The 206,151-nt window shown below is 42.8% G+C and overlaps 19 protein-coding genes across 32 annotated transcripts in view; 14 read left to right on the plus strand and 5 right to left on the minus strand.

The window, feature by feature from the left end:
• Positions 1-3,066, plus strand: part of pklr (pyruvate kinase L/R) — a 12,266-nt gene extending 9,200 nt beyond the window's left edge. Inside the window, exons 10-12 of the mRNA XM_083990252.1 lie at positions 1,166-1,232; positions 2,493-2,607; positions 2,730-3,066. Of these exons, the coding sequence (XP_083846378.1) occupies positions 1,166-1,232; positions 2,493-2,607; positions 2,730-2,836 (289 nt within the window). The 3' untranslated portion in view covers positions 2,837-3,066. The remainder of the gene's footprint in view (positions 1-1,165; positions 1,233-2,492; positions 2,608-2,729) is intronic.
• The window catches only part of LOC310999534 (complexin-4-like), a 59,970-nt gene extending 27,860 nt beyond the window's left edge, over positions 1-32,110 (plus strand). Inside the window, exon 4 of the mRNA XM_083989997.1 lies at positions 32,101-32,110. The gene's annotated coding sequence lies outside the window, so the exon portion shown is untranslated. The remainder of the gene's footprint in view (positions 1-32,100) is intronic.
• On the plus strand, positions 5,725-18,484 carry LOC310998964 (uncharacterized protein; the record flags this gene model as incomplete). The annotated part of the gene is made up of 9 exons (XM_083989237.1): positions 5,725-6,416; positions 12,142-12,348; positions 12,763-12,976; positions 13,076-13,237; positions 14,239-14,457; positions 14,797-14,943; positions 15,051-15,291; positions 15,543-15,707; positions 16,104-18,484. 9 exons carry the CDS (start codon positions 5,725-5,727, stop codon positions 18,482-18,484), a joined length of 4,428 nt encoding a protein of 1,475 aa, XP_083845363.1.
• zbtb7b (zinc finger and BTB domain containing 7B) lies at positions 24,505-44,921 on the plus strand. 2 transcript variants are annotated; one of them, XM_083989982.1, is made up of 3 exons: positions 24,505-24,817; positions 40,785-41,863; positions 41,963-44,921. In XM_083989982.1, the coding sequence occupies exons 2-3, from the start codon at positions 40,791-40,793 to the stop codon at positions 42,591-42,593; spliced, it is 1,704 nt and encodes a 567-aa protein (XP_083846108.1). In that variant the 5' UTR covers positions 24,505-24,817; positions 40,785-40,790; the 3' UTR covers positions 42,594-44,921. The 2 variants fall into 2 exon arrangements, with proteins under 2 accessions (XP_083846108.1, XP_083846107.1); XM_083989981.1 differs by lacking the exon at positions 24,505-24,817 and adding an exon at positions 39,034-39,235.
• Positions 44,922-46,011: 1,090 nt separating this feature from the next.
• On the plus strand, positions 46,012-48,996 carry LOC310999528 (NADH dehydrogenase [ubiquinone] flavoprotein 1, mitochondrial-like; the record flags this gene model as incomplete). The annotated part of the gene is made up of 10 exons (XM_083989988.1): positions 46,012-46,095; positions 46,742-46,824; positions 46,935-47,105; positions 47,238-47,421; positions 47,500-47,689; positions 47,836-48,048; positions 48,139-48,305; positions 48,400-48,481; positions 48,617-48,762; positions 48,901-48,996. 10 exons carry the CDS (start codon positions 46,012-46,014, stop codon positions 48,994-48,996), a joined length of 1,416 nt encoding a protein of 471 aa, XP_083846114.1.
• A 315-nt stretch (positions 48,997-49,311) lies between these two features.
• khdc4 (KH domain containing 4, pre-mRNA splicing factor) lies at positions 49,312-57,775 on the minus strand. Of its 3 annotated transcripts, XR_014596056.1 has the most exons (15): positions 57,623-57,775; positions 57,019-57,199; positions 55,712-55,840; positions 55,536-55,615; positions 55,366-55,418; positions 55,095-55,276; positions 54,194-54,405; positions 53,970-54,030; positions 53,613-53,673; positions 53,214-53,473; positions 52,874-53,017; positions 52,214-52,323; positions 51,150-51,235; positions 49,641-50,113; positions 49,312-49,610 (listed from the first exon to the last, which is right to left on the minus strand). XR_014596056.1 is itself a non-coding variant. In XM_083989979.1 (14 exons), exons 1-14 carry the CDS (start codon positions 57,649-57,651, stop codon positions 49,884-49,886), a joined length of 1,815 nt encoding a protein of 604 aa, XP_083846105.1. In that variant the 5' UTR covers positions 57,652-57,775; the 3' UTR covers positions 49,312-49,883. The 3 variants fall into 3 exon arrangements, 2 of the variants coding, with proteins under 2 accessions (XP_083846105.1, XP_083846104.1); XM_083989979.1 differs by having other exon boundaries at positions 49,312-50,113; positions 51,150-51,232; XM_083989978.1 differs by having other exon boundaries at positions 49,312-50,113.
• Positions 57,776-64,161: 6,386 nt separating this feature from the next.
• On the minus strand, positions 64,162-65,304 carry uts2r3 (urotensin-2 receptor 3; the record flags this gene model as incomplete). Its single annotated transcript, XM_083989989.1, has 1 exon — positions 64,162-65,304. The coding sequence occupies one exon, from the start codon at positions 65,302-65,304 to the stop codon at positions 64,162-64,164; it is 1,143 nt and encodes a 380-aa protein (XP_083846115.1).
• A 17,546-nt stretch (positions 65,305-82,850) lies between these two features.
• Positions 82,851-86,276, plus strand: kcnj14 (potassium inwardly rectifying channel subfamily J member 14; the record flags this gene model as incomplete). The annotated part of the gene is made up of 3 exons (XM_083989984.1): positions 82,851-83,909; positions 85,065-85,382; positions 86,046-86,276. The coding sequence occupies 3 exons, from the start codon at positions 82,851-82,853 to the stop codon at positions 86,274-86,276; spliced, it is 1,608 nt and encodes a 535-aa protein (XP_083846110.1).
• Positions 86,277-90,385: 4,109 nt separating this feature from the next.
• On the plus strand, positions 90,386-117,438 carry myh14 (myosin, heavy chain 14, non-muscle). The gene is made up of 45 exons (XM_083989999.1): positions 90,386-90,544; positions 93,918-94,098; positions 95,555-95,761; positions 97,330-97,486; positions 98,589-98,616; positions 99,860-99,974; positions 100,672-100,719; positions 100,967-100,978; positions 102,081-102,173; positions 102,281-102,344; positions 102,545-102,643; positions 102,815-102,958; positions 103,069-103,283; positions 103,366-103,518; positions 103,706-103,879; positions 103,987-104,160; positions 104,255-104,369; positions 104,767-104,835; positions 105,775-105,980; positions 106,079-106,200; positions 106,430-106,499; positions 106,581-106,741; positions 107,464-107,572; positions 108,006-108,137; positions 108,253-108,459; positions 108,596-108,733; positions 108,829-108,952; positions 109,217-109,388; positions 109,496-109,708; positions 109,836-109,980; positions 110,084-110,290; positions 110,462-110,566; positions 110,976-111,128; positions 111,243-111,491; positions 111,587-111,700; positions 111,787-111,885; positions 111,972-112,184; positions 112,281-112,442; positions 112,532-112,660; positions 112,747-112,835; positions 112,916-113,039; positions 113,127-113,335; positions 113,719-113,827; positions 114,356-114,528; positions 115,417-117,438. Exons 2-45 carry the CDS (start codon positions 93,931-93,933, stop codon positions 115,604-115,606), a joined length of 6,159 nt encoding a protein of 2,052 aa, XP_083846125.1. The 5' UTR covers positions 90,386-90,544; positions 93,918-93,930; the 3' UTR covers positions 115,607-117,438.
• Positions 117,439-123,720: 6,282 nt separating this feature from the next.
• On the plus strand, positions 123,721-125,605 carry LOC310999533 (mpv17-like protein). 2 transcript variants are annotated; one of them, XM_083989995.1, is made up of 5 exons: positions 123,721-123,929; positions 124,209-124,557; positions 124,868-124,938; positions 125,045-125,074; positions 125,174-125,605. In XM_083989995.1, the coding sequence occupies exons 2-5, from the start codon at positions 124,224-124,226 to the stop codon at positions 125,291-125,293; spliced, it is 555 nt and encodes a 184-aa protein (XP_083846121.1). In that variant the 5' UTR covers positions 123,721-123,929; positions 124,209-124,223; the 3' UTR covers positions 125,294-125,605. The 2 variants fall into 2 exon arrangements, with proteins under 2 accessions (XP_083846121.1, XP_083846122.1); XM_083989996.1 differs by having other exon boundaries at positions 123,721-123,792.
• Positions 125,606-126,483: 878 nt separating this feature from the next.
• On the plus strand, positions 126,484-130,842 carry rpl18 (ribosomal protein L18). The gene is made up of 7 exons (XM_083989992.1): positions 126,484-126,549; positions 127,173-127,259; positions 127,401-127,508; positions 128,132-128,230; positions 128,349-128,472; positions 129,472-129,541; positions 130,709-130,842. The coding sequence occupies exons 1-7, from the start codon at positions 126,547-126,549 to the stop codon at positions 130,782-130,784; spliced, it is 567 nt and encodes a 188-aa protein (XP_083846118.1). The 5' UTR covers positions 126,484-126,546; the 3' UTR covers positions 130,785-130,842.
• A 281-nt stretch (positions 130,843-131,123) lies between these two features.
• Positions 131,124-143,475, plus strand: sphk2 (sphingosine kinase 2). Its single transcript, XM_083989976.1, has 8 exons — positions 131,124-131,210; positions 133,830-135,468; positions 137,479-137,628; positions 137,717-137,811; positions 137,911-138,026; positions 138,431-138,631; positions 138,792-140,415; positions 140,902-143,475. The coding sequence occupies exons 2-8, from the start codon at positions 135,015-135,017 to the stop codon at positions 140,962-140,964; spliced, it is 2,703 nt and encodes a 900-aa protein (XP_083846102.1). The 5' UTR covers positions 131,124-131,210; positions 133,830-135,014; the 3' UTR covers positions 140,965-143,475.
• Positions 143,476-144,379: 904 nt separating this feature from the next.
• On the plus strand, positions 144,380-154,581 carry cyth2 (cytohesin 2). Its single transcript, XM_083989987.1, has 12 exons — positions 144,380-144,569; positions 146,923-147,073; positions 147,836-147,902; positions 148,556-148,674; positions 148,764-148,844; positions 149,084-149,196; positions 149,562-149,710; positions 149,817-149,928; positions 150,623-150,699; positions 151,403-151,474; positions 151,564-151,718; positions 151,808-154,581. Exons 1-12 carry the CDS (start codon positions 144,503-144,505, stop codon positions 151,893-151,895), a joined length of 1,251 nt encoding a protein of 416 aa, XP_083846113.1. The 5' UTR covers positions 144,380-144,502; the 3' UTR covers positions 151,896-154,581.
• A 1,301-nt stretch (positions 154,582-155,882) lies between these two features.
• On the minus strand, positions 155,883-160,503 carry LOC310999521 (neuronal pentraxin-2; the record flags this gene model as incomplete). Its single annotated transcript, XM_083989980.1, has 5 exons — positions 155,883-156,092; positions 156,356-156,535; positions 157,144-157,397; positions 158,298-158,835; positions 159,811-160,503. The coding sequence occupies 5 exons, from the start codon at positions 160,501-160,503 to the stop codon at positions 155,883-155,885; spliced, it is 1,875 nt and encodes a 624-aa protein (XP_083846106.1).
• A 10,635-nt stretch (positions 160,504-171,138) lies between these two features.
• Positions 171,139-178,241, plus strand: LOC310999519 (BAR/IMD domain-containing adapter protein 2; the record flags this gene model as incomplete). Its single annotated transcript, XM_083989977.1, has 14 exons — positions 171,139-171,186; positions 171,380-171,455; positions 171,632-171,718; positions 172,355-172,416; positions 172,659-172,730; positions 173,049-173,186; positions 173,680-173,832; positions 174,187-174,363; positions 175,103-175,802; positions 175,900-176,101; positions 176,788-176,850; positions 177,254-177,422; positions 177,538-177,578; positions 178,169-178,241. 14 exons carry the CDS (start codon positions 171,139-171,141, stop codon positions 178,239-178,241), a joined length of 2,061 nt encoding a protein of 686 aa, XP_083846103.1.
• Positions 178,242-181,411: 3,170 nt separating this feature from the next.
• On the minus strand, positions 181,412-183,279 carry ndufa3 (NADH:ubiquinone oxidoreductase subunit A3). The gene is made up of 4 exons (XM_083989998.1): positions 183,215-183,279; positions 182,863-182,937; positions 181,726-181,803; positions 181,412-181,611 (listed from the first exon to the last, which is right to left on the minus strand). Exons 1-4 carry the CDS (start codon positions 183,219-183,221, stop codon positions 181,520-181,522), a joined length of 252 nt encoding a protein of 83 aa, XP_083846124.1. The 5' UTR covers positions 183,222-183,279; the 3' UTR covers positions 181,412-181,519.
• A 41-nt stretch (positions 183,280-183,320) lies between these two features.
• On the plus strand, positions 183,321-186,866 carry tfpt (TCF3 (E2A) fusion partner). 2 transcript variants are annotated; one of them, XM_083989991.1, is made up of 7 exons: positions 183,321-183,482; positions 184,018-184,119; positions 184,619-184,741; positions 185,023-185,093; positions 185,180-185,249; positions 185,840-185,998; positions 186,191-186,866. In XM_083989991.1, exons 2-7 carry the CDS (start codon positions 184,018-184,020, stop codon positions 186,263-186,265), a joined length of 600 nt encoding a protein of 199 aa, XP_083846117.1. In that variant the 5' UTR covers positions 183,321-183,482; the 3' UTR covers positions 186,266-186,866. The 2 variants fall into 2 exon arrangements, with proteins under 2 accessions (XP_083846117.1, XP_083846116.1); XM_083989990.1 differs by having other exon boundaries at positions 183,336-183,482; positions 183,980-184,119.
• Positions 186,867-187,386: 520 nt separating this feature from the next.
• Positions 187,387-198,458, plus strand: cnot3a (CCR4-NOT transcription complex, subunit 3a). 9 transcript variants are annotated; one of them, XM_083989971.1, is made up of 18 exons: positions 187,387-187,538; positions 188,185-188,255; positions 188,429-188,496; positions 188,593-188,667; positions 188,782-188,871; positions 188,988-189,116; positions 189,382-189,477; positions 189,592-189,811; positions 189,903-190,036; positions 190,910-190,966; positions 191,255-192,197; positions 192,306-192,411; positions 192,528-192,669; positions 193,423-193,531; positions 194,073-194,271; positions 195,329-195,461; positions 195,560-195,685; positions 196,469-198,458. In XM_083989971.1, exons 2-18 carry the CDS (start codon positions 188,231-188,233, stop codon positions 196,565-196,567), a joined length of 2,751 nt encoding a protein of 916 aa, XP_083846097.1. In that variant the 5' UTR covers positions 187,387-187,538; positions 188,185-188,230; the 3' UTR covers positions 196,568-198,458. The 9 variants fall into 9 exon arrangements, with proteins under 9 accessions (XP_083846097.1, XP_083846100.1, XP_083846098.1 ...); XM_083989974.1 differs by having other exon boundaries at positions 193,423-193,522; XM_083989972.1 differs by having other exon boundaries at positions 191,255-192,185.
• A 32-nt stretch (positions 198,459-198,490) lies between these two features.
• Positions 198,491-205,572, minus strand: prpf31 (PRP31 pre-mRNA processing factor 31 homolog (yeast)). The gene is made up of 14 exons (XM_083989985.1): positions 205,428-205,572; positions 204,149-204,364; positions 203,995-204,055; positions 203,655-203,738; positions 203,455-203,552; positions 202,906-203,012; positions 202,552-202,721; positions 202,271-202,428; positions 202,076-202,165; positions 200,686-200,813; positions 200,238-200,310; positions 199,054-199,182; positions 198,856-198,954; positions 198,491-198,757 (listed from the first exon to the last, which is right to left on the minus strand). The coding sequence occupies exons 2-14, from the start codon at positions 204,362-204,364 to the stop codon at positions 198,635-198,637; spliced, it is 1,536 nt and encodes a 511-aa protein (XP_083846111.1). The 5' UTR covers positions 205,428-205,572; the 3' UTR covers positions 198,491-198,634.
• Positions 205,573-206,151: the final 579 nt, after the last annotated feature.

Consider the following 206,151-nt stretch of genomic DNA (forward strand, 5'->3'; position numbering starts at 1 on the left):
CTGGATTCATATTCATTGATCTTTTTTTTTTTTGATCTTCTTTTTTTTTGTACATTGATACCACTATTATGTATGTTGCTACAATTAACATGTACATCATTTTAATGTGATCTTTAGAGGTGCATGTTACTGTAATAGATTTGTTAACTTGGTGCCCCTGTAGTTTCATACTGTGCATACCTCATGGTAGTAATCTTCTCATCTAACTCTCAGCGATAAAGCAATTTATTTCCTAAAATGTCATCCGAAGGTAATATCGTGGTTATGACAAATAATCTGTAATTAAGGTATGAGCAGGATTAGGCTGAACTGAAACTCTTGGTTTGAATTAGGGGAAACAATGTGACTGTTTCTTCCACATAGAGGGCACATTACATTACAACACAATAAAGGTTGGTGTTGGACACAAACTGTACGGTGCTAAATCATCCAATTTAAATGTCATTTCTTGGAATACACTCCAATTCATTCACATACTATGTAGACCATTACTGTAGGCTAATCCCTGTCAGTGTTAGACCCATGTAAACACAATTTCAGTCACAGTTTGGGATTTTCTCGCTTTTATTCAGTGCAAATAATGAGAGCTCTTTAAAGGTTGCAACAACAGATGTTAGTCTATCCCCAAGCAGAGCTGCAGACTGAATATTACAGCTCTGCTTTCTGCCTTTGCATCCTCAGGGGCAGAGTTATGTTGACTATAATGTTTATCGTGCTATTGCACTTTATGTACTTGTGTGACTGGTGCTTTGTAAAGTAACTCCCCTTCCTGCCACAGCAACAGTCTCTCTTTAAACACACATACACACATAAGTGCTTTTGTGTACTGTGCTTAATATCATACCATGTTCTGTGACGTGTATTACTGTTAACTACTGAGTGCAGACTGTGGATCAAGATGGCAAAAGTCCTCTGGCTTGTTTCATTAACAACAATCATGACATTAATTTAATGGAAAAGCACCACTACCATCACAATATCAAATCTATCACTAGACAGATGCTCGTCCCAGAGATATTGATCGTCTCTACCAAGGAACACTGAAGCTGTTGTGGAAACTCACAGTGTCTCACTAAGACATCCCATCTGTGGAAACTTTGTTCCTGTGTGTCAGCAGTGGTAATTTACTTTCCATCCTCATCCCTCTTCCTCCTTGTCTCTGCAGATCGGCACATCTCCTGTCCAGGTACCGCCCTCGCTGTCCTATCATCGCAGTCACCAGAACTCCTCAGGTACAGTCAGTCCGCTCCCATGAGCTGAATAATAAAACTGTCTTTGTGTTGACTAGCGGTGCATTTTGTCCTGCCAGAAACATGTCTTAATTGTTGATGACTCATACATTTCAAAACAAAACAACGTGTGAAGCAGTCAGGATTTACTCTCCCCGAGTCTCTGAGTGAGACGCTTTATGGGAGTGTAGTTTAGTTTTATGGATCTTTCTACAGAGATGTATTTAAAACATGTGTCACAAACTGCTTTAAAGTAGGTCGTTGTCACCTGTGACTTTAAAATCATGTGGAGTTAATCTGCATAAGACCCCCTCACCCCCCTCCTCTGTCCCACACACACATCTTATATGCTTCATGTGGAGGTCAGAGGTCAGAGTCAGACTCAGAGCAGCACATCTGGCCCTGGTCCAGCAGTGGGCTGCCGTTAGTGCAGCAGCGTGACCCCACGTATGACAGCACCAGTAACCTACAGTAAAGGCAGCCTGTGCACGGACATGTTCAGCCAACGTTTTTAGTTTATACTTCAGTGTATGTTAATATAAGTGGATATGTTGGCCTGATGGTGATGCTAAAGGAAAGTGTCTGACAAAGTGTCCAAAATAGGAAGGCTTCATCTACTGGGGAGTGTAAATGTTTTGTCTGATATCAAATTATTTATTCACTGTGCACTAGTGATGATTTTGGGCCACAGGTTGTGTTTTGCAAAAAAAAAAAATTACACTGTGCAAATGCAGCAGAATTTGGAAATGTAGTTGCCCAGATTTTTCAAACTGTGGCTCCATGTATGATGAAATCTGGACTGGACATGCTCCAGTCATGTCATTTTAAGATGCTCCAGATATGATCTAGAGTCTTGAAGAACCTAGAAAGGATATCTGTGAAGTCTTTCTGTTGATATACTGGATATGCACAACAAATTTAAAGCAAGTCCAGTCTTTCTTCTTGAGGTGACATTTGTTCGAATGGTTTCGAAAATGTTTAAGTCATAGTAATTAGTATATAGGGTTTTATTTCACTGCATCATCAAAATGAATAATCACAGAAACTTTTAACTAATCACTAATTCATATCCACAGGTGTGAGAAGGGGTCAGCTAGATGATGCATTTACACAGAAGGACAGACAGACATTCAGCGTCATATATCCCATCTCAAATAGAAGAAATAATATCCAACTCTAGCTAAAATTTAGTAATGAATCAAAATGAAAGATTCACTGTGAAACTAAACCACTACTGTATGTCCCCCTCTTCCTCCTCCTCAGGTGGCCCGTCAGTCCCAGCTGTTAAGAGGAGTGTTTCCTGTCCTCTTCCACCCTCTGCCTGCTCCTGTCTGGGCCGACGATGTAGACAACAGGGTTAATTTTGGCATGGACATAGGTTAGTGTGTGTATGTGTATGTGTATGTGAGTGTTTTGCTTGTCTTATTGTGTGCATCCATTAGTCTGCTTAGTTACATGCTATGATACTGTCTCACCCACACTATCTCTCTGTCTCCACAGGGAAAGCACGAGGCTTCTTCAAGCCAGGCGACATGGTGATCGTGGTAACGGGCTGGATCCCGGGGTCCGGTCACACCAACATTATGAGGGCCGTCAGTGCTGAGTAACAACCTGATCTGACCTGGACCCTCAGTCTGACTGACATGTTGACCAGCACCTGACAGTGTTAGAGCTTTCACCACCTGGAAATCAAAACCACTGTCACTGATAAATTGAAAAAAAAAAAAATCACAATAGAAACATCGCTGTTATTTAAACTGGAACTGGTCCCATTAATGTTCAATTTGTGTATAAGTTGTATTATTGATGACTCCCTCCAAATAAAACTTGAATTTCATTCATGTTTTCCTGTTCACATCAGGACTGAACCTGCACTAATTGAGCCATCCAGCTTCTTCCTCTCATCTCCCTTTTTTTTGAGTTATAGCCTACTGAGTTAAACATGAATCTTGTCTCTTTGCTGCCCATTGTATAGAAGCACCTCATTATTGGCAGACTGTATATAATTTGGAGATAAGGCTTTCATTTTTGTCCAAGCTCTGAGCTTATCTCCATGACAGTGCACTTCTTTTGGCTTTATATGAGCAGAACCGGGAGATGCAGAGACGACGGGTATTAGACTACACGTCCTTTTGTCCACTGAGATGACCCAGATGCCCACATCTGTATACTGTTCTCCCATAAACTTAATTATATCTGCTCCAGTGTAGGGCTTACTCATGTCTGATGATCTTCTACGTGACGTCCTTGCCTGTCTTCTGCAGGCATCCTCCTCCTTCAGTTTGTCCTCTCCAGCCCTAGTGTGGCTTCAGTCCTCCTCTTGCGGTTTATTTTAACCTTTTTCTGCCACTAAAAGCCACTTTCACACAAACCGAGCACTGGAAATATATATTTATATTTGATATAATTGTCTGACTTCCCGACAATTTATCTTTCACACACATTAAGCACAAGTTTGGAGTGTGGTTAGATTGCTATTATTATTGATGCATTAATTATGAAGCCATCTAATTGTATAGCTGCTTGAGAGGATGCTAATGCCTTCTAAAAATAAAGGAACTAGTAGATGCACCTGTCAGATAAATGTGCCCAGAATAGTTGCCTCTGAAAATATTACGAGTATATAAGATGCATTGTTGAGTTACTTTTCAACCCTTGATGTAATATGATGATGTAAGATGACAAAGGAAATTCACACTCTCCTCTTAATTTTCAAGTTTGCAATATCAAAATAATTTACCTAATAAACTAATTATGTAAAACATGTCTTGCATAAAACCCAACGTTCAGTATCTTTTAATGAACCGGTATAAGTTAGTTTGGAGGAGACATCCTCTAATAGACATGATCTATTTGTCTGGTGTCGTTATGTGTTGCTCTTTTTCCGAGATTTCAATTAAGTTTCACCATCACGCTCTCCATCACGCGCTCCCATTGGCGAGAGAGGATGACGCGCGACCTGTACCTGCGAGGGATGCGTGCGTCTTGCCGGTCGGGCATGCGGCCTTGAGGGGATGGATGATGGGGATGCGGATGCCATGGCAACAGGCCGATTACATCCAGACCTTTATATGCACATTTATTTATTTAATATTTCATTTGTATGCGTCGCGCGCCTCTGTGGACGTGTCTGCGCGACCTCTTCAGTGTTGAGTCAGAGCAAGAAGTGGATTTCAGCCTTCAAGTGGACTCGGTCGGTTCTGAGCGCAGGCTGCGAAGGAACAGCCGCGTTTAAGGCTCAACAAGTTGTTTTATTTTTACAGAGGCTTTCGGGTTCCGTCGGAGCGCGCAGTTTGACACCGGAGCATCTTCTTGTGTTTAGACACGGAGCCGATTTGTCTGCCCTCGTCATTATGTGGACACATCGTAATCGAAAGTCAGCAGAAGTGGAAATACACGGCAGCTTGTTGTTCCGATGACAGAAGAGCAGATTTCACGCGTCAGACTCTGAGCACCTGACCAAGTTCACCCCGGCATCAGTTGAACACAGTCGCGCCGCTGTCGAGCCGGTACTCTGTCTGTCTCGGCGGCAACATATCGGCGCGTCTTCCATCATGATGAGTGGGTTTTTTCCGCTCGGATACTGAAAATGACAACGTGCCGCGGATTCCGTGGAAACAGGGGCTAGATGTGGGGGTAATATTACTTCTTTCCACCACCTCGTGCTCGCCTGCCGGTCTGTGTTTTTCTTTTCTCCGTGTGCGTGTCTCTAGTTGATGATAGTGTGCGTGTCGGGATGAATCAGTGCGCCTCGGAGTGTGAGCGCCCGTGTGCGCCTATTATGTGCGTCCCTTATGTCCATTAACCAGCCGTCCCTCCTGACAGAGGATCAAGTGTCCTTGTCATTCACCCGCGGACGAATGTCCCCTCACTCTGCCACCCCACAGCTCTGATCATCTCTTAGCTACATAATGAAATGTGGTGAAAATGGCAAAATTTGGGTGAGCAGCCCTGGACATCTAGGCTGACACAGACAGGACACCGACGGCCAATGAGGGGCGAGCTCCGTTATCTACAAAGGACCGGGAATCCGGTGCCAATATGACCGGCGTCGGAGCGTTGAGGGCGGCTGTGGAGAGAGGAGGGAGGGCCTCGGGCGAAGAGCAGCGTTTCAAGGACGAGGAAGGAGGAATGTTAGAAGAACATCTGTAGCCTAGGGACAAAGGAGACTCACAGGGAAGGAGGAAAAGTAAAGGTGCTGGCGTCACACTGGCAGGGTGAAGGATTTCATGTCTGGATGGGGCTTTTTCCAAGGGCACCGAGGTAAGCATGGCCACATCGGCGGAGAGAGGGCGGAGGTGCGAGCTGTCGGCTCCAGGAGAATGACTGGAGACACAGAGGACACTTTCCTCTAGCTTCTGTAATTTATCATTCATATTGACATTGACACTCTCCCAGCCAGGGCGACTCCACTGAACAATAGTTTTCCTGAGGGGGCGGGAGTTACAGGTTATATTCACCCTCCCCTCACCCACCTCCTCCTCCCTGGGTTGGGATGGATGGGGTGGCTGGAGGTGTGGGCACCCCGGGCAGCGCCGGGGGGTCTGGGGGTGACAGCCTGCCCCGACGTAGCGGGGGGGACTCGAAGCGGCGCAGTAAGGGCAGCCTGCCCTCCCCGGGCTACCGGCTGTCCCAGGCCTCTCTGGAGGGGGAGAGGGGCTCCTTCGGGGCTGACAGCAGCTCCTCGGGCGCCCGGGGCCGCCGGCTCTCCATCATGAGCTCCTCCACCAGGGACGGCCTCCCCTTCCGCACCGCGGGCACCCCGACCACCCCGGTGCCCCTGCCCCCGCCGCCCTCCGGCGCAGCCCACCCGCGCTCCGTGGGCTTCGCCGCGTCGCGCGCCGCCCTGGCCTCCACCTCCTCCACCGGGACCGGCGTCATGGTGGTGGCCACCGGTCCGGAGACCACCACCACCACGGCCTGCAACACCACAGCGGCGGGCACCCCGGAGCTGGCGGGTCCGTCTGGGCTCGGTGGGTTCGGCATGTTCGGCATGGGGCTGGACGGAGAGGACTACAGCAACTCCAACCAGAGCACCTTCATCCAGAGGCAGTTCGGCGCCATGCTGCAGCCCGGGGTCAACAAGTTCAGCCTGCGCATGTTTGGATCCCACAAAGCTGTGGCACTGGAGCAGGAGAGACTGAAATCAGCAGGGTCGTGGATCATACACCCGTACAGTGACTTCAGGTACAGAACTACACACACACACACACACACACACACACACACACACACACACACCCTCCACCATGCAGCTATTTAAGCTGATGTTGGTTTATAAAACAGACTGAATGACACTTGTAGAACATAAGAGACATGAAATATGTTATGGTAGAAATATGGATAAAAGCAAACTGAAACAGCTCTCTTTAGCTGCACACTTGAAGCCTAATGATAGACACTTAAGCAGACTGAGGAACAGGGGAAGAGAAACAGATCATACATTCAGCAGCCTCTTAAGTTACTAACAAGGGAAATGGGGAAGACAACTGGGAGGAGAGAAAGACATGCAATAGGCTAAATATATACTGCCAACAGAGGAGTATGGGAAGTGATGTGAGGGCAAGAGGGAAGAGGGAGGCAGAGTCTCTGGAGGAACGACAGAATCGGAGGATGTATTACAGGTTAAATGAAAAGAGAGGAGTGGAGTAGATGAAAGGTCCTTGGGGGCATTTTGAAGGCAGAGGGAGAGGTGTTTATGGAAAGGGCAGCGTGGAGGCGAGGAGTTCTCCAGGAGAGGCGCCACACAACAATGGCAGGTTCATCTTTTGTAGTAAAAAAAAAAAAAAAGAGAGAGAGAGAGGGAGAGGGAGGGAGAGAGAGAGAGAGAGAGAGAGAGAGAGAGAGAGAGAGAGAGAGAGAGAGAGAGAGAGAGAGAGATGTCTGTGGCCTGTTTGCAGAAGTAGTTTCATAGTTAGAGGGAGATGGAGACGAGGAGTTGCAAATAAGGAGGACAAATTTAGCCAAGAGGTGTTTGGCTTATCACAGAGCAGTGAGAGATGCCTTCATGGTCAATTAGGTAAAATGTGAAGTATGTTTTCATGTGAACAGTGTATGAACCCAGCACAGCACTCTCTGCTGGTGACTCCATGCAAGAAGCTTGATTTTGCTACCACATGAACTGAGAAATAAGCACATGGATCAGTGTCACATGATGAGAAAAGGACTAATGAGGCTGTTCATTTCTGTTTTCTTTGACAAGATGAAGCCTGGTGGTGGAACTGAAACCATTAAGCAATTGATTGATCAGTCAAGCTACAGAAGATTTGCTATGTTGATAATCTACTCTATCATTTTAGTCACATTTTGGTTATTTTAAAGTAAAAACATGATATAATATGATATGTCTCTGTTTCAGCCTCTCCGATGTGGTCAGTGATGTTTCTTCTCTCTGTTATATAATTGTAAACTGAACACTTTTGGATTCAGACAGAACAAGACATCTGAAGAGGTCAAGGTGTGATAGACATTGTTACTGTTTCCTGACATCACAAGTAATCGTTTTTTAAAGGGTTCCTCTAAGATTATTTTTTAATGGAGGTAGGATTGAGAGGACAGTTTTGTGATTGCTGCTAACACACCTCAGACACAGCAGCCTGACACGCACTCACAGACTTTAATGCTGACTGACATGCGAGCCATCCATGGGCATGCTCATCGTCAGCTGTTAAAGACTTTGCATAAATACTCTATTTAAATGTGCAGGTGGACAGCAAAGGAGGAGGCAGCATTCATAATCTCCAGACAGACTGCTGCCTGCAACAATGGATGACTTGATCCCCAAGGCTCCTGGCCCACTTTTGTTTCATCAGCCACTCGCACACACTCGCTCACACGCAGAGGGAGTCGTTTTGTATCGTCTGTCAATCCGATGATCACCCACAAGTGCCGCTCGTGAGTCTGCTCACGGGCGATACGGTGAATGAAGTTGGTGAAGGGGACGGAGGGGGAGCGTGGAGGATGACGGAGTGTGGATGGATGAATCTCAGTCCTTCATGTGCTCATTCATATGCATCCGAGATATCTAAAGATGTTAATAGTTCTAATTATCCATCTTGAAGGATCACAATTGAATATTTATCAATTATGTATGACATCTTAAATTATGCAAGTAGAGTATGTATTATGCATAATTCACTCATCTAACTTTTCAGTTAAGTACCTGTCGTCGGGAGCGACGGCTCAAGAGGAACTTTGTCAGGCCAGAGTGAGAGAGGAGGGACAACAGATAAAGCCCCTTTATGTATTGTCCCGGTGTTGACCTTGATGGCCTGTGTGTGTGTGTGTGTGTGTGTGTGTGTGTGTGTGTGTAGTAATATATGTGCTTGAGTGTAGTGTGTCATTACTGAGTCTGATGATAAGCTCTCATGCCCTCCACCTCATTAAGAGAAGAGTTGTGTTGCTGCTGCACCTTTTCAAGGCAAGAGGCAGGAGAGAGGGAGAAAACTCATACCCCGGCATGATTAGAGGCGTGCAGAGTGAGACGGCAACGAGAGGAGGGATGAAAACACAGAAAGGCAGACGGTTTGGTCTGTCAGCAGAGATAAGTTGCGTTGAAGCGAAGTTGGTGGCATCGCACTTACAGTATACTGTATAGTATCAGAGATTTATTATATAATAGCCGGGTGCTGTTGTGCTCGGCAGGATGATGGGTGGAAACTTGCTCAGAACTGACATCTGGCCAACTGTGATCTGGGAACCAATCACAGGCCGCCCAGGAGACACTTGGCCTCAATTACAGTAGAATTAGTGTTTGGTTTGACAACAGCTGAGCAGGTAGATGCAGGTCAGTTCTTCTCCAGCACCTGTTCATGCTCAGAGTGGAATACTGATGAGGCCGTGGAGAACAGTCCTGATTGCATTTGCAATTCTTATTTGTGTGTATAGGAGAGACCGTGTGTGTGTGTGCGTGCACAGTACACACAGGTCAGCGTGCATGTCTACCTGCATGAACTGCAGCCAATACGCGACCCAGAGCTGCATCAGTCGACAGATGGGAGATCAGCAAATCAGGCTTTGTCAGATATTTAGCCCAACATGATGAACCTTCACTTGTTTGTAGTTTGGATCTGACATCTTCTCTTGTCTTTTTGGTTTGTTCTCATTTGTTTGTTGTCACATTGAACTCAAATCAGCTGCCACTTCTCAGTGGGAGCAGCAAAATGTAGTACACAGAGGCTGACTGATGTGCAGTCACATGTAAAATGTCTTCTGTTTGGTTTCCCGGCAGACTGAAACATTTCTCCATGCACAATATGGAGATTAGATTCAACCTGCTGCAAGTTGTCTGATAGACGGAGAGGAACGTTGCATATCATTTTCTCTCTCCCTCTTTTTCTGTGTGTGTGTGTGTGTGTGTGTGTGTGTGTGTGTGTGTGTGTGTGTGTGTGTGTGTGTGTGTGTGTGTGTGTGTATGTGTGTGTTAGTTGAGACAGCTTGGGAGAAAGACATGAGACATCAGTATAATTCCACAAACAATGATGTAATATTATGGCTGTAAGCTATTAATCTATAATTATCTCGATTAATTGGTTTGATCAGTCAAGTGAACAACACCCGTCACAAAGTTACAAGATAAGATATCAAGATTTTGTCTGAGCAGCAATCTAAACCTACCCAAAAATTTCTTTAAAGTCACTTTAAAGATACTTTAAGAGAAAAGAGAGAAAACTTTGTCATTCCGGCTTCTCAAATGCACATTTCTGGTTTACTTAGTCCTCTTTGATAGTAGCTACATTAGAAACTTGGTTAATCAAGGAAGTAATCAACCAGTGAATTGATGATGAAAATAATCTGATCTTGTGGCTTTAATTATCTTACATGACTTAAGCTCAGGTGCAATATACAATAGCATAACACCATAATTAATGCAAATAATGTTTTTCCTCTCAACCGTCTCAGTTGAGTCATAACCTCCATCAATATGCAGTTTGATTGTAAAGCACTGGATGATTGTTTTATTGGCGGACATAAACAACCAGCGTAGTACGATGTGGTTTAATGAATTGTTCCCTATAATCAGTGTTAACAAAGCGTGTCCTCAAGGTCAGGAATGAATCTCCTTCGCCGTCACAACAGCTACAGAATCGTTGTGCTACTGTAAATAATCCCTGTATTTATTGCCTGTGATTATGAAGTGATACATCTGTCAGTATAAGTGACAAAGTCAGGATGTGTGTGTGTGTGTGTGTGTGTAGCAGAGTGATGACTCATACTTAATCTTCATCAGTGTAGTGGTAGCATCACACCATGAGGTTGCGTTACTAAATTAGCGCCCAATAGCAATCGACCAGAGCGCTCAACTGTACTTTCTCACAGAGAGAGAGAGAGGATAGAAAAAAAGAGAGAGGGGAAGGGAGAGAATGCAAGAAGAAGCAAGTCATTGGTATGGTTTAAGGTGATGGATAAAGAGATTAGGAGCAGAGAGACAGAAAGATGACAGGCGTCCTCTCCAGATGATTGTATCGCCTCCTCTGTCACACTATAATCACTTCCAGCCTCCATGATTCCCCGTGTTTTTATGAGGAGGCTACGTCACCCGCTAATACCCTCCAGCATGAAGCAGAGATTGATGAGGCCTCCCAAGGTTACTGATCAGTTTCCTCCTTCTGTCCCTCTCTGTTTGCCTCTTTTAAAAAAAAAATCAGTTCAGTTCAGTCCTACTCTGCGTCAGTGGCAGATAAAAACAGATAAAGGCTGGACTCTCTGTTTCCAAAGCATTTGCAAAGAAGGAAGGATTTCCATTTCTCACTGTCTTCGATGAGCCACAAATGGCCACCTGGCTCAGGGGACGTGACAAAGACAGGACTATATATAGAAAAAAATTTAACATTAGAATATATATATATAAGAAAATGAGATAAAAGGATTAAGTGAAAGAAAAGATGGTGGTGTTGGAAGGGAATTGAAAGACCAGGAAGTTCCTGAATCTATTTAAAGTCTCATTTAAAGAGTCATCCCATCAATCTCTGACCAGTCTACCCTCATGAAGACAGATACTATGTTTTCCATGACTCTTTCTAAAGTCGACTGAAAATAACTTATTTTTTGTGATATTTTAACAGAAAGTCTGTGCACAAAGTGGAGATGAGTGGTTTCAAAGATGAAGCCAACTGATAGACATAGAGGTCTTAGTGAAAGGCACTGTCCATTTGCATTATGAGAATTGAAAATAGTAGAAGAATAGAGTAATAGAGTAGAATAGGAGTTGCTGACTGAGTGATACCTAATCCCTTTCAGTCTGTCTTTTTCAAGTTCAGCTCAGGGGAGTAAAATGAACAGATGTTCAAGTTCATCCTTCTTTATTGTGCAGAACAACATGGAAAGACAGCGTCAGTACAGTGATAGGTGTTAGTGATATGAATCTGGTTTAAGCTATGACACCAGCGGTGCTCCAGATCCATGCTACCAGTTGTCATAGTTGGTTACACTGTTTGGCAGTAAGTACACAAAAACGCCATCATTTACTTTACAATTAACACTTGCCAAAAATTCCTGGTAGCAGACGCTAATCAAAATGCAGTGTTTGAATGTCAGCACCGGTTATACATAGCCTACTTGTAGTGTATTGTAGTTTGAGTGTGCCTCATTTTGCCTCATGAAATACCTGCTCAGAATCAGTGTGTATTGTGTAATATGGATTTGGGACATAGAGCCACCAAACACAGCAGCAGGCTTGAAGCAGCTAAGTGACTTTCACCCCTCATTAGGTTTATTATTTACTCCTGAGCTTTTTACACTGTCAATGGATAGAACGTCCTCTGTGCAAAAAAGGCTGCCAATTTGATATTAAGGACAAAAAGAGGAAGAGCGAAGAGAAGTAAGATAAATAGTCTGAGATGAACTGTGTCTGACACTTTCAGTCAAACGGCACCGTAACACCAGTCTGACATCGCTGTCTTTCTCTTTCTAGATTCTACTGGGACCTGTTGATGTTACTGTTGATGATGGGGAACTTAATCGTCCTGCCGGTGGGCATCACATTCTTCAGAGATGAAAACACCGCCTCGTGGATTATCTTCAACGTGGTCTCCGACACTCTCTTCATGGTCGACTTGGTGCTCAACTTCAGGACCGGCATCGTCAAAGAAGACAACACTGAGATTCTGCTGGACCCCAGGTCACTAGAGGCATTTCTGTGCATATTAATGTTACATGTTTAGAGTCAGGGCATTGTGTGTGTGTGTGTGTGTGTGTGTGTGTGTGTGTGTGTGTGTGTGTGTGTGTGTGTGTGTGTGTGTGTGTGTGTGTGTGTGTGTGCGTGCATGCGTGCGTGTGTGTGTGTGGTGTGGAATAACAATGCAGCAGCTTTGTTGCCATAAATTAAAATTTGCTCTTCTGGCCATCTGCTGGGTTTGCACTCAGTCTCACACACATCCATGTATGAGATGTGAAAAGGTGACATGCAGCCAGTGGCAGAGCTTTGTTCACAACCCAGTTCTCTTCCTGCTGAATATTGATGAGGATCATTTGCCCACCAAATATTGAAATCACTCCCACAAAGCTAGATTGCCAAATTTCTGTGGTCTTCCAGAGCAATCCGCCAGAACTATCTGAAGAGCTGGTTCCTCGTAGACTTTGTGTCGTCCATCCCGGTGGACTACATCTTCCTGATGGTGGACAGCCTGGACTCGGAGGTCTACAGGACGGCCAGGGCGCTTCGCATCGTCCGCTTCACCAAGATCCTGAGCCTGCTTCGTCTGCTCCGCCTGTCCAGACTCATCCGCTACATCCACCAGTGGGAGGAGGTGAGGATTAGAGCCCAGGAAGCAGAGACTGCAAAGAGTTAAAGGGAAAGAGATACTTGCATGAAAGAGGTAGTTATCTTTCCCCCTGCTCCTCCTCAGATCTTCCACATGACCTATGACCTTGCCAGTGCCATGGTTAGGATCGTCAACCTGATCGGTATGATGCTGCTGCTGTGCCACTGGGATGGCTGTCTCCAGTTCCTGGTACCAATGCTGCAGGACTTCCCTCCTGACTGTTGGGTTTCCAAGAACCTGATGGTGGTGAGTCTCCAAAATGTCGTCTGCCTGCATGTGACTGTTATTTTTTAATATGTTTCAGTGAATGATTGTATTGTGTAGAGAACAAAGCTCTATCTCGGCTTGTTTGAACAGTGTGCATGTTATTTATTGCGGATGAAAGCAAACCATGGATTGTGAAAGGCCTGAGTTTGAGTTATCAGTGCGGATGCAGAGGGTGGCTGTTTATCAGATCTGACATTGTTTGCTCCTTATCCGTGTTAATTGGCTCATGTAGCGACACGTCCAGTTGGAATAAGATTGACTGTCATCATCACGTAAATAAAAAGGATTCTCCAATTAAAAATCTCGACTGAGATCAGGTGGCGGTGTGAGCGCACGCAAACAGTGGAGGGCCTAGGGACCTGCTGCTGATTTTTGTTGCATGTGCGTGCGTGTCTGTGAGTGTGTGCATGTGTGTGCATACATAAGGACATGGACGCCAGTGAATGTACACAGATACACAGCTGTATGAATAGCTGATTCATGCTTCAGCCGTTGCCAGGGTGACTGTTGCTAAGCAGGCTGATGCTGGGATTTTCCCCAGAGAAAGTCCCCTCATCCGATGGACCATTAACATCTTAGTATAATTGGACTCGCCACCTAAAACAAAAGGACATAATGCACACACACACACACACACACACATACACTGACTCAGTCATAGAGGAGGGTATTTTTTATTTGTTTTCGTCAGAGCATTTATTTAATAATGTATGATGACTGCTCTTTTATTGTGTCTGTGGCTTCATGCTTGTTGCGGCCTCTCTGTTTTGAAGCAGAGCGGTTCTTGACAGTTAAATTGTGCTGCTGTTGCACGTGGTGATCTCAGCTGTATTTTCTGAAGTCGAGTGGCTCTGAGGGGAAAAAAGCTTCTGTAACTGACTAAAAATAAGGACCGTTCAATATCACAGCGCCTTGGTAATTAACATTTTAAACTTCTTTTACTCCTTCTGTCGCCCTATCTGTCTGTCTCCTACTCACAGAATGACACATGGGGCGTGCAGTACTCCTATGCCCTGTTCAAAGCCATGAGCCATATGTTGTGTATTGGCTACGGCGCCCAGGCACCAGAGGGGATGACCGATGTGTGGCTCACCATGCTCAGCATGATCGTAGGCGCCACCTGCTACGCCATGTTCATCGGCCACGCCACCGCTCTCATCCAGTCGCTGGACTCCTCACGACGACAGTATCAGGAGAAGGTGAAACATGACGCTCGTCCATCTGTGACTTCATCCATCTCTCCATCAAACTTATTTATAGTTTATTTGTTACCCTTGATTCATTCAATAGTATCTTCATCATGCATCAATCCCTTTCCAAGCAAAAACACTTATCTGTTAATTGTCTGATTGATTGATTAATTGATTGAATAAGGAAACAAACTTGGTGAGGACACTTCTCAAAATGACTTTGATCTGATAACAAATGACACCAGGGCAAGAATCAAAGATATTAGTGTCATTCCTTAGGAATCTGCTCATCTTTAGTGTTATTGTGTACAGATCTCTGACCCGTGCATGTGTCATGTGTCATTGCAGTACAAGCAGGTGGAGCAGTACATGTCATTCCATAAGCTTCCTGCAGATGTTCGGCAGAAGATCCACGAGTACTACGAGCATCGCTTCCAGGGGAAAATGTTCGATGAGGAGAACATCCTGGGAGAACTCAGTGAGCCACTTAAAGAGGTAAAAAAAACAAACCACAAATACCCACACACCTACATATACAAACCACTGGCGCTGTCTTCATGTCTTCAGAGACTTCCCCCAACTTGTCTTCTCTCTTGGTGTAGGAGATCGTCAGCTTTAACTGCCGTAGCCTGGTGGCTAACATGCCGCTGTTTGCCAACGCTGATCCCAACTTCGTGACGGCGGTGCTCACCAAGCTCCGCTTTGAAGTGTTTCAGCCCTTTGACTTCATCATCCGTGAGGGCACAGTTGGTAAGAAGATGTACTTCATCCAACACGGAAGAGTCAGCGTGCTTACCCGTGGCAACAAGGAAACCAAGCTGAGCGATGGGTCTTACTTTGGAGGTGAGGAGACTGTTTGGACCACCTCTTTTGGTCGGACCAAATTTTGTGTCTTTGGCCTGGGGGAGCTGTCACACCTGTAAATTTGGTTCAAACAGAAACATTTTGAAAATCCAGACCAAACAAGGTATGAAAGCTCCCTAAGTTGTGTCAGGGATTAAAGAAGAATTGTAAATTCAAGTAAGCATGGTAGGTAGAGGATGAAGATGAGGGTTGTTGTGTTTATTCTCTGTTTTCTCTCTTCCCACTCTCAGAGATCTGTTTGCTGACCCGGGGACGGAGGACAGCCAGCGTCCGTGCAGATACATACTGTCGCCTGTACTCCCTCAGCGTCGATAGCTTTAACGAGGTGCTGGAGGAACACCCGATGATGCGGCGTGCCTTTGAAACTGTCGCTGTGGACCGACTGGATCGTATTGGTAACGTGTGGATGTCTGATTGCAGCACACATTTCTTCACCGTCTTATCTATGTTATTTTCCATTCAGCTTTTTAATTCTGCAGTGACCTTCACAAACGCTCTTGCAATTATCCGTCCAATTCTCCTAAATTTCCAAGGCGCTTTTGTCAGGCGTGTCCTCCACTGAAAGGTCAAAACTCATCTGAAAACAAACTGAGAGAAATAAAAGCTGACATAATAAAGGATGAGCAATGTTCTCAGTGAAGAACAGAAAAACCTTCAGGGTAAAACTCCAGCTGTCTGCTGTGTGTTCGGTTGACAACTCCGCCATCTACAAAGTAAAACTTTTACTTTCAGATCTGAAAAATCGTTTTCACACTTCATATCTCAGAATGTCTCCACTGTCTCCACAACAGGCAGGAAGAACTCCATGCTCCTGCGGAAGTCGTCCCAGGGCGGTTCACTGGGGGGCAGTATGGGTCGTGGCGGAGGCCGGGGCGGCGGGGGTCCAGGAGCCGGCGGAGGCCTCGCCGCCAGCGGCCTGGGCTCCTGTGACAGCATGTTGGTGCAGCAGATCGTCAAACACGACAGCATGCCGGCCATGCAGGACGCCATTGCTGCGGCCGCCGCAGGAAGAAGCGGCGTCATGGGGGGAAGCGGCACCGTGTCTCCTCGGCCGCGCCCGGTCATCTGGGCGCCGCTGGTCCACGCTCCCCTGCAGACTGCAGCTGCCACCAGTAACGTAGCCATCGCCCTCATGCACCAGCAGCAGCAGCAACAGCAGCAGCTGCAGCAGTTTCAGCAGCAACATCCGCTCGGAGGTTTCTTCCTCCCCTCCCCTCTTGTCTCCCCCTCTCCCTCCTCTTCTTTCCCTCTGTCCCCGCCTCGCGCCCCCGTGTTGCAGCCCCTCCGCCCCTCTGTGAGCTCCCTCATCGGGATGATGGCAATGTCAGGCATGGGTGGTTTGTCCCCAAGAGGATTTCCGGCCTCCCCCTCCACCATGGGCCCTCCCGGTGGGGTGACGTCACCGCCTATCGCTAAAACGCCCCCCAACCCGGCCTCCTCCGTCCCACCCTCCGTCCAACAAGGAAGGACTCTTCATTACAGCCTCCGCCTCCAGCCTGATCACCCCTCAGTGATCGCTGGAGGAGGCCCACCAACGCCACCGCTCCACAAGGTACCGACCGCCACCTCCACAGCTGCTCCCGGCGCCCAGACAGACGGCAGCGCCTCTGTTTCAGGTCAGCAGGGGGCAAAAGAAGCTCTGCTGCGTCACGGGGGACCCGGCTCTCAGGGTCTGCCAGCGCTGGGCAGACTCACTCAGGAGGCCCGGCTGCTGTCGGCCTCGCAGCCCACGCTGCCTCACCGCTCGTGGGTTGGAGTGCAGCCACACCCGCCTCTCCACCGCAAGGCCTCCGGGGGTAATTTGTTGGCGGCTCCTTTCCTGGCAGGGCAGTTAGCCAGGGGAAGCAGCGCGGGCATGCTGACCTCCAACACCCCGGTGCAGCTGCTAACAAATCTACAGTTTAACGCACAAGCACAAGCACAGGCGTCCTTTCCCTTTCAGCCCACTATAGCACAGCCCACTCCTCACGCTGCCTCTGCACCCACAGCTGCTCACGTGCCCACTGCATCCTCCTCCCCTCCCAAACAAACCCCACTCTCCTCTGCCGCCCACTCCCCCTCCTCTCCGACCCCCATCCTCCCCCAAACACCTCGCCCAAAACCGATCCCGATGACCCCCTCCCGCTCCTCCTCTCCCCCTCCCTGCTCCACCCCCCCTTCGGCAGGAACAAGCCCCTTGTCGCTCTCCTCGACTCCTCGTCCCAAACTCATCCCCACATCGTCCTCCCGCTCTTCCTCTCCTTCTCCCTCCTCCACGCCACCTCCATCCTCTGTTTCCACCCCCGTTCCACTACCTCATACCTACGGGCCCAAATCCTCCCTCACCTCCTCGTCTCCTCCCTCCTCCCTCCTCGCCTCCTCCCCGCCCCATCCTCAGAGCCCCAGAGCCAAGGCGTCCAACACACCTCCCTCCACCTCTCTGCTGTCTGGCCCCAGCGCTGCTGCTGCGACTCCAATCCCTTCTCCGATACCGGCTCCCACGCAGACGGCTCGCACCCGCACATCCACCCCCTCCCAAACTCCCCCGGTCACTCCCACCCAGGGCTTTACCCCGACACCTTCTCCCTCTTCGATCCCCGTTACATCTGTTCCACCCCTGAGTAAAACCCAGAGTCCAATGACCAGCCTTCAGCCCTCCGTCTCCAGCTCAGCTAAAGTCACTGCCACGAGCCAGATCCCCAAACAGGCCTCCCCTCTGACCCCCACCCAAACTCCAGCCCCTCCTGCCCCATCACCCGCTCCTCCGAAAGTAACCTTCTCAGTTCACCCAGTAAAACAGACCCCTCCCGTCCTAACTCAGAGCCCCACACCAGTCCCCAGCCGCTCCACCAAACCAACCCCATCGACAACCTCATCCTCGACAGCTTCATGCCCAGCCCCCTCCTCTCTTACAACCACCTCCCCAAGTGTCTCATCATCTGCTTCCTCTCAACCCCCAAAACAAATGCCAACCACCTTAGCTGCCCCCATCCACTCCTCAGAGCGCAACACACCCTCTCCCCCTGCTCAGACCTCTCAGGCATCGACCACCACACCCACCACCCAGTCAGCAGCGCACACAGCCACTCCTGCCAACACCACCGCTCCTCAAGGTGGGAAAAAGGACCCTCAGCTAGAACTCGCCAGAAAAGACTCAGAGGGACTAAGACACAAACTGCCCGCCAACATGTGAGGAAAGAAGAGGGTGAAAATCTCAAAGGACGTTGGTCTTTGTGTTGCGGCTGGTCAAACCGTGGACATACAGAGTCATGTCGTGGTCGGGCACCTCTGGTTTTTGCATTCACTCTAGGATGTGATTGTCATAGAACATCATGTGATGCTCAACCAAGCCATCGATGGAGCAGAAAGACATTATGGGTGTGTCATGTTGCCCAGGCTGAGGTAGAGTTTAAAAAAACAAACAAACATAAAAATGTATACATACATATCTGTGTTAGTGATTGTTGGAGCAAGCAGGGGAGCTGAAGTGGAAATATGAGGCAGTTACATACAGTAAAACAGAGACGAAAGCAATAGCTAAGAGTCAGGAGACTAAAACAAACTGTACTATATGTTAAAAGTCAGTGAAAACAGCAATACATGTGAAACATTTGAGACTAACTCATAATGTTACCGGACATGACCTCGACAATAATAACAAATGTGAGAAAATAATAATCTTTCTGCTGTGAGGGAGAAAGTCTATTGTGATGTGAAGACGCAGGCAATAGAGCAGACACTTCCTGGTTTCCAGCTCCACCTCCACCTCTTGCCTCCCATTCTTCACCAAAGTGTAATATTTTCTCATCAGAGTAATGATAATTATAAGGATATAGCGTTTAAAAAAACACTGTAAAGTTATCGCTCATATGAATTTGAATAATTAGGAGCAGTCCACTGGTAGTTTTGTCGTCCCAGGTTGTGTGGTGTTTAGTTTTTAAACGAGACAAAACTTTTAACCCTACATGTTCACTTCTGTATATTGTGTTTTTTTCATTTGTTCCTGTGACACACTACAATACTGTTCTGTTGTGATCTCTCTGTGGCTCACTTGATTTTTGTTCCACCCGGCTCCCATGTACTGTAAATACGTGCCTCTCCGTGGGTCTGTTGTATGCTTCCTCACCCCTCGGCCTCTTTGTCTTTCATCTCTCATCTGTCTCGCCGCCTTTCATCTGGTTTCACAGCTCTGGTCGCTAAATGTTTCTTTGGCACTCGCAGACTCTCTCCCCTCCTCTCGCTTCCTCCGCTCTCCGCTGCCATCAGCCTCATGTTCAACCGGCGGTCCCCTCCCTCTGTCGCCCTAAGACGCCATTTCCAGTGATGTTCGATGTTTTGTGTGGGTAGCAACAAGGCATTTCTGTCTTAACCCCTGATACCATGTTGCCTAGACTATTATATTTAAGGACCAAATGTTTTATTTTTTATTTATCACAGCTTTAGCTTTTGAACAGGAAAAAAAGGCTAATAATGCTGTAAAAATGATGATCATGAGTGTGGCATTGAAGGTGATGATTGTGATTACGATGATGATATTCTTAACAACCGTGACGGTGATGCTGATGAAGATGGTGTATATCTGGATGTGTAATAAAGCGGATTTAGATATCATCTTATTGAGTGTGATGAAATATGAGTTAATCTGTGTACCTGCTTGTGTGTTTCTGTTACACGTGTGTTTTTATAATAACACCATGATGGTAACCATTAATGGGAGTCCTGGCAATGTTTTTTTCAGTATTTGCATTGCACATTAGAGACTATTTTTTAGATGTGTTTTGGTTTAATGTAACAGAGGCCTTCAGTATGTCAAGAACATTTAAGTAGAGGTTTAAAGCTTATGTCCATAAAATAAATAAACCATTATGTAAATTTATAGGATTGGTCCACAATACTACGGAAAAAACAAGCATATTTTTCTTGACCACAAAACACACTGTCATCAGTTTTCACAGAGACTGTTTACTGTAAAAAAAAAAAAAAAAAATACGGCCAGTGAAAGCCATTTACAGCACAGTGGATTATGGAGTAATGGGGACATTGTTTTTGGAAAGACATGTTGCTGCTGAATCATTTAGATGCCATTTTTCGAGCAGAAGCAGGGCCGTAGCCAGGACATTAGGAAAATGAGGTCATAAGTCCCTCCAACACAAACGCCACTGCACATGGATTTTTTTTGTTTCTTTCACTGAAAACCAAAAAGATTGGGTCTTGGATTTCTCATATTTTGTTATTTTTCTGCTAGCTATTCGATCTTAATCTGTGTTCTGTAAATACTGTTTTCCAACATCAAGGTGCTGGTTGCTTCAAAACCTCCCACACACTGCCAGAAAGAAAAGAGAGAGAACCGCAGACCGGCTTCTATTCAAATGACTCTAAATATATGGGAATCAGCTTATAAAATATCCACCATGTGAAACATTTTAATTGTAGGTTGTAAACTCCCCACAGGCAGTTAAAATTCACGGAGAAATATCTTTCTAGACCCAGAAAGTAAATGTAATTAGCCTTCATTGTATTTGAATGGAAGCAGAAATCTAAAAACCTGGAGAAATAAAACCAAACAACTACTGCTATACACATTTATATATACATTTTATTTTACCATCCTCTGATATTTCACCTGCCCAGGGACTACGGATGGAAAATACATGTATACTAGTAAGCTAAATCCAGTACAAAGCAGCTTTTCTCATCTCGAGACTAATGTTATTTTGTATATTGTCCCTGATACAAATAAACTTATTAAACTAAACTAAACTATTCGCATTTTTCGTGTGTTTAATATTGGATAGTTCTGGATACTCCACAATAATCTCTGAAATGTGTTGTGTGTTGAATTTGATAGGGTTATTAGAAGTATTTCAGGGTCAAATCTGAAAAGTAACTAATAAATGTCACCATCTGATGGTGGAGTGAAAAGAAATTATATTTACTAATCACCACAACCACTTGATTTGTTTGTGTAATTTGGATCTTCTCATTTCACCCAGGATGGATTAGCCGTACACACAGTGCCACTTGAGACTCGATTTGGACATGACCCCGGTGACTCAGATTCAGGCTCCTTACATGATCTCTGAGGATTTAGGGCTCGAGAGGTTTGGTGACTCAATTTTAACCCTGGTGTGTGGTAAAAACAAAACAAAAAAAAACTTCTTTCTGTGTGCATGAATTTGAAAAAGCCGAGATCTGTTTGCACTGCTTCTGTTCTGCTACTTCTTCTGCTGCTCCTGGATCCCCAACCCTAATCCTGTACCTCTCAGCAGAGGGCAGGTACACTCATATCCAAGGTTAAGCTTGTGAATATGGGGACACTTAAAATCTCTTCCGCTCTTCACGGTAACTAAATGAATATTCGCCTTTATGAGGCCAGATTACAATCACTGATCTACTTGCTTCCTTTTCCCTTCTTATAACTTTCTGTCTCTCTTTCTGTCGCGTTTATCTCCCCTCCGCGCTCACATCAATGTCCAAGAGGTTTTTAAAAGCTCTTCTGCCTGTGTAGGTGGTGATGAGGGAATTATTTTTCACCTCTACAAGTTAAGAGGAATTAACATACTGGATTTACACTTGTTATTATTTTCACACTATTTGAATAGCCCCTGCTGGGTCTCACAAAGCAGCATAAATGTGTCAGTAAGAGGATGATTGCCTTGTAGCTGTAAATACTGGAGGGCTTTCAGCTATGCTGTTTGGCACTTGTACTGGCATTTTAATTGAGAGGGAGTTGTGAGGAGGCAAACTGTGGAAGAGAAGCACATAGAGGCCGCATCTCCAACCAGGTCCTATAGCTCCACACACAGTGCATTAGTGGATTTCAGCTACAGGCCTCAGACTGAGCAGACGCCTGCTGGGTGCACAGTATCCACTAGAGGGCGATGACACTTTAATGATCAGCACAGCACATGAGGAAAGAAGGAGCATCTTGCACAATATCACCAGTACATTGCTTCAGCATGTATCTTACACATGAGGGGACGGGGGGTTTGGTTAAATGATAATGATGAGGAAATCTGACATGAAGAGGAGGGGTCACTGTGGTGCAAAGAGACCGTGGAAGAGGTTAATGATGGCAGACCAGCCAGGATTACCAGCCATGAATAGAGGTGATGGTGGGGGGGATAAACAGCACTGTAATTGCTGCCTGTCGATCTGTCTCTGAAATAGACTCAGAGGGAAGTCTTTACTCTGAGGCTGCTCTGGAAACAAACTATAGTCTGGCAACTGAGCTTGTGGGCCAAAAAAACTCACACTTGAGAGCATTTCATTCATCCTCACCCTGCAGTGTTACATTACACAGCAAGAGCAACAGTCTGCGTCTAAGTTTAATCACTGGATTGATATAATCCTCAATTAATTCATGCCAAACAGCCGATTCACAGCCTCCTGTCACAGGCTGCAGGTTCAACCAACACGGCCTTTTCACATTCAGTGGAGGAGTTATTACAGGCCTAGAGTCAGTATCCATAATTTAACAATGAATAGGAGTCATGTAATATATTTGTACCTATATTCAATTACTCTACTGATCTTACTTAGCTACTTAGCATACCCATTAGCCTAATTGTTATTTCATACTATTGTTTCATTACATTTAAGAAGGAAATCCTGCATGTTTCGATTAGGATTTTAAACACAAAACACATAATCACTTTAGAAAATATTCTATCAAGCTACCAAACAACAAAGCTTTACCTCAACCCAATGCAAAAAGGCTGCTTATAGCCTATGTTGTTGTATCAATAGTAAAATTAGGATACACTTTGCATCAATTTTGCTGTTTTACCATAGACATTTTTGCTGATGTTATTTGTACTTTGAATGATTCTGAATTCAGTTCTTCTTTTTTTTGGCTGCTCATTTGTATTCAATGAATTCAAATTTAACAAAAACAGAGAGAATAGTGAAAAAGTTCATAAATAAAAATAAGTTCATCCTCTCGGGACCCATCACAATGTGGAGTCCTCCAGACTGAGGTTCATCTATGGAACATATGCTGCACATGTAGGCCTAGTTAAAGGTCTTTGTAGCACAACCACAGAACAAGCACAGATTTAAGGGTTAGGGGGTGGTAATGGGTGGGCTGACTCACCGCAAAAAATATATATAGACTTCCTGCACTCTTACTTCAAACCCACCGAGACACAATCCCCGAGCTGCAGTTGACGAGGACGAGATTCAAACTTTCAAAGTGCGAGGTGATTCCCAGCCCCACAACCACTTCAAACAGGACGCTCATGCGTAAGTGTTCAAAGTTGAGTTTTTCTGCAGTGAAATGAGGCTTCTGTTCTCTTTAGTGTGTGCATGTGTCATAAAAATACACACACACATATATATACAGAGAGAGACAACCTCACTTTTCTCTGTCTGGAAAAAAGTGCTCATACATAAGCTAGCTACTGTTTTGTGCGCGTACGCAGGCCAAGTGTGTTTTTTCTTTCTCAACACTGATTCACAAAAAGTCATTATAAAAAGTCCCCGGTGTCGTGCTGCTGCCCTTTTCAGCCCTCACACTGGATGTGACACATCCTCTACGAGTTTCACTCATCAAAACGGGTTCCGTTTAACTTAAATCATCTCCAAACCTCAGTCGGGACTCTTGCTTGGAGCCGGTGCGTACTGTATGCCGCCGCCGGCTCCAGCCCTGTGCAGTCACCTCCAGATGGCTTTTGAGGGAATAGTGCTGAGTCATGAGGAAGGGGGGGAGGGGGCACTAAGTCTATTTCGATTGAAAATGCTTTCAGGTAAGCAATAGGCAGATATCCTTTCAATCCGCTTTCGCTGCGGCGGCCGCTGCCGCTGCCCACGGAGCTCTACCCACCTTTGCGCGGTGATGCCCAGAGGAAAGAGGAGGAGGAGGAGGAGGGGGAGGGGGAGGAGCGGGGTCCCTCCAAAACCTGCCCACTTCTCACCGCGATAGACACTGCTGCTGGCCTATAGCACCAGAGCCCCCCCACCCCTCCTCCTCCTCCTCCTTCTCTCTCTCTCTCTCTCTCTTCCACTTCTCCGTCCTCTCCCTCCCTCCCTCCCTCCCCTGTGCCCTGCCCACCCCGGCGGTCTCTTCTCCAGCCCTGCCAGAGCCAATCCGCGACTGGGTGTAAGTAGGGCAAGCCGCTTCCTGGTTCTCAGAAAGGAGGAGCTGGGAGTCGGAGTGGGCCAGCGGAGGCAAGCGAGCCGACAGGGGGTCAGAGCAGCCCGGAGAGCCGGCGGTCTGCACACATACACACATACACGCACACATACATACACACGCACACACACACAAACACACACACATACACTCACAGAGGACAAGAAGAAGAGGACCAAAAAACGACGACGCAACCCTCAGCACCTCTGGGTATAATCGAGCTGAAGAGAAGAAGAAAAAGAAGAAAAAGACAAGAGCTGGGAGCATAAAGAGGAAAAAGAAGAAGAACAAGTAGAAGAAGTAGTGGCAGGGTGGGACTGAATAATCCAGGAAGTGTGGAGGCCGGTCAGGTGGGAGGCGACGAGTCAGGACAGGTGCCACACTGGCTCTCAGGTAACTGCTTCACCTGTCTGCTGCCGTCGGAACGACTGACAACTAACACTCACTATGCAACATAAAGATATTAGCGCTGTGTTAGTTAGTGTAGGTGACACGTCGGTTTGCCTTGACAGCACCGGCTTGGAAGAATCTATACTCTCCCTCCTTCTCTCCCTCCTCCCCCCTCCTCTCTCCCTCCCTCCCTCTCAGTTCTGATCGGGGTCACGGGAGGACTACCCACGTCACGGGTATTCGGTAACTCCTGTCGGCATTTATTCTCCTTTATAACGTTGGCAGAGCGCGTGCAGGGCTTGGCTTTTCTTTTCTTTTTTAATTGCACAAAATGAAACTGATTTGGTCTTGTGTTGTGTTGTGTTATGTTGTGTTGTGTTGGAGCAGGTGTTTGGATATGTGCGTCCGCGCGCGGCGGCGGCCCAGGTGAGAGAGAGAGAGAGAGGTAGAGAGGAACAGCGGGGTCGGCGGGTACATTTCTGGAGAGTCGGCTGCTAATTATAGCCGAGAACACCGGCTGACATCCAAAACCTAACCTGCTCTCACGCACATTACCTGCCTCTCTGCTGCTGCTGCTGCTGCTGCTGCTCATTGGGCACGCACGCAGCGCGCTGGATCTATTGGATTTAGCCTCTTGCACCTAAATGATCTCCCTTCAGTGGTCTGTTAATCATCATTATCATCATCATCATCCTCCCCGTGGCGCACCCAGTGTTTTATTTTAATCCTGGCACTCTCCTGTGTTACAATAGGATGTGCTCAGGCTGTAATGTTAGGTCTGCCTATGCCAGTGGGCTTTTGTGTGTGTCATTACAGAGGTAGATGTGTGTGTATAGCTGACTCGCCCCTCTGACAGACCGGCCTAACAAGCTCAACTGGCTTGAGTTTGGTTTCCCTGCGTTGGGCACAGCCTGTTTGGTTAAATCTTTAGGCGTCCATGCAGGTAGTTAATGTCTTATGCCTTCTAGGCTCAGGTGTTTTCAAGGGTTTTTTGTTTTTTGTTTTGCTTTCTGGTTCAGTCTCAGAGGACTGGAGTGGGAGGCTGACACATCGGCTACAGCCTCCAGTTGTGGGAAAGCTTGTGACCGAAGTGAAGTGAAGTTTAGAGAAGAGAAAGTCTGAATCCTTTTTGTTTTTCTTTGTCTGGCTGTCTTTTTCCCAGAATGCCAGGGTTACATACAGTACATACCACCGTCATGTGAGTGGACACCTCGTCTTAACGCTGCTTTCCCACACATGGAAGAGCCATCAGGGTTTTGAAATAAATTCTTAATGCCAGCTCCCTCTGTTCGCCCCAACTTTGTCTGCAACATAATTAGACATCTGTGCCTCATCCCCCGTTCCTGCCGTCCTGACATGACCTCCATACTGCTCTGCTCTCCACAGGGCTGCCTCCGTCTTTTCTTATTGCTGATATCATCTGCATCTCCCTCAGACACTTCACCACTGATATGTTCATAGAGGGTGTTTCGTAGAGAGCTTTGGAAATCAGAAACACGCACACTCACGCAATAATCTCTGTACAGTACGTTACTCATCGTTTTCATCTCAGGAGGGGTGCGTGTGTGTGTCTGTGTCTGTGTATGTGTGTGGGCTTTCCCAACCCTACTGACTGTTGGAGAACTTCTGTTCATAAGAAGTCAAAGTAGGAAGCGGTTGGTTTCAATCAGCATCTTTTTTTTCTGCTCTTTTACAAGAACCCCCCCTCCCAACTCCACCCCAAATTACATTTGATGCATAGTGTGTGGGAGCATGTGTGAGTGTGTGTGTGCGTTTATCCACAATGCACTATATCAAACCGTAACCTGTTCTGCAAAAGAAAAGAAAACGCAAATCTGAGTCATCCCTTAGTATGTGCTTGATATCAGTTCATCACGTCTCTCTCACCCCTGCAGACCCCTGGTAGCCGTCCAGCGCGCAGCCCCCCCCTTTGGGATGATTAACACTCAAATTAAATCAGGTTGATTTTATTTAATTATTATTTTTAACGCTTCCTTGGCTTTTCCCTCAGGTGTATGACCTCTGCTGACCTCTGAGCAAAGAGCCAAAGAGGAGGAGGAGGAGGAGGAGGAGGGGGTGGGTGAGCGAGAGATAGAAAGCAGGCACCCATCTTCTCCTGGGTTTATGGACTGGAGGTAGGAATGTGCCAACGTATATTAACGTATTGAAACATGAATCTCAAGATCAGACCCTCACCTTCACTTACTCAGTAGTATTCATGCTGCAAACCCTTTAGTTAGTGCCCTCAGCCTGAACCTCAAACAAAGGAGGACGTCTAAAAAGTCAAATGTGTTTCTACTTTTACCAAAGAGAAAAAGGTAGTCATCATAGAGACCAGCTTCTCCCTCCTGGAAGACATTCACAGTGCTGCTTTTTTGTCTAAATGTGAATAAGTTACAAAGGCCTGAATGAAAAGAGAGAGGGAAGGTCAAGCTCTATATAATCTTTCTGTCCTGTGTGGATGTAAATTAGGGGCCAGCAGGGTAGGATTGTCGTTTTCAGAAACGGTGTGAAGGGAGGAGGCTTCCAAAGCCACTGGGCTGTTCAACAAGCACCGACGACGCTCACTGGAGATGTGACAAAATGCCTGCTGTCATAGAGACGAACGCGTTTCATGGCGTTGTAAACATAAGAAGTGATGGAAACACTGTATTTGTGTAAAGAATGAATCAGAAGAAGAATAGTTAATAACTACGTGAAGTGGGCGGAATTGTCAGTTTCAGAAAGTTACAGGCATTCTTGGTCATGGCTCTGACTTCGGAGCGGTGTGTGTGGTGAAAGTTGTTTCAGAAGCTTTTTAAGGAAATTTATTATCAATTCGCTAGAATTATGGTGAGGCGTTCAAGATGCCAGGTTGAAGACGCAAATTTCTCTCTGTGCCTATGAGGAGCCAAAGAGTAGAGTGAGGGCTGGAACAGACGCAGTGTTGAATGCACAGGAAATATTATGCAATTTTACTTGCTTGTCATCAGATGAGTGTGTCACCATACAGACACATTTATGTTGAAGTTATGATAATTAGCGCAGAGAGCTCGTGTATCAGGTGTTACCATGTGAGAAACTTGTTTCACCTTCATGTTGTCTGGCTTTAAAAATGTCACAGAGCGACCAGGTAAAGTCAACATGAATATATTATGCACTGAAGTGATGATGGAAGATGTCGTTCAGAAAGAAATGTTAATATTTACTAAACCACAGCGTTTCAGTACAATAAATGAATCAACACCATCTCAGATTTTTCAGCAAGGCAGCTGCATATTCACACTGTCAAGTTGAGGAACTCCTCAATGACTGAAGACAGAGTGAGACTATTTGAGTCCTCACTAGATAGAACATGACTAAAGTCCGTGATACGGATCATCCACAACAGCCAAACCTGCATCTGCTTTATGGAGCCTGTTGTATATTTTGCTCGACTGACAGTTTACTCCACAAACATGATGTCGTTGGAGTCAAACCTCATTAAGCAGTCATGGTTATAAAGGGTGGGAGGGGCTCTCGCTGTAGAGGAGGGGCTTCTTGAAAACATTTCTCGTCCTCGGAAAAACAATATGAGCCGAATAAAGTGGTCAAGCAGTTAAATATTTTATAGGCAACCTGGAAGTTAACTCCACTGTGGTTTGCTGGCTGCAGACGCATAACAGCTATCAGCTTTTAAAGACGGGCCAGGAATGATGCCAAAAATAAACTCTTGTGTTTAAAATGGGGATTATGATATTTAGATATTTTTATTGTATTTGACGATAAGCAGGACAGTATGAAGCTTGAAAGCCTTTTTCAGAATGGGAGATAACATTACACGGAAGAGGGCACATTGGTAACAACTTCAGGAAAACATTATGCTAGCTAGTAAAAAAAACAATTAAAATATAACCCTAAAATATGATTTTGTAAATCTGTCATGGGTATTGTTACAATTTGATTAAACTGAATTCCAAGTTCTCATCCCTGTTACCAAGGAAGTAATTCATCAGGGCACACAAGAGCCTTAAAAAGTCACAAATAGTGATAATTGGTTTATTTCACCTCACAGAGTAATGAATAAATAATATTACTGTGTTATTTGCCACCCTCAGTCCCTTTTCATGCTTTTTATGAAAGTTAAAATATAATGCTGCGCCAAAGAAACACTCAACTCAAAAAAATAAATGTGCTTCCCTGTGAAGGGCTCAAAATCTACCATTGCACAGCAACAGCAAACCGCATGATATTCATTTTTTCAAGTTATCATCAAATCTTGATCTTTGTCTTTGATGTGAATTTTCACTGAAATTGGATCTTGATATTGTCAGCTCGACTGAACACAACTTATATAAAAAATATATTTAAATTTCTGTTGCATAAAGTATGACGCACTGGTTTTAGTGTTTCAATACAATCGAGCATGCAGATATATGATAGTGATATGTTAATTAATAATAATACAGACTTCAGCATTGAAACACAAACTGTTTGCTGCTGATCGTCAAATGTCTCTCCGGCTAAATTGGAAATGTAAATACTATTTACTAGTTATTGATACTCATACCACTTGGAATCACATTGGTGTGTTTGTGTGTGGTGGGCAAGTCTGACAAATCATGTGACCATGGCTTTGTTGGAGTGTGACTGGTGACTACCATGTGTCTATGAACTTGTGGGTAGGGGGAAGTACACGCACACACACACACACACACACACATGCTTGCACTCACATACCCTCGCCCGACACATGCATACATATAGACATGCATGTACATGCATGCACACAGTTCCAGTAAATGCTTTAATTAGGGCATTGGAGCCCATACAAATTCCCCCTTTTTGAGACACGGGTCTTTCAGTTTCATTCAAACCGACTGTGTTAGAGGAAGGTGGGGAGAGAGAGAGAGAATGGGGGAGGGAGAGTGGGAGTTGAAAGAAGTAAAGGTTTCTTTTTTTGCCCTAATATTTGAAGATGTCGCACCTTGTCTTTCAGTTGTAGGCCTCCTCCAACCAAGATCTGCTATCGTGAAAAATACGCGGTTGATTCAAGTTTTGTTGAATTTTTGTTCACGCAAAACATCCGAAGAAATTACGCCGTTACAATCAGGAAATATTTCATTTCAGTGGTTTATATGTATTTGCATGCTTAAAACGAGTCCAGTGCTATGACTTCAATGCAAGTTTTATGACTGGAGTTAACTGAAATTGACTTCAGTTAAAAAGGCATAACTGTAGCCTTTGACCTCTGGCCAGTGGCGGGGTTTTCACCATATGTGGTGGATGTTTCTGCACATTAAGGCAGTAATGACACAGGGGTGAAGGCACCGTGTCCATAATCCAGTCTTCTGCTGCTGCTGCTGCTGCTGCTGCTGCTGCAGTTGAGTCTTGCCCCCACTTCATCTGTGTCAATAGAGGAAGTTATGTATGTGCCATTTCCTCTTTTCAGTCATGAGTTTCTGTAGCATTTGACAACCCTCCCTCGCTCTCGACCACCAGTGTCGCAGCCCACGCCACCCAGCATTAACCAATCAGCAGGTGGCCGTGACTCTTCTTCTTCTTGTAAAGAGGAGAAAAAAAAGGCATGAGAAAAAGCAACAGGCCAATGAAGTGATCATGATTCAGCTCTTCTAGTAACAGTGCAATTGTTTCTGCACACATTGAGCGGGCGGTTATCATAAATAGGTACAGTGACAAAACACTTCAGGGAAAGTGAGAATAAACACCCAAACATGAGGAGGCAATGGGAGTCGATGATGCTGAAACTGACCCCTTTCATGTGTGCTGTTCAAAGGGGAACTCCAACACCAACTGGAGGATTTTATTCCAAAACACTGCACGCTGACCCTTTTGTGAAAATGAAATCACTATTTTGTTCTGTGTGTATTTAAAAACACAACATAATCATCGTTGCAGGAAGGAAACACATTAGATCTCTGCACAACCCCCCCCCCACCACCACCCCGTGAAGACATGCTCATCTGTCCTCCACCGTTCAGACTGTGAGAGATAAAATAAAGCTGTTGATATCTGTGCTGTGCGTTGTCCACCAGCCTTTATCAGTTAGTTCAACCTCGTGTCTGGGTTCTCTTTTGCACTCGTGCAGTTTTCTGGTTGCTGACGTTTTTGACACTAAAGTGGTAGGTGATGCAGTTGTGCACCAGTCAGCTGGACCACAAGTCCCTCCCTGAAGTTATTCTCAAATTCTGATATAATTCATGGATTGTATTTACAGTAAAAGAAACACACAGTCCCCTCCCCTCCCTGTGTGACGGCCATACCGCTAAGATGATTTGTCAGGAAGGTGACACATCTTTCACTCATGTCCTCTAATTGTATTTTTCCTCTCTGTCTGATCCCACAGAGCAAAATATTTTTCTTTGTGTGTGTTTTATTCATCTTCACAGAGATTATTTTGCTTGTTTTCATCGTGGTAGCTTAGTTGCCTTCCATTTATCTCTCCATCGGTAGGCTACCTAGTGGTCGACCATCTTTACAGAGCACAGGAAGAGGAAATTGATCAGGATCAGTTAGTTTTGCGACATTTCTGTCTCTCTCACTCTGTGTGTGTGCGTATGTGTGCGCGCGCGTGTGTGTGTGAGTGTTTGTCCACTGCTTTTGCAATATCTTCCTCTAAATTGTGAGGTCATTTGTGTGGGAGAACAGCAGTTGTTGAGACCTTCCCAGCGATGTGGCAACTTCATGTAATCAACACACACTTATGCACAGTAACAACGTACAGTATGTGTCTAAACAGTTGTTTAGTCAAGAAGTAAAAAAAAAGAAAAAAGAAAAGGTTCTATTGATCTTTGGGACCTCCATCATATTTTACTTAAGTGGGATTAAACCGATAAACTCTAAACGTCTTAACCGTAAATACACATAATCTCTGTCACCTCATCCTCAGACCATCTCGCCCAACACACAGCTTCTGTTCCCCATCTCCAAAACCATCCCACTTAACCCAGCGCCCACTCAGGGGCAAACAAGAGTAAGAAATATAGTATCCAATGTGTTTGATTTGTGTTTGGCATGGACCTACAGTAATCCAACAAAAACATAAAATAATCTTTTAGCTCGACTTTATGTGAAGACCCTCATTCAGGATTTGTTGTTGAGTTGTAGATTCATTTTGAAAATCATTTTGGAGCCACAGTTTTGTGATCTTGTGTAATGTTGCCTTATGTTATTGAAGATTATGTCCAGTTTGGGTGAACAAGACAATGAGGTGGACTGAAATGTTTATAATATTAATAATAATATAGTACCAGTACCAATACCTTTGGCAAATATATTAATGATATTTAAAATGTTATTTATTACAGTATGAAACCAGATCATTGTCAACATGTGGACACCTAAATACACACACACAAATATCACTGTACAAAATGAATATGAAAATTGATAGTTAGTATAACTTTTGAAACTGTTTACATAATACATAGACTATTAATTTAGCTTTTAATGTCACCTTACATTAAGACCAAAGTAAAAAGGAAGAGTGCAGCTAAATAGGGTTTTCGGTGACTAGTAATTTCTCCTCTTGCACTGCTTGAGCTTCATTTATTAACGTATATTTGAAAATAAATAGTTTTTTTTATAAAACTACCATTGGTTTCTTAAGCACAGATTTTTGAGGGGTCTTAGAAGTTGCTTGTGAACATCTCTGCTGTAGCTACTATTAATAGTCTCCATTATAAATGTACGGTAAAGAACTTTAAATATGAAGGATTAATATTGTTTATTCTCTTTGTAAGTAAAAAGCAGTAAAGTCAGGACGACTGTGCCTCAGGTTAGTGTGCTCTGTGCTCTACTACACAATTACACCCACACACTTCATTTGGTTGCACCACGGGCCGACATGTTAAAACACCCCCACTGACTTAGAGCAAGGATGTGGATAAATTACTGTTCGCTTAACTACGCTAATACTTTATCGCTCATTTACTGTTTTCACACACGGTGTCACCAGTCGTAATTCTCAGAGGAAACATTCCTCAACATTATCAACTCAAACCAACTCATCAGACATATAGACTTCATTTAAACCACATGTGCAAATATAAAGTTTCTCTTAATTGTCGCAGGGTGCAGTATGTGATTCGCCCCCACACATCTTGTTGCTTACACACACACAGTATGTGTGTAATGCACAGTAGAGTGTTGGGGGTTGAAACTGCTGACCAGATAAGGAGGGAGAGTATAGTGTGAAACCACTCCGTCAGCATGCCTTCTCTCTCACATCTGTGCGTGTTCTCCATCTTAGGTTGAAACTCCCTTTTGGTGATGCTAATGATAGTGGTGGCTGCTACCACATCTCTCCCTCAGACATCTGCGCACACACACACACACCTGCAAGGACTCTTGCTACTTCCTGTGGCTGCGCGCCTGTGTTCACCTCTTGCTTGATCGCACTGTTTATCTCCCAGTCGTCATGTCACAGCTCCTCTCCCTTCTCTTTCTCTGTCTCCCCCCTTCCTCTCCCCTTGTAACTTAACTCTCTCGACTCTTGTTTCATGTCTCCTTGCTAACACAGATTGTTCGAGGCTGGGACTAGATTTTCCTGTCTTAACCTCCCCTCTGTTCTGCTTTATCTTCCAGAGTATCTCTACACCCACTCCCCATTCACTCACTCACGCACTGTCATGTGTTTCTCTTCCCCCATGCTCACCTTTTTCTTGTGTGATTTCTAAGAACATGTGTGTTTTTAGAAAACATATCCCCCTCATCTTCCTTCTGTTGTCTCTTCTTAAATCTCAGACTGTTTTCCTCTTTCCAACCTCAGATTGATTTCTTTTCCTGCTCTCTCCTCTACTACTTTACTGTGGCGAACGCAGCCGACACTTCACACATTACACTCATCTCAGAAAAGCAAAGCACTGAAAATATATTTTTGACATTTTTATGGGGGAAATTGTTCTTGTATTATTTTGAATCATTGGTTTCAGAGTGTTTGTTTTATGTTTCTTCAGAATGAAAAATCTGTTGGGGAGAAATGGCAGCGTATTAACTACAAAAATCTTCAATATATTGTACATTGTACTGAGTTTAACATCCATTCTTTGGGTATTTTTGAAAGAAAAAAAAACAACAAAACGCAAAGTTTGAAAACTTGTTTTGTCAAATTTGCAAGTCATATAGCAATCACAATTTCACACCAACAATGAATTTTCACAATTAAAAAGTACCGGTAGTCATAAAGTTTGTGTCAAACCAGTGTTAAAAAAAAGCTGCAACACACAAGGATTTATAGCAGCGGCAACAATATCCAGCAAAACAAAGAAGCATTGTAATGCTCAAAAGGTAACAAAAACAAAAAAAAATGTATCAATAAATTATTGTAATGTGTTAATGTCATTAGATTACATTAACACTTTAAGACTTATTCTTCTAAGAAAAGAAAAAAACTAACAACAAACAAATTTTAATTCAATTTTGATTGAATTAAGTTTTAATATCTGGGTTAAATAAACTGTAAATGTCTTAATTGATGGTTGTTCCACCAGTCCAAAGTTAGTAATGTCCATTTTAATCCAAATCTACATTTTCCTTTTTATCAGAGGCTGAATGAAACGTATTACATAAGTCACAGTAACGTGTGAATTTCAAGTTTCTGATGCTGTCAGCGATGCCTGATCCCTACGTGCAGATATTAGCTGTGAGAAGATCATCTCTCCCTTTACAGTATTTCAGGGAGGGAGATGGTGAATATTATGGGACGGGTCATATATGTGCACCCAAATGTCTTGTACCATGCGTTGATAAGCTGATAATCCTCTGGTAGATTCACGCTGGTGTCCAGGTCTGGCATGCAAACTGGCTGCTGTTGTAGCTCACAAGTGGAGTGTTGTGGTGTGGGAGGGCGAGGGGATAAGGGCCTCCGCTCTGCCAGCCAAATGAATAATGTAATGTGTTCTTGGAACTAAGACCACAATATACGCATGCGTCCACACACACACACACACACACACACACACACACACACACACACACACACACACACACACACACACACACACACACACACCATAATGCCCCAGTTAACAGTAAGGACAGAGGAGAGCTTGGTGTGCAGGGGCTTTCTTGTATAAAAGACAGAACAAACTTTTGCTGAGTAACACCGGCTGAATAGACTTCTCTCTCTTGTTTTTTTTTATTTTTTATTCCTCCTCAGTCCAGTCACGTCAGGTTGCAATCATTCTAATTATCATGATGGTGTCTTGTCTTTGACAAATTCAAATTGCCAATTCAAATTCTCCCTGGGTGCGTCTGTTTTTATATCTCCTGGTGGGATGCAAATGTCCAAGTCTGGAGGGAACTGTTGGGACGCAGGGTGGGTGGAGCTTACTTTTTTACCACCCAGCAGAGATGAGATATATTATTAGAAGACCTGCATGTGGCAGTTGAGAGCGTAGCCGGTATTCATGTGTGCTTTTGAATATAATGGTTGCTTACATGTGAAAGTTTTGCTCTCAGAGAGTCTCTCAGAGAGTCCTGTGCAAGCAGAGCTCTGCTGGGCTGAAAGCTGCAGCTTTGGTTTGGCAGACGTGCGTGTGCTCTCATCTCCTCTCAGCCCCCCGTTTCCTCCTCCCCTGCTCTTCCTCAGAGAAGGTGTCCCAGCACCACACTCCACTCACTACCCCAAATAAGTGAGGTGAAAAAGAGAAGGTGAAATCTTTGTCTCTGTTAACCCCCTAAAATCTGCCTGTTGCGAGAGTGGTGAGAGGAGGACGAGTGTGTGGAGGAGAAACGGTATGAACTTGAATCTTACTTTCCATATGTTTGGCCGCTTTGTTGTTTCTTTGTTTTTTTGGTGCAGTTGTGGTTGTTTACCATCATCTTTTGTTATGCTGCGGTTACGAATAACAGCTCAAGTACAGGATTTTATCTGAATGAAAACATTTGCAGATGTGTGTGTGTGTGGTGTGTGGTGTGTGTGTGACTGTAGGAGTGCTTTCTTTACTGTATAAAATTGACAGCTTTTCCTTATCTGAGAACATGTTGTTATTAAAAAAAAAAAAGAGGAGATTTTAAAAATGATTCCAGCTGCCACCAGTTTAGGAGTTTATCCCTGTAGAGTCACATAAAAGACTTGTTTAGCTATTATTTTTTACTCTTTCATCTTTCACTTTTAATTCCTTACTTTCTCTAATTTTAAGAAAGCTCCATATTTTTCCCCTTGGTCATTTAAGTAGGGAGCGTACCGGGAAGACCGTCACATGCAACGGACCATACATGCTCACATTAATCAGCACGCGCGCACACACACACACACACACACACACACACACACACACACACACACACACACACGTACAGGCACTTTGGAAAACATCTGACATCAGAATTCATAAAAGCATTTCTCCTTCTCCCTCTCAGCCACAGTTTTCTGTGAATAGTATAAAGTCATATTTTCCCCCTTAGTGCTGGAGCCTGATATAATTGAGCTGGACTGGGAAAACTTACAGCCTTTAACGGAAAATAAGAGCCATAAAAATAATACTAACAGTTCTAGTTCCAGTCATCACCAGTTCTTAGTGTGTGCAGTGGGATTTTGTGATACAGACATTGGATGGACGCTTTAGCCTTCTTTTATAATGAAGAATAAATCTTTGTGTGTCGGCTTGGCCAATCTTGCAGCTGTCACTTTCCTGGCCTGTGCACAAACTAGTCTCCTCGAGTTGTACTCAGTCATGGTACTAGTACTGGACAGTAATGGTGGATTTAAGTTTCCATTTCCTCTTCTGTAAGAACGAGTCCTCTGTGTATTCAACCTCGAAACAGGTTTCATTTAGGTTTTACTTTATTTTATGGACTGCTCGTAAATAGATATGTTTTAAGTTAGCTTAGCTTTAGGTTTACGAGAAACGGCTCTGAAAGTTAGATTTTTTAGAAAAAGGTTAGAAATCTCAGCGTCGTTGGCAGCACCATTAGCATTTTACGGCTAACAAATAAATCCGCATTGAGAAAGGAAGCGTGTGCACATAACGAAAGCAAGGGATGAGGAAACCGTAGAGTTGCAGAGGAGGTGTATTCGTCCACCGGCGACACAAAGAGTGGGAGGTGAGAACAAAAAACAAAGAAAGAGATAAGAGACAATTGTTGGAAGGATAACATCTTAACACCTGTCACATTAAATGCATAAAAAGTGAAAATATAGCAGATGAGAGTTAAACAACTTTAGTAAGCCGTTTTTGTGGTTATCTGTTTGGCAAGAATAAGACTTGCATTAAATAACACGCCTAAAAGCAAACAGTGATAACATGTATTTGACTTAAAGGTAGTTACTATGATTACACTAACAATGAGGGTAATTACATTTTTTTTATAGCTAATATCATTTTGTGTTCAAGGCAAAAGTGTGTGTGGCCTTTGCGTGTGGCCTGTTTTAACATTAGAGTGTGTTGCAAGATTCAGCAACATATGCAGACACGTCCTTGGTTAGCAAAAAACAAAACAAAAAAAAAACAGAAACAAGGTGACAAGGAGAGAGAAGGGGGATAAGAACAGTGAGCAGTTTCTGTGAGTGTGTGTGTGTGTGTGTGTGTGCATGTCATGATGTGTCAGTATTAAGTGACTCACACACAGACAGAAAATTGATGGGAATCATTGCAACCTCTTGCAATCTTACTATTTTCCGAACACGTCTTCGTTCTAAGGAATATGCCTAAAATAACAAGCTTGAACCACCAACCACCCATGATGCTTTTTTTTTTCTCTCTCTCTCTCTTTCTCTCTCTCCCCTGCACCGGAAATTTAATGTGCGTTGTTTGTGCTCCTCCTAAAACCCCTTTGTGTCTCGCTTTTCTGCACTGCTTTACTCAACATTTCAGTTTTTTGGCGGGTTCCGTGACTTTTCATTGGTTGAAGGTCTCTCAGGAGCTGGACAAAATGTGATATAGTGTGTATGTATGCACTCAATAATTAGTAACAACAATCCTGTTTTCCTGTGGAAACATTGATAAATTTAAATATGACACTGGTTTGTTATCACATCTACGTACAATGAGTCAAACTGTACACATGCAAGGTCAAGTGGATCTTTTTAAACTTTGCCCTACAAATTTGTGTGTCTGTAATGGGGTTTTTCCATCCATGACGCTTTTTCCACATTCAATGTTATTGTATATGTTTATAGCATCCTTGTATATCTGTGTGTGATGATGAGTTGCTGTAATTATTACATTACAAAATTTTATCTCCCTGAAATGTTTGGTCTCAGAAAGTGGGGGGAAAATATCACAGACTCCAGGAGCTTGACGTGAGGTGTTAATATGTCATGATATTCACTTTACAATAATATAAAACATAGAATAGCAGCAAATTGCTACATTTAAGAAGCAGAAATCACAAACTCTTTGCTATTTTTGCTTGAAAAATTACTTGAATCGTTACACCATTATGCAAAGAGTTTCTAGTATATTTTTTGTACATTGACTCATGCATTATTCAACTTGCTGTCACAGCTCTAGTGCAGATAATGTAAATGAAGATATGATGTGCGTGTAAGACAAAGAAAACATGTGCCCCTCAACTTCCTCACTGTTCAGTATCAGCGGTTGCCCCAACACATGCCCTCCTTGTTGCCTCAAGCAGAGGCGATAACTCTGATGAAAATGCTAGGGCTTGAAAAATGACAGTAAACATGAGCTGTAGAGGCCGTTATTTCATCACAAGCAGCCAGCAACTTTTAACATGTCTTGGTTTTCTGCCGCTCACCTTCTCTGTAAAGTGGTTTACCTCTCATATTGCACTTACCTGACTGTTTGTTCTTGGGCGCAATATGACTCACAATGCCAATATGATTTTGGTTCTTACATCGTTGTTCAACTTTGACATTCTTTGAGTTGACAGAAAAAGTACTAGTATGTCTGAGGTGTTTTGTTTGCATGTGCTGGTTTCCTTCCTGCACAGCCAGTTCAACTGATGTGCATGGTCTAAACATTAAAGGTAACTTACTCTACGTCACCCACAGTCCCACCATGACCCTAGAGTCACTACCACTCATGTACCTGTCGGCCACCCTCTGAACAGGGAGAGGTCGACGAGCACATCGTGTTTATCGGAAAGTGTTCGGAAAATGGGCCGTTGGGTTTTGGAAAGGGGGGGCGCGTAGGCGACCTCGGGAGGGGAGGGGGGGAGGGGTATCTCTGAATCTGTCTTGTGTCACTGTGCACTTTCTTCTGATACAACAGGAAGAAGCGTGAGTGTCAGAATGTGCGAAAGCGGCAGACATCCCCAAGGATGAACGCTTAGCCCCGACTTCTGACGGCGAGATCAGACCTTTAAGTTACACATCTGAGGGTAGGAGGAGGAAATAGGAAAAAAAACAGTGGTTTTCAAAGACAGAGAGAAGGAAAGCGAAGGAGAAGACTCAAAGGCAAAAAGATGGATGCCACGAGAAACACGCCGCCTCGCCTTCAGTTGACTGTGCCTATGCCCATAAAGACGGGGAAGGTAGGGTAAATGTTTGATCTAACCTCTGGCTGCTTTGGCGGGTCCGTGGACGAGAAAGGGAAGGTTTGATATCGATCGACTGATGGCAAGGGTCTAAAAGTTTAAGCAGCATAAAAGTGTGGGCAGGTTCTTAAAGTGCGTATCTAAGTGGTTTTACTTCTACTTCGTTTTTCGTTGGTGAATGGGTGGAGCACATTTGTATGTTACACTGGCATTAAGATCATCACATAACAGGTTAAGTCTAACAATGGTGGGTGGGGGGAGCCACAGATTGGCACGCAATGTGTGCATGTGTATTGTATGTGTGTGTGCGCTCCTGTGCCTGTGCGTGTGTGTTTAATAGGGTGTGTTTTGGAGCAGGTTCGTCAGGTGCATGTGCTGTCGTTGCGCAGAGCCCTCTGGGCACTGTGTGAACACTATTATTGGATGGCCAGGGGGCTGCCAGTTGCTATGGGAGGGAGATAAAGGGCAGGGAGGGGGAATCTGGAGGGTTAGTTGTTTGTGGAAAATCTGGTCTGCTCAGGTGTGTGTGAGAGATATTGTTGAGCAGGGATATTGTGGACAGGGTGAGGTGCGAGCTTAGGGAGCCAAAGTAGGGTGTTGTTGGGTCTTAATACCCGCAGGCCTCGTCACACCTCGCAGAGACAAATGAAGAAAGTTACTCTCCTTATTTGACTTGCATAAGGACCTTCAGCCCACCGCTCATATTTCTGTGTCCATTAACTTGGACAGAGAATGAGGTAACCAGACTATTTACTGTACATCCAGGTTTTTTTTTTTTAATAAAACGTTTGTACGTTTATTCCAGTTCTCATAAAGCCTGCAATTCTTCTAATGCTGTTTTTTCCTTCCTCATTCTTTCACTGGTACTCCCCCCTCCTTTCACCCACTCTAGCCTGTCACTTCCTCCATCTCCCTCGCTCGCTTGTCTTTCTTCTCTTCCTCTTCCATTCGTCCCTCTCTTTCTTCTCCAGTTATTTTAATCAAACAGCTAATGCTATAAAGGTTTAACACAGGAATTAACCTACTGCCCTTCGGTTACAACGCCTACAGTACGTTGTATAATCCTGTATCCTTTCCGCGTCATTGCTATCGATCATTTCGTTTTCCCCTGCTCCGATTATCATTTCATCTTCTTCTTCTTGCGTCTGTATTTCGCCTTTCTCGCTTGCCGTTCTGTCCTCTCCTTCACAATCTTACTCTGATGCCCCAACCCCCCATCTCACCGGCCAAAATCGCCGCCTCCTGATTTAGTAATCTGGAGAGAAAGTACAAGGGGGATGAAGAAGGGAGGATAAGGGGGGAGAGTTGTTGCTAAGCCTGGTTTAAATTGTCTCTCACGTGAAACAGAACTCTGTGTCAGTCACGCTACTGAAGATTTACTTTTAGTGCCGCACCCTAATCCATTCCTCGAAACTGCAAAGATAAGACAGTGACATTAATGATATCTTTTAGAAAACAAAGGTACATTTTGACTCGATTCAGGCGCCGATCTGTAACAGACCTCAGACTGCTTACCTGATCCTCTCTCTCTCTCTCGTCCATGCAGGTGGCGATGTCTCCAGGAGAGGACGGTCTGATTGGGATCCCCTTCCCGGAGCACAGCAATGAGCTCTTGTCCCACCTCAATGACCAGAGGAGGACGGGGCTCCTGTGTGACCTCACCCTGACCTCCCGTGGGGCACGCTACCCTACCCACCGCTCGGTCATGGCAGCCGTCAGCCTATACTTCCGCCGGCTGTTCGGGCCAGAGGAGGCGGGTGGCGAGGGCGGAGGGGGTTTCAACGTTTGCCAGCTGGACTTCGTAGCACCTGATGCCCTGGATGCCCTGCTGGAGTTCGCTTACACTGCCACCCTGACAATCCCGAGCTCGGCGATGAGAGACGTGCTGCACGGGGCTCAGTTCCTGGGTATCCAGTGTGTGGCTGACGCCTGCAGAGACATCCTGGGGGAGACGGCAGAGCCAGAGGTGGAGACGGTTGAGCAGCAGAGAGCACAACATATAGCCATCAAGACAATGCTGGGGGGAGAGAGGGGCGTAGAAAAAGGGTCCCGGAGGAAAACAGACAGAAAGAGGGTGAAAAAAATTGGGTTACTTCACACCAACTCCTCGCTTTTGAACCCGTCACCTGCTTCTCCTGTCTCGCATCCTTCACCTGCATCCGACAGCCTTCGCTCCCTGCCATCCACCCAGCCGCCCAGCCCTGAGCAGGAGGAGCTCAGCCTGAAGTCTGGGCAGAACGGAGATCCCAGGTCGATGAGAGAACCGGGGAGAGATACCACACTAAACGGAGGGCTCCTCCACTGGATGCACGAGCGCCCACTCATAGCCCAGCCGCCTCCTCTCGTCCCACCCTCGAATGACAAGCTGTCCGAGGACGACGACATGGAGGGGTTTGTCGACGATGGTATGCTGATGGGAAGCACCTCCATTTCTACCTCTGTAGCTGAGCGAGGAGGGGCGACACCAGCGGTGGGAGGGGGGAGGAAGAGGAAGTCTCAGACGCCCCAGCAGTGCCCCGTGTGTCAGAAGATTATCCATGGAGCGGGGAAGCTGCCGCGACACATGAGGACACACACTGGAGAAAAACCTTTCCAGTGCTCGGCCTGCGGAGTCCGCTTCACTCGGTACAGAAAAACACTTTAAAATAGCAAAAGAAAATATTTTAATCATGTTTTGCTCCTATCGTTCCTCTCCTCTTCATCTTCCCTTCTGTCTTTTTTCAGGAACGATAAGTTGAAAATCCACATGAGGAAACACACAGGTGAACGCCCCTACCCGTGCCCCCACTGCCCCGCCAGGTTTCTCCACTCGTACGACCTCAAAAACCACCTGTCGCTCCACAGCGGGGCTCGACCCTTCGAGTGCCCGCTCTGCCACAAGGCCTTTGCCCGGGAGGACCACCTCCAGCGCCACCGCAAGGGACACAGCTGCCTGGAGCTGCGCACTCGCCGGCCTAGGCGTGGTCCCGAGCTGGCGGAGGACGGGAGAGGGGATGTGGGCCGGAGGGAGCAGTCCAACCCTCTGGAGGCTTTGTCCTCGCAGGCCCACACGTCGGCGTTCCTCTCCCACCCGATGCTGGATGGTGGGGCCGGGTCCGTCGCCGGCCCTCCGCTGATGTTTCCGGGCGACGTCGAGAGGGGGCGCTCTCTCGCCCTCCAGGCTCTGGCCCAGCTCGGGCATCACAGGCTGGCCGGCTACCCCGAGCTCTTCCTGCGAGGGCTGGAGCTGCGAGGGGGCAGAGAGACGGAGGGAGAAGATCCAGGAGGAACTCACTCTCCGGCCGCCCTTCGTGACCGATGGGCCGACGAAGTGGAGGAGGAAATCGGAGATGACGACGTGGAGGAAGAGGAATAGTTAAAAGAGAGAGTGTGTGTGTATGTGTGTGTCTGTGTGGTAAAGCATCCACATTAAAAAAAATCTCACTCAGGTGGCTGGACTAATGACCTCCTGCTCCCATGTAGAGAGCGCTTAAAAAAAAAAGATGATATTAAAAGAAAAAAAAAAAAAAGGAAAACGGGTTTTCAGAGATATTTTAAATGTTTGTCTTCTGGCTCTTGGCATTTAATTTAATTTGTCTTTTACTTTTTATTTCTCGTTTGCTGTTAAAATTTTATGTATTTTAGGTTTGAGCTGTTTCTCTATGATTTGATTTTTCTTGCCGGATATGTGTGTGTTGAGTGTGTGGTTACCGGGATGCTTTTCACTATGCAAACTAAAAAAATCCAGAGCTGCAACATGGAGGGATATTTGAAGATGTTTATTTTTAGTTACAACATAATGTATTGATTCAGGTGCAATTCAGAAGTCATATCATATAAATCACAAGAATGGGTTTGTGGGCTCACTGTCCTCTGGTGGTTATCAGTGGAAATGCAGTCTCATTAATCAAACTTGTTCTGTGCATCGTAAGCAATAATGTTCTTTGTATCTCTTTCTTTTTTAGTGATAGAATCTTTGCTTTGATTTATTTTGGTGCTTAAACCAAAGATTTCAGTTGAACTTTTTTTTTTGTTTTCCTAAATCTTAAGTTAACAGGCGTGGAGAGAAGTGAGTTGTGGCCAATGTTGGGTTTGAAGAGAAAATCCTTCCCAACTGTTTTGATCGCCATGAGAAAGAATCTGCTTCCATATGTGAGTGTTCCAGGGCTATAGAGCTGTGTGTTAAATGCCTGACCAAAAGAGACAAAAGTTTGGATCAATGAGTTGATTAATGCTGAAGACAGTTCTTCTTTTCCCAAAGGCTATGGATTTCAGTCTACCAATGCACTCGTTTCATTTCGGTTTCTTGTTTGAGGGAGATAAAAAAAAAGAAAAAAAGAAAAAGAAATGGGGTAAAGAGGTGGTATGAATGAGATGGCGTGCCCCTTTTTCTGTATTTATTTATTTATTGTTATTTATTATGGCTCTTCTGCTGAAACTCCTTTGTGTGACCAGATCTAGGGTTGGACACAGATCAGGGTCCATTTCTCATCTAAGTCTTAGAAGAAGCTGCATTGCGCTAGAGATTTTGGCTGAACACCTCCATATACCTAAACGCCTTTTTACGGGCTGCTTGTCTTCTTTTGGCGATTCTTCCTCAAATGCGTTCTTTGCACATTTAACCCCGTCAGGTACTACAATATGACACAGGCACATTCCATCCTCCGGGGTAGAGAGAAGGGAACAGAGCAAAGAAGAAGTCAGGGGGTTTAAAACCCCCGTTGTAACTGGAACACAGGATGACTTTGCTGTTTGACATTTTCATCACGCTTTTCTGTTGTTAAATCAACATGTATAGTACTGTATCACGTTATTGCATGGCAGTTCTTATAGATCGGCCACCGCTGCGTCTAAAGGGGCCATTATCCTTTTGAGTTCATCTGTCTTCGACCAAAAACCTTTTTAGTTTTTTGTTTGGTTTCTCTGGACCAGTTCATTAAGGCCTGTTGCAAGGTATAATGCAATCATTAATGGCTTTAAATGACAAGCAATTGTCTTTTTATTTCCAATTCTCTTGAAACCCATGTAGTCAGAACCTGCTGTAGCAGTCGTGCTGGTCTGGCCTTGTGTGCACTATCCGCTCCTTGTTTTGTAGTAAATCATTTTTTTTATTTCCAATTTATTTGCACTATGAGATTTGAGAGCTTCAAGCCTTTTTGTCTGACCTTCTATCTAGTCCATTAACTCAGTCGGTACCATTTAAAATTGTGATTGAAATAGACAGTAGGCCTATTTCCTTAAAACCTACATGCATTGAATTTATCTTCCTCCTGCATATTAGTACAGTTATTGTCAAATGTAATATATATTGGGAGTTGCCTTTTGGTTTTTTGTGCTGCAACTATTCTCAGGAAATCTTGAGCAATGCACTAAGTGATTATACAAAATATAAAATGGGAAGAAATTGTTTGGTGCTGCAGGGTCATTGACACTCTTCGTGCAAGTGTAAGGCCAGTAGCTTCAGAATCAGAGATTTTGTAGATTTTTTATTATATTATTTCCTGGTAAAACACATGCTTTAACCTGTAGTGAAGTAAAAATAGACAACTAATAATAATGAAAGTAAACTACTGGCCTTACTGGAACGAGTTCTACTGGAATGACAGTGTGAAAGCTGGTGGTGTTCATGAAGGGTGTTGGTGCTCCCAGTCAGAGCTTTGTGAATGAATGAGGGTTAACTGATGCCAGCTGTGAAGTGTGTGTTTCTATGTGAGCAGTTTGTTTTCTTGGCTTCGGTGAAGGGACATGGGGTCTGGGATGAGTAGAGACCCCGCTATCAGGGATACATTTTTGTCTTTCAGTTTTTAGTGGAACCTTCTCAGAGATATGAATTCATTTCCCATCATTTGTTTCAGTTAATGTAAAGAAAAGAAATAAAGATATCTAAGCTTGCCGTTTTTGCTCTGTGTCATTGTTTTATTCCTAATTACACAATTTAAATTCTCAAGTAATTACAGCCTGTTCAATGCTTGATTTTTGAGGCAGATATTGTAAGTGTGGCAAAAAAAACTGATCAACATTATTGCATTACACAAACATTTTTGATGAAGATACTTTTAATTTAAATGAACTAAAAAATCAAACTAAGCTGTGATTTTTTTTCTTCTTTTTTTTTAACCAGGTGAGCTTTGAAATAATTTATACCAGTGTCAATTACAAGTCTCTTGGAGTCTTGTAAAAAAAAAAATACCACTTTGTTTTTGGACCACTAACTTTCTGATGTATTTCATGACACTTAATCTTAAACCCATTAGCTATATTCTCAGTTTAATTATTAATCATGAGGCTCCTCGTGAAAGTGATGGGGGAAAAATGGGTGGAAGAAACAGCACAAGAGCAAAGGTCATAACAATACATTTTTGCTGGCTGAATTGTATCTTGCAGCTTCAGTTTCAGGTGTTGTTCGTGTCTCTGTAACAGTATCATGACTTACTGGGACACTAGAGCATCATTACATGTAACACGCGCGCTTTAGCACTCCTAGATAGTCCTGCCTTGTCAGTCAAAGATCATTAAGTCCACCGACCCCTTAATGTGTGTGTGCACGTGCGCGTGTGCATAGCTACTGTACCTGCAGACGCCGCACGCGGGCAGCTGGGATAGGATGTGACGTTCTTTCCTAATCCTCTTAGTTTAATTAAGCTAAAGCAGCAGCAGGCCCGACGCCGCGGCTCCTCCACCACCTGACTAGGGCCGCAGGAGAAGGCGGACGGAGACTCCGGAGTTCAACACTTTTGAGGAATAAACTAGTTTGAGGGGAGTCGGAGGTGCGGGTCCTCAGCCGCCTCAGCAGGATGCTGGCTCGGCGGATGCTGTGGGGCGCGGTGGCGCGTCAGGTCGCTCCGCGTCTGACGTACAGCACCGCAGCACAGCCACAGGTACGTAGGCCTGCTGCTCTCACACTGCAATACACACATACACACTACATACAGGCTGTGTAGGCTGCGCACTGAGGCCCACTGGCATACAGGCTATTCGTGTCCACACAGCAAGAGATAGTTAAAGGTCAAATAAGGACAATATTAAACGGAAGTCAATTTTCCAATAAGACATTAGATAATTGCTGTGAGACTTTGAAATGAACCCATTTGGATCAATTTGTCTTTGACTAATTTCAAGTTGCACAACACATTGAGCTAAATGATCATGATGCCTGATGTGATGTGTTTATGACTCAGAAAGTAGACTAAGAGATATTTAAGTGTTTTACATGAGTCCCACTAACTCAATTAATGTAAGTTTAATTTTATAGTCTTATTTTTTAATCATATAAAAAAGATAAATATAAAATGTTATGAACTCAGTTTCATCATTACACCTAAAAATTACAACCTGTGCAAAAATTCTGAGCAGAAAAATTCAAGTGATGGCATGCAAAACAATATATGTAAGACTAATTAGCCAGTTTTTTTTTTGTTATTGTTACAGTATTAATGTGGTCATATAGGTAAAGGTAGTGTCACTGATGATTCTGCGGTTGCTACATAAATCACACTTTTCTCATATCTTCTTCTCTGCGACCAGGTGAAGCCAAAAAAGACCAAGTTTGGACCTCTGAGTGATGAAGATCGGATATTCACCAACTTATATGGCCGGCATAACTGGAGGTAAACACATTAAATGCAAAACTGCTGCTGCTACTGTCTGGTCTCTAATGACCTCAGACTCTTATAAAGATAATTGTTCCCTGTATCATCTGTGTCCCTCTTCCCACCAGACTCAAAGGAGCACAACAGAGAGGGGACTGGTACAAGACCAAGGAGATCTTACTGAAGGGATCCGACTGGATATTGAATGAGGTTAAAATCTCAGGGCTGCGGGGCAGAGGAGGAGCCGGGTTCCCCACTGGGATGAAATGGAGTTTCATGAACAAACCCAGTGATGGCCGGTAGGAGCAAGATGGAGAGGAAAAACAATCAATATTTAGGGAGACTTTAGGTCCACATCACCATCCACACCATTAATGACAGTCTGTTAATGTGTCCGTGCACTGTGTGTTTCCTTGTCCCCTGTGTGTTAGGCCTAAGTATCTGGTGGTGAATGCAGATGAAGGGGAGCCTGGGACGTGTAAAGACCGAGAGATAATGCGTCACGACCCCCATAAGCTGATAGAGGGCTGCCTGGTGGCTGGAGGAGCCATGGGAGCCCGTGCTGCATACATCTACATTAGAGGAGAATTTTACAATGAGTCATCAAATCTGCAGGTACACAGATACGCAGGTACGATTTGCAGTTTGGGTTGGACCGTGCAATGTTTGTGATGAAGTATTTTCTCCCTACAGATTGCTATTAATGAGGCTTACAAAGCAGGGCTGATAGGGAAGAACGCCTGTGGCTCTGGCTATGACTTCGATGTGTTTGTGATGCGGGGAGCTGGAGCCTACATCTGTGGGGAGGAGACGGCCCTCATTGAGTCTCTTGAGGGCAAACAAGGGAAACCCCGGCTCAAGCCACCGTTCCCTGCAGACATAGGTGAGGTAAAAGCTCCACAGTCTCCTCCATCTGGTTTCCTTTAGTGGTGAACTGGGGGTTAAGAAACAGCGAAATGGGATTATAGCGTAATTAGAGTCCTCAGGTGGTTATTGACTGCTGCTGCATCTCTCTCTCTCTCTCTTAAGGGGTGTTTGGATGCCCAACAACAGTTGCCAACGTGGAGACGGTTGCTGTGGCGCCTGCGATCTGCCGTCGAGGTGGAGCCTGGTTTGCCAGCTTTGGGAGGGAGAGGAACTCTGGGACCAAGCTGTTCAACATCTCCGGTCACGTGAACACACCGTGCACAGTGGAGGAAGAGATGTCTGTTCCTCTGAGGGAGCTAATAGAGAGACACGCAGGTGTGTGTTTACAGTCCTCCTCTGTGTTGATGTTGGTTTACTTTGAGATGTTGACATGACTTTCACCGTCCTCGTGTGTGATTGGTGCAGGAGGAGTGAGGGGCGGCTGGGACAATCTATTAGGGGTGATCCCTGGGGGGTCCTCCACTCCCATCATCCCTCGACATGTGTGCGAAGACGTTCTGATGGATTTCGATGACCTGGTCCGTGCAGAGACTGCCCTGGGAACTGCAGCCATTATAGTCATGGATAAGTCGGTAAACAAACTCCTGAGTGATCATACGATGCACTGCACCTTCAGCTCCAGGCAGTTCTCGCTGACAGGCTGTTAAATATATAATTTTCCTTCAGACTGACGTGATTCGGGCCATTGCACGTTTGGTTGAGTTCTACAAACACGAGAGCTGTGGCCAGTGCACCCCCTGCAGAGAGGGTAAGGAACTGCACAATCTATGTTAACGCTGTCACTCTCTATGCAGTTAGTTAATGGTGCATCTCCTCACCCTTTTTTGTGCTATTTGGTCTCAACATTTTTATGGACATTCTCTCTGTGCATCCTCTTCCTCAGGTGTGGACTGGATGGATAGCATGATGTGGCGGTTTGTGCGAGGGGAGGCTGCAGTGTCTGAGATCGACATGATCTGGGAGCTGAGTAAGCAGATTGAGGGACACACTATCTGTGCCCTCGGGGACGGAGCCGCTTGGCCTGTGCAGGTGATGTTTTATTAACCACTATAATAAATGAACTTCAACATGAGACAGCGCCTAAGGCCACAAGTTCAAACACCTACTAATTTGAATTTTAATAGGCAATTGTTCTGTTAATTTTTTTTTTTTTTTTTTAATCTACAGGGCCTCATCCGTCATTTCCGTCCTGTAATGGAGAACCGCATCGGTCAGTATAACAAGAACAACTCGCCAAGAGAGCCGGAGATCGAGATGGTCTGAAAGAGTGTGGATGTCCATCTCAGCTTTTGGTCTTTGATGACAGTGTTATTACATAGCTCACCTTGATATATCATATTGTTTTACAGCTTTTTGAATGTAGGTTTTAAAATATGAATGTTTTTCTTCTTGTTAAGATTGTGCAGAATTTTAAACTTCTCCTAGGGTATAAGTAACCATATTTGGATAAGTTGTCAATTTTTGTAAACTACACTTTGTTTTGTCAGGCAGAACTGTTGACAGCTAAATGGCTTTGTGATGACTTCTTCATCTTCTTACATAAGGAAACTGTACAGGGCAATGAAACACAAGCTCAAACATGGCAATAAATTAAGTTTATTTATTTCATAAAGGCATGAAATAAATTCAATAGGTTTTCCTACATATTAGTCCAATTTCATCTGTACAAAAGACCAAATAGGAAATGATGGTGTCACAAGGAAAAGGGTTGAAAAGTTCCGGGATTTCTGGGATAAAATTAAAAGTGGTCAGTGATGTCGGACATCATTGCCATGTGATAGTTTTTACAAAGACACTATATTCAAACACTTCACCTGGCATGGGTTATCATTCCCTTCAAAACAAAATGGGACCCAGAATATCGCTCATCTGACCATCTGTACAGCCTCAGATATAATTTGGAGTACGAGTCCTGCAAATGTTCATCTTCAAACTATAATGTGGGCACAGAAAAAACAAAGAGTCTTGCAAAACATGACAATGTCCCTTTGGACCCAAATACTAAAATAATACTGAGACCAACGTATAGCGATTAAGAGTCATCCATGTGATGAACAGGGGATGAGTGCAGTAAGAAGATGGGCTCAGTTTGGGTGAACATCCTGTAAGACTTGGTAGAGAGCACTGAGGGAGTTAAGACTTCCCCTTCTTTATGGTGCCATCCAGAAAGGCATTGACTGCTGCTGAGGCTGTGTTTTAGCACGAGGGGGTAGTGGAGGCGGGCAGCGATAGCCCTGTGTCCAGCCTGAGGTGGAGGTGGGGGGAGCTGCCCCAGGGTTACCTGGCCCTGAGGCTTTGGAGTTGGAGTGGTCTTCCTCCTCATCAGAAGAGTCACCGGTGTACGCTACTAAACCTGTTTTCAATCTTTTCACTGCGGGCTCTGAAAAGAAGAAAAGGGTGGACAAACAGACAAAAGGAAGAGATGGCAAAAGGGAGGGAGAGAAATGTGTGGAGAGAAAAGGCACACACATACACATTCAAAAAAACAACAGCAGCAACATATTTCAAGTAAGACAAGCACCAGTTAATTATTCAAAAACACATTTTTGGGAGAAACAAATGGTTAATAGATTCAAATCATAAGTTTGTCAGCAGAGTAGAGGAGGGGGCAGCCATTCGAAAGCAGCCATTGGTTGGTGGGGAGCGACAGTGTTAGGGCCGTCAATCGAGTGGCAGGACAGCGTCACGGGACGAGTCGTGCCCCACCCCCAATCAGTATCCAGCATCACCCCAGAGACACATGGAAGAGAAGAAAAACACAGAGAAAAAGAGAAAAACACAAAAACAGGAGAGATTCTCGTTAGTGGGGAAATCAAACAAAAATACAGACACTCCAGACTGATGATGTCATCAGAACGGGACGGTTAGGTCGACTCGACTTGAAATGAATGAACAATGTACAAAAGATGTTGAGTCATAGCTCCCCCTCACTGTCTGCAGATTTCTAGCCAGCAGCAGAGTCCTGCAAGAATCGTAAGAAGCGTAAGGGCCAGTTTGAGGCTGTGTGTGTGTGTGTGTGTGTGTGTGTGTGTGTGTGTGTGTGTGTGTGTGTGTGTGTGTGTGTGTGTGTGGCTGCCTTTATCTCATGTACTACAAGAACAGGGGGCTTAATTATTCAAATCCAGATGAAGAAGGTTACTCTTTTTGGATTTGCAGACGATGTGTCTTGATACATGAGCGGGGTCTTTATGGAACAGCTATACTTTGTCAACAATCTCAAGTAAAACCGTTAAAATTGAGACACGGTCGAGTGGCCCAGGGGAGGATTTACATTTTACTCTCTGCAGCTCTACATTAGGGCTGTGAATAGATCCAGGCTGAGCTTACAAAGGGGGGGGGGGGACACAGCCCAGTGTCAGGAACTGTGGATTTGGATTTGGGCAGGGATTTGTCAGTCCCCAGGATAATGCCCTTACCCACGGGGCCTTGCGGTGCCCTTCTCTCCTCCATACTGGGTCTCACCACATTCACAGGCAAAGGGGGTGGAGGCATTAGCTGCCTACTGGAGAACAGAAAGAGACATGACGTGAGTTAAATGTGCTGAGTAACGCATGTGCACATTTAAAGGGACAACGAGGAGTTTCTATTCGGTTATAAAAAAGTCTCACGTTTATGTGGATGAATCTCCGCTACCCACACTTGTTAAAGCAGATATCAGTGGAATGTTTTTGTTAATATAAGTCCTAAATAGTCCTATTTTCCGTCAGCAATCACTTACATGAAGTATTTCAGCCTAAACACGAGTCTCTCCGTCACTCTGCTCTGCTGTAACCCGAGGAGAAAATTTTCCTTGTGGGATACAAGTGTTATCCAATGAGGAGAGAGAACGGCATGAAGGGCTGTGTGTGCAGCCAAGGGATGCGCGTGAATGTGGTGACGTAGCACGAGGACCAATTGATGCCTGACAAGGGCGGGGGCGGCTAACTCATGGTGCGTTCAAAGAAACTCGTACTTTGTGTTTTTCCTTCCTGTGAAGTCATACCAGTTCGATCTGGTACGAGTTCACGGGTCGGAAGTTACGAGTGGCCGTTATAGGGAACTTTCACAGACAACAGGATGGTAAAAACACGAGCTACGGGTTACCTGGAACGCTACCAAGTCGTAGTTGTGACTTGAAGCTGTAACTTACGGTTTCAAAAGCCTGCCTTGAACGCAGCATTAGCCGAAACGGCCGTGAAGCTGATATCTGCTTTAATGGGCCCATTTTCGAGAAATATCTTCGTGGCGAGTCATGAGAATAACGCAGCCGAATCGCCGTTTATGGTCGGAACTACGACGGTATGTGAACCTCTTTGAACCTCTGACTTTAATTATTGATGAATGAAAACATGAGTCCGTCTTGCGCCGGTCAAAGAATTTTACGGTGCGCGCGGAGGCTCATAAATGTAGTGTGAAAACGCTTCGCTTTTCCAAAACTCCTCGTTGTCCCTTTAAATGTTCGTTAATAAACATTTTTACAATATAACAAAACTCTGCGTACCTGTTCCTCTCACTCGGCAGGCCAGAGGAACTCCGTTGCGGGGGTCCTATGGTCTCTGGGCTGCCCACTGGGAAGCCTGCACCTAAATTAGTCATATGAATGGGTCCATGCTATGAGCAGAAAAACACACAGGTGCGATTAGCAGACATCCTCTACTAAACCCTGTCCTGACAACTTTAATCTATAAGGATATTCCTTTCTCAGCATAGTGAAGAAATCTGTCAATGCAAGTTATAGCTTACCATAAGTGTGTCATTACACTGACATTTTTCCCCCGTCCACTTTGAAAGACACTTAAAGCTCATCAGAAATAATATTGTAATAATATTTCTGAAATTTCATTATTACCAGTAGAGAAAATTAAATAAATTGAATGAAAAAAAAAAAACAGCAACAGAATAAGGCAGGCCATGCTATCTCAACCACTGTACATAAAACACTTGAAGAAAGGTAGATGAATCCTAGACAAAGCATCTTTAGAAACAGAAGACAGAACTGACGGGTGAAAGTGACTTTAGACAAGCTGCACTGAAAATTAGGACAGACAAACAAAAGACAAAAATGACACAAAGAAGCTGCAGATGGAGAATAAAACGAACTAAAAGTAAAGACCAATGCATAACCACGAGGGGTCGTAAACATAGAGGAGCTGTTTATCACCTGGTATCCAAGCAGGCCGCTGTCCGTCTCATCTGGGACCTCCTCTGTGAAGCGTCTCTTCTGTGGTGGGTTGGCTGGAGCGGCAGGAGGCGGAGCTTTGGGTGGCGTTGCAGCAGATGGAGGAAACGGTACAGGAGGAAGAGTCTGCAGAGAAAAAGGGAAGAAAAAAAAACAATGCAGTAAGTATTAAATGCAATTCAAATATCCAGATTTGTTTCTTGACTCAGATAATATTTGTTGGAGTGGAATCCATTTGGCAACAATTCAAAAGAAAATGTTTACTAAAACTAAACAGAGAGATTATATTTAAAAAATGGGAGATTTAATAGCTCAGTCTTACCTGCGGCATCGTTCCTGGAACAGGAGCAGGGGCAGGAGCTGGAGCAGGGGCCGGAGCAGGGGCAGGGCCAGGTGGGAGGGGGTATTGAGGCACACCAGCGGGTGCTGCTGAAGGTATGGGAGGGGGAACCGTGTAAGGAGGAGGGACGGGCTGTGGCTGAGGGGGGGGTACGGGCATGGGGTAGCCTGGCTGGTATCCAGCAGGAGGGTAGTATGGAGGCTGAGGGGGCATCCCGTTCACCACCGGAGGCTGTGCAAAGCCTGGACGAGGAACAGGAGGAAGACAGATTGTGTCAGTGACCTCTACAATCACGTCAGTCTGACTGAGAATGATACAAGTGTTATCCGAGTCCGACAACGACGGTGCCAGCCCGAGCGATAAATCCCAACTGTTGCGTACCTTGCTGTGTTGGCATCATTGTGCTCATTTGATTGAGGAAGCGAGAATATTCTGCATGGACCTACAGAATGAGAAACATTGTGTGTAAATTGTTAGTGTTTCAAAGAACAAGTATAGATCTGTTTGGGTTTGAAACAACTAGAGCAGTGCCATATCTCCAAATAGTTGGAATAACACAACTCGGTCATTCAAGCTCTTCCTCCCACCAGTTGACAATCACACAGGCCAATTGTTCAATCAAGCTTACTGTACTAAATGGTAAAACATGCATTCAGAATTGTATGAGCCTGTAATGAGGCAAACCTGGACAAAATCTTGTAGTCAATTATTTCATAGTAACGGGACTACTTTACTCACCGTCTGAAGCAAGTTCTCACACAAGGTTTTTGCTGCTGCAAGTCCCTCTGGTTTAGGATGACTGGAGAGCAAAAACATTGTATTAATCTTTCCAGGGCCCACAGTGTGGAAAATCGAAAGCTTCAATGGCTAGCTCGTATAAAAGCAAAAGCAGGAATCCTCTCTAAAAAGCAAAGTCCACAATACTTCTCAATTAATGAATGAATTAATAGGAAAGCACTGACCTGATGTAGATATACATGGGTTCAAAAGCTTCCCGCCCAGAGGCAGGCTCTAAACAGCCCGATCCCTTTCCTCTGAGGAAGACTTTGGCCCCAGTCTCTGCCTGAATGTGTTGGAGATATGAACAGCCAGGGCCTTCAACCCGCTCTTTCACCACAAACCCTGGGATGGCGTGCTCCAGTCCCACAAAGACTTTATCTTGAACGTAATGCATCTGCCACCGAAAGACAACAAAGGGACATAAATACACCATGGACTGCTGCATGTAATTACAATTCACCTGCCAGTAGCAATTCATTTTGATCAGACAAAAAGGGCTTTACTGGTGACACTTTCTTCATGTTTTTGTCAATTTGCTACTAATCACATCTGCATTGCATGAATTGCTTGGATTTTTTATTTTGACAAATGTGCACCCCTCCCTTTATCAGGAAACAGACTGACATTCATCAAGGACAAATGAAAATTAAGGTACAGCGCTGGAACAATTGCATTTAACTAACTAACTGCAACTGAAATTTCTTTTTCATCCTTTTAACGATGTCCAGTATTGTTCAGTATTAATTATTCAACTCTGATTTCCAACATAATGAGGCTTTAAACTGCATCATTAAGCCACTGAACAACAATAAAACTGATGTAAAAATGCTTGAAGGACATTTAAAACAATCAAACTAAAGACTATTGCATGCATTGAAAAAGACAGACAGTAATTACTAACTGCATGAAATGCAAAAAAAAAAGGGACCAAAACAAGCAGAAAGGGAGTATGAACCCTAAGTATGTCTGTTCTGTCAGTAATTTTTGAAGGAAACTACTATATAATTTAAGGTATATTCTAAGCTTTTCACTGTGTCATCTTTGACCATCAAAAGGAAAATGACAAAAAAGGAGTGGTCTTACCCCAGACTGAAAGTGTGGTTTGTGGTGGGTCATGGGGGGCAGTGAAGGTGGAGGCGGATTATGCTGCTGGTAAACTGTGACTGGCGCTCCTCCGGGGGAGAAGGATGAAGATGATGAAGATGAAGCAGTGGCAGCCTTGACCACACCGTTGGTGATTATCTCCTTGATTCTATTAACTGCCCCTGGAGAATAATTGACAAAAATAATCAGTCTATTTACAGCCCGTGCACACAATCATACCGATTAAAGATAAGTATGACAAAATACTGACTGTCAACAAGCTCTCTAGTCTGTCCTTGGACGTGTAGATACAGAGGTCGATCCCTGGATGGGAAGAACAGAAAATACTTGAGTTGTTATAACAACAGCAAACATGCAAACAACGAGTTGCCTATCTGGTAGTTATTGTTATTCAGTTACTGTAAAAATAAGAGCAGTCACCCTGGTAGCGCTTTGCCTTTCTCCTCTGCTGTCATGTAACGGCCTCGGGTTGAAACTGCAGCACCGCTAACTTTGCTGATCTGTAGATCAATACATGAAAGGCACAAAAATGTCAAACAAATGGGAAACTGATTAAGTTAAATCTGTACGATATGATCGCCCACATTGCTGCTGACCTCATCCTGTGTTTGCCCACGTGTCAGGAGATTTCGACAGGTAATCGGGACGTCGTTGATCTCAACCTCAGCTACTACCAGGTCATCTTTGGCTTTCGTTGGCACTGGAGGTTTCCCAACACCCACAGCCTGAGAGAGGAGCCACGAGATGAAGTGTGTCAAAAAAAAAAAAATCAGGTCACTGTTACCTAATTGAGGCAAGAGACTACACTGATATTTAGTACAGAAATGTCTGAAGAGAAAACTTGTGGAGGCAGCAATTTTGTGGTGAACTTACTCAACATGCAACTAATATCTTCACCCACATTAGAGCTGTCACATATAATCTCTATTGTGGGTGAATGAAATGAGATATACTCAAGACAAGGAATTTACAACAGAGAGCTGTTTTTGTTTGCCACAACATTGTGATGACTCTTAAAAATACTTATTGTAAAGCAAAGAGAAATGCTGATAACTGTGAGGAACACCTTTATCATCTGCCAAACTCTTGTGCCACACTGTCTAGTAGTATCTGTTCAGCTAAATTGTCTTTTCTTAACTCACTTAATCACTACTAAGCAATTCTGAAGTGTCAATGCAAACCAAACTGGTAGTTTCAGTTTCACATGTCATCACCATGCTACCTAAATGTACTATGGTGTTTAGTACATTTGTCATACAGTCACAAAGATCACCCTACACAACTACAAAGATGATATGATTTGTTAATATGAGAGACTCCTCCTTACCATTATTGTCTATCTGTTATTTTCAAATTAATCAAACAGAGGTCTGACCCATGGTAAAAATCTATCAGTCAATCAAAATGTATGGTTATGTCTGTAGTGATACATTGATGTAACAATCCTGTTAATCCAATATCAAAATTACTCATTAATCATGTTCACTGATATGCAACATACTCACAAAGGTTTAATACAACCAGTGATATTAAACAGATTGTTTTCATCAATATTTCTTGTGTTGATGATATAGTCTCAACTAAAACTTCATTAGGAACACCTAACCAAAACTAATGCAGTCTATATTACGACAGTCCTGTAATAAATCCTGCCTTCATGAAGGCCGTGTTGCTCAGTTTGAGCTGAAATTGTTTCATTACCATTTCTAAAAGCCGTAGTTTGTGTTGATGTTGAATGTGTGTTGCCTTCATTTTAGCCCGGTGTGGCTAACAAAGTGGTGAGAGTGTATAATATTACCCATCCCTCCACAATGGTACAAGGGTGATTGCCCTCCTGGTAGAGTTATAAGATAATAACTCCCTGGCTGTGTAATGGTAAGTATTATGTAACAATGTTCTTTACCTTATCAGGAGGCCCTGGGGTTCCTATCTGTGAGGGTTTGAGTTTGCCCTTGGCCACCAACATGGCATTAATCTTAGCAGCCACAGCAGCTGCAGCATCCAGAGCCCCGGTCGGTGCAGCCTCAGCCTCCCCCATCCCACCACCAGAGCCGGGGCCGGGCTGGTCCCATTTGCTGCGGCGGCTGAAAAGACAGAGAAAAAAGTGATTAACTAATTGGGAAGAGCAAGAACAAATGTTTGTTTTCATTACTAAATGATCCATTACTCCAGAAAGCCTGTCATTAACAAGCCACAGTGAACCCAATGCTGTTTGTGTTGGTGCTTCAGCCCACCATGAGCTTCTTCTTACTCCTCTCCCCAGCCTGATAATGTTGGTTTGTTGCGGTTACTCATGTAAACACAGGTGCATGGGCAGTCTGGACTCGCATGCTCTCTTCTTCATAACGTGGAACAACTACAGGAGAGTCAACATGAAGCTGAGCTCCTCGGCTGTCCGACCACAGTCCGCCATGATTACATAAAACTGAAGCTAGCCGCGGCTAACACGGCGGCTCAAACAAACACCACCGAAAAACACCGCAACCTGCCTGTTTCTACACACTCACCCGCCGTTTTGAGTCCCACAAAATGACATCAATGTCCTGTCCAACTCTCCCTCCTCTCGGTGCGAAGATAAAAGGTGAAACCACCACCACGACCACCGGACCTCGGCACAGCTACCTCGGTGTTTTGGCTGCTAGCTGCTTCGTCGTGCTGCTTCGTTCCGTTTCCGCCTTCGGTTAAAGTTGTTTTGTTTTGCCGGTGAGCTCACGCCACAAGAGGACGCTGCATACCAGGATATATGTGCAAGAAGTGCCTGTGGCCCTGTGTGTGTGTGTTATGTGTGTGCATCGAGGAAAAAGTTGTGCTGTAAGATGCTGATACCTCCCTCACCTTTTCAACACCGCGGTGAGTTTCTCTCTTCAAGTTTCCAGAGGAGGAGGCGGAGGAGCAGCACCTGCAGCACCTGTCCAAACAGACCAGGACACCGTCAAGGTAGGTTTCAACTTTAATACTGCTATTAAAAAATGTGAGTGTAAAGCTTTTATGCACATTTTATGTTACATTTTAAACGCGTGTCATTAATAATGGCATTTACATTTTGTTCAACTGAACATGCAAACAAACCTAGCTAAAACTAACCTACCCTGTCCGTCATCTTGAATGCAAACCCCTATCAATCTGTGAACACGCATTTATCCGTGTAGCCTACGTAGTTAACAACAAACTTTCTATCTCAACAATAAAACATAAATAATTTTATCGATAAAGTAGGCTACAGTTACAAATGAAATGAAATCAAAATTTAAACCAAAAGGGAATTATTAATGATTAAATTCAAATGAGGTTAATAGGCTAGCCTATAACAACCCTGTTGATGAACTGTTGATGGCCGATTTACTTTTGCCTCTTTAGTTCTTAGTTGACAAACAGGCCTGCTCATCCAGTCTGAACATGGCTGTAGGTCTGTCAGTGTGCTCTGTGGCCTGAGGCCTGAGGCCATGTTTTACCCTAGAGGAGGGTGATACAGGGTGAGACCGTCCAGCATCCTGTACAGACAGACAGAGTCACAGCATCCCTGTCTGTTCTTATGGTACAGGGTTATTCAGAGTCAACTGCGACAGGGGCAGTAGGTGTTCAGTTTCCTGACCACCCAGGAGCTCAGAGACGGAGCCAGGAGGTGCAGGTTTCTGTGGAAGGTGAGAACGCTGTGTGGGGGCGACATGGATCAACAGATTGAACAACCAGCAGCCCTAGCTGAATTTCTTTTGTCCTGTGCCGCGGGGTGTTGAAAACACTGTGCAAAACTCTGCTTTCTCGAGTTTGATTAGGATCAAGGTCTGTCATTTGTGCGTAAGAGGAAGTGGCTTGTTTTAAAAGGATCAGTATTAGTTTCCAATTACAACTCTTGCTGCTTATCTAACGGGACTCAAGGTAATTGAGGACCTTTTTCTGCAACTTTAAGTAGGCTATGTGATGTTTTTAACCAAATAGGTTGCCCCAAGAAATCAGCAAGGCCATCTGCAGTGAACAACTAATCAACCAAAAAGAGAAGAGTGCAAATCTGTTTGTTTGTTTTTCTTCATAGTTTACTGTTAAACTATTTAGTTTCAACTTTCTCCTCCCGGCACTTTAAAGTCATTAAGAGCTGACAAGACCTTTTGACCAGGTCTACAATAGTTAAAAAAAAAAAAATAGATGTAGAGCAGGTGAGTAGGACTTTGCTTAACTGTTTCCATTAGATGGTTTACTTCTCAAAATGTTAGTATTCTATTTAATTCAACAATTGCATATTTTTTGACAAGATACTTACTCTTTACCAAGTGAGGAGCTTATCCTGCAGTGTTGACCCGTCGGGATGGGAGGTGTCCTCCCCTCTGGGGGCACTGATAATGGGGAGGGTCAGTTACTGAGCCATTTGAGCTGGAAGTTCAGTCGGTGCAAAGACAGGCAACATGTTGTGTAACAAAGACACGAGGAACAAGTGCAGCCATTTTATAGCTGCTACTAACCCCAGATCACATCTTAAAGCACACAGCAACATAGTGACCCGAAGCGAAGGAATAACTTTTTAAGTACCTGGCTGAATACAGGCATGGCACCAGTGCACACCATATTGTGCAGAAAAAGAGATGGACTTGACTTGGTGGCATCTCTCTCAATTAACTGAGGCTCACTGTTATCACACAGGGACACATAGTACCTGTAATACAGGTGACTCAGCTTTGAGCATAGTTATTGTTGGCATTTTAATACATTTAGGGTTTGCCACATATCAAGTTGTAGACTAGTCACTTTAGATACAGAAACCACTTATTCTTTTATGGCAGGGCTGTTGCCATGATGATAAGTGAGTTGAACAGGACCAAATTACAGTGTCCTTCAAATATTCAGTTCTTTAATTGATCCTGCAGGTGGCAGTCTAACTCTAACTGTTACCAGACCATAGCCTTCACTCTCTCCAACCTCTCTCCTTTCGGCACACATAGACCTGCTGCTTTTTTTTTTTAACCTGATGAACCAAACCAGTTAAAAGGCCTAACATGACTAACTTTATCAAACTTTGAAGTTTGACATTATTGGGTAAAATCATGCATGGCTGTAGATCTTTTACACAGTAAGGACAGAGTCCTTTGGTGAGTCACATACAGTATGTACATGTGAATAAAAGTATTGATAATAAGGCTCAATAACTGAACAATCATTTCAGCTCTAATGCATTATATGCTTTTGTGCTATTAGAGTCATGGAAATGCATGATGTCCCTCCTTTGCCACGATCTCCCTGCATGACCAAACCACAGGGTTCGGATGAGTGAAGTGTCAGAAGGTCAGAGGCTAAGGGAGCTTTGACGCCTGAGTTGACAGGGATGACTGTTTACGGGCAGTGTGCTGGGAGTGGGGGTGAGGGGGGTGGGGGGTTAGAAATGCTGAAAAACAGGGAGAAAGAGAAAAGGAGCGAGAGGGGCAGACGTGCCATATTTACTGTCTTTCCTAGTAAGAGCTCAGGTGCGAACTGTAATGTGTATGTCGGTTGGTGTAACCTCCGGCCTTCAAGGCGCACAAGCCTCGGTCTGGCCTGATCCTGGCGGCTGACACTGTGGTGTGAAGTCAGGGGACGTGATGGGGAGGAGGGCGCCTCACAGTGGGGTTACCATGGATTGAACAAAGAAACACTGTCAGTGCTTAGGTTTCAGTGTTTGCTGTCAAACCAGCAATTACAAGCAGTGTTTTTAATGCCGTGTTCACTACATGTGCGGATGTCATGAAACTTGAATTAGTGCGTTTGATAGACTGTGATGTTACAGATGTTGAAAGCTGGAATTCTACGAAGTGTTTTCATTTTTCATATTTTTAAAATGTACAGTGAACTTTATAAACATTAGCGTCATATAAGGTGAGACCCTGCAGAGGAATGAAAGTGTATGCAGGGCAGAAAGTGCAGAGGGGACAAAAAATGATTGAGAGAGGGAAAACAGATGGGAAGATTGGATTTTAAAGGAGGGCAGGCGGAGGCGGAGTACTAAGGGAATCTTTTTTGTGTATGTCTGGAGAGAATGGGAGCCTCTTATACAGCTCACAGCGTGAACTTGGCCCGGGCTGCGGCCTCGTCTCGTCTAAGCAGCGGGGTGCTTTCCTGAGCGGGCTGCCCAGGGGAGGGGCACCTAAAGCAGCCTCAAACACTGGTCAAGAGGAAAGCCGGACAGGCGGGGCGAGGGGTGCCGGGATGGAAAGATGCTTGGTGGTTCCAGGAAACGGACATGTGCTGGTTTTATGAAATCCTCAGGTAGAGCAGGACGACACTCCCAAAAGAAAATATTTGGCCTTGTGTTTTCCCCGTGGACTTGAGAGGAGAAGGATGCTGCCTGTAATCTCGGGATGAAATCAGAAGCTCCTGTTGCACAGGAGGACAAAAGTTATGATTGGAGCGACGCGGCCGGTGCTGGCAACTACTAATACAAACAACACAAAGTTTATAGATTGGCCAGGCTGCCAACTGAGACAATATTTTCCATCCATTTTGGTTGGGTTGACCAAACACCATGTATTCGAGGTTTATCAAACACTCAGTCATCCCCGCAGACCCGAGGGAAGACTTAATCATCTGATATATTGAGTTTTAGAAGACACAGACACCCAAAATCTGTCCATTATGAACACTCTGAAAATTGAACAACAAGCTCTCTGTGCTTTAATATCCACGCTGCTGCTAAATGTCTTTCTTGGAAGGGTTTCATCTTTACCCAAGCGACACCCTCCATCTCTCATGTCATTTTGGTATGACCCAGGGGTCCGAAAAATCACCAGATATCACACGAGGACTTGTGATATGAAATGTATACGGTACTAGCTCTTTGTCTGCAAGGAATTCCATTTAAACGGACAAATGTGCTGAGAGGGCCTCGGTTGTCTGTGAGAGGTGGATGGATATTGCATTAACTTCACAACAGAAGCGCCCCCTGTGGTGTAACCGCACAAGGCTCCAGATAATAACTGCAGTGGGAACATTATGCTCAGAGGTAGCCAGGCCAGGTAAATGGAAACACATGGCAGGCAGCATCGGCCGCACAAGGCCCAACAGCCACAGAAATAATGGCATCACAGTGTAGAGGAACGCACCAGCTCGCTTGACGAATGCTTTTGGTATGTGTGTCTTCAACCTGTTGGTATTACCACGGCCGTAAAGCCCCGCAGGGCTGCTCAGCTTCTCCTGCAGCCCTCAGGTTTTCTTTTCCTCCACGCCTTCACTTTACACACAAATAAATAAACCCAGACTACACATAACTCTATCTCATTTTACAGTACGTTGCATTTAAAACGAAATCTCTCCAGTAAGTCATTACCTGGGGATTATGTACTCACAGAGGTTATTGAATGTCAAGTCAAAACACAGTTAACCACAGTTAATAGAGCTTAATGGGCCGTCTGTGTGATTTGGGTGGAAAAACATCATTGCTTAGATATGTCACTTGAGACCATGTCCTTAACACCAGTGATGAAATAAAAAAAACTTGAGGGATTAGCACTGTTTCTTTACCTGCTCTCCCCCATGCTCTGTGGTTTGGAAACTTGTTCAGAATTTTCATCTTTTTTTCTTAAGGCAATACTTAAATTTAATGTCATTTTGACCTTAAACTGAATTAACAGATCATATAATTCTCCAGTTTGGGCATAGTGGCATCAATTATTTTCATTTCAAATCTTTTAAGGCCCCAAGACACCCATGTTTCCGACCAAGGCACCATCCTCACACCCTGCCCTTTTTTGTCCCATCATCCCATCCCCATCCTTACTCCTCTCTGTCAAACAACAATATTTGCTCATCTGCGTCAAAGAGCAGCAGGGTATGTGATACAGTACAGTGCAGCCTTTGAGCCAGACAGACAGAGACAGGCCGGCCCGTTGCTACAGGGATTCACAGAAACATCAGCCAGCGAGTGTATATACACAAGAGTGGGGAAGACCTTCTGGAGCAGACACACTGACACAGACACACAAACAGAATATGAATGCGATAAAAACCCATTGTATGTACGCTTTGCTTTTCAACTCATTCATGTTTCACTTCATTGTTGTTTCTCTGACTTTTATTCCTTTTAACATTTGTTATGATAACCATATGTGCAGGTACTAAGTCTAGATAAACACTCAATGACACGGTGAATTACAGAAAGCATATCTTTATTCAAGGCTTTATATTATGCATCATTATAAACATCAGTTACAGTCAAGACAAGTCGAGGCCATGCAAAGCAACGCATGATTCATAACAATAAGTACATTTTCAAACCCAACATGCAGGCCATGATTATAAAAAAAAAAGGTGAGCTGTTTTAGATAGGTCAGGGGTCAGGGGAAGCAAACAAAAGACTGTTGACCCACTCAAACATAATTCACTATGTCAACAAACAATGTCTCGGAAAAATGTCCAACAAGGCCCTGACCGGTTACAACCAGTTGTTCAAAAACAAACATTTTCTTTGATATTTCTCTGAAAACAAGTGCATCAGGGTTTTTACTAGAAATGCTTGTGCATGTGCAACATCTGACAAACAATCCTATATTCAAAATAAAACTGTCCTTAAATCTGTTCGTTTTAGTCAAATACTGTTTAGTTATTTGAAAATTAAACTGTAAACTGTAGTAACCTATTACTGTACGTAAAAAAAAAAAAAAAAAAAAAAAAAAGGCATGGTATCACACTGCCAAAGTCACAGATATAGAATCAATAAAACTTTGATAATATGTAAACTTGGTTACTACAGCAATTAGAGACATTATTTGATATGACCCCCAAAGTTTGGAGAATATCTCCAAAGGAAACATTAATAAGGTGACACATTATAGAGATTGTCTTTTTCTGCTGGTGAAACCCAAATATTAACATTTAATCTCCAAATAGGAAATATTGTCTGTTCACAAAGCATTTATACAAAGTGCTATCATTATTATTGTTCTGTTCCCTCAGATTTTAGGCCAAGGCTAAATCAAAACTCTTTGGCACCAAAGGTGGAATTCATGTACAGCACCAATTTCATACGTTTGGATCCTGTTAAACACACACGTATGCACACACTCACAATATTGTCCCGACATGCTCTGCACTACTGCAGTGGACTGCTCTTGCGGCACAGCTGATTTGTTGATGTCAGCGTCTGCCTGTTGCGTCTTCGTTTCCCAGTCAGTAGCGTGTAGAAGAACGGATTCACACAAGAGTTTCCGTAGGTCAACCCAGTGAGGATACGATTCACTGTCACCTGCGTCCCCACTGGTACTGTCCGCAGCATGTCGGGCTGGTACAGAGGCAGCAGCTGCCAGATCCAGAAGGGCAGAAAGCAGGCCCAAAAGGCCAGGACGATACCCAGGATGAGGAGCAGGACTTTGGGTTTGGGAGCACGAGGAGGGCAAGCAGAGTTGCTCCCACTGGCCCAGGCCGGCCGAGTCTGAGACACCCAGTAAAGCCGGCCCAGAGTGGCATAAAGAGCTCCGATGGCCAGCCCAGGACCAAGGATGCTGGTGCAAAACAGCACGCTCAGATAGGCCTTGGAGCTCTGCTCGTCCCACGCTGGCACACACAGCTGGCCCTCCTGGTTCTCCCCATCCTCCAGGTGCAGGGTGATCATCATGGGCAGACTCAGAGCCACCGCCAGCCCCCAGGCCAGGCCGACACGCAGCAGGCCAGAGGAGTTGGAGGAGGAGGCGTGCAGAGGGTGAGCCACAGCCCGGTAGCGGTCCAGACTCATGGCGGTGAGAGTGAAGATGGAGGCGTGCATGGTGAGGAGGTCCAGGCTCAGGAGGAGACGGCACCCGGGCTCACCAAAGGCCCAGCCGGACGCCAGGCTGTCGTACACGATGAAGGGAGCAGTGAAAAGGTAGAGCAGGTCGGCAAGAGCCAGGCTCAGCACCTGGAGATAAAGAGAGGAGGAAGAGGAGGTAGAGGAGGAGATGGGGGAGGCAGAGGGGGAGGAGGAGTTGGAAAGGCAGGATGGTACGGGGACTCTCATCAGACAGCAGGTTGGACCTGATCCACGTCTTCTACCTCTCCTGCTCCTCAGGAGAAGGCCTAACGTGTACAGGTTTCCTGTGATGCCCAGCAACGAGAGGAGGGAGAGGAGCGAGCAGAAAAGAGCTGTGGATGCCAGGCTGGGCGACGGAGAGATGGAGGGAGACGAGGAGGGCACAGAGACATTGGGGATGACAGGGAAGGTGTACGGGGAAGGTGGAGGCAAAGAGCCCGAGAGGTCCATCATGTGATGTTTCGAAGGTTATCGGGAAGGGGGCCAGATAATGTTTAAAGGTCTGTTTCAGATGCAATTTAAGCAGAGACAGAGAGGAGAGAGGGTCAAAGGAGGGAAACAGGTCGGGAGGACAACAGAAGAATATTTCATTAGTTTTCATCACTTTTCCTCTTTGTCATGGTCCGGTTAAAGACAACAAAGCTACAGAACTAATATGGATCCCCAACGGTGCTTCAAAGTGATTTATGTTGAGGATATTTGGTGACATTAGATAAGGTAAATAAAGTCATGGCATTCATGTAGAAATGAAAATGTCAACTTAACCAGGATGGTTTATGTTTTCGCAGAAACCTGCTCTGGTTGGCGCAGCTTTCACAGTTTTATAGTTTCACAGGGAGCCAGGCGAGGCTGTCATGGTTTTAGTAAAAATAATTGGATTTTCAGAGGAGGAGGGCTCCATTTGAAGGCTGTAAATCTGGACCCAAACCTCCAAAGGCTTGTTCCTCCTTAAGGTCAGTTGAGCAGCAATTAGACTAAGTGGGGTACGAAGAAATCTTTAAAAAAAAAATGTTATAGCCTACCTTAAAAGTTGATTCGTGAAAAGCAATTTTAAATTGGTAAATTTTAGTTTACATTTTTGGTTCATGCGTTTTTACGCATCGGTGGTTTGGACGCGGACCCGCGCGTGTCAGTGGACAGCGCAGGGATCCGCACAGGACTGACCAGTGCCGCTGTGTTTCACTATATGCAATGTGGGCCCACCTTAATTTTAAAGCGTTTAGTCTATCACACTTTACTGCGCCACAGGACGCAGATATTTATTTTATTTTTTATACTTGGCGAAATAAAAAGAGACTTAAATCACGCGCCCAGGACTGATGGTCTTGTGCAGAAATGTAATCCACCTCGACATCAAAGCAGTCCCGGGGTGCCTGACAGAACCGGGCTGGATGACACATGGTGACCCAGGCGGCGCCGGGGTTAAGAGCTACTGTTGAACTGTGGAGGAGCAGCCGAACCCCCGTGGAGCCGCGCGCCTCCATACGTTACCGACTCGCGTTTAAATAACCGCTGTGGTGCGGTGGTGCTCATTCATGACGGGGCCTTTAGAGGCAGGGGGATAGTTTTCCATTATTTAGGTCTGTATACATTCCTCCAATAGATAGTCTTCGCTGGCAACAGGAAAAGCACATATAGGCCTACATTTTAAAATAGAGAAAAAAAAGAAAATCAGTTTTAACAGGAGGCTTCAGCACTTGGCTTTCATGAGACATATATAGTTGAAGGCCACACTGTTAAAAATAAATTGAGTGCCACTTTCTATTAATACAAACTTAATGGTTTCACATATTAAAGGCCTGCACCACATTCAAATTAATATTGATATATAAATTGCTAGAGGAAATACAAAGCGTATATTATATTTTTGAAAATAATACAGGCCTTCATGAAAGTCACAGAAAAAAACTGTATTCCTGCCTGTAATCCTGACAGACCCAGTCGTTAATTCGCCAGATGTGTTTTTCCTCAAACTTACCCTAGAACAGTTTAATCCCAGACACTGCAAAAATAATATTCCATGGGTTTGTTTGTTGAAAAACCTCCATCTCCGTTTTAAAATCTCCTTCCCGTGACAATGTGTTGACATGAAACTTCTCACACACAAAATTCGGATTGTCTTTATCCTCTGCAGACGGATGCGACGTACAGTTTACACAGTGATGATCTTCCTCCAAAGTTTATGATCTGATCTCCACTGTCTGTCCTGTCCAGTCCTCAGTGCAGCTCTGTCTCCTCAGCTCCGTCTTTGATGTGTCTGAGTCAAAGGGAGAGGAGTGTGTGGCGAGTAGAAAGGGGGTGGGATGGGATGCTGAGTGAGGGGGGCCTATCCTACATAGGACTGAATATTAATATTGTGTTGGTCTGACCTGGGGTCTAGGGAGCCCCCACAGAGTGAATTAAATGTTTATTTTTTCAATTATTGGGAGCACCACAGAGACAGGATATATAACTATGACCTTACGAATTATAGATTTCACTCACTAACAATGAATAGTGGTAAGAAAGATATTCGAACAGCCCATTGTGGCCTAATCAAATTTGATTTGTGGGTCAAATCCGCTGGAAAACTGAGAGTAAACGTGGAAGAAAAAAAACAGGTTTCTCCACTTTATGATAATTGCTGTTTGCCCACTTCAGTTGCTTTGAATTATGACTGAGAAAGCATTCGGAGTAGAAAGCCAGTCCACAGCTGTGCTGAGCAGTGGTATAAGAATTTAAATCGCATAAAGTTAATATTTGTGTCTGTATTAAATTCTTGTAGTTCATAGTCACATTTACTGTAAGTTCATCATAGTTTGACGACTCTCTAATGGTTTCAGTACCTTTGAACCAGATATAAATCACTGTGAACGCACTGCACAGTCTTTCCATGAAAGTCAAGAGTCTGACCATAAAAGGTACTGCAAGCATCATATTTTGGCAAAAGAATGAATCTGTATAAGTCAAAAAATATGGCCTGTACTTTAAAGGTTTGAAAGTTACCAATTTATTGTGAGGGAGTCATGCAACCTGGATGTTTTTATTACATGAGAAGGAACGGGATTGTCCAGTACTAAGGCTGCTGATGCACTCTGAGGGATGATTTCTATGAAAATAATGTAGTGAAGAAGATGAACTGGAAGAGACATAACTAAGTCAAAGTCATTTCATTTTCTCAATCAGTGATGAATTTCTGAGCAGGGAGGACAGCTGTTACCCTGCCACTGGCAATAATAACAAAATAATCTAGCAGGCTGAAATGCTGAGCATGACATGAGAGCTACACTTGTACACCAGTAAATGCTGACTGTGAGTTACCTGGATGGTTCAACCAGTACACTGTTCTTGGTCTCCTTTTTTAATTGTTATCCACAGTCACTTACACTGTTAGTGAACACAGAGACAGTACATGTTGGATCAAGTCAGTCAAGAAGCTTGCTCTGTAACTAAAAGGTCATGGACTCCAACCTCCACAAAAGCCATGTCCTGTTGCCTGTGACTTGGCTGTCTTTGTGAATGTGTCTCATTTTCTGCTTGATTCCTGTGAAATGTGAGCAAATGTAATATTGCACGGTTGATTCCAGTATGATTGATTGAGTTTGACTCTGGAGAGTTTGGACTCTGCGGGCAGGGCACAGAGACAAAGCTACTCAGGCAGCGTATCATTGGGATTAGCTGTCATTTCATGACGCACTGCAATAACTTATGCACTTCAACTCTGACCCAATGTCAATACCACATCAGCTCATGTTCAAACACACGGCGTCTTACACCCCTGCAAGAACTTTACACAGTGATTTGGTGTTTAAATTATAGAGGAAATTAATTATCAGTGTACTCGCCTGTATCAACATTTTTCCATGTCAGAGAAAAGTTTCACTGGTCAATCTAATAAGTGTCCTGATTTGAAGCTCGGACAACATCACTGAATAAACGGCTCTTTCAGCAGTTATCAAAAGCAACTTACAGTTGCCTGTTATCCACTGAGTTGTTTTTGGCTGTAGCGGCTGTAGAACCCACAGCTGTGGTTTTGCCAGCTTCAAGAGGCCGAACGGCTTGGAAATTATTTAGTTGTGACTAGCCAGTAAAATGTGTAGCTGCGTGCCTCATGCTGTTGGTGGGGAGTCCATGTTGGCTACTTCATACACGTACTGGCGCGTACATAAGATAGACAGAGACAGGCAGTAAAGACAAGAGAAGGACTGGGGGGTGGGGGGTGGTGGGGGACATACCTATCCCCACGGGGTGTGAGGAATTTGAACAAATACCTGGCACAGGCATGCCAAAATAGGGGAGAGGGGGGAGAGGACCACGGAGGCATGAGAAAGCCAGGCTTCCTCATACAAGGAGACGGACAGGTATAACCACTTATTAGATGGAACTGTAGACTGAGCGAGGAGTGAGAAGGTGGCAAACAGTTTTAATGAAGTGATATTAGGGGCTCTCTCTTGGCATCTTGGTATTTACATAGAGATGGAAAAAAAAAAAAAGAGCGAGATTATTATGAACTGTGAAACCAAACCAGACATTTGGCAAAGAATATTGCTTAACTTCAACATGCAAACATGGAAAAAAAAAAAAAGGAGTGGGAGGGCCGAGAGGGTGCGAGTAACCGTGCTGTTTATTTGTCTTTGTCAGAACACATCAATCTCAGTCTGTGCAAACACATTATATCATTTTTAATTACATTTACCGGAGCTGTGGTCTTTGTTCCAGTGTGATGTGTTTCACCCTATTAATTTGCCTGCATCAATCTCAAGTATGCAAATATGGAAGATCATGAGGAATCACTCATGTGCTCCTTCGCTTCAGCCGTCAGCATGAGGACGTGGTCACCGAGTGCAGCTGCAGACTGAGCTGTGTAGATTTCATATCTGCAGTGATTACTTCAGCTGTTAACTGCATTATATTCATCTCTTATGAAATATAAATTAATTTAGAAAATAAAGGTTTTGCTTTATCTGCTGTACTGATAGTTCTGCAACGAACAATTACTGTTACTGTAAGATTATTTTATGAATTGATTGACAGTAATGGCCCAGAACGTTTAAAAGAAAATGCTAATGTTGCCTTTTTACAGTTTGTAAAGCCGAAGAGACTTTGTTAAATAGCTCATGTTGTTTGATAGACAATCTAGAAAAAAATCATCATCACAAACATTCATTGTGCTTTAAAAAAAAAAGAGTTTTAGCAAAACCATGTGCTATGAGCAGGAACAAGAAAATGTTGGGATGAAAATAATCTTAAAATGACTTGAAGGCTTCATCATTGCTCCAGATCAACTACTCAATTAATCAATTAACTGTTTCAGCTCTAGATACAGTGTCTTTGTGGTATATAGTTAATACATTCCTTCAGTTAAAATGTTTTATTAATAGACAGAGACTGATCATATTGGAGTCTGTCCTTCATACTGAACCTGTGTGTTTCATTATACTAATTGTGTGCTGGACACAGAAACATGTGCTACATATTATCTTCTGGGGTTTCATGCACCTCAGATGTCAAGCTATGGGGCTCAAACACTCCCTCAGATGTCTTTGTGCTACTGGGAGTTAACAAGAGGTTGGGCATGTAAAAATAAAATAGAGCTTGAAATCACACTCGTGCTCCCTTGAAAAAATAGACTTTGTTATTCTGTTTATCTTCATCTATTTACGCAGCACTCCCTAAAGAAGGGGCTGTAACGTGTCTAATCAGTGGGTAGTCACAGTATGACAAACGCCCCGACGCCGCAAACACTAACAGCTCCCTAACCTTTTCCTGGCCGTCCTTGCCGTCTCTGTTTCATTTCATTAATTAGCTTACCCATTTCTGAGCAAACTGACTGACAAATTGCCTGCAGGCTGACCGTCCTCACTGCCGTATAGCCTTGATTAAATGGGCGGACGTTTTCGTGAGTGTGACAAATGGTTGTTGGACCAGGCTGATTCACAACTTGTGATGAGTTATTGATCCCCCCCCCCCCCCCCCCAGCCCCCCAGCCTGTCGGTCTTCACAGCACATCACATTTCTCCTGTTGCCTCATTGCCAGGCCAAGAGTCTATTCTGTGTGTGAGTACACCCTGGCATTTGGTGTGTGTGTGCACCTTGATTTACCTCTTGTCATTCTTTGTGTCCTTTTTTTTAATATGTTGCGTTGTTAGTTTATTAACACACTTTTTTTTTAAAACTGGCTTTCAAAAAATAGTAAACTCAATATCTGTGCACAAAGCAAGACGTGCATTTTCACTGATTGCAGAGCAAACCCATTAATCAGGAAAATGGTCAGTAAATTAATTGATAGTTACAGCCCTATAGAAAATACCAACAAATGTCTTGTGGCCATGTGTCCTTGAGCTGATTCAGCAGTATTCTTGACTAATTTGCTTGTGAATATTTAGCTTTATAGCAAGCGCAATCTCCCAACGTCTTGTCTGAAGTGCGGAGTATCTTTCATCTGTGTTGGCCCCTGATGTCTGCAGAGGGCCGACACCACACATTGAACCAATATGCGCTTACCCCTGAAATCACAGAGCATTAGATTTGGATCTTGTGTGACCGTGACAAAGTCTGGAACCTGTTACAGGACGCTGAGCCTGGCTTTGCCGCCCCATCTGCAGAAATCAGATCAGCTTTTCACAGACAGGCTCACGTGGAACGTTATCATAGCAGCAGCACTGACCCCGCCAGCCTGCAGGGAAGTGAAGTCTTACTTTATGACAAATAATCACAGGTAGGACATTACTAAGTCGTAAGATAGACTGAAAAATGAGTAAACTCAAACTTTTACGTTATAGAAAATATCTATAGGCCTCCGATAGTCCATGCTTCACAGTCAGATGAGCCTTTTACTTCGAAACAAATCTCTATGAAACAAAATGTGTGAGCAGTTATTGTTCCTCTCTCAGTTAAGCATATTTCAAGTCATAAAGCTCCTCAAGGTGTGAAGTTGTTCTCCTTTAGTGTCTGCACAGCTGCTGATTAGAAATCTTGGCTTGTAATTAGAGCCTCAGAAACCAGGTGCACGCCCCCTGGTCAAACTTTCAAGTCCTAAATTGATGCACTGATTTTTTTTTTCTTTTTTTTTTAACTGCAGGGTCACTGATGGAAGCAAAAATTGTTTCAATCTGCCCACTGGTGGCTGAGAGTCAGTACTGCGTCCCCTCATGGTAATCCAGTAATAATAGTGGACTAATTGCACGATGGTCCAGTGAGGACTGGTGACTGTTTGCCAACACCAGGGCTTGAACCTGGAGTCTCCAGAGTATAATGCCCCTCCTCATGCTGCCATCCCGCTGCAGATGTTCCCTCTAAATGATAAAAACCGAAGTTTCCAAATGACCAATGTACATTAAATGGTTCATTGTAAATACCGTTGTATGAGAGTAACCCATGATTGAAGCTAAGCCGTGGAAATGTTGGCTCACCACTGAGCTGGTAGAAATGAACACCGCTGGTGGTTTCATGCATCATTACTAGTCAAACAAGTAAAAAAGGAAAGTTCAGTCCCAGATGCACATATTTCTCATTGTTTGTTTTAGGCTGCAGCGACTGCACCGGTTTACCACAATCCAACCAAGTCAGGCGTTGTTTATATGACACATGGAGGCTCACAGTTACACAGTTTACCATATTTTTAAAGTGGCTGTCGGCATTTAAAGGGGAATTGATTGTAGAGAGATGACAATGAGCTGGATGACAGAGGGTGATAGATTATCAATAACTTTAAGATTCCCGTCAAGAAGAGGTATTTCAATTTCAATCTAGACGAGCAAATGCAGCAAATGGCAAAAACAGTCCAGCATTTGCAAGAACTCTTTATCTCTTTTCTGCTTCAACAGAAGCAGAGAAGAGGTGACGTCTCTTATTTTATGACTCTAGTGTTCCTAGATGTGACCTCCATTAATATCATACAGCTGGTTCTCTGTAAACCTTCATTTGTTTCTGATCATTCACACAGACTGACTGACATCACGCTTTCCCACATCACTTCCTGTCTGTCTGTGTCTCTGTAGCCCCTCCCCTGCCCTCCCCTCCCCTCCCCTCCCCTCCCCTCCTGAACTGTTTTCCACAGGTCAATTACAATTAAACACTTATGCAATTTTAAATGACTCAGGTCATATGTGACATCAATAAGGGTTATTCGTGTAAATAACAGACTTTATCCACCATATGTATTAGTTTTGTTGTTTTTAGCACAAGGTTTTGATATCCAAGTGTTTACATGTTTATGTTGTCGGATCAGCTGATTGTTGTGGCTGCTGCATTACGTCGTTTCTCAGGCATCTTCAATCTGATCCTTATTTCCATAGAATGACTGAGCTCATGACATCATAGGTCACTTCGTGGGCGCCTTGACTGAGATTAAATCAGATTAAGTATTAGTAAACACACACTGTCGCTTTCCCCCCTTCTCTCCCTCCCTCCCACACACACACACACACACACATGGTCACATGTCACTTCGTCTGTATGTCTGGACTTCACTTTTACATATAAATTCAAATTGGCTTTATTGACATGCCCATGATTAGGTATAGTATTGCCAAACCATGTTGCATAAGTGTTAGTGTCCCCATCTCCCAAACATACATGTACCACAGGCACACACACACACACAAACACAGAGAGAGAGAGAGAGAGAGAGAGAGAGAGAGAGAGAGACTAATGATATATTACAGAATCATTGCTGTTGATTGGAGATTTTTTGCAGCCTAATGATTTTTATACCTGGTGTTACAGAATTGAAGTCTGACATTGAAAGATTTACTTAAAAAAAAACGTATAGGCTTTTTGTTATTGTATAATTAGATAAAGTAGAAAAAATTATCATAACCTTGGGATATTTAAAAAAAAAAAAAAAAATCCATTTAGGTCATTAGCCGTCACTGTGCCAGTTTATATGATGTGACGAATGTTCATTGAAAGGTTTTTGAATAAATAAATAAACGGAGTCGATATCGCACGTGTATTGAGTAAATAAAATAAAAATTTAATATCAATGAATCGGTCATGGTGATATGACAAGGTCACTGTGGCGGTCCGGAGAGGCGCGTGGTAGTTTCCCACATGGGGACAGATATCGAGACGTGAGCGCGCTCATCCTCCACCTGAGGGCTCGTGGACAGATGACAGCACCGCCAGCACGGGACGGCTGGGGGCTCGCGCACGGTTTTCAGTCAGTTGTGTTGGTTTGTTTTTCTTTTTACAGTCACTTTTGTCGACCGTTAAACTCGTTTAAAGACGGAAGTCAAAGTAGAGTCAGGTCGTCACACGGCGCTGAATTAACGGGAGGAAAGAGTCAGCAGATGGTGAGTGAGTCTGGCTGCGTTTCACTGCGCTGGAAGTTCTTCATCACCGCTTTGAAGTCATGTTTCCATATTGTTTAAATTGAGTCACTGTCGTTGAATTTAACCCTCGTGGCCAGTGGGTTGTCCGTGAACTATCTGAACTTGTATATTCCGTATGTATGAAAAAGCAGGTGAACGCATACTTTTTAACCCCTAGGCAGATGTTGCAGAAATGCACATCTGGGTTTTGGTCACATTAGCAGTCCAAGTCATACTAAAACAAGTTATGTTAATAAAATTAGGTTTGTAGAGTTATTTTACTGTGACTCGATATTTCACTTAATATCCCATTAGAGAGTGGGGGTTTTCTATCAAAAGGGTTAGGATTTTTTTTTTTTTTTTTTTTTTGCTAAACACAAAAATGGGAACATTTTATGCTATGCTTTGCAGGAACAAAAGATGTTACTGCAGTATAGGTGAACAGTGAGCAATGAAGCAGTGACAGATCAGTGCTGATCAGATAAGGTTGTCCAGAAACTCCATGTGCCTTTATGTTTGAGACTTTAATCCTTTTTTGTTTTTGTGAGTTGTGAACTGACTGAAAACACAGCTGTATTTTGAAATAGGTTTTAAAATGACGTAATGCTTCTGAACATCTGACAAAGACAGTGAGACAAACTGCTGTGACACACACATGTCGAGCAATTTTGACAGTATTCTTTGCAAAATGTAAAGTGCATTATAGCTGCCATACACACAGGTAAATGGATATGTTTCAAACATTTATATCTGCCGTGTCAACGCTGGTGGATAAATCAAGCAAAGCGTGGGTCAGGGTTTTTGTGGGAGACATGTGGGGTAAAGAGGTCGGATTAAAATGAAAACAATTTCCCCACAGGGATCATTAAATTTCTTCTGATTCTGATTATAAGATTCCTCCCCATCTGATTCTCTGTTGAAGGTTGCTCATGCGTCAGTTTTGTATGACTAGATTTGTTATGTAAAAACAGCCTTGTTACTCAACAGGCGATTTTTAAAAATTAATATTAACGATTTTAGGGTAACCATAATTCAAATAAGTCGTTACAAAGCATCCACAGCAGTTAGAAACATCAAAATGATGTTAAAGGTTTCTACAGCAGAGTAGTATTACATACAAAGTTACATGGGAATGACAAATTAAGAAAATAAATATTAAAAATACATTGTCAAAACTGATACAGCAGAGACTCAAGGTATTTTACTGTTGTCCCAATTATGGGTTAACCACCAAAAATCTGGGATGCCACTGTCCCATAATGCAACTCGACAGCATTTGCTGGTCCCATCCTGCTTTGTTAGAGCCCACGTCATTCAAACATCATGCCCCTCTTTTTATTTCTAATTCCAGAAACAGTCGGTCAAGCCACTTTTTAAAAAGAGGTGGAACACATGATATGAGAGTATATTATGATGATATGGTATCAATACATCAATATTGCCATTCAATTGCAGCATGGCTGTTTACTTTTACTCCAGGCATTTTAACTGCTATCATTTTTACATGCAACATTTTTCCAACGCATCAACTGTTCATTTCCAAAAAATGCATTTGTAAAACGGTGAAGTCACACGCTCACTTTGGACATTGACAACAATGTCAAAAGCAGAACTCTGCCCCTATTGCTTTCTGTGCACATTTCAGATGCATAAGCTATTTTTACAGACAGTATCATTGTATCATTGTTCATGGGCAAATAGGGCAAAAGGAGCCGGTGCAGCCTTGACACACTGTTTTCTGTTTCTGTAAGATTATCAACTAGAAAAGTTTAAAACATACATAAACCAGAACTAAATCCAGTGCATGTCAGGGAACAAGTACGGGCTTTGTGAGACAGAAAAAAATAAATTATTTATGCTACTGTATGTCAGGGAAATGTTGCATTAAGTTGCATGTAGGGCTATATTATGTTATAGAATAGACTTGCTAAGACGTGTTTTCAATAGAAAGACACTTCCGTTAAAAGTAAAAATTTCCTTTTTTTTTTTTTTTTTTTACAGATTATATATTGTGTAAAACAATATAAATGAGATAAAATGGTATAAATGTGGTAATGTTATATTTAACTATAAATCTCAGTTGTGTACCCTCCAATATCTGGAGTATTTTCTTAATTGGAGAAGAATTGTGCGAGTTTTCACCAGCACATTGCAGCCTGCGCCATCTTAACTCCCCTGATTAACATTTGGTCATCACACAGTGACCTCGATCACTGCACACAGCTGAGGAGCAGAGGGAGGGACGGCAGCGGAAAAGTTTCAATTAGATGGAATAAGGCCTGGTGCCAAGATGATTCCACACTTGTGCTTATTATCCGATGTTTTCATAAGAGAGAGAGTGTGTGTGTGTTTGTTTGTGTGTGTGTGTGTATGTGAACATGTGCTTCTATCTTTGTGAGGACCAGTTTAAGTGAAATCCAGACACACAAAGTGACGTGTGACCGTGCGTGTGTGTCAGTGACTTTCAAATGTCTATCGACTTCAGACCCTCAAAGACCTCACAATGTTTAACTTAATTGCTATCTAGATACACACAGATTTTACTTGTGCATGGTGTTCAAAATAAAAATAATGGTGTTTTTGTCTAGACAACCATTTTAAATGTAGACTAATGTCAGACTACTTACTAATTGACTTGGACAAAAACTAAATTCAGCTCTTTGTTACTTGAGTAGCGACATCTGTGGCTGATGAGTAATAGTTTAAACACTGAACAAAACCTGTTATGGTTGAAATAGAAAGAAGTGATCTACCACACCTTTATAACCTGCTCCACATCAGCTCAAGACCACATTAGCTGCACAAAACCACAATGTCAGCATTTTCTTAATGATGCTCTTGCCTCTTCGTATTAAATTTTAATCTTTCAGAGACATTCAGTCCTGTGTTACCAAAGAGAAAGTCGGATTTTTACTGATTATGACACAACATCCATTACTGTCTGGTGCTCTGGGGCTGCAACTATCTGCTACAGTTATTGCAACATACTGTATGAATGATGCCACCAGATCAACACTTCACTAGAACTCTATTGATCCGGTTGGCTCAAATCAAAAGGTCACTGCAGTGTCGTAAAGTGTCTGTGCCTTTTGTTTTTGTATTTTCAGGCTTTTATTTTACAGCTGTTGGAGCAGAACCTTTTTGGGCTCATTAGACGTGATTAACGTCTTCTTTGTGAAGTGAAATAAATAGGATAACTAAGCCTGAAATAGGCCTGAAACACAGGACCATGTGACGCTCAGAGAGAGCAAGAGAGAGACCCAGCATGTGCCCTGGTTTCGAACATCCACTCATCAATAACAAGTATTGATGTCTCCATATTTGCATTGTGGCTACATAACGTAGATGTTCAATTTAGGTTTCGTACATGGTGTTCACAGTGTTAATTAAACTCCCCATTATGAAATTATGAATCACCCATGAAACACAGCAAAAAAAATTGATGGTGCTGTGGATATGAATAAATTGTATCGTTTTGAAGCATAAATACAGGAAATATAGAGCAGATCATATGTGACAGAGGAGACAATCAAGAGTTACAGAGCAAAATGAGAACATAGTTTATTCAGAGCTTTTGACAATGAAACTGAAATCATATTCCCTACAAACCTAATCTTCCACATAACACCTTAATATGGTCAGATAATCTGGATAGAAAGAGGACGGGAGGTCCCGGGGAGAAAGAATACATCATGGTGAGAGACCCACAAGGAAAGAAAGGAGAGAAAGATATGTGGTGAAAGTAGATTACACATGACTGTCAAAGCAGATGTTGCGCTGTACAAAGTTTTGGGGTTAATCTGGTACTCAGAATTATAATTCAAACCAGTGAGAGTTGTAAAGCAGCTAGACGGGCTTCCACATTGATTTTGCAGATGAATGCTGTCATCTCACTGCTCTATTTGCGTTGGTGATGGTATCATTGGTTGCTGTTACAACAGGCTGAGGTATTTACGTGGCATGATATTTTGGGGTAAGATTTTATTTTACGCTGATGATGTAATTGAATTTATTTAAATTACTAGAGAAAATTAAGTCCATATTAATAGAGTTTACTATGATTATAGTCATTTGGGGTGTAAAATACACAATAGTAGATCTATGCACATGGCTTAACCTCCACTAAAATGTACAATAGACTGCAAGTCAAGATGTATTTCATTTATATAGCCAAATATCATAAAGCATAAATTTGCACCTGGTTCAGCATTGTGATACCCTCTGTCCTCGACCCTCAATCAGTTAATCTATGGATTGCAGTGTTTCCCATACATTCATTTATAAATTACGTCCGCCACGAATAGATTTTTATGCTTTTGGTTCGACCAACGCAATATCGTTCAGTTCATTCATCTCCGCATAGCGCTCTTTCTCCGTTATCTCCCAAACCTGTGGTAAACACGGGATTGTCTCCTGAATTAATCAGTATAGTGCTGGTTCTATAAAGCATCTTAAAACTTTGAAAAAATATGCATTACAATTACAAGTTCAACGTGATGTCATCAAGTCTCTTATTAATTACTTTCCGGTTGACTGATTAGTCCAATTAATCAATTTGGGTTTTTTTTAATTGGTCAGTTAGAGTGATTTATTACTGATCCTAATTCTGCATCTGGTTAATTGTGAATATTGATAAATATTACAATAGAGAACAGGATATTAAAACATGTGTAACATAAACAAAGTCCAGTTCAGTGAACTATTATCCACAGTAGCCACTGTGTAAAGAAATCATAAAGTTGATGTTTGGTGATGAGGCTGAGGGAGTGGGACCATCACATCGACCCGCCTTCATCATATAAGGCTGCGGATCAGATGCTGCTCTGGGGGTCCTGATAGTGTGAAGCAACAACTTCACCCTGACGATGTTCCCACTCATTCCTTTGTGAATGTTCTTATTGTGGAGTCATTTGAGATATTTGCCACCATCCACCATGATAAGGTTAGGCAACTCACATTCACGTCGCTCATGAACACACGCAAACACACACACTCTTCCCTCGTCACCTCCTCTAGCTCCTGTTGTCAGTTGTCCAGCGACACCTCTGCCCATTGACTGAGATAGCGGACCTGAGAGCTTGTTCATGTGGTGGTGTTGGCAGTATCCATAGTAGACACACCAAGGTCAGGGCTGCCTCCTCACTCATTTGTTTATTAACTAAGCATTGAGCAACACAAGCCTGGAAAAGTGTGTCTTTGTCATTTTAAATACATTAGTTTTCAGAATTGATCCAACATTTAGTCTATTTTGTCCACTTAATAAGGCACCTACATAGCTTTCGTTAATTTTACATTTAGCAATATAATAAGGGCCTTAGTAGGTATTTAGTTTTATTCATACATTTTAGTCAAACATATTTAATCCTGATATTCATCCTTTCACCTTCATATTACTTACAAAATGCTTAGGCCACAATGGTGATGCACTGGTCATAAATATGTGCGTCATTGTTTGTAGTGAAAGTATTGATTATCATGTGGTTAAAACAGTTTTGGTTTGTTTACAAACTAATTTGTTAGATACAGTAACTTAGAACTCAATCATGTGCAGATACCTGTATGTGTTTAAAGATATTCTTACCACTTTCTATAAAAGTAGTGGCTCTTATGTAAGGCCTGTGCGGATTAACAAAACCATTGGTGAGATTACCAGAGTCACGAGCACAGCTGTAATCCACAGCATATCGCCCTCTCCACAGCAAGACATCACCTTTACGACCCCTTCACCTCCAGTCCTAGTTTATTCCAGTTTTCCTCCAGAATTACCCCTCCCAGTATCAACCCACCCCCAACCCTCAACCCTTCCAGTCTATTGGCTTTAATCCATTATTTGTCAAAGATTACTCATCCTGTATCATTTCCAATCCTTTATCAGGAATTTCTCCAAAAAAGGTTGACCTGTTTTGTGATTCATTTGCTTGCCCTTTAAAGTTCTATAAATACCCTCTTCGTGGTCATTAAAACGTATTAGAATTATGTTATACAAATATTAGTGGGACTACAGACTGGCCAATGACAAATGGTAAGTGAGTAAACTGTTTCTCTCTCTTTCTCTTCATAGGCTCCATGATTGCATGGGTTCGTCTCAGTGAAGTTTTGCCCTTAGAGACGTTGGGTCACCGCCAGGTTGAGACCATCAGTGGGCAAACCTCCACCAATATTTGAGTGGAATCCAGCATCAATCAAAATACTTGAACCAAAGAGATAGACCACCAATGGTAGGTTTGGATCTCCATCCAGATAGTTGTTCGTCATATAGGCCTACAGCATATTTTAGATTTTAACTGATAGAATGTGAATAGATGCATTGATGTGAAGACAGACATGACTGAGCATGACGAAAAACTACTAAAGCATCTGTTTCAGCACAGTTTTGTTATATCTACCTTGTTTTAATATTCCTTCTCTGTTTGTTTGTTCTCATTCTTTCAAGACTGGAGGCACATTAGACAAGATGGCCCTAAAACAAGAGTACTAAATATACACCAACTACTCTGCAAAGGGGACGGAACAACCAGCAAACACCTTTTGTGTCTTATCCTGTGTGGTTCTTCTCCTCACAATCATCAAAGCTGAGTGCTTTTACTGAACATGTGTCAGAAAGGGAGGTCCACACACATGTGAAGATGAACCCATATGTAACTTCCCACTTCAGGAGGGATCTTTTTCCCCATTTCCATTTGTTGTAGTCTTTTGACTACCCTGCACTTACTGGTTGACTGACATGGATTCACCCATATTTGTACAGTATAGTAGTAGTTCTTGTGGAATGTTTTCCAGTTGTGTCGGTGCTTGCCACAGTTGAGGATTACAGTTGTGGGGTTGAGTTCTGTCCACTGCCCCAAGGAGACTGAATGTGGATATTCTGTCATGATTCAGTGGTAGTTTTTTCTGGAAATGGTTGGGCAAGGTAATGACTAACTACAGACATATCTTTTCATTGCCAGATGCAGTTGCACGCCTCTTTTGCTTAATTTAAACATCTGTTTTTATGAATAGTTTCAAGTATTATAAAATTCTGCATGTTCATGCGTGTTTTTTAGATAGTAGTTTAAGGTGCAAACTTGCATGTCCTCAGCAGCATGTTGCATATCCGTATGATGATCAGCAGAAACTCTCTCTGATGTTTAGGTAGTCCTCTGGTGGTCTGATTCAAACAGGGATGCTGAGTAAGAGACTGCAATCCATAAACCCAGATATGCTGTCAGCCACCTTAGTTCTCAACTCTTCCCCTTCTGTGGCATACATCTGAGCTATCAACTTTGGCACCAGACACCATGTAGAAAACCTTCTCAGGTGACCTGTGTACTTACCTTTTCTCTCCATATTGATCTTCTGCTTAAAGCTAGTAACACAAGTATTGTCAGAGATAGATCAAAGTAATCTCTCTCTGTTGTTTTCTTCTCTTCTTCTTATCTTTTGTCAGGCATAGGTGAATTCTCAGCCGTAATGCTGAGCTGTAATGAGGTATGTCTGTCCTGAGAGACTAACTGTTGCAGATGATTGCTAACAGCCGTGTAGTTCGGGTCAATATTATCCATGCCACAGCCAGCACCCAAAGCGAGTCTTTACCAAACTAACAATGGCCATCAAACATATATACAAACCCTTAGAGAGAAAATGTGAAATTGTTAAAGCGGTGACATGACTGGACAGGAAAGGTCAAGCAAACCGTTTTTCAGTTGGGCCCATCGTACTGGGAAAAAGTGACAGTTCCTTAATTTGGAAAGAGAAATGCATGTTTTTGTCATTGTGGCATTATATTAAGAGCTTTATCCAAGTCGTATTGCTGCTGAATTATGGTGATGCATTATGTCTGTAGGCATTTGATTTTCTGAAAGTGCTGTATTCTTTGTTTTCTCATGCCCATACCAAGGGGTTGTGAAACTGGGAAGAACTTTGATCGTAAGAATTGGCATGTTTTCTTTTCTTCCTCATTTTCTTCTATGCGTTTTTGACTGCATGTTAGAAATGGTTTTATCATATCATCCTGTATAAAGTTAATTAGGAATTGTCTGTCTTGTAGGCCTAATCTGCATCTTGCCACAATATTATGAATTTTACCTTATAATGGTCTGTAAATCCTGGATGCCTCCATCTCCACCCTCCTGCACCATTGCATTGTTAGTTTATAGCATTTATCAGTTCATGCCCCCTCAAGGCTTCCCATTTATTGTTTTGAACTGAAATGATCCAACCCAGCATGCACTTGTGACGTCTGTTGAGCCCAACCTAGCCCTGCTACTCCTTGTCAAACCAATTCTTGCAAATTGGGGGTTACAGTAATATATTCCTTGTGCTACTGCTGACATCCTTCATTTCAGCTCACCTCACTGTACTCCCCTCAGTGAGTATGATTGAATTGGTTTGTTACTGAATCTTCCTGTGGACCTACTTCAAGAAAACCTGCTTTGTTGTTTGAGGGATCTATCACTGAAGGACTGTACTGGGAAACAGCATTACAGTTTGTGAAAAGGACACTAAACCAAGTGACTGATTAGTGTCCTTGGAGGGGACTGTCCCCTTGGTTATCATTGGACACTATGAACCATCAAACATCTCTTCATGAGGAAGAACTGAAAGACTGACTGTGACTTTGTCATTCACCATACTTAACTTTTGTGACTGTACCGAGCTGCTTAATTAGCACACCAACAATCAAATCAAGGTTCACTAAGAAATACTGAGAAACTTAGCTACACTATGGGAGCGGCACGTGTGAAACGCCGCTTCAGTGCTGTGGTGGATGGGCCAGTGGAGGAGGAGGAGGTCATGAGGCTAGCACAGAGTGCTGCAGATACGGCTCAGGCGGGGGGGAGCCCGGTTGGGTCATGGACCCCAAGCAGCCCCTCCCCGACCCATGCCCTCAACGGCAAAACTCTACCTCTTCAGAGCAACACCAACAATGCACGGAGGCAGAGTGCCATTGGAGAGTCATTTGGGGGAGATTCAGGAGGAGAGGGTGGGTTGAGAGCAGGAGGAAAGTGCTCAGGGCTAAGGAGCGGAAGAGGCGGTGGTGGAGGAGGAAGAGGTGCAGGTCGTGCGTCCTCGAACCGGGATTCACTCTCTTCTCCCTCCACTACCAGCCGCCGGCGTACCAGACGCTCAAGCCGCCGGCCCCGTCAACGCTTTGTGGGCAAGGACGGACGCTGCAACGTCACCTTCGTCAACATGAGCGAGAGGGGCCAGCGGTACCTCAGCGACCTCTTCACCACCTGTGTGGACATCCGCTGGCGTTGGATGCTGGTCATCTTCACCCTCTCCTTCCTTCTCTCCTGGCTGCTCTTTGGATTTGCCTTTTGGCTCATTGCCTCCGCACATGGGGACCTCTCCATCCGGCTTCACCCCAGCTCAGGTTCCTCTCCGGGATCCGGAGAGGCTGGTTCTGGAGAAGAGTCTGATAGAGAGGCAGTTGTTGAGGAGCCCTGTTTCCTCCAGGTGAACAGCTTCATGGCCGCATTTCTGTTCTCCTTGGAGACGCAGACGTCCATCGGTTACGGATTTAGAAGCGTTACCGAAGAATGCCCCCTGGCGGTGATGGCGGTCGTTTTGCAGTGCATTGTGGGCTGCATTATTGACGCCTTCATCATCGGGGCGGTCATGGCCAAGATTGCCAAGCCCAAGAAGCGCAACGAAACCCTGGTGTTTTCTGAAACGGCTGTGGTGGCACTGAGGGATGGGAAACTCTGCATGATGTGGAGGGTCGGAAACCTACGCAAGAGCCACCTGGTAGAGGCGCATGTCAGAGCGCAACTTTTGAAGGTGAGTGAAGGAAGATGTTAATAACCACAGTGAGAAAAAGAGAGTAACACAGTATGGCAATGATAAAAGAGACAAGGGTTCTCTTTGTAAGGAGAAGGTCAGAGCAGTGATCTGGTGGGGTTAAAATAGGCTGGGGGAAATAAAATAGAATGAAAAAAAAAGCACCAAAAAATAGAGGTTGCAACTGTGAGAGATAGCAGTAGTAATAGTGGAAAAAAGGTTGCAGCAGAGAGAAAGAGAGAGCACTGAGACCATCTGGCCTGTATTCTGTGGACCGTAGTTAATGAGAGCTTGTTTTATTTTCCCTCTGGGGTTAGGAAGATTTACCATGGATTAACTTGCCCACGATTCTTTAACTGAGAGCTATTGTCCTCTGTCATCTCATTTTCTCTTGTGTGTACTGTATCTACACTGTATGTGGGTTTGGTTATTGTACTGTATGTATACTTTAGTTTACCCTATTGTCTGATCTAATGTGGACAGTTTTAAACATGTTTCTCTTTTTTTTTGGCTACATGTGTATGCTGCCAGAGTGGTCCGCAGGGGCTAAACTGTGTAACGCTGAGGCTAAAGCATAGACAATTTGATATCTCTTAATAGCATGACCATATCAAAGTTCAGACAGGGCAGATGGGATTAAGTTTGCGAGGATCAAAGAAATACAAATCTAAATGCTGGAACTGAATATTGTTCTATAGTAAGGGTTGAGTGAGTATAAGCAATGTAATACCACTAATGCATAAGCCCATGTATTGATGGCATGACTAATTCAACTGAATATAAATACCAAATACAAAGTTGGTTAAAAACTTTTGATTTCCAATGCTTTTCTCTGACTTTTGGAAATCAGGTAAATTGTATCTAAAATGCCCATATGCATTATGGCTGTAAAGGTGACAGAACAAATCTTTTCTAAACCATGTCTCATTTTATAGCCAGAATTAGAGCTTAAACTTTATCCATTTTGATGGCCCATTGTACTTCAGTGTGTCTCCACTGCCTTTTGCTTTTGCTTGTTTCATATTGGAAATCATTTCTAGTGTCCATTTATTTTTTTTCCCACATGTGAAAATCAATTTGCAACATTAGATGTGGAAAGTTTTATGTACCAAAAACGTGACTTTGTTTTACTCTCTTTTCCCAACTTGCTCTCAGCCAAGGGTGACACCAGAGGGAGAGTTCCTCCCACTGGACAATGCAGACATCAACGTGGGTTTTGACACAGGCACCGACCGCATCTTCTTGGTCTCACCTGTTACAATTGTCCATGAGATTAATGATGAGTCACCCTTCTTCGAGATGGACCGAAAGACTCTGGAGAATGACTCTGAGTTGGAGGTGGTGGTCATACTCGAAGGAATGGTGGAGGCCACAGCAATGACCACGCAGTGCCGTAGCTCCTATCTGGCTTCCGAAATCCTCTGGGGACATAGATTTGAACCAGTGCTCTTCGAGAGGAAAGACTGCTACCAGGTGAGAGGGGAAAGATGGAGATATCTGAAAAGCCTTAAAATATCATATTCATTCCCCTCACCATAATTGGGAGGGATGTGCTTGTAAGTGTTTTTTTAAGCTACATTTGAAGTGTGGCCCCAGGGATTCCAATGTTTGATGTAAAAATATCAAATTGGGGCAGTGTTTAGCTCAGTTGGTAGAGCAGCCGCCCCATGTGTTGAGGCTACAGTCCTCACTGCAGGCGGCCCCGGTTCAAATCCCGCATCGAGCGGCCCTTTCCTGCATGTCATTTCCCCCCTCTCTGCCTCCCCATTTCCTGTCTCTCTCTCGACTGTGCTATCCAATTAAAAAAAAAATAATAATAATTAAAAAAAAGTAAAAATATCAAATTAAATATCGGAACTGTTGGATGAATAGATTCAATTTTATACACATTCACTGTCCCCAAATGATGAATTCCCCCCAAAAAATCTAGTCCCTGTACAACTTTATTGTACAGTGAACATGATAAAGTTCCTAAACATATGCTATTGTGATGATGAAGTTAGCATTTTGCTCAAAGCACCACTCAACTCAAGTACAGCTTCACAGAGCCTCAAGCTTGGTGATAGATACTCTCTTGTCACAATCGAAATAAATGAAAAATAAAATGAAAAATTCTTGTGTTCTGCCTTCTTTCAGGTGGACTACTCCTTCTTCCATCGGACATATGAAATCCCTACCACACCCTCATGCAGCGCTAAAGAGCTGGCTGAGGAAAAATACATTCAGAGCTCTCGATCCTCATTTTGTTATGAAAATGAAGTGGCTCTGCAACTTGTCTCCCCTGATGATGAGCCTGGCAAAGACCCTGTGTGTCCCTCACCACAGATCCGAAGGCCATCTCTGACAGAACACCTCCACTACAACTGAACTTGGTCTGACAGCAGGCCTCAAGGAAAAACAGGAAGCTGACTTAAGACTCAGACTCAGAATACAGGCAAAATGAGAGGTGGTAGAAATGAGCAAACCAAGGGAGACCGGATTTAAAGTAGATAACTTCATGCTTTTGTCAATGTCAGGATTGTTTACAGCGATTAGACATGGAAGAAAGTCTAAAGTAGTTGCAGGTTTAGAGATTCATTTGCAAGATACATGACAAGATTTATCAGAGAAACAGGAAGGAAATAGAGGGATAGATAAAGAAATTAGGTTTACAGTCAGTCTATTAACTTATAATAACATACGTTATTACACTGACCTAGTTGTCTGATTGGCCCCGGCAATCTGTCATAATCATTGAAAACTGTCTGCTAAGTCTCACATCTGGCCCATCACTATCACAGCACACTGATCTTGTTCCAATGCCTGACTTGCAGGGAATGCAACAGCACCCCATGGTGGCTCTTACTTGCAATTGCATCTTTTTTGCTCCTGGAGAAGGTTTTGACCTCCAATTTAGACGGCTTCTGTAAGGAATAAATGGTAGTGTACTTACTACTCAGGAATGTACTCCAATATGATGCTGACTTATCACTTTCATGTTTCATTTTCTTATGGTAAGTATGGACAGTGCACATTTTGTGATACTTTATGGGGTTCTGGGGGGAGGGGTGGGGCTGTTGAGAATGTAGTTGAGTTATTGGGTAGGCTACTTTTAGAGCCAAACTGAGCAACAGTAACATGGAGAAACAGCTGAAAACTAGCAGCGGCTTTGAGCAGTTTCTCCCATGTGATAAACTGTATGCTGTTAATTGTTGGCGCTTTTTTTTTTTATGTGTCATGAAAACAATGTTCTTTGAAATTTGCTTTATTTAATCAACAGTTTTGTTTTGAATTGAATGCCATGAAGTCAAAGGAAGCATTGTCATGTTGGTCATCTTCACTGCCGTGGTGCACAATAACAAATAATGTTGGCTGTGTCCAGACCAGTTAACCACCACACATTCTTTCTTGCATGACTGGTATCTTTTCATGTTCTTTGTTGCTCAAATCATCCACTCTGCTTTGCTCTGTTAGTAGATAGGGACTGTGCTGTAAAATTATAATCGTTTTAAGTGTCTTGGGACTTGGATGACCTTTTATGTTTTCGGACTGAATCCAAAGCAAAAGAAACTGCTCTCACTGACTGTAATGCACCGGAGGCCTGCAGCCACCTCCAGCATCACTAGAGCAGAAACAAGTTAAACTGAGCAGAAGTGTTAAGATGAATGTGATAAACTGTCTGCACAAACTGGCAAGGGTCAAACTGGAAACTAGATTGACATTTATAGAAAATTGTTCTCTATTTTTGTGCCCATAAAATCGCATCACACTCTCCCAATTATAATGTGGTACTGTTGGTTTATCTCACAAACTGTGAGAACAGTGAAGTGGGTGGTGCCTTCGTAACAAACTACAGATTTTGCAACTGGTCCTTCATCTGTAGCAATTAATTTAATTCAAAATGTGCTTAAAATTGTATTTTTATTGTATGTATTTGCATTATGCTATTCTCGCAAGAGTGTTTTTCAATCACCTTAACATTTGTAGTATGTAGACAAAATGTCTATGCAAATAATAACTGTGAATCTGCTCAATGATTGAGTAGTCTATAACTATGCACTGATAACACATAGATGCTTTTAGCTGAATTAGTTGACTTTGCAATAGTTGTAATTTGTAGGTGCACTACAGAGCACCTGAAGTGTTTTCATTTATCTTAGATTGTGTAATAATTTCCACTAAATTATACCACCTGGGTATTTGATTACAGAAGGTGTTGTAGAAGACGTAGGGAGTGTCAGGAATGCACATTTATATTAAGTGTTGACCATTAATCAGCCTGTCCAATGCACAGCCTGGGAACTTGTTCTTTGTTCTTTGCACTAAAGTAATATATGGAAACTATATCACTGATGAAGCTCTACAACAGCACAGTAGTGTTGCTGGATCAGCACAGGTTAACCTCAATGCGTCAGTCGCAGTGTTTCACTTGAGTTCTTGAAAAGATATTCTGTGGTAACCTCAGGGGATTGAGGGATTTATGACATATTATCTGTTGCAATTAATGTTAATGCTGTTCTGTGTTTGTGTCTTCACTTACACTTCTCCTCTATGGCTACCATGTTCTATTTATAGGCTGCACGGTGGGTCATGTCGTTCACCCTGCCTCCACTTCCATGAAATGTAACTTGAACTTATAGCACCATCACTTTAACTAAGATAGCGCTTTTTAAACACACCAGAAAGATATGGACAGATGGATTATTTGGTATTTTCACTGGTTGCTTAGGGTTCGCTACTCACAGTAAAAATGCTACATTTTTTAAAGCATACGTATTTATAATATAGTGTAAAATACATAGTATACTGTAATACTGTGTATATTTTTAATAAATTAGTGAGATAAAATCAGTGAAGGCTGTAGCTACCTTTCCTTGGTTATTTTTCAAAAGTAAAAGAACATCTCTCTGCTCCAATGTTGAAATGTAATTTCGAGGCTGCCTCAGGCACGGAGCACTTACAAGTGAAACTGAACTGTGTTGTAGAGCAAATAAAACAGGGATTGCATTGTAATTGTTGGTTGATTCTTCATTTATCCACTTTGTAGCTCTCCTTGCGGCTCATGCTGCAAGTCAATAAAGCAAAAATCTTGTTTTGTTACAGAGAGAAGTGCAAGAAATGTTTTCTACACACTATCATCCTATCTATCAGAGTTGAGACTGGACTTTATTTTGTATTTAATGAAGAGGAGTAGCTATGGAAGAATTTTAAAACCTTCTGATAATAAAATATACTGTAAATATCTTACCTTATCAATTAAAGGAATATTCTAAAGCATAAATGTTTTGATGACATTTTCAACTTGAAATGAATGTCTGTAAAATGTAGTTGACTAGTTTATTTTCCTGAAACAACTTCCTGTGAATGACCGTCCTACCACTGCTGATAAATTAAAAATAAACACCTCACGTGAAAATAACTACATGATAATAACCTTTATAGTGTGCATGCTATAGATAAAACACAGGAGACAACAAGGAGCCCAGCAGTCAATGACAAATGCCACTCAAAATTAAATGTGGAATGCATGCCTAATATAACAGTTTATCTAGGCCTGCATTACTTTTATCCGTAATTCTCCCTGAATGGCTCTCTATTTGTGACATGCTGGCAATAACAAATATCTACTCAATTGTAAAAAATAAAAAATAAATAATAATAATATATTGCATCATTTGTCTGTAATGTGATTTGGGCCATACACCAAGATTAGAAACTTAAAATAGCCTACTGCTAGATGTCTGGTAAAATAATGAGTCTAATAATCTTGACAATTTATTGGCCTCGTGTGGTTTTTAACCGCATCCAAAACTCTTGCAGTGTATTTAGCACGGTAATTATACTTTTTCTATGTAGGATATTGTGTTGTCTACACTGATATTTCACAAGTTCAAGCGGTGACTCCTGTGATATTTACACCGGTGTAAATATGTATCACTAGCTCCAGAACCCTGGTACCTCCGTTACACGGGTTCAGGCGGATTTTCTGGGATGAGCTGAATCACGCGCCTGGAGTCAGATCCTTCCAAGTAAACCGTGGGTTGTGTTTGGACGGGGATTCGAGCAAATCCGATCCCAGATCTGCGTCTGCGGACACTCGCCGCCACAGAAGTGGTAAACAAAGGGCGCGCAAATTTCCCTACTCTAGCGCGAGAGTGCCGCACAGCCACCTGCTGCAGCGCTCCTATTGGCTGCGGGTCACGTCACTCACAGATAGCCCCGCCCCTTCGACGCACGCATTGGTTAACGGCGGAGACGCTAGCGCAGCCGTTGACGCCATTTGTCGCCGCTGCCGTTTCATGCCAGTCGTGGGGCGGAAAGCTGCCGTCGTGTTTACGAGGCGGGACTACTGCCCGGTTGTAGGCCTTGATTGGAGTGGTCCGTCTCCGGGGCTGGTCTTACAGCCGTCTCCTCGTACCAGGTTGGTCCACAGGCAGGAAGTGTTTCTCCGGGGCTGACGCCGCCGCCGTGCCCTCACTGCTCTCCGTCTGTTTTATTCTCAGAGTGTGCGGCTTCACTGAGAGAGCGGTGCAATGATAAAAGCCGCATATGCGGTAGCCTATACACCTACCAGGCAGCAAAACACCCAAGAAACAACCTCATCCCGGTTCTCCTCGCACCACAGCCTTATCCACGACTCAGAGCGGAACCTGAAGGTGAGAGATTTAATTGCCTTTGCCCTAATCCAACTCGTAAATAGCCGGTGTAATATCCTAAACGTATCATATTTCAGTGGGGTAGGCTAGCCTCGGTCGGATAACGTTAGTCTAAATGCGGTGGGATAACGCCTAAAAATGAAAAAGGTTGGTGGGACCAGTGGCGTTTGTATTAGCTTGATTTATATGTACGCCTTCGAGGAGAGGCTTACATCGAGATGACCTGAAGTCTGGCCAAGGAAAACTGTTCGTCCAGTGGTCACATTATACAGGATTTTGACCCATATAATTATAAGGTGCACGCCTACTGTTAGCATCGTGTATAAGATAGTGATGATAATAAAAACCTACTGGTTTATTCCAGTGAAAATGGCTTGGCTTAGTGGCTTCAACATGCAAGCAATTCCCACAGTCAATTAAAGGCTGGGGCCCATGTGATTGTTCATGTCTAATGTTCAAGGTGTGGTTGGCTTCGTCAGTCTTTTTTTGTGCCGGAGCTCCTCCAGTCTTTAAAAATGCAGGTAATTTATAGGGGTCACGCCGCAGCTGCACTGCTCTGCAGCCGCACTGTAATTGTTATAGCCGGTGGCTTCATAATGTCACCTCTCCTCATCACCGGCCGCTAATGTGGGCAGATGTCACAATATCATCACCGATGCAATGCCACTTCGCATCAAAGCTAAAGAAAAAAGGCGTTTCCAGCCTCCCCTGCCCGTTTCACACACACACGCACCACAATCAAAGCGAAGGCAGGCACCCATTAATTACACACACACACACACACACACACACACACACACACACACACACACACACACACACACACACACACACACACACACACACACACACACACACACACAGACATATACAGCACAGGACCCCCCGCAGTGAATGACCTCAGTTGAAACTCAGGAGGTATTGTCTGTGGGCTGCTGCTCAGTGTTCAGGGTGTTGCTATGGAAGACAGCAGTCTGATTTTGGCAACTCCAGCTGCTGCAGGACGAGTTTGCTGGTCAGTCCAGGCTGTACTGCGACAACCTGTGAGGTCTCCGTCTATGTGTGTGTGTTAAAGATTCTGCTTTAGGGGAATTGTTGGCATCTATGGGACGCCGCTGCACCATCCACTGTCCCTATAAGGTTGATAAGCAAAGACAGTCATTTGTTACAGATGAGTTTGAAGCAGCAGTTAGTTGCACCGGCATCTTATCTGCAAATTTGACAGAGAATTGGTCATATGAGATTATTACTGCAGTACAGAATAAAGCTGGCGATCTTCTTTATTTTTCTAATAAATACCCACAAGAGCAACAGATGAATCAAAACAAATGTTATATTTACTCCTGTTTGACTAGCTTTGCTACAAGTTACAGTGCCCAGATGTTTGGAAAAAACGGCCGGTCAAAAATACAGATCTGTGATATGAACCACCCAGCTCATTGTTGGTTTTGTCTCTTAGTTTGGTGTTTGTTTGTTTTCTGTGAGACAGTTATAGATTAATATTGCGATACCAGCCCTTAAGAACAGATACACAGCTGTTTGTATGTCACTAAGGGATCACATATTTTCCACACTGACTGGCTGGGTGGTGCGGTGTCTTTTGTCAACATGTTTACACACCCAAAGTCATATTGGAGTAACAAGTAAGGTGACGGCAGGGTTGGGGACCTGGACTTGTCATGAACAGACAGAGAGGAAAAAACTGAGACTGAGATGCATAGCAGGGATCAGGACTGATGACATACCTGCTGAGGCATGGAGACGCCTAATAGCTAACAAACACACACCATACAAGCCAGCACAATGGCCTTACCTGTCTGTTACAGTTGACAGCTTGTCTCATACCTTGAGAACCAGCTCTTCCCCTATAAAGCCTAATATTCATCATAATTAAGATTTAGACTCTCCGCTATGTTGAGATACAAAAAAGCCATTGATTTATTTGCCCTAACTACCAACAATAAAATGTTTTATCATCAATCAAGTTTTCAAATGACTGATTTGTGGATCATTTGTGATTCGGATGACATTTTGAGTCGCTTACTGAGCAAAGCGACCATGTAAAGATTCTCTTCAGCGGCTTTGTGAATGTTAATGGACTTGTGCTAATGTTGTGTCATATGGGAGTTGATGTCATTACCAGATTCCAACTTGTAAATACTGTTTACATCAACATCACAACAAGATGTAATTTTTCTTGAACCGGTGATAAACAGTATCTCATGTGGCACTAAATAATGCAGGAGAAGGCAAAACAAACATAAAAAAACACACGTGCAATGGCAGTCTGTCAGAGTTAAACCCAAATCTGATAAAGTCTTGTATTTGTACACTGTATTTTTCTCTTCTTATCTTCCTATTATTCAAAATGGTTGTCTCTGATGGTGTCAGTGATAATAATGATGTGAATCCTGATTCCTGCGTAACATTTAGTGGGAAATGATGTGTGTACGAGTCATCAGTGACAGTCACTTTCAAATGGTCGGTATGGATCATCATGGGCAGGGCAGCAGCTACTGGATCTGAAGCAAAGTCGTCCTTACTGTTGTCGGTGGACGGTTTTTTAGTCATGAGTTCTCCTTCTCTCCACAGAGTGAACTTTTCTCACTGAATTACTGCTGCATGGGATTTTTTTTTTTTTGGTTGTCTGAGAAACATCCTGGAATTACTGTCACGCTGAAGATTGCTTCATTGTTTTAGAGTCGTGACCACTTCTGGCTCCAGTCACCTCCTCTCTCACATGACACCGAGCCCCTAAGGCAAGCTGACATTTTGGCTCCACGGTGTCCACTGTTTCCTCAGGAGAGGCTCCCGCTGGAGTTTGATCTCTGCTGAGTCCAGTGGCCTGCACTACAGGGCTGCTTCATTTTCTTTGAGTTAACAACAGATTCAGTCCAGTCTGACCCTCTCTCCCCACCGCCATCCCACCCCTTTTCTTTCTCCCTCGCCATCCCTCCCCCTCTCACTGTCATGTCAGTTTACTCTGTCGATTGATGTATCTCGCTGCCCCTCCATCCCTCACCCCTCCACCACCCCCCACCCACCAATCTCTCTGCCTTTCTTCCATCCCTGTCTTCTCCTTGATTTGCTGTATCTTTCAATTAGGCCATCCCTTGTCCAATCTCAGCTGGATGCGGTCTTCATGCTACTTGCGTGCTACTACTGCTCTTCCTATATGTGTGGGTGGGACCAGTGAAGTGTGTATCTGTGATGATGCCTCGGCATGGAATCACATCAGTGTCACTGTCTGACAGGCCTTTACCGTCCATGGCGCTCCACTTTTCAACCTCCCTCAAGATAGTGGAAATGGAGGGAAATGGCTCAGCACATACTAACTTTTCATTGTCCCCCTTTTGTGTGTCTCCTCTCCCAGTGCCAGTAATACCATGTCCAGGCCAACGGGGGGCGGTGTCAATGATGTCACCCGCTTCCTGTCATCGGGGGCGGCGCCGCCAGGGTCTCCCACCTCCAACTCGGTGTTCTCCGCCGCCAGCCAGGCCGACTGGGCGGCCAAGAGGCTGGTGTGGGTGCCATCAGAGAAGCATGGCTTTGAGGTAAGCTGGTGTTGTCCACTCGGAGGAGAAGTGGACGACCTTTGGGCTTTTGTTCCCACCAATCACCAACATCTACTTGAGAACACAGTGGTTAGATTGGGTATATTTTATTATTATTTGTTTTCACTTCTCCTCGATTCTGTTAAACCTCTGGTAAATTATTAGCCCCAAGTATGTGCCTTACAGAAGGGTGTGTGAAACAGGTGGGGCAAAGCAGCACAGGGTGTGTGTGTCTGTATGTTATCATTTTTAATCCCATGACAATGTCCTATTTATGCTTGTCCTCTTCCATTAATATGCCCTGTGATGCTTTCTTACACACAGTCACAAGGCTCTTGTCCTTATATTAATATTAATTAATATTAAGTTCCACTATGGCTTTGTGCTTATATAATGCACATTAAAAGTTGTCATTAGTCGATACTGTAGGATGTGACATATGAATTCAATGTCCTATCTCTGTGTCTCCCGCTCTCTGCTGGACTGGTTTCATAGAGAGCTCTATGAATAGAACAATACTCTCCTTCAGCCTCCTAATGTTAAAGAGGCCGTTGCAGAAACAGTGACTTCATTTTACACTCATGATCTGAGAATGGCACTGCTGGACAAACACTCAAACACACAGACACACACCGAATACACACAACCATACACTACACATACACAAAAACATGCACGCTTTCATCCAGTTTTATATTCTGAGCTTCTAGCTCAATCTGTGACTAATATACACCCACATGCATGCAAACACAGACACACACATACAGTATGTTGTGTGCATAACAAGTAGCAGAGAGAATAAAGAGTAGCAAATCAGAGTCTCGTGACCTGGTCAGTCACTCAATTTACTACTTCCTGTCCAACAAGCCACAAGAGAGACAAAGGAGGTCCTCTCTTCTTCTGCTTTCTTTCTCCATCTATTCTTCCGTGGTTGAATATAATGACACTCACTCTCTAATTCTCACATATTATCCAATACACTTTCAATATTCAGGCTAGCTACTTACAGTAACTGTAGAGTTAAAGGATCAGATGTGGATTGTTTATGTGTCATATGCCAGTAACTACAAATCTAAAGTGCAGCTACAGTTTTCCAAAGCAAGCTAAAGCTAATGGCTACTAACTTTATTAACTTCTATTCTTTTCACTGCAGAATAAAATTCAGAATCTTGGTAATCCTACACAGTGCCACAGTGTAGTCTGTTTTATTTTTAGTCAAAGTTATTTTCATTATGAGCAAGGACTGCTCTCAAAGCTCTCTGTTGTTGGTGCATCATAGGAAAATGAAACATCAACATGTTTGTGACTGCTGAAAAGCCTTGACCCTGCCAAACAACAAATTGATTTAAGATGTTTTGAATTTTAAAGGAGAAGGGATTGATTTGTGTTGATTGATTAGAGAGAGCATTTATCAAGCAAACTTTAAAGTATCTGCTAATTCTCTTTCTAATCCCAGTCGGCCAGTATTCGTGAGGAGCGGGGCGATGAGGTGGAGGTCGAGCTTACAGACAGCCAGCGGAAGTTGACTCTGTCCAGGGAGGAGGTGCAGCGGATGAACCCTCCTCGCTTCAGTAAAGTGGAGGACATGGCCGACCTCACCTGCCTCAACGAAGCCTCTGTGCTGCACAACCTGAGAGAGAGATACTACTCTGGTTTGATCTATGTGAGTGCACAGAACCCAGCATAAAACTAACATGAGTCTCAAAGCGGTACACCTGTACACACACGTGCACGAACAAGAGGGAGCAGACTGGGCACCCACACAGCCTGTGGCGTTTTGTACATGCATGTGTTAGCAGTGGGCTCCTCTGGCATCTCCTGTGTCACTGATATGGGGCAGTAAGAGAGGTGAGGAGTCAGTTTACAAAGTTGCTCGTGTGTGGCAAAGCGGATGGCTCAGGTTTCTTTTGCAGACAAGAGTGCGAAGAAGAGTTATGAGTATAGATTGATGCATAGTAAGATAGACAAAGATATATAGATATAGATAGACATAGAAAGATATATAGATATATTGATAAGTATAAGAAGATAAACAGATGAATATCACTAAATAGAAACAGTATCCTGACAGTAGATACTAAACATAGAGTTGATTGATATACACACAATTTAACACACTTGCCTGTCACTGTGATTACTGACCAATCTATGCATTTTGTCAGTCTCTTTTTTTTTTTAATCGACCAAATGAATAAGCAAACTAAATTAAACTGTGAAATGTGATTAAGAGATGGGTAGAGAGGTGCAGGGATGGATTTTTGAAATAGCTGATAGGTGTGTTACAATATAAAATTAGGTGAAGGGGTTTGGTGTATGATGAACAAGTTTTTTTCCCACTATGGTTGGAATGAATTATGATGTCTGGGTGTGGTCACGTCTGTATTAAAAATGACATCAGCGGCTGAATTCAGGTGAGTCACAGTTCTGCTTTATAATAGAATTACACAATGAAACCTTGATAAAGATTACAAAATATTTTACATTGCAGCGTGATTAAACTGGTGTAGGAATGTATTATACATTTTATGAGTGGGTGAAGCAGACATTTTTTTCATAGTGATTGTGGGTGTGAAATTATGTTTTGGTGTCAGGTATGTAAGTCACACACTCGTGTAGTCAGTATGTCATTTTTAAATGTTGGAAATGAGTCCTCCATTCCAGACATGTTCGACTCTTCATTTGCTGAAGAGACAGTTCCCACTAATTAGCTTAGTCCTGAATGTTTGGATAAGGTGTTTTGTTTACCTGTACCGCAATAAGTAAATTATCAAGCATAATGGTGCCAACTTGCATAACATATTGGATCCAGAAAAAGCCTGACCTGGACTTCAGACCACTCATGGTTTACTGCCTTATTTTAAACTGAGGCAACAGCTAAATGAGATTGTGATTCAGCTGTAACTAGGAGCAGTAAAGCCACACACACAGTACCCAATTGGCAGTCTCCAGGAATCTGGCATCAGCCACTAAAACCAAGTGAGCCAAGAATGCAGAAACAGTGAATATATTCAATAACAGACAGTAATCCAGTTATTTACATACTGTACATCAGCATTTTTGAATGAATTACAAAATGTGTATACCAGCCCATTCTAACAGAACTACAAGGAAGTGAGACAGTTTTTTGTTTTTTTTTCGGCCTGAATTGATATCCTTAATAACAGGTTAATGTAAAATGTAATGAGGATCAGCTCATTAAAAAAACCTCTCCCCTTCTGTGTGTCCTTCCAGACATATTCAGGATTGTTCTGCGTGGTGGTGAATCCTTACAAGAACCTGCCCATCTACACAGAGTCCATCGTGGAGATGTACCGGGGCAAAAAACGGCACGAGATGCCACCGCACATCTACGCCATATCAGAAGCTGCCTATCGCAGCATGCTACAAGGTACTCAGCACTATCTGTCACCTCTGACCCCTGATAAACTTGACACTAGAACCAACTCATACGTCCTCTATCAGCTGAGCTGGCCTGGAATGTGGTGCTGAATCTCCTCAGTGATCTTTGATCACTAAGCCACACCAGTGAACACTGTATGGAGGTGTGGTATATCCTCAACCTGTGGCTCTTATCAAAAGCTTTAAAAGTGAAGAAAAAAAAAAAAGTGAAGACAAATATAGAAAATTGAGTTTTTCGCAACTGACATCTCTGGGCGTGACTCTCTTTTCAATGACATCACTGCATATTTGTTGTTGTAATGATAGGAACCACAGTGGTTAAAGGCATTTATTTAAATCCCTACCTGTCACGTTGAGTTCATGAAACAGAGGCCGAGAATTCCCACTACAATTTCAAAGCAGTTCAGGGTCGATTGAGCAATGTCTCTGCCTCAGGATGTCTTCCTGAGATGACAGGACAGATGAGACTCATTTGCCGTCCCCACTCCCACCCCCTCTTCAGGGCATGTTGTGGGTGTGTTACCACAGTGATCGAACCTGTAGAACCAGTATGAATTCTTACAGACTCAGCGTGTGAGAACCTTTTAAAGCAGATACAAGCAGTGATGTGGATGTTAATGTCCACCCGACAAGTCCCTCTGCTGCGTGGTCTGGCAGCCCGGAGGGAGCAGTTCAGCTGCTGACCTGCTTCTCTCTATAGTACTAATTAATGGAATGACTGACAGGAAAAGTGCGATATTTGAACACTAGAGTAGTGCACATGTGACCATTTCTGAATTAATATTATGGATGCTTGTATTGTATGTAAGGTGGAGGTTTCCACAGGGCTTGGTGCTCAATTAGTGGGGTCGGAGGTTTAGTGTAACGGTTACCATATGGCATAGGTAACCTCCTCACTACCATACAGCACCTAACACTGGGTCATGTCAAGGAAACATGTGTCAACATGTGTAGACTCATTCCATTAACTAATTAAATAATTCATACTCTGACTTTGTGGTTGACTGAGTATTTGTTTTATATTCTGATCAAATTATGTTATTTCCTCATACAGTATGACTTCACACTGTTTTTTTTCCTTCCTTTCACAGACAGAGAAGATCAGGCAATCCTCTGCACGTGAGTAGCCTGCAAAGGGACACCAGTGTTTCTGTGTTATTTGCCATGAGGAACATCTCTATAGGGGTCACATTGAGTGTGTCTTCCTCTCCCCTGAAGTGTGTGTGCATGTGTATATGTGGTGTGTACTTCCATGTGTGTTAACCCCTGCAAGCATATGTGTATGTTATTGTAATATATTAAGGTTTCATGCAGTGTGGGAAAAAACGGATCTGGTTTGGGTATTTTAGCCTTTATTGGTTTAGTAGAGCCAAACGTGAGACAGAGGGATGACGTGAAACGAAAGTCCCAGACCAGAATCAAACCAAGGACATGTCTTGTCTTGAGCACTGAGACACCAGGAGAAACAGTTTGAATCGGTTCTGGCTCCTTTTCAAATATGGTTTGAGTAACTGGCCACGTAAGCCACTGTAATAACTCCAGTACAGAAATTAAACGGTTAGCACTCCACTGTGCTGACTCCTCCACTGTTCCCACACAAGTCTATGCAGCTGCGAACACAACTACAGCTCTGCCAGCTGGCTCTTTTTGGCCCTATTTTACCCGTATAACTGTTTTGAATATCATTTGTTGCTCTGTGGGATATGCACATGATGATATTTGTTGTTTTACAGAAACTGTAGTTGCAATTTTTACTTTTATGTTCATACTGATATTCAGTATGAGCACATTTTAAAACATGAATTCATAGAGTCACAACAGTAACATTAGATCAATACAAGTCAGGACTGAGCAATCATGCCTGCACTATGTACTATGGGCTTCTGTCTATCTCTATCCATCATTTGTCTACCTACATGTTTGCCTGTGGGTCTACCATCCGTCTCTCTGTCAGCCTGTCTTCCTGCCAGACTCTTCCTGTCATTGTCAAGAATCCCACTTTAGGTTCATCTTGAATCAGTGTATTTGGGACGAAGTGGCTGCTTCTTTTAGATCTTTTACAGCTGCTATTTTTGCTCCATTCTCCTACATTCTTCTCCAAGAGCAACAATACTGACGCAGCCTGTATCCTCCACACCTGCTTTCTATTTAGACTTGTGGCTTTGAATGCACTGCATGGGCTCTGCATTTATTGGTGTGATGAATGTGTGTTTGGACACATCTGTCCGCGCGTGTGTGTTCCCTCTCTTTTTAATTCTAATGTGCACCATTCATAATTCCGACCATATGTGTTTAAGATGAACCATTCTGTAAAGAGAAGGACATTTATGTGGTCTGTTCTGTATGTGTACGTTTGTTCCAGAGGCGAGTCTGGAGCTGGGAAAACGGAGAACACTAAGAAAGTCATCCAGTATTTGGCTCACGTTGCCTCCTCCCATAAAGGTGGCACTTTGGGAAGGAACAAGGAAGCTGTGCAGGTATGTCACACTAGAGACCCACACCACAGAAGTAAAAATTAAAGAAAAGACAAGCGGCTGCAAACAGCATGTACAACAAATAGGCTTCTTGGAGCATGAAGAATGAATAGAGGGAGAGACACATTACTGTAATGGACAGGAGAAGGACAGTTTGTCATCCCTCTTGATTAGATTTAAATTAGTTAGATCCCTTCATCTTGTCAGCACTGTTCCCTTTTGGTCCATGCAATCCATTCATATTTGATGTGTGTTGTCACAGACTGTTCTCCTTTGAAGTTTTTATTTATTTATTTATTTATACCAATATACTTAAACTAATATTTAGGCAAATTGTTATGTGTGATATTCCTTCCTGTTCATTTCACGTAAGATGAGCTACCTCTGCTGTGTTTGCAATGTGGTTTTATCAGTTGATCTTTTCTGCTCTCTGCAATCCACTGTGTTTTTTTTACCTAATCACAGTTCACTGAACCAGCTGCATCGCTTTTCTTTTTATTTATTTATTCATACTGACTGATCTTATAATTACTATATATCAAACATTTCCTGCAGGTGCACTTATGTCTGTCTTTCCTTAAACTCTGACAATCAGATCTATTTTTTCTCTGCATTATTCCTTACCTACCTTCCTTCCAGCACTTGCTTCCCCTCATTGGCTTTTCTCTGCATTGTCCTTCTCTCTTCCCTGCATGCTCAGATGGATGGCTCTAGGTCTTTAACAAGAGGCAGTTCTTTGGCGAACAGGGTGAGTTTCCTCTGTCCTTCCCTTTGCTTTTTCTCTGCTCCAACTTTCTCTTCAATGGGCCACAATGATTCTGACTAACTCAGCAGAGTAACCTCAAGCCTTTAAACTGTCACCACTGATGTGGCTCCCCATGTTGTTTGTTATTATTACTGTCTTATTTGTCTTTTTTGTTTGTTTATCCCATTCATATGTTCATCCACCCACTCTCCTCCGCCCTAAAACTTCATTTTTCCCTACAATTCGTCAGAGTTTACAATATGTGAGTATGAAAGTACTTGGACGACTTTGGGTTTATTGATTGGGGATCAGATTTTATAGATATGAAACATTTCATGTTGTACATTGACTAGAGCTGATATGATTCTCTTAACAAAATAAGAGCAATCATATCTCCTGTACATGTGGCTTTCCTTTCTGACTTCTGACTGAAGAAAGCCTGGCTTTCATGGGGCTCTAGTTTTGGCCTGTTTTTTTTTCCATTCTCTTCTTCTTGTAATACCAATGGATGTAAGGTTGGTTCCCCATTCTTAATGCCTTGTAAATACACAGGTGTTTGCCGAACTTCTCCTGTAGCAGTGGTTTTGATCACATAAATGATGTGTGAATGCGGTTGAGTGTGAGTTTGGGAGCGGGTGTGGCTCTGTGTGTGTATGTGTGTCACAAGTGTTCTGTGCATTTAGTCACTTCAAACCTGCCGACCTCCTGCTCTGTGAGTGAGTGTTTGTGTATGTCTGCTTGCCAGTTTTTACAGTCCACCCGTCCCCCGCAAAAGCAACAGTCACTTCCTTGGTGTCCATCACTGGCTGCTGCTGCTGCTGCATAGACGGCTGCTGCACGGCCAATGCGTCATGCAGTAATGCACTACAGCTAGCTAAAGTCAGCCAACATGTGGCTTGTTTGTGATATTAGCATCTGCGGCTTCCCTCTTCCCTCATTACTCTACAACAGTGGTTCTCAACTGACTCGTGTTACTTGCGCTTTAGAGATTGTCTTTTCATAATGTAAGAAATTAAAATTTAATTAATTAAGTTAAATGTGAAACATGATTGATGTCCTTGTTATTGATTGCTGAATTAATTAGAGCTGATGTTGAGAATCATTTGCTGCTGGGTCTGGCAGTGGTGTGTGTGTGTGTCTTGTGGGTGTTATTTCAGGCTCTAAAATGCACCGCTTTGTGTCACTGCTCTTTAAGGATGAGTCATGATTTTTTGTTTTTATTTTATATAACAGTCAGATGGTACAGTAAGTCCAAAAAGAGCAGGATTCAGTGGTGCATTTTAGTGGATGGTGCCTATGGATGTCCTTGTTGGGGCTCTTATCTCTGTGGTATTGTGAAGCATGTCCTGTCCTGTGTGTCTCAGGGTGAGCTGGAGAGACAGCTGCTGCAGGCCAACCCCATCCTAGAGGCCTTTGGCAACGCAAAGACTGTCAAGAACGACAACTCTTCTAGATTTGTAAGACCCAGCTAAATGCATCATTTGTCCTTAGCTCAGTATCAGTGGTTTGAATATTTGCGGTTGAAACCAACTAAAACATAAAATATATTCTCCTCCTTCTTCAGGGTAAATTCATCCGCATTAATTTTGATGTGGCGGGGTACATTGTTGGTGCCAACATTGAGACCTGTATCCTTTCCCATGTCTTTGGACAAAAAAGTAGAATTCCTTAGATTGGACTTGAACACCATCCAAACCTGGTTTTGTCACAATTTAACTCTGGTGGAACTGTTAAAAACAAATCAGAGCTAAAGTAAAAATATTTTATCATTAGAACCTGCACTACTCTGCAGTTTTTGGTTGTAGATTCCCTTGACTCATAAATCTAGACCTCCTTGAAAAGTCTCGGGCCACCCGTCAGGCCAAAGAAGAGAGGACATTCCACATCTTTTACCAGATGTTGTGTGGCGCTTCAGAGGAAACAAGAGGTGAGCAAAAAGAAAAAATGAGAGTGATGTGCTGCTATAGATGCATATTATATGTTGTTATGTTGTTGACAAAATCATTGGTCTGGGAATTTATCACTGTCCTTTTAACAATGTCCATGTTATTTCTGCTAAATCTCTCTGATTCACCTTTTGTCTTCTTCTCTTCCTTAGCGGATCTGCTCTTAGGCACTGCTGATGAGTACCGCTTTCTCAGTGGAGGCTCCATCCCTGTTCCTGGTCAGAGCGATTCAGAGAACTTCACCCAGACCATGGACTCTATGGCGATAATGGGCTTCAACCCAGAAGAGTTGATGTGTAAGTGAGGGGATAATACAGAGGGAAGAAAGAGAGCGGGTAGTTCATTCCTTGCACATTACCTCCTTACTAATAATCTCCTTGTTTCTCCTTGTCTGACCTCTTTTCAGCCATGCTGAAGGTGATCTCCTCTGTGCTCCAGTTTGGAAACATTTCTTTCATGAAGGAGAAGAACCAGGACCAGGCATCCATGCCTGATAACACAGCTGCTCAGAAACTGTGCCATCTTCTGGGTATCAATGTGCTGGAGTTCACCCGGGCCATCCTCACTCCCAGGATCAAAGTGGGTCGAGAGTATGTGCAGAAGGCCCAGACTAAAGAACAGGTAGGATTTGATAAGCATCGACTTCAGGTTAAAAGATGTGTCCCTGTTAAGTGCATCCAACAGTGTTTCCTTTCCGCTCTAGGCTGACTTTGCCGTAGAGGCCTTGTCCAAGGCCACGTATGAGCGTCTGTTCAGATGGTTGGTGCACAGGATCAACAGAGCTCTGGACCGCAGACAGAGACAGGGAGCCTCCTTCATAGGAATCCTTGATATCGCTGGGTTTGAGATCTTCCAGGTTTGTTCATATGATGATGATTGGATTTTAGTTCATCTGACCTGTGTCATTTAGCGGAGGAATAACAAAATGAATGCAATCTGTTTTTCTCTTGCTTCTGTCTTAGGCATAAAAGATATGATAGTTGACATAACGTGACTTGATATTATTGAATCTTCATTTGCTTTCCTCCATCCCTCCTCTGCAGCTCAACTCCTTTGAACAGTTGTGCATCAACTACACCAACGAGAAGCTGCAACAGCTCTTCAACCACACCATGTTCATCCTGGAGCAGGAGGAGTATCAGCGGGAGGGCATCGAGTGGAACTTCATCGACTTTGGCCTGGACTTACAGCCCTGCATTGACCTCATTGAGAGACCGGTATAAACACACAGAAACATTGTGTTCTTTCTTAAACCCTGCCATCTTGAATTATAAAATACACATTTCACTCAATAAATTTTGCTGTTTTTCCCCGTCTTTGTCAGGCCCACCCACCTGGTGTTCTGGCCCTGCTGGATGAGGAGTGCTGGTTCCCCCGGGCGACAGACCGCTCATTTGTGGAGAAGCTGTCTGCTGAGCAAGGCAGCCATCCAAAATTCTTCAAATCAAAGCAGCCACGTGGGGAAGCCGACTTCTCCATCATTCACTATGCTGGAAAGGTATCCCTTGTTTTGTTTTGTTTTTAGCTAATTTTCCCATTCAAATGAACCACCCAGCTAAAAGGCCCTGTGCATGTCCTGTCTTCTGTCTCAGGTGGACTATAAGGCAGATGATTGGTTGGTGAAGAACATGGATCCTCTGAATGATAATGTGGCATCTCTGCTCCACCAGTCATCGGATCATTTTATCTCAGAGCTTTGGAAGGAGGGTGAGGCCGATTTACACGTCCATTCTCTTCCCTTTACAGTAACTCTTTAGCTAGTTGGCTATATACATGTATATGTACAGTATGCAAAAAATGTATATTGAAAAAAGTAGGGTAATGTACTTTGAACTGTATTTTTTAGGTTTTCCTGGTGCAAAATGTACTAATTTAACTGTATTTCTTTTTCTTCTCTGTCTTTGTCATGCATCTATACTATCTTCCTGCTGCCATTACTATTGGCTCATCTCTTTTCTTCTTCCTTTTTGTTCTCTCCTTTGTTTGCTCTGCTATTTTCCTCTTGTTCCTCTCTCTTGCCTCTCCGGTAATATGGTGCTCGTTTGGGCTCCCTCTCTCCTTCCATCTTTTTGTTCTCTCTGTCCTCTCCTTCTTCCTGCATCAGATATTCAAACTCTTCCTCGTGTGTACTTCTTTGACTCCTATGCCACACTACAGGCTAATGGCTCCGACAGTAGGTTTTTCTCCTCCTCTGTGTGTCACATTCACATTCCTCACTCCCACATCTTCTCACATTTCTCAATTGTTTTTTTGTCTGCCCAGTCTTTGATTGCAGTGTGCCTCTTTGTGTCATTTTGTTGGCTTTTTAGTTCTCGTATTTGTCCTGTGGTGTCATGAGCTACTCCATATTTTTAAGTCTTTTAGCATATTTCCACTGTGCTGTCAGATCAATGCTCTCTCTTTGCTCTTTTACCAAGTTTAAGTGACAGTGCTGTGCTTGTGTGGTGTTTTTTCATTTGTATAGAAGTGACTGACATTGGATTTGTAGAAATTGTTGCAGCATGCTTTTAGTTAGTCATTAAAGCCCAATTCATCAGCACATTACTGACACACAAATACTGATACAAACAGTATTTTGCCTCTAGACACAGCCACAAGACACAGAAATGTGATCCTGGATCAGCTCTATAGATGCAGGAATATTTTTTGGCTTAACTTCATAGTTTCTTCACGTGTGTGTCCCTCAAAAGCTGCCAAATCAGGAAAAGAAATAAAGAAATCAAATTATCATGTTCTTAGACAGATAAACCTGCGGCCATGCTGTCTAGACATGTCCAAAGTTAACAGGTTGAGCTGGAAAAGCTTTACCTGTATTGCAATAAAAATTGCAAAAGTGTTTGATTGGCAGTTGTGCGTGAGAAAACGTCCTCCTCTGGTTGTAGGTTTCCAAAGAAAACATATCTCTGCATCTCCAATGAGCTTTGCATCCATTGTTAACCATCTGATATCATCTGTCCAGAGCAGTGATAACAGATGTGGGAGCAGGTGTGAAATGTTCATGCCATCAAAGTGCCATGCCATTCCCTCGGGCATCACCGTGCCAGATAATGTCTGGCAAACACTCAACTTTTTACCCTACCTACTTGACAAGTGCTGTTGTGTGTTGGTCCAGTGGACAGGATCGTGGGTCTGGACCAGGTGTCGTCAGGGGAGAACAGTGGGCCGGTCACATTCGGAGCCGCGGGACTGAAGACGAAGAAGGGAATGTTCAGGACTGTTGGTCAGCTTTACAAAGAGTCTCTCACCAAGCTGATGGCCACACTGAGGAACACCAACCCCAACTTCCTACGCTGCATCATCCCCAACCACGAGAAGAGGGTGAGACAGGCGGAAACTGGGCAAAAGGAAAAGAGTGTGGAAGAAGCCTGGATGTCTGACCTTTTGTTCTGTTCTCTCTCTCCTTTCCTCTCTCTCAGGCTGGTAAACTGTCTCCCCACTTGGTTTTGGACCAGCTGAGGTGTAATGGAGTTCTGGAGGGGATCCGTATCTGCAGACAAGGCTTCCCTAATCGCATCCCATTCCAGGAGTTCAGACAAAGGTGTGTGTGTGTGTGTGTGTTTGTGTGTAAGAACGTATTTTTCCACCACATAAGCTGTCCGACAACCAGTAAGCTACCTTTCATAACTATCTGTCCATCTCTCTTTCTCTGCCTCACTCTCACACACTACATGTTTCCTCAAGCACTTACTCTGGCACCTGTAAATGACCCTTTCTGCACCTTCTCAGTGTCAAACACACAAACTTAAAGCACCACTCTCGTCCTCCAGATATGAGATCCTGACTCCTAATGCTATCCCTCGCACCTTCATGGATGGCAAGCAGGCGTCTGAACTCATGGTGAGTCATTTTCCAGGAGCTGTAAACAGTACAGTGTTGTGTTAAAAAAGACCAACCACTTAACCCTGTGTCCTGGTTCAGATCAGTGCTTTGGAGCTCGATCACAACCTGTTCAGAGTGGGTCAGAGTAAAGTCTTCTTCAGAGCCGGAGTCCTGGCCCACCTGGAAGAGGAGAGAGACTTGAAGATCACTGACACCATCATTCGTTTCCAGAGCGCATCCAGAGGCTTCCTAGCACGCAGGTAAGAGTATAGCAACAACAGAGGGTGAGAGCACCGGTGAGAATGACCAGCTTTAGTATGGGGGCCACAACCAGCTATTTGACAGCAGGTTGACAGCACTAAATGTTCTGTTAGTGAAGTTTAAACATGAATCAACTTTACTTAGCTTCAGTCCTCAGACAGTAACCATCACTCTTTAACTAAACAAATGATAGAAGAAGAAAAACATCTAACACTGGTGGTGTTTCCCTTTAAGAAGCACTTGCTGCTGGCATTTAGGGGACAGTGTTGTATTTCTCTCTTAAAGGAACATTAACATTTAATGTCTTCTCAGCCCAGTTCAGTGACAGATCTTTGGCACAGTATATGGGAGTCTGTAATGACAGTGAAAGTAATTAATGAATTTACATTCAAGGATTTGTGGTTTGATGAATCTGCAATAACACAACTGAGGCAAGGCAAGTTTAATTTTGATAGTAAGTTTCTCACACAAAGGCAGTTCTACATACAGTATATCATTATCAACAGAGAAGGCTGCTGAACAAGTTAATGTGTAAGTGACAGAAGGTATCATTAGTGTTTTGTTTTTGAATATCTTGAGACAGGAGTTAACAGACCTGCTAATATAGGACATTATCTACTCTGTGTGCCTCGAGGGTTGATCCACCTCAGTAAATCATTTTAGATGTGACCTGCAACTGTGCTGTGGCTGATTCATTGTGTTTTAATTTGTTTCCTCTCAGAGCCTTTTTGAAGAAGCAGCAGCAGCTGAGCGCTCTGAGGGTGATGCAGAGGAACTGTGCTGCTTACCTCAAACTCAGGAACTGGCAGTGGTGGCGGCTGTTCACTAAGGTACGGTTAAAACAGCTATGTCACAGTAGAGATGTTTCTGCCTTGAAGGTAGACATCTCTAAGTGGAACTACTGAAGAAGAAGAAGAAGAAGAAGAAGAAGAAGAAGAAGAAGAAGAAGAAGAAGAAGAAGAAGAAGAAGAAGAAGAAGAAGTTTATTCTACTCACTTTTACCTTAGCAAATTTTTCATATTTTTTCATAGTGACTTTGGCCTTGTCCACACATACCTGAGTTTTTCACATCCAAACCAGCATCTTTAAAAAGAATATCTGTCTAAATGTACACAAAAACACAATAAAATTGCAGTGCATTGCATACAAGTAATACATTGGGTATTGGAGACCAACAATCGAAATGCAGAGAAGAACACCAGCCCAGTTCATGAAATGAAATGACTAGATCTTGACCTCTAACCTTTGTCCTGGTCCCACCAGGTGAAGCCCCTGCTGCAGGTGACTCGGCAGGATGAAGAGATCCAGGTCAGGGAAGCAGAGATCCAGAAGGCGAAGGACAAGCTCACCCGAGTGGAGCAGGACTACGTCGAGCTGGACAGGAAACACGCTCAGGTAAAAACGCCTCAACCTTATTCAGCCGATAGTCCACCCCAGTTCCCAATACACTGAAACTCCAATGCTCTGACTTTCATCCTTCACTCATCCTCCTTTTTCTGTCACTATGTAGCTAGTGGAGGAGAAGTCAGTGCTGGCTGACCAGCTGCAGGCAGAGGCGGAGCTGTTTGCGGAGGCGGAGGAGATGAGAGCCCGACTGGCCAGTCGGAAACAGGAGCTGGAGGAAGTGCTGGGCGAGCTGGAGAGTCGATTGGAGGAAGAGGAGGAGCGGGGCGTGCAGATGACTAATGAGAAGAAGAGGATGCAGCAGAATATGCAGGTTAGGAGGGATATTCTGTTTTTCTGCCAGGGTTGTTTATTCACAGAAACAGGAGAAAACATAAAAACAAGGACTTGTTATAAAAGCCCTGAATTGGAGGCCTTGTCTTTAATTTACCCCCTTCTATCTTCATCAGGATCTGGAGGAGCAGTTGGAGGAGGAAGAAACCGCCCGACAGCGCCTCCTGCTGGAGAAGGTTACCTTGGAGACTAAAGTGAAAAGCCTAGAAACCGACCTGCTGGGTGCAGTGGAGCAAAGAGACCGATTCGGCAAGGTGGGCATCATATTAAAACCGCGCGTGTGTTTTATACATATTCTGTATGTGTTTCATAACCATTTACAGTATCATGATCATGTTTCTCTGAGCAGGAGAAGAAGCAATTGGAGGAGCGTCTGAGTGAGGTGACCGACCAGCTCACTGAGGAAGAGGAGAAAACCAAAAGTCTGAACAAACTCAAGAACAAACAGGAGGCTGTCATCGCAGACTTAGAGGGTAACTGTTCTAATGTCAATCCGGAGATGATCTTAGTGTATTATGCAGAAAGTTAGATTTTCTTTGTAGTGATCAGATGATGTGTGTTAAAATAAAATAGAAAGTTGTTCATATGATTTTAATGTTTTAAACACCTTTTTCACTTTTTGTAAATGTTCAGGTACAATATAACTTTATGATCCCTAACCATTGGACTCATATTTTACTACCCTAATTTGTCATTGTTGAAATGTTGTTTGTAACTTGCTTCATAACTGTGTGCAGAGCGCCTGAAGCGTGAGGAACAAGGGCGCCTGGAGCAGGAGAAGTGGAAGAGGAGGATGGAGAGCGAGTCGGTGGAGGCCCAGGAGCAACTGTCAGATCTGGGCATGCTGGCCGCCGAGCTGAGGGGCAGTCTGGCCCAGAAGGAAAAAGAAATCACCACCTTACAGGGCCGGTGAGACACAGGAGGGCCTTTAATAGGCAAAATAGCACACAACTGTTTTTTTTAGTTTTTCCATACTACATCGCATTTTTCACTAAACTCTCTCTGATTTTTGATAGGCTGGAAGAAGAGGGTGTTCGCCGTGCTGAAGCTCAGAGGGCACTAAGGGAGGCCATGTCCCAGGTGTCTGAGCTTAAGGAGGAAGTGGAGAATGAGCGAGGGATGAGGGAAAGGGCGGAGAAGCAGAGGCGAGACCTGGGGGAGGAGCTGGAGGCTTTGAGAACTGAGCTGGAAGACACTTTGGACACAACAGCTGCTCAGCAGGAGCTAAGGTGAACGATGTACAACAGGAATCATGGAATTAGAAATGTCATATTTTGTCTTAAGAGCAAGAAAATGGTTACAAAGTGGATTTAAAAAAATAGTCTTTTTCTCTTACCCCTTTTTTTATCTGTATAGGTCTCGTCGTGAGGCAGAGTTAAGCGATCTTCAGAGATGCGTTGAAGAGGAAACTCGCCGCCATGAGGCCCAGCTGTCAGAACTCAGAGTCAAACACAGCGCAGCCATAGACAGCCTCCAGGAGCAGCTCGACAACAGCAAGAGAGTACGAGAACCTACACACACACACACACACACGCACTCAAAAACATACGTGGGTAAACGTGCTCTGTCACTCATCATCATGTGTCGTCCACTCTGTCTTTCAGGCACGTCAGTCCCTGGAGAAGGCCAAGGCAGTGCTGGAGGAGGAAAGGCAGAATTTGTCCTCGGAGCTGAAGAGTCTCCAAGCGAGCCGCACAGAGAGCGAGAGAGGTCGTAAGAGGGCCGATTCCCAGCTGCAGGAGCTCAGCGCCCGCCTGGCTCAGGCTGACAGAGAGAGGGAGGAGAGGGAGGAGCGAGTACACAAGCTACAGGTGCAACAGAATACAAAGACACTGATACTGAACCATAATCTACCAGGGTGTTTATTTGGTAAATTCTGTATCTGGTCAAGCAGGTGAAAGCAGAGTGCTCTGGTGCTGTAAAGAGATCCTCTTGTATTTGTATTTTATGTTGATACGTTTCCCTCCTACTGTCCCTTTCAGTGTGAGATTGAGTCTCTTTCTGGCAATTTGTCCTCCTCTGACACCAAATCCCTTCGGCTCGCGAAAGAGGTCAGCAGCCTGGAGAGCCAGCTGCATGATGCAAAGGTAACAAACTGAAAACACACAGACACCTGGGTTGGGTTGGCTTTTGGACTAGTCCCACTGACTTGTTATATTTTCTACTATAGCTGAGAGAGTAAAAATATTTCTTATATGAAATAAACTGATGTTGGGCACTCCCCTGGTTCACTCTGTACAGCGCAGCCCACATAGGCAGTGTCCTAATTGCAGTGGCCCAGGTTCAAATCAGACTTGCGGCCCTTTGCTGCATCATCCTGGTCTCTCTCTCCCCTGATTTCCTGTCTCTCACGCTGTCCTATTGTAATGAAAGCATAAAAAGAACAAAAATATATCTTTAAAAAAAGTTTTAAAGAATAAATTGAATTGATAAATTGGCTGCAGTCCTAGTTCTAAAACCTCTTTGACCCTTTGTCTTTTCCTCTCTCTCTCTCAGGAACTGCTGCAGGATGAAACTCGTCAGAAGATGGCTCTGGCCTCGAGGGTGCGTGCGCTAGAGGAGGAGAAGAATGGACTGATGGAGAGACTCGAGGAGGAGGAGGAAAGAGCCAAAGAGTTGACCCGGCAGATCCAGACTCACACCCAGCAGGTGAATCAGAGCCCCACACACACTTTTGTTTAACTCACTCAATAGATCGCTGTTGTTTAGTGTAGTTTAAATAACTATACCCATGGCCACAACTCTATGCTCCTTCTTTTGTAGCTGGCGGAGGTACGTAAGCAGTCAGAGGAGGTGAACACCGCAGTGGAAGCCGGAGAGGAGGCACGCAGGAAACTTCAGCGAGAACTGGACAGCACCATCCAGAGGGAGCGCCAGAAGGAGGAGGAGAAGGAGAGAGTGGAGAGGCAGAGGGAGCGTCTAAGGGAGGAGATAGAGGACATGACTCTGGCCCTGCAGAGAGAGAGGCAGAATTGCACAGCTCTGGAGAAGAGGCAGAAGAAGTTTGACCAGGTTAGAAACTCATTGGTCTGCTTTCAAACACAGAACACAAAATCGTCCTCCTCAGGAGCTCACCTGACTTCACCTGCTTCACTTTTCCCCCTCAGTGTCTGGCTGAGGAGAAGGCCGTGAGCACTCGGCTGGCAGAGGAGAGGGACAGAGCAGAGGCAGACAGCCGGGAGAAGGAGACAAGATATCTGGCACTGTCCAGAGCCCTGCAGGTGAACTGTTGGAGAGCAGAAGATACAAGACAATTTGTTATGTATCTGTGATCATAGTGATTAACCCTCTGTGTTTCTGTTTGTAGGAGGCTCAGGACCAGAGAGAAGAGCTGGAGAGGGCCAACAAGCAGCTCCGTGCAGAAATGGAACAGCTTGTAAACCAACAGGATGATGTCGGCAAGAACGTAAGAATCTTCCCCTAAGGACTCGTTTGTTATTTCTCCGTTTCAGTCGTCAGTTTGTCACCCTGTCTTATCTGCTCCTGGATTAGGTTCATGAGTTGGAGCGGACCCGGAGGTCCTTAGAAACAGAGGTCCAGAACCTGCGGGTCCAGACTCAGGAGCTGGAGGAGGAGCTGACGGAGGCGGAGAATTCAAGGCTGAGGCTGGAGGTCACCCTGCAGGCGCTCAAGGCTCAGTTCGAGAGGGAGATCAGCACCAGTGAGGAGAAGGGAGAGGAGAAGAGGAGGGCGCTCAGCAAACAGGTAGAGAGGAGGAAGAGAGGAAATCAAAGGAGGCTTCGCTGTGATTCCTTTCTCCAAAACACTCAAAACGTTTGTATTTCCTCTGTTCTGTGCCAGGTGAGGGAGCTGGAGATCCAGCTGGAGGAGGAGAGGAGTCAGCGGTCTCAGTCCGTGTCCTCCAAGAAGCAGCTGGAGGCAGAGCTGCAGGAGGCCGAGGCCCAGGTGGAGACAGCCAGCCGTGGCAAAGAGGAGGCTGTGAAGCAGCTACGAAGGCTGCAGGTAAAGTAGAGATTTCCCCATGCGTGCACAATGATTTTCTTTGCCTATCATTGCACAGCCTTTGTAACACTGATTTGTATCTGGCACAGGGTCAAATGAAAGAAATTCTTCGTGAGCTGGATGAGATCAAGTTGACTCGAGACGAGGTGATCTCCCAGTCAAAAGACAGCGATAAGAAAATCCAAACCCTGGAGGCAGAAGTCCTGCAACTCACGGAGGTGTGTGTGTGTTCAACTGAAGATAAAAGGCCTTTGATATGAGTATAATGTTGTAAATGACACGTGGTGCTCATTTCTCTGTGTAGGAGCTGTCTATATCAGAGAGGCAGAAAAGACAGGCTCAGCAGGAAAGAGATGAGATGTCAGATGAGATGGTCAACAGCAGTTCTGGAAAGTTAGTATCTCTTTATCACTAATATATATTGTGTTTGGGCCTCTGTTTTGCTGTTACTAAAATACAATGTTTTTGTCCAGAACTGCACTATTTGAGGAGAAGCGGAGGTTAGAGGCTCGGGTGAGTCAGCTGGAGGAGGAGCTGGAGGAGGAGCAGACTAACTCTGAACTGCTGGCAGAGAGACAGAGAAAGACAGTTCTGCAGGTAAGTGCACACACACACACACACACACATCTGTCTGTTATATCCAGGTAATCACACACTGACATTGCTGCTGTGCGCGTGCTCCAGGTGGAGACTCTGACCGTGCAGCTGCAGGGAGAGAGGACTTTGGCCCAGAAGGCAGAGTCGGGTCGGGAGCAGCTGGAGAGGCAGAACAAGGAGCTGAAGACCCGACTGGGGGAGATGGAGGGAGCCGTGAGGGGAAAACACAAGCTCAGTGTCGCCGCCCTGGAGGCCAAGATCGAATCAATGGAGGAGCAGCTGGAGCAGGAGAGACAGTGAGAGAAATGGACTTACACCATGACACACAAACATAGAGTGACATAAACCATGCAAATGAAAATTACTAAGACACAAAAATAAGTAGGTTAAAAGTCACATTACCAGTTGAGCGTCTTTGTTTTTTTTAATCCCCTGCAGATACAGTAAATGCAACATTTTAATCGCAGCATTGTCCACAAACCAAAGAGTGACCTTAAATTTAGCAAACAATGTCATACGTACTCTGTGAAATCCATTACTCTAAGGCAGGTCAGCAGTTTCAAACAACAGGACAGAGATGAGGGATGTATGGTGAAAAAACACACATATTTCATCTTGATATATGTCTGAAATTGCTTTGTGCAGCAGGTCGATTCTAATGACCTTTGGTGTCTCTCAGGGAACGAGCCATTGCCAACAAGCTGGTGCGAAAGACAGAGAAGAAACTAAAAGAGGTGATGATCCAGGCAGAGGACGAGAGGAGACATGCAGACCAGTACAGAGAACAGGTAAGGAAGTTAACGTTTCTGGGACTTTAGATGTGGAGGTGAGCCACAGAAACACACTCAGAGTGAGGTGGCCAGTGACAGAGCATTGAATAATCATTTAATGGGGGCCATGTCAGCTAAAACCACAGCTGTAATTGTGGCCCAGTGCACAGGGAGTGTAGGAAAAATCATCCTAAAATGAGTGATTTATCCGGCTCAATCCGACCTAATCCTAATCCTGCCCCGGCATCTGTGTGGTCATTGGGGAGGTAGAGCGTACTCCACTCCGAAAAATAAATCCCTTAACCACGGCAGTGACACTGACTCTCCTCCCAAAACATCATCAGTGATAATCTGCCAGACTTAATCTGACTCCTGATCCCTCCTGTTCCCAGACTAATCTCTTTTTTTATATTCCCGTCCCCTTCCCTCCTTTCTTCTTCCCTCCAATCTCGCGCCTCGCCCTGACCTCTGCAATGCGCTCTGTCCCTTTCCACCTCATTCCCTCCGTCTCTCCCCTGCTCTCACCCCCCTCTGGCACCCCTCCAGCTGGATAAATCGATGGTCCGACTGAAGCAGCTGAAGAGGCAGCTGGAGGAGGTGGAGGAGGAAAACTCTCGCTCCAACGCCCAGAAGAGGAAGCTGCAGAGAGAGCTGGAGGAGCTCACCGACAGCAGTCAGACTATGACACGAGAGATCACCTCCCTCCGCAGCCAGCTCAGGTAACTGTGTGTGTGTGAGACTGTCTTCATGTGCTCGAGTGATCGTCATTTATTGTTTTGTTTGTTTTTAACCCCTCCATTAACTTGTTATGATTTGTTTTGCTTTGCTCTTTTTCGTTGCATCCATTTGTGTCCATCTAACTCTGACTCACTGTCCATCTGTCTGCGTCACACCAACCCTCAGCATCCCTGAATGGAGACCAGATAAGTAGGTCACCATGTGTGTTTTTGTTTTGTTTTTTAATTTAGTTTTTTTTTTTTATCATTTGTGTTTGTCTTCTGTGGAAAGTTGGAGACTTGAAATACATCTGCAATTCATGAAGTACACATGTTGAACATTTTGCAACAGTTTTTATTGTTTGTGTGTGAAGCTATGTAGCTATTTGATGGAATAGTTTTGGAAATAGAATTATATGTGTTCATGGTAAAAGTCTTATGCATCGTCTCATGTCTATACAGTAAATGTAAAGGTGGTTACCTTAGCTTAGTGTTAATACTGGAGAGATAATAACATTTGCACCTCTAAATATCACTGAATGACATATTTCATCCCTTTGTTTAATCCATAAAAAAGTGAAAAAGAAAAAAAAATGGTTCTGGTACCAGCACTTTGCTGCTTTTCTGTGCGTCTTATTTTGCGTCTGAAAATACCACTTTATAACTCAAGGACGTGGAAGACGTTAGTTTGGGTTCTCTGATTTCTCCCAAACATTCATTGAAACAAACAATAATGACAAATAGTTTGTAGTGGCTGATAGACACTAGTTTGTTAAATAAAGGTTAAATAAAATAAATAAAGTTTGTCTCAGCCCCGTGTTGTTTGCTTCACATTGCACTCTGCTGTTTCACAGAGGGACATACTGTAACTGTCTCTCTCCTCTTGTCCAGGCGTGCTCCGTTGCCCCTGGCAATGCGTGGACGCCGAGCGTTGGTCGATGACCTCTCGTTGGAGAACTCTGACTCTGAAGAGCCCCCAGCCTCTCCGACTCCCTCCTCTGGACTCCCTGGGACCCCGACTCCCTCCTCTGAACACAGTCTGGACCCTCCACCTCCCTACAGCGTCAACAACACAGAGTGACGCACACTTAGCCTCAGTTACACACACAACATGTACACATCCACAGCCATACGCACACGCACACACACACTCACAACCTGGACTACTCAGGGGTGAAGGAGTGACACACTACATTACAGCACTGTAGTCTATGAAAGTGAACACACAAAGTCATATAGGATACATACATCAGGCGCTATAACTATAAGACAACCTCTGATATATCGATGCTTTTCAAGATTTTGCCTCATTTTTTTCTGAACAAGTACAGAAAATCTGTAAAAAAAAAAAAAAAAAAAAGAGATTTTACAAAGAGGCAACTGGAATCATTTTTATTTTGTAACAAACTGTGACATAAAAAAACAACATAACAGAGCCTGGGAATTTCTGCATTACATTGCATTACGTCTCTGTAATGCGCTTCTGAACAAAATAAACTACATCTCCCAGAATTCCGAGGGGAAAGTGAATTATTACCAACTAATTTCATGATGCTGTATAGAAGCTAGAGAACAGAAACATTATGGTGGTCGTGTCTTTTACATGAGGAGGTATTTCAAAACTAAGCCATGTTAAACCCTTTGATGCAGATTGAATAATTATACAAACTGATTTCTCAAAGGGCTGCTGGAGAGAGAAAATACTTCTGAAAGGTGTTAAGACAATCTATGTTAATGTTACGTAAAATAGCCAACAGGAGAAGTCATGAAAAGGAGAATCTCACCCTCTTTACGAGCGTGTTTTACGTCCAAATGCGATTTGTGGCATCTTATCTTCATATGTCAGTTAACTTTTTAGAAAATAAAAATGAAAGTTTGAATAATCTGGAAAACAGAGAGAAGTAAACTGTGAATGAGAGACAACAATATTTAATCAAACTTGTGTTAAAATGGTTGAAACTGGGAAGCATTACATTACGTTCCCTAAATACTGATCTCATTTTTCATATCGCATTGGTCACAATTTTAGTACATTTGACCCCAAGAAGCTGTCTACATGCAGTCACGCTCGCTGCATTAAGGTTGTATTAAATGATAAATCCTTTTTCTATAGATTAGAAACAGTACGTTGTTAGACAATGCAGTAGGTAGTATTAGATAGTTTCTTTAACTAAAGTCTTAACATATTGCTTCAGAAATCTGAATTTGTATAATTTATATGAAATATGACCTTAAGTTATTGATCGCTGGTTGTTTTCTGTACGACTCCATCTAGGGAAGCATGTTAGTCTGATTGTTTCTGCTCTTAGACCAGGTTACATTCATGGACGGCTTCGGCTCGTCTCAGTTGGCGTTACAGGATAAGGTCTTTTTGCATGGAAGACCTTTCTGGTTAAAGTCAGATTTATGGATTGTCTGCCACAGCAACGTAACTACTATTGCGTCAATTATCCTTTTATCCAAAGCAAAACACGTTGTGATAATGGATCTTTTTTTTTTTTCTTGTCTTATTTTTCGACTGATAAATACATCACATTTTATTTTGAAAAGCATCTTGTACATTGTACTTTTGATTTTCACTGATTGTGTAAATTATTGATCAAACAAAGCTTTTGTGTTTAACCAAATGGTGGGCGTATGGATGAGAAAAAGGGACATCAAATTGTAGAAAACGTAGGTAGATGTAGAATAGAGTAGAAAACAGGAGTAGAGACTGCTGGGTGTTCTACTATCAGCGTTAGTAGAATAAACTGAGTCTCTGCTCACAGCTCCCTCGTAGAAGATTGTAGAATAACTGAGCACGAGACTCGAAGCATTTTCAGTTACTAGTAGTATTAGATTTTTAAAAAAAAATGACAATGGAGGCACTGAGGAATGAATTTTTACAAAGCAAACGGCAAGTAGAACAAAAAGTAGATTTTTTTTTACCCTAGCTAATGAAACTTAAAATGACACGCGTATGTGCAGTTTGACGATGATCCTGCTTCTGTGAAACCTGCTTTTAAAGATGTTTTTCCTGTAGGTGAAACATCTCCTTTTTTCCAGCATGTTTTTAAAAAAAAATCATTTTAACAAGTGAAAGTCATTTTTTAAAATAAATTTTAGGTTTCTTTAGGACCTTCTTCACCACCTGTTTGCCTGTCACAGCTTTGACCGCTGTCCAGGACATTAATGTGATGTCTAGTGTTTGACATGAACATAAAGAAAAACAAAGGAATAGTTTGACATTTTGAAGCTACAGCCACTTTGTTCATCTTAGCACAAAGAATCTAAAGCTCAGTGATCAACACTTATATCTGTTTTATCTTTAAACATCAGCTTGTGCCAGATGATTTCTTGCCCAGTAAGCAGAGACTTCAGGAAGTCATTACTGCAGGCCATGAAATACTCTGAAACATGATTTCCCATAAAGCAGCTTGTGACCAGAAATCAAATTTAAATGCCAAACTATTCCTTTGATAAACCGAGACCTGCTGCTTCAACTAGAACGAATGTCACAGCTGCTTTAACTTTCAATTGGAACTGAAAGATAACTATTGTGTTGCTATAAGGAATTATTGTGAATGTTTTTTTTTTCATGATTTATGTCTATATAGGAAAGGGTTAATGATCCAGTTGGTGTTTACCGTTGATTACACACAGGACCAGTACAGTAGTTTCCGGTAATCAGGGTTGTCATTAACGCCCCCCTTTCCCTCCGTCTGCTAACAGGTTTACAATGCACTGAGAAAACCAGAACAATAAGTGTGTACAGTATTTAACAGGCCTGACGTCCCGTGTGTATCTATACTTTCAGCTTCTTTTGTTTCTTGCCATACCAGGTTCACCATAATTCAGTTAGTGACAGGTGAGGACAGATCAAACTAGTTGGGTCAAGAAAGAATTTGACTACTGATGACATATATTTAACGCCCTATTAAAGGGTTTTATTTTTTATTTTATGTATGTACAATTATTTTATTTTAGCAATAGGGAAAAGATTTTCTTTGAAGCTGTGTTTTTTTAATGATATTGTGTAAATGCTGCACTTTACACACCACTACCAGTGGAGACAAACACAGCCGGACACTGTCAGTACATCGTGAGTCTGCTTTATTGTTATGATTTAATTGCAAAGAGACCAACATAGCATTAAGCCAAATCAGCTGACATCACGTGTCATCGCGATGTGGTCTGTCACTCTGAGCTATTCACTTAAATGTCGTAATCTCAAAATGTCCTATCAACGTGGCAGCGATGTTCACGCCTTGATAGACCAAAATCTGAGGACACGTGGGTTGAACTGCTGGAACCAGAACTGACCGGTTCTGTTCCCCCGTAGCAAGAGACAAGACCGGTGCTTCTCTAAGGTGTTATTTTTCTCTCTGTGTTTGTTTATGGCTACTGTGGAACTTGAAACATTTTGGAAATGTGTTCTATTGTTTTAGCCTTTCTTCTTTTTTGTTAATGATGCTGTAATTATAAAACATCTGACTGGGGTTAACTTTAATATATGTCGTTGGTTTTGATCTTTGTGTGTCTGTGTGTTTCTTTGCACAGGTCAGGCATCCCGAATTAAGCTCATACAAACACACAAATACACATTGGGGGGGGGGGGAAACATTAGAAGAAAAAAAATTGAATTGTCACACATTATTCATCCATTTTATTCACATAATAGATATTTGACACCATTTATACAGGAAATGTCATTCTTAACACTACTGTAGTCAACACACAGACTGACACACACAGCTCAAATAACAGTTAAAACGTTAAACATGAATTCACATTAATGTTTTGGTGCATATTAAATTCCAGTTAATAATAGTAATATGTAATATTTTCAGTCTAGCGTGTTTAACAGAACAAATTTGTTTAATTTGTTGTGTAAGAGCTCTCACTGAGGAATTAGACTGAATATTCCCAAAAGAGGCAAAGAGAAACTGAAGAGCCTGCAGGGAAAATACTTCAGAATTTTTTTTAAACAAGTACCAAGTATATTGACCTGCTTCAGTTAACTAACAATCTTGAGCTGCATCATATTCAATTAACCAAAATATGTTGTCAAATGGGATCCTGAAAATTTTTATACATATTAGTTTTGATTGTCAAAAGATTGGATTTTTTAAACCACAGATATCAAGATGAAAAACAATAACGGTGGAGTATAAATAGCATTTCTGTGTTACGCTGGGATTTGGATTAAAAAAAGACATACCTCTTCTGCCTCTGTAATAAAATGTAGATGGTACTGTGCCGTCACGTTGCTCACAGTCCGGCCTGAGTCATGGTCCATGACCTGTTTCACATCACACCTGCAGAAAATACATATTTCCCTGACAGTCGTGTGACTTCCTGTCCTTCAGAATATCAGTGAACAGCCAGTCGTCTTCATGTGGAGGTGTCAGTATGGGCCGGTGCTCAGGATGATGAAGCGGGGCAGAGAACGACTGAGCGACGCCCTCAAATGGCGTAAAACTGGGGATTTTTTCACAGTTCACACCCAAACAGGGACTGACCTCCTCTGCTTCCTGGTACGACTGCAGGTGTGAGGTGTTGTAATGGCAGCTGGCTGATATGGGGAGCTGATTTTGGCCGATGTCGAGACTTTGAGTTGGTTTAAAATTGTCAAATTGTGTCTCTGCAGAGTGGTTGATGCTCAGTCCCTGGTCTCTATGGCAACTGTATCCATATTCATATCCGTACACACCTACGTCACAGTGTAGATCATCCACCTCAGATGTGTTTGTGTGCATCCTTTCTGTGAAACCACCTGGCTGCTCTGCAAACGTCAAGACGTCTGCAGCACTGACCTCCTGACCTCCGTCGCTTTGGCGAGCACAGATACCTTCGAAGTACGCCTCCACATCCATGCAGCCTCCTAAGTCTTTGCTGTCAGCACTGAATAGATCCATAATGTCTGTCCACGGACTCGCTGCGATGTCAGCGATGGTCCTCTGAGCCTGCGAGCAGGTTGACATGTCAGTGAACATCTGGATCGAGAAGTCGCAAGAGTCCAGAGACAACGGAGAGAGCTCTGGAGAGAAGGGAGGAGACACGTCCATGCCTTGTCCAGACTGGACGAGGTTTGAGTTCTGTAGAGATGTTTGAGCGTCTTCTGAGAGGGTGCTGACTGACCTCAGTTGACTTTCATCGTCGAAATACTCAGTATGAAGGAGCTCTGTCTCCTGGTGATAGTCTGTACCTATGGGGGAGCTAATAGAAGGGAATTCAACCACTTTATGATCTGCTCTGCTTTTTTCTTTCCTCCCTTTGCTCTGGTTGTTTTTTCTGGTGCTGCAGGTGGTTGGCTGTGATTTAGGATGCCGTTTCCAAAGATGTTGTGAGTCTGCATGCTTCTCCTCACTGCTTCTCTGATGTGGATCAATGGGGATGTCAGTCCTAGACTTTGAGATGCCATCTGCGTCAGTGTTAATGCTGCGTTTCTCTGGATCTAGTAGCTGGACGCTGTGGGAGGGGCTATCAGCCTCAGGTTTCTGTGACTGCAGAGATGACAGGTTCTTCTCCTCATCCTTGAAATAGAGAGCTGATGCTAGTTGATGGTTTGCTGCCTCTATGTCTGCAAACTTTCTGTTGAGAAATAAAATAATATAACAGACATTTTCACAACAATATGAGATTTGACATTTTGGTTGATGCAGTTATCATTCCTGTATATTTCTATGATCTTAAATATGAAGCTGCAGTTTGGATTCATTACAAAATAGGCCAACTGGGCACAGACCCAGGGGCCCAATAGGTCAAGGGGCCCTTGTACCAGAGCCTGTTAACTGTATCAGCTGACTGCAGAGTTTGTTTAATGGCCCAACTCACCTCTGAATCATGTTATGCAGAAAGCGGCGGTGGTTGACCTGCCGTTTGGACGGACGGTTCTTCCGGGGTTTCTGCAGGGTCCTCATCATGTGACCTGCTGCTGAAGTCACAAAGGTGTAGAGGTCACGACCCCAAGGGACCCCTCTCTCCAAGCCGGTCTCCAGGGTAACAGATATTGACGGCCGCATGACTGAAAACAGGAGAGTTCAGAGATACGTTTAGAAGAGAATAGGTTACGAGGCGAGAGCAAATGAAGAAATAACAGACGCAGTGAGATGACAAATTCAAGCTGTATCTGTCATGTCAATCAGTAATACTGTGCTGTCCCCAGTGACTCAACATTATCATGTACTTCACACATGCAAACATTCCTCTAATTTAAACCTATAATATTTTATTTATGTCCAATAAGACATTGTCATTGGGGCAACGTACACTTACTCAAATACTTTGTTAAACTACAATTTCCTACTTAATTCCATCTATCTCACAGTGTTAATTATTAGTTAATCTGCAGCCTAAGATGAGTTTGTAAAGAAAAGCGCATTACTGTAGGGTTTATCAAACAATACAGTACACTATATATATACATATTTTATCTGGCTCCACCTCAACCAGCTGTGACATTAAATAATATAGTATACTAGTCTGTAGACAATAACCTAACACTGACTTTTTTTTATTTTATAATAAAATTCACAGCCAAAACTTAAATGACTTTACTCTAAAGGTGATTCTAGCTATGTCTGACTATTTCTCACACTAATGCCTATAATCACATTTACATTTGAGGATTGATAAGATAAAAACAACCTGATATTTACTACATTTAGCCAAGTGTTGTGTTCAGCTGTATAATAACAGATAAGCAGGAAATCGTCCTTACCTCTCTCCTCCTCAGGCTGCTCTGTCTCCTCCACAGACTGCACTGACTACGGAGGGGGCTTCGGGGAAAGAGGTGTGGTAGTTTAATTGTTGACGTACATCTGTGTCTCGGTGCACACAAATTATGTCAAGTGACAATTGACGCTCAATGCAAATACACAAAAAAAATGCTTTCCCCTCCCAGCAGTATGAATGGAGTCCAACTTGACAAATTGATAGTGGGAGAGGAAGTGAGACACGATGAGAGGCTCTGAAAAGAAGGAGGCAATTATCTGAGAAGTCAACGGCTCGTGGAGGTGTGGGCACACGTCTCCATTGTGTGGCACACTAAAGGCAGCTTGTTAAATGCTGGGAGACACAAACGCACCAGTTTGAGGCAGTTAACAAGCCCTTAATTGATCAGCTTAAACTCTGGCCCTAATTATGACATTCTCGGAGGGAAGAGCTAAGATGGTTGCTAGTGGCTTTAATTGACCTTTGCAATTCAACAACAAAGTGCAGAATTTTACATATCTATGGCAGCAGGTGGGTGAATAGACTGGCCTTTTCACAAAACTGAGAGAGGAGGGACACAATAAGATACAGCAAGTTTTATATTCATTTATTAAACAAAATGGATCATCTCGGCTTTTAATTTTTCACCACACATACACAGTTTTGCGTTTTATATCTTTTGTTTCTTTCTATTTGACTTTTGGTACTGGTTCACTGGGCTTTTTTTGTAGTGATTTTATTTTTTGTCTAATTTTCAAATTGTAAACAACATGTTACTTTGCCACAAACAATACAACACACATCAAATATAGTTACTGCTCTCCAGGTTTTCAATATGGGAAAATTACATGTTCAAAATGTTTTATTTAAATGCTGTAAGAAATATTTGATTTTACTGCAACTAAAATGCAATTCATCATCCATCCTTTCTTTTTATTTATTTGTTTGATTTATTTTTCTAACAGAGTTAGGGTTATGTTTAGGGTTCTCTGAACGAGATGAGAAATTTCACATCCAGTGTGGTTAAGTGTAACCATCCCAATTAGTTATTATTTGCAACACTTTCTTGTTTGTTGACATGCAGATTTTTTTTATTTTATTTTTTAACTTTATCTCAAACACCTTTCTGGACCCTTAAATTCAACATTTCAACATTGACTTAGAAAAAGTCAAACACTGATAAATATCAGGATTTCCACTGTCCCATATATTCCTCAAAACAGGGAAGTGCTGTTGCAGGAGTGGCCTCTATTTTTAGTGACACCACATGTGCTTCTGACCGGAGAGCTGCACACCAAACTCCCTGCTCTGGGCTCAACTTCTACACTTCACTCAGTGGTAAGTAACATTTGCTCCTCTGAACAGACTTTAGGGAGAATGGCCCATGTAACTTTTATTTATATAACAAGATATGGCAGGTATAATAACACACGCTGCATCTGTAGGTTATTGCTTCGGTGGTCACTTCTTTATCACTCCTGACATGTGTTTTTTTTCTCAGATTCCTCTCTGGAGAGCTGATAAAGGTCTTATCACACCTGCAACCCGCAACAGTGTCAGAACTTTGACCCGGTGAGAAAACCTCCTTTGCTTTTTGTAGATCCACCTCAGCTCCTCCTCCTTTTTCTACAGAACCAATCAGAAAACAGCCTGTGTCTCTTTGGTCTTGGAAATGTAAGGAAACTGGGACAGAAAAGCGCAGCTGAAAGGTAGGTTAGGTTTGACTGTTATTTATAAAAGCCATGACTTGACACTCCAGTTGTCAATTTCTGTATGAATTTAAAACATCACTGGTGACTCTTAAAAATGATGTCATGTGACTTTGGTCATCAATAATTAAACCATCAATTTTGTTTGTTGAGTCCCTTTAACATCAGTTTTGTTTAAACATTTATTTTAACCCTCAAACTTCCACTTACTAAAAGGTGAGCAAAGCACTAACACCCAGTGGCTTCACTCTGAATGAATCAGCTTTAATCTTCTCTCAGGTCAGACCGTCCATCATGAACCGGGCCTGGGCCGTGTTCAAGGCTCACCCCTACATCAGCAACGTCCTGGGATACACAGCTCTGTTTGCCTCTGCTGATGTGATCCAGCAGAGCGTGCTCGGAGGGAAACGTGCAACAGGAGCCTCGTCAGATGCTCCAGCTGGCATCGACTGGTGTCAGACGGCTCGAGTGGCCACTGTCGGTTTCTGTTTCCATGCCAACTTCAACTACCACTGGCTCAGGTGGCTGGAGAGGATGATGCCAGGGGCCGGAGTGAAGGCGGTGACAGGGAAAGTTGTGGTGGATCAGTTGGTCGCAGCACCACTCACCATCAGTGCTTTTTACATTGGTACGTTCATTACAGTGACAAGACTTCAGACTAAATCCTTCATTTGTTCTTAATAATAACTAGTGCATTATTCTAGTTTTTAACATATACATATGCAGACAAATGTTTACATAAGTTGGAATTAATTCATTGTAAATTTACTTGTGAAACATGTTAGGTGCCCAATTCCACTGCTACTCAATGAAAACTTCTGATTTTAAAATGACAAACAAAAAGAGATAGCTTTTCTCTGTAACGATTAGAAATGTTCGACTGAATTCTTTTGAATGATGGAGGCTCAGTAAATCAGCAGCCATCTCTGCCCTCTCAGGTTTAAGTTTACTAGAAAGCAAAGAGGACCCACTTGAGGACTGGAAACAGAAATTCTGGACGTCTTACAAGGTACAAAACAAAGTCAAAGGTTGTTTTGTTGCACTTAATAATTAGAAAGATGGCTCCATATTTCCAAGATGTTGTGTCTACATATATCTTCTGTTCATCTCTCTAGGCTGGAGTGGTGTTTTGGTCGACAATGCAGGTGAGTTGTTCTTGTAATATCATCATTACTTACTTTATTCACTGCACACATAAATTATAGATAAGATATTAATTTCATTTTTAATCTCTATCATTTCAGGCAGTGAACTTTGCTCTGGTTCCTCCTGTGGCACGGACAGTGTTTCTGGGAGGAATCGCACTGACTTTCACAGTCTTCCTGTGCCACCTCAGACAACAGCGCAGCCACAAACTTGAATAAACCCCAGTCCCCACATCCTCAGTATCATTGTGCAAGTTTTTTGTGAACTCACATCATTACACCGAACTCAGTTGCAGACTCAGTAGATTTATTGAGGAAACTGAGGATGATTTTGTAAAGGTCACATCTTTCTGAATCAGCTCATGTGGGTTTGTGATGGTTGTTGTTTGTCGTGTTTCAACTTCCTGAACTGTACAAAAATGTAAATTATGATGCAATAACTGTCTGGGTTAGATGTGGTTACTGGTGTGTCTTTTTCTCTCAGGGCAAAGAAACAAAACAGCTCTTAAACCCATCACATGTTTCTGTATCTGCACACCCACAACATTTGTGGTTGCTGTATTATATTTCTTAAATAAATTACATTTTTTATTACCTTTTTCTTTTGAGTGTTTCACAAAGATTTAAATTGTGCAATCATGCCAACTGAGTGTCATGTTTTTGTGTTTACTCAAATTTGTCTACTATTAACTAGATACGCTGTTATTTTGATATCATATACATTACATTGATAGTTTAATCATCTTAATTTAATGAGCCATGGGAAAGATCAGCTGGTCATTATTGCCATTATGATATTACTATAATATAGGCTATAAATCTTTGTAGTGTTCACTTCACAGCTCTACCTGTCTATTGGTCAAACTGTACTGAAGCAATGTGTTTCTTTGGCTTTGGACGAATGTGGAAAATTATTATTTATAACCTAAATAAGTGAATTATTAAATAAGGAGGAGAATCTATGAGGTAGGCCTAATGAATGTCTGAATTAAGTCACAGTTTTAATTGGTGAAATAAAGTGATCATTGTGTGAATTTCACACACTTACATGAAAACATTACAGCACTAAAAAGAGTGCTCCTATTCACAACATGTATAGGAGCTAGACTTTAAACAAATATACTTTATCAATATACTATAGGATTTAAAAAGTTTTTAAGCCTTTATATGTGAGATGTGTATGGAAAGTAGCTTCAATAATGTAAAGATATATGTGACATTTGCTGATAATCTAAGAAACCAAACAGCAGAAATGTATGCAACAAATCAAAAAAGATCATTTAAATGACGAGTAATCCTCTCCTGGTCCATGGTTTCCACCACTGGAGGCACCACACTAAATCCTCACGCGTGTTTAGTCTGTGGCCCGCAGGAAGCGCGTGCTCAGCAGCCAATCAGAGACCCGAGATTTCAGAGCATTGTTTATCGCGAGACCTCGGCTCTTCCTTTTCCCTTTTCGCTCCGAGTCCAAGATGGTAGGTAACGCTAGTTGAAAATCTTTAAAGACGATAGCCTGAGTATCCACGATCATCCTCTGAATTAAACCACCACGTCTGCTCAAAGACAACAGTTGTTGTCTCTAAACATAATTTACGTTACAGTCCAGCCATGATTTCGCGCTATTTGACCACGTAGTACACATTAGCTCGCCCTACATTGGTGCTGTACGGGAACCCGCTTCATGTCGTGAGATTGAGCTCAAACGAGCCGTGGAAGTGGTTTTTCCCAGTGCGGGATATTGTTTTAAACTATGTTCTTTAGTCTCTCTAAGTCTGCGTGTGTTTCCAGATGTTAAACTCTGTCAAACCTGTGGACTGTGGGCTTGGGCTGTGTGCAGTGGGTTAGCAGCTAGCAGCCCAGTGTCAACGTGTGAACCGGCCTCTGCCTCACGTTGTTAAAACTATAACAACTCTGCTCTCACTGAATATTTGTGTAGTTTAATGTCATTATGTCAGGATTGTGGATAAAGATAACAATGAATTCAGCACGGTTTAGCCTTGTTGTAGTAATTTATAATGTCACTAACAACTGTGGAGGAGGCTGCTTGTTCATGAAATCGTCTTTATTGTGTTAATGTGTTGTATGTTCACTTTTTAAGGGAGTTGACATCAGACACAACAAGGACCGCAAGGTGCACAGGAAGGAGCCAAAGAGCCAGGATATCTACCTGAGGCTCCTGGTTAAGGTAAGTCATTCACACATGTTTTTATTCATTTAATGTACTACCACCAGCAGCAGTTAACAGATAGTAGGATTAATAATATCAGTCATCTTTGCACAATATCACTGAACACAAGTTTGTAACCATCCTGTTGGCTCCTTACAGCTGTACAGGTTCCTGGCCCGCCGCTCCAATGCTCCCTTCAACAAGGTTGTCCTGAAGAGGCTGTTCATGAGCAGGACCAACAGGCCTCCCATCTCCATCTCTCGCCTGGTCAGTCTTATACCCCACCCTATCTCACCTTGTCCACCATTAATGCTTCTATGAATATCTTAATAGTAAAGTGGCACTGTTAGAGGCAGGTGTAGTCAGTTTTGTCTGTCTTGGTAAGTTTGGTTTGTTTTCAAGGATGTCATTTTAGTTCATAGGATTGAAATGTTGTTTTTGTTCATCAGTGTGTAGATTTAGTGTCTGCTGTTCGTTCAGTCTCAGAGGCCTCATGTGACCCTGTATGAAGTTGGATCCTATAAGGTCTATACTGAGAAATGTAAAGGTTGTGAAATTTGAAAGAAGCATCCGACTGCTACATCCTTAAGCAGTTGCCCTTAGTTACCGTGTCCAGGAAGCAAGGTTAAGGGATTGTAAGGGTGGATCCTTAATTGTCTTTCTTCAGTGGGTCTGAGTTTGTAATTAATCTGGGATTGACTAAATTGTGCAGAGTTGACTGTCAACATGTGTTCATAATATCTTCCTTGAATTATTGCCTCTCTACTCTGAATTATCTCTTTAATTTAGAGTTTAGAAATTAACTGTGCATCAAACTACATGTAACTTCTGTCCATCCATGTTTTGTAGTTTCATCAGTTGCATTACTGACTCTGCTTCCCTTATTCCAGATCCGCAAGATGAAGATGCCTGGCCGTGACAACAAAATCGCTGTTGTTGTGGGAAGCGTCACTGATGACGTCAGGATTCAGGATATCCCCAAGCTGAAGGCGAGTCCTCCTGTTACTTTTTTTTTTAAAGACATGTATTAAATGGTCTTTTTCTTAACACTATGGTGGTGTTTGAAAGCTCTGAGAGAGATCTCACATCCTGCGTTTTGCCACACAGATCTGCGCTCTGAGAGTGACCGACGGTGCCCGCAACAGAATCCTGAAGGCAGGCGGTCAGGTGATGACCTTTGACCAGCTGGCTTTGGCTTCTCCCAAAGGACAGGGCACAGTGCTGCTGTCAGGTAATTAAACAAATTGGCCATTAGGGCGATCCATGGTAGATGCTAACGTTTACGGTGCAGCTGGACAGTTTTAATGGATGTCTTCAGGTATAGTTGTGACAACAGGAAATGTCCAAAAGCCCACATTAGTATTATTTACTGTGAATCATTTAGGTGTTCAACAGTGCTGTGTAACATTAAAAATCAGACAGGTGCTCTCTGTATCTTGAAGCAGATTCATACACTATATGGGGAACTTTTTTTAATGTCATAGATGAGAACACTACTTTAACTTGTGGGTTTAAATTTGTACGCCTCCCTGAGTGTCACAAAAATATTTTCACTTTTTTTCACTCTTTTGTGAGCTTTATTGACCTTTGTTTTTATTTGTTCAGCACTATTCCCCTGTATTTGTACAGTGGCCTGAATGCCTCACTCACATATTTGGCAGACATCTCTTAAAAGTAATGGTATTACCAAAAACTAAACTGATGGGACATCCGGCATGTGCTGTGTCATGTCTATGAAGAGCAGTTAAAAGATGTTGTCCTTGCCAACACAGTCAAATCTTTTTTAGTTTTGTCCTTAAATACTAGATAATAATAATAATAGAGTCTGGACATGCATGTGTTTTGTCATGAGGCTAAGTACAACAGAAGTTAAAAGGTCATAGATAGGTCAGATTGCATTCAATTTCAAAAGGTTAAGTCTTGTGAAAGTCAGACCTCCATTTCCACTCTTAAGGCTTGTGTCAACTTTAATAAGAGCCAATGACGCGTTGACTTGTATTGTGAGTGGTTTTTTTCTTTAAATAAACCTTAATGTGCATATGTAATTATCTTAAATGCTATGTTAGTATTTATGAATGGCTATTTTCGGACAGCAACTAAATTCATTCCACCTATTACAGGCTTCATGTAACCTTTCAGTTTACAGGCGAGCAATGGTAATCTAATCTGCCGGGAACGCTGTGTAGAATATGTAACATCTCATACTCTGTACCATTTGTTTGTTCTCCAGGACCCCGTAAAGGCAGAGAGGTGTACAGGCACTTTGGAAAAGCCCCTGGAACCCCTCACAGCCACACCAAGTACGTATACAGACGATGTGTTGGCGCTGTTGTCGAACACAGAATGACTGCCTCACTGGTTGCAATAATTGATAGGGTTGCATCGGTACTTTGATCAGTCTGGAGCCAGACTGGCCTGGGAGGAGATGATGGCATATTGTATTAGACATGCTGTATGCCCATTACACATTCAGCAGCATTGTCTCATCTGGCTGCTCTCTTCTTGTAATAGGTAATGATAATAATAAAGTAATAAAGGGGAATAAAATGGCAGCAGCTTTTAAGAGAAAGTTAACTGGCTGTAACTCCACCTACCCTTGGGTTTCATTGATAACGACGCATTAGATCACTTGAGTATTACTCAGCTTTTTTTCCCTTAGAGGAACTACTGCATGCAAAAGGTGTTGGATGTTATAGCTAACTACTTTTATTTTGTATTGATCTTGTTATGCAAGAGTTTTTTTGGGAAAATTGATTGTTTTTAAGAAGGTTAATGTTCTAGTCTGGAAATGTCAATAGATTTGATTGATCGAGCATTCATACAGAAACCACAGATGTAACTAAGTGATGGTTCCTGTGAGTGGCCCATTATAACACTAGCCTCAGTACATCTGAGTGGAGTGCTGCTATTAATCAAGTTATTGCTCTCATCTTTGTTTAACGATAAATAAAATAAGGTCTTAAAGAACAGCTAAATTGAGTGCATTTCATACCAACACATGGTATGTTCAATATTTTTGATCAAGGGTGCCTTCGATCATACGGTAATTGAACTGCTATTTGGAGAGATTGGAATTCCTAAAACTACTAACAATTAGCTAACATAATCAAAATTCCTCACTATCATTTTTTAAAAATCATTTTGCTATACACACTACTTATAAATTGTGGAGTTTGTCATTTGTTTGAAGGAGTTGATAATGTTTTGAGCTCAGTCTATAGTTGTGGAGCTCCAAGTAAAAGCAATGAGCCATATCAAATATGTACAAAACATACAAACTGAATGATTTGGTAGATCTCAGGTTAAAGGGAATATTTTAGTGTTTTTGATTGTGACCCTTGACTCACAAGTGAGAGAGGCACTGGGTTGGCTATGATATTTGTGGTGCAGCATAGGTGGTTAGTAAATTAATAATGCATAAATGTTGGGTTCTTTGGTGGTGTACTAACCTGCTTTCTCCTCCACAGGCCCTACATTCGCTCCAAGGGCAGGAAGTTCGAGAGAGCTCGTGGTCGCAGAGCCAGATGTGGCTACAAGAACTAGTCTGTCTTTTTGTTTTCCATGCAATCTGATACAAATAAATGACTGGCTGAACAGAAAATGAGTTGTCCTTGTGTGTTTTTTATCGGATGGCTGACGCATCTCAGGAGAACAGTGGGGGCATCTACAGCTGTTTTTTCCTACCACATGCACAAACCTTAACACTGAGTGGGTGACTTAACAAATCCTTTGATCACAATTGATATGAGTTGGCCTGGAAAAAAACATGACTGGGCCAGGAAGTGGAGGTCTATCAATGATTGGAGAATGTCGGTGGGTGTTGCAGTGTTTTCCTTATCGCCATTGGATTTCCTCTGCGCCGCTCAAAGCTGCTGCTCCTGCGGCTCCAGACGCTTCCTGCACCGAGCCACCACAGCTTTCACAGCCAGCGACTGTCTGTCGTCGTGAGCAGGGGGAGGACAAGATGAGGTAACTGTGGGCTCTGTTGCTTTTGTTTTTACCCTTATCAACTTGACTCTTTCCAGTCATGTACTGACAGAAATATAAAGTGTTTTTCGTTGTTTCTATATGGATCACATCACAGCGCCCGTTAGCTAACGTTGCCATGTAACGTAAGTATATGCGCTAACTTGTGTACTTGGTTAAAGCAGACAAGAAATGGGGTGTGGAAAAGACTTTTCGGTGTATTTGTGGTTAGATTACGTGTTTTTCGTAGCAATACTATTTATTTAGTATATATAAATTGGTTTCGGCTCAGTAACTATAACTATACGGTAACTAGCTAAGTGTTAGCCCCATGCTAGCTGCCACCGCTGTGTCAGGCAGCACTTTAAACTAACTCACAACATTAGCCAGCGTCTGATATCCCTCTGATTTGGCGTTAACCAGAGTTATTTCTTGACAATTGCACACTGTGTCAATGTCTTCAATATGATAACTTAAAAATGCCGCAACGTGTATAAAATGTTTTTTTGTACTGAAGCTGTTAAAGAGCAGCTAAGTAAGTTAGCAGCCTGTAACTACGAGCTAACATTAGGTTAAAGTTCAGCGGCCAAAGCTTCACTTCACATCGACAGGGTGTTTTTATTTAGATGCGCCCTTAATACCACTGAAAAGAGAGTAACCCTTCTCTTGAGTTCAAAGTATAAGTTAACAAAAAGTTGTCCGAAATATCCCAGTGTCAGTCAGTCAGTCAGCAGCAGCCTCATTGTGTGTGGGGGACAAAATTAGCCTGGTGATATTATTATTTCTGGGTGTACCCGCCCTGCATTTCAAGGACGTAAGGTGCAACAATGGGCATCGGTGAGGTCCTTTTTGTGTGTTTTTATCAGGACAGGACATCAGCCAAGTATTGATTTTGTCTGCACCACAGCTTGGCTAATGTTTCCTGGTTATTATAAAACTTGAAAGAAAGATGTGAGCAGTTTATTAATTTAGTGTTATACACCGAAGTCCCATGGTGATAGTCGAGATAATTGTACGGTACTTTGATGCATTAAAGTCCTGCTGACTTGGACTTTTAACAGAACTGTTACCTCTCACCTGTATGCATTAAAATGATATGATTATAATAAATGTTAACTTGATTAATTGATTTAGATATTAATTTAGTGTTATACCAAAGTCCCATGGTGATAGTCGAGATAATTGTACTTTGATGCATTAAAGTCCTGCTGACTTGGACTTTTAACATAACTGTTACCTCTCACCTATATGCATTAAAATTATATGATTATAATAAATGTTATCTAGATTAATTGATTTAGATAAATTATATATATCTACCTTTACAGACATCATATAGCCTAACCAGTCAGTATTTTCCTGGGTATGTGTTGCTGATTGTGAAATGAATCTCAACTTGTTATAACAAACATCCTGTGACATGTTCCTGTGATTATTACTTTTTTTTTTTTTTTTTTTACAACTTTATTTATAATTTTTCAATATTGAAAACATTCAGGTAATTGTTTAAGCATTTCGTACAAAAGTTGTTAACCCGCCCCCACCCCCCACCCCATCCAGGTGGCATCCCCTCAAACACACATACATAACACTCACGTATCTAACAGGTACACATAGGTACACAACAGCATAAGAAGAAGAAAACAAACATACACCAGTACAAAAAAACAAAAACAAAAAAAACACTCAGACAGAAAAGACTCAGACTAATCTGTGTTAATCGTTATAGTAAGAACACCAACATTCTGGACCACTAAAAAAACAGGTACCAACAGTCAGAGTATGAACATTGGGGAGACTATTATATAGAATGGTAGCCCGAGAGAGAAAGGAAGACAAATGAATTACTGAATAAGCAATAAGCAAGTCAGGCAAAAGGCAGGCTCTTGATGTGTGTTATGAATTGTGACCAGGTTCTGTCATACTTGTCCTCTAACCCACGTACTGCATACCTTTTCCAGGGCCAACCCCAACATTACCTCTCTAATCCAGTGAACATAAACAGGAGGGTTCTTCCCCTTCCAGTTCAGTAGTATCAAACGGCGGGCATGTAATGATGCGAAGGCAGTGATTATTACATTTTTGATCATCTTATTTCTTGGAGAAAAAAAACATTCAGTAAGATTGTTAGATGCTAATGCGCATTGCAAAACCTCTAAAATCCAGTACCACTCAGGTCAGCAATTTCCAAAATCTCAGTCTTTGTTTCAAATTGTGAAAGAGACACTGTGTCCCAAAATCCTGTTAGAAAAAAAGCCCTGAATATGAAAATACCAACCGGTTGTGGTCATTCACATGCAACCTTCCCTCGAAAATAATGTTGTGTCTCAGCATGGCAGTTGAGGATGTGTGACTCTGAGTCATTATGGGCCTCGGCAAAGACGCACCTAAGGTCAAGGGGCATGATGTATCTTGTATTGCTTCACCCTGTAACTGGTATCTCTTCCTCTTATCGTGGATATCACTCCATGCTCCTTCCACTCAAATTGTGAACATCTGATACACCTTTGCACAGTGAAATCCAGGAACAATGTTCAGTTTATGGATCACTGTCATTTAAGGTTAGATTCTGCTTATATCATTGTCTAATTTTGACTGTCGTCCTTCATTGCCTTCATACAGGAACAGAGACCTTCGGGAGGGGACGTGAGGCTTGACTCAAGGACATTACCATGACATAAACCAAGGACCCACCTTAAACCGTCTCCTTGTTTGTCTTTTGTTTTGTTTCTGTTTTTTTTTTTTTTTTTTTCCCCGTTGTCCAGTCTCCACTTGTCTTACCTTGTGTTCACCCCCCTCTTGTGCAGAATAGACAATGAAGTAAGCCAGGAGCGTTCAAGAAACTTAAATGCATCACACTACTGTCTGGAGGACTTGCCTAGTCACTCCTCCTGTCTGCCTCCAATATATCACTGAGATTAAAGATAGCAATAGAGGTATCAAAGGTCTTGAAAAAAACTAACTTATCATATCTTTATGGCATTAATTACATTTGGCCAGCACTTACCACGCAACATAATTTACATAACTCTATCCTTGTGCATTAATTTAATTTAATTGTTGTAGCCTCATTGTCTAAAGAAGGTGTGTTTGTTTGTCTTATTCATACTTATTGTATCAGTTTTTCAATGCAACTAAGAGTTTTTTCTTTGGTGTAATTATTTAAAGATTTATTTTTAATGTTGAGTAGCTGCTCAGCTGCTTTTTATTGTTATCACAATAGGCGGCTTTAAGTTGTAATGTAAACTTATTTTTTTACTTATGCAATCTTGGTGAAGAACACTTATGTTTAAATGACTGATCTTGTAGTGGGAATTTACATTTTTATGTCCTGTTGTCTTTGAATATGTTGAAGTATTGCCCATCCACTTTTCAACTGGCAGTAAGCTGTGGAAGCTGACGGCTGTGGTGGGCGCTTTCTAACTGTGACAGACTGAGACTGATCTTAAGCATTTCTCCTCTTCACTGGATAAATACGCTAAACAGAGGAAGCTTTGAACTGGAAGAAATTCTTTTTCTTTTCAAATGAAGACATACTTCTGAAATGGACGGATGGGAACAGAAACTCATGGCAGTTTTTTTTTGTGACATTGATTCTTGAATTCAAGCACTGAAGAGGAAGAATGATTTTGAGGAGATTTCAGGGATAAAGTTCTCAGACTGACATACAGATACTCTTTGATTATCCCTGCAAATCTGGAAGAGCTGCCCGTGTCACTCTTCACACCTCTGACTTTAGAAGATACTACCCTTAAACTCGCTACAAGTAATATTTCCTGACAAACATTGCCCACTTCTGCAGAGAAGATGCGATCTCCAGAACCTTCTCCAGCAGAAGCCCTCCTTCATGGCCAGTTTGCAAGCTGGGGATCGGGCAGTAACAGCAACAATAACAGCTGCCCCAACAGCCCTGGTGGTCCTGGCGGACTCTCCCCCGCTGCCTCTCCCACCCCGGCTCCGGCCTCCAACTATGCCTTGACCCTCACCCACTCGCACATACACATCCAGCGTTTGTCACCACGGCCTGGAAAGGAAGCCCGTCTCCTGCTGCCTTTATCAGAGCTGGTGGGGTGCAGTTGCCCGCGTGCCCCTGCGCCCCCCCTCCTGGTCCTGTACTGGTACCCGCCAGGCAAACGGAGGAAAGGGGTTTCCCGGCGCAGGCAGGTGAGGGCCTACCTGGCGGAGAGCAGGCCTGAAGCTGAGCGGTGGTCGGCTGCTGTGCAGTGTCTACTCAGAGATGTGCCCGTCACTGCTGACACAGGTGAGTGAGTGCCTGTAGGTTAGGCTGTTGTGTCATGGTTCTTACTTGTAACAATTCTACTTTGTAAATTAAATGCATTGGGTGATATTTAAGACAACCATTTAAGTTTATTCCAGTTTTGTCATGAAAGTCAACTTGCAGAGACCAAAACGTACACAACAGTAGGGAGGACATTAGCTCTACAACTAATGATTATTTTAAGAAAAGTGATACCCTGGTTATTTTGTAAATGTATCAAAAACATTCTTGTTTTATTGATCATTAGATATATTGTTCATATATATAACAGTTGTTCAGTCATCAAAATAGTTAAATTATTATTATTATTTATTATCAAGTTTCCACTAACAGTTTTTGTCAAATTTGCACACAAAAAACCTAAACCCCCTGAGGTTTTATTCACAAACCTTGCTCAGTGGTGCAGAGATGTAGTGAATGGCTGTATTTAAAAAAAAAAAAAAAAGTACTCTTATAACAGTGTAACAGTGTTTATAGCATTTTCTTTGGCTGACCTTAATGTTTGTCTCTGAGTCAAGTCTTGAATTCCAACAATGGGGACAATGTTGCCTCTTGCCATCTTTATTTATGCCTCCTTTGTCAAAGCTTTCTAAGTATAGCTTAATGTCATTGTGACCAAAGACCCTTCTGTATTTACAATACGCACATTTTGTAACTGAGGGGATACACAGTACAGAGGGTAGTTGAGCATTTTAGGTTTTATGTCACAAAAAACAAAGAGGGATTAACACTAATACACCATAAGCGGCTGTGAGATTAATTTAGCAGAGTATTAAGTTTTTTGGTTTGTTTGTTTTGCTTTGTTTCACAAGGCTGCATGGTTTTCTTGAGTGTCTGTCTCTAATGTCTTTTACCTGTCTTTCTTTGCCCTTATCTGTCCTGCACACATGGTCTGTATCATTTACTGTCAAAGTAGAGACACAGAGGGTGTGGCCTCTGCAGCTTGCCGCCCCTTCCCATGCGCTGTATCCCCCAGCCTCAAAAATCAAACAGATAGAAAGGCACTCCTAAGTGTTTATTTTTTCTTTGTGTGTGTCCGCTTTTCCCCTCCCTTGCTTGTGCATAATGCACTTAACTAGCATCTCCCACCTTTTCCTTTCTCCTTCCTCTTCTTTAATCTCTATTGCGTGTCCTTCAGTCTTATCTGCCTTCATTTTCCCCAATCCTCTATTTGTCTCTCCTCTGTTCCTGCCTCATCAGAATTAAGTTCACCCTCATTTTTCAGTTTTACCAGACCTTCGTCTGACCCCTTGTTTCTCTTCCACTTTCTTTATCCACATAGTCTCCATTTGTGATTTGTCTCTGTTTCGCTTCTCTTACCTAATCGCTCTGTGTCTGAATCACTTGCTGTCTTGATTCTGTGAATTGTTATATTTATGGACATTACAGCTGTGTCTAGTTTGGTTTTCTGTTGATTTGCTTTAGTGTAGTTTGTTGCATAATCCAGGATTATCTGAGAGTGTGTTATATCATTTCCCTCCCTGCACTGATATCCATCTATATCGTGCCAAAACTTAGACTTTAGGGGTAACTATAGATGCTTTTTAATTATTCCTAGCTCCATGGGCTGATTAGATAGTGGAGAAGAGGAGAAGAGTGCCTTATTTTATTGCTTCTGCACACCAGTTGGATAAGTAATAAATGGTTTACCTCTGCACACCGCTTTGTTTCTACCGCCTTTATTAAATTCCTATGTTCTGAATGCTTCATGTGTCCTTCACCATGTATCTGAATTTAAATGATTAATAGATGTTCTCTGGAGTGACATTGTTGTGCAGTGTGAAGCAGATCCTGTGAGGTGAAATAAAAGAGGCTCAAATGGTTGAATGCACTCGAAGTCCAGGGTTGGGCAACACTGTGCAATGACAGCTTAGCTTACGTCCCAGTTGGCTGGCTTTGAGAATGCAGTGAACCTCTAGTTCCTTTCTTTGTTCCAGATTAAAAACTGTGAGTTTAACTTACTCTCGCTCTACTTTGTTATTTCCCAAACAGAATTTTCAAGAAGTCTGCTACCTCGTCCCAGGCGACTACTGTTACTGGTCAATCCCTTCAGTGGGAGAGGCCAGGCAATGCAATGGTGTCAAACCCACATCCTGCCAATGATCAGAGAGGCCAACGTCAGTTACAACCTCATACAAACAGGTAAGACAAAAGCCCCATGAGGTAAATACTACATTTGCACAATGTAACAGGAGTTCAACTTCTGTGGATGTTTTCTTCTCTGTCTCAGAGCGTCAGAACCATGCAAGGGAGCTTATCAGAGAAATCTCGCTCCCAGAGTGGGATGGCATCATCATAGTATCTGGAGATGGCCTTCTGCATGAGGTGCATAATGCTAAGAGCTAATGTATTTACTTACCACATTTGTGTACATCTTAAACTGTGTCCACACACTTACTTATTTTCTGTGTTGTGTTCCTTTAGGTCATTAATGGGCTGATGGAGCGTCCAGATTGGGAACAAGCAATAAAAATACCTGTCGGCATTCTGCCCTGTGGCTCTGGGAATGCGTTGGCTGGCTCCGTCAACCACCATGCAGGGTAAGGTATCTCATTCATTCCTTTAAAGGTGAGAATTGTGTCTTCTTAGGGGCCAACTCCATTGTAAGGAACAAGACAAAGTAAGTGCTGATAAAGGATAGTCATCATATCATATTCTTAAAAATAAAAACTTTGCAATGTTGTCATCCAAGATTGTGTTTGTTAATATTCTCTGCAGTCTAGTTAAAAAATATGTATTAAATTTCAGTTGCACAAAATCAGATACACCTGGCCTTAAACTCACCATTTTTATGGCCCTAACACCACAAAAGAGCACCATTATGTTCTTGTCGTCACTTGATTATCTAGACCTAGATACTGTATGTCTGAGAAGTGGAGCAGCACTGTTGTTTGTACAGTTCTGTCTTTATCTCTCCTAATAAAAGGTGGTGTCATTTTCTCAGGTATGACATGTGCCTTCGGGAGCCCCTTCTTTTGAACTGCTGCTTTTTGCTCTGTCGAGGCGGCGTCCGACCAATGGACCTGGTCTCTGTGACAACAAGTCCTCCCACCAACAACAGTCGCAACGCAGCGCCAAAGAGACTGTTTTCTTTCCTCTCAGTTGCGTGGGGCTTTGTATCTGATGTGGACATAGAGAGTGAGAGGTGGGTGGTTTCATGTACTACTCTGATAACATCCTCCTCTGACTTTGTTCATCCAAGCATAACTCTAATTTTCCTGTTAATTATATGCTGTGCTATTACTTGGTTCTGTGATAAAAAGCTCTGCAGATAACTTAACATCAACAACCTTTCTGTACTACAGGTATCGTGGCCTGGGCTCAGCTCGGTTCACCCTGGGCACCCTGGTGCGCATAGCTTCTCTTCGATCTTACAAAGGTCGTCTTTCGTACCTGCCGCCCTCTGTTGTCACCGCATCACCAGATACCACACCGCCCCCACCAAGGAGACCCCTCTCCCGGAGCATCACAGAAGGCCTGGAGGGCTTCTGCCGAACACCCATCCATCGCACCTGCTCTGACATGGGCATCAGCGAACAGAGGAGCCTGCGTAGGGGTGAGGGAGAGAGGGAAAAAGAGGAGAGGCAGAGAGAAAGAGAGAGGAGAAGGGAGAGGGCCAGGGGAGGAGGAACTGGTGTAGTGAGGGCCAGCAGCTTGGCGGAGGACAGAGAGCGGGAGAGGGAAGGGGAGGTGGAGATGGAGGCAGAAGAGGAGAGGTCAGGGACATGTTCGGAGAGATCGGGGACGAGTTCAGAATCAGCTGAAAGGGATGACTGCAATATGAGAAGGGAAGAACGGCTTGCGGGCATTAAGGATGAAAGGGAAGATGAGGGAAGACCAGAGCAAGACTCCAATGAGATGGAGGAAGAGGACAGGGGGAAGGACAGGGATGGTAGTGGCGGTTCTATCGAGGGTGAGGGAGTCTTGCCTGCAAGAGAGTTGGCAGAGAGCTATGGGGTAGACATGGGGCGGGAGGCAGATGAAGAGCCAGAGGGCTGTTTCACCTACCGAGACGGCCTACAGGAGGCCAAAAAAACACTGAGGAAGAATTCGGCCCCTTCGAGCCAGATAGCAAACACTCTCTTCAACCAGTCTCTCAGTCAGCAGCAGGATGCAGACTCTGGCCCTTCGTATGGGGTCGAGGACATGGATCTGAATGGAAGCTACTACCAGAAGGAACCTTACCCGCTGGACGTGGCTCGGGAGCGATCTCTCACCATCTCCTCTCCCTTCCGTCATTCTCCCTTCTCTTACAAGCCCAAGACGCTGGACCAAAACCAGAACGCCTCCAGGCCGAGGCCCCTTTCTCTCCTTCAGCACTCCCACTCCAACTCCCTCCCTCCTAAACTCCCCTCCCTCTCTCTGTCTCTTTCTCCCACACCGCCCTCTTCCCCATCCTGTGCCTCTCCACACTCCTCATCCTACCTCGCCCCCCGTCCCAACACCCCTAACTCCACCTCGCCCTCACCTTGTCTACGCACACCGTCCTCATCCTTTAACTTTGACATTGCCGAGCCAGCAGGGCCCCTTAAGAACCGTCCTTTCGTCTCATTGCCTTCAAATCTCCCTAGGGATGACTTGTTACCCCCCCTTGACCAACCCCTTCCCACCAGAGACTGGGTCACCATCGAAGGGGACTTTGTCCTGGTCCTGGCCCTCTATCAGTCCCACCTCGGGGCTGACCTCCATGCTGCACCCCAGGCCAGGTTTGACGATGGGTTGATCCACTTGACCTTTGTGCGGGCAGGGATCTCCAGAGCGACGCTACTGAGATTATTCTTTGCCATGGAAAGAGGAACCCACCACTCCGTCAGCTCGCCATACGTGAGCCACGTCACCTGCAGGGCCTTCAGGCTGCAGCCTCTGTCTACACGAGGAACCCTCACTGTGGATGGAGAACTGGTGCCCTATGGACCGCTCCAAGCGCAGGTCAGAAATAGCAAAAATAGTACTGAATGTTACTGAAGCCATGTGATGGGACTTTGTTAAAGTAAAGGCTTTTGATTTTCCTTTAGATTTACCCATACCTGACATTTTCATGTAATTGTAATATGCTATGGAGTGCTGAGCCATTAAAAGTATTTAGATTGCCATCAATGAAAAGCAGTCACAGATAACAAAATAAGTAATCACATAGATTTATTGAATATAGAGGAAGACAATTTTACCATATGTCCTGCTACCATATAGCCAGCTGCATGTTTTCTAATGTCCTCCAGATGTTAAAGGTTTTGATTTTTGTTTCAGTGTCAACAAACAATAGGCAGAAAAGCAACTATTTGTTTGTTATAAGCATTTAGCGATTAGTTGATGCCTGTGTCTCTGCAGTATTAATTCTGTTGTTGTGTTAATTACTAGCAACCCTTTGATTTATCACCACTAATTGTTTTTTTCTAATCTCTCAATTTGTCACAGGTTCACCCTTCCATGGCCCGACTCATCGTAGGCGACAACGGAGTGAAGATTACCCGATTCTAATCAGGGATTGGTTGAGCAGATTGACAGATACAGCACTCTACTGAATTATGTAATCTCTGTTGCCATCTATACTCTGAGGGAGGAGGGGGGGCTCTTGAGAGACGTAAAATAGCCTAGATTGCAGAAACTGCAATTCTGGGGTTTAATGAAAGGGATAACCCACCGAGCCATGCATCATTGGAGCATGACTGCAGGGAGTAATAGCGAATTTGAAAATGGATGAAAATGCACCTCATTGCACAGCTGTTGGATTACGCTCAGCGTACTCTGAGAAGCATGAAAACTGCACAGTCTGGGATAAGAGGGAAGAACAATCGAATGTTTATGGGATTTTTTTTGTGCAGATAGTGCATGTGTTGGATGTATACATAGTGGTATGCATGCAGAGAAGCACTACCTGATTTTTGCCTTACAGTGAGATGGAGAGGAATCAGATCAAATTCAGAGAAAGTTGTTTGAAATTTGAAAAGCTATGAAAATACATGAGATTTGCTTGGTCTAACCCCCCCATAAAAAAACTGTCCCTGATCCTTTATCTTCAACCCCACCCCCAATGTCCAAATGTTTGAGTATAAACACTTGTATCCCTGAAAGGAATGCCTTATCTGACACTGGACAGTGCACCTCTATCTTTGCCCTTTCCTACTTACGTATAAAAAAGCTAAATCTCTTAATATCTGTCCACCTATGAGAGTTTCCGTCCTCTAAATGAAAACAAAGCTGTGCTTATGTTCTTAGACATACTGGTAGACCTATCTACCTAACGTGATATTTGAGAACTCTACCCCACTTGTTTTAAGCATCAGCTGAAAAACTGTGGATGAAAATACACTTTATTGACCGTTTTTGTTCATGCAAGTTAGTTGATGTAGAGCAGCAGGATCAAAGCTTTTCAGGGTCATTACCTGAGCAGGAGCAATGGAACCGTTGAACGGTGACCATGACTGACATTTTTACATAATCTGCCTGTTTTTCTTAGCCAGTGGATGCACGATGATGATGTCAGTGATATCAGACTTTGCAACACAATGAACATATAAATGTCTTAACAAAGCAAGCTTCTTTGTCAGTGGTGTTAGACTGTTCATTTCCAAGAAATCTCTTTAACCCTCCTCACTGTTCTATATGTCTGCAATATATCACTATCTCTGAGTAGTCATCTTTGGGAAGTGTGATTAGAGGACATCACTGGCCTCTCTGAAGTAGTAAGTGGTGCAGTTATTTTGTACATCTGGAGGTGAAGCAGCACAGGAAATCACAACACTAGAATGCACAGTAACTTTTAGCTACATCTTAAGAGTAACATAAAATGAGATACAATGTTTTGTTCTATAAAATGGATGCACTAGTATGATTAGCCCTAATCCAGATACCATAATAAATGGATCATGTTACATTCCTAGCCTGAAACAGTGAATATTTCATTTTAAAGACATGTAGCGTTTTCAAAGGTGGGACTGACTGATCACAAAATCATATAAAAACTAAAATCAAGCTGCGGAGACAAATAAGGAAGCAACACTAAAATCTAGCAGCTTTGTGTTGTTGGATCAGACTTTTGATCAAGAGATAAATCTGATGGAGGGGGGGGGGGGGAGAAACGATTTGCACTGAGAAATTAGCAGTAAAGCCAATCTCTTTATGGAAGTAACAGATTGGGTTTTATTTAAAATATCTTGTGGATACACAGTGGGATCCAAAAGTCTGAGACCACTTTCCCATTTGTGACCTCAGACTCTGGGACCCCTCTGTAAGTACTTCTAAATTACGATGTCCTCCTAAGTGAAATACAACAGCAGATCTTGGCCTTATATGAATTGTCCTGTTTTTTGAATTAATTCTGTTGTAATAAAACCAGCTGATAATACTCGGACTGGACTAAGGATAAATCATTACCATGTGCAGTGTATCAATGAGTAAGATCATGTGCCGATTGCTTGGGTCATCATCAACATACTGTATGTCTTGGTCATGCCTGGACAAATCAATGCCTTTGTTTAATAAGCCTGTAAATTCTGGCTGTTGATCATGAACTGTTCAAACCTGACTGCCGAAAAATGGAGTAAAACTCTTTGCTCACCAGGTTGTTATTTTCCTTCTTTCTTTTTCCTTTGAATGCACAATGCAGCTAGTCTACCACGATTACACTGTGCTTACACAGCTACAGAATGTGAGTCCAACATCTCGAGTCTAGGCGTGTAACATTACCAAATAGAAACAAATATATATTCACTTTGAATGGAGTTTTGCCAAAAGGTTTACTCTCTGTTTTAGAGACTAGTTGTTGCAGTTTACCTTTCTAAACACTTTATCGTCTATGGCCATAGCTCAGTCTATAGTGTTATAGACCAATTTGATATGACAATGTCAAGGTGTGAAGCCTCAGTTGATAATGTCATTAAGATGTCTGTAGTGGACTGCCTGTAATGAAATTGTAATTAATACTAAAACAATGAACATATATAATGTACAGTTAATAGCTATATGGTTTTGAATAAATGTAACTTGATGAGTTTGCCCTGAACAAATCTACTGTACTTTTGTCTTTTGTCACAACAATGTGTTGTTTCACAGTCAGAAGTGTTCATGTGATATCAGGAAAGAGAAGTTGTAACATTCTTTAGATATCTAATGGCACTGTTAAAACTATTATGCATAGATTGAAGCAGAGTTTGTGTCCTCTTAAATCAGTAGAGGCAAATTATTTTAAGGTTTTGTTATTTCACTGTATTCTTCATGCTCTTGCCTTGTTACTGAGGCAGTTTTACTTTCCTTTGCCTTGTAAATTACCACTCGTAACAACAGCTAGATATCTTTTAAATATCACCCAGGTGATATTTGGGCAAAGTTTCTACCGTTATCATGTGTGTCACTACATTTTTGGACCTCAAAATGAGCCTATGCCCTCGGTCCTAGAATACTACAATATATGAATAAATACAGTAGACAATATTTTCTCTTTTAATTTCAGGACATTTGTGTGGGATGTATCCAGGTCCATTATAATTTTAAAAAACAATGTTGTAGACAAAAGCAGGTTAGAAACAATAGCTCACAAAGCAACCTATCATCAGTAGCAACCAAATAAGGATTGTAATGACAACTGCAGTTTCTAAGGTCAACAATGACATTTTGTCCTTTGAATGAATTGTATACATATTTGTTAAAAACACCCCTGCTTTTGCCATTTATCACAAACTATAGAAATGTACTGTTTATAAAATATTTATGAACAAATATGTGCCCCTCTACCTCTGAGTAAGAGAAGGGTTTTATATATTTGAAATATATTCTTTCAAAAAGCACAAATTTATCACTTGATGGGTCTTCTACTGCCTTGATTACTAATTAAGAAAATTAAAATGAGTTTATTTTGAAAAGCCACTGACCGGAAGTACACCGCTCGAAAGCCAGACACCATTTCCGGTGTCGCCACCTTCTTTGTCTCCGGCCCAACGTTTCGACACTGGGGTCTCTCTATTTTTCCATTTACTTTGAGGATATATTTACACATATATCCCATTTTTTCTGATATTGAATGACAGTCGACTCTGAACTATTGATGCCTAAAAGTAAAGCGCCAAAAATGGATGACCTGGACTACAGTAAGTAACTGACTGGCTGTTTGCACAGGCTATCGCTAGCTAACTGTGGCTAGTTGTATTTTCTAGTGGCTCAGTTTGTGTGACACACTGACAATCCCGTTAAACGTTCAAACGAAGATTATTGACCGTATTCACTTAACGAAAAGCACAGGTGAACAAGTAAAGCGCATTTTATGGTTGAAATAAGCCATAAAGATTTAACGTTACTTAGCTTAGCTTGGTGCAAACTAAATATTGATTGCCTGGCTGTCTTCTCGGAGCTAACGTAACGTCGGTGGACATTTAACACAGTCTGCCCTTCCAGTTACACAAGAAGAAGGGCTTGTCTGGACTGCGTTTTGCCTATTTGACTGAAATCTCGTGTAAACGGTGCGTTAGTCGGTGGAAAATGAGTCAAACCGGGCAGGTAATCCAGACTGTGGGCGTGGTTGGTGGTGTTGTAGAGCAGCTGTTTGTATAGCAGAGTAAACACACTGGTCTGGAGGGTTTGGTTTGCTGCTGCTGCTGCTGCGACTGGGAGCTCCCGGCCCGGGTGGTTTGGTGAAAACCGGTCCTTCTTGTGCTAAATGCATCAATGGAGAAAATGTGACACGCGCACACACTGGTTAAGACAAATGCAGCTCGATGCAACAGTACTAAAAAAAAAGAAAAAAGAAATCCTACCTACCTGGATGAAGGTTGTTTGTTGAAATTGTCTTAAAGAGGTCTGTGTTGTTGGGTTGTGTGTGTTTTACTGCCATGGTTTCCACATCGTTTATAACAGTGAGAATTAATAAGCATTTCTGTGTATAATACAATGTAGCACAAAGTACTATATCCTCCAGAGTGACTATAGCATTGAAACTACGCCTCTTTTTATCAGCTGGGCATTATAACCTAACCATAACCCTATTGATTTATTGTATGACTAGTGCTATAAATTATGACAGGCGACTATTATACCACTGACTTTCACTGCTGGAGCTTCTTGAAAATATTTTCAATTTCCAGTTTGTAAGCTTTATGTCATTAGAACCACTGCAGTTAAATACAATAACAGTTCTTCCTTCATGAAGGTTTTTGTGTTCATTTTCAGTTTGAATATTATATTATTTCAGCTCAGTGGTTACTATAGGTCTGTAGTTGACAATGCTGTTTTCTAGGAGTTCTCTGAATCACAAAATGTTGTGTACCCCATATATACTGTATATATTTATTATTATTATGCTGTGGGGATGCTTCAGTGCGTCTGGAACTGGGAATCTCGTCAAGGTTGAAGGAATTATGAGGAAAGAAGACTATGTGACGATCTTAAAAGAAAACAGTCAGCAGTAGGCAGTCATTAGTACTGGGTCTCTGGGTTGTTGCTATCTCCTCCAACATGTTGCTCCTAGTAAAGAACTACCTCCTGTTTTTGACTGGCCTGTACAAAGCCCTAACTTGAATCCTATAGAAAATCTTTGTGGTGAAGACCAAGGTCCATGGCAGAAGGCCTCAAATCTGGAGGAGCTGAAGAGATTTCCCAAAAAGGAATGGGCTGAGATTTGACAGGGCCAGGGGGAATAATAGGCTAATTTTGATCCTGATAGTTTTTGTTTTTTGTGAAATAGTTTTGTTTGTCTGAAAAGCAAATTAATGCAAGTATCACAAAAAAAAATCTTTGCTCTGTTTAACAGAACTTGGGAAATATTTACAAAAAGTGATGAAAAGTGTATCATTGAGGCTATACTGAATATTGGCATCATAAATGAACACACATAGTAAACCTTGTCTCTTCAAGTAGTTTAGTTTCATAAGTAAACATAAAAACCATTATGATGATAGGATTTATTGCAGGACTTTTATATTAGACTTCACTCATTTAAGATAGATGTACTGTACCTGCCAAACTGACTGACTTAATATGACCACTGATGTTTTTAACTCAGAACCAAGTAGTTTAATACAGTGATCAAAAAGGTCAAGTGAAGTGAGTTTAGGAAACTTCAAGTGCTTTATCGTTATCCAAACATTAGCTGAATACATTTCTGCATGGCGTCATGTTGCTATTTGTAGACCTCTGGGTCCGAGTTTGACAGTCGCCTTGTGTTTTGTCTGAATTGGTTGCTGATGAGTGACACCATCTCAAACAACAATTACTACTCCTATCGTCCAACTCCTGCCACTCCCCTCCATTGTAAGATATTGACAGAGAAAATTGGTCATACCCAATTTGAGTCACAATGCAATTCTCAAAATAGCAGGCCTTTGGATTTTTTGATTTTTTTTTGTTTCTAATAAAGACAACTTGTGCCTCGGTTTGTTTTGGGCACAGTTGCCATGTGTTATATGTGTTGCAGCAGCACTGAAGTCATTCTTTTCTCTTCCCCTGCAGTCCCAGTAGACCTGAGCCCAGAGGAGCGCTCTGAGCTGGAGGACATCCGTAGGAGGAAGGGCGTCCTGCTGCAGGAGATCCAGAGGCTCAGGGAGGAACTAAGGGAGGCCATTTTGGAAGTGGAGGGACTGGAGACCAGCACAGAGGGCAGGTAAGGAGAAATTGACAGTAACACTATGCTACTTTATTCTTAATTTTAGAATATTGGATTCTGTGTTGGCAATGAGGCATAGTTTGGTTTTGAATGCCATTGTGATGGGCTGTGTCCACACCCCAGTGCATCATCACTTTCTTCACTGTGATTGGTTGCATTTTTATGTTTTTGGACGTATTTTGTGTTTTAGTGTGTGTTGTCCTCACACTGACTGAACTGAACTGACTGCTGTTAACTTTAATAATCGACATGGCTCAAGGCTCAGAGATCGCTCTGTGCTTGACTTATTAGCTGCAGCTCAATGTCCTGTATGTGATTTTGTTTGTAGTGTACAGTGCAGTATATCCACGTCACTTTTTCATTCACACGTGCCCTCTTAGTGAACTCGACACTCAGACTGATGCCATGTTTGACTTTTATCAAACAACTGGTTCTCTCATGACACCCTCTGCCTTTTAACATAAGTGAAGAAAATAATACAGTATAACAAAGAAGTGGCACAGGGATGTTATTTCACTTATGATAGGCGCTTGTGAATGTACAGACAGGCTTTGACCTTGTTCCTATAATTGCTTACAATTTATGTGTGATGTGAAATGGCTGTGATGTAATGAAGGTATTTAAAACTGTAGTGTTCATAATTTAAATGGGTTTAGTAGTATTGTGGTGTTTTCCTGTATGATTACATCATCGTCATGAGGAGATGTGAATTGAAACAAAGAAAAGACATTTTTTTAATCACCTGTCTTCCCCCTGCAGTAAAACTCTACAGAAAAGTAGGCATGTGGCGATGGGGAGGAAGAAATTCAACATGGACCCAAAAAAGGTGAAACTCACACTCATTGCTTGAACAGGTAAAGCCTGTTGCTCTGTCTCAATATGTCCATACTTAAACTAAGTATTTTGAGTATGCAAGTGCGTCTAAAATGACGTATGAAGTATGTCAAAATGCGGTGTACTGTAAGTAGTAGTAAATTGAGTGTGGAACAACTGACACTTCAGACCCTCAACGATCGCCGTCGTGGCTACGTAGCGGAATATAATACATAAAACAACATACTGGCAGGCAAATGTTTTCCGCCAGTAAGAGGAGCGGGCTGATGCGGCGGCAGTGATGTAATCTCCACCTCGCATTAAACAGGTGACAAACAAACAAAAAAAGCAAGGAAAAAAAGAAAAAAAAGGAAGAGTAAGGCGTTCTTTATCGCCAATAACAAACAAAACAAGCGGTTAGATGTGTTGACCCGCGATAATAATATAATAATAAAAAAAGAAAACATTGGCAGCTGTTGTGATCGTTAGTTCCTGCAACTGCACAACAATAGTATTTGATTTGAGACAACACTACACTACAGAACTAAGTACATAGTGTACATAGTATACTACAGTAGATGTACTCATGGAAGTATTCAAATTGAGACACAGCATGTATCATCCTGTATCCCCTGTGTGCTGACCGAGATTGTCCTCTTCCTGCAGGGCATTGTATTCCTGGTGGAGAACGAGCTGCTCAGACACACTTCAGAGGACATTGCTCAATTTTTGTACAAAGGAGAGGGGCTCAACAAGACGGCTATAGGAGATTACCTGGGAGAAAGGTGCCGTGTCTGCCAATATCTGTCTCTGTGTGTCTTTGTCTTGCCCTGTACCTGCCTCTGTAACTCTACTCTCTGTTGCTGTGCTGCAGGGATGACTTCAACATCAAAGTTCTTCAGGCTTTCGTTGACCTCCACGAGTTCACTGATCTCAACCTTGTCCAGGCGCTCAGGTAGGCCCCGCGCTGTGTTACGGTCTTTGTTTTGAACTAAGGATGAAACCTCTTGACCAATATCCTGGCATCATTAGAGAAACAAAACCTTCTCAGAAATGGAAAGTCCCACTGTTCTCGTCACTTCAGGTTCAGGGGGAAAAACTTATGCAAGAGAGCAGCAGAACCTGTTTACGTCCGTCTTGATTGTAGAGTTTGTTCTCTCTGACTTGACCCAAACCGTGACCTGTTTTCTGCAGACAGTTCCTGTGGAGTTTCCGTTTGCCCGGTGAAGCCCAAAAGATTGATAGGATGATGGAGGCCTTCGCTCAGAGATACTGCCACTGCAACCCCGGCGTCTTCCAGAGCACCGGTAAATACAAACACACAGTCACAATATTCACAATATTCACAATATATATATACAATATACAATATATATTTCTGTAAGGTTTGGCCACGTGGCAAATTCAGCCTCTGTTCTTGCGGTGTATCACAGGAAAGGACACACTCATTAAAAAAGTGGACAGACAGTTCTTTGTAATCCTATTAATACAACACAAAGTGAAAGTCAACCAGACAATGAAGCCTTTACCAGAAATGATTTGAATCTAAGTCATCCCCAGAGTCTGCCATATTATAAACATTAGGATAAAAAAAAAAGTAACTTTATACTTGATCTGTTATTAAGGCAAATGTGTAACATTATTAACTTTGGTCATGTCTCTTGTGTTACAGACACATGTTATGTGCTTTCGTTTGCGATCATTATGCTGAACACGAGCCTCCATAACCCCAACGTGAGGGACAAACCTGGATTGGATCGCTTCATCTCCATGAACCGAGGCATTAATGAGGGGGGAGACCTGCCAGAGGATCTGCTCAGAGTATGATCAACACTTTCGTTATATGGGTCAAATGGTCAAACGACAATAGTCCTAGTGGTAGTGGCTTTTGTTAACCTTTTTTTTTAAACCATATTTTTTACTCTAGAATCTCTACGAAAGCATTAAAAACGAGCCTTTCAAGATCCCTGAGGATGATGGGAACGACCTGACACACACCTTCTTCAATCCGGACAGAGAGGGCTGGCTGCTTAAACTTGGTGAGATGATGCCGTTGAGGTTGCTCTGCTTTGTTGGGGACTTCTGCTGCCGTACCTACTGGCTTTAACACGGATCTTGTACAATTTAACTTACACTGAGAAAAGGCTGTATGTCACCGTTAACGATCCAAATATTTAATGGATCTAGTGAGAAAACATGGTCTGTTGGTCACTGTGCTCTGTTCTCTTCTGAGTTTTTGTGCTATGATGAATCTGCCTCCTTGTCTCTGAGGTTTGCCGACTCTTTGCCTCCACCTGAATTGTCAGCTCACAGCGTTGTTGCTATAGCACGATGGAGAACAAGAAACTCACTTTCTCGTGCCATGGCGGTCTAAAAAAAATCTGATTGTTTTCTTTTGCATGGCGGGGCCTGTGATCTGCGTGTCACTAATAATTTCTCTTCCTTTCCTTCTCGTTTTTCTCCCCTCTCTCTTTCTTTCTCTTTCTGTCCTCTGTCTCCCTCTAAATCCCCTGGTCCCCTTTGTGTCTGCTTCTCCCCTGCGATTTCCACCCTCTACTGCCGCTGCTTGTTTTCTCAGGAGGTATGTACGGTCAGAGTTGTTGTCGTAGTGGAAAAAGTAGTAGAAAAAGTAGCTACATAGTGAGCTGTAAGAATGTAGAAACTGTAGACTAGTATCCCCTCAACTTCACTTCCTGCTCCTCTCACTCATTGTCATGACTTGTTGTTTTCCAGGAGGACGGGTGAAAACCTGGAAACGGCGATGGTTCATTCTCACAGACAATTGCCTTTATTACTTTGAATACACCACAGTAAGTCTTTGTTCCTTCTCCCGTGTGACACGATCGCTGTGTAGATGCACCAACTTCAGTACGTTTCTTATGAATATTGTGTCCAGACATGTTTATTTGCGCTGGCATTTCTGAGGAATTGTTGTGGATTATTCAGTGATAAATTGTAATTTTGTGACAGGGAATAAACTCTTCCAGAGAAGGTTATTTCAGGGCAAAAGGCAACAATGTGTCTGTATGAAGTCTAAAGTTGGGTCACTGAACTCAAGGACTTAGATTCATAACACACAGGGGGGCAATGGTTTGGTTGCTCATGCACAGTAAAAACAAAAGAGACAAGTCAGATTTATGAAAGAGAGACCACCACAACAACCAGCACCAATCCACATAACACACATTCCAGGAGGACATTAAGTGAAACTTGAACCCTGCCGAGGTACAAAGTTAAAAACTGACACAGTACAAGTCATTCCCTGTGTTCAAAAGCCAGTCATGAGAGCCGCTGAATTAATGTTCAGCTTTTTTTAGTTCGAGAACATTGCTAAGATTGAATAGAAATTTGTTTTTCCTCCAATATTTGCAGAAATAAAACTTAGATTGATTGAATTTCTCTTCACCCTTACTCTCTCGGATTCCTATTGGGCCTGGGTAAACACATAAAAACACAAACTAAAAAGCCTTCAAAATAAAAGCCCTCTGTGTTTTGTCTGTGTTCGACGTACAGGATAAGGAGCCGCGAGGTATCATCCCCTTGGAAAACCTAAGCATCCGTGAAGTTGAAGATCCAAGGAAACCAGTACGTTTCATTCATGTCTAACATAACACTACAGTCCAGTAGTTGTACCATAGTTGTTTATCTAAGGTGCTTTGTCATCCTCCCAAAAGAACTGTTTTGAGTTGTACATCCCCAACAACCGCGGCCAGCTGATCAAGGCGTGCAAGACGGAAGCCGATGGGAGGGTAGTGGAGGGGAACCACATGGTGTACCGCATCTCCGCCCCCACACCTGAGGAGAAGGACGAATGGATCCACAGCATCAAGTACGTAAATGTAACCAACTGCTGCCTCAGTGGTACACGTCAAACTTTGATGACGCACCTCCCTCACTATTTCTTTGTGATCCGTTCAGGTCTGCGGTCAGCGTGGATCCCTTCTACGAAATGCTCGCAGCCAGGAAGAAACGTATATCGCTGAAGAAGAAAGAGGAACAACCGTAGATGATTCCCATCTTCCTCTCCCCGTCTTCCTCTCTCCTTCACACCCCTCCTTCCAACACGGGGAACACGTTTCTGTCCCTGCTCTTTACTACCTGTTCATAGGTTTGGCTACCCCACCCACCCCCTCACCCTCCAAACACATCCTCCTCTTACATTGAGGACTCCTTGCTATCCTGTCTACCAGACTCTTGAACGCTCATTCAGAGTGAGGGGCTCACCCACTGTGGCTGCCTCTTGTTATCTTGATTCTTACACTACTGCTGTTATATTCAACCTGACACACCACAGCCACAGCCACACAGCCTGTCCCGTCTTCTCACCACATTCCTCTCTCATTCAGCATCCAAGTCAACTGTGAAAAGTGTTACAGGCCATATTCACCCCAATGCAGATCATTTCAGAAATAATAATTTTTTACTGCTTCTGCTTTTTATTTGCACTTGACTGAGGATTTAAAGCGGCACATTGGGAACAGCGAGGGGGTGTTCAAAAATGCTACGATTGTTATGTTCAGTTTTAAGAATCTTTAATTGCTGGTGCATCTTCTTCTCCACTGTTGCTTTCTTAACCACGGGAAAAAGGTTGTGTGTGCCTAATATAAGACACCTCTTACTTGTCTTATGTTGCTTTTTAGCATGTGTAAGAGTTTCAGGGTTCAATCTAAAAATAGCACCGTGGATCAAAAACCCACAACACAAACAAATGTCTGTCTGAGGTTTATCTGCATTAGAGTGAATATGGCTGCATTCAGGGTAGCAAGCAGCTTCAGTCCTCATGAATTCTTCTTTCACATTTATGGATGCTGCCTAATTGATAAATTGCCTTTCGTGGTTATGCTTACCCCGGAGAAAATGTGAATTCACTACTCAAAACACTAATAAGAGTTAGATTCAGTCAGAGAGGGGGAGAAATGAGATGTGTCAATTACTCGATGGCTTTAAGTACAGCTAATGACTGTCAGCTCTTAGATACACAGGAAAACGATCTGATGATTTTGTACCACCAGGCTGCTGTTGATCTTCAAATATGGTCGTGTCTTTAGACAACACGTTGCTTTAGAAATAACAGAGAAACACAAGCTGTTTCTGTCCCTACAGACGGAGACATCATGTATATGTTCTTCAGCATGTTTCTTCACATATTTGAGCAATAGCAAAGTAGAAAACCAGAGTAGGCGACCGGCCTGGAGGCTTTGTTAGCGATTCCTTTATAACACTATACTCAGCTACGATCATCATGTCCTCATGTGTAACGTTACAGCATGCCACAAATCATCTGTTTCCAACACCGACATCTCTCTCACTAGTAATAACTCAGACATTTAACTGTTAGAGCCAGGTCTGTCCGCTATAGTGAGTTACAAGAAATCACAAAGGCAGCTCATTACAATGTATACTTTTTGTAAATAGATGTTAGCATATTTGTTTACGATACACATAGAAATGATTTAATTTATTCTTTATCTTTTGTTAAGATCTGATTTTTGTACGAGCTACTGTAGACCTGCATGTTGATAAACGGAGGCGTCGGTTATAGATACTGATGCGTCACTGATCATGCTAGTGCACTGATTTGAAAGGTGTTAGTGTTCCCTGTCGACTTGGAAAAACGAACGCAATTCATGTGGAAGCTGATTTATGCATCAAGTCAATTGTCTTAATTATAGTTAAATAATAGGAAGATATTTAGGAGATGTTTGTAGTCTGGTTTCTCTTCTCGAGTATATCAGACTCAGTGAAGCACAAGCGGTAATGAGTCTTACAGTCTGTTAAACTAACGTTTAATTTTTATTTCATTGGCTGCCCTTCCCATCGTACCACAGTCATAAATATGAAAAGACGATAAAACAAGGAACACTAATAATTCTTTGATTCATTACATGATAGTACAATTATTCAGATGTAATGAGTCAGTAACAAGTTTAGATTTGTGTCCAGTGATAGATTTGCTTGACATACAGTTCATAAACTGTTATTTCTAGTAGTTTATTGAAGTTGGCATTTTTAGATGGTAGGAAAAATAATGTCTGCTGCACTTTATCAATTTTAGCATTTTGGAGAAAATGCTGTTACTATGACTGACGATACATCTCCAAAACTCTAGCACCCTCTATGGGTGTTCACACACACTTACACACAATGCAATATACCGATGGATGAACCATGACCTGTGTAGAAGTATATGACACCATCACCTGGTCGCTTCCAGCTTCATCCTGAGATCTATGTGCTCATCTGATCAGTCGTGTTGCACGAAGCTGAATGAGGTTTTTCCTCTTTTGAAACATGTAGACCTTGTTCTAAAGACACAGCAAGTGATTGGTCCCTCAAGCACCGCTCAAGGATTGCCTTTTTACTCTCCCTATTGATCAAACTGACAAGGGCCTAGTCTCATTACTCCATGTTGTGCTCGTGTACGTCACATGGACTCTCTGTAGGCCTTCACTTTCTGGATATTCTTGAAGTGCAAAGTTGCCAAAAATACTGTTGGTACAACAGATGTTTCCATTAGAACAAAAAGAATGAACACTGAAATGATCAGACCAAAACTGGTCCTCTGTTTCTGATTCCTTTGACCCCAGCACCACCTCGTTCAAAAATTGTCTTTATTTTGTATTTATTTATTTTTATTTTTATTTACTGTGAGGTGACGATGGATAGATCATCTGTAAATGTAGCAAAAGGAAACCATGATACATTGGTGCCAGTAAACTACTGTGTAACAATAAAAGGTAAACAGATGATGGGCTTGTCGCTGTGTTTTTACCTCCTCTGGGTTTTTCCCATTTTTTAGCAGCTGTGCTGCTAACCTTGTTTGTTTGCCTGCAGCAGTTCCTTAAGTTTTGTAAAGTTAAGTAACTCTGATGATGAAGATGTTGACATGAAAAATGATTAGTCAGTATTAATAATCACACCAGTCTCCACAAACTTGAACTTTCCAAAGAATAAAACAAAAGATCTTTCACACTTTAATTTACATCATCTTAACATTTGAAAAAGAAAAACCCACAATACATAACATCAAAGTCCTAACTTGACCTAAATTCAGTATTTTTTTATACAGCAATAACAAATATACAGTCAAGGCCAGAGCATTTCAGAGATTAAAAAGCAACAGTGACTGACTTCATTACACAAAATACATCAGTCCAATTTTACAAAGTTAAAGTCAGAGCCACTGAAAATAAACTGAGGAATGTCAATGATTTGTTCAGTTAACAAACGTGCACTGTAGAAGATGCAAAAGTTGGAAAAAACAAAACAATAAGCTTTTTCATTTTTTAAGGAGCCCTTTTGGAATACAAAGTAGAGTGAAGAGTTCCTGTAATAGTCATAAAAACCACAAGAGGTTGTAAAACACAGTATTCTATCTCACTGGCTTTTCATTAATTTCTTTTTCAAAATAAGACATTGATCTATTTATGATACATATTTACGATACAAAGTATTAAAATGACACAAATCAATGCTACAGTTTCTTTGGTAAATTAGCTGTATCCTCTGTGGAAACCTTGTAAAGAAGAGAATCCAGAGTAGAAAAAAGTTTTCCCTGCACATTTCTAACAGACTCAGAGTCAAACTAACAAGATACGATTTGTCACTTCACCACATCAGAAGCCACGTAAGGTCTGTGAACATGATCACAACCCCCACAGTGTTTAGTCTTATTAACAATATGACAATATGTCACATAGAGCACTTGTCTGTAAAAGAAAACACTATCTTATGAACACTCGAGATAACAGCAAGTAACTAACTCCCTACAAACAATCTGTAAACACAGATTAGTCCGATTTTTTTTTTATTATTATTATTAAAAAGTCACTGATTAAGTTTAAAGGCATTGATTCAGAGTGTGGAGGAGTTGGTGCCACTGAATTGATTGTCCTGTCAAAATCAGAGGGGCTGTTGTTTTCTTTCTTCTCCGTCTTCGCTCTCTGTAGTTTCTATTCCAGGAAATGTCGCAGTTCTATCTTCACTGGCCTTTTCAGTGACAGGGGTCAAAGGGATATCTGGCAACACCTCCGTGGAGCTCCACCTCCGCATCCGACCACGCGATTACATCTCCTCTGAGGTGGCTGCCGCAGGAGGCCAGGCTGTAGATGTCACTGGCGCTCAGGACATGTGACCACATGTGGACATCCGACATTTCGCCCACAAACGACTGAGTGGCATCAAAACGACCCCCGAGAGTGTCCTGGAAAAAAGAGACACAAGTATAGTCAAACTTTTCTTTCTTTTTTGTTTTGCTTTTATCACTCTTCTCACTTATAAGGGCTACATGGTGCAACCCCACAACTTTAAAAGATTATATGGAATATAAAACAATGGAAAATAATAAACAATCATGTCACATGGTTTCTGAAATGTAGGGGTTCTGATAATAATTGTCTGAAGGTATCCTCTACACCTGAAAACATTTGTTTGGCATCTGTAAAAGAGAACTCCCTCTGTGTTTACCTGTTCCTGCCCCAGGATGAAGACCCCTCCAGGTTTGATGGGATGCCAGGGAGAGAGATTGATCCCTGACCCTCTCTGCACTCCGTCCTGGTAGGCCTCCCACTGTCCGTCCCGCGTTGACCAGGTCACACACACATGGTGCCACTTCCCATCACTCACCGACAGCGGCAACGTCACCGCCTGCAGAAAGAATAGAGATGACTGTGAGACACTCATTTAAACAAGTCCTAATTCATGTATTTCGAATCCCTAAAGCACAAGCGTGCAAGACGACAGCGACAGCACCGCCCTCTGGTGGCGAAGCTTTGTCTTAGCAGAACCACAGGTCTTCATCTTTTTCATGCCACACATTTTTCTTTGTCATAACATAATGGCTACATTACCCACAATGCAACACCACCACCGGCAGTTCAGTTTAACATTCAACACTACTTTCATCATTTATGTTGCACACTGTGTAAGACAGGCAAGGTTCCCCTGGCGTCATATTTCAACGTTGTGTACGACAGGCAACGTTCACAGCTGAACAAAACTAAACAAGCTAGTCGCCTTTGTGATCAAATTTGATTGGCAGCCATGAGTCAATGCTCCAATTGTCATCAAATCAGGTTTTTTAACTGAGCTTCACCTACTTAAAACTAGTGACTAGTGACTTATGATTAATATTAAATGACAAAAAACAAAAAGCTGTGACTTGACTGGAGGACTGTGTTTTCCTGTCAGTCAGAGTAATAATAATAATAATTGAGAAAATTGTTTTTTTGTAGATGTATTTCTCACTGCCTCACCTTGTCGTCAACCAGCAGCTCTAAGGGGTTGTCCCCCCACTCGATGAGCACTAGTTCATTGGCCTGTCCAGGGGCGGAGTAGGAGAACGGCGTCCCCAGGCTGGGTCCCGCACCCGATTTCATCCAAAGACACAAAGTCAGAGCGAAGATCTCGTGCATCAGCGTCTTCTTAAACCGCCCGTACATGTAGTTGGTTCTCATGGGAAAACTGATCTGGAAGGCATCAGGACTCTTGGATTTCTTCCTGCCGGAGCCTGTTTAAAAGGGAAACAATGTTATTCCTTAACAGAACAACTGTAACGCAAGGTCCATTTAGTGTCTGTCGTAGTCTGGAGCTTTTGATCTTATCACATGATCTTCCTCAGCAGAATGACTTTTACCACTTAACATGAAAAAACACTTTAAAGGGATAGTTCAACATTTTGACAAATTCGCCCATTGCCATAATCCCTATAGTCATACATTACCTTTAATTGTCGATGCATGTTTTTTTGAGAGACGCGAGCTACTCAGGTAACGGTACAGACAGTAGTCCCCTGTCCCTCATCAAACTCATCAAATACACAATCCAACAACTCCAAAACGCTCTGGTGGACAAGTTGTGACCTGCACATTCACCACGCTGTGAGATAATTATGTAACGTTACAAGACAGAGTTGTTTTCGAGGCAAATGCAGCCGGAACTACATTCCAGACACGGCTGCTTGACGGAGTGATTTCAAAAGCGCAAGTAGTTTCGAGTATTTGCTTTATGTGTTGTAATGTTGCATAATTATACGTTATTATTTCATAGCGTGGTGAATGTGCAGGTCACAACTTGTCCACTAGAGCGTTTTAGAGTCGTTGGGTTGTGTATTTGATGAGTTTGGTGAGGGACAGGGGACCTGTACCGTTCACCTCCATTGTGTTCGCTGAGCAGCTCACGTCTCTGCCCCGCTGATCTCGAAACAACATGCACTAAGAATTAAAGGTAATGAACCTACTGCTATGACTATAGGGATTATGACAATGGGTGAATTTGCCAAAATGTTGAACTATCCCTTTAAATGTGAAAATGTGTCTATTTCTGGAGAGTTGAAGTACTTCTTGTGTATTACACTTGAACACTCATACACAACTCATTGTGAGTCGCTGACTGTCGTGAGGTTGCGTACCGGCCAGGTGCAGCTGGTTGAGCATCGACTCCAGTTTGTTTGAGTGGAAACCGGTCCGAACCGGTCCTGGTGCTCTGTATCCTGTGTGTGGAAGGTAACTGTGACTGTCTGCTTCATTACTGTGATGGCCCTCGTCTTCATCTTCATCCTCATCCTCATCATCATCCTCCTCATCATCCTCATCATCATCCTCCTCATCATCCTCATCATCGTCCTCATCATCATCCTCATCATGGTCACCGTCCCCATCATGATGGTCATCGTTGTGGCTGTCATCGTGGTGATCTGTGCGGCTGTCGCTTCCGCTGTGACCGTCGTTGTGGTCGTCCCTGTGGTCATACATGTGTCCGTCGTCGTCGTGGCGATCGTCGTCGTGATGCTCTCCGTCGTCCCCGTGGTGGCCGCCGTCGTCGTCGTGATGCTCGGGGCCGTTGAGGGCGGCGGTGTTGTGGTGCAGCTGCTGCTCCAGAGCGTTGATCTTCCTCTGCAGCAGCTCCTTCAGAGAGCTGGAGTAGGTGATGGACGTGTTCCTCTTCTGCTGGGACGGGTCAGAGAGAAGAGCAGAGGTGAAGTCTGGGTAACAATGAGCATTTCCTGCCACTCGGTCGCTGTGCTTCCTATTTACAACCAACAGGACAAAGGGATCAGAGCTGCTCTGGCACAGGATCAAACTGACATCAGTGGATGAATCGGACGTCACCTTCATGCCTGCACTCATTTGCCTGTAACTCTCTGTCCATTATCATCTTTTAATATCTATCTTTTTAATGCTGCTTCAGGCTTATTTTACAGCGCCGCTCACAGTCATATTGTGTCTTCCTGTATCTGCCTCCGCTTCTCTTCCTCTCAGGTAATCCAGGCTTTATCCTGGTGCGTGCCCTGATTACCAGTCTGTCAAGGGAGATCACGATAATTACTGCTGATCTTAGACCCATGCCACCCAACACACACATACAGTACTATACACGCACACACACACAGCGGCCCTGACATCTGTCTGGGATCACGATCAAAATAGAGAAACGGTACAAAACGACCGATAAATGCTTCAAGAGAGTCAAAACCGAAGAGAAGAGAAGAACCATGAAACACCCAGATATCTTTTAAAACTTAAATCAATCCACTTCAGCTCATCAGTGACGTCAGTGACGTCCACCTCTGAGCCTGTGGCTGCTCCCAGGGCCCACTCAGGGACATCAAAGTGTCTCCCCTGCCAATGTAGTGAGTGGCTTTATGCGATTAAGTAATTCATTGTTGTCTAAAGTGCTTAGCAGACATACTACTTTGGGATTTGTTTGCTCAAAGAACAATCCAGTGACGACAGCATCAGTGTATCCAAACAAGGAAAAGCCATACATGGGCATACATACAGCGTGTCACAGGTTTTCCTACTTCTAATTTCAAATCTTTTATCTGTTATATATTTACTTTAGCACTCTTTCTCAAATGTGCATGATGTAGTTGTGTAGGTGTTATTTGTAAGTTGAGAAAGTTTCCTCTCCTTGCTGCTTACCTGTAAGTTCTCCAGCCGCTCCTTCAGCGCGTGCAGCATCCTCTCCATCTGCTCTGGCGATGATGTGATGTCCCCTGTTGTCGCGTGTTTATCCTTCCCCTGGTTGTTGTTGTTGCTGCTGCTGTGACCTCCATCCGATCGTTGGCCGCCTACGGAGGGGTGATGCGGTGCGTCTGGTATGAGGTTCCCATGGTGACCGTGGTGGTTGCCATGGTGCCCATTGTCAGTGTACGTGTGGTGCCCAGCCACTCCCGCGTGATGGGGGTGCGAGGTGCCGTGGTGCTCGCTGTGAGGCGACCCGCCGCGGCCGAAGCCCTCGCACATGGTGAGTTTGGCCGTCAGCTCTCGGATGGTCTCCCTCTGGTCCAGGATGGTCTCTTTCTGCTGGACGAGGCTCTCCCTGAGGTGGAGGATGGTGGCTTTGGCCTCCTCGCTCGCCCCCCACCAGCCAGCAGGAGGTACACTTTGATGGCCTGGTCCGCCAGGCCCCGCCGCCCCTACACTGGGACCCCCCGGAGGGAAGCAGGAAGGGTCTGCGTCCACAGGAATAGGGGTGCAAACAAAGCGTGGGTGGGCTCCATAGTCATAGTCAGACCCTGAACTGGCAGATGCAGGACAGAGCAGTGAAAGCAGACAAAGCACAGTGGGAACAAGGAGTAGCTGTAGGGACTGAGAGTTCCTCATGTTCTCCATTCACAGTTCAACCAGAGAGACGACGGAGCGAAGCTTCACTTCAAACTGTGTGACACCAGCAGAAGTAAAGACTGTGCTGACTCCTCTGTTGTAGGGGAAACATCAGTGGGCAAGATAACCGAGGTCTCCATTCACAAAGTATCCACTCATCTGTGAAGAACAAATTGAGTTTTATCTTCTTCTTCTGAGAGAGTCAGTTTTCTTCTGGATGGTGTGTTATCTTTCTCTCTCTGTCACTGAGGAATGGGAGAAACCTGTAAAACAGAACATTAGATCTTAGATAGAAGTCGTTTCATCACATTCACAGAGAGTAGACACAATAATAACAACTGCATTTTATCTTGTTGTTGAATCTGCTTTATACCAACTGATCTGGCTGCACTTTGTGGAGGGTTTATCGTAACGTTAATGCATTACACTGTTACGCCTGTGGAATATTTTTGCCCCAATCCCTCACAGTTGTATCTACAGTCAAACAGACATGAGTTAAAATATCCTCTTTTGCCTTTTTGCTGCTGGAATCTGTGTCCCTTTTCCTTGAAGTCAAATGACGGCACATCAGATGTACCTAAGTACCAGGCTGACTAACATCAAGGGCGTCAGTTCTCACGAGGATATGGTGGTGGTCCAACTCCCCAGTATGTCAGCTCTGCTCAGTGTGTCTGTGTGTCCAGCAGCCCTACATGGCACTGGCATGTGCCAAAACAGCCAGAGCCTGTCCAGACAAGGATTAGTCCACATCAGAGCTGTGACATCCTGACTGGACACGGCCAATAAGATTTCTGCTGTTCTGCAGTTTGAGTAACTGAGATGGTTTTTATTTCCTAGAAGCTCAAAAGTGTGTCAGTCGAGTCAAGTCTGTGTCGTAAAGAACCGCTGATGAGATGAAAGTAAAACACAGATGTACGTACTGTATATCCATGCCTTCATATTCTCCTGTTTAAAAACATACTCCTAAAATTATACGAATAAACCATCTGTGGTTTATAAAGAAAGGTACCTGTAACATGTCCCTCATTACATAGGGTCGGCATTTTGAAATGGCACACACGTGATGTGGCTGCTAAACCTCACTGACCACCTGTTGCTCGCGGTGGCCAATGTGTGTGTGTGTTTGTGTTGATAGTTCATACATGATTTACTGAACTTCATCAATAATGAAACAGACAAAACATACACTATGTCGAGTGGCAAAGGTCGTGTCTACCTTCACTTATATTCCCATAGATGCCCATTCAAATATTATCTATTGAGCTGCAGAAACGGGGCAAGAATCAAACTGTGAAACATCTTTATAAAACTAAAAGTGAGGAAACAACCTGTACTGAATGTGTCCTGTTGCTGCATTTGTTGTGATTTACGGGGCTTAGAGAGGAGAGACAGATGGTCGAGGCACAGAACCGTGTCACACCCAATCTCCAGCGTTCAGCCCTAAGTTTATTACCACCCACAGGTCTCTCAATTAACCTAATTGCAAACAGTTGTCGTGCAACCTTAGGCCAGAGATAAGTGGGCTTTTGCAGCCTGCTGCAGTGTGTGTGTGTGTGTGTGTGTGTGTGTGTGTGTGTGTGTGTGTGTGTGTGTGTGTGTGTGTGTGTGTGTGTGTGTGTGGTAATCCAGGGTGAACACTGGGGTCGTGCACCATCCCTGCACCATATGGTCAAGGTGGATATTTAAGTAGAGCGATTAGTCCCACATTAAAAAACTGACAACTGCAGTTAGACCTGTGATTAAAAAACTGTTGACTCTGACAAAATAAAGCACTTTTAGTTTGTAAACAAACACAATCCCTCCAGACAGAGGAGAGAGGGTATCCTGCTAAAACTATTATCATCCCAGTGCATTACTATAAGATCACTGTCAACACCATTAACAATGGCAATTAATCCAAACACAATTTGTTGAGACATTTTGACAAAACACAGAATATTGATTATAAAAAACCCTGGTCAATCACAATTATATCTGAATTTTGCATTCACATTTCTTGTCCGTCATTTTAGTGTAATGCAGCCTTTTTACTAAAAGTTATAAAATGCCAGAATAGGCATCCTGTTAACTAACAGTCCACACAGATTGTCTTTTCATCAATTCAGCATAATATACTATAGTTCCCACAATGCTATATATTAAATAATATATACACGTACGATGTGCCATACAAAAGCAAAAAAAATCAAGTCAATTATAAATACATATAATATATATATATTTATAATATATAATATAGCAACTGCTTGCAGTGTTTGACTATTGTTTAAAGGATCGTTTCATTTTCTACGAGAGAATATGAAATAGTTTCCATCAGAATTACAGTTCATTTATTTTCATGCATTTGGAGATCAGGTGTGTCAAGGTTCAGTTTACCTGTAACATCCCAAACTAAATAAACATATAGGAAAGAAATACCCATAATAAAACCACAGGTAAAAGCAAAAATAAAACAGTTGAAAAGAACTATCCAAACAACATGATGGAAACCAGAAAAATCTATGGGATGTGGTTACATAGCAGTATGTAAATAAATAAATGTTAACTGACTGACATTAACATCACACATAAGAACGTTTTCTTTCATAAACTTTTTTTTGATCATTTATTATTTTCAATATATTATATTAAGTTTTCTTTTCTCGACTTTCCTGCCTGTAAATGGTGCTGTATGCAATGACTGAACTAATACAAGACACTGTTGAATACTACCACTACTCCTGACAGCATCCTTACCTCAGAGTCCCTGTGGGTGCAGCCTCTGTATCCACAGCCACAGCCTGTAGTGAGTTGGTCCACCTCACACACACTGATCAGATTGAGAGAGATTTGCTCCAGAGGAGTGCTCAACTCCTTATATCCCTCCCTCATTGTCTCTTCCTCTTGTCTCTGCTCCTCTCCTCCTCCCCTCCTCCCTCTGTTTTTTTTTTTCCACGTCGAAGACCACACCCCTGTTCCTGTGACACTGTCTTTACATTGATGACGCGGCCTCCTGTCACATCTGCACCATCTTTATTTACATCCTGGAAATGTTGCTATGATCCCATAGCTGATAAATCTATTTGCTCTCATAACAAAAAACACAAGTTTTTTTTTTTTGTTAATTGTCTCCTAATTTTCCTTTACCCTAACAATCAGGGCACAATCATTGGCATCAGCTCCTCCAGAACAATGTCACATGGCTTCACCTAGATCTCAGCACAGGAGTAATTGGCCTGGTTAAGTCCTCGTCTGAGTGATGGCCAGAGAGGCGGTGTCGGGACGGCAGATGGCCGCTTTAAGGTCAAAATAAATCACACGACACACAAACAATGGTGTCTGCATGATGATTACAGGTCAGACCTATACTTACATTAACATTAGGTAACAGGTTCAGACACACTGGCATATGTCCGCCACAACCGCTGCTCCTTGTCAGGCTTCTGGGTACGTGATTACAGTTTTTTTCAGTTGCTAACAAGCATTGGTTAATACTGAAGATACCTTTTTAAAACGTTTAACACATCTCATCGCATCACTAACATGCATCTCAACGTAACAGTTCATCTCATTCCCAAAAGTGTTTCTCACCAATGACAACAGACATCCCAAAATAAGATAATCTACAACTCTGGCAACAGGTCTCACTCTGGAAATAAATACTGTCACTCTTAACACACTGAACTACAAAATACTAACAACAGTGAGCATTGCATCAAATATATTTTATCTTTTAGATCTAAATGCTTTTTTTTTCCAGATAAATCAGTATTTTATCATAGAAAAGGTTTTTTAGCACTTTATTGAGTGCACTAAAGTATTTTAATTTGTACTGTATATTGTAACAAGAATGAATAGGATTTTGCTTTGATTACATGTACTGTGTTTAGAGTCTTACAGTTTTTATTAAAAAAATAGATTTTACTGTAAATGAAGAAAAAAGCAGAATCACAAAATTCAAAAGAGGATGCACATAAAAAACATTCTCATCCCTCTCTTCTGCATCTGGCCACATGTTTTCATCAACATCAGCAAACCAGTCAGAGACTGTAGCAGAGTGGTCAGACACAACATTATACCCCACAACATCAAATGTTGTGTTTCTTGACCTTCGACCTCTCTGTACGGTAGGGTCCAATGAGACCAATGATGACAAACCATCGTGGCAGAGAGCGGCTCACAATGTTTGCTCCTCTGACCTGGACATCCACAGACAGCCTGTTTCCCGGTGTATTTTTCATATTTTCATTTCATTTTTCATTTCTTTTTAATTTTATTGTCAATGTTTTCATATGGTTTTCTATAGATTTCAATGTTGTTGTTTTTTTTCCATCTTTCTGTTTTGATTGTGTTTTTAAGAGTTTTGCACAAAGTGTGTTAGTATTTGAAAAATGTGCTGTGAAAGTGATTCACAGTTTGCTCCACATGGACTTCTGTTTTTTACTGAAAAAAACAAACAAACTGAAAATGAGTTAACATTGTCCTTTTTTTTCTTTCTGAATTTAAAACTACCCACAATGTTTCATGGCAGCAGGCAGGTTCAGTCAAAACCAGACTGATTCCAGGAGATCTCCTTTTGGTTCATCTGACACCTGTTGAGTGTGGAGGATTAAAGAGGAGATCTTCTCTGCTGGACACGGTGAGGAGTCAAAGTTCACAGCGCGATTCTGGGACTGTGCCTGCGTCATTATGTTTAATTACAACTGCGCAGGTCACCAGAAGGGCAGTCTGGGCATGATTTAATGTGTGCAGATATTAGGACTGAATATCTATGTATCAAATAAAACTCCTGTAAATTATGAATATTAATGTTATGTTTTGTAGCAACACTAATTTTCACCTAATTTTTTTAATTATTCTCTATGATCTTGCAGGGATAAATGGTACACACGCACACCTCACGGTTAGAGTAGGCTACTATAATTATATTATATCAGATGATTAACACAAAAACAACCAGCACACACACATCACAGCCCTCTGCACTTTGATGATTAAAGAAGTTTTGACTTTTCATTCATTCTCATCAAATTTGAAAAGCTTGTCTTTTCCACTTGTATGAAGCAACATTTACTCGTGGTGTGTTTTTGTCTCACGGTGTAGTCATTACCCACGTGACGCTTGCAGAACACACTGGCAAACACTCAACGCCGCCTTGTCTTTGAGGAAGACTGGTGAGCAGTCAATAGCCTACTCATCTTGTTTTTAGTCATGCAACGTGATAATGATGACATCTTTTCAAACCTTCTGAACATTAGTTAATAACTATTAATAAATATTGAATCATATTTAAATCCTAGAAGGGAGCAGTCACTTTACCTTCATCATGGACAGTATCAGGAGCAACTAATTTGCGTTTCAACACTGTCAGATCAAGAAGCACCTCTCATATTATTGTCTGCTCAGTATCACATCCTTAAATGACAAAGCTTTTCATTATTGCCAGATAAAACGGTGGCACGATAGTACTTTGAGACTCATCTGCGCATGCTGCACCCCCCCCCCCCCCCCCCCTAAAAAAAAAAGAAGAAGAAGAAGAGAAAGAGCTTCTTTTTTCCCTGTTCTACCTAAGACATTTTACATTCATAAAGTTAAATTCCTACATGTTGATATGATGACTATGTCATACAGCAAATTTTGACTCTACACTGGCGCCCACACTTTTTGTCTGTGTCCCATTTGGACCAGGTCCGAGGAAGGACCTGGACTGAAGACGAGCCTGGTGGTCCGGATTCAGGCGACACCAAACACATGACCTGGTTCAGAGAATCTGCTGTGTCAGCGTGTCCAGAGAAAACAATGTTTGAGTTTGACAACATGAAATTAGAGAGATGGAAGAGATGGGACGGATGAGTCATTTTTTATTGTTTAATAGGTCAGTTCCCCTGACTAGGAGTTTCCCTGTCTGTCAATCTCCTTAGCTCGTGTGAATTAGGGCCTGAGGAAGCCAGCCGACACAAACAGCTTTACGGCTCAGGTCCAAGGACACGAGACCACAGACGCTCCAATGTTCCCCTCAGCTCTGAACCAAGTGACCCAGAACCCCACAGAGCACCCTGTCTGCCACGGCGGCTGAACTGGAGGCCGCTCTGAGGACGGGAAGAGTCTCACGAACAGAGAGGTGGTCCCAGATCAGACTTATGTCCTGTGATTTACAGTATGCTCTTAGTGCCAGTAGTGTTTTTGACTGAGTGGAGAGGAGATGAGCCGAGGTAAGGACAGTGTATCTGAACACAGGAGAGACTGTAGAGTAGAAACTGATTCATAGTAGGCCTACTGTTCTGTTCAACACCAACACCTATACATTATATATATTGATGTATGTGTGTGTGTTTGTGTTTTGATATTGACCACCTGCCTGCTTTGGCCTTGAAGATGCTGATTTACTGTGACTCTCCAGCCTGCACATGTTGCGCCTCACTGGATGTTCAGGCTCCTGCAGAGGAAGTCACGTGCTGCAGGAAGCCATGTCACGCTGGCGCCACCCTGTGGGAGAAAACTGCAACTGCAACACACGACAACTTGAGACAGACACCTGAGCCTTCTGCAGGTGATGTGACATAAACTTTCTCACATTAACTTTATGTCTCCAGATATAAGAATAAGAATCCATGTTTAATGGGGCTGAAGAGAAAGTCAGAGTTAAGATGTGACAAATGTTTATCCAACAGGCTTCTTGCTTCACTGGTCCCGTCTTCATAAAGTACCATAAAGCCTATTATGTGAAAGTATTCCACCTCATTTTTCATGCTGATTATATTTCAAATGGTGCAGAGGTTCACACTAATGCATTCCTGTGATTTCATTTTATCGTAGATACATTTCTATTGTGATTTATTCAGTTTTAGAAACACAAATGGGTGAAAACACAAAGGACTGGCGCAGCCATTTTTGACACGTCATCACATAAAAAGTGCCAGTGTCTAATATCTTCTGTAAGAAAGGCCTCAACATTTTCAATTTAAGTAATTCAAATATTTTTGAGGACTTTTACACTAACAAAAATTAAAGATTCAGCACTCAGAATTTGATTTTTGCCAGTGTAATGAAAGCTTAAACACCACTAAAACCTTTGTTTTGGCAGATACACTGTACAGAAAATTCCACCACGCACTTTACATAGGCCTAAATAATCTGGAAAAGTCAACTCAATTAAAATTGACTTGAGATCTGTTTTTGCCTTTAGTTCAAGGGTTTCTGAGAGTCGTGGGGCCTTTCACTGAAAACATTTTTGACCTCAGGATTCATTAAATCCTCCACTGTTACATGTCAGAATCAGTTTACTCAGTGTGAGGTTATTAGATAGAGGTAATCAGACCTGGCAACTTGTAACTTTTAAACTATTTTGTGGCTGGTGTATATCTAATCATGCTCAAATAGGACCGGTGTTTGTAACCATATTCTTTCATGCTGAACTGTAACATTTCAAAATGTATGTAGCAGATGTATCAATACCACCATTTTAAAGAGCATGTTACCCTTTGGTTAAATATTTGTTAATGGTTGGAGCTGCAGTTGAGGCCCTGGGTATTTCTAATTGCTGGTAATGGTGCTTGAATAAAAGTACTTAGTTAGTTCACCACTGTGTTGATGTGTGAGGACCCACCTGAACCCTGAACTCTTGGAGCACCACTAAAAACTCTGCTCTCAAGAACCTTAATGTGCACACAGACATTTCATCCCTTCATCAGTTTATTGCATTAAATGAAAGGCCTGTGTTCATGCAGGGCCTCCTCCTCCTCCTCCTCTGTGCTCCCTCTGAGAATGGGGAGCAGGAATGTGTGATGGGGTGTGATGGTGTATGTAGGCCAGTGATAGGCCTGCCTGCCTGCCTGTGCTGCTCTGTCTTTGGCTTCAAAAGTTCAAGTCATTATTCTCCTCCTGCTGCTATTCAGACGAGGTCCCGTTAGCTCATTGTTATTCTGCCCGAGTGAGAGAGGGAGACAGAGAGAGGCAGACACAGAATGGGAGGCTGACTGCGGGTTTCCAACGGCAGCAGGGAGCTGGTTGTATTGGTCCGGGAGGGGAGCAGAGGGGAGAGGGGAGGAGGTAGGATAGCTGCTGGTGCTGCTGCTGCTGCTGCTGGTGCTGGTGGCGGTGGAGTTGGAGGTGGAGGTGGTGGTGTCGGTGGGGTTTTTTCTTTCTGGCCGGTTCTTGCGGGCGTGAAGGCATGTCGATAATCGGTTCAGTAATGAGGAGAGGTACTGGACGGCACCAAATATCTGACCCCGATTTCTGGGAGTAAGGAGCGGCAGAGAGAGGAGAGAGGGAGGAAAGAGAGGGAGAGAGAGAGAGGGAGAGAGGGGTGGAGGGGGGCATGTGAAAAAGGGGTGGAGGGGAGCTGAGATTTAGTGCTCTGCTGGATGAAACAACCCCCCACTAACTAACGGAGAGGGAAAGTAGCCTAATAGGAAGAAAGGAGGGGGGTGTCCTACTGCTCATTAAACACTCAAAGACGGAGCAGGAAGCTTTTATCGTCTCCAACAATGAGATCAGAAAAGGTAAGTTACTTTTTTCTTTTTTTCTTTTTTTTCTTTTTTTTTATAGTAGCTGAATTATTTGTCACAGTTGCACAAACGGAAGCTGTGCTGAGTGTTTGAGATCAACAGGTAGCTGTGACCGGGCGGCACAGTGTGGACAAATGGCAGGGTGCATGTTCATTCAGGGGGAAAAGCGCTACTGTGCAACTGATTTATGCATATTTCTAATGAAAACGTGACTTTTATAACTTTCTCTCTTTTATTTGGTTTATTTGCATGTGTCTTTAGTGAGTTAACATACTTCCCTAGCTCATCTGTAGCCTTAGATGTATTTGTTGAAATGAGAGGAGATGGTGTGGAAGAAGAAAAGGTCCAGCAGCAGAGGACTGCTGCGGCTAAGATATGAACACATGAACTCATTCATAGAGAAATGCAAGAGGTTATGCATAAATCAGACAGTGTTTCACCTTTAAATAGAAGAGACCTGCAAAACCACAAAAAAACGTGTGTCTACCTAGTTCTACTAGGCTGGAGGTGCTGCAGTTAATGATGAGAAGAATTGTTTTGTACATCAGGTGTAAAAAAGATGTTGAAATAATGTGTTAACCAGAGTCTACGTGATGTCCTCAAGTGTCTTGTTTAGTCTAATGAACTATAAGTTTGATGCACTGGTGATATACACTTCTTTTTGTATTTTTCCTCAATCAAAATCAAAATAGTCGGGGAGTATTTTTCTAATTCAGATCTGCTTATGTGCCTATAATAACTGTTTCTGTATAAGCTGTTTGGTTTTCTTTTCGCAGCAACGTTGGTGGATTTTAAATGCAGTGTTTGCATCCTCTCACATTTTAAGACATTTAAAGAGGCTAACCCACATGAATGCACCTTCTGTATGAGCTCCCCACCACCTGCAGACTGTTCCTGCTGAATCCTGAAACAAACAGCACTTTATTGAGTCATGTGGAGCTTGGATATACTCAGAGAAATGTTTTATCCAGCTTCAATATTTCACTTCATCATCATTTTAAAGCATGCGCACACAGTTATAAAGGCCTTCAGACGAATAAAAGAAGTTAGGACAAAGCTCCCACTTTTCTGACTGGGCTGGGCACTCTGACAAATTACAGACTCCACCAGGATGGCCTTAATGAGCAAGAGTCTGGTAATGTTTTCTTTGTGTCATATACCATTAGTTGATCTGGGTCAACGTTTTCTCTGTAATCTCGCTGTGATAACAAAGGAGGGCTGCACAGGGAAAACCGAGTGGTTCAAGTGGAGTCTTGTGCCATCAAATCCAGACTGGAAATCCTCTGACCCCAGAGCAGTCCCCGTCTTGATCGTCCCTCTCTGCCGAGGAAACGTTGTTGTCGCGTGTTTGTTCAGTGCTCTGACACCTGTGACTTGGACTTGGGGAGCCCATTGTTCTTATCTGAAATGGTATAACGGGTCTGGCACATGAATCTAGGAGAAATATTTGGGTTGTCCTCATGTTGTGGAGCGATAATGTAGAAACTGGCAGCTGAGACTCAGAGGGGATTCATGTGAAAATGAAAACAGTGCTGCCCTCAGACAAAACCCAAGACGGTGTGACATTCTCATCGCTTGTTGTGATGGTTCAGTGGCCTTAAAAGTCCTGCAGCTGCTGCACTGTCTCACACACTCAACACTTCATATATATTACACTGAATAGAGAAGTAGCATATGAAGAGAAAAGGGGAATGTTTTTTTTTCACCTCTTGATAGTTGAAAATGAGTGTTTTTTATGTAGACTAATCATTTTTCAATTAACAGTTGTTTCTGTTTTTACCTGTCTACCTACATGGACTAATTCGTTGTACTTGTGACATATACTTTCAAATCCCGTGACCTCCTGTGTCCTGAGTATGTACAAACCCCAAATATATTCATTTCAGTGTAATATACAACAAAGGAAATCAATAATGTTTGGTATTTGCACTTTCAGCTGAGGTGCAGATAAATACAGCTGCAATGTTCTTTTTCCTCGGTGGAGGTGAATTTGAAAACAATATCCAGTATCCTACATTTTAGATTTCATTATTCCTATTGAAACCGTTTTGTTCTCTTGCAGGACATCTGTCACTACACTAAAGCCTAGAAACCTGAACATCAGCAGGAGGTGACCATACAGACGAACACAGTGGCAGAACATAACATCAGAGGAAAAATGTCCCGAACCGAGGAGGTGAACAAGATGACAGAAAATGTCTACAAGGTAAAACTCCACTGAATGTTGGTCTGAAACTGAAGTAGACGATTATCTCTTTTCTGCTGTTGAACATCTTGAAATGTGGCCTACAGAAAATTCATGATTCAGAGATTTGTGTGTCACATGCACAGTCCTCTATACTTGTAAAATGTAGAGACATTTTAAATGTCATGTTTCCTGTGTGTATCCTCATCAACAGGGCATTTTGGACCAGTTCAACCCCAGTCTGAAGAACTTTGTGACCATGGGGAAACACTACGAGAAAGCTCTGACAGGTTGGTCGAACACTGACCACTTCATGGCGCGTTTCATGTCTGCTTCACATGGAGCAGTGAATCCAGTAAAGTTTTAAATTACCGATTCATGTAACAGGAAGGTCACGGCTGTAATTTAATACAAATTACACAGAGATATTGTTTAATCTTCCATAAAATTTGTTCCTTCTCTTCAGGGGTGACCGTGGCTGCCAAGGGGTACTTTGATGCCCTGGTGAAACTCGGAGAGCTGGCGAGCGACAGCCAAGGCTCCAAAGAGCTGGGTGAGTGGGCGGCCGGTATAGACAGAGAGAGAGAGAGAGAGGGAGAGAGAGAGGGGGGGGGGGGAGGAGAAAATAAAAATGAATTGGCTGTAGACCTAATAAAGTTTACAGAGTCAATGTGACAGCTGGCCAGAAGTTGGAAATAGTCTGGGAGTCTGGTGCATGTGTGTCGGTGAGCGAGGAGATGAAGATGAAGAGGGAATGAGGAAATGCAGAGAAAGAGAGAGAGAGAGAGGCAGAGAGCAGAGGGACAGGGAGAGAGTAGGGTCATTGTTGGGAGATTAACAACACCACATGATCTCATTGTAATGCTGAAAACAGCGGGGGAGGCAGGCAGGAGTGTCGGAGGGCGAGATGCCAGCCACCACATACTACAGCGCTGTGTGACCAAGGGAGGGACTCACAGCTGACGGCCACTTTGTAAATGAGAAATTGTGTCAAAGCAGCAGGTTTTAGGACATTTTAACTGATCTGGGGTTTGGTTCTGCCCATACTGTTGCAAACAGCCTGTTACAAAGCAACACTGATGTAAGATATTTGCAGCTTTCGGCCCTGACCATCCACACACAGGTTAAAGATAGGCTATATAACATCTAAGTCATGCGATAGTGATGACGCCTTCACTGCTCCTCACAGGAGACACGCTGTTTCAGATGGCCGAGGTGCACAGACAGATCCAGGTGCAGCTGGAAGATGTGGTAAGACATCTTATTACGTGCTCATTTCATCACATTCGTTACACCAAGTGATCCCAAGCATTAGCTGATTAAATACTGAAATTGATATTTACATTGCAATAAACTGTATATGATGATAGATGTTTCCACATTTATGATTTTCGCAAACATTTAATGTAAAATCTTATTTAGCAGAGATCAGGAAATTAGTTGACTTGTCAGTGTACTAATTTATTTCATGTGCTACTTTTCATCTTCAACAGTTGAAACTGTTTCACTCTGAGCTGCTCGCCCAGCTGGAGCAGAAGCTGGAGCTGGACATCAAATACCTCACTGTATGTCAACATACCCACTGAAATATCTCATATTCATATTTCTCAATATATTAAAAAAAGTTGACTTTCATTTATTTGCAAACTGTGTGTGTGTAATGTATAACATAATGTACATTATAAGAAATTGTGAAAAATACATAAGAATAATCATGTATAGTTAACCTACAGGTACAATAATAGTAACCTGAACCTGAACCTGAACCTATAATGTCTTTAACTATGGGTAAAAATGTATTATTAAAATAAAAGTGGACTGGAAAGGTGTAGGAGATCCACACTGGTGTATTAGATCCTGTTTCTATCTTCTGACTTCATCAGGCCACTCTAAAGAAGTACCAGAGTGAGCGCAGGTCCAAGTCCGAGTCCATCGAGCGCTGCCAGTCCCAGCTCAAGAAGCTCCGCAGGAAGAGCCAAGGCAGCCGACACCCCAACAAATATGGAGACAGAGAGATGCAGGTGACTGAGAGCGCCACGAAACTAAACATATAGAACAAGTGACCCTTTTCAAAGACATGGATCCTAAACATCTCACTCAGCATTACGGCAGATTAAAAAGCAGAGTTGTGAGAAGTAGGTCGGAGAGTGAATGAGATTAAAGAACAATCTGCCTCAGCTGATTTTTCAGAAAACAAGCAACTTACTGCAGAAACGAGAAGAAACATGAGTGACATAAGAAGCCGAGAGGATTTGGCCACTTAGAGGGTGAAATGTAGAAATCAAAAAGGGAGAGAGCAAGAAAAGGTCACCAGGACAGTGTTTTTCATGATTTGGATTTTGTTATCATTGTTGCACCAGGCAGGAAGTGATGTCACTCCTCTCTCTGTGCGATGTGAATTGAAGGTCACTGTGAACGCTGTGCTCTGGTCTGCGTAATGTTAGGGTTCGTGTGTGGTTGTTGGTGTGACGACGTTCAGGTTTGCAGACTTAAAGTTTTTGTCTCCTGCTGCAGTTTGTGGAGTTGATGAGTCGTCGTCAAGGCGAGCTGGACGTGTTGGTCGCCTCGGGTTACAAGTCGGCGCTCACAGAGGAGAGGAGACGATACTGCTTCCTGGTGGACAGGCAGTGTTGTGTCACCAAGCTGCTCATCAACTACCACTCCAAGGTGATCTGTTTACACTCTGGTTTATTGATGTATTCAGTCAACTCAGCATGAATGTCATGAATGAATATGAATATGGTGAAAAGACCTAAACCACATATTAATGTATTCTATTAACAATGATGTGTAGTTTCATCTGATCTGAGCTCATTCATCTTCTCCATGTGCCATAGATTTTTATTGTTGTCCAAAAACTGCACTAGGTGACTTATGTCTTCATACACTGTCCTGCTACTGTAACATAATGAGATGTGTGGAAAATAAGAAAAATACAATGAGTAAATATTGATAATTCCAGTCTCAGCTTCTAACAGTGTTGGATTTTTTTTTTCTTTTTTAACGTTTTTGATGAACCAGGTGAGAGAGCTCCTGTCCCAGAAACTGTCGTCTTGGCAGCAGTCATGTTCTCAGCCGACAAAACTTCCAGAGCGCGCTCTGAACCTGCTGCGTCACACCGCCCCTCAAGGCTCGGGGGCCGCTGGGATAGCCGAGGCCCTCCGCCACACCAAGCTCGGCTCGGCTCAGCCAGAACAGGTGAGCTCAGGTCCGATGTGTTTGACCTGCGCACTGGATTTAAGTATTTTTAAAAGTTCATAATATCAGACCTTTTGTGTGATCATTCCACATGGTGGGATGAGACACTGAAAACCTTTCAAAACCTCATTGCATTAAACTCCAATATTTATAAACATGTCTACTTTTAGTAGTTCCTGGCTAAAGGTTCAACAACACCATTGTTTTGCAAGACAAAAATAAAATCTCAAGACTTGGCCAGGACATTCTGAGTTAAAGGTGTACAGAAATGGCCGTTTGTCCTGTTTGTCGCGCCGAGTTGTCACGAGCTGCAACACGAGTTTACCCGAGTAAGGAAAACGAATTTGATTGGTCGTTATCGAGCGGGCGGGATATTCAAAGCTTGGGGCGAGCCCGAGCTCCGTGTGTGTGTGCGTGTCTCAGACGTTTGAATGACGGATGACAGATCCAATATCAGTGGCTGGTGAATCGTGTACAGGCTGACGTATAATCCGTGCGCCTGCATTATCCAATGCAAAAAAAAAAATACACACTTTCAGCCCGGATTTACTCAAAAATAGAATTTTGCACAAAGTTTGGCCTACATCGTCTGAAAGATGAGTTATCACATTAATTTTATGACCCAAAGTGGGCTCAAATTCAATTTTCTTTTCTGTACACCTTTAAGCACCAAGGCACTAAACGTTTAACTCACAACTCTGTGTCTAACTGCTCTGCTGGCTGTTGGTTGGTTTTCCAGAGGCTCTCTGTGCAGGAAGTCCCTCCTCTGCTGAACGGAGACTCCAGTCGCTCGCAGCAGCAGCAGCAGCAGCAGCAGCAGCAGCAGCAGCGCTCACTCCCCTCCTCTTCTCAGAGCGACACCGGTCCTCCTCAGGGTTCCCCTCAGACTTTCCGCTCTGCGTCATCCACCGGAGGAGCTGCTGGAGCTGCTGGAGCTGCATCGCGAGGAGCTTCTCCTCAGCACACCAGCACGCCCCTCAGTGCCTCGGCCAGCCCCCTCCCCGACAGCAGCGCCAGCGGCAGCGTCAGCATCAGCCCGGCTGCATCCACTCCCTCCACATCCAGCAGCTCAGCCCAGCAGAGCTCCCTCCTCTTGGCCAGCAACACGTCCAACCTCTCCCCGAGCCTCATCCCCTCCACTGTGATGTCCCTCAGCCAGATCTCCCCCACCGGCGGCTCCCTGCACGGCATGACCCTCCCCATCCCGCACAGCGCTCCTCACAGCGCTCCTCACAGTCCGCCGCTGCCTCACAGCGCTCCTCTCTCCAGGGCCATGACTCCTGTGCAGCTGCTGCACCAACAGGTGGGACCAGGAGGGAGCAACACCTCATCACCATCACACAACCCCTGGCTGCTGAAAACTGCAGATGTGAGCGCTACAGCCACTCTCCCGCTGCCGAGGCGTCCTTCCAGTGAAATCAGGCTTGGCGGCTTCCAGGGTAACGCATGACACACTCTGCCTGTCTTATTCATGTGTGTGTGTTTATCCCCCAAACCCCATCTCCTCATTTTGTTTCTCCGTCTCCTCCGGTCAAGGCTCCAGTCTTCCCAGGATGCTGCCCCTGTCTGGACCTACACGCGTGGAGGCCATGTTTGGTCACAGTCCCGCAGCATCGGAGGGTGGTAGCGTTGTGGGAGGGGCTTGCTTACTGCACTTCCAGCCAGGTGACAACATCACCCTGCTCATCTCTGAGCCCAGAGACGGATGGCACTATGGCCAGAATGAGCGGACTGGACGGTATGTTTAAAAAAAAGTCCCACGCTGCTGTAGAACCTGAAGGGGCCTTTTACCTTTAGCATCTTCATTATAGACAAAATATGAATTTAGGCTGGATCACACCAACAAGGTTTAAACTAGGGTAAATCATGGTTTAAGTTGAAATTCTGTACTGCTGAACCAATTTACAATTATTTGTTGCACCAAAACTTTAAACTCCAATTTAAACTGTGATCGAGAGTTAATTTAACAGCCCGTTTATGGCTGCATCTTTGAGATGGATCGATTCGACTAACATCAAGGTCCTCAAAATAAACTTTATGATGAAGATACATTTTTGTTCAGATACCAGTTCACAAAGTAAACAGTTAATGAGCCCTCTCACCACTCTTTTACATGTACTGGGTCCTGATACTGGGTCTCTATTGATTAAACTCAAGTTTAATTCATAATGGTGCAAACCTGGCTCAATTTAAAACCTGGATTAACCTATTTGAGACCTAGTTTTAATAAACCCTGATGAGATCTTATTCTAAATTAAATTAGGTTAAATAAAACCTTGTTGGTCCAGTCCAGCTCACTGACATAAAACAAAGCCCAAAACATCTACACATTCATACAAAACAGTGGAGACTGGCTTCACACACCATCTCTAATTTGCCTTTTTCGAGCTCTTTATAACATTACACTAAAATGTTCCCCCACAGGAAAGGCTGGTTCCCTTTCTCCTATACTCAGCCACACCACAGCAAGATGGATCACCTCGAGAGGTACGACAGTGGAGAGCAGAGATTGTTGCTGACTTTTGATCCTTTTAATGAGAGAAATGCTTCCTCCACTTCCCATCAGTCATTTATAATCAGTCCCTCTGCCATTATATCTGTAATATGTTGAAAAGTAGGGGATTGTTTCCATGTTGAAACTAATATGCCACCCTTCCCTTTTCCATCTCTGTTCCCAAAAATCAAACATCTCTCATGCCAGACACACGCAAAGTCACAGCAGAGCGACACTTACCATGTCTCTCTCTTTCCACCCCTCTTTCCAACAACAACAGCAGTGTTGACGAATTCACACAAAACCAACACCTCTCCACTCTCATCGTGTTTCCTCTGTCTTATCTTTTTTTCTTGTGTATTCTTTCCTCTCTGCCTGTGGCCCTCCCTGCTGCAGCTCTCTCTTCTTATCTAAAGCTAACAGCACCAGTACCGGACAGCTCGACAAGTTGGTGTCTGCAGGTCTCCCGGCCCTCACCCCAGAGTCAGAGGAGGAGCACTCCCTTCCTCCCCAGAGGGTCAGCACCTTCCGCCCGCGCCCGTACAGCATGGCCGACACCAACAAGGTCAGAAACATGAAAGGTCAAAGGTGTGAGTGAATGTGTCTGACCCTCATTGTTCATGCTAATAAAAGAGATACGGTATAGAATAAAAGTTCTTATTGTTTCTTGTCACTTTCAGATCACCGCAGAACTGACCTCTCCACCACCTTCCCCAACCAGGTAAATTATTAGCATCGACACATACGTAGTTCACTCATCAAGGAGTCATAAGGATCACTAATTACCCTGTGAAAAGAGGAAGCACAGTGTCATCTTTTGATTGGATTTTGATTTGCCTAAACCTTGTAAGAAGAAGCCTCTGTTACAAACTACATGAGGATTTACCAAGTAGGGAGGTGTTTTCTTAAATTGCCCTGTGGGGAAGTTGATTGGACTTAATTGAATTGCATTTAGGATGCTATTAAGGTGCATCATGGGAACTAATGATCCAGTGTTCAACCAACTTTGAATCCCCTTATAAAAACACCGAAGTGGCTCTTTAATTGCAGCCCCACAGTGAAGTAAAAAACACCACCCTATCACCACCTGTGAATAAACAACTCCTCTGTACATAGTTTTTCACATTTTTTGCCTCTGTTAGATTTCGGTGGAGATGTGACAGGAAATTCGCTGAAAGACGGGAAGATGCACAAGAAAGGTCATTGGCTGATCACTGTGACTTTTAGTAACAGGCCACTGAGCTTCCTGTGTTGTTTCTTTCAGTCATATTAATTGTTCATTGTTCATTATTGTATTGTGTCGTTTTTCAGGCCCAATCCATTTGCCCACGTACGACTCAGAAGAACTGTCACCAACGATCGCTCAGCTCCCATTATTGAGTAAGTGGTTGGCAGCGACTCCGTGTCCTGTTCTCTGTCGCTCCATCAAGCCTCAGGTTGAGTCCTGGAAAACGGCACAGTGGTTCATGTTATCTCTTTTAAATATTACTTTTCTTTTCTTTTTTTTGTTTTGTTTTGCAGTTTAATCAAATACAGATTTGTGTGTTTCATGTGCAGGAATAGAATATTTTAAAATCAAAGTATAAAAGTATAAATATGATCGCTGTCCACTCACTGTTTAAACTAGCTAATGGGAGAAAGTAGAAACAGGAGCACTGTGATATCCGTATATTCTGTTTGAGTGAAATGTGGGAAGTACAATAAAAATCTAGGTTAGTTTTTATGATGTTTGGCTGTACTTAGCTTGTATCTGTATCCTGCTCATTATGAATAACTAACATATCTAGGTTTGTCCCAGCCTGTGAAGGAGGCCTCTTTATTCTCTTACTGTTTTACAGTGCAATTTTATGTGTTGACATAACCTTTAATGTAGTTTTTTGTTCTGTTGTGCCATACATAGAAAACCTTTCTTTGTTCAGCTGATCTAGGGACTGGCTCCTAATAGCGGGTTGTTAACTTTCACTTGGACTGTAATGAAGTGTTATGGGAAGAGGACCGGCTCCTACTCTATAAGTGCTATTACAATATTATATTTTTTAGGGAAGCTGCCAGATAGTTGCTTTCTCTTGGTTTCAATGGAAGCAAACTTTTAAACCTTACGTGTCTTTTCTATTTTAAAACTCAAAGCTTGTTTTGCTGAGAGAGACTTGACTTGGCATATTTTAATGAGGTTGGCACCCAGAGTTATTTTGTGCCATTTTTACTTAACATTTACTGAATATGGGCAATGCTGTTTGAGTGTAGCTACACGTCCCTGTCAGTAATATATTATGTTTATTTAGACATTTAACACAACACAACACATTCTGCTGCTGTGAAGTTACACATTGCTATTTTATGAATGTAGATTTTTGGATTACTTTAACAATTTACCTGAGCTCAAAATACAATGTAAAAACACACGCTACCTTAAATAATGATGATTTAAATTAGACTTGTGAAATCCTGTTCTTATTTAACACAGAGCAACTCCTACAAAACAAAGAGACAGAAAATCCCATTAACTTCACAGACACAAATTGTGACAGTTAATAATTGAATGATTGGACAGTGTTATTATTGAAAGAAGTGTGTTTTTTTTTAGAAAGTAGCATGTTGCAGATGGAGCAAAGGCTTAAAAGTGATGGATTTGCTTAGTCTTTGGATTTGATATCTTCTCGATTCCTTTTCAGTTCCAAATCTAAAGCTATTCAACATCTAGGCTAGTCGACCTTAGTTGCACGTTTACCAGCCAGACTGAGCAGAATCTTCAAGAGAGATGTAAAAGCCAAGACACACGAGAGGATGGGAGTTTTACGGGGGGTGTATCTTTGAAAGTGATGAAGAAAGCATACGGGAAGTTGACCAATGTCTCAGCAAGTGTTCATGGTAAACTAGAAATATCCAAATAATATTCTATAGCTCTGTAGTCGCCTCCAGCGAAGTGGTGAGATTTTTTGCGTCTGTGGAAACGGAACCTCTTGTTTTCCTGTTGTAACTGCCTCAAGTTGCTGTGACGTTTTAACACCTTTAAGATTCAAGAGATCACCCAAAAGGTGTTGTAGAGGATCATCTCTAACATCAGCTATATTGCTTTGAGTAGTACGTCATCATTAGTTAAAGGTGACAGCAAAGTGATAGCGCTAACGCTTCATCAGTGCTTGTAAATTGTGCATTAAACAGTGTGATTGTATGACTTTTATTTGACTTGTTTTCTATAATATTTCACTTTGGTGGAACAATTTGACTTTGAAGAAGCTACAGAATGACATATTCACCTGCTTTGGTTTGAAATGTGCTGAGAATATTGATTTATCTAGACTTAAACCTTTGTATAAAAGTAACCTATGACTGTTGTAGTGATCACCTGAGATCCAGAAAACAAATTATTTTTTCTAGAGGGAACATTAAAAAAAATGTTTAAGGTGTTGAGATGAGTTCATTTAAAAAATAACATAGTATACAGTATGTGCAACATAGCACTACATTTGTAATGTGTTACATATAATAAATGCATGGGAAGATGATTAGAAACAAGAAATTTGTGTTCTAAATATTAACTAATTACAATAATTTAACAAGAAAATTTTGGTAAAATGAATACCTACAGTAAGTATTCTTGGATTGGTATCCAGAAAAGTTTATGTGCAGATGTAGGTGTCCTAAAGTTGTCTGTGTATTGTCATTTGTCATTGTCTGTAACCTATAGCAGAATGCTAATGTGCAAAACACATGTTTATGTTTGTGGTAACGCTGATGCAAAAAAAAAAATCAGATTTTTTTAAATCTAAAGTTCAAAACTCTTCTACCAAAGTGAAATATTGTGTTAACACTGTACACCAACTTTATACAGTTATTTGGTTCTTTAACACTAAATGCAGCAATGTAAACAGACTGACAGGCTGGTCTTTGAACTGCATCAAAATGAAACCCTGTTGACTGCATACGATATTTTATTATGATTACGATGACTACTGCTGAGGAAGACATTCTTTACCTGAAATACTGCATATTGACATGTTGTGAAATAAAAGTTCTATGAAAGAGATCTGTCATTGCTGTTACTGTGTACACATGTATCTGAGATTTTTGAATATTTTAGTAAATGTGCATTAACTGCATTTAGAGCATTAATGTGTGTTAGTGGGGCCTGGCATGCACAGTACATTACAAAGCCTAACACAGTTATTATAACATTGAATACGGTCCTATATTAAATGGTTAGGCTTAATTTTTAAGGGATTTAATGAGGCCCTGTACCACATATTGTTCTACCACTTTTCCAAGTTATTCATGTAGAGCTATGCTGGTATGAAACAAGGAATTCATTTTCAAACTTAATCGGATTCCAGCTTTGTCATGCTAAGCCTCATCTGAAGGATCGGGGTTGTGTCGAAGCTTAGTTTAAAAATCAGCTGATCAGCTCTTTAAAAAGACTTGAATCTCTAAGCTTCAGCCCACTTCAACTAAGGCAATTAGACTAAGAAAACTGTCTGAACTCTTAATGCGTTCAAATGTTATAGCGTTTGAAAACATGAATTACATCTAAATGTATCAAACAACATGACACAAAAGTAGAATTAAATAGACAGTCTTTATTGCGGGACATTGATCGGCGGAACAGCTTTACAGACAGATATGAACAAGAGGAAAATCACAGATGTCGATTGTGAGAATGCAAAGTTACAGCTTTTTGAGCCATTCCAAGTTTTCTCCTTGAGGGTCGCTCGGATGAGCTGGGACATCAGGCATGTTTCCATCATCTCGTACAGGGACTGCATCAGGAGAAGAAGGAGAAGTAGCTGTTATATTTGACTAAGCATGAACAGGTATTTGTTTGGATGGTTGATACTGAAGACAGCTCGCTGTAACAAGACAATAGTGTTTACCTGGGTAGTTGTATGGCACAGCTGAATTGATCATTCCTGTGTACTTTGTGATGGGGCTGATGAATGGCAGAGCAATGCCTGAGAAAACACAACATTTTATTAAGATGAACACATAAAGTACAAATTACACAGAAGCTTAATGTTTGAGGCCCCATCAACAGCTCACATAGAAACAAAGACTAAAGACAGTGAGTACACAAACTACTTCAGATTTCTCAGCAGACCACTGATGCTGCCCAGCAGCAAAATTATAAGAGAATAAGAGGAAACAGCATTTGGTTATTGGGGATCTCCACCACAGAACAGTGAATATGTGGAGACCTCTCAAGACGGCTAGTCATCTAATCTTAACACATTCACACCCTTGTGTGAACTCTTGTTGCTTTTGATGGTGTAATAGATATACCATAATATACAGATAAACGTGACACCATATTTGACTTTCGAGATGAAGATCAGAAATGAGGGAATGGTTTTCGTTGTTATGCTGTTGTTTTAATTTAAAGGGACAACGAGGAGTTTTGGAAAAGCGAAGCGTTTTCACACTACATTTATGAGCCTCCGCGCGCACCGTACATTTCTTTGACCGGGCGCAAGACGGACTCATGTTTTCATTCATCAATAATTAAAGTCAGAGGTTCAAAGAGGTTCACATACCACCGTAGTTCCGACCATAAACGGCGATGCGGCTGCGTTATTCTCATGATTCGCAACGAAGGAAACGCTGGTCGGCTCGACCAGCACTTCCGCCACCACTAATAATAACAAAATAACGATAGAGACAGAACGATATATTTATCGAAAATGGGCCCATTAACAAGTGTGGGTAACGGAGATTCATCCACATTAACGTGAGACTTTTTTATAACCGAATAGAAACTCCTCGTTGTCCCTTTAAGGCAAAGTCCTTCACGTGTTATTCATTCAATTAAATGACAATAAGCAGAACACTGATGACATATAACATTCATAATGCTGGTGAAATCTTACGGATCTGTCATTTGAGATATAGGCCATATTAAATGTTGCTGTAAATATAACATATCCAAAGCTTTTTTTCATTGTTGTGTTCTGTCATCTCTCATATCTCACTTTTTCCGAGCTAACGTTAGATTAAACAAACAGGAGGCTACTGACCGAATAACCCAATCGCACATGAGGCCATGATGACAGGCTCTTTATTCCATGCATTCTTCAGGAAAGCCCCGATACCTGTTGATGACAAAATATGTGAAAACAGGCAGGTTAAAATCCTCCACAGCAGAATATAATATAAACTCACAGTGAGCTAACGTTAGCCACCGCTAGCAACACAGCCAAGGTCACATTTTTCGTTTTGTTCGGACTGGATATCGTTGTGTGAAAGTAACTCTGACACTCATTAGACATCATTTAGACTACGGAGAGTATTTATTTATGTAATGTGGAGGGCGCATTTAAACTACTTTCACCGTCAAGGTGTACGAAAGATGACAAAATAGTCACATACCCGCCATGTTGTCTGGTGTAGTTGAACAGAGCGGAGGCTCACGGGAAATGTAGTGCTTACTAACTGTGACGCATGACTTCTGCGACCGTCGCATATAAACATTAGCTCATCGAGTGGAGTGTGAAAGGAAATGTGCACTCGTTTGCTTTACGTTTGAATTTAACCAAATGTGATGTTAAAACACGGTCATAGCTGAGCTGGCTGTGTACACCACACACTCAACACACCGTAGAGGAGTTTTAAAACCGCAGGACAAAGATTTAGAAATGTAAGTATCGATACATTGATGGCTTGTTATCCAGTTTTATAATGTGTCACTGATGATAGCAGAAACCTTATTGAACCATTATTTTTAGTTCACGTCTAATTTACTCAAACGTCATTTATGTTGATGATGACGAAAGCGACGATGACTTCGATTTTCCAAGATCCTGCGTTTTTGTAACAACACAGTAAGTTCAACGATACGTTATGTGTCTGCTGCACTTGGAGGTTTAGTAGATTAGACAGACTGGACTGTTATCGTGTCTGTATATACAACATCTGTTGCATGTCTGCCCGTCCTGGGTGAGAGGTTTCTCTATTTTTTTCCCCGTGTTAAGAGTTTTCTTGCGAGTTTTTCCTCAGTCGATGTGCGGGTCTAAGTGCAGAGGATGTTGTATTGATGCTGTGTGAAGCCCTTTGAGACAAACTGTTTGTAAAAATGGCCTTGCCTAGACTTACATGTTGCCTGTGTCTACATTGCTTTGTGGACATGTTTTACAGCAACAAACACAGATGATCTTTACTCTCTTCCTGTCCAGATGATGGAGGATTTCTCTGGTTTGGCTCTGCCTCCTCTGTTTGGAGGACACATCCTGGAGGCAGAGCTGGAGCCAGGCGGTGTGGAGCTGGGACCTGGAGAGGTAATGTTAATGTCAGAAACACATAGCCAGAGCTCTCTGTGCCATTAAACTCACAGGAATCTATGTCGCCTTTTTTTCTGTAGTCACTAATTATATTATTACCAGTTTTAACAAAAACATCTGACCTTCATCAGTGATATTGTTTATTTAACTTAGTTTGAAAAGTACTGTGTTTGAAGAAAGTAGCTACAGTCTAATCCTTGACCCAGCATCTTGGTTAAATATTCCTTAAATATGATCTATGAATGAAAACTGAGAATCTTATTTTGTACTTGTGTGACAGACATGTTATTCTGTTGAGAAGGTCTTGGTCCAAAATTCAGGGTGGAAATGTCTATGTATGTAGCTTAGTGGTTGGATAAAGGATCTGCTGCTTATGATAGATTTACCCAATGAAGCGTCCTTTTGGTGACAGCTTTTCTATTTGAGACGTCATAGTGAAACACTGACACAGAGAGCCGACCACAGCACAAAACCACACAAATTTGTTTTTGTGCAGGTGGAGCTGGGCCCAGGAGGCAGTGAGCTGCTGGAGAGCACAGTGCAAGAGGAGGAAGAGAGAAGAGCTCTCGATAAGAGGAAATATCTGGCTCTGAGTAGGAGGTGTAAAGAAATTGAACAGGTGTGTGAGAGTGTGCGTGTGGGTGCTTGTGTGCGTTAGCCTGCATGTATGTGCATAATGCAGTATGTAGGTTGTTTTGCACACACTTCCTGAATATGTGTCTTGTGAAATTTCAATATGGGTTATAATGGGTTTGGAAACATTTAATGCCTGACTTCTTTACATAATTTCTTAATACACATGAGCTCATTCTGTGACCATGTAATCATTTTAATAAAGACCATATTTCTGATTATATATGTATATAAGTGCATTTTAATCAGTTTTTGTGAAATTGTCAGGTGAATCAGAAGATGCTGGGCCGCCTTCACCAAGTACAAAGAATTACACGACGCTTGAAGAAAGAGAGAAGGTATAAAACCAAACTACAACAACTAGATTTCTCAGTAGATTGACACTTGATGATGACTCATCTGATTGTTCTGTTGATCCTTACAGGTTTCTCATGAAGACTTTAGATGCTCACGGGGACGATTACAGAAATGCTCAGCTTACTATACTGCTGGAGGTGAGACATAAAATAACAACAGACAAGAATGACCTGTTGAAAATCAGATGTGACTCATCACCTTAGACATCACGCCACATTTACATGTCCATATGTCATTTGCTCCACCACATTTATATCTGCATGCATTAGCTTGAAAATGATTTGAATACAATCAATCAATATGCTAATATTCAGTTGGCACATTAACAATAGATTTGCTAGGTTAGACCATAAAGTTGGAGTAAAATATTGTTTTTTACCTCCTCTCATGAAATGATTGTGACAATGTAATTTATTCTTGACAGATAAAGTGTATATCTTCTCAAAACTGTATTGATCATTCTCTTCCAAACATATCACTGTGGTAATTAAATCACAATTAACCTTTATTATAGGAATAAAAAGAGGAATGTGTCGGAAAACAAAATTATTCCAACTTCATGGGCAACAGTGTAGTTACAGTGACAATACAGGACTAAATCTTTTTTTTTTTTTTTTACCACAGCAATCAACCATTGTGAGCAAACATCTTTAATTGACAAGCCATAATAAATAAATATGATGAGTTCACAATATAGCTACATTTTTACCTGTATTTCATTTTTCAGGAGGAGCCTGGAGCACATTTAGATGCTGCCTCTGGAGTGGAGGATGAGCGTCTCAATGGCCTTTCTGGGTCCACATCGTCTGCAACGTTGCATCATGCCACTGGACCCAAGAAGAGGAGACATCGAATTCCTAGACAAGAAAAGGATAAAGATCCACAGGTAGTGAAGAGCTCTAGTGGACTGCTGTTGTTATTATTTTATGCCTATGAACGATTTGACTGAACGTGTAGCTGTGTGTGCATGAATGGGTGGTTTAATAGGTTTCATTAATGTGAACATTTGGACATCAGTCCGTATAGAACAATTGATTTTGTGGTAACTGAGTTTCTGCTTCTTTTTTTTTTAACCTAGACTGAACCAGACATGTCAGTGCTGGCAGACACACAATTTGGAGAAATGCCCAGTCCAACCTCCCTGTCTCACTGATCATTGCGCGCTGCCCTGGATGTGATGACAACTAAGGAGCACCCAGTGTCTTTGATTGTTCAGTAGATGCTGTCGGCTGCCTCTGTTCAGCCAGGTTTTGCACTGTTTATACTGTAGTTCTACTTGAGTATTGTCATATTCATTTGTTATACATTCATTTTGTACACACTATTTCTGTGCTCATGTTTTGTAATGAGATTTAATGCCATCACATAATTATGATCAATGACAAGTTGTGCACATTGTTGTGGGTAATGCAGGCACAATTAAAGTAGGGCAGAAAACTTTATGGCTTCCATAATACAGTGCTGGAAATGATGATGATTTCAAGGTTCATGGTTTTACCTCAGTAAACAGTCAGTATCATTATGCAGGTATTACAAACTGTTATTTGGCTGTATGAAGATTTTTTTTTCTATCCTTAGGGTTAATGTTTTTTTAATTGTAAAGGTATTAGAAGTGATGGTGTGTGGCTTATTATTATGTTTGCTGATCTGGACCAGAACCTGAAAAAGATTTTACCATTTGAATCACATCTGTTCACATCTTAATTAGTTAAAATTTTTAATGACTGATGGCAAAACACAGTTGATCATGTGGTTTATTTTTATTTTTACAATGTTTCTAAACAGTAGTTAAAATAGAAATAAAAAAGCAGTGTCTGTAAATACAATTTCTTGAATGTGCAAAAAAACAAAACAAAAGATATCAAAGTTTAATTTTGCTTATGGTATTCTATTTTTTTTTCAGCTTTTAACCTCATCTTACCGTTTTCTTCATTTGGTGGAGTTAGAACAGCTGTCATGGGAATCACTTCTTTCTTGTCAGTCTTGTCACCATGATTGATCAAATAAGTCAACATCTGTCTTAGTAAATATCTAGCAATATCCACACTGTGCGGTTAGGAGTATATAAATGTTATTGACCGCGTGGGTTGCTGCTGAACATCTGGATGGTAAATGTGTGGCTCCAGAGCAGATGCAGTTTTGGTTTTGTGTCAATCAAACTGCATCACACCGCTGAGCCAATGGCTGCTCTCCATTCCAGCGGATGCGTCTCGGTGACAAGCGTGAGTTCCGTCCAATCAGATCTCGAGGATTGGATTTAGGGCGGGCTCCAAACGCGGAGGTGGGATTTTAGCTACCGTCCATCTTCAACTATATTACAGTGATCGAGCTTGTCGAAAAGAAAACACAATTTGGAAGTAAAGAAGACTTTCTGGAATTAGTTCTGGCTGTATTTGAAAAAAGACAAACGAAAGTCCATACCCTAGGTAAATGTCGTAATCAAGTATAAATCTAGATGCTCGGGTTGACCCAGTTTCCCTTTTTTCCTAAAATTGGCTAGCTAAGCTGCTAGCTAGCATTTTATACATTAGCTAGCCAGACAGTTAGCCACATTAGCTAGCAGGTTAACGATTTGAACGGATTCAGATATATTGTGACTTTCACAACGTTAAACCACCATATATAAGCTCTCCCGGGTCCCAGAGCTGTGATGCATGAATATGAAGTCCAACCATCAACACGCTCCGCGCTACATGTTTTCATACAGGCTGGTGAGAAACCGAGCGAGGTGCATGAGCTAAGCAACTGGCTCGTATTAATGTTAGCCCAGTAGCGTTAGCGACTGGCTAGGTGGCTAATTTTAGCTGACAACCATGTCAGTTGTATCGGTAACATTAGCAATATCTGCTGCGGCCACGGGAAATGCAACGATAGACAAGCGGCCACATGGAGTTTGTTGTTGGAAAATGTGTTGAAATCCCGTTACTATCTGTGCAGCTAACGGAAACCGGCCAGCTAGCTGGAGTTAACGTCAGTTCCCCTGTCTAGATGCCGAAGTACTGATGGCTCTGTTGCAGAGATGTGTATACTGTGTGAATTATCTTTGATACACGCATTGTTTTCTCCACCCAGCTGACTCTGTGACAGACGGAATGTGGACATTGTCGTAGTCAGAGCCATGGCTGACAAGAGAAAACTTCAAGGTAAGACTGTTGGTGAAGCTGTCAGTAATGCTGCTCCGGATCCATCTCTCTGGCATCTTGCACACAGACTCAGACCGACTTTATCTACAAGTTTGTTCATTCCTCCTACAAGTTTACACGTTTGGCACAGATCTGTATACAGTGATGTTGGATCACATCTCCTATCTCCACAGGTGAGATCGACAGATGTTTGAAAAAAGTAGCTGAAGGTGTAGAACAGTTTGAAGATATCTGGCAAAAGGTAAAGTGTGTTCACTTCTTGCACGTGTTTGATGAGCTATTTCAAAAACTGCTGCCAGATTAACTATATTATTTCACTTCAATGCAAACATTTTAGCTCCACAATGCAGCAAATGCAAATCAGAAGGAAAAATATGAGGCTGACCTCAAGAAAGAGATTAAAAAGCTACAGGTAAGACAAGTCGGCAAACACACATTTTTATGCATCTGCACTCTTGATCAGTAGGGTGTGTTTTAAGAAATAGGAAATGTGTTTTAATGTTCTCACTGTCTGTGCTCTTCCCAGCGATTGAGAGATCAGATAAAAACATGGGTGGCCTCGAACGAGATCAAAGACAAACGGCAGCTAGTCGAGAACCGCAAACTTATAGAGACGGTGTGGCTCCTTGTCTCCTTCTATTTCTATAGAATAATTTTTTGGTTTTAGGCAAAATATAACTTTGCACGAACACAAGCAACTAAACAAGGCTTATGTGATTTTTCCTGTCTTAGCAAATGGAGCGGTTCAAGGTGGTGGAACGTGAAACAAAAACAAAAGCCTACTCTAAAGAAGGTTTGGGGCTCGCTCAGAAGGTGGATCCAGCTCAGAGGGAAAAGGAGGAAACGGGGCAGTGGCTAACGGTAATACACCATCCATCCTCACCTCACCTTGTTATGCATTTGGTTGCCTGAAGATACGTTGTGCCAAAAGCAAAGAAAAAGCACCCACATCTAGATTTTGAAAACAAAACAAATACTGTTATTGAAGGAATTAGTCAAATAAACAATGAAGAATTTGTCAGTGGGGATTGACTGAATAAAGCAGTTTGATTAAGATTCTGTTATAGGATTACATTTTGAAAAATCCATTAACATCCTGTTTTTCTGGTCTTTTCCTCACCTGCAGAATACGATAGACACTCTAAATATGCAGGTGGATCAGTTTGAAAGCGAGGTGGAATCGCTCTCAGTTCAGACACGAAAGAAGAAGGGCGACAAAGATGTAAGTCCTCCCATAACTATTTTTTTTCCTGCCCATATCCAATGTATTGCAGTGTTGTAAAAGCTCTACTAACATGCTAATCATAAACCTCATATCTATCTTTCTGTCTTGAAGAAGCAGGACCGAATTGAAGAGCTCAAGCGATTGATTGAGAGGCATCGATTCCACATCCGAATGTTGGAGACCATTTTACGAATGCTGGACAACGACTCTGTGCCAGTGGATTCAATCCAGAAGATCAAGGATGATGTTGAATACTACATCGACTCGTCCCAAGACCCGGACTTCGAGGAGAACGAGTTCCTGTATGATGACTTAGACCTGGAAGACATCCGTGAGTAGAGCACCGCGGTGCGTTAGGACGATGTTATGATATGATGACAGTGTTTCACACTTTCTTTTCATGTCTCATGATTTACTCGTAGCTGCAGCGTTAGTTGCGACCTCTCCATCAGGTCAAGGAAATGTGGAAGATGAGATGTATCTCCACTCCAGCAGCACTCCCACCTCCACCACCTCCTCCTCACCCATCCCTCCATCCCCGGCCACATGCACTGCTGTAAGTTCTCGTCTTTGTACCATTAAAGCTTGCGGGTGAGGATGTTAAAGGGATGCTGGGTAGAAAACATACATTTCTGATACAATTTTGCACATATTCCCTCTCTTAAATGGATATTTCAACATTTTGGCAAATTTGCCTATTGCCATAATCACTAGTATAGTCTTAGGTTCATTAACTTTAATTGTTGGAGCAAGGTGTTTTTAGATGGACGGGGCAGAGACGTGAGCTTTGCACAGAGCGCGTGGTATTTCCGCCTTTCCCTCATCAAACTCCTCAAATACACAATCCAACTCCAAAACACTCTCGTGGACAAGTTGTGACTTGCACATTCGCCACGCTATGAAATAATAATTTAACATTACAAGACAGAGTTGTTCTCGAGGCAAATGCGTAGCTGGAACAACATTCCCGACACGGCTGCTCGGCAGAGTGACTTAAAAAGCGCAAGTAGTTCCAAGTATTTGCTTTATGTGTCGTAATGTTACATAATTATACGTTATTATTTCATAGCTTGTCGAATGTGCAGGTCACAACAACAGTGTTTTGGAGTTGTTGGATTGTGTATTTAGTTTGATGAGGGACATGTGGAAATACCATGCGCCTGCGTCTCTGCTCCACTGATCTCAAAACAGCTTGCACCGACAATTAAAGGTAACGAACCTACTCCTAAGACTATAGGGATTATGGTAATAATTATGTTTATGTTTATTAAAGACTCCCATTAGCTGCTGGAATTATGGCGAATTTGCCAAAAAATGTTGCAATGTCCCTTTAAGTTAGCATTAAGTTAACCCTTCTATATGCCCCATTGTGTTGCTGAATCAATGTTTCATGAGGTGGAATGTCACATCAAGGTATCTCCTCCTATAGGAGAACTCAGAGGACGATAAGAAAAGGGGACGGTCGACGGACAGTGAAGTTAGTCAGGTGAGAGGTTCTCATCTGTGCTATGTCAGTAGACAAAACAGTTTAGTGCAGCGCTCTTCACCCTTGGTCCTGACGAGTCACGGTGGCTGAAGGGTTTTGGCCTCTCAGACACTGAAGCGGAACACGTTTTCTCTGTGGGACCACGGTTGGAGACTTCTGATCTAGTTTGTATCATCTCCTGCATATTCTTCCCTCCATAGTTACAGCATACTCTGTACAGTTGTAGTTGACGTTTTATTGCACGGTCTTGTCTGACACGGCCTCTTCCTGGTGCTCTGTCATTTTCAGTCACCTGTGAAGAATGGCACCCCATCCTTGCTTTCTTCCTTCTCTTCCTCCACCACCTCCGGGTCCTCCTCGTCTTCTTCCCTCGGGTCCATGGCAAGCGTCGTCCCTGTCCCCACGAGCAGCAGTCTAATAGGAAGCTTCAGCAGCGCGGTGCAGCAACATCAGCATCAACCTGCGCAACCACAGCAGCAACAACCTCAGCCACCAATCCAACCGCAGCAACAACAGCAACAGCAACAGCAGCCAACTCAGACAAAACCCTCTGTCCCCTCAAACAACACCCCCAGCCCACCCAGCAACCCCTTACTCCCAGCCTCCACTGCCCCCTCTCTACTCGCACCCAGCACGCCCAGTTCATCAGCTCCCAACTCTCAGTCTCAGCCCACATCCGGGCCCAGCCCAGCATCCAGTTTGGGACTCGGGCTAGGGCTGGGGTTGAGCAAAGTTGGCCTGACGGGGACCAGTAGTGCCAACCAGATGTCTGGTTTAGGGCTCGTCGGCCACCCCTCACCTCTAAACACAATGGCGGGGCTCCTATCGGGCTCCACGCCGGCCCCTTACGCTCAGGCAGCAGCATCGGGAGGCTTGGGTCTGAGCAGCACCACCCAGTCCGCCATTTCAGTGGAGAGCAGCACTTCCATCCCCACCTCTGGCTCCAGTGGAGTCACCACCAACGGGGCGGGGACCGGGCTCGGCCTACTCGGCTCCAGCCCGGCCCACACCTCCCTCAGCGGGAGCATCCTGGGTCTGGTCCCCGGGCAGAGCGTTGCCCCCGGCGCCTCGCAGGTGCCCCCGAGTTCTGTCAGCACTACCTCCGGCGTAGTCGGCATGATGGGAGGAAACGGAGGGAACGTCGGTGTGGTCGGAGGAGTAGGGGTGAACGCTGCTCCTGCCAGACCACCCAGCGGACTGAAGCAAAATGGAAGCACAAGTACGTTAAATTGTAATGCTCAGCCTTATTTGGATACTTTCTGTTAAAGTCAACATTGTCCTCTCTTCGTGTAGTGGCTTTTCTAATATTTCCCTGTCACCTGCCCCCCCCCCCCCCCAGGTTACAGTGCTGTCGTAGCAGAGAGCTCCACAGAATCAGCTCTAAGCACACCGAGCCAGTCACAGAGCAGCCAACCCTCATCTCTCAGTTCCTCAACCAGTCAGCCGTAAGTTATTCAACATCTGCTTCTGAAACCTGATGTTTCTTCTTGTTCTTCTTTAAAAAAAAAAAAAAAAAAAAACATGATCGAACTAACCATTGTTCCCACTGTACCTGGTGCAGGATGGACAACGGTCCCAGTTTAATCAGCTCCATCACGCTGCCTCCCAGCTCTCCGTCCCCCTCATTCTCAGACAGCACACCTGGAGGAGGGAGTCTTCTCAACGGGCCCCACTCCTACACACAGGCCTCCGAGGGCCTCAAGGTGAGTCGAGCCGGCGTGGCTGCGTCAGGACACGTCCACTGACATCGAGCCTTAGTCATAGACCTTTGTCAGAGGCTTTAATTGTCTAATTGCGAAGGCCAGAATTTGCTGTGAAAACCAGCGAGGTTACTGTCAGGTGTGGCTCTTAAACCTACTGCACTGGCAGTGAAACACAACTTGTTAAGATTATGTGTGGTATATAAAAGCTTTGTCAACTTAATTATCTTGGAGTATCTGCCCTCGTACTACTGAGAGGAACACCCATGAAGTAGCAGATCATTAAGATGGCACACACAGTTTTTCACTTAGTTTTGTTTGGTACATCACAGGAGAATGTTAATATCCTTAGATCCCAGGGTGCACACAAACCTGGGCCACATTTATATCAAACAAAGAAGACACCATGTACCTAGTGGCACATTATGACAGAAATCGTGTCATGTCATTTTTAAAAACATAAAGAATTAATACTTTCTTCACTGCAAACAGCAGGAAACAGACAGCATAGGACTGTGTCAAATCTAAAGCTCAGGCAGTCTGCAGGCCGACAGTAACTGTGATGGAAAATGCTTCGTTTCGGATGCATTCACAAGTTTGCTTCAGTAATAGAGCAGCTATGTCTTCAGTGCAGGTTTTTGGTGATAACCAGGGTTGCGTGAAGTCTTCTCTGACCCTTTTGATTGATTTCTCTGCACTGATATTCCCTTCCAACTTAAATTTGACCTAATCTAAATGTTGTTTTCCTCCTCATAGGCTCCCGAGCCTCTCAGTTCTCTGAAGGCGATGGCTGAGAGAGCAGCGCTGGGGTCGAGCCTGGATGGAGAGATTCCCAGCCTGCACCTGACAGACAGAGGTCGGAACGGTCAGGCATTGTTTCTACGTTGATTTACTGAGGTTTAATCAGCTTTTACTTTCACACAGTGAACCTTCTGTCACTGTGTGCTGTGCACTTACCAGTTACTGAGAAGGAAGTGCATTTACTCCTAGTCCTGTTTACTACTATTAACCAGTCGGCCAACTCACAGACGCCGATTTCAAGTTTCTTCAGCTGGTTATTGCCAGATTTCAAATACAGTTGGTTCCATTTCTGTGTTACATCATTATTCTTATTGATTTTTTGTGTGTAGGAAGAGCCCTGTCAGGGATTGTGAGCATATTTAAGTCATAGTCTTCACCTTTGGTTCAACATTTGTGTTATTTATTTATTTAAATTTTTATTGACTCAATTATTGATCAGTTTCTTTTGAACAAACAAATATTTACAAGTGGAAAATGACTGAAAAAAGAAGTCGTAGCACAAAAGATTTACTTAATCAAGAAGAGATGGAAAATGAGTATGATGTGGTGCTGTGGTCTTTGTTGGCGTAACTGACACTATTCTTCACTCTGTACTCGTCCTGCAGACATCTTCTCTAGTTCATCTGCGGCGCCTGGCACACCTGCCGCCCCTCAGCCGTCCGTATCGGAAGTCAGCATCCCCCCATCGCTCGGGGTCTGTCCACTGGGGCCCACCCCTCTACCCAAAGACCAGCTCTACCAGCAGGCCATGCAGGAGTCTGCATGGACACACATGCCACACCCTTCCGACTCTGAGAGGATCAGGTAACATTATTACACATCTCAGACACGGTTTTACCACTGAGGACAAATAAAGATGTGACTTAAATTGGCTTGAAATCATGACAACGAAAAGTCTCTTTTATGGTCTGTATATCTGTTTAAAGAACAGGTCTGATTTCACCTACTGAAAAAGCAGGGTGGTTGTGCGCACATCCAATGCCTATTTTAGGCCAGGTGCCGGACAGTCAGGATAATTGCAAAGAAAAAAGGGAATATCCGCACACTGAATTAAAGCTCCCATTTATTGGATAGCCTACTTGCTTACCTAAGCAAGTAGGCTATCCAATAAATGGGAGCTTACCTAAGCAAGTAGGCCATCCAATAAATGGGAGCTTTAATTCAGTGTGCGGATATTCCCTTTTTTCTTTGCTGATTTCACCTATTGCCATCAAAGCACATTAAAAGACAAAAATCAGCTGTTGAAGCAGAAGTAAGCGGAATGTTTGTGTTAATATAAGTCTTAAGTAGTTATATCTTCCGACAGCAATCACTTATATAGAGTGTTTGGTCTGAAACACGGGTCTGTCAGTCACTCTGCTCTGCTGTAAGCCGAGGAGAAAACTTTCCTTGTATCCTACAACCTTTATCCAATGAGGAGAGAGAACGACACATCTCTGTGTGTGCAGCCAAGGGATGCGCCTGAATGTGGTGACGTAGGGACGAGGGCGGGGACTGCTAACTCCATCGGCTGACAAGAAGTTAGCCAAAACGACCGGATCGCTTACTTCTGCTTTAATAAATCATATTACTATTGTATTAAGTATTGGTACCGTTTCCAAAAGCCTCATCCAACTTACTCCACATCAGTGACATGCTTTGAAATGAACACACACAATGCCATGGCAACATATTTATAGTCGGTCCCACACACAACATCCTGTTGCTGTATTTACTTACTAGCACATCAGATCTGTGACTGAAAATAGTCCCCGACAAATGCACAGCCTCACACCTGTTAGAGTATCGGTTGCTAAAAACATGCCGTGACCTATTGTATGTTGTTGTGGATGTGTAACTGTCCCTGCTCCTGTTCCTAAAGGCAATACCTGATGAGGAACCCATGCCCCACTTTGCCATTCCACCATCAGATACCACCGCACCACTCTGACTCCATAGAGTTTTACCAGAGACTGTCCACAGAAACGCTCTTTTTCATCTTCTACTACCTGGAGGTAAACATGCACCCACTCTATATTTACTCTTTTCGTCTCTGTGAAGTATTAAAGTGTTGCTTGAAAGTTTAATGGCTTCTCTGACCTCCTTCTCTCAGGGCACCAAGGCTCAGTATCTGTCTGCCAAGGCTCTGAAGAAACAGTCATGGAGGTTTCACACCAAGTACATGATGTGGTTCCAGAGGCACGAGGAGCCCAAGACTATCACTGACGAGTTTGAACAGGTACGCCCTCACCGCCGTTCATTTCCACACAACCTTAAAGGGATAGTTCAACAATTTGGCAAATTGGCCCATTGCCATAATTGCTATAGTCATAGCAGTAGGTTTGTTACCTTTAATTGTAGGTGTAAGCTATTTTTAGTACAGCGGAGCTCAGCAGCAGGCTGCTCAGAGCTACGCTATGGAGGCTAAGGGAATTTCTTGGTTTCCCTCATCAAACTCATCAAATACAAAATCCCAAAACTCCACAGCGCTTTTGTAGACAAGTTGTGAGCTGCACAACCACCACGCTATGAGATAATGACGGAACGATACGAAACGGAGCCGTTTTCGAGGTAAATTCATACAAAACCGCTGATGCGCGTTGCGTTCAGGGACAGTTTTTCAGCAAGCAGTCTCCGTATTTACCCTGTATTTACCTCGAAAACGGCTCCGTTTCGTATCGTTCCATCATTATCTCATAGCGTGGTGGTTGTGCAGGTCACAACTTGTCTACAAAAGCGCTGTGGAGTTTTGGGATGTTGAATTTGATGAGTTTAATGAGGGAAACCAAGAAATTCCCTTAGCCTCCATAGCGTAGCTCTGAGCAGCCAGCTGCTGCGCTCCGCCGTACTGAAAATAGCTTACACCTACAATTAAAGGTAATGAACCTACTGCTATGACTATAGCGATTATGGCAATGGGCCAATTTGCCAAAATGTTGAACTATCCCTTTAAGCCAGTCTGTTTGTTGTATGGCGGTTTGGATTATTAATGATTGTTCTGTCCGCTCTGCTGTTCCTCCAGGGCACTTACATTTACTTTGACTATGAGAAGTGGGGCCAGAGGAAGAAGGAGGGGTTCACCTTTGAGTATAGGTACCTTGAAGACCGAGACCTGCAGTGACAGAGGGAGGGACACGAAAGGACAGAGAGAGACAAAACGTGCTGCTGTTGACATTCCGAGACTGAACTCCAAACTGTGGATAGAGATTGTGATGTGTAGTAGAAACCCTCTCCTGCAATGGAGACTGGTGTCTGTATAGGCTGCATCTCCACGTGAAGCCCTTGCTCCTCGTGTAGCGCTTTGCTTTTGAGTAAAAACGCCCCATGGGCCTGATCAGATGCGTGGCGCTGCACGAGCTGGGAGGGTTCTCACTAGAGATCTGCGTTTGTGCCTGTCTGTGTGCACACTCAGTATGTGGCATTAGGAAAGCCTACCCCATGCATGTTTCTCATGTTTTTTTCTTTTTCCTTTTCAACAAGATTCTCTGTACCACCAATTTCCCAACATGAGCCTGGAAGCCTTTGACTTGACACAAAACAAACCCTGGATTTGATTGTTAAGTAAACTGCCCATCTTGTATTTACTGTAAATTGGTGGTTTAAAATGGGGACGTACAGTGGACATTTAGTCATGGTGTGTAGGAACGGCTTCTTTTAAGACCCTACGATGCCTGTTGAATATGGTCACTATTAGAGATAGTGAGCGGTTATCAATAGTTTTATTGATATTGTCTTGGTCGATTTAAAACGCTGATTGAGAGTGACCACAGGGCCTCTCCCTGTGACAGGGAAAGAGTCCTTATTGGACATGGATTAAATTGCTATGCAATTGAACTGGTCTCTGACTCCCTCTCTTTACAAATAAAATGTTTTTAAGTTAACCTGTCAAAGAAAATGCATTATTATGGCACATTCATGTTTGTGACAAATTAAATAAATCTGTAAAATAAATCTTTAAAATAGGGTTTGAGACATTTAATCTACTTGATGTTTGATTCTTACACCATTGAGGAATTGTCAACATTCTCAATGCAAAACGCCACGCTGAGCGTAGTGAATGTACCTGTACCCAAATCACCTCTTAATTACACCTTAGATAATAAATCTGAGTTTGGTTTGAGTCAACTTCCCACCTTTAGTTAAGGTTTTATTCTATTCTGTTGATGTTACTTCTTCCTAAAACCCATTGTTCGATTTACCACCAGATATTTTAAGTGAAAACCCCTATACAGTGAATGTGCACTGACAAACTTGTTTACATGTAGAGTGAAAACAAATCCTAAAATTCTGGTGGTAGATTTAACTCATGGGTCGAGTAGGATGTGTCTCGTCTGCCGTGGTTGTTCATGTGCTACCCTGAAGAACAATAAGATTTAATCTGGTCCTGGATCTGGTGTGGGGCAGATCCCACCTTTTCTTGGCAGTTTGAATGGGGAAAGTGTTTAACTTAAGATTTTTCCATTCAAGCAGCCATGAAAACGTCCGATCTGTACCGCATTACAAAATTTTATGTTGTGTGTGATTAGTTTTCAGGCTTTTTTGGGGGGGAGGGGGTTGTGGAGATGTGAAAAAAGGAAAAATACAGCAAAGTTATGAGAGATTTGCCTTTTATAGATTCTATTTTTGGGGGCTTTTAAGGTTTTCAGAAAGGGAAGGTCAGTTAAGAAATTGCTAAAAATGTGAATTTACAGACATTTACAGTTTTTCTCATCACAGTTCTGCATGGGAGATGTCATAAAACGGGGTTATAACAGGATTGTACAATTTCAATAAATACTTTTAAGAAATTACAAGTCAATGTGTGGTGTAAAGTCCTGTCTTTCTTACAAGGCACACATTTCACATTGTTAAAACTTAAAATGAGCCTGGCTTTAACTTGTTCTGGTGGCTTTAATAATTAAAAAAAAAAAAAAAAAGGGTCCACCACGGATATAAGGGTGTGCTGTGATTTATAGAAAATCAATATGAAGAACATCAGTTTAACTGTTACAACAAAGAAAAAAAGAAGAAAACTACTTGACTCTTTATCTATTTTCACATTTTATTAAAATCAAAAAGCCAAAAATGAAAAATAAAAGCAAAATACAGGACAAAGCACAATGTCAGACAAACTTGAAAATATACTAACAGCTCTGCAGCCTTGAGTGCAACTGTCCGCTTGCAGCATGACCGTGTGTGCGCGTGTGTGTTAGTCTTGGTCTGTCTTAGTTTCCTTCTTGACTTTCAGGAACTCTGCCATATTAGAGAAATACTTCTGGTTGGCTTCAGCCACCTTCTTCTCTGCAGCCTGTGGGTTCACGATCTCCAGCCCCTGACGACGAGAGCAGAACAGGCGTTAGCCAACATAAACCTGCACAGTTCTCAGGGGACGTTCAATAAAATAAAAAGAGGATGTTAACTGGTCGTTACCTGTAGAGGAGTGAACGCTACACTGGAGCTGGTTCCTGAAGAGCGATCTCTGACTGTTGACTTTCCTCCGTACGTCATGCTCTGCTTCTGCAGCGTCCTCTGTTGTTTAACAAAAACACAAATTACACATTAGAAATCAAGAGAAATACTGTGTTGCATGCCTCAAGTGGAGTTCGGACTCGTAGTGAGTGTGTTCACCTGGAGGGATTTGGAGATTCTGGCCTTGGTGGCTTCGTTGACCTGAGCCTGCCTGACGCGGCCACTGCCGCTCTTCCCCAGCTGACCCAGACTGAAGCCCAGGTCCTCCTGATAGGCATCGTCTTCAATCTGCAATAACACACAATAAATCACCCGATCATTATCTTCTCTTGTCAAGAATGAAGTAAGATTTTTTTTTTAAAATCATAAAACAGATTTAAAAAAAACTCTTAATCTCGTTGCACCCATCAACAACATAGACTGTTGTCTATTTTCACACGCAGAGCAACTGTACCTCTGCAGTGTTTCAAAGTTCAGTGTATCCTCAGAGTAAAAACCAAAAGTAACCGTTATAAAGACACTGATATATAATGTCTTTTAGGTGATGAGGACATGGGAAAAAAAAAGAAAAGAAACCTCAGCTTGTTCACACTGGCTTCAGCATAAACATTAGATTTTAATCATCGATTCTGATTCTCAGCAGAATTATTTAAAGCAGATATCAGCTTCACGGCCGTTTCGGCTAATGCTGCGTTCAAGGCAGGCTTTTGAAACCGTAAGTTACAGCTTCAAGTCACAACTACGACTTGGTAGCGTTCCAGGTAACCCGTAGCTCGTGTTTTTACCATCCTGTTGTCTGTGAAAGTTCCCTATAACGGCCACTCGTAACTTCCGACCCGTGAACTCGTACCAGATCGAACTGGTATGACTTCACAGGAAGGAAAAACACAAAGTACGAGTTTCTTTGAACGCACCATGAGTTAGCAGCCCCCGCCCTTGTCAGGCATCAATTGGTCCTCGTGCTACGTCACCACATTCACGCGCATCCCTTGGCTGCACACACAGCCCTTCATGCCGTTCTCTCTCCTCATTGGATAACACTTGTATCCCACAAGGAAAATTTTCTCCTCGGGTTACAGCAGAGCAGAGTGACGGAGAGACTCGTGTTTAGGCTGAAATACTTCATGTAAGTGATTGCTGACGGAAAATAGGACTATTTAGGACTTATATTAACAAAAACATTCCACTGATATCTGCTTTAAGCAAACTGTGTCTCTCCAGCCTCCTTGGACAGAGTGGGCATCTAATGTGATCAAAGTGTATTAAATATTGCTGCTTGAAATATCACAGAGTTAAACAGAAATAAAACTTTAAGGGGGGGAGAAGAGGAAACATCTTCTGACCTCTGCGAAAGTCATCCTGTTGGCATGTTTCCTGATCTCAGTCAGCCCAAGACGCTCCTTCATCTTTCGATACCTTGTGAAAAGGAGAAGAGCAGTGGAGAAGATATTTTTTACACATTTAGTTGACGGTGGTATTCTAAACTTGGCTATGCCGGTTATATAACCCTCTTGTTGTCTTTCCCACATGCTGCTCTCTTTGTGCTTTGTTTTGCTTCCCCCTGTTCAGTTGTTACAATGTTTGATTTCATTTTGTTCTGGAAATGAATGTGGGGCAGTTCAATCTCTGTATCCTCCCTCCAATCAAGCATTTTAGATGTACTTTTGATGAAAGGATCCACAAATTAATTCATTTGTACTCACAGTAACTCCCTACTGCACTCTCTTCGCTAAATAATGGCCCGTCTGGCAGGGCAATCAATGTTTTTTAAGTAGCTGACAGCTTGTATACCTCCTCCCTCCTCTCTTCTTCCTCTGTCCATCCAGTGGGGCTGGCAGTGGCTTGACCTGCTTCACTGGAGGAGGCTCCTGCCATTTATCAAACTTCCTCTCAATCTCTTCCTTTAGATCGTAGCCAACCTGGGGAAAAACAAGATTTTAAAACAAAAGTTAGAACTGAATTAGGATTTTACATAACTGATGCAAGTGAAACACATTTTGAATCATTTGCAGTGTCAGTAGGCCGCAGTGTATTAATACACTCATTCAAATGCATGTATGTAAGAAGACACTGAAATTAAATATTCAATAACATTTGTAAGGGATGCCATCACAATAGATTTTCTTTGAGTGGGATCGGCTGATAACATTCATTTTTTGTGTTTTGTTTAAGCAGCTAGTTTAGTGGTTGGTAAATCTGTTTAATGTTGTAGTGCACTGGGATCTCCAACAGGCGGCAGCCTAACTAGATAAAGAGGTTCACAAAAGTCACTCAACACTCCGCTTTTCCATTGCTCAGGTCAAACCCAAGAGAGAGAGAGAAGAAGAAAGGATGAAAAAGTAAGTTTTTCCAAGGACAACTGACTGAATAAGTCTACTCAATAGACCAAACAGGGCAAAAAATACTGATAAATAAAATACAATGTCTGAGCATTAACTCATTTGTGTAATTGGAATTTAAAAAAATATCAGATACAGGCTGCATTCACATTTAACAAATAAATCAATAATTTATAAAATCAAATTAAACATTAGACTGGTGCACAGTGCAGAGAGGTAAACTCTTGCATCACGTGTCACATGGGAGGTGCGAGGTGGGACTACACCGCAGTGATTCTCTCAACTGCAGACATCAGAGGAAAAACCTCAGGTGGTGGGTGAGTAGAAACATTCATACTTAGAATGAAATAAATCAGGTATTTGTATAGAAAATCAACTGATAATGATCAGCAGCTGCTCAATTGGGGTTTCCCTGACTTGAATCCAAGGATAATCATGAGCCTGTGTGTATAATAGATTTATTTTGTAGCCCTTGTTAGTATCCTTACACTATTTATTAAAGATACTGCATTAAATGGTAAATGGTAAATGGTCTGTATTTATATAGCGCTTTACTATACCTGAAACGATACCCAAAGCGCTTTACAGTACATCGCATTCACCCATTCACACACACATTCACACACTGATGGCGGACGCTGCCATGCAAGGCGCGAACCACGACCCATCAGGAGCAAGGTGGGTAAGGTGTCTTGCCCAAGGACACTACGGCAGCAACCGGGACAGAGCGGGATTCGAACCGCCAACCCTCTGATCATTGGACGACCCGCTCTACCACCTGAGCCACTGCCGCCCTGCCGCCCTCCAGCATTAATATGTATGTGCTCTTTCTGGGCAGTCACCTTGCCGACTGAACTCTCATGGAAACTGTCGACTCGGGCGGCCAAAGTGCACTTCGCAGCCACCAGACGAGCTGCTTTCCTCCTGAGATCCTGAAGGCGAAAATGGCAGGAAGCCGTTACATAACAGAAACTGCGGGTATGCATATTGTTCTTTTTTTTTTAATGTACATATATACGTATATATATATAGCTCACAGGAGGTAGCGACTGCACAACATCACAGTGGTAGATGAATCCGGTGTGAGGAAGCAGTGATGTGCTGCTGAAGCCGGAGAGGGTTCTCCTCTGAGCTCCCAGCAGCATCAGGTTACATGCTGGCATCTTTGAGAGATTGGTGAGACCTCCAGCAATACCTGAGGAGAGAGGGGGAGAGCTTGAATCACAAAGAGCATCTATTGTTGTAACCTCAGTTTCCAATCCTGCCTCCTCAAGTGTATAAAAAAAAAAAAACACATGAATCTTTTGGCGTCTCTCACCCATGATCTTTGCAGCTGTTGACGCTCCAACGATGATGGACAGATTTGGGGCGATGAACGACATTCTGGACTCCACATATTCATATATCCTGTGTTTGGACTGGTTCAGCTCCAAGGCCATGTCACATGCTTCCTCCAGTTGCCTCAGTTCATCCTCACTGAGCTGTGACCTACAACCAGGAAAACACACGCAAAATTAACCCTGTCAGTTCCCATTCGTCGAGACTCATATGATCCTCAGAAGTATTGAAAAGCAGCAGCTGTGTCCCTCCGTTCTGAGAGTGAGGATGCTGACCTGTAGAAGACAGTGAAGATGAATTCATTTAAGTTGGATTAACGTGGAACAGGACTCACCCCTGTGTGGTTGAGGCTGTGACGCTGACAACCATAATAGTGGCGTTGGTGAGGATTTGCTGCAGAGTTTCATTGTTCTTGCATTTCTCCAGGTTGTTCCCCAGTTCCTTATTAAAAGACACAAAATCAGGAAACACATTAAAAAAAAAAGGAACATGGTCCTTACATACACTGAGGGTGAAGTAGTTGTGGGATTTTACATGTGAAAACATGGTGGAAAACAATGGTTGAATTCCCACACACTCCCACCCAAACGGATGAAGGCTGTGACCAAAATGTTCCTACACATCAGCTGAGCTTTGGGACAACATTTATGTTTTCAAACCTTTAACTTTGACACCTTTGCAAATGGGAGAATGTCTTTAACATAACACTAGCTCAAATTTGATCTGTTATAGATTTAATATATGCGTTTCCCTGGATTCATCAATAAAATAACCCCTATTTTTTTCTTCTTACTAACTCGAGACAGGCAAATGAAGGTGTCACTTGCAGGTTTATTATTCTCAAAACAGGAATTTGATGTACAAGCTGAACAATTTATCTCACCTTGACTGTGCGGATGTAATCTAAAGAATCTGGCACCAGCGACTCGAGTTCAGGAAACCTCTTTGAATATTTATCCCTGGTAAACTTGTGAATGATATCTGGAAATAAAGCACAAAGGCAGGTTATACAGACCACAACTAAATCTGTAACTCTTTGATATGATTAAAAAAACAAAAACAAAGTAAGAACTGCCAACTCACTCAGCTCATTGTCAATCTCCACTGTGAGGTTATTAGCTGCTACGATCAGTCTGTATTCTGGGTCGGATTCCACTGGACCTGAGACTAAATGGAAACACACACACACACAGAAATAAAATAAATAAAAATCATTCCATACATACTCAACATTAAACTTGAATTAAGGTGAGGAGCCTGTAAGACAGACAGTTTGTCATTAGTTTATCATTCCTAGTATATAACTTGTTTTACATTGTAAAGGTCGTAATTTGTTATAAAATATGACCTTTACAAGGTAAAACATGTTATAGGGAGGGACGACAAAACATGTGCCACTGAAAAAGAAAAGGGTTACACTCACCCTCTGAGTTCTTGCGCTGCTTTCCAATATAATCTGAGATTTTGTCAGTGATCTCTGAAAACTAAAGACATAAGATGGTTATGAATGGATAGCTTGAGCTGGCACATTATTCCAACTATCAACTTGTGTAAAGCCCTCATATGACAAAACTCACCTGTTTGCTATTGCGAAGCTTGGCAATGGACGCAACACTCTCGGCTTTACTGTAGTCCACCTCCATCTCCTCTGGGATGTCTTCCAGCCCTCCATCCGTCCTTCCCTGGCTCGCCTCTCCATCGCTTTCACCCTCCTCTCCCTCTGGATAAAGACCGTCCTCCCCCTCATCTCCAGCCTCCTCCAGATCGGCCAGGAGCTCGTCCGCCAGAGACATCTGCCATTAGCACCAGAGAGTGTGAGGACATATAGAGGTAACTCCCGTGATGAGCTAAAGCTCCTCTCCCAAAAAACACCAGGAGTTTTCAGAGAATGCACTGATATAAAATCAGCAACAAAACACAGCATCTAACATTTCTGAGCATTGAACAGCATCTTTTTGGTCTGTAGCACCATTTTCTTTTCTTAATGTTGTTGCACAGTGGAAAGAAAAGGCACTGTCCTGTACACATTACCAATTTGTTGCAACTGGTTACAAAATGTTATATATATACACTATATTAACACTGTTCACCTTGTTCAAAATATTTTAGGTCCAAAATATTGTTCTGTGTTATAAGGTTACCTCTTAACAATAAAAGCAGTAGACAATAGAAAATGAATACTTGATCAACATTTAGCAAATATCAAACACTAACAGAATGTGTTTATATATATTTTTTTAATAGAATATCTGGTTAAATTGCTAAAAAGATGATCAAAGAAATAAATGAAAATGCAATTGTTTTTATACTATATGTAAACACTGTATACTCTCATGATTGCAACATCTACAATGGTTCAAGAAACAAGTTTGTACTGCTCAAAAATGAAGCCATAACCTGTGATGTGAGGTCATAATTTTAACAAAACAAGTGACTTTAAGACGTCGCTCTGTGTTTACTGCTTTACATTTTTGTTATTTCATCGCATACATATATTCCAGTGAACACGCAGAAAAATATCAATCAATAATGGGAGTGTTACTCCTCTAATTTGCCTCATTGGAGCTTTAAAAAAAATCTGTAGTCAAATTAATGTGCACGCACATAGCTTAATAGCTGGAGTTAGCATTAACACAGTCAGAATATAATGGCCCTTTTCGGCCTCATACGACTTTACTCAATTCTCATTAAACATGATTAAACACATGGTGAGGAAGACTGTACAGCTGTAATGGTCAAAAACAGAGTGTGTCACGTTCATGCACTGGTTTATGTTAGCATGCGTTAGCCAGTTAGCATTCACAAACGTTGGTTGGACGTTGTGAAGCTGCTTTTATGCAACTTAACTTCACTTACCTTGAGGATCGACTACCGGACAAAACAAAATATATCTTTTGGAAACGTTATGTTCCTCTATTCAAGGATAGAAAGACCCGTTATACAAACTTTACCTTCTCAGCCTCTACAAGAAACTGTTGTGTCGTAAAGTTTGTCGCAGACTAAATACGTGAAACCTCCGCAAGGCTTTCTGGGAAATGGCGTCAAAACCTTCTATGGGTCAAAACCACCCAAATAGACGATTCTTGCGGCGGAAGTGCGGCGTCTTTGAAAAATTGCGCTCCTTTGGCTGATTATGCATTGAATTATTTATTATTTTCCTGGAGGGGCTGATAAATACTTTTATCATTATTAATAGAATAAAACAAAAGCAGGGGGTGAAAAGAGAGAGAGTTTCTGTCCTACATCCCATATAATAGGGGTGTCTGAGACACATGAACAGTGGGCCTCATCCTACCCAGATATAAGGCAGCCACCAGGACAAAATAAATTCAGTGTATAAAAATGAATGAATTTACATCAAGCAATATAAAAACAAACTGGGATTAAATCTATCTGGGAGTAAACAAGATTACCTAATCCCAAAACAATAATTAAAAACGACAACAGAATGAAAAAACAAAAACAAATGACAAAGACTCAACTCCCAAACTAAAGTGCACATGAGAAAACGTGCTAATATAGGAACATGTGTTGTTAAGGTTGTGGGCTGGCTGTATCAGCCCCATAGGGATGTAAATGG

Source organism: Trachurus trachurus, assembly GCF_905171665.1.
Source record: "Trachurus trachurus genome assembly, chromosome: 16".
Taxonomy (NCBI): Eukaryota; Metazoa; Chordata; class Actinopteri; order Carangiformes; family Carangidae; genus Trachurus; species Trachurus trachurus.

What these genes read in the sequence shown, in the direction of transcription:
- zbtb7b (XM_083989981.1), top strand. Translation starts at nt 39,167, where the DNA reads ATGGATGCCACGAGAAACACGCCGCCTCGCCTTCAGTTGACTGTGCCT. An exon ending in TGCCCATAAAGACGGGGAAG is followed by an intron (nt 39,236 to 40,784) that starts GTAGGGTAAATG and finishes TCGTCCATGCAG; the next exon opens with GTGGCGATGTCTCCAGGAGA. An exon ending in TGCGGAGTCCGCTTCACTCG is followed by an intron (nt 41,864 to 41,962) that starts GTACAGAAAAAC and finishes GTCTTTTTTCAG; the next exon opens with GAACGATAAGTTGAAAATCC.
- khdc4 (XM_083989978.1), bottom strand. Translation starts at nt 57,651, where the DNA reads ATGTCATTTTGTGGGACTCAAAACGGCGG. An exon ending in AAAGGCAAAGCGCTACCAGG is followed by an intron (nt 55,419 to 55,535) that starts GTGACTGCTCTT and finishes CTTCCCATCCAG; the next exon opens with GGATCGACCTCTGTATCTAC. An exon ending in CTGCCGAGTGAGAGGAACAG is followed by an intron (nt 51,236 to 52,213) that starts GTACGCAGAGTT and finishes TCTGTTCTCCAG; the next exon opens with TAGGCAGCTAATGCCTCCAC.
- myh14 (XM_083989999.1), top strand. Translation starts at nt 93,931, where the DNA reads ATGTCCAGGCCAACGGGGGGCGGTGTCAATGATGTCACCCGCTTCCTG. An exon ending in CTCAGAGCTTTGGAAGGAGG is followed by an intron (nt 104,370 to 104,766) that starts GTGAGGCCGATT and finishes TTCCTGCATCAG; the next exon opens with ATATTCAAACTCTTCCTCGT. An exon ending in GGATGCAGCAGAATATGCAG is followed by an intron (nt 108,460 to 108,595) that starts GTTAGGAGGGAT and finishes TATCTTCATCAG; the next exon opens with GATCTGGAGGAGCAGTTGGA.
- LOC310999533 (XM_083989995.1), top strand. Translation starts at nt 124,224, where the DNA reads ATGAACCGGGCCTGGGCCGTGTTCAAGGCTCACCCCTACATCAGCAAC. An exon ending in CATCAGTGCTTTTTACATTG is followed by an intron (nt 124,558 to 124,867) that starts GTACGTTCATTA and finishes CTGCCCTCTCAG; the next exon opens with GTTTAAGTTTACTAGAAAGC. An exon ending in TGTTTTGGTCGACAATGCAG is followed by an intron (nt 125,075 to 125,173) that starts GTGAGTTGTTCT and finishes CTATCATTTCAG; the next exon opens with GCAGTGAACTTTGCTCTGGT.
- rpl18 (XM_083989992.1), top strand. An exon ending in AGGATATCCCCAAGCTGAAG is followed by an intron (nt 128,231 to 128,348) that starts GCGAGTCCTCCT and finishes TTTGCCACACAG; the next exon opens with ATCTGCGCTCTGAGAGTGAC. An exon ending in ACCCCTCACAGCCACACCAA is followed by an intron (nt 129,542 to 130,708) that starts GTACGTATACAG and finishes TCTCCTCCACAG; the next exon opens with GCCCTACATTCGCTCCAAGG.
- sphk2 (XM_083989976.1), top strand. Translation starts at nt 135,015, where the DNA reads ATGCGATCTCCAGAACCTTCTCCAGCAGAAGCCCTCCTTCATGGCCAG. An exon ending in GCCCGTCACTGCTGACACAG is followed by an intron (nt 135,469 to 137,478) that starts GTGAGTGAGTGC and finishes TTTCCCAAACAG; the next exon opens with AATTTTCAAGAAGTCTGCTA. An exon ending in TTACAACCTCATACAAACAG is followed by an intron (nt 137,629 to 137,716) that starts GTAAGACAAAAG and finishes TCTCTGTCTCAG; the next exon opens with AGCGTCAGAACCATGCAAGG.
- cyth2 (XM_083989987.1), top strand. Translation starts at nt 144,503, where the DNA reads ATGACAGTCGACTCTGAACTATTGATGCCTAAAAGTAAAGCGCCAAAA. An exon ending in CGGCGTCTTCCAGAGCACCG is followed by an intron (nt 149,197 to 149,561) that starts GTAAATACAAAC and finishes CTTGTGTTACAG; the next exon opens with ACACATGTTATGTGCTTTCG. An exon ending in GGGCTGGCTGCTTAAACTTG is followed by an intron (nt 149,929 to 150,622) that starts GTGAGATGATGC and finishes GTTGTTTTCCAG; the next exon opens with GAGGACGGGTGAAAACCTGG.
- ndufa3 (XM_083989998.1), bottom strand. An exon ending in ATGTGCGATTGGGTTATTCG is followed by an intron (nt 181,804 to 182,862) that starts GTCAGTAGCCTC and finishes GTGTTTTCTCAG; the next exon opens with GCATTGCTCTGCCATTCATC. An exon ending in TGTGCCATACAACTACCCAG is followed by an intron (nt 181,612 to 181,725) that starts GTAAACACTATT and finishes CTCCTGATGCAG; the next exon opens with TCCCTGTACGAGATGATGGA.
- tfpt (XM_083989991.1), top strand. Translation starts at nt 184,018, where the DNA reads ATGATGGAGGATTTCTCTGGTTTGGCTCTGCCTCCTCTGTTTGGAGGA. An exon ending in CGCTTGAAGAAAGAGAGAAG is followed by an intron (nt 185,094 to 185,179) that starts GTATAAAACCAA and finishes TGATCCTTACAG; the next exon opens with GTTTCTCATGAAGACTTTAG. An exon ending in AAAAGGATAAAGATCCACAG is followed by an intron (nt 185,999 to 186,190) that starts GTAGTGAAGAGC and finishes TTTTTAACCTAG; the next exon opens with ACTGAACCAGACATGTCAGT.
- cnot3a (XM_083989966.1), top strand. Translation starts at nt 188,231, where the DNA reads ATGGCTGACAAGAGAAAACTTCAAGGTAAGACTGTTGGTGAAGCTGTC. An exon ending in AGAAGAAGGGCGACAAAGAT is followed by an intron (nt 189,478 to 189,591) that starts GTAAGTCCTCCC and finishes TCTGTCTTGAAG; the next exon opens with AAGCAGGACCGAATTGAAGA. An exon ending in TCCGACTCTGAGAGGATCAG is followed by an intron (nt 194,272 to 195,328) that starts GTAACATTATTA and finishes CTGTTCCTAAAG; the next exon opens with GCAATACCTGATGAGGAACC.
- prpf31 (XM_083989985.1), bottom strand. Translation starts at nt 204,364, where the DNA reads ATGTCTCTGGCGGACGAGCTCCTGGCCGATCTGGAGGAGGCTGGAGAT. An exon ending in ACAGCCTCAACCACACAGGG is followed by an intron (nt 202,722 to 202,905) that starts GTGAGTCCTGTT and finishes TCCTGGTTGTAG; the next exon opens with GTCACAGCTCAGTGAGGATG. An exon ending in AACAGCTGCAAAGATCATGG is followed by an intron (nt 202,429 to 202,551) that starts GTGAGAGACGCC and finishes CTCTCTCCTCAG; the next exon opens with GTATTGCTGGAGGTCTCACC.